The following is a 288,358-nucleotide window of genomic DNA, read 5'->3' as shown; positions in this document are numbered from 1 at the left end:
TTTGGTCGTATGTGGTATGATTGGTGGCCCCAGAGTCTAGTAACCACATGCCCTCTTTCTTGCCCTGATCAGTGAATTGTTCTTGGTCCCCCAGTCCATACAGCGACCCGGTTTGGCTCTCCCTGGAGCTATCCCTGTAGCCTCTTCTATCCCTGGGGCCGGGAGAATCTCTATGTCTGTGTTTGCTGTCGGGGGAATGCCTGTCAGTGAATCTTGCCCTTTGTTCTGGCCTATCCCTTCAATGTGATCGATCCCTGTCCCTTGCGTTTCTAGGACAGTCCCTCTTATAGTGATTTTTTGAACCGCATGTGAAGCATTCTGTTGTATTGTGGCTCCTACTCTGGGACTCTACCCTCCTTGATGGCCTCTGTTCCCTGCGGCTTAGTGAGCGGTCCTTCCTTAGACTATCCTCAGCAATGAGTTTGTTGGTTAGTGTCTCTAGTGTGAGTTTTTCTTAGCTGAGATTGTCTATTTGTGTGATGAAGGTGTCCCAGCTGGGGTCCAGGGAGTTGACAATGATGCTAATCATGCTCCTCTCACTTATGATTTCCTCCCTTTGTGTTAGTTCAGCCCTGGTGGCATTTAATGACAGTACGTGTTCGCTCATAGAGGCTCCCGCCTTGAGCTTGGCTGAGTAAAACTCCCTAGAAAGCCTGGTGGTAGTTGCTACGCTCTGACTATAGAACAAGCTGTGCATTTTGTGTATTACCTCTGAGGCTGTTAAGTGATGGCTAATGCTAGGGTAAATGCTGGGGGTAATACTGGCAATTACTATGTAGTATGCCTTGTGATGCATACAATCTAAATCAAAAGTCCATGGTTTTTCTGGGGGATCAGTAACTAGAAACAACAGGTTTTCCTTTAGGAGCGTGACTTGGAGTTGTTGGTTCCACTCCAAGAAACTATCCCCATCTAGCTTCAGTTTGGGAAAGTCACTTGGCAAAGTCCCTGAATTGTAAGTTAAATTACTTACATTGTGTCGCTGTCCATGGTTTTGGGCAAAGGAAACTCGCAATAAGGCAGTGGGATGACTGTTGCGAGTCTGTATCGACTTGCTTCTATATTCTTGTATTGACTTGTCTCTGTGTTCCATTCTCTTTCTCTCTTAGGTGGATTCTGTGCATACCCGGGCTCCATTCCAGTCCAGCAGCTGTGGAGTGAGGAGCTCGTTCCTGTAGCTCCCGGGTGAAGGCCCCGTTCGTACGGATGGGCCTTCGGTTCTTCTTTGGCTGCCCTCGCGTGCTCAAAGGGCCTTCAGATCGCTGCCTGGATCCCCGGAAAGCTTTGCGGGTCGGCTGGGAAGATCGGAGGCCCTGTTGGAGCCGCGTGTTGTCCCGGATGGCCCGGCCTGGCGCGGAGGCTGTGTCCTGGGGTTGGGCTGAGTCCCCTGCCCGCCGATGGTCCCGTAGGCCTTGGTCCTGGTCGCCGGTCGGGTAAGTAGTCCCATCGCCTTCGGTACTCCACCCCTGGTCCCGGTGCTTCCATGGGTGGGCCCCCTGCGGGTTGCGGCTGCCGTTGGGCCCGCATTGCGGTGGTTGGTCCCTCTGGGTGGGTGTTGATTCTCCTCGGGTCGGTGGTCCCTCTGGGCCTTCGTGGAGTGCCAGAGTATGCGTCCGGTAGCTTTATCTTGTCCCCGAAGGCCGCAGTAAGTAGTTTTATTGCCCCATCGATCTCGAGCTCGGTAGGCGAGCTCGTGGGCTTTGGTTTTGGGTCGCCCCAGTTGTTGTCGTTGTTCTGGGTGGTCGCCTCAGTGTAGGCCCCGATTCCCGCCATGAGATTTAAATCTCAGGAATCCATTGGTGATTGGTCGGCCATCTTTGGTGACGTCACCGTCCAAGATGGACACCGCGAAAAGGGCGTGAATTCTTTTTCGGCCTTTTTGGTGGGTCTCTGGCAGGGGCAATTGTTTCTTACCGCATCTTCGGTGTTGTAGTCTGGCTCGCCCTCATCTTCCTCACTCGCTGCTTCGCAGTCCTCCACTAGGCTCCGAAGTTCCGCGATGAGGTCGGTGTTGTTCGGGGCTGAGTCTATGAGTTTGAGGAGTTTTCTTTTTAGGTCGTTCTCCTCGCGTGCTGGGCTTTCGGTTTTTTTTTCTTCCTTGCCACATCTGGTTGGGGTGCATGGGTTGGAAAGCAGGTTGCTCGTCTCTGGCGCCTCCCCTTGCATAGTTCCTGTCGATGGCAGCCGTTCTGCCATTTTCTTGGTGAATGCCCTGGTATTCACCCTGTTCGTTGTAGTTATCTGCTTGGAGTTCCTTGGCATATCCTGGGATGGTTTTGGGCTATTTAACCATCCTCTGCTATCATTTTGTTAAAGGTGTTCAAGGATCGAGCCCAATAACTCTATTACACAGGTATTCATTCAATCAGCAATCTTTATTTACAAAGTGTCTCATCCTTGTAGGTGCTGTTCTGGAACTGGCTCTGGACCGCATGGTTGGACCTTAAATACCCTTGGGGCGGAGCTAAGGTAAGGAGGGGTCAGTGGGTTAGGGTGGACCCTGGGAGTTGGCCTGGTCAGCCCCCCTGCCTCCAGGCCTGGACATGAGGTCAGGCATTTATTCGTGACATGTCTGCAGTTCCAACTGAAATACGTACCATGCTCTTAGATGGCACAAGAAAAACAGGAAGAAGATTGATATGGGTTCAGATCAAATTGCAGGAACATATGTTTGACAAATACCAGATACATTACAGAGGCCTAATAACAGAATATGTTTGTTACAGGAGATACAAATATAAAGGCATATATATATATATATTACAGGAACCTAATGGTTACAGAATCTAATATACCAGTATATCATATTCTAATATTATTGATTATATCCTTGTTTTCCTTCATGACAAACCAATTTTTTATTGTTGCCATGAAACACTGTTATAAATAAACTTGATTTGCCACACACTATCATGTTATTGTATTTTTTCTCCTAAGTCTCTATTCTTAAAGTATACATGCAAAGTAAACAATAAAAAAATTAGGCACCTGATTAAATCTGCTGTATCATAGTCTACTCCTGCCTGTCATTCTTGCTCTTTCTAGAGATGTGGAAGCTCCAATACTGTATCCCCACAGCTTCAAATTTGAAAAACACTGCTAAATGACTGACAAAACCAGTATGACAAGAGAAGTAATTTCTGCTTGAAAATACCATATATGAAGAAGTGTTTGAAAAAGATCTGAGTGGTGCAGATTTTCCTCTCTTCTTTTTTAAATTGCTTCTCTGAGTCCTGAACCATTAGGCTCTAAGGATTACAATCAGGGCCGGATTTAGATGAAAAGAGGCCCTAGGCTATTCCACTTATGAGGCCCTTTCACCAGTGGTGGGATTCAATTTTTTTAACAACAGGTTCTGTGGGCGTGGCTTAGTTGGGCGGTGTGGCTTGGCAATCATGTGACTGGGTGGGCGTGGCTAGATGGTCGCATGACTGTGTAGGCGTGGGTAGCTTGTCATGTGACCGGGTGGGCGTGGCTATGCGCATAGACATTTTTCAGAGGGCTGAAAAAAGTCATTTCTGACTGGGCCTCGCACTTTTGACCGGTCCTCACACTTATGACCATCCTCATATTTATGCCCGTGCAGCTTTCTTAACAACCATGTCACTCATTTCACAACTGCTTCTCTTCACCATGGTGACAAGATAGGGCAAAAACGTAAAATGTGAGGACAGTCGTAAGTTTGAGGACTGGTCAAAAGTGCGAGGACCAGTCAGAAATAACTTTTTCAGCCCTCTGAGTAGTCCATATGCATAAAAGGATACAGCTATAGAGTGGGATGAAGGAAGGGAAGGGAAATTAGAGTAGGAGGGAGGGTAAGAGAGGGAGGAAGAGAGGAGGAGAAGGAGAAAGGAAGAAGAAGTAGGGAGGAGAAGAAGAGGGGGAGGAAGAGAAAGTAAGAAGGAAAGAAAAGAGAGAGGTGGTAGGTTTGAGGAGAAAGATTGCTGTACAATAAAAAAGATGAAAGGGAAGAAAGCCAACCCCAAACAAATATAAAGATATTAAGATAAAGAATGAATTGTTAAACTTTAAAGAATAAAAGAGAACAAATATGAATAAATAACAATAATTAGAAACACACATACAAACATACAATGTATTTTCTTTGAACAGAGTATTTGCCCGGTTCACAAATTTAAACAGTGTTTAGTCATTTCAATTAAATTTACAATTTCTATATTTCCTTTTTGCCATATTTATTCCTCATCTATTTTTGTAAAAAACCATTATTACCCTTCATCCTCATCTCTAATCTTAATCAAATTCAATTTTTCCCTTCTATTCTATATTATACCCCTTCCCATTGTCATCTATTTTTATATCCAGCCTCACATTGGTTAATTATCTAATATTAGTTGTTTAATATAAATTCAACATTTTAATATAAATCAATTAGTTATATAACTACCTTTTTTGTATATTAATCAATATGAACATGAATATTCCAATTATTTCCATGCAATCCAATTTCTTACAAATCCATTAATTATATTTACCAATAATAATAAACCAAATAATTTCCCCCATATATTCCTCCAAACCACAACTTAACCATTTCTGCTTTCAGAAATATACAATTAATAGTATCTCAATTATTACAATTCCCTAGTTAAATAGAGCTTTTTTTCTTTTGTGTTTTAAAATCCTGAACTCTCCTCTTTTTCCCTAAATTTCCCATTGTTTGCACCTACCTTTTTTGGTGAGGAAAAAGAAAAGAATTCTGCCTGCCTAATTTTCCAACCTTGCAGCAACAGCAAAGCAGTTTCAGTTTCGTTTCTCAGCATAGCTAGGGGAAAAAATTTTTTGCAAGGAAACAGAAGAGCCCTGAGCAAAACAGCCGAGACAAATCAGCTGAGAGCCGGGAGGCCAATTAGCCTATGCTGAAGCTCCGTGGGCCAATAAAATTACAAAAAAAACACCGAACCCTTTGTTAAATTGCTGGCTCCCCTGCCCCTTGCCCACCACTATTTATTGGCAATAAATAGTGGTGCGGAGGGGCGGGGCAAGCCAGCAATTTAACAAAGGGTTCGGCTGCACCACTGGCTCTAGGGCGGCCCTTTGAAGCCCCGCGGCAAGAATTTAAACAGTTTTTTTTCCTCTAGCCATCAGAGGCAGCAATAGACGGGGAGTGGGCGGGGTAAGCGAACGGCCGGTGATCCAACAGAGCAGAGAGTGAGGGTGAGTGAAGGCATGGAAGCTGCTTTCTCCATCCTGCTCTCTTGTGTCCAGAGCCGGTGGGGAACCACGTGGCAGCCCACGTGGTTCTCAGGCAGCGAACTCAGGCTAGGGAAGGGGTAGGCAATTGTGGCTCTTTTACAACCTGTGGCCTTGGCTGTCTCAGGAATTCTGGGAGTTGAAGGCCACAGGTTGTAAAAGAGCCACAATTGCCTATCCCTGGCTACGGTAGGCTGGCGCTGCGCGGGTGGGAGGCGAGGGGCGGGTGAGCCAGCAATTTAACAAAGGGTTCGGCCGAACCCCCTAGAACCTCCAGAATCCCACCACTGTGTAGGCCCCTCTTGATCTTGAGGCCCTAGGCTGAAGCCTAGTTAGCCTATAGGAAAATCCGGCCTTGATTACAATTGTGTAAAAGATGGCTGTGTTCTTTGGTGTGATGGGGGGGGGAGGGAAAGAGGTGAGAGTGAGGAAGTACAACCCTTTGCACTATTATTTGGGATTAAGTTTATAACAGAACTGAGCTATGAGAGGTCTTGGAGAAATCAGGGCTGTTCTGTAGCTCAATTAATATAGCCAGTAGGGTGTACCTGTAACATATTGATTGCAGAAGCTACAGCAAGAACATCTCATTGTAGACACTCTGATCATCTATTTTCTATTGTTGGAAGAAAAAAGAAGCCTTTCCCTTTAAGGATTGTTGGAAGGCAGAGCTTTCCCTTCATGAATTCAAAACTCCTGGCTGGGAGATTATTTCAAAATGATTGGAGGTCAGCTGCTTGAGAGCAGAATTAGTTTATTGTTTATATAGGAAAGCAGGCAAGAAACAAATACAAGCACAACGTTCCGAGGCTAGCCTGTTTGAACTGTAAGAAAAACCCTTTTTTTATATCCTAAAACATCTTTTGATTTTCTATGTGACCCTTTAAAATCTATTGAAATTATTTTGATTTGGAATGTGAATCCTTTAATTTGTGTGTGTAACTGTTTTATGGTGTTTAAATCCTGTTTTTTTTTTTTAATTGGGTTCTTCCGTCCTGGATCTGGCAAAAAAGTAATTGTTTTATAGTCCAATCTCTGTTTTTCCTAGCCCTTTGTAGTTGTTCGTTTCCTATAATTAATCAGTTTGCTATTACTGTGTTTTAGTGAATATCTCCTTTTCTCATGTGTTTAAAGTTCTAATTACTTTGGCTTGATTTCTTTTCCTTTTTGGGTGTTTGTTTTTTTCTGTGTCCCATACCTGTTTGGATGTTGCAGGCTCCTGTAATTTTGTCCTTCCTTTGTTGTGGAAAATAGGGTGGCTTCTGCTTCTTAATGGCCCATTGACAAAGGTGGAGGCCGAAACTCTGCCTGAGTTTCTGCTTATTTTCTTTTAGGGGAATTTTCCTGCTCTTTTAATATTTATTTTGAGTTTCTTTTCCTTTTTCTAGGACAGGGGTCGGCAAACTTAAACACTCAAAGAGCCACTTGGACCCGTTTCCCACAGAAAAAAAACATACCGGAGCCACAAAACCTGGGTGGGCGTGGGCCAACTCGATGTCACTCACCCCCCCTAGCCATGCCTACCCAGCCACAAAACCATTCTGTCTCTCTCCCTCTGTATCTCTCCCTCTCTTCCCCTCTCTCACCCCTCTCTATATATCACGCTGTATGTGTCTCTCTCTCTCTCTCTCCCCCTCCCTTCGGGTGACTGTCCTCCTTCTCCCCTCCTCTTGTGATGTCCTGGACGGCTGTGGCTGAGCCAGGAGCATGAGCATGGGCGGGGAGACCCTCCCCAAACGAGCACCAAAGCACAGCAAAGGCATCCGCGGGTGAGTGGCTGCCCGATTAGGAGGGTCTTAACAGGTTGGGGCTTCTTTCCTGCACTAATGCTCTGGCCATCTCCTTGCTGTTTCATCCCCCACCCCCAGCAGCTCTTCGGCTGAGTGCGGAGAGTGCGAACTCCAGCCTGAAGCAGCAGGAAGCAAAGGCTGCCTTACGCGCAAATGTGGCGCGAAGGTAGGTACAGGGCAGCTTCTCTCCTGCACTCTCCTCCTCCTTCCACTCTCGTGATGCCCTGGCCGGCTGTGGCTGAGCCGGGAGCATGCGCACACGTGGGGAGATCCTCCTTAAGCAAGTCGCTGCCCACTCTGTGCGCACCTTTCCTGAGCTTCGGCGCTCGCTTGAGGAGGGTCTCCCTGCGCGTGCGCACACTCCCGGCTCAGGCACACCCGGCCAGGGCATCATGAGTGTGGAAGAGCCACACTCAAGGGGCCAAAGAGCCGCATGTGGCTCGCGAGCCGTGGTTTGCCAACCACTGTTCTAGGAGAAGAGTGAATCTTATCTTCCAACACTGTTTTCCCCAGTGTGTGAGGAAGCAATTATTTTCTATAAGGTTGAATTTGTCACCTTTAAAGGTGAATTTGTTCCCAGCCTCTGTAACCCACTTAGCCTGCAATCTCTCCCCCCCACCCCATGTGCTAAAATAATGTAGAGGGAGTGACTCTTCCAGTGCATCACTTTTTGTTGGCAGGCAATACAGGCTGATCGGAAACGGTTAGAAAATATGCAATAGACTACTGGATAACTGCAGATTTTATCACACTAGTTGGAGGCACAAGATGCTAAACCATGATTTAGACAGACACAATGTTTATACATGTTGAAGAAAATTTGTTGTGATTTAGCAACACATTGTTTCATTGTGTGAATGAAAGCAGGTGATAGTAGTGCGCCCAGCTATGGTAGCTTATTCAATAAGCCACGTCTACTCGAACTTTGAGTTCTTTGGATAGGTGGGCGAGAAGGCGGTGAAGACTATGTATGAACCCACAACGCCTTAGCCACCTTCCACAAATCGATTTGGCAGAATACTGTACGATGTCAGAACTCCTATTAGTTGCACAGATAAAGCAAAAAACTCCTTTAAGAGCCCGCCTTTGTCGTGGGAAACACTGATTGGCTGCCTTGTCTGTTTACATACCAAGGGTGCTACGGGATATATTGGGAGGATTTAGGAAACAGGTGAGAAGCGTTTGGTGCAGAAGTTTTGCGAAATACGTTGGGTAAGGTTTTTCAGATGAAATTTTGGCTATCCGAAAAACAGCTAAGATTTCCTGGCTGATTTATAGATTTTTCTACTGTTTCTCCTATGATCAAAGATTATATGGGATAAATGTTGTGTTTAGGGGCACAAATTTTTTATAGAGTGTATTTGCAAAGTGCCTCATTACAGCGCATATTTTGTTAGGGATTTTTTGCCCAAGGTCCTGCTAAGACCGTCCTGCTGATTTGCGTTTGAGTCCCAGATTCAGGGCGCTTTCCTGCATTTAGAATGGTGGTTTCAGTTTGAGTTTCTCAGGACGGAGAAAGCAGAGGCAAGAATCTTCTACTACGGATTACAGCATTTGTTTGCTTTGCTAGTCGAGGAAAAATGTTAAACTTGCAGGAGAAGCCAGGACAAGAAGATTGCCAAATCGGGTGTGCCAAATTAGTAACCTTTTTTCTTCTTAAAAGAAAAAGTCATGAAAAAGGCTTTTCTTTCCTTATCTCAAATTGGAACTGAAGGATAACTCTGGAAAAAAAATAATTATCAGCTGATAAAGGATAAGTAACAAATATACTTATTTAGTAATATCTATTGGGTTTCTAACAGCCACTGAATAATATTGCTGTGAATTGCCTGTGAAAGTCTGTTAACAAGCAGGTTGCTCTCAATGCTAAAAAAAAAAAGAAGTTACCAAGGCTCTCATAAAATATCCACTTTGGGTGAATGGATGGCACTGAATATTGGGAGGTATTGCTTTGAAGTTGTTTGGAAGGTGGAAAGTAGGTAATTCTCCCTCTGAGCTGAACTGTGGCATTTGTAGGATTCTACACTTCAGAAAGACTCTGCTTGGAGTCCCTTTTTTGCTTCCTGAAGGATCATGCTCCTTCTAGGGATCTTTGCTCCTTTGAAATCAACTCATCTATTGGAGTGATTTCTGTGAAAGGAGCAGCTGTACTGTGTAATGCAAATGGATTTAAAACCAGTGGCAGGCAAGTTTCTATTGTATAAAGACACTTTTAAAAGTTTAAGAAAGCGCTATGACTTTTGGGACACTATATATATATATATATAGATATACATATTGATATGTATATTACATATGTATATACACATGCATGCATACATACATGTATGTGTATTTGTGTGTATGTTCAGATTTTCGGATAAGTTCTGTTTCTATTTTGTTGGCTGTCAAGCCGAAAGAATCTCACAATATGTTGTATTTTAACTATTTCTCTGTATTTAATGCAGGTGGATCATTTTCTTCCAGAAGAAGCCCTTGCCTTTTTCACTGGCTCAGATCCCATTTTCTCAACCACTATGGTTCTGGAAACAAAACCCGTTGTCCATCACCCATACTGGCCTCGGAATTTGGAACTCCATAGTTACGTCCCAAATGACCGACCCTTATGGCAGATCTTGACATTCTTATTTGGTACTTCAGGAATTCTCTTGGTATTGACTTGGTTTGTAGCAGGCTGGCGGAGCAAGACCTGGGGCCCTTTTGGAACTTGGCGCACCTTGATCATTTGCTGGTTTGCCATCTGTGTTTTTATTCACGGTGTCTTCGAAGGCTGGTTTAGTCTCCACTACATGGAAATTCCAGGGGATCAATCCTTTCTCTCACAGCTCTGTAAGATGTGTGTCTATCTGGTTTCTGTCTCTTGATTTTGGAAAAAAAAATTGATGCAACAAGGATAACATGGGGGAAAACAGGAGGATCTGCAGGAGGCACAAATGGGCCAAATGACACAAGGCGGTCAATCCTTCTATTGTGTACTTGAGTCAGACTTCAGACCACAAATGTGTGATAGTGACACTTGTATAGATGGTCTTTGCTTGCCAATAGTAACTTGGACCAGCAAATTTTTTCAGTGGTGTGGCTGTAAGTCACTGTCACATGACCACACCAATTTACAACAGCAGTTCTAGTTGCCATCTTCAAATAAATCTTGAATGGTTGTAGCATCCCTCAGTCACATGATCACCATTTGCACCTCCTGGCGGCTTCCCTATTAACTCTTATTTGTTGGAAGCCAGCAATGGCATTGCAAATGGCGGTTACATGACAGTGGGACGCTGTGATATAATTGCAAGCTAGTTGTAACCACCTGACTCACATTTATCTGATCACAGGGTGGCTGTGATGGCCACAACTACAAGGACAGTTGTAAGTTCCTCTCATTCAGCACTGTTGTAACTTCAAACAGCCAGGGAACAAGTGGACATTAAATGAGGACTGCCTGCATGCCTGTAGTTATTTTTGAGATAGCACTATCCTGAGATCACTCCAGAAATAGATTTCCAAACTCTCCAGTTTTTGTAGCTACAGGCAGCTTGGTTTTTTTAATGTATCTTTGAAAGGCACCTATTACAATTGTGCAATAGGAAATAAAGGAAAATGTAGGATGTGCAGATAAAACTGTATTCAGTTGTTATAACACTGGAATAATGCTTCTGCTATGTTCTCCGTATAGAGCTTTTTCATTCTTTCTGTGCATGTAGACGTACTGATTCTTAATAGTTCATAAGGAAAAGGCCCACATATAGGAAATTAATATGATGTTAAAATGGAAATCATGGCCACAAAAAGGTTTCCACATATAGTTATCCTTAGGGAACCTGTGTTAAAGGCTACATGCTAGGGCTGTGGGGTACAATGGAATGGGAAAAGGGTCTACTTTAGAGCAATGCATTTTCCCCTGTGGTTGCCTGGCTGCCCTCTGCAGCTTCAGCATGATGCTGAGAAGATACATTTGACTTATGTCAAATTGACATATTGACAGGTGCCATATATGTGCCCTTGCATGCTCTCAAAGTACCTTTGTTTTACTGAAATGTTTTGTAGTCTGCCCTCCAGGTAGGCATTAAAGAGCATTAAAGTGGGCCTGGGAAAAAAATACTCATCTATAATTGGAATATGTAAGAGAATACCAATATTTTTCTGATGTAGCCCTCTATTTCCCTCAATGATTGGAAGATCTGTGCCATATGGTGGTTCCACTTATTTTGTATCTCTATTTCCAATTATTATCATTAGTATTTTTTAAAAAATCCATCTATATGTGTCAACAAGGCAATGAACATACCAAATATTGCATTCTTCTCTTTTCCACAAAAGAACCATCTGTGAAGTGGTCCAACCTGAAAGATTAACAGGCCTAAAGTCACTGTCTTCTGGTTTTTAGGCCAGCATCTTAACCAATCTGTTCCCTAATTATTGCCCTCACCTACAGCAGCTGCTGAGAATTTGAGCCAGCAGTACAGTACTTGCAGGATCAAAACATTTAACCCCATAAAAGTCTAGGTAAAAAGAATATAGTTATAATACTATGCTTTGACATTGTAACAATAAGGCAAGCAGAAATCAGACTCGAAAATTTATGTTTTATATTAGTCACAATAATGTGTGTTGCCATGATTTGCAAATAAGCCATAATGAAAGGGGTACATGTACAACACCACGCTAAAACCACCTTCAAATCCAACAACTATATTTGAATTTAACAGAATGTTTGATTCTTGCCAGTATCATCAAAACTGCAAGAGGTAAAAATATATGTTCCCTAAAATCAAATATTTGCATCACCTAATATTTGTATTTCCTAAGATCAAGCATTTGCATCACCTAATATTTGTATTTCCTAAGATCAAGCATTTGCATTATCAAAAAGCATGGTTTTAGGCTAGTAAAGTCCTCATGTATTTAGAAAGTTCTTTCTTCTGGAATAGGAAGTACTTGGAAACTTGGTTTAAGGAGTTGGAGACAGGGGTCATTTTTGCGCCTCTGGGTGTTCCAAGCATCTGTTTGCCTTTGTATCTATAGTGCTGCACAATCCTGTTATAATTAATATTTAAGAAAAATATAGGGAAATTCATAAACCTACCCCATTCCTATTGATTTCTTTTTCTTTTCATACTCCTTATTTTATATCTTCCAGTGAAGGAATATGCCAAAGGTGACAGCAGATATATCACGTAAGTATTAACTTTGAAATGATAGACAAAGGTCTGTATATTTCTGCAAAGATCCAACACTAAGTAATTTGAACAAAGAACCTGGTTTGAGTGCAGGGCTAGGGAAAGGATGCACACATAAATACAGCCGAGATGTTCAAAATGTTTGCATGAGTTCTCTGATGTATTTCCTGTTGCCAAGGCAATTCTTTAATAGGCCGAGTACAACTAAAGTAAAAGAATTCCTGGATTTCTCTTTAAGGATCCTAACCTTTTAGATTTCTAAATTATTTTAGAAAAAAACATTGAATTTGATCCATGCCTTAAAAGAGCATATCGGGGAATGAAATTTATTTTCCAGTCTCGCGTTTATGAACATTTGAGATGAGTATTATCAGTGGGGTTCCCCCATCTCAGTGGAAGATCTGGTTGTTGGTGAGCCATTTTATCATTCTCGCCATTTTATTTTTCATTCATTTTTTTTCTCTTTTCCCCTCAGCCATAGTAACTTGGCCTGGGAAAATAAAATGGGCAAGGCTTGAATAGAAAGAACTTGCAGCAGTTTCCTTCCTCACTTGTATCAAATTCTGCAATTTTGCCTAAGTGGGTTTATTATCTTTGTGTATTTTCATGCATCAGAGAAACCAGGATGTCATTTAATTGGTTTAGCTCAGCAAGAGTACAGTTTGTGGGCTTTTATTCATGGTTTAAAATAATAAAATTAAGTAGTTTCCTCAATTGTCTGTCTGTCTGTCTGTCTGTCTGTCTGTCTGTCTGTCTATCTATCTATCTATCTATCTATCTATCTATCTATCTATCTATCTATCTATCTATCTATCTATCTATCCCTGAAAATATTTAAACGTATGAACAGCCGGTCCCCGCTATTTCCTCTGGTTAGGGTTAGGGAGACAGACCTGGAAATCAGGTAAGATGGCAAGAGGAGCCCCATCTTGCTCCATGGGCCCCAAAATAATAAGACCTCCCCAAAAATAAGGCCAAGCACTTATTTCGGAGTTCAAAAAATATAAGACAGGGTCTTATTTTCGGGGAAACCCGGTTATCTATCTATCTATCTATCTATCTATCTATCTATCTATCTATCTATCTATCTATCTATCTATCTATCTACCTACCTACCTACCTACCTAACTAACTAACTAACTAACTAACTAACTAACTATCTATCTATCATCCTCCTTTCTCCCCCTCCAGTTTGAAAGTATTGAACTGTAAGGGAGTTGGGATGTTTTGGGACCTCAAGGTAACATTCATTTCATTTTTGTACCTGCAGATCAGATAATTTCATAGTTTGCATGGAAACCATCACTGCCTGTTTTTTGGGTCCCCTCAGTCTTTGGACTGTAATCGCATTTCTTTCACGCCAGTCCCATCGATATGTACTGCAGTTAGTAGTGTCACTAGGTAGGTATGCAAGGCAGGGAGGGAAGTATATCAGAGTATGTAAATGTTAGTACAATCTTTCAAAAGCAATTGATTTAATATTTTAATTCTTGATTAATGTTCCATGCACCTGGCTGCATTTCTTATTTGGCTTGTCCGTTTCTGATCTTTTCTTCCTAATCAGCCATGTTGTCTGTCTCTAACCATAGGTCAACTATATGGAGACATTCTGTACTTCTACACTGCATACCGTGATGGCTTTCGCCATGGTGAGATGTGGCACCCTGTCTATTTCTGGTTTTACTTTGTCTTCATGAATACTCTGTGGATTATTATTCCCTCTATTCTCATCTGGGATGCCTGGAAGCACCTCAGTGCTTGCCAGAGATTAATGGATGCTACAAAGGTCAAGAAACATTGATGTCTTGCACAGGGGGTCATACTGGGCGGTACTTCCAGCCATTCAGAGGTTGATTTTGTACTCCTCCTGTTTTCAGTTGTTATATTGAATTGATGGACAAACACTACCATTGATGGTGGTCATTCTCTTCCCTTTCTTTAAAGATTCATAGCTCTTAAACTATGAGCTTAAAATTAAGACTGCAGTATTATCCGATATTAAAATTAAAATGAAGATGCAGTAATTATGGGATATTGTTCGCATTGTTTTATTCTCTGTTGTAAGCCGCCCAGAGTCCCTTGGGATTTGGGCGGCATAAAAATGCGACTAATAAATAAATAAATAAATATCTTCATGACCGGTATTTTTTAGATCAGGAGGTTTTATTTCTAAATAAATGTCATTAGGATCAAGTGACACAGCTAATACTAGTCAGTATTGAACTGAGCCCTGCTATAGACCATATAGCTTTGTTTTCCCTTGATTACCTGCAGCTGTGATCACTTAAGCCTGCAAGGAGAGCCACACATCTAGCATTCATAAAACTGAAGTACTGTATAGAGGCTATGCAGGAAACAATCTTCTTACTCTCAGATCAAATATAAGGTAGCATTAGAGGGGTTCACAGCTTGCTTCTGACCTTATAAAGTGATTCAGCTAATTGCCTTGAAGCTTTTTTGTTGTTGTCCCCATGTAGAATAGTCAGTGACTAGCTTAAACTGGGAAATAGTACCCGACAGCTGTCACCCAAGAATCATAAATACTTCAAGACAGAGCAAAGAGGAAGCTGTCAGACCTCCATACCTGAGCTTTGTTCCTAAGGAACTGATGGAGTAGGTCCTTTAGAGTGTGGAAGCAGAATAAAATATACTTTGATATCATCACTCATTTTACTAATAGTTTTCTTTTCCTTTTTTTTTTCTTAACTCCAGTTATTTTTTTCAACTGCTTTGGGATTCATTGTCTCTAGCAAAAAAAACTAGCTTAAAGGTTTGTGTATAAGTAGACGGATCTGTTGCTTTAAGGCAGCTATTTTCTAAACAAAGTTTATCACTGTATCCCAAGCTTCATTCCCTTGAGTGCCCTCTGTACAGCTCTAAATTCTCTTATTTGTAAACTAAAATGCGACATTTTAATAAACAATATCCATGTTGTATGGGTTGCGTGAGACTTTAAAGAAAATAAGAACACCGTGATGAAAATTTTCTCTCTAAATTTTTCTATACTATAGAACAGTGGTCCCCAACCCCCGGTCCGCGGACCGGTGCCGGGCCGTGGAGTACCTGGCACCGGGCCGCGCAGCGGCCGGGGGACAGGAACGCTGCAGCGCAAAGGCTCCTGGGCCGTGCGCAATGGGCCTGCGCAAAGGCTCCTGGGCCGTGCGCAATGGGCCTGCGCAAAGGCTCCTGGGCCGTGCGCAATGGGCCTGCGCAAAGGCTCCTGGGCCGTGCGCAATGGGCCTGCGCAAAGGCTCCTGGGCCGTGCGCAATGGGCCTGCGCAAAGGCTCCTGGGCCGTGGCCCCACCCCTGCGCGCGCTCAGCGGGCCGCGGCGATAAAAAGGTTGGGGACCACTGCTATAGAATATTTTGTTTCCTCTGAGTTGTTTAAAATGTAATCAGACTGTAATACTAGGGGGTGATTTTAACTGTAAAATTTCATCTTCAAGAACTTTCATTGTTTTTTCTTGTGGAAGAAAAGCATTGAGCTGTGGTGGTGCAGTGGTTGGAATGCAATATTGCAGGGCTAACTCACTGCTCACTCCAGGAGTTTGAATTTCACAGGCTCATGGTTGACTCAGCCTTCCAAGATCAGTTAAATGAAGACCCAGATTGTTGGGGGCAAGATGCTGACTCTGTCAACCACTTAGAGAGGGCTGTAAAGCACTGTGAAGCGGTACAGAAGTCGAAGCACTATTGCTATTACTATTGCTATGTTGGGCACAATAGACTAATTAGGAAATGTCTTTTTCTAAATTACTAAATTTTGGGTTTGCATTGTGCTGTAGTGACTATAATATTTCAGGGTCATCTTGTGTTAACGCTTGTTGGCACTGGCTTGTTAGAACAGAAGGCAACTGAAAGTATTAGAAGACCAATTTATAGACTCCGAGACTGTAACATAGGCTGAGTCGAAGTTATTGTAGTAATCAAGAGCTGGTGAAGGGTATTTCCTTTCTGAAAATGTAATATATACAGGGGTGAAATTTAAAATTTTTTGCTACCGGTTTTGTGGGCGTGGGTTAATTAGTGGGTGGGGCTTGGTGGTAAGGTGACTGGGTGGGCGTGGCTTGTTGGTCAGGTGGGTGTGGCCAAGTCAATGTCACTTCTTTCCCCTTTTTTAACCTACAAAACACAACACAACACAATTGGCTCACCCACAATGTAAAAGCAGCTGTGCTAGACCCAAAATGGCGGCTTACAATGTGTTAAGCAATATAAAAGCAGCTAAATTTAAAACTTCCTAAACTTTAAATGGCTAGGCAAGCGTTGCGACCAGCAGCTAAGGTAAGCAAGCTGGGGGGGGGGAGGGATTTTTGCTACCAGTTAGCAGGCAACTCATCTGGGATCGTCAGAGCTTGGATCGTCAGAGCCATTTAAAAGAAAAAAAAGGCTCTGATAATCGCGCGGCTCAGCTGGGCATGGGGGGCAGGGGCAGGGATTTTTGCTACCAGTTCTCCGAACTGCCTGCTGCCATCACTACCTACTCGCCCGAGCCGGTCCAAACCGGGAGCATTTACCCTTGAATATATACATACATACATGCATACATACATACATACATACATACATACATACATACATACATGTACAAAGCAACAAACTTTAAGTAAAAGTCTTGGGTCTTTATAATTTTCTCCTGCTTCTGAAAAAGAATGCTGAAAATATGCTAAGGTTAATAATAATTAAAAAATGTATTTTATGGAAAAGTTTCATGCTTTCTAAATTAATTGCTCCTTTTGAAAAAGGAAAGAATGAGCCCAAACTTATTTTTATGTATGGCTGAATACCTAGGTACAACAAGCATACTTCCCAGGAGACACCTGGCCAGCAATCATGTCAGCCCTCCCAATCATGTGCTAATTTACAAGTTTTATAACTGTTGTGTGATGCCTCAGATTTCTTCCTCTTCTCTTTAACATCTATATAAAAATGCTTGGTAAGGTCATTCTACAGCACATGATGCAGTATCATCAATACTGGTTAAGTAGGGGATGCTGTTTTGGAGCTGACCCAGTGCCTAGAGACTGGAAGGGTCTGGAAAGGGAGGAACCAGGCTCCAATTCTGCAATGGGACTTCTAGTGTAGGGTCCTTTTGCTTATCTCTGAGGATTATACCTTCAAAAAGATAACGGGAGCTTGCATTTCCAGGGGGAAATAGGACACATAAGCCTGTGCTGGACCTAAGGGAGAGCCAGATTGGGAATCGGGGTGTCTGAAATGGCCTCGGGCACTTTTCCCGAGACATATTCCATCCTCCCTCAAGGGCAAGGGGGGTCACTCGGGCCTTCTCACAACATTGGGAACTACTGTTCAGGATGTTATCACTCAGTAGGCCCTTTGCCAATAACAGCCAAAGCCACAAAAAGCTCATAATTGTTCCCCACACAGAACCTATCCAATCACAATTCCTTTAATCTACAAAATCACCACGTCAGGAAGAAGGTTAGGATTATATGTGACTTGGGAAAAGGCAATATCACTCTTAACTATCCCACAGAACCAACCCTTATTTGTTAAATACAATGTCCACAGTCCTAGAACTAATACAGTACCACAGAGAGCCCACTCCCAGATTTCCTCAAGCATAAGTATCTCCAGGAGTTTCGTACTGCTCTCTGTCACAGTCAATGATTTTAGGCTCAGCACCTGTCTTTCTAGGCTGGGGGCGATTCCAGAAGAATAAGTGTCCTACACAGCAAATCACAATCAGGACGATCAAACTCACTAAGGCCAGACCCACTGCATTTATGGCTACATATGATCGACTTTCCATTCCCTGACAGGTAGTCAGGTTTTCTAATACATTTTACATCTATCAAAGGGAACGTTGTCTTCCTCCTCCAAATTTTCGGCCGTACGTGGAGGGTCAGCTTCCATTGTGACGCCAGTAAGGCCTCTTCTGCCCCGTATGTAGCCTGCCCATTGCCGGTAGAACAGTTATAGGGGGCGCTTCCTCCATCAAAAGAGCAGTTGCAGCCAGGATTTTAAAGCAATGTGGCCAGCCCTTCGCTACTCCGTCAAGTTGCTTTGACAGGTAAGCCACAGGCTGTTGCCAGCTTCCCTTTTCTTGAGTCAGTACCCCAAGTGCTGTATTATTCTTTGAATCAACATATAAATTAAAAGACTTCTCTAGGTCGGGAAGTCCCATGACAGGAGCCTGAGATAATTTTGACTGTAAGGTTTCGAACGGCCGTTTTTGTTCCAGGCCCCAAACAAAGAGTTCTTTTTCTCTCCCCTATCTAGACTCATAGAGTGGTTTGGCTTAGAGGGCAAAATTCAGGATCCATATTCTACAATAGCCTGCTGCTCCCAAAAATCCCCGCAATTCTTTCCTGTTAGTTGGTTCTACAATCCGACAGACAGTTTCCTTCCTCTCATGTCCTATCGCTCTTTGTCCTTGACTTATAGTGTAACCTAGGTATTTAACCTGGGGCTTCACCAACTGGGCTTTCTGCCATGAGGCACGATATCCCTTGTCCATTAACAGATGAAGCAGTTGGTTGGTATTGTCCCAACACATTTCCTTTGTTTGCCCAGTTACTAATACATCATCTACATGTTAGAGTAGTACATCTCCATCTTCGCAAGGCTGGAAGTCGTCTAGGTCTGAGGCTAAGGCTTCGCCAAAAAGGGTAGGTGAATTTTTAAATCCCTGGGGAAGCCTGGTCCAAGCATACTGCCTCTTTCGACCTGTTACTGGGTCTTCCCATTCAAAAGCAAATAATTTCTAACTGTCCTTTCTTTCATGTCTGCTCGGGGGTAAGGCTGGTCAGTCAGGCTTGGGAAGGTCTGCTCCATTTTGGTTGCTGTGATGACCCTTTTTTTTGTGTGACTGGATCCAAACCCAATTCTGTGGCTCAAATGGATGGGAGGTCTCCGCTGAAGAAAGCATCTGGAACCATGTGCTCTGCTTCCACAGATTTGAGTCACCTGTGCAGGGCTAAAAGACATGAGAACAAGGTCCCCTCCCCCCTTTCTGTGTGAGGAAAGGCATTGCAGGATTAGAAGGGGGGGATAGATAACTTGCAGGCAGAGTTTGAAAAAACAACAACACATCAGTATTGCAATTAAGTGAACTTAAAACATTTCCTCATAAACTTGGGCTTTTCTTAAAAGCACAGAGAAGAAAGAAAAGTTGAACTCTGTTCTTCATCCTGTCTAGGTGGCCAGACCAAACTGGGCAAAGTCATTTTCCTTCCTCTCAGCTCTTTCAACTCTTTTCTAACAATTTAAAATTCATTTCTCTAGAGATCAGGCATTTAACAGTTGCAATTACCTTGAAGGCACACAAAGACTTAGACATACACACACTAGTCATTCCCGCCTTAAATCTCAGTTGAATTAGGGAAGGCACAGATCTTAACAAACGTGGTTGCATAGAAGACAAAGAGACAAACAAACAAACAAACAAAACCTCCAACATTTTCCCTTTTCTTTTAAGTACCTTTATTTAGCCAAATTGGTTTTCCTGTGTCATCCCTCAGCAAAGCCCATTTCCTACATATGTTTTTCTCTCTCTTCTTCATACTGGCCAGGACAGGCATCTGCCTCTCATCCCATGCCTCAAACAAGTTTCCTTTAAAAAAAAAACAAAAAAACTTTATTGTTTAAAAGAAAAAACATTTAAAAACATACAAGTTTCTCACAATTGAGAAACAAATTTACATATACAGTACATAAAGGTCACCTATTAACTAATTTCCATTATTCTATATAAATATATGTATAATATTATTGGTCATGATGATGGTCATGATGATGGTCATGATGTACATATATACAAACATACAATAAAATATTCCATATTCTATACCTCTGACAGTGCTGTTTTTTGTTATATTAATTTCTTCTAAATTTCATCTCTACCCATTTCCTTTCCTCTGGTTTATCCATTGGTACCATCTATTCCATGTTTCATAATATTTAGAGTCCTCCTTATCCTGTAACTCTAAAGTTAGTCTATCCATCTCTGTGCATGTATATATTTTTTGTATTAATTCCTGGTCCGTTGGCAGTCGATCGCTTTTCCAGAATTGTGCTAGTGCTAATCTTGCCGCCGTGATTATATGAAGTATTAGGTATTTTATGTCATTTCGGATGTTCTTTTTGATCATGCCCAATAGGAAAATCTCATTATAGGGGTCCCACTGTGGGTCCTGTCTTGGAAACCGTTGGTCTAATACAGCCTGGAGGTTTCCCCCGTCCGTGGCTTTTAGAATTTTACCAATGGCACTACTTAATCTCTCCCTCTCTTTAACATTAAGGAGAGTGGTCATCAACTGTTCCAAGTCCTGCCAGGTAGGATTGTGGTTCTTGATAATGACTTTAAGCAGGTCCACAACCTCTTGTGGTTTAGCTGACAGTGGTCCATAATGTTGTTTCCAGTTGAATAGGTCTGTTGTAGTAAACGGGATGTACTGGAACAGAGGATGAATCTCTGTCTGGCCCTGACCATCTATGATTCTTTGATCTACTTGACGGAGTGGGGCCAAGAATTGGCTTCTGGTTCGGGCAGCAATGGGAGAAGTCCACTAGGGCAACAGAGGAGGGAATCTACAAGAAGCCCCTTCCAACTTAGGTGTCTCCCTCTGTCCCTCATGCCCTACTGCCTCTTGGACTTAGCTATTGTCATCGTCGGCATTTGGCTGTTGTCCTGGTTGATAAAGGTGGGCATATGGAGGGGGGCTCTCCTCTTCATAGGGTGCAGTCTTTAAGATAGGTTTCTTTTCAGGGTGACTCTTTCTGACCTGACATTTGGAATTTCCTCTCATTCGAGCCACGCAGAGTCACATGACTTCTACTCGGCATTTACAAAGCCAGTCAGGGTCCTGTTTCACTACTAATTGCCACTCATTTTCACAGAATTTCTTTAGGTCACCTGGATTGGCCTTGTGGTCTCCATAATCCCCACTGAAACCTTTCTTAAAATTCTTCAACATACATTGAAGAGGTGTCGGGGAATACTTCCTCCGCCACCCATTTTCTAAGACACTGCCACTGACCTGCTGTACCGGACATTCCAACGGTCACCAACAGGAACTGCAATGGCTTAAACACCCACACAGTTCTAGAGTCTCATTAGGACACGCCGGTTCCATTAGGAAGGGACATTCCTGGACCCAGGGAGGTGATCAGGCCCCCTCATCCACTCTCAAGGAGTGGGCCTACAATTCCCACAATATTTTCCTGAAGGCGTCTTCTTTTCTCAGCAGGCATTATTTATTGGCTTGTCTTGATCTCGTGGAGTTCTTGGATCGGTTGGAGGCCATCAAGTACCCTAGAGGGGTCGTCTGCCTCCTCCCAGAGAAAACTCTCAGTGGCGCCTGAAGGTTGGGCTAGACGGCCTCGATTGGGCACCGGTCGGTCAGTGCCGTCCTCAGCGAAATATCACTCCAAGTCCTGCCGCGGTCGCCATAAATGTTGCAGAAAATCAAAGGACCCAGACTTCGAGCAAAAATGAAATATGTTAGATCATTCCTATTGGCTAGCCCCCTTATTGCTGAACAGAAAAGCTGGTTATATCTTGCGTCTGAGACACAGGTATCATGCAGGAAATACTAGTTTCATATTGACTGATGTAGTTTTAGCTTCTGCACTTTGACACAGAAGTGAGAAAGCTAGCTAACTCTGTGGTTTGACAGTTTAAACTCAGAAAATGTCTCTTACAATATCTAGATGAAGGGACCTTTAGAAGTCATCCAATCCAATCGCGTATCATGTCATGCTTATGTCCAAATCTCACTTTACGTCCTACTTTAGAAGGATTGATGAATATGTGGCATTCTGTTTCTTCAAACACACTTAGTTACTGTTTAAACAATTCTGCAAGTTTGTACTACTGTGGTTTGGTGGTCCATGTTCTTGGGCATAGGGTGATAAAATGTACTGTACTTGAAGGACAGGCATGTTGTTTATTATCTGTAAGCAACCTGTATACCATTCTTCCCCATCTAGATTTGTTGACCCTTCAATTCCAAGAGTTCACAGCCATTCATGATTTCAAGGGCTTGGAGGGCACCAGGCTGGGGAAGGCCCCTCAAAAGCAAACTCTTTCTGATCCAATCTGACCAGACAGTTAGGGCATGGGTGGGGAACTACGGCCCCTTTATGACAGCATGGCTGGCTCAGGAATTCTGGGAGTTGAAGTCCTCCAGGCTTAAAGTGGCCAAGGTTGGAGATCCCTGCTCTATATTTTCGCCATATGTCATAACCCAAACTTAACAATACACCTTCCAACATTGTTGCCTTTTCTTATCCATGGCTGCCAATTCGTGTCCCCGCCCAATCCAGTTGACAGCTGCTGCTGCAGAATTTTGCGATGACCCATATGATAACGGCATAAAACGACAGCAGTGCATGATTAGCGTCCATGTAGATCGCTAACGCCTCCTAAGCAAGTGGCCAAATTAGATGCCTCCGAGAAGTCTGAATGGCATTCATCTCCTCTCTTCCCCCCCTCCCGATACAGCTGGTATCGGACCTGGTTTGCAAAACCCGGATTTCCTCTAAATAATCTGTTTTCCGCACTTTTTTGGCTGACCATTTGATTGTTTGCCACCTAGATTGGATGACCCAAATTTCCGTGTCGTCCCCCCCCCCAACTGGGGGTTACATTATGGCAACATACCCAAGGAAGACCATGACGTCAAAGGGAAGACTCTCTCTTGGGATACTGGGGTATTCTGTGACAGCAATGCTTGATTACCCTTTCACTGACTTTGGCTTTATTTTATTTTATTTATTTGGATTTGTCAAAACAAAAATGAGAACAAGAATAAAAGAATAAAAATGCATTATAAGTATAATGTATGGGTATATTGTGTATACACGTACCATGACAATAAAGTTGTTATTATTATGTAAGCTCCACGGAAGTCAATTTGTGACGGAAATTGAAAATTTGTAGCTGAAACAACTGAATCAGGCAGAGCATTCCAGACTTGGGACAACTCTGTTACAGAAATCATATTTTTACAGTTCAGGTTTAGAACGATTTACAATGAGTTTAAAACGATTGTTAGCATGCATATTATTCATTGTTTTAGCCGCTTTCCTTGTTCTAGCCGCTTATTTCCGTCTGAGTCCAAAGTTTGCAGGTGTCCTTAAAAGAATCCCGATCGTCATTGTCCCCACCCCTTGTTCTATCTTCCAAAGCCCTGCCGCTTAACCCACGAGCAGCAGCCAAAGGCTTTAATTTATATGAGAGGTCTTCAAACTTGACAGCTTTAAGACTTATGGACTTGAACTCCCAGAATTCTCTCTCTTTTTTTTTTTTTTTTTAAGTGTTTTATTGTAAGAAGTTATAATAATACAATTTTTTCTCCATCCGGTTACATAGTATGGAAAAAGAAATAAATGCAAATTACATATTGAGCATAAGTGAGTAATTTTTTCAGACCAGATACAAGTAGTGCATAGCAGTAAATAAAGAAAAAGTGGAGAATTGTGTTCTCATATCATTTAGGTCGTATGTATATATATCTATGATAATCTTCTACTATACATTAATGAATACATAGATTTTTGTCTCCTACTTATCCGAGTATCCTCTCCTTGCCATCTTATCTTTCCTACCATCCTCTCTACATCTTCTCTTACTATTCCGTTTTACTATTTCTTGTTCTGGTCTCTTCCCTTTTTATTTCAATTTCCTCTTCTCTAGCCACCCGTACCACTTGTCCCATACGCTGTAATAATCCGAATCATCTCTGTCATTAATTTCTAATGTTAATTTGTTCATCTCGGCACACTCCATTATTTTGCCGATTACTTGTTCCTCATTCGGGATTTTTTTCTCTTTCCATTGTTGGGCGAAGGCAATTCTTGCTGCTGTTATTATGTGCAATGCCAAATATTTCTTCTTTTTTGTCATTTCCTTCTGAAGAATTCCCAGGAGAAGTATTTTAGGATCTAATTCGAAAGTTTCACCTATTATTTCTGAGAGCCAATTACAGATCATCTTCCAGTACTTTTTTGCTTGGGAGCACGTCCACCAGCAATGGTAAAAGGAACCTTGCTGGTGTGCACACTTCCAACACCTTGGGTTAGAGTTAGGGAAGATCTTAGCAATTCTAGCCGGTGCTAGATGCCACCTATAAATCATCTTGTACTGGTTTTCCTTATAAGTAGTTGCACTTTTCCGCACTTTTTTGGCTGACCATTTGATTGTTTGCCACCTAGATTGGATGACCCAAATTTCCGTGTCGTCCCCCCCCCCAACTGGGGGTTACATTATGGCAACATACCCAAGGAAGACCATGACGTCAAAGGGAAGACTCTCTCTTGGGATACTGGGGTATTCTGTGACAGCAATGCTTGATTACCCTTTCACTGACTTTGGCTTTATTTTATTTTATTTATTTGGATTTGTCAAAACAAAAATGAGAACAAGAATAAAAGAATAAAAATGCATTATAAGTATAATGTATGGGTATATTGTGTATACACGTACCATGACAATAAAGTTATTATTATGTAAGCTCCACGGAAGTCAATTTGTGACGGAAATTGAAAATTTGTAGCTGAAACAACTGAATCAGGCAGAGCATTCCAGACTTGGGACAACTCTGTTACAGAAATCATATTTTTACAGTTCAGGTTTAGAACGATTTACAATGAGTTTAAAACGATTGTTAGCATGCATATTATTCATTGTTTTAGCCGCTTTCCTTGTTCTAGCCGCTTATTTCCGTCTGAGTCCAAAGTTTGCAGGTGTCCTTAAAAGAATCCCGATCGTCATTGTCCCCGCCCCTTGTTCTATCTTCCAAAGCCCTGCCGCTTAACCCACGAGCAGCAGCCAAAGGCTTTAATTTATATGAGAGGTCTTCAAACTTGACAGCTTTAAGACTTATGGACTTGAACTCCCAGAATTCTCTATTCTCTAGCTATGCTGGCTGAAAAATTCTGGGAGTTGAAGTCCACAAATTTTAAAGCTGCCACGTTTGAAGACCTTTTATTTATACTAATAGATCCACCATCTGGCGCTTCCGCTCTGCGCCTTTAAGATCGGGGTCTTTAAGTCAGCGCAGAAGCCGGGAGCGGGCACAAAGGGATGGCAGCAATGTCTAAAACATCTCATTTTCTATTCTGACTTCATAATGATAGTGTTGGATACTAATCATTGGATACTAGTCGTAGGATACTAATAAGCAAATCATACTAGGAAACAATAAAAACAATATCAATTGTAAAGATACAAGCAACATGGTTATAGCCAGTGATGGGCCGCTGCAGGTTCAGACTGGTTCAGGCGAACCAGTAGTTCCGACCAGGGCTGGCCCCGCCCCCCTACCCTGACACTGTCACGTCCTATATAATCGCCGGTTTTTCGATGCCACGCACACACACGGAAGGCTCACGTGCTCACATTTTTGGTTCTGGGCAAACCGGTTGTTACAACTGGCAGCAGCCCACCCCTGGTTATAGCCCTAAGTGGGAAGAGATAGGTACTAGGAAGGATGAGGAGAATAATAGTAATACAGTCTTAGTAAATGATTTGACAGTGTTGAGGGAATTAGTTGTTTAGCAGAGTGATGGCATTCAGAAAAAAACTGTCCTTGTGTCTAGTTGTTCTGGTGTGCAGTGCTCTATAGCGTCATTTTGAGGGTAGGAGTTGAAACAATTTATGTCCAGGATGGGAGGGGTCTGTAGATACTTTCACAGCCCTCTTTTTGGCTCATGCAGTATACAGGTCCTCAATGGAAGGCAGGTTGGTAGCAATTGTTTTTTCTGCAGTTCTAATTATCCTCTGAAGTCTGTGTCTGTCTTGTTAGGTTGCAGAGCCAAACCAGACAGTTAGAGGTGCAGATGACAGACTCAATAATTCCTCTGTAGAACTGAATCAGCAGCTCTTTGGGCAGTTTGAGCTTTTGGAGTTGGCGCAGAAAGAACATTCTTTGTTGTGCTTTTTTGATGATGTTTTTGATGTCAGGTGTCCATTTTAAGTCTTGAGATATGAACCTAGAAACATGAAGGATTCTGTTGATACTGTGTTGTCTAGTATTGTAAGGGGTGGTAGTATAGGAGGGTTTCTCCTAAAATCTACCACCATTTCTACAGTTTTGAGTGTATTTAATTCAAGATTGTTCTGGTTGCACCACAAAGCTAAATTGTTCAACCTCCAGTCTGTATGCAGATTCATTGTTGTCTCAAATGGGACCAATCATTGTTGTATCATCTGCAAACTTCAGTACTTTTTTGAGATGCAGTAATTGGTGTATAGAGAGAAGTGGAGAGAGCACACAGCCCTGGGGGGCTCCTGTGCTAATTGTAGAGGTATCTGACGTGATTTTGCCTATCTTTATCTGCTGCTTCCTGTCTGTTAGGAAGCTTATGATCCCTTTACAAGTGTGGTCAGGTACAGGTAGCTGATTTAGTTTAGTTAGAAGAATATCTGGAATGATGGTACTGAATGCTGAGCTGAAGTCTACAAAGAGGACCCTTGCATAGGTCTTTGGAGATTCAAGATGTTGTAGGATGTAGTGCAGAGTCATATTGATGATGATGGAGTTTATTGGTTTCAGCTTCTGCAAAGGGTGAATCCAGCCAATGCAAATTGTGGTTTAGAAAATATTCTCAATTACTGGGACATGTCTTTCAGGTGGAATTCAGAAGTAGGTTATATTGCCCTAAGGTAAAACCAGAAATCTGAAGCATTTAAAACCTGCTGTAAATGAAAACATTTCATTTACAGCAGAAATAGCCAGAATTATAAATGACTTTCATTGTTTCTTTCATAGTGAGGCTTGAGTTATTTGATAGACTGTTAAGGTATGAAAAGCTAAAAACCACATCCTTACTAGAAAGTATGAACCACCAGGCCACTATGTGAATGATAGCAAGTTATTGTGATTATGGGTTCTTCAAATCTTCATTGTTTTAATGTTCATGCAAATTTGATCGCACTTTGTCAAACTTAGCTGATAACAGACAAAGGTAAGGAATGTTGAGCTAGTTTACTACTAAAATTAGGGTTCTCAGAGAGTGCTAAGGCAACTGGGAAGTTGAGCAAACAACTCAGAACAAAGTGACTGTAAGGTCCCAAAATATACTTGAGTCACCAGAATGCCAAAGAGAGAGACTCAAGACGAGGCTTGCAAAAAAAAAAGCAGATTTTATTTATGGCCTGAAACAAAATACTGCGTGGGACTATATCCAGAACATACAGATACAATGCATGCGAGGAGATAGCCACACCTTGGGGAAGGTATGGCATCCTTTTATACCCTCAAAGACATCAGCTTAGTATCCAATTCTGGCCTCCTAGTTTAGGTTTGAGTATTCCTTGTTGCCCTGCAAAGGAATAGAAGCCTCCCAATTAGCGTTGTCTTTTCCTTGAGCATTCCTTTGTTCTCCCAATTGCTCATTGGCCCCCTGGTTTTGCAAGGAAGGATCTTATACAGATCAAAGGTGTAAATTAGAGCTGAAGTGTAAATTATCCCTCCGATGATGTCTTGTTAAAGGTGTTCAAGGATCGAGCCCAATAACTCCATTACACAGGTATTCATTCAATCAGCAATCTTTATTTACAAAGTGTCTCATCCTTGCAGGTGCTGTTCTGGAACTGGCTCTGGACCGCATGGTTGGACCTTAAATATCCTTGTGGCAGAGCTAAGGTAAGGAGGGGTCAATGGGTTAGGGTGGACCCTGGGAGTTGGCCTGGTCAGCCCCCCTGCCTCCAGGCCTGGACATGAGGTCAGGCATTTATTTGTGACAAAATCCCCTCTAAATGCCTGAACTGTGTGGCTATGGATTGTGTGGCACACATGGGATTGTTTTTGAGAGGACGCCCAGTTTGCATGTTAGATATGTATGCTGTTTATTTTGTAAAGGTTCTGTAAGTATGTCAGCTGTCTGTTCTTCGGTATCGCAGTGTATGACTTCTATGAACCCAATGTTGGAAAATTGCCTGACATGTTTGTGTTTTATGTCGATGTGTCTCGACCTCTGACCCACTGCATCAGCTTTAGATATTTCAATGGCAGCTTTATTGTCCTCGTGAATAGTGATTGGATAGGTGGGTTCGGCCCAAACATTGGTGAGTAGGTCGTCGAACCAGACCAGGTTGTTGGCGGCTTTGGATAGGCATATGTATTTGGCTTCTGTCGTAGAGGTGGCTACCAGGTTCTGTTTACCTGTGTACCAGTGTACTGGGCTGTTGTTGAGGAAGAACACATAGTCTGATGTGCTCTTCCTACTTTTCATGTCCCCAGCTCAATCAGCGTCAGCGTAGCAGGTTAGTGTGGGTCTTGTGGACACTTCAGGCTCCAGAGATAGGTAGGCATCGGCACTGTGCTTCAGGTACCTCAGTACCCTCTTGATAGCCTCCCAATGGTACACGTGAGGTTACCTACGTGTCAGGATAATAGGTTAACTAGCAAGGCGATGTCGGGCCTTATCCAGTTCGCAATGTACAGTAGTGACCCTATGGTGGATCTATAAAGTGTATTGTCCTTGAATGCTTCCGCTTCATTATACATATCCTTTAGAAAGTCTGGTTGCATTGGTGTCTCACAAGTTTTGGCATTAACCATGTTGCATTTCTGTAGGAGTTCCAATATTTTGTCCTTTTGTAAAAGCTGGAAGCCTTTGTTAGTTTTCGTGATCTGTACCCCCAAGTATTTGTCGACCTTACCTAATATTTTTAGTGAGAAGTGTTTCCCCAGCTCATTAGCGAAATTATTGCATTTGCTAGCCTGGCCGCTGATGTACAATATATCGTCCACATATATCAGAATGTATTCAATGGAATTATTTACCTTCTTAATGAAAAAGCAATTGTCCGCTGAGGTGGCTGAGAATCCCATAGATCTTAATGTTTTGGACAAGCACTCATACCAACGTTTCCCTGACTGTTTCAGTCCGTACAAGCTTCTGTTTAAAATCCAGGTTTCTCCTTTTGCTGTACTTTTGCTGGGGGGGGGGGGCTCTTACGTAAATCTCCTTATCAAGTTCAGCGTGAAGGTAGGCAGTCTGTACATCGAACAGATGGACTTCTAGGCCTAGTAAAGATGCTATCACTAGGGCGCATTTCACACTCTCAGCCCTGACGGTGGGGGAGTATGTCTCTGTGTAGTCCTCTGGGTATTTTTGAGCAAACCCTTGCGCTACTAGCCTGGCCTTGTATAAAACTTTGTTATCCTCCAATGTCTTAATTTTGTAGACTCACCTGGTGCCTATGGGTGTCTTATCCTTTGGGACTTCGGAAGGGGTGTATACTTTTAGCTCCCTTAGACTATTCATCTCCCGTTCCATGGCCTGTTCCCATTTAGCCCTTTCCCCCTCTGGTAATCTTAACACGTCATCGTATGAGTTGGGGGTTAGTTGATTAGTGTGCATAGATAGGACATAGTCCTCTAGTTTTTTTGGTGCTTTACCCGTTTGCCCTAATTGGTCTGGCTGGTGGAGTCTCAGTGTTGTGCAGGTATCTGGCCTCCTTCTCTGTGAGTGAGTCCAGCTTAATGTTGGGGTGGTTCTCCTTCCACTCTCTGACCTGTATCTCCTGTCTTTTTGGTTTGGCCTTTCTCTCCTCTATGTTCCCTTCTGTGGTGTGTTCTGTCTCCTCTAGGCTGTCTTTGGGCCTATCCTTATTTGGGAACACCTCATTGAGGTGTATTTTGGACCAGTTGGCGTTCTCATGGAAAACAGCCGTTCGGGATATTATGAATTTGTTGTTACTATCTATGAACCTGAATCCCTTTGTCCCCGGTTCATATCCCATAAACTTCAATCTCCTGGATACTTTATCGCCTTTGCGTCGTAATTGCCTGGGGATGTGTACATCGGCTGTAACCCCAAATACATGTAGGTGTGCTACCTGTGGCTTTCTCTGGTACATTAACTCATATGGAGTTTTGTTTAGCACGCTGGACCACTGTCTGTTTAGTGTATAATTTGAGTATATGAGTGCTTCTGACCAGAAGTGTTGCCCTAACCCCGCATCCTCTAGTGCGCACCTCATCATGGTTTGCAGCGTTCCATTTTTTCGTTCTACGACGCCATTCTGGAAGGCGGAGAACGGAGAAGAGGTGTAGTGTAATACCCCGCGTGTTTTCAACCAGTGTGAGAAGTCTCTTGACAGAAATTCAGATCCGCGGTCTGTCATTATCTGTCTGATCTTAGTGTTATGTTGTGTTTCTACCCTTGCATAGAATTCTTTAAATTTTTGGAACACTTCATTTTTATGTTTTAGAGTGTATACAAAGCCATAGCGACTGAAGTCGTCAACTATGGTCAGGAAAAACCTTTTTTTGTACTTAATGGATGGTCTTAGTGGCCCCACTAGGTCCATGAGTATGAGTTGAAAGATGGAATCGGTGGTGCGTACCAATTCCTTTGGCCTGGGTTTCGTTTTTAGTTTAGAACATTTGCAAACAGAACATTCGAGATAGTTCTCACAGTTTTTTATTTTTATGCCTTCGGAGCATTCCATCATTTTTCGTATAACTGGGAAGCTGCTATGTCCTAATCTCCTATGCAGTAGGTGTGCACAGTTGTCGTGTACTAACTTTCCTACTGATGGTTTCTTCTTGTCAGGTGACTCGTGATCATTTGGGTCGTTGGGTGTGTGTTCGTGGCTAACCCCCTCTGCTTCTTTACTGTGGCTTTCCCTGTCTCCACTATCTGTGGTGTCTGACTTGGTGCTTAGGTTGGCGTTCATCCTTGGGGGTGTTTTTCTATCTGGGTGGAAGTATGGTAGGCCTCCTCTGACTACTGCTCTCCCTACACTTTTGCCTCCTCTGGTTATGTGCACTTCCCCTTTACTGAATGTTACCTCAACGTTGTTGTCCCTGCTCAGTTTCAGGGTGGCAAGAATGTTGTAAGGTATATTTGGTATGAGTAGTACCCCCTCTATCACTCCTATCCCAGGCACGTACGTGTTCCCCTTCCCTGTCACTTGAACATTATTTTGGTTGGCCACCTTTATTATGAAACTTTCCTTGGTAAATGAGGTCAGTGATTTTTGGTCGTATGTGGTATGATTGGTGGCCCCAGAGTCTAGTAACCACATGCCCTCTTTCTTGCCCTGATCAGTGAATTGTTCTTGGTCCCCCAGTCCATACAGCGACCCGGTTTGGCTCTCCCTGGAGCTATCCCTGTAGCCTCTTCTATCCCTGGGGCCGGGAGAATCTCTATGTCTGTGTTTGCTGTTGGGGGAATGCCTGTCAGTGAATCTTGCCCTTTGTTCTGGCCTATCCCTTCAATGTGATCTATCCCTGTCCCTTGCATTTCTAGGACAGTCCCTCTTATAGTGATTTTTTGAACCGCATGTGAAGCATTCTGTCGTATTGTGGCTCCTACTCTGGGACTCTACCCTCCTTGATGGCCTCTGTTCCCTGCGGCTTAGTGAGCGGTCCTTCCTTAGACTATCCTCAGCAATGAGTTTGTTGGTTAGTGTCTCTAGTGTGAGTTTTTCTTAGCTGAGATTGTCTATTTGTGTGATGAAGGTGTCCCAGCTGGGGTCCAGGGAGTTGACAATGATGCTAATCATGCTCCTCTCACTTATGATTTCCTCCCTTTGTGTTAGTTCAGCCCTGGTGGCATTTAATGACAGTACGTGTTCGCTCATAGAGGCTCCCGCCTTGAGCTTGGCTGAGTAAAACTCCCTAGAAAGCCTGGTGGTAGTTGCTACGCTCTGACTATAGAACAAGCTGTGCATTTTGTGTATTACCTCTGAGGCTGTTAAGTGATGGCTAATGCTAGGGTAAATGCTGGGGGTAATACTGGCAATTACTATGTAGTATGCCTTGTGATGCATACAATCTAAATCAAAAGTCCATGGTTTTTCTGGGGGATCAGTAACTAGAAACAACAGGTTTTCCTTTAGGAGCGTGACTTGGAGTTGTTGGTTCCACTCCAAGAAACTATCCCCATCTAGCTTCAGTTTGGGAAAGTCACTTGGCAAAGTCCCTGAATTGTAAGTTAAATTACTTACATTGTGTCGCTGTCCATGGTTTTGGGCAAAGGAAACTCGCAATAAGGCAGTGGGATGACTGTTGCGAGTCTGTACCGACTTGCTTCTATATTCTTGTATTGACTTGTCTCTGTGTTCCATTCTCTTTCTCTCTTAGGTGGATTCTGTGCATACCCGGGCTCCATTCCAGTCCAGCAGCTGTGGAGTGAGGAGCTCGTTCCTGTAGCTCCCGGGTGAAGGCCCCGTTCGTACGGATGGGCCTTCGGTTCTTCTTTGGCTGCCCTCGCGTGCTCGAAGGGCCTTCAGATCGCCGCCTGGATCCCCGGAAAGCTTTGCGGGTCGGCTGGGAAGATCGGAGGTCCTGTTGGAGCCGCGTGTTGTCCCGGATGGCCCGGCCTGGCGCGGAGGCTGTGTCCTGGGGTTGGGCTGAGTCCCCTGCCCGCCGATGGTCCCGTAGGCCTTGGTCCTGGTCGCCGGTCGGGTAAGTAGTCCCATCGCCTTCGGTACTCCACCCCTGGTCCCGGTGCTTCCATGGGTGGGCCCCCTGCGGGTTGCGGCTGCCGTTGGGCCCGCATTGCGGTGGTTGGTCCCTCTGGGTGGGTGTTGATTCTCCTCGGGTCGGTGGTCCCTCTGGGCCTTCGTGGAGTGCCAAAGTATGCGTCCGGTAGCTTTATCTTGTCCCCGAAGGCCGCAGTAAGTAGTTTTATTGCCCCATCGATCTCGAGCTCGGTAGGCGAGCTCGTGGGCTTTGGTTTTGGGTCGCCCCAGTTGTTGTCGTTGTTCTGGGTGGTCGCCTCAGTGTAGGCCCCGATTCCCGCCATGAGATTTAAATCTCAGGAATCCATTGGTGATTGGTCGGCCATCTTTGGTGACGTCACCGTCCAAGATGGACACCGCGAAAAGGGCGTGAATTCTTTTTCGGCCTTTTCGGTGGGTCTCTGGCAGGGGCAATTGTTTCTTACCGCATCTTCGGTGTTGTAGTCTGGCTCGCCCTCATCTTCCTCACTCGCTGCTTCGCAGTCCTCCACTAGGCTCCGAAGTTCCGCGATGAGGTCGGTGTTGTTCGGGGCTGAGTCTATGAGTTTGAGGAGTTTTCTTTTTAGGTCGTTCTCCTCGCGTGCTGGGCTTTCGGTTTTTTTTTCTTCCTTGCCACATCTGGTTGGGGTGCATGGGTTGGAAAGCAGGTTGCTCGTCTCTGGCGCCTCCCCTTGCATAGTTCCTGTCGATGGCAGCCGTTCTGCCATTTTCTTGGTGAATGCCCTGGTATTCACCCTGTTCGTTGTAGTTATCTGCTTGGAGTTCCTTGGCATATCCTGGGATGGTTTTGGGCTATTTAACCATCCTCTGCTATCATTTTGTTAAAGGTGTTCAAGGATCGAGCCCAATAACTCTATTACACAGGTATTCATTCAATCAGCAATCTTTATTTACAAAGTGTCTCATCCTTGTAGGTGCTGTTCTGGAACTGGCTCTGGACCGCATGGTTGGACCTTAAATACCCTTGGGGCGGAGCTAAGGTAAGGAGGGGTCAGTGGGTTAGGGTGGACCCTGGGAGTTGGCCTGGTCAGCCCCCCTGCCTCCAGGCCTGGACATGAGGTCAGGCATTTATTCGTGACATGTCTGCAGTTCCAACTGAAATACGTACCATGCTCTTAGATGGCACAAGAAAAACAGGAAGAAGATTGATATGGGTTCAGATCAAATGGCAGGAACATATGTTTGACAAATACCAGATACATTACAGAGGCCTAATAACAGAATATGTTTGTTACAGGAGATACAAATATAAAGGCATAATATATGTGATACAAATACAAAGGCATATATATATATATTACAGGAACCTAATGGTTACAGAATCTAATATACCAGTATATCATATTCTAATATTATTGATTATATCCTTGTTTTCCTTCATGACAAACCAATTTTTTATTGTTGCCATGAAACACTGTTATAAATAAACTTGATTTGCCACACACTATCATGTTATTGTATTTTTTCTCCTAAGTCTCTATTCTTAAAGTATACATGCAAAGTAAACAATAAAAAAATTAGGCACCTGATTAAATCTGCTGTATCATAGTCTACTCCTGCCTGTCATTCTTGCTCTTTCTAGAGATGTGGAAGCTCCAATACTGTATCCCCACAGCTTCAAATTTGAAAAACACTGCTAAATGACTGACAAAACCAGTATGACAAGAGAAGTAATTTCTGCTTGAAAATACCATATATGAAGAAGTGCTTGAAAAAGATCTGAGTGGTGCAGATTTTCCTCTCTTCTTTTTTAAATTGCTTCTCTGAGTCCTGAACCCTTAGGCTCTAAGGATTACAATCAGGGCCGGATTTAGATGAAAAGAGGCCCTAGGCTATTCCACTTATGAGGCCCTTTCACCAGTGGTGGGATTCAATTTTTTTAACAACAGGTTCTGTGGGCGTGGCTTAGTTGGGCGGTGTGGCTTGGCAATCATGTGACTGGGTGGGCGTGGCTAGATGGTCGCATGACTGTGTAGGCGTGGGTAGCTTGTCATGTGACCGGGTGGGCGTGGCTATGCGCATAGACATTTTTCAGAGGGCTGAAAAAAGTCATTTCTGACTGGGCCTCGCACTTTTGACCGGTCCTCACACTTATGACCATCCTCATATTTATGCCCGTGCAGCTTTCTTAACAACCATGTCACTCATTTCACAACTGCTTCTCTTCACCATGGTGACAAGATAGGGCAAAAACGTAAAATGTGAGGACAGTCGTAAGTTTGAGGACTGGTCAAAAGTGCGAGGACCAGTCAGAAATAACTTTTTCAGCCCTCTGAGTAGTCCATATGCATAAAAGGATACAGCTATAGAGTGGGATGAAGGAAGGGAAGGGAAATTAGAGTAGGAGGGAGGGTAAGAGAGGGAGGAAGAGAGGAGGAGAAGGAGAAAGGAAGAAGAAGTAGGGAGGAGAAGAAGAGGGGGAGGAAGAGAAAGTAAGAAGGAAAGAAAAGAGAGAGGTGGTAGGTTTGAGGAGAAAGATTGCTGTACAATAAAAAAGATGAAAGGGAAGAAAGCCAACCCCAAACAAATATAAAGATATTAAGATAAAGAATGAATTGTTAAACTTTAAAGAATAAAAGAGAACAAATATGAATAAATAACAATAATTAGAAACACACATACAAACATACAATGTATTTTCTTTGAACAGAGTATTTGGCCGGTTCACAAAATTAAACAGTGTTTAGTCATTTCAATTAAATTTACAATTTCTATATTTCCTTTTTGCCATATTTATTCCTCATCTATTTTTGTAAAAAACCATTATTACCCTTCATCCTCATCTCTAATCTTAATCAAATTCAATTTTTCCCTTCTATTCTATATTATACCCCTTCCCATTGTCATCTATTTTTATATCCAGCCTCACATTGGTTAATTATGTAATATTAGTTGTTTAATATAAATTCAACATTTTAATATAAATCAATTCGTTATATAACTACCTTTTTTGTATATTAATCAATATGAACATGAATATTCCAATTATTTCCATGCAATCCAATTTCTTACAAATCCATTAATTATATTTACCAATAATAATAAACCAAATAATTTCCCCCATATATTCCTCCAAACCACAACTTAACCATTTCTGCTTTCAGAAATATACAATTAATAGTATCTCAATTATTACAATTCCCTAGTTAAATAGAGCTTTTTTTCTTTTGTGTTTTAAAATCCTGAACTCTCCTCTTTTTCCCTAAATTTCCCATTGTTTGCACCTACCTTTTTTGGTGAGGAAAAAGAAAAGAATTCTGCCTGCCTAATTTTCCAACCTTGCAGCAACAGCAAAGCAGTTTCAGTTTCGTTTCTCAGCATAGCTAGGGGAAAAATTTTTTTGCAAGGAAACAGAAGAGCCCTGAGCAAAACAGCCGAGACAAATCAGCTGAGAGCCGGGAGGCCAATTAGCCTATGCTGAAGCTCCGTGGGCCAATAAAATTACAAAAAAAACACCGAACCCTTTGTTAAATTGCTGGCTCCCCTGCCCCTTGCCCACCACTATTTATTGGCAATAAATAGTGGTGCGGAGGGGCGGGGCAAGCCAGCAATTTAACAAAGGGTTCGGCTGCACCACTGGCTCTAGGGCGGCCCTTTGAAGCCCCGCGGCAAGAATTTAAACAGTTTTTTTTCCTCTAGCCATCGGAGGCAGCAATAGACGGGGAGTGGGCGGGGTAAGCGAACGGCCGGCGATCCAACAGAGCAGAGAGTGAGGGTGAGTGAAGGCATGGAAGCTGCTTTCTCCATCCTGCTCTCTTGTGTCCAGAGCCGGTGGGGAACCACGTGGCAGCCCACGTGGTTCTCAGGCAGCGAACTCAGGCTAGGGAAGGGGTAGGCAATTGTGGCTCTTTTACAACCTGTGGCCTTGGCTGTCTCAGGAATTCTGGGAGTTGAAGGCCACAGGTTGTAAAAGAGCCACAATTGCCTATCCCTGGCTACGGTAGGCTGGCGCCGCGCGGGTGGGAGGCGAGGGGCGGGTGAGCCAGCAATTTAACAAAGGGTTCGGCCGAACCCCCTAGAACACCCAGAATCCCACCACTGTGTAGGCCCCTCTTGATCTTGAGGCCCTAGGCTGAAGCCTAGTTAGCCTATAGGAAAATCCGGCCCTGATTACAATTGTGTAAAAGATGGCTGTGTTCTTTGGTGTGATGGGGGGGGAGGGAAAGAGGTGAGAGTGAGGAAGTACAACCCTTTGCACTATTATTTGGGATTAAGTTTATAACAGAACTGAGCTATGAGAGGTCTTGGAGAAATCAGGGCTGTTCTGTAGCTCAATTAATATAGCCAGTAGGGTGTACCTGTAACATATTGATTGCAGAAGCTACAGCAAGAACATCTCATTGTAGACACTCTGATCATCTATTTTCTATTGTTGGAAGAAAAAAGAAGCCTTTCCCTTTAAGGATTGTTGGAAGGCAGAGCTTTCCCTTCATGAATTCAAAACTCCCGGCTGGGAGATTATTTCAAAATGATTGGAGGTCAGCTGCTTGAGAGCAGAATTAGTTTATTGTTTATATAGGAAAGCAGGCAAGAAACAAATACAAGCACAACGTTCCGAGGCTAGCCTGTTTGAACTGTAAGAAAAACCCTTTTTTTATATCCTAAAACATCTTTTGATTTTCTATGTGACCCTTTAAAATCTATTGAAATTATTTTGATTTGGAATGTGAATCCTTTAATTTGTGTGTGTAACTGTTTTATGGTGTTTAAATCCTGTTTTTTTTTTAATTGGGTTCTTCCGTCCTGGATCTGGCAAATAAGTAATTGTTTTATAGTCCAATCTCTGTTTTTCCTAGCCCTTTGTAGTTGTTCGTTTCCTATAATTAATCAGTTTGCTATTACTGTGTTTTAGTGAATATCTCCTTTTCTCATGTGTTTAAAGTTCTAATTACTTTGGCTTGATTTCTTTTCCTTTTTGGGTGTTTGTTTTTTTCTGTGTCCCATACCTGTTTGGATGTTGCAGGCTCCTGTAATTTTGTCCTTCCTTTGTTGTGGAAAATAGGGTGGCTTCTGCTTCTTAATGGCCCATTGACAAAGGTGGAGGCCGAAACTCTGCCTGAGTTTCTGCTTATTTTCTTTTAGGGGAATTTTCCTGCTCTTTTAATATTTATTTTGAGTTTCTTTTCCTTTTTCTAGGACAGGGGTCGGCAAATTTAAACACTCAAAGAGCCACTTGGACCCGTTTCCCACAGAAAAAAAACATACCGGAGCCACAAAACCTGGGTGGGCGTGGGCCAACTCGATGTCACTCACCCCCCCTAGCCATGCCTACCCAGCCACAAAACCATTCTGTCTCTCTCCCTCTGTATCTCTCCCTCTCTTCCCCTCTCTCACCCCTCTCTATATATCACGCTGTATGTGTCTCTCTCTCTCTCTCTCTCCACCATCTCTCTCTCTCTCTCCCCCTCCCTTCGGGTGACTGTCCTCCTTCTCCCCTCCTCTTGTGATGTCCTGGACGGCTGTGGCTGAGCCAGGAGCATGACCATGGGCGGGGAGACCCTCCCCAAACGAGCACCAAAGCACAGCAAAGGCACCCGCGGGTTGAGTGGCTGCCCGATTAGGAGAGTCTTAACAGGTTGGGGCTTCTTTCCTGCACTAATGCTCTGGCCATCTCCTTGCTGTTTCATCCCCCACCCCCAGCAGCTCTTCGGCTGAGTGCGGAGAGTGCGAATTTCCAGCCTGAAGCAGCAGGAAGCAAAGGCTGCCTTACGCGCAAATGTGGCGCGAAGGTAGGTACAGGGCAGCTTCTCTCCTGCACTCTCCTCCTCCTTCCACTCTCGTGATGCCCTGGCCGGCTGTGGCTGAGCCGGGAGCATGCGCACACATGGGGAGATCCTCCTTAAGCAAGTCGCTGCCCACTCTGTGCGCACATTTCCTGAGCTTCGGCGCTCGCTTGGGGAGGGTCTCCCTGCGCGTGCGCACACTCACGGCTCAGCCACAGCTGGCCAGGGCATCATGAGTGTGGAAGAGCCAAACTCAAGGGGCCAAAGAGCCGCATGTGGCTCACGAGCCGTGGTTTGCCAACCACTGTTCTAGGAGAAGAGTGAATCTTATCTTCCAACACTGTTTTCCCCAGTGTGTGAGGAAGCAATTATTTTCTATAAGGTTGAATTTGTCACCTTTAAAGGTGAATTTGTTCCCAGCCTCTGTAACCCACTTAGCCTGCAATCTCTCCCCCCCACCCCATGTGCTAAAATAATGTAGAGGGAGTGACTCTTCCAGTGCATCACTTTTTGTTGGCAGTCAATACAGGCTGATCGGAAACGGTTGGAAAATATGCAATAGACTACTGGATAACTGCAGATTTTATCACACTAGTTGGAGGCACAAGATGCTAAACCATGATTTAGACAGACACAATGTTTATACATGTTGAAGAAAATTTGTTGTGATTTAGCAACACATTGTTTCATTGTGTGAATGAAAGCAGGTGATAGTAGTGCGCCCAGCTATGGTAGCTTATTCAATAAGCCACGTCTACTCGAACTTTGAGTTCTTTGGATAGGTGGGCGAGAAGGCGGTGAAGACTATGTATGAACCCACAACGCCTTAGCCACCTTCCACAAATCGATTTGGCAGAATACTGTACGATGTCAGAACTCCTATTAGTTGCACAGATAAAGCAAAAAACTCCTATAAGAGCTCGCCTTTGTCGTGGGAAACACTGATTGGCTGCCTTGTCTGTTTACATACCAAGGGTGCTACGGGATATATTGGGAGGATTTAGGAAACAGGTGAGAAGCGTTTGGTGCAGAAGTTTTGCGAAATACGTTGGGTAAGGTTTTTCAGATGAAATTTTGGCTATTCGAAAAACAGCTAAGATTTCCTGGCTGATTTATAGATTTTTCTACTGTTTCTCCTATGATCAAAGATTATATGGGATAAATGTTGTGTTTAGGGGCACAAATTTTTTATAGAGTGTATTTGCAAAGTGCCTCATTACAGCGCATATTTTGTTAGGGATTTTTTGCCCAAGGTCCTGCTAAGACCGTCTTGCTGATTTGCGTTTGAGTCCCAGATTCAGGGCGCTTTCCCGCATTTAGAATGGTGGTTTCAGTTTGAGTTTCTCAGGACGGAGAAAGCAGAGGCAAGAATCTTCTACTACGGATTACAGCATTTGTTTGCTTTGCTAGTCGAGGAAAAATGTTAAACTTGCAGGAGAAGCCAGGACAAGAAGATTGCCAAATCGGGTGTGCCAAATTAGTAACCTTTTTTCTTCCTAAAAGAAAAAGTCATGAAAAAGGCTTTTCTTTCCTTGTCTCAAATTGGAACTGAAAGATAACTGTGGAAAAAAAATGATTATCAGCTGATAAAGGATAAGTAACAAATATACTTATTTAGTAATATCTATTGGGTTTCTAACAGCCGCTGAATAATATTGCTGTGAATTGCCTGTGAAAGTCTGTTAACAAGCAGGTTGCTCTCAATACTAAAAAAAAAAAGAAGTTACCAAGGCTCTCATAAAATATCCACTTTGGGTGAATGGATGGCACTGAATATTGGGAGGTATTACTTTGAAGTTGTTTGGAAGGTGGAAAGTAGGTAATTCTCCCTCTGAGCTGAACTGTGGCATTTGTAGGATTCTACACTTCAGAAAGACTCTGCTTGGAGTCCCTTTTTTGCTTCCTGAAGGATCATGCTCCTTCTAGGGATCTTTGCTCCTTTGAAATCAACTCATCTATTGGAGTGATTTCTGTGAAAGGAGCAGCTGTACTGTGTAATGCAAATGGATTTAAAACCAGTGGCAGGCAAGTTTCTATTGTATAAAGACACTTTTAAAAGTTTAAGAAAGCGCTATGACTTTTGGGACACTATATATATATATATATAGATATACATATTGATATGTATATTACATATGTATATACACATGCATGCATACATACATGTATGTGTATTTGTGTGTATGTTCAGATTTTCGGATAAGTTCTGTTTCTATTTTGTTGGCTGTCAAGCCGAAAGAATCTCACAATATGTTGTATTTTAACTATTTCTCTGTATTTAATGCAGGTGGATCATTTTCTTCCAGAAGAAGCCCTTGCCTTTTTCACTGGCTCAGATCCCATTTTCTCAACCACTATGGTTCTGGAAACAAAACCCGTTGTCCATCACCCATACTGGCCTCGGAATTTGGAACTCCATAGTTACGTCCCAAATGACCGACCCTTATGGCAGATCTTGACATTCTTATTTGGTACTTCAGGAATTCTCTTGGTATTGACTTGGTTTGTAGCAGGCTGGCGGAGCAAGACCTGGGGCCCTTTTGGAACTTGGCGCACCTTGATCATTTGCTGGTTTGCCATCTGTGTTTTTATTCACGGTGTCTTCGAAGGCTGGTTTAGTCTCCACTACATGGAAATTCCAGGGGATCAATCCTTTCTCTCACAGCTCTGTAAGATGTGTGTCTATCTGGTTTCTGTCTCTTGATTTTGGAAAAAAAAATTGATGCAACAAGGATAACATGGGGGAAAACAGGAGGATCTGCAGGAGGCACAAATGGGCCAAATGACACAAGGTGGTCAATCCTTCTATTGTGTACTTGAGTCAGACTTCAGACCACAAATGTGTGATAGTGACACTTGTATAGATGGTCTTTGCTTGCCAACAGTAACTTGGACCAGCAAATTTGTTAAGCGGTGTGGCTGTAATCACTGTCACATGACCACACCAATTTACAACAGCAGTTCTAGTTGCCATCTTCAAATAAATCTTGAATGGTTGTAGCATCCCTCAGTCACATGATCACCATTTGCAACCTCCTGGCGGCTTCCCTATTAACTCTTATTTGTTGGAAGCCAGCAATGGCATTGCAAATGGCGGTTACATGACAGTGGGACGCTGTGATATAATTGCAAGCTAGTTGTAACCACCTGACTCACATTTATCTGATCACAGGGTGGCTGTGATGGCCACAACTACAAGGACAGTTGTAAGTTCCTCTCATTCAGCACTGTTGTAACTTCAAACAGCCAGGGAACAAGTGGACATTAAATGAGGACTGTCTGCATGCCTGTAGTTATTTTTGAGATAGCACTATCCTGAGATCACTCCAGAAATAGATTTCCAAACTCTCCAGATCAATTCGTTTTTGTAGCTACAGGCAGCTTGTTTTTTTTATGTATCTTTGAAAGGCACCTATTACAATTGTGCAATAGGAAATAAAGGAAAATGTAGGATGTGCAGATAAAACTGGATTAGCTGTTATAACACTGGAATAATGCTTCTGCTACGTTCTCCGTATAGAGCTTTTTCATTCTTTCTGTGCATGTAGACGTACTGATTCTTAATAGTTCATAAGGAAATGGCCCACATATAGGAAATTAATATGATATTAAAATGGAAATCATGGCGACAAATAGGTTTCCACATATAGTTATCCTTAGGGAACCTGTGTTAAAGGCTACATGCTAGGGCTGTGGGGTCTCTCTCACGCTAAAGCCGCCTCCTTCAAATCCAACAACTATATTTGAATTTAACAGAATGTTTGATTCTTGCTAGTAGTATCAAAACTGCAAGAGGTAAAAATATATGTTCCCTAAGATCAAATATTTGCATCAACTAATATTTGTATTTCCTAAGATCAAGTATTTGCATCAACTAATATTTGTATTTCCTAAGATCAAGTATTTGCATTATCAAAAAGCATGTTTTTTTTTTTTTTTAATTTGATTTGTATACCGCCCTACTCCCGAAGGACTCAGGGCGGTGAACAGCCAAGCAATAAGATACATAAATACAAAAATTTAAAAAACCAGTTAAAATCGAATTAAATCATTTTTTGGCCCAGACAAATTAAAACACCCCAATAATTTAAGAACAGATTTAAAATTTATGTATTAAAAGAGGGAGGAGATTAGGCCAAGCCTGCTTGATGGAATAAAAGAGTCTTCACAGCGCGGCGGAAGGTACGCAGATCCGGGATCCTCCGTATCTCTGGGGGGAGCTCATTCCAGACGGTAGGTGCCCCCACAGAGAAGGCTCTCCCCCTAGGGGTCGCCAGCCGACATTGTTTGACTGACGGCACCCGGAGGAGTCCCTCTCTATGAGAGCGTACTGGCCGGTGGGAGGCTATTGGTGGTAGTAGGCGGTCCCGTAAATAACCAGGTCCTAAGCCATGGAGCGCTTTAAAGGTGGTAACCAAAAGTTTTAGGCTAGTAATGTCCTCATGTATTTAGAAAGTTCTGTCTTCTGGAATAGAAAGTACTTGGAAACTTGGTTTAAGGAGTTGGAGACAGGTGTCATTTTTGCGCCTCTGGGTGTTCTAAGCATCTATTTGCCTTTGTATCTATCGTGCTGCACAATCCTGTTATAATTAATATTTAAGAAAAATACAGGGAAATTCATAAACCTACCCCATTCCGATTGATTTCTTTTTCTTTTCATTTCTCCTTATTTTATATCTTCCAGGGAAGGAATATGCCAAAGGTGACAGCAGAATTATCACGTAAGTATTAACTTTGAAATGATAGACAAAGGTCTGTATATTTCTGCAAAGATCCAACACTAAGCAATTTGAACAAAGAACCTGGTTTGAGTGCAGGGCTAGGGAAAGGATGCACACATAAATACAGCCGACATGTTCAAAATGTTTGCATGAGTTCTCTGATATATTTCCTGTTGCCAAGGCAATTCTTTAATAGGCCGAGTACAACTAAAGTAAAAGAATTCCTGGATTTCTCTTTAAGGATCCTAATCTTTTAGATTTCTAAATTATTTTAGAAAAAAACATTAAATTTTATTCATGCCTTAGAAGAGCATATCGGGGAATGAAATTTATTTTCCAGTCTCGCGTTTATGAACATTTGAGATGAGTATTATCAGTGGGGTTCCCCCATCTCAGTGGAAGATCTGGTTGTTGGTGAGCCATTTTATCATTCTCGCCATTTTATTTTTCATTCAATTTTTTTCTCTTTTCCCCTCAGCCATAGTAACTTGGCCTGGGAAAATAAAATGGCATGAACAGAAAGAACTTGCAGCAGTTTACCTTCCTCACTTGTATCAAATTCTGCAATTTTGCCTAAGATGGGTTTATTATCTTTGTGTATTTTCATGCATCAGAGAAACCAGGATGTCATTTAATTGGTTTAGCTCAGCAAGAGTACAGTTTGTGGGCTTTTATTCATGGTTTAAAATAATAAAATCAAATTAAAAAATAAAAAAAAATAAAAAAAAATGAAGTATTTTCCTAAATTGGCTATCTATCTATCTATCTATCTATCTATCTATCTATCTATCTATCTATCTATCTCTGTATCCCCGAAAATATTTAAACGCATGCACAGCCGTTCTCTGCCATTTCCTCTGGTTAGGGTTAGGGAGATAGACCTGGAAATCAGGTAAGATGGCAAGAGGAGCCCCATCTTGCTCCATGCACCCCAAAATAATAAGACCTCCCCAAAAATAAGGCCAAACACTTATTTTAGGGTTCAAAAAATATAAGACAGGGTCTTGTTTTCGAGGAAACATGGTATCTATCTATCTTCGGGAGTAGTCCGGGAGTAGGGCAGTATACAAATTCAATAAAACTAAACTAAACTAAACTAAACTTATCTATCTATCTATCTATCTATCTATCTATCTATCTATCTATCTAACTAACTAACTAACTAACTAACTAACTAACTAACTAACTATCAATCTCTCATTGTTCTTCTTTCTCCCCCTCCAGTTTGAAAGTATTGAACTGTAAGAGAGTTGGGATGTTTTGGGACCTCAAGGTAACATTCATTTCATTTTTGTACCTGCAGATCAGATAATTTCATAGTTTGCTTGGAAACCATCACTGCCTGTTCTTTGGGTCCCCTCAGTCTTTGGACTGTAATCGCATTTCTTTCACGCCAGTCCCATCGATATATACTACAGTTAGTAGTGTCACTAGGTAGGTATGCAAGGCAGGGAGGGAGGTATATCAGGGTATGTAAATGTTAGTACAATCTTTCAAAAGCAATTAATTTAATATTTTAATTCTTGATTAATGTTCCATGCACCTGGCTGCATTTCTTATTTGGCTTGTCCGTTTCTGATCTTTTCTTCCTAATCAGCCATGTTGTCTGTCTCTAATCATAGGTCAACTATATGAAGAAATTCTGTACTTCTACACTGCATACCGTGATGGCTTTCGCCATGGTGAGATGTGGCACCCTATCTATTTCTGGTTTTACTTTGTCTTCATGAATAGTCTGTGGATTATTATTCCCTCTATTCTCATCTGGGATGCCTGGAAGCACCTCAGTGCTTGCCAGAGGTTAATGGATGCTAACAAGGTCAAGAATCATTGATGTCTTGCACAGCGGGTCATACTGGGCGGTACTTCCAGCCATTCAGAGGTTGATTTTGTACTCCTCCTGTTTTCAGTTGTTATATTGAATTGATGAACAAACACTACCATTGATGGTGGTCATTCTCTTCCCTTTCTTTAAAGATTCATAGCTCTTAAACTATGAGCTTAAAATTAAGACTGCAGTATTATCCGATATTAAAATTAAAATGAAGATGCAGTAATTATGGGATATTGTTTGCATTGTTTTATTCTCTGTTGTAAGCCGCCCAGAGTCCCTTGGGATTTGGGCGGCATAAAAATGCGACTAATAAATAAATAAATATCTTCATGATGGGTATTTTTTAGATCAGGAGGTTTTATTTCTAAATAAATGTCATTAGGATCAAGTGACGCAGCTAATACTAGTCAGTATTGAACTGAGCCCTGCTATAGACCATATAGCTTTGTTTTCCCTTGATTACCTGCAGCTGTGATCACTTAAGCCTGCAAGGAGAGCCACACATCTAGCATTCATAAAACTGAAGTACTGTATAGAGGCTATGCAGGAAACATTCAGTCTTCTTATTCTCAGATCAAATATAAGGTAGCATTAGAGGGGTTCACAGCTTGCTTCTGACCTTATAAAGTGATTCAGCTAATTGCCTTGAAGCTTTTTTGTTGTTGTCCCCATGTAGAATAGTCAGTGACTAGCTTAAACTGGGAAATAGTACCCGACAGCTGTCACTCAAGAATCATAAATACTTCAAGACAGAGCAAAGAGGAAGCTGTCAGACCTCCATACCTGAGCTTTGTTCCTAAGGAACTGATGGAGTAGGTCCTTAAGAGTGTGGAAGCAGAATAAAATATACTTTGATATCATCACTCATTTTACTAATAGCTTTCTTTTCCTTTCTTTTTTCTTAACTCCAGTTATTTTTTCAACTGCTTTGGGATTCATTGTCTCTAGCAAAAAAAACTAGCTTAAAGGTTTGTATATAAGTAGACGGATCTGTTGCTTTAAGGCAGCTATTTTCTAAACAAAGTTTATCACTGTATCCCAAGCTTCATTCCCTTGAGTGCCCTCTGTACAGCTCTAAATTCTCTTATTTGTAAACTAAAATGCGACATTTTAATAAACAATATCCATGTTGTATGGGTTGCGTGAGACTTCAAAGAAAATAAGAACACCGCGATGAAAATTTTCTCTCTAAATTTTTCTATACTATAGAATATTTTGTTTCCTCTGAGTTGTTTAAAATGTAATCAGACTGGAATACTAGGGGGTGATTTTAACTGTAAAATTTCATCTTCAAGAACTTTCATTGTTTTTTCTTGTGGAAGAAAAGCATTGAGCTGTGGTGGCGCAGTGGTTAGAATGCAGTATTGCAGGGCTAACTCACTGCTCACTCCAGGAGTTCGAATTTCACTGGCTCGCGGTTGACTCAGCCTTCCAAGGTCAGTTAAATGAGGACGCAGATTGTTGGCAAGATGCTGACTCTGTAAACCACTTAGAGATGGCTGTAAAGCACTGTGAAGCGGTACAGAAGTCGAAGCACTATTGCTATTACTATTGCTATATTGGGCACAATAGACTAATTAGGAAATGTCTTTTTCTAAATTACTAAATTTTGGGTTTGCATTGTGCTGTAGTGACTATAATATTTCAGGGTCATCTTGTGTTAACGCTTGTTGGCACTGGCTTGTTAGAACAGAAGGCAACTGAAAGTATTAGAAGACCAATTTATAGAATCCGAGACTGTAACATAGGCTGAGTCGAAGTTATTGTAGTAATCAAGAGCTGGTGAAGGGTATTTCCTTTCTGAAAATGTAATATATACAGGGGTGAAATTTAAAATTTTTTGCTACCGGTTCTGTGGGCGTGGGTTAATTAGTGGGTGGGGCTTGGTGGTAAGGTGACTTGGTGGGCGTGGCTTGGTGGTCAGGTGGGCGTGGCCAAGTCAATGTCATTTCTTTGCCCTTTTTTAACCTACACAACACAACTGGCTCACCCACAATGTAAAAGCAGCTGTGCTAGACCCAAAATGGCCCCTGCAACAACCAGGAACCTCACACAGCCACAAAAAGCCCCCCAAAAATAGCTTTCACACTTTACACACACACAACACAACACAACACAACTGGCTCACTCACAATGTAAAAGCAGCTGTGCTAGACGCAAAATGGCCCTTGCAATAAGCAGGAACCTCACACAGCCACAAAAAGCCCAAAAAACCAACTTTCACACTTTACACACACAAAATTCCACATACAGCTTTGTGAGATTTTGTGTGTTTGTGTAGTTAGAGTGAAACACTACAGAAATCCACTAAATCTCAGAAAGCTGCACAAATTTTATTTTATTTTTATTTTTATATAAAAGCAGCTAAATTTAAAACTTCCTAAACTTTAAATAGCTAGGTCTAAAAAAAGAACAACTAAAAAAAAACCCAATTAACTATTTTTTTTAAAGCTCCCAAAGAGGAAAAAAAACTTACCCAATAGAACAGGGGTCTCCAACCTTGGCAACTTTAAGACTTGTGGACTTCAACTCCCAGAATTCCTCAGCCAGCAAAGCTCAGCCAGGAAAGCAAAGCTGGCTGAGGAATTCTGGGAGTTGAAGTCCACAAGTCTTAAAGTTGCCAAGATTGGAGACCCCTGCAATAGAAGGTACAAGGCAGGCAGGAAAGCAGGCAGGCAGATAGAGCTGCTCACTGATGAGCTTGATTGCAGGCAGGGAGATTCAGTTGCTTGCTGATGCAATGGATTGCAGGGATTAGAGCAAGCGAAGCAAGGCAAGCGTTGCGACCAGCAGCTAAGGTAAGCAAACTGTGTGTGGGGGATTTTGCTACCGGTTAGCAAGCAACTCATCTGGGATCGTCAGAGCTGGGATCCTCAGAGCCATTTAAAAGAAAAAACTTAAATGGCTCTGATGATCCTAGCTGAGTTGCCTGATTAGCAGGCAACTCAGCTGGGATCATCAGAGCTTGGCTCCTCAGAGCCATTTAAAAGAAAAAAACGGCTCTGATGATCGCGCGGCTCAGCTGGGCATGGGGGGTGGGGGCAGGGATTTTTGCTACTGGTTCTCCAAACTGCCTGCCGCTATCACTACCTACTTGCCCGAGCTGCTCTGAACCGGGGAGCATTTACCCCTGAATATATACATACATACATACAGACAGACATACAGACATACATGTACAAAGCAACAACCTTTAAGTAAAAGTCCTGGGTTTTTATAATTTTCTCCTGCTTCTGAAAAAGAATGCTGAAAATGTGCTAAGGTCAATAATAATTAAAAAATGTATTTTATGAAAAAGTTTCATGCTTTCTAAATGAATTGCTCCTTTTCAAAATGAAAGAATGAGCCCAAACTTATTTTTATGTATGGCTGAATACCATACAACAAACATACTTCCCAGGAGACACCTGGCCAGCAATCATGTCAGCCCTCCCAATCATGTGCTAATTTACAAGTTTTATAACTGTTGTGTGATGCCTCAGATTCCTTCCTCTTCTCTTTAACATCTACATAAAAATGCTGGGTAAGGTCATTCTACAGCACATGATGCAATATCATCAATACTGGTTAAGTAGGGGATGCTGTTTTGGAGCTGACCCAGTGCCTAGAGACTGGAAGGGTCTGGAAAGGGAGGAACCAGGCTCCAATTCTGCAATGGGACTTCTAGTGTAGGGTCCTTTTGCTTATCTCTGAGGATTAGGCCTTCAAAAAGATAACGGGAGCTTGCATTTCCAGGGGGAAATAGGACACATAAGCCTGTGCTGGACCTAAGGGAGAGCCAGATTGGGAATCGGGGTGTCTGAAATGGCCTCGGGCACTTTTCCCGAGACATATTCCATCCTCCCTCAAGGGCAAGGGGGGTCACTCGGGCCTTCTCACAACATTGGGAACTACTGTTCAGGATGTTATCACTCAGTAGGCCCTTTGCCAATAACAGCCAAAGCCACAAAAAGCTCATAATTGTCCCCCACACAGAACCTATCCAATCACAATTCCTTTAATCTACAAAATCACCACGTCAGGAAGAAGGTTAGGGTTATATGTGACTTGGGAAAAGGCAATATCACTCTTAGCTATCCCACAGAACCAACCCTTATTTGTTAAATACAATGTCCACAGTCCTAGAACTAATACAGTACCACAGAGAGCCCACTCCCAGGTTTCCTCAAACATAAGTATCTCCATAAGTATCTCGTACTGCTCTCTGTCACAGTCAATGATTTTAGGCTCAGCACCTGTCTTTCTAGGCTGGGGGCGATTCCAGAAGAATAAGTGTCCTACACAGCAAATCACAATCAGGACGATCAAACTCACTAAGGCCAGACCCACTGCACTTACGGCTACATATGATCGACTTTCCATTCCCTGACAGGTAGTCAGGTTTTCTAATACATTTTACATCTATCAAAGGGAACGTTGTCTTCCTCCTCCAAATCTTTGGCCGTATGTGGAGGGTCAGCTTCCAGTGTGACGCCAGTAAGGCCTCTTCTGCCCCGTATGTAGCCTGCCCGTTGCCGGTAGGACAGATATCCCTTGTCCATTAACAGATGAAGCAGTTGGTTGGTATTGTCCCAACACATTTCCTTTGTTTGCCCAGTTACTAATACATCATCTACATGTTGGAGTAGTACATGTCCATCTTCACAAGGCTGGAAGTCTTCTAGGGCTGAGGCTAAGGCTTCGCCAAAAACGGTAGGTGAATTTTTAAATCCCTGGGGAACCCTGGTCCAAGCATACTGCCTCTTTCGACCTGTTACTGGGTCTTCCCATTCAAAAGCAAATAATTTCTAACTGTCCTTTCTTTCATGTCTGCTCGGTGGTAAGGCTGGTCAGTCAGCCTTGGGAAGGTCTGTTCCATTCTGGTTGCTGTGATGACCCTTTTTTTTTTGGTGACTGGATCCAAACCCAATTCTGTAGCTCAAATGGATGGGAGGTCTCCGCTGAAGGAAGCATCTGGAACCATGTGCTCTGCTTCCACAGATTTGAGTCACCTGTGCAGGGCTAAAAGACATGAGAACAAGGTCCCCTCCCCCCTTTCTGTGTGAGGAAAGGCATTGCAGGATTAGAAGGGGGGGATAGATAACTTGCAGGCAGAGTTTGAAAAAACAACAACACATCAGTATTGCAATTAAGTGAACTTAAAACATTTCCTCATAAACTTGGGCTTTTCTTAAAAGCACAGAGAAGAAAGAAAAGTTGAACTCTGTTCTTTTTTTTTTTTTTTTTTATTGCAAAAGTTTTACAATTAGATTTTCACCCCTTTTTTCACCCCCCCCACCTCCCTCCCCAAACCCTCCCTAACCCTCCCTAACCCTCCCCCCCCCAGACTTCCCTATTATATACTCATAACTAGTAACACTAGCAAACAAGCTTAAACCCATCCCTCCCCCTGTATAATTTTTCCTCTTTATCTCTTTACATTAAAATATTTCTAATACATTAAAATATTTCTAATACATTATTTTCAAATAAAGGCTATTTGATACTTTCTAGTTTGGTATTTGTTCTGAACATATTCTATCCACCTTTTCCATTCCCATTCATAAGTCTCTTGTGTACAGTCTTTTAAATATGCTGAAATCTTCGCCATCTCAGCAAAACTAGCCATCTTCAAAGTCCATTCCTCGATAGTGGGTAAAGCTTCATTCTTCCAATATTTACCTATCAACAATCTTGCTGCTGTTATCATATACAATATCAGTTTTATCTCACCCCGTGTAAAACCCTTAACTATACCCAATAAAAACAACTGTGGAGAAAATTGAATTTTTTTCCTCAAAACATTCTGCATGACCCACCAAATTTTTATCCAAAAAGCCTTAACTTTCCTACAGGTCCACCAAACATGATAATACGTGGCATCTAAACATTCACATCTCCAACATTTTGGCTGAACATTAGGGTACATACATGACAACTTTTTGGGATCTAAATGCCATCTATAAAACATTTTATAAAAATTTTCTCTCAGGTTTTGCGACTGTGTAAATTTAACATTCTGAACCCAAATTTTTTCCCATGTTTCCAGCATCACTGGTTCTTCAAAATTCTGTGCCCACTTAATCATACAGTCTTTAACTAATTCAGTTTCTGAATCTCTTTCTAGCAAAACATTATAAAGCCTTTTGATATGCATTGGACCTTTCTCCCTTATATGTCTAACCAATTCTTCCTCATGCAACATAATACCAATTTTTTGGTCCTCTTTCCATCTCAGTTGTAATTGATTATATTGTAACCAAGTTAGATTAAGCCCTTAATCCAACAGTGTCTGTAATGTCTTCAGCTGCCATCTGCCCGCATCTGTAAAAAGAACCTCTTTGTATGAAAACCCCCCAGCCATAGCGGTATTTTGTAATCCCATTTGAGTCGGTGCTTCTTCCAAACTCTCATCAAAGAGTCTCTAAGTATATGACTTTTAAATACTTTATCAACTTTGTCATCGTAGAATAAGTAGGCATGCCATCCAAGTTCAAGGTCAAAACTTTCTGCTTTCAATATTCCAGTCTTTTTACTGCCAAACCAATCACTTATTAAAGTTAAAGCTGCTGCATCATAATATAACTGTAGGTTTGGGAGTTTAAGACCTCCTCTTTCTGGAACATCTTGCATAATTTTCAATTTCACTCTCGGTTTCTTCTCGTTCCAGACAAACTTATTCACACCAGACTGCCAAACTTTCAGTTGTTTATCACTTTTAAGCACCGGAATCATTTGAAACAAAAACAGAAATCTTGGCAAAATGTTCATCTTAACTGCTGCTATTCTTCCAAGTAGAGACAGTTGCAGCTTTTTCCAAGTCTCCATATCCTTCTGAACCTCTCGCCACAACACCTCATAATTATTTTGAAACAATTTCATGTTTGATTCTGCAACCTGAACTCCAAGATATTTTACCTTAGGTACAATTTCAAAACCTGCCCTCCTTTCAAGCTCATGTTTGCGATCTTGTGTCATATTTTTAACTATCATTTTAGTCTTTTTTGAATTCAGTCTAAAACCTGAAACTCTACCATAGTCTTGTATAATGTCGTTCATCAAGATTGTTGATTCCATTGGTTGTGATAGGGTAACAACCAGATCATCTGCAAATGCCTTTATTCTATAATCCTCTTGCCTTATCATTATACCTTTCAAAATTTTTGAATCCCGTATTGTATTTAGCAAGACTTCCAATGTTAAAATAAATAAAAGTGGGGACAACGGACATCCCTGTCTTGTTCCTTTTTCAATTTTAAACTCTGTCGTCAAACTTCCATTAATAATAATCTGTGCTTTTTGCTCTTGATAAATTGCTGAGATCGCCTGTATAAATTGGTCCCCAAAGCCCATCTTTTTTAAAGTCTTTAGTAGAAAATTCCAATCCACTCTATCAAAGGCCTTCTCTGCATCCAAAAAAACCAGCACTGCAGGAATCTGTTTATTCTTATCAAGATATTCCAATAAGTCTATTACTTGCCTTACATTGTCCTTCATATATCTACCCTCAATAAATCCCGCTTGGTCCTCATGAATCACCTTTTGGATTACTGGCATCAACCTGTTGGCTAATACCTTAGCATAAATTTTATAGTCTGTATTCAAAAGAGATATTGGTCTATAATTCTCTGGTTTTTTAGGACCAGCTTGTTCTTTTGGTATCAAAGATATATAAGCAGTTGTCCAAGATGGGGGTATTTTACCCCCTTGTTGAATATTGCAAAATAAATCTCTAAGTTGTCCCACCATTTCAGCTTGTAAAGTTTTATAATACACTGCAGTCAAACCATCCGTGCCAGGAGCTTTTGCTGTTTTTAGCTGTTTAATTGCTGCTGTTATCTCCTCCTCTGTTATAGGATCCAAAATTGGAGAAGAATCCAACAAGGGCTCACTCAGAAAACCTCCTTCTGCACCTTGCACTATTTCTAATTCCTGCTTAGACTGTTCTTTCAATTGCCTCTCTTCACTCTCCTTAATCTCCAAAACTGTAGATGTACGTGGAGATGGTGTTCTTTCCTTAAGAATAGTACTATAAAAGTGTTGTGCCTTCTCCACGGTATTCAGCCGATATCCTTCTCCCTTATATCTAAAAATTATCCCAGCTGGTGCGTCCCACCGGAAGGGTATCTGTAAGTTTTTCAATTCCTTAACAAGAAAACCAAATTCTTTTCTAACTTTCAACATTTTAGGAGGTAATTCTTTAAAAATTTCAAGTCGTGAACCCCCCACTTGCACAGAAGTATGAAAAGATTTTTGCAGGATATCATTTCTAATTTCTCTGTCAGTAAAGTATATGACCACATCTCTGGGCAGTTGTCTTTGTCTGGCCACCCAAGAGTTCACTCTGTAAATTTTATCTATTTTATGAAATACCAAATCAGGATTAACTTGTAAAATCTTAGCCAAGGCTTCAGAGCAGACTTGTCTCAAATCCTGTCTCTCCTCCTCTCGAATTCCCCGAAGCCGTATGGCAAATTCCATCGCCCGGAATTGTATCATAACAATCTCATCTTCAATTCTCTGCATTTTATTATCAACTTCCTCAGTTTTATAATCATTGTCTTTCATCTTAACATTAACTTCTGATTTAAATTCTTCAACTTTAAAATCAACTTTCCCAATAAATTCTGCCAGGCCAGACGCCACTTCTGATATTTTTTTGGTCACCTTATTTTGATTCTGTTTCACCATGTCTTTAACTTCATTAATTTCCTGCATAAATTCCTGATGTGATTTTTGAAGTTTATTATCTATCTCCTGTTGAGATTTTTGAAATTTATCATCCAAAGTTTTAGAAATAAATTCTTTTAAATCTCCCATATCAAAATCTTTTTTCTGAGTCTGTGTCTGTTGTGCAGGGGGAGGTTGCGTTTTATGTGTGGGAGATCCACCTCCTGTTGCCTTCACTTCCTGCTTCTTTGAGGCCATCCTGTCACGTAGGCTAGTTTTACTAAAAAGGGAAGTTCTTCTTCCTCTCCCACCTCCACAAAGACTTCTAAAAAAGTCCCCCAGATTTAATCAAATAAGAACCAAAGTAAAGCAAAGTCCAGTATTGAAAAAGGAGAAATTTCTCTCTTATTTCTCTTGTTGCAAGCAGAGCAACTTCGTATCAATTTAAAAACTTTGTAACAAAGCAAGATGAGTTCAGCAATCCACACTCGCCCGCTCGTTAAGTCTGAGGCTAAGCGCCATGTTTTTACAGTTCACTTTCACTCATCCGCATTTTTTCACTCAGATTAGAAAGCCAAGAAAACTCTAATACTTGCGATTCCGAGTTTCAGGGTTCAAGTAACAGTATGCTGCTTATTAAGGCTGATTCCTTTTCTTTCAATTAAAAGTTTCCTGTAGCCGGCTTGTTCTGCAGAAGCAGACTTGTCCCACGCCGCCCGGAGTTCCAGCAGGTTGAATGGGAGCCGCTCCTGTTCCCTCCCCAGAAACTATTCCCTGGGGGGGCTACAGGGGCTCAACCTGGACCCTGCGATCTCTCTTCAAAAATCCTAAAGATTTTTGAAGTTTTCGAGCCGCTTCTTCGTCGCGAAGCGGCTCTACAAGCGGCGGGGCTGGCGGAGCTTCAAAAGGCACTGCCGCCGCCGAAGACACGGAAACCGGAAGTCAACTCTGTTCTTCATCCTGTCTAGGTGGCCAGACCAAACTGGGCAAAGTCATTTTCCTTCCTCTCAGCTCTTTCAACTCTTTTCTAACAATTTAAAATTCATTTCTCTAGAGATCAGGCATTTAACAGTTGCAATTACCTTGAAGGCACACAAAGACTTAGACATACACACACTAGTCATTCCCGCCTTAAATCTCAGTTGAATTAGGGAAGGCACAGATCTTAACAAACGTGGTTGCATAGAAGACAAAGAGACAAACAAACAAACAAACAAAACCGCCAACATTTTCCCTTTTCTTTTAAGTACCTTTATTTAGCCAAATTGGTTTTCCTGTGTCATCCCTCAGCAAAGCCCATTTCCTACATATGTTTTTCTCTCTCTTCTTCATACTGGCCAGGACAGGCATCTGCCTCTCATCCCATGCCTCAAACAAGTTTCCTTTAAAAAAAAAATAAAAAAACTTTATTGTTTAAAAGAAAAAACATTTAAAAACATACAAGTTTCTCACAATTGAGAAACAAATTTACATATACAGTACATAAACATCACCTATTAACCAATTTCCATTATTCTATATAAATATATGTATAATATTATTGGTCATGATGATGGTCATGATGATGGTCATGATGTACATATATACAAACATACAATAAAATATTCTATATTCTATACCTCTGACAGTGCTGTTTTTTGTTATATTAATTTCTTCTAAATTTCATCTCTACCCATTTCCTTTCCTCTGGTTTATCCATTGGTACCATCTATTCCATGTTTCATAATATTTAGAGTCCTCCTTATCCTGTAACTCTAAAGTTAGTCTATCCATCTCTGCGCATGTATATATTTTTTGTATTAATTCCTGGTCCGTTGGCAGTCGATCGCTTTTCCAGAATTGTGCTAGTGCTAATCTTGCCGCCGTGATTATATGAAGTATTAGGTATTTTATGTCATTTCGGATGTTCTTTTTGATCATGCCCAATAGGAAAATCTCAGGTTCTAATTCAAGTTTCCTAAAGGGGTATCTACCACCCTCGAGCTGCAACGTCTCATGTTTCCCCTTCCGATGTGGGGTTTCACACTTTGGTTCAGGCGGGCTACAAAACATCAGTTTTCAGGAAAAAGGCCTGGAAAGGACGCCGGTTCCCTTACGGCGTATGCGGACTTCTTCTTGTTAGGGAATTCTCCGCCACTGGTTTTCAGACCCCTCTTCTTTTCCTCCACTTTGTCTCTTGTATTACCAGGGAAGGCTTGGACATGTTCACTGGAGGTTTAGCAGCCTGTTCTAAACCTTGAAGGAACAATGCCTGATAATTTTGGAGGAAGACCATGTCATTATAGGGGTCCCACTGTGGGTCCCGTCTTGGAAACCGTCTCTCCCTCTCTTTAACATTAAGGAAAGTGGTTATCAACTGTTCCAAGTCCTGCCAGGTAGGATTGTGGTTCTTGATAATGACTTTAAGCAGGTCCACAACCTCTTGAGGTTTAGCTGACAGTAGTCCATAATGTTGTTTCCAGTTGAATAGGTCTGTTGTACTAAACGGGACATACTGGAACAGAGGATGAATCTCTGTCTGGCCCTGACCATCTATGATTCTTTGATCTACTTGACGGAGTGGGGCCAAGAATTGGCTTCTGGTTCGGGCAGCAATGGGAGAAGTCCACTAGGGCAACAGAGGAGGAAATCTACAAGAAGCCCCTTCCAACTTAGGTGTCTCCCTCTGTCCCTCATGCCCTACTGCCTCTTGGACTTAGCTATTGTCATCGTCGACATTTGGCTGTTGTCCTGGTTGATAAAGGTGGGCATATGGAGGGGGGCTCTCCTCTTCATAGGGTGCAGTCTTTAAGATAGGTTTCTTTTCAGGGTGACTCTTTCTGACCTGACATTTGGAATTTCCTCTCATTCGAGCCACGCAGACTCACATGACTTCTACTCGGCATTTACAAAGCCAGTCAGGGTCCTGTTTCACTACTAATTGCCACTCATTTTCACAGAATTTCTTTAGGTCACCTGGATTGGCCTTGGGGTCTCCATAATCCCCACTGAAACCTTTCTTAAAATTCTTCAACATACATTGAAGAGGTGTTCGGGGAATACTTCCTCCGCCACCCATTTTCTAAGACACTGCCACTGACCTGCTGTGCCGGACGTTCCAACAGTCACCAACAGGAACCGCAGTGGCTTAACCACCCACACAGTTCTAGAGTCTCATTAGGACACGCCGGTTCCATTAGGAAGGGACATTCCCGGACCCAGGGAGGTGATCAGGCCCCCTCATCCACTCTCAAGGAGTGGGCCTACAATTCCCACAATACTTTCCTGCAGGCATCTTCTTTTCTCAGCAGGCATTATTTATTGGCGTGTCTTGATCTCGTGCAGTTCTTGGATCGGTTGGAGGCCATCAAGTACCCTAGAGGGGTCGTCTGCCTCCTCCCAGAGAAAACTTTCAGTGGCGCCTGAAGGTTGGGCTAGACGGCCTCGAGTGGGCACCGGTCGGTCAGTGCCGTCCTCAGCGAAATATCGCTCCAAGTCCTGCCGCGGTCGCCATAAATGTTGCAGAAAATCAAAGGCCCAGACTTTGAGCAAAAACGAAGCAGCAAAAACACGGAAATATGTTAGATCATTCCTATTGGCTAGCCCCCTTATTGCTGAACAGAAAAGCTGGTTATATCTTGCGTCTGAGACACAGGTATCATGCAGGAAATACTAGTTTCATATTGACTGATGTAGTTTTAGCTTCTGCACTTTGACACAGAAGTGAGAAAGCTAGCTAACTCTGTGGTTTGACAGTTTAAACTCAGAAAATGTCTCTTACAATATCTAGGTGAAGGGACCTTTAGAAGTCATCCAATCCAGTCCCGTATCATGTCACGCTTATGTCCAAATCTCACTTTACATCCTACTTTAGAAGGATTGATGAATGTGTGGCATTCCGTTTCTTCAAACACACTTAGTTACTGTTTAAACAATTCTGCAAGTTTGTACTACTGTGGTTTGGTGGTCCATGTTCTTGGGCATAGGGTGATCAAATGTACTGTAGTTGTAGGACAGGCATGTTTATTATCTGTAAGCAACCTGTATACCGTTCTTCCCCATCTAGATTTGTTGACCCTTCAATTCCAAGAGTTCACAGCCATTCATGATTTCAAGGGCTTGGAGGGCACCAGGCTGGAGAAGGCCTCTCAAAAGTGAACTCTTTCTGATCCAATCTGACCAGACAGTTAGGGCATGGGTGGGGAACTACGGCCCCTTTATGACAGCATGGCTGGCTCAGGAATTCTGGGAGTTGAAGTCCTCCAAGCTTAAAGTGGCTAACGTTGGAGATCCCTGCTCTATATTTTCGCCATACATCATAACCCAAACTTAACAATACACCTTCCAGCATTGTCGCCTTTTCTTATCCGTGGCTGCCAATTCGCGTCCCTGCCAAATCCAGTCTACAGCTGCTGCCGCAGAATTTTGCAATGACCCAGATGATAACGGCATAAAATGACAGCAGTGCATGATTAGCGTCCATGTAGATCGCTAACGCCTCTTAAGCAAGTGGGCAAATTAGATGCCTCCAAGAAGTCTGAATGGCATTCATCTCCTCTCTTCCCCCCTTCCTGATACAGCTGGTATCGGACCTGGTTTGCAAAACCCGGATTTCCTCTAAATAATCTGTTTTCCACACTTTTTTGGCTGATCATTTGATTGTTTGCCACCTAGATCAAATGACCCAAATTTCCGTGTCTTCCCCCCCCCCCAACTGGGGGTTACATTATGGCAACATACCCGAGGAAGACCATGACGTCAAAGGAAGACCTCTCTGTTGGGATGCTGGGATATTCTGTGACAGCAGTACTCGATTACCCTTTCACTGGCTTCGGCTTTATTTTATTTTATTTATTTGGATTTGTCAAAACAAAAATGAGAACCAGAATAAAAGAATAAAAATGCAATGAGGCACGCCCGTCTCTATTGACCACTTAAGTATGATGTATGGGTATATTGTGTATACACGTACCATGACAATAAAGTTGTTATTATTATGTAAGCTCCACGGAAGTCAATTTGTGACAGAAATTGAAAATCTGTAGCTGAAACAACTGAATCAGGCAGAGCATTCCAGACTTGGGACAACTCTGTTACAGAAATCATATTTTTACAGTTCAGCTTTAGAACTATTTACATTGAGTTTAAAGCGATTGTTAGCGTGCATATTATTCGTTGTTTTAGCCGCTTTCCTTGTTCTAACCCCTTATTTCCGTCTGAGTCCAAAGTTTGTGGGTGTGTTTGAAAAGAATCCCGATCGTCATTGTCCCCGCCCCTTGTTCTATCTTCCAAACCCACGAGCAGCAGCCAAAGGCTTTGATTTATATCAGAGATCTTCAAACTTGGCAGCTTTAAGACTTATGGACTTCAACTCCCAGAATTCTCTATTCTCTAGCTATGCTGGCTCAAAAATTCTGGGAGTTGAAGTCCACAAGTTTTAAAGCTGCCACGTTTGAAGACCTTTTATTTAGACTAATAGATCCACCATCTGGCGCTTCTGCTCTGCGCCTTTAAGATCGGGGTCTTTAAGTCAGCGCAGAAGCCGGGACTGCCGGCAAAAGCGGAAGTTGTGGGCGGGCACAAAGGGATGGCAGCGATGTCTAAAACATCTCACGTTCTATTCTGACTTCATAATGATAGAATAGAATAGAATAGAATTCTTTATTGGTCAAGTGTGATTGGACACACAAGGAATTTGTTTTTGGTGCATATGCTCTCAGTGTAAAGAAAAAATAAAATATATTCATCAAGAATCATAAGATACAACACTTAGTGATAGTTGTAGGATATTAATAAGCAAATCATACTAGGAAACAATAAAACAATATCAATTGTAAAGATACAAGCAACATGGTTAAAGCCAGTGGTGGGCTGCTGCAGGTTCGGACTGGTTCAGGCGAACCAGTAGTTCCAACCAGGGCTGGCCCCGCCCACCCACCCTGACGCTGTCACGCCCTATATAATCACTGGTTTTTCGATGCCACGCGCACACACGGAAGGCTAATGAAGGGAAACAATAATAAGGATATAATAAATAATGCTAGGATATGATATACTGGTATACTAGATTCCGTAACCATTAGGTTCTTGTAATACACATATGCCTTTGTATTTGTATCACATATATTATGCCTTTATATTTGTATCCCCTGTAACAAACATATTCTGTTATTAGGCCTGTAATGTATCTGGTATTTGTCAAACATATGTCCCTGCCATTTGACCTGAACCCATATTAATCTTCTCCCTGTTTTTTTCTTGTGTCATCTAAGAGCATGGTACTATCTCAGTCTTAATTTATGTTGATCTGGATAGACTCCTACTTTCCAGGGCCAGGGGGCCTAAGTGGCCAATTGAGTAAACAAAGAAATGCTCAAGATGACTAATTGGGAAGTTTCTATTCCCCCTTGCAGGGCAACAAGGAATGCACGGGCCTGGATTGGGAGGCCAGAGTTGGGTACTAAGCTGACGTCTCTGAGGGTATAAAAGGACGCCATACCTTCCCCAAGGTGTGGCTATCTCCTCGCATGCATTGTATCTGTATGTTCTGGATATAGTTCCACCCAGTATTTTGTTTTTGGCCATAAATAAAATCTGTTTTTTTTGCAAGCCTCCTCTTGAGTCTCTCTCTTTGGCATTCTGGTGACTCAAGTGTATTTTGGGACCTTACACTCATGTACTCACATTTTTGGTTCTGGTCAAACCGGTTGTTACAACTGGCAGGAAATAAACTCCAGGGAGGGGCATTGTGCTCCAATTTTTCCAGTATTTTAGAAAATCACAAAACCCATTGTTTTCACAAATTGTTAGTTAAATTGGCTGTAGGTTTTAATACTATTGATTTTAAATTTTTAAATTTTTCATTATTTTGATTGTCTTGTAATTTTTTAATGTGTGGGTTTATATGTTTTAGTTGCTATGCGAGATGGCAGGAAAGAAGAAAATACATTTAATAAATAAATGTCTAAAAAATCTCACGTTCTATTCTGACTTCATAATGATAGAATAGAATAGAATAGAATAGAATTCTTTATTGGCCAAGTGTGATTGGACACACAAGGAATTTGTCTTTGGTGCATATGCTCTCAGTGTAGATAAAGAAAATTGTTGTTTAGGAGAGTGATGGCATTCAGGAAAAAACTGTCCTTGTGTCTTGTTGTTCTGGTGTGCAGTGCTCTATAGCGTCATTTTGAGGGTAGGAGTTGAAACAATTTATGTCCAGGATGGGAGGGGTCTGTAGATACTTTCACAGCCCTCTTTTTGGCTCATGCAATATACTGGTCCTCAATGGAAGGCAGGTTGGTAGCAATTGTTTTCTCTGCAGTTCTAATTATCCTCTGAAGTCTGTGTCTGTCTTGTTAGGTTGCAGAGCCGAACCAGACAGTTAGAGGTGCAGATGACAGACTCAATAATTCCTCTATAGAACTGAATCAGCAGCTCTTTGGGCAGTTTGAGCTTTTGGAGTTGGCGCAGAAAGAACATTCTTTGTTGTGCTTTTTTGATGATGTTTTTGATGTTAGGTGTCCATTTTAAGTCTTGAGATATGATAGAACCTAGAAACATGAAGGATTCTGTTGATACTGTGTTGTCTAGTATTGTAAGAGGTGGTAGTATAGGAGGGTTTCTCCTAAAATCTACCACCATTTCTACAGTTTTGAGTGTATTTAATTCAAGATTGTTCTGGTTGCACCACAAAGCTAAGTTGTTCAATCTCCAGTCTGTATGCAGATTCATTGTTGTCTCGAATGGGACCAATCATTGTTGTATCATCTGCAAACTTCAGTACTTTTTTGAGATACAGTACTTTTGGTGTATAGAGAGAAGTGGAGAGAGCACATAGCCCTGGGGGGCTCCTGTGCTAATTGTACAGGTATCTGATGTGATTTTGCCTATCTTCACCTGCTGCTTCCTGTCTGTTAGGAAACTTTTGATCCCTTTACAAGTGTGGTCAAGTACAGCTAGCTGATTTAGTTTAGTTAGAAGAATATCTGGAATGATGGTACTGAATGCTGAGCTGAAGTCTACAAAGAGGACCCTTGCATAGGTCTTTGGAGATTCAAGATGTTGTAGGATGTAGTGCAGAGTCATATTGATGATGATGGTGTTTATTGGTTTCAGCTTCTGCAAAGGGTGAATCCAGCCAATGCAAATTGTGGTTTAGAAAATATTCTCAATTACTGGGACGTGTCTTTCAGGTGGAATTCAGAAGTAGGTTAGATTGCCCTAGGATAAAACCAGAAATCTGAAGCATTTAAAACCTGCTGTAAATGAAAACATTTAATTTACAGCAGAAATAGCCAGAATTATAAATGACTTTCATTGTTTCTTTCATAGTGAGGCAATTTTTTATTGTTGCCATGAAACACTGTTATAAACTTGATTTGCCACACACTATCATGTTATTGTATTTTTTCTCCTAAGCCTCTACTCTTAAAGTATACATGTGTAGAAAGTTAGCGCCCACCCCTTTCTTAGAAGAATGAAATATTTTAGGAAATATTAAAGAGGCAGAATATTATGTTTCTCTGGATGAGAAATGGAGAAGCATGTTTTAAAGACAAAGCAGCTCCTACCTTCCTGCCCCCACCCTTTTGTTAATGGGCTAGAGGCAGAAACTCAATCTTTGTCAATGGACCATCATCTGCAACCCAATGGGAGCCATTTAGCAACAGAAACTCACCACTTGGCACCTGGGAAGATTATAACAGCCAGCAAGGCTAGCTAAGACCCCGACCCCCTGGTAGTCTGACAACCAATCAGGATACTCTTTCTGGGCCCCAGGAAGTTCAAAGCCAGAGAGAGCATAAAACCCGGGGACTCACTCGTCTCGCCCTTTTTCTGTTCAGGAACTCAAACCACGTGACCCTGTCCACCATTAAACCATCCTTCCAAGCTGTCTCCATGTTTCCAGTGTTTTTTCCCCCACTTGGAACTGAACCCAGAAGGATATTTCTTCCTACACATGCAAAGTAAACAATAAAAAAATTAGGCACCTGATTAAATCTGCTGTATCATACGAGGTACTCCAGTTGATCCAGATGTATACCTGAAAGAGAGAGGTACAAGGTCAGTGACCTCCAGTACCACTAGGCCTAGGATCCACCTAGGTCTACAATAAAGATAAAGAGCAAAAGATTAGAATTTGTCTTTGAGTTATTGGGCTAGATCCAAATTTTCACAATATGGTAGCAGAGGATGGTTGCCCATAACTCCAAATGATGACTGAACCCAGCATCTACCCTGAAGAAGCAGAGTACAGACCAGAGCACTCACCAAGAAGATGGCTGAGATGCTTGCATCCAAGGGCACCACCATGGAGGAGACAGAAGCTGGGAGCGAGCAGGACTCCAGCCTGGACTCACAATCAGATGAAGAGGGGACATCCAAAAGGACCACCGCCCTGGAAGAAGAAAAAACACAGAAAATGAATAAATTTAAACTCTCCATTCTGAAACTGATGGAGGCAAGCAGCGACAAAGAAAACCTCATCGCGGACCTTCAAAGCCTCTTGGAGCAGCAAGAAGCAGCGATCGAGGCCCCAAAGACAACCGAGGAAGAAAAGCAAGCAGAAAAGGGTAGGCCGTCCCAGCCTGATGACCTCGAGCTGGCTGAACCCATTTTCACGCCCTCTTCCTGGCGGCCATCTTGGGACGAGCACCAGCCAATGGGAAGCCAGGATTTGAATCCCTTGGCGCGAAAATGCCCGAACCCCGAAACAGACGAGGGGGACACAGAAAGCAACCACGAAGGATCTAGCTCTGAAAGCAACCACGAAGAAACTACAACCACCAAGAAAAAATCGCCTAGTGATCTCGAAGTGCAGAAGGCAATCGAGACCATCACCGCTGCCCTCAGCTCCGCCTTTGAGCCTCCCGCAGCACTCAAAAAATGAAGAAAAAATCCTGGAAGCCACAAGAAGGCCAGGACAACCAACAGCGACCAAGCGACCGAGTCACAGCCACCCAGAGTGACCGCGCATACCGACAACTGGCACCAAAAACCAACCACCTGCAGGAAGGCTCGACTGCAGGATTCGAACTCGCCACCCGCGACGCCGACTGCCCAAAACCTAAGAGCAAAAGGAAGGACCAGCTACTCACCCGCGCCACGACCTCAGCCAGACCAGCCCACACGTCTGGGGACCGCCGACCACGAGGAAGGACCCGCCACCGCCACCGCGCCGCTGGGCGCAAGGAATCCTCAACCTACGACCTCCGCTGCTCCCGCGCCGCCGACTCGCAGAAGTCCTTGACTCACGACCGCGTCGCCTCCTCACCTTCTTCCCTTCTTCGCCGCGTCGCCTCCTCACCTTCTTCCCTTCTTCGCTGGAACGGATCCAGCCGTTCCACAGTGGTGTCCGCCCTCCAGAGGAACCTACGGACTCACCGGGGGTGAGTCCAGCCTCCCACCAACAGGCCTAGGCCTAGGCCTGGGAGCTCCAGCAGCAGGAACCTCACCCGACGGACTCCGGCGCGAAATGAGCCTCGCGCATGCCCAGTGCCTGCCTGCAACAAGAGAAGCAAGTTACATAGATCCAAGCAAGTACAGACTGGCCACAGACATCCCAAAGCCTTATTGTGAGTTCAATCACACAATGGACCATGGACAGCTCCCCCCAGTAAGTAATCTTACTAACAATTCTGGGGCAAGTTATGCCAATTTGCCAAAATTACAATTAGATGGGGGTAATATTATAGAATGGAGTCAGCAATTAAGAATTGCTCTCATGAGAGAGAATGCACTGTTCCTAGCCAACAGACCTCCCCAAAAGCCCTGGTCACTGGAAATTGACTGCATTCACCACAGGGCATTTTGTATCATGTTAACTTCTATTCCATCTGCCATGTATCCGTCTATTGAAGATAACCTGACTGTATATGATGTTGTATAAAAATTATGTAGCCTGTTTTACAGCCAGAGCAGAGCCACAACCACTAGAATATCTAGGGAGTTTCATTCCACTAAACCCAAGACAGGGGTCCCCATGAGTGAGCACATACTGAAACTGAATGCAACAAGGGCAGAGCTCATGCAGAGGGGGGAAATTATCACTGAAGAGAGCATGATAAGTGTAATCATAAACTCTCTCGATAGCAGTTGGGACAACTTCATAACCCAACTGGATAGCCTCAGCTTGCAATACCTATCGCTAGGCACACTAACCAATAAGCTTATTGCAGAGGACAATCTAAGGAGGGACCGTCAGCTGTCCAGGAGGGATCCCAGGCCAACAAAAAAGGTTGATTTTCAGGATAGGGCCAGAGGCACCCCAGAATGTTACTCTTGTGGATCGAGGAACCACTTAAGGAGAGACTGCCCTAGAAACCACAGGGATAGGAGACACAACGATAGCAGACGGGGGCAGTCACCTGAACGCAGGTACCCAAAGGAAAGGGGGCGAGGGTGGTCCCCCAACCCCAGGAAGCACCACGAACGCAGGGACAACTCTAGGGACAGTAACCTGGGTTCTATGTACGGGATCAGACACGATGACCCAGCCAGTAAACATAAGATAGAAAGGGACACGTGGCCTCTGGACTCAGGAGCCACAAACCACACAACTTGCAACCCAAAACTACTAGACTCACTCACAGAAATAGACTCAGAAATAAAGGTAGCAAACCAAAATAAAGTCAAAGTAATAGGGAAGGGAAACACACACATTACACAGATAGGAAATTTAGAGGGGGTACTGTACGTACCAGAGATACCTCACAACATATTAGCCATCACCAAACTGACACAGGACACAAACATAGAAATAAAGTTTAAGAATGGGAAGGCTTACTTGGTCAAGCAAGGGAAAGAGATAGGAAAGGTAACCATGCATGAGTGGCTACCTTACTTCACACCCAACGCAAGGGAGGAAGGGAGCATTAACACCAACATGAACCACGAGATAGATGAGTGTCCGGAAACAGAGGGGGTACAGCAAGAGGCAGAGAATTGCAAATGAAATGCCAATAAATCTGTATCTATCGGGAAACCATTGCATGATAACTGCGCCCACCTCCTTCACAGGAGGCTGGGGCACATAAGTTTCCCCATTGTAAAAAGGATGACAGAATGTACCGAAGGTCTCAAAGTAAAGAACTGCGAAAACTATCTGGAGTGTTCAATCTGTAAGTGTTCAAAGATCAGGGTTAAAGCCATTCCCAAAGAGAATGTATGTATGAAGAATCTGAACCCTTCACCGACAATAAATTGTACAGGTCAACAATAGGGTCACTGCTGTATATATCCAACTGGACCAGGCCCGACATCGCCTTAGCCGTTAACCTGCTGTCCAGACACGTAAGCAAACCCACCATATCACACAGGAACGCCATCAAAAGACTGCTTAGATACCTAAAATTCAGCGCGGATGCCCAACTCTGCCTTGAGCCAGAAATATCCGAGAAACCAAAACTAACCTGCTACGCTGATGCTGATTGGGCCGGAGACATAAAAAGCAGGAAAAGCACCTCCGGCTATGTGCTGCTACTCAACAATTGCCTCATCCATTGGTACACTGGAAAACAAAAACTGGTAGCCACATCAACCATGGAAGCAGAATTTGTTTGCCTATCCAAGGCCGCAAACAACCTGGTGTGGTTCGATGACCTGCTCTGTAGTATTTGGGCAGAACCCTCATACCCAATAGTCATCCACGAAGACAACAAAGCGGCAATAGAAATCTCAAGAGCCGATGCTGTAGGTCAACGATCTAGGCACATTGACATCAAGTGCAAACATGTCAGGCAGTTCTCAGAGATAGGTTTCATTAAGGCTGTACACTGTGACACAGAGGAGCAAACAGCAGACATACTCACTAAACCCCTACCACATAAACAGCATGCATACCTCATGTCAAAAATGTGTGTTTATATGTAATCTGTACATATGCATGTATATTTTCTCTATGTATGTAACCATTTATACCAGGTGCCCAGTTAGACATTTAGAGGGGGTTTTGTCATGGTAAATGTCTAACAGTACCACCTCCCTGGCCACCTGGTCCTGCAGGGGTTAACTGACCACATATCCCATAACTCCTGTAACCACTCCTTACCTCCTAGCCCCTCCTCCTGGGTATAATAGCTCCAACCACGAGGTACTCCAGTTGATCCAGATGTATACCTGAAAGAGAGAGGTACAAGGTCAGTGACCTCCAGTACCACTAGGCCTAGGATCCACCTAGGTCTACAATAAAGATAAAGAGCAAAAGATTAGAATTTGTCTTTGAGTTATTGGGCTAGATCCAAATTTTCACATAGTCTACTGCCTGTCATTCTTGCTCTTTCTAGAGATGTGGAAGCTCCAATACTGTACCCCACAGCTTCAAATTGCCAAATTTGAAAAACACTGCTAAATGACTGACAAAACCAGTATGACAAGAGAAGTAATTTCTGCTTGAAAATACCATATATGAAGAAGTGCTTGAAAAAGATCTGAGTGGTGCAGATTTTCCTCTCTTCTTTTTTAAATTGCTTCTCTGAGTCCTGAACCCTTAGGCTCTAAGGATTACAATTGTGTAGAGATGGCTGGGTTCTTTGGTGTGATTGGGGGGGAGGGAGGGAAAGAGGTGAGAGTGAGGAAGTACAACACCTTGCACTATTATTTGGGATTAAGTTTATAACAGAATTGAGCTATGAGAGGTCTTGGAGAAATCAGGGCTGTTCTGTAGCTCAATTCATATAGCCAGTAAGGTGTACCTGTAACATATTGATTGCAGAAGCTACAGCAAGAACATCTCATTGTAGACACTCTGATCATCTATTTTCTGTTGTTGGAAGAAAAAGAAGCTTTCCCTTTAAGGATTGTTGGAAGGCAGAGCTTTCCCTTCTTGAATTCAAAACTCCCGGCTGGGAGATTACTTCGAAATGATTGGAGGTCAGCTGCTTGAGAGCAGAATTAGTTTATTGTTTATAGGAAAGCAGGCAAGAAACAAATACAAGCACAGCGTTCCGAGGCTAGCCTGTTTGAACTGTAAGAAAAACCCTTTTTTATATCCTAAAAAGTCTTTTGATTTTCTTTGTGACCCTTTAAAGTCTATTGAAATTATTTTGATTTGGCATGTGAATCCTTTGATCTCTGTGTGTGATTGTTTTATGGTGTTTAAATCCTGTTTTTTTTTAATTGGGTTCTTCCGTCCTGGATCTGGCAAATAAGTAATTGTTTTATAGTCCAATCTGTTTTTCCGTAGTTGTTCGTTTCCTATAATTAATCAGTTTGCTATTACTGTGTTTTAGTGAATATCTCCTTTTCTCATGTGTTTAAAGTTCTAATTACTTTGGCTTGATTTCTTTTCCTTTTTGGGTGTTTGCTTTTTTCTGTTTGGAAGTTGCAGGCCCTGTAATTTTGTCCTTCCTTTGTTGTGGAAAATAGGGTGGCTTCAGCTTCTTAATTGACAAAGGTGGAGGCTGAAACTCTGCCTGAGTTTCTGCTTATTTTCTTTTAAGAGAATTTTCCTGCTCTTTTAATATTTTTTTGAGTTTCTTTTCCTTTTTCTAGGAGAAGAGTGAATCATATATTCCAACACTGTTTTCCCCCGTGTTTGAGGAAGCAATTATTTTTTGTAAGGTTGAATTTGTCACCTTTAAAGATGAATTTGTTCCCAGCCTCTGTAACCCACTTAGCCTGCAATCTCTCCCCCCCCATCCCCATGTGCTAAAATAATGTAGAGGGAGTGACTTTTCCTGTGCCTCACTTATTGTTGGCAAGCAATACAGGCTGATCGGAAACGCTTAGAAAATATGCAATAGACTACTGGATAACTGCAGTAGCTTCTTCAATAAGCCATGTCTACTCGAACTCCGAGTTCCTTGGGTAGGTGGGCTAGAAGGCGGTGAAGACTATGCATGAACCCACATCGCCTCAGCCACCTTCCACCAATCGGTTTGGCAGGCTACTATATGATGTCAGAACTTACGTTCCTATTAGCTACGCGGATAAAGCAAAAAACTCCTATATAAGAGCCCGCCTTTGTCGTAGCAAATGTTGATTGGCTGCCTTGTCTGTTTCCATACCAAGGGTGCTGCGGGATTTATTGGGAGGATTTAGGAAACAGGTGAGAAGCGTTTGGTGCAGAAGTTTTGCGAAATACGTTGGGTAAGGTTTTTCGGATGAAATTTTGGCTATTCGAAAAACAGCTAAGATTTCCTGGCTGATTTATAGATTTTTCTACTGTTTCTCCTATGATCAAAGATTATATGGGATAAATGTTGTGTTTAGAGGCACTAATCTTTTATAGGCTGTATTTGCAAAGTGCCTCATTACAGCGCGTATTTTGTTAGGGATTTTTTGCCCAAGGTCCTGCTAAGACCGTCCTGCTGATTTGCGTTTGAGTCCCAGATTCAGGGCGCTTTCCTGCATTTAGAATGGTGGTTTCAGTTTGAGTTTCTCAGGATGGAGAAAGCAGAGGCAAGAATCTTCTGCTACAGATTGCAGCATTTGTTTGCTTTGCTAGTCGAGGAAAAATGTTAAACTTGCAGGAGAAGCCAGGATAAGAAGATTGCCAAATGGGTGTGCCAAATTAGTAACCTTTTTTCTTCCTAAAAAAAAAGTCATGAAAAAGGCTTTTCTTTCCTTGTCTCAAATTGGAACTGAAAGATAACTCTGGAAAAAAAATGATTATCAACTGATAAAGGATAAGTAACAAATATAGTTAGTAAGAACTATTGGGTTTCTAACAGCGACTGAATAATGTTGCTGTGACTTGCCTGTGAAAGTCTGTTAACAAGCAGGTTGCTCTCAATGCTAAAAAAAAAAAAAACAAGTTACGAAGACTCTCATAAAATATCCACTTTAGGTGAATGGATGGCCCTGAATATTGGGAGGTATTGCTTTGAAGTTGTTTGGAAGGTGGAAAGTAGGTAATTCTCCCTCTGAGCTGAACTGTGGCATTTGTAGGACTCTACACTTCAGAAAAGATTCTGTTTGGAGTCCCTTTTTTGCTTTCTGAAGGATCATGCTCCTTCTAGGGATCTTTGCTCCTTTGAAATCACCTCATCTATTGGAGTGATTTCTGTGAAAGGAGCAGCTGTACTGTGTAATGCCAATGGATTTAAAACCAGTGGCAGGCAAGTTTCTATTGAATAAAGACACTTAAAAGTTTTAAGAAAGCGCTATGACTTTTGGGAGACTATAGATATAGATATATAGATATGTATGCATGCATGTGTATTTGTGTGTATGTTCAGATTTTCGGATAAGTTCTGTTTCTATTTTGTTGGCTGTCAAGCCGAAAGAATCTCACAATATGTTGTATTTTAACTATTTCTCTGTATTTAATACAGGTGGATCATTTTCTTCCAGAAGAAGCCCTTGCCTTTTTCACTGGCTCAGCTCACATTTTCTCAACCACTATGGTTCTGGAAACAAAACCCGTTGTCCATCACCCATACTGGCCTCGGAATTTGGAACTCCAAAGTTACGTCCCAAATGACCGACCCTTATGGCAGATCTTGACATTCTTATTTGCTACTTCAGGAATTCTCTTGGTATTGAATTGGTTTGTAGCAGGCTGGCGGAGCAAGACCTGGGGCCCTTTTGGAACTTGGCGCACCTTGATCATTTGCTGGTTTGCCATCTGTGTTTTTATTCATGGTGTCATCGAAGGCTGGTTTAGTCTCCACTACATGGAAATTCCAGGGGATCAATCCTTTCTCTCACAGCTCTGTAAGATGTGTGTCTATCTGGTTTCTGTCTCTTGATTTTGGAAAAATATATTGATGCAACAAGGTTAACATGGGGAAAGCAGAAGGATCTGCAAGAGGCACAAATGGGCCAAATGACACAAGGCGGTCAATCCTTCTATTGTGTACTTGAGTCAGACTTCGGACCACAAATGTGTGATAGTGACACTTGTATAGATGGTCTTTGCTGTATTTCCAATTATAATCATTAGTTTTTTTTAAAAATTTCATCTAGATGTGTCAACAAGGCAATGAACATACCAAATACTACATCCTTCTCTTTTCCACAAAAGAACCATCTGTGAAGTGGTCCAGCCTGAAACATTAACAGGCCTAAAGTCACTGTCTTCTGGTTTTTAGGCCAGCATCTTAACCAATCTGTTCCCTAATTATTGCCCTCACCTACAGCAGCTGCTGAGAATTTGAGCCAGCAGTACAGTACTTGCAGGATCAAAACACTTAACCCCTATAAAAGTCTAGGTAAAAAGCATACAGCTATAATACTATGATTTGACATTGTAACAATAAGGCTAGCAGAAATCAGACTCGAAAATCTTTGTTTTATATTAGTCACAATGTGTGTTGCCATGATTTGCAAATAAGCCATAATGAAAGGGGTACATGTACAACACCACGCTAAAGCCGCCTCCTTCAAATCCAACAACTATATTTGAATTTAACAGAATGTTTGATTCTTGCCAGTATCATCAAAACTGCAAGAGGTAAAAATATATGTTGCCTAAGATCAAATATTTGCATTACCTAATAGTTGTATTTCCTAAGATCAAGTATTTGCATTACCAAAAAGCATGGTTTTAGGCTAGTAAAGTCCTCATGTATTTAGAAAGTTCTGTCTTCTGGAATAGAAAGTACTTGGAAACTTGGTTTAAGGAGTTGGAGACAGGTGTCATTTTTGCGCCTCTGGATGTTCCAAGCATCTATTTGCCTTTGTATCTATAGTGCTGCACAATCCTGTTATAATTAATATTTAAGAAATATTTAAGAAATACAGGGAAATTCATAAACCTACCACCATTCCTATTTATTTCTTTTTCTATTCATTTCTCCTTATTTTATATCTTCCAGGGAAGGAATATGCCAACGGTGACAGCAGATATATAACGTAAGCATTAACTTTGAAATGACAGGCAAAGGTCTATATTTCTGCAAAGATCCAACACTAAGCAATTTGAACAAAGAACCTGGTTTGGGTGCAGGGATAAGGAAAGGATGACTTGACATAATGCATACATAAATACAGCCGAGATGTTCAACATTTTTGCATGAGTTCTCTAATATATTTCCTGTTGCCAAGGCAATTCTTTAATAGGCCGAGTACAACAAAAGTAAAAGTATTCCTGCATTTCTCTTTAAGGATCCTAACCTTTTAGATTTCTAAATTATTTTAGAAAAAAACATTGAATTTGATTCATGCCTTAAAAGAGCATATTGGGGAATGAAATTTATTTTCCAGTCTCGCGTTTATGAACATTTGAGATGAGTATTATCAGTGGGGTTCCCCCATCTCAATGGAAGATCTGGTTGTTGGTGAGCCATTTTATCATTCTCACCATTTTATTTTTCATTCATTTTTTTTCTCTTTTCCCCTCAGCCATAATAACTCGGCCTGGGAAAATAAAATGGGCAAGGCTTGAATAGAAAGAACTTGCAGCAGTTTACCTTCCTCACTTGTATCAAATTCTGCAATTTTGCCTAAGTGGGTTTATTATCTTTATGTATTTTCATGCATCAGAGAAACCAGGATGTCATTTAATAGGTTTAGCTCAGCAAGAGTACAGTTTGTGGGCTTTTATTCATGGTTTAAAATAATAAAATGAAGTATTTTCCTAAATTGGCTATCTATTTATCTATCTATCCCCGAAAATATTTAAATGCATGCACAGCCGGTCTCCACCATTTCCTCTTGTTAGGGTTAGGGAGACAGACCTGGAAATCAGGTAAGATAGCTAGAGGAGCCCCATCTTGCTCCATGCACCCCAAAATAATAAGACCTCCCCAAAAATAAGGCCAAGCACTTATTTCGGAGTTCAAAAAATATAAGACAGGGTCTTATTTTCAGGGAAACACGGTATCTATCTATCTATCTATCTATCTATCTATCTATCTATCTATCTATCTATCATCCTCCTTTCTCCCCCTCCAGTTTGAAAGTATTGAACTGTAAGAGAGTTGGGATGTTTTGGGACCTCAAGGTAACATTCATTTTATTTTTGTACCTGCAGATCAGATAATTTCATAGTTTGCGTGGAAACCATCACTGCCTGTTTTTGGGGTCCCCTCAGTCTTTGGACTGTAGTCGCATTTCTTTCACGCCAGTCCCATCGATATATACTACAGTTAGTAGTGTCACTAGGTAGGTATGCAAGGCAGGGAGGGAGGTATATCAGGGTATGTAAATGTTAGTACAATCTTTCAAAAGCAGTTAATTTAATATTTTTATTCTTGATTAATGTTCCATGCACCTGGCTGCATTTCTTATTTGGCTTGTCTGTTTCTGATCTTTTCTTCCTAATCAGCCATGTTGTCTGTCTCTAATCATAGGTCAACTATATGGAGACATTCTGTACTTCTACACTGCATACCGTGATGGCTTTCGCCATAGTGAGATGTGGCACCCTATCTATTTCTGGTTTTACTTTGTCTTCCTGAATGGTCTGTGGATTATTATTCCCTCTATTCTCATCTGGGACGCCTGGAAGCACCTCAGTGCTTGCCAGAGATTAATGGATGCTACAAAGGTCAAGAAACATTGATGTCTTGCACAGGGGGTCATACTGGGTGGTACTTCCAGCCATTCAGAGGTTGATTTTGTACTCCTGTTTTCAGTTGTTATATTGAATTGATGAACAAACACTACCATTGATGGTGGTCATTCTATTCCCTTTCTTTAAAGATTCATAGCTCTTAAACTATGACCTTAAAATTAAGACTGCAGTTTTATCTTCATGATGGGTATTTTTTAGATCAGGAGGTTTTATTTCTAAATAAATGTCATTAGGATCAAGTGACACAGCTAATACTAGTCAGTATTGAACTGAGCCCTGCTATAGACCATATAGCTTTGTTTCCCTTGATAACCTGCAGCTGTGATCACTTAAGCCTGCAAGGAGAGCCACACATCTAGCATTCATAAAACTGAAGTACTGTAGAGGCTATGCAGGGAACATTCATTCATTCTTATTCTCTGATCAAATATAAGGTAGCATTAGAGGGGATCACAACTGGCTTCTGTCCATATAAAGTGATTCAGCTACTTGCCTTGAAGCTTTTTGTTGTTGTTGTCCCCATGTAGAATAGTCAGTGAATGGCTTAAACTGGGAAATAGTACCCGACAGCTTTCACTCAAGAATCATAAATACTTCGAGATAGAGCAAAGAGGAAGCTGTCAGACCTCCGTACCTGAGCTTTGTTCCTAAGGAACTGATGGAGTAGGTCCTTAAGAGTTTGGAAGCAGAATAAAATATACTTTGATATCATCACCCAGTTATTTTTTAAACTGCTTTGGGATTCATTGTCTCTAGCAAAAAAAACTAGCTTAAAGGTTTGTGTATAAGTAGACAGATCTGTTGCTTTAAGGCAGCTATTTTCTAAACAAAGTTTATCACTGTATCCCAAGCTTCATTCCCTTGAGTGCCCTCTGTACAGCTCTAAACGATCTTATTTGTAAACTAAAATGCGACATTTTAATAATATCCATGTTGTATGGGTTGCGTGAGACTTCAAAGAAAATAAGAACACCGTGATGAAAATTTTCTCTCTAAATTATTCTATACTATAGAATATTTTGTTTCCTCTGAGTTGTTTAAAATGTAATCAGACTGTAATACTAGGGGGTGATTTTAACTGTAAAATTTCATCTTCAAGAACTTTCATTTTTTTTCTTGTGGAAGAAAAGCATTGAGCTGTGGTGGCGCAGTGGTTAGAATGCAATATTGCAGGGCTAACTCACTGCTCACTCCAGGAGTTTGAATTTTACAGGCTCGCGGTTGACTCAGCCTTCCAAGATCAGTTAAATGAAGACCCAGATTGTTGGGGGCAAGATGCTGACTCTGTAAACCACTTAGAGAGGGCTGTAAAGCACTGTGAAACGGTACATATAAGCACTATTGCTATTACTATTGCTATATTGGGCACAATAGACTAATTAGGAAATGTCTTTTTTCTAAATTACTAAATTTTGGGTTTGCATTGTGCTGTAGTGACTATAATATTTCAGGGTCATCTTGTGTTAACGCTTGTTGGCACTGGCTTATTAGAACAGAAGGCAACTGAAAGTATTAGAAGACCAATTTATAGAATCTGAGACTGTAACATAGGCTGAGTAGAGGTTATTGTAGTAATCAAGAGCTGGTGAAGGGTATTTCCTTTCTGAAAATGTAATATATATATATATATACATACCATACATACATACATACATGTACAAAGCAACAAACTTTAAGTAAAAGTCTTGGGTTTTTATAATTTTCTCCTGCTTCTGAAAAAGAATGCTGAAAATGTGTTAAGGTCAATAATAATTAAAAAATGTATTTTATGGAAAAGTTTCATGCTTTCTAAATTAATTGCTCCTTTTGAAAAAGGAAAGAATGAGCCCAAACTTATTTTTATGTATGGCTGAATACCATACAACAAGCATACTTCCCAGGAGACACCTGGCCAGCAATCATATCAGCCATCGCAATCATGTGCTAATTTACAAGTTTTATAACTGTTGTGTGATGCCTCAGATTTCTTCCTCTTCTCTTTAACATCTACATAAAAATGCTGGGTAAGGTCATTCTACAGCACATGATGCAATATCATGAATACTGGTTAAGTAGGGGATGCTGTTTTGGAGCTGACCCAGTGCCTAGAGACTGGAAGGGTCTGGAAAGGGAGGAACCAGGCTCCAATTCTGATTTAGCAGTGGCTTTTGGCAATTGCCTCCCCTTGATATAACATTAAAAAAAGAGTTCAATGAAGTGAGGGATTTCATTCTCTTGCTGAAGGTTCCTCCCCCCCCCCCAAAAAAAAAAACCCAAGCAACCAAGATTGACAAGTACATACAAGTCAATGTTCTTGGAGTGCATGCCCATGCTTTTTTCACATTTTTGATTTCGCATGCCAATCTTATTTTGACTTACTAAATCCCTCCAATTAAAATGATTAAAATGTGTTGTAGTTTTGCTATTCCACAAATAAAGAGTTTCAAAACTTGGGTGGTAGCAAAAATGCTTAATTGAAAATGGTTGGGAAGGATTGTTGAATATGTGGTGTTCCTTCAAACACACTGAGTTACTGTTTAAACAATTCTACAAGTTTGTACTACTGTGGTTTGGTGGTCCATGTTCTTGGGCATAGGGTGATAAAATGTACTGTACTTGAAGGACAGGCATGTTGTTTATTATCTGTAAGCAACCTGTATACCATTCTTCCCTATCTAGATTTGTTGACCCTTCAATTCAAAGAGTTCACAGCCATTCATGATTTCCAGGGCTTGGAGGGCACCAGGCTGGGGAAGGCCTCTCAAAAGCAAACTCTTTCTGATCCAATCTGACCAGACAGTTAGGGCAGAGGTGGGGAACTATGGCCCCTTTATGACAGGATGGCTGGCTCAGGAATTCTGGGAGTTGAAGTCCACAAGTCATAAAGGGGCCATGATTTCCCACCTCTGAGTTAGGGAGTCTTGTATAGGAAAAACGGATGCAGTACCATGGCTGCTATGCCAAAATTAGGCTGAGGACCGCATCAGGGGTAAAAAAAAGGCTTAGCTTAATAAATATCATCATATGATTGTGATGCCCTGTAAAACATAAACTCTTCCCCCCCCCCCCCCCCCGTTTTGCCTTAAGAATCATCCTTGCTTTAAGTGTCTCTCTTTAGTTTAGTGCAATGCTCTATACCAGGGGTCTCCAACCTTGGCAACTTTGAGCCAGGCTTAAAGGAGCCAAGGTTGGTGTCCCCTGCGCTATACTTCCGCCACACGTCATAACCCAAACTTAACAATACACTTTCCAGCATTGTCGCCTTTTCTTATCCGTGGCTGCCAATTCGCGTCCCCGTCCAATCCAGTCGACAGCCGCTGCCGCGGAATTTTGCGATGATAACGGCATAAAACGACAGCAGTGCATGATTAGCGTCCATGTAGATCGCTAACGCCTCCTAAGCAAGTGGGCAAATTAGATGCCTCCGAGAAGTCTGAATGGCATTTCTCTCCTCTCTTCCCCCCCTCCCGATACAGCTGCTATCGGACCTGGTTTGCAAAACCCGGATATCCTCTAAATAATCTTGTTTTCCGCACTTTTTTGGCTGACCATTTGATTGTTTGCCAACTAGACCCAAATTTCCATGTCATCGTCCCCCCCCAAATGGGGGTTACATTATGGCAACATACCCGAGGAAGACCATGACGTCAAAGGAAGACCTCTCTGTTGGGATGCTGGGATATTCTGTGACAGCAATACTCGATTACCCTTTCACTGGCTTCGGCTTTATTTTATTTTATTTATTTGGATTTGTCAAAACAAAAATGAGAACAAGAATAAAAGAATAAAAATGCAATGAGGCACGCCCGTCTCTATTGACCACTTAAGTATGATGTATGGGTATTGTCAGATGTAAATGCCTTATTCTCTAATGTGTAAATAGTATATGAACGGGGTATCAGGGGTTAATTTATTCTTCACTTCTTAATGTATTCATAATTCACCACTCCCATATCTAGCTCCACCCATTGTATATATAAGGAGCTGTATGCACCCATTTTCCTTGCTTCTATCTGTGAATATTCAGTGAATATAGAATGCCTAATGTAAATAAAAGGAGAAATATTTAAACCTTTAACTCTTACTAAATTTATTGAGTCTGATCCTGAAAATATTGCAACAATCTGGTAGCAGAGGATGGTTGATAGACTCAATAGAAAATTTAAAAATGTCTAAGAGAGATAGGCCCAACACCAGGGCATACAGCAAAGAAATGGAAACGGACCAAGAAATAATCGACGAATCCACAAACGCGATTTCGAGAGAATCCGAAGAATATACCACTGAAGACGAAGAAATAATAGATGGAAATGATGATCGGGAGGAAATCGAAATAGAAAACAACGAACTCAGGTCAGAGATATTAAAACTATTAAAGAGTCAGAAGAATGATGAAAGCCTCATCGCGAACCTCCAAGACATGCTGAAGAACAGCGGAGCAGCGAGAGAGAAGCACATCACTAATGAAAAACCAAAAGACCCAAAAATAGTGAGTGATATGACTGCAGAAAAAAATACTGTGAAGAAGAAAAACGGTGATCCAGCGCGAAATTTTGAATGGCAGCCATCTTGGTTTCAACAGACCTCCAGGGTGAGCGAAGCAGAGCCAATCAGAAAACTCAATTCAAAATTTCTGGCGCGAAAAACATTATCAGACAACGAAAACGAAAAAGAAGATTCAAACACCTCAGAAGAATCAGAATCGGAAAGTGAAGGTGATTCAACAAATAATCAGATAAAATCAGCAATGAAAACGCTTTTTGCTGCATTTGGGCCAAAACTAAAAATTACCAAAAAGTTAACTAAGAAGCGAACGAGCAAGCCAGTGCCTCAAGACCTAACCGCTCCCATCCTGACTACAAGAGCGCCGACGCCCGAACCCAGAGAGCCCTGCCGATACCGCCCCACGCCACAGACCGAAGCAAGCACCAACGCTCTCAAAAGAAGAGGAAGAGCAGCCACCATCGTCAGGACTCCCAAGATCGAGCCAGAGACCGATTCGTCTGAGGAGGAGCAGAACGAGCGAGCCGCAACGACGAGAACCTCTCACGACGACTGCAGGGACGAAATGGACAACGCGCATGCGCAAGACTACGCAGACGGTCCGGGAAGACATGAATTGCTGAGAAGACCATGCAGACTCGTTGCGAGCATCCCCACGCCGTTTTGTAACTTTGAGCATTTACGAGACCACGGACTACCTCAGGTTGTAAGTAATGGACCTAATAATGTCGGAAATTTACCCAGTGACTTCCCAAAGCTGAGGATAGATGGCATTAATTTACAAGAATGGTATCAGCAGCTCCAGGTTGTCTTTATGAAAGAAAACTTACTGTTTTTTATCACTAGTCCCCCAAAAAGACCTTGGACTCTAAAATTAGACTGTTTACATCATAGAGCATTTTTCTTATTAATTTCTAGTGTATCTCCTGCAATGTATCACAGCATTAAGCAAAATCTGACTGTTTCAGAAATTATTCAATGCATGTTCAATTTGTTTCACAGTGACAGTGTAGCTACTACCACAAGGATGTCTAAAGATTTCTTTTCATCTAGGATAAAACCAGGGGTTTCCATAAGTGAGCACTTAATATCTTTAAACAAAATAAGAGCTGAACTGCATTTAAGGGGGGAGGTAATTTCAGACCAAACAATGAAAAGTGTTATCATCAACTCACTTGACCCATCATGGGATAATTATATGTCACACTTAGACACAATCAATCTAGGATACTTATCCATAGAAAGTCTATCCAATAAGTTAATAGCAGAAGACAATTCAAGAAGGGATCGTTCTAACAATCACATAGAACACAAACCATATAGAAAAGTAGCTTTTCAAGAAAAATATAATGAGACTTTTAGATGTCACAACTGCGGATCCAGGGAACACAATAGAAGAGATTGCCCCAAAATTTCAAAAGAAAGACATAGGTCAGAATATAGAAACAAATACAATTATAGACAGTCTTCCATGAATAGACATAGATATAGAAGCCCACCAAATTACAAAGAGCATAGAGGGGGCAGAGATAATTCAAAGGATAGAAAATCTGGTTCACTGAATGGGTTAAATAAACAAGACAACATTATCATACAGCAGAATGAGAACAATAATTGGCTTATTGATTCTGGAGCAACTAATCACACCACTAATAACAAAAATATATTATCTTCATTTGTAGAAGATAAATTTGTAATAAAGGTAGCTAACCAAGAAAAGGTTCAAGTATTAGGTAGAGGGAATGTAACCTTACCTGGCCTAGGAAAAATAGAGGGGGTATTACTAATACCTGAAATACCTCATAACATACTAAGTGCCATAAAACTAAGCAGGGATTCTGATATTAACATTGTTTTTTCTAAAGGAAAAGCGACTTTGGAGAAAAATAAAATAGATATAGGCACTGTGATAATTAAAGGAGGCCTACCTTATCTAATAACAAAGGAAAAATGGTTGCACAACATTGATTCAAATATGGAAGATTGTATTGAAGTAGATGATGAAAACATTAGCAACAGTGACAATGATGAATGTAAAATATCTCATGATCACAAAGATGCACATAATGAAAAAAAACCAAAAATAGGCAAGCCAATTCATGATGAGTGTGCCCACATCTTACATAGGAAGTTAGGACATGCCAGTTTTCCTGTAGTACAAAAAATGACTGAACACGCAGAAGGTGTTAAAATAAAAAATTGTGAAAACTATTTGGAATGCTCAGTATGTAAATCTACAAAACTAAAAACTAGCCCCAGGCCAAGAAAATCTACTAGGTCAACCAACAAAATTTTTGATTTAGTACACATGGACTTAGTTGGTCCACTAACTCCATCAATCACTTATAGAAAACGTTACTTCTTGACCATAGTGGACGATTATAGTCGCTATGGATTTGTTTATACATTAAAACACAAAGATGAAACATTTCAGAAATTTAAAGAATTTTATAAACGCATAGAAACACAACACAATATCAAAATAAAACAAATCATGACAGATAGGGGATGTGAATTCATGTCTAAAGAATTCTCCCAATGATTGAAGGACAAAGGAATGTTACATTACACATCTAGTCCATTTTCTGCGTTTCAGAACGGAATTGCAGAGAGGAAGAACTCAACATTACAAACCATGATTAGATGCACATTGGAAGATGCTGGCTTAAGCAAACAATTCTGGTCAGAAGCCCTACATTATTCCAATTACACACAGAATAGAACCTGGTCCAGCATTATAAATAAGACACCATATGAAGTGATGTATAATAGGAAACCAAAATTGGCACACATGCACATATTTGGAGTCACTGCAGACGTACACATACCTAAGCAATTAAGAAGAAAGGGAGAAAACGTGTCCAGAAGACTCAGATTTATGGGATATGAGACAGGCACTAAAGGGTACAGATTCATTGATAATAATAACAAATTTATAGTTTCCAGAACAGCTGTGTTCCATGAGCAGGCCAACTGGTCTAAAATACATCTTAATGAAATATTTCCAAGTAACAACAAAGATACAAAACCTCAAGAGAAAGGGACTATAGAAAAGCAAAACATCAACAAACATAGAAACAAAACCAAAACATGGACAAATAGCCAACACAAAATAAAGACACATACACTAACAAAAAAGGAAGCAAGATATTTGCATGATAATAGTAAACCTGAAAAAACAATTAGAAACACCAGAAATCAGATGCCAAATAAATACAAAGATTACATAATGCATATGGATGGTGAGTCAACTACACCTAATACATATGAGGAAGTGTTAAAACTTCCTCGTAAAGAAAAAGAAAAATGGGAATTAGCAATGAAAAAAGAGATGGAAAGTTTACAAGGATTAAACGTATTTACACCTGCAATTGCACCAAAAGATAAAACAATTATTGGTACTAGGTGGATATATAAAATCAAAAACTTAGAGGGAGGCAATACCCTATACAAAGCTAGACTAGTTGCACAAGGTTATGCACAGAAATATCCGGAGGACTATACTGACACATATTCACCCACAGTAAGAACTGAGAGTGTCAAAACAGCTCTAGTAGTAGCATCAGCACTCAATCTCGATGTATTCCAATATGACATACAGACTGCGTATCTACACGCAAAACTAGATAAGGAAATATATGTAAGAGCACCTCACAGTCAATACACAAACAAGAATGAGACTTGGTTGTTAAACAAGAGTTTATACGGGTTAAAACAATCTGGTAAACGATGGTATGATTGTTTAGTAAAAGTACTTAAGACTATGGACTTCAATGCTACCACCGCTGATAATTGTTTCTTTGTCAAAAAGGGTGATGATTACATAGAGTTTGTATTGATCTATGTGGATGACATTTTATACATAGGAAAACATAAAGAGAGAAGAGAAACATTTGTAACTAAGCTAAATGAACATTTCTCATTGAAATCTTTAGGTAAAGTAAATAAGTATCTTGGTGTTCAAATTAATAAGACTAAAAGAGGATTCAAACTTACTCAGAGAGATAAGATCATAGAGCTCTTAAACAAATGCAATCTAAGTGATGCCAAACCTTGTGATACTCCTATGCAGACTGACTTTCTAAGAAATGCTGATGAATCATCCCCTGAATTCAAAGATAACACGTTTTATAGATCAGTCATAGGTTCACTTCTTTATATCTCCAATTGGACAAGACCTGATATCGCTTTACCCCTCAATTTATTATCCAGACATGTCAGCAAGCCAACAATGTACCACTGGGAAGCTGTTAAAAGAATATTAAGATATCTGAAAAATACATTAGATTTTTGTTTAATGTTAGAACCTAACAATAATAGAGAACCAAAGCTCACATGTTACGCAGATGCGGATTGGGCTGGAGACACCTCATGTAGAAAAAGTACATCTGGTTATATATTCCTCTTAAATGACTGTCCAGTTTACTGGTACACTGGTAAACAAGAATTAGTGGCCACTTCAACGACAGAAGCAGAATATGTTTGTTTATCTAAAGCTGCGAATAACCTTGTATGGTTTAATGATTTAATTTCAGATGTTTGGAAAAAACCTGCTTTACCTTTTGTTATGCATGAAGACAATAAAGCAGCCATTGAAATATCTAGATCTGACGCCATTGGACAAAGGTCCAGACACATAGATATAAAATTTAAACATGTGAGACAATTATCTCAGGATGGATTTATTAAAGCAGTGCATTGTGAAACTTCAGAACAATTAGCTGACATATTGACAAAGCCTTTACCTTCTAAGCAGCATAAATACTTGACTTCTAAGTTATATGTTTTGTACTGTCCTGAATCTGAATGTAATTGGTGTAGCATAACGAATCGGCATTTAGAGGGGGATTTGTCAGATGTAAATGCCTTATTCTCTAATGTGTAAATAGTATATGAACGGGGTATCAGGGGTTAATTTATTCTTCACTTCTTAATGTATTCATAATTCACCACTCCCATATCTAGCTCCACCCATTGTATAAATAAGGAGCTGTATGCACCCATTTTCCTTGCTTCTATCTGTGAATATTCAGTGAATATAGAATGCCTAATGTAAATAAAAGGAGAAATATTTAAACCTTTAACTCTTACTAAATTTATTGAGTCTGATCCTGAAAATATTGCAACAGGTATATTGTGTATACACGTACCATGACAATAAAGTAATTATTATTATGTAAACTCCACGGAAGTCAATTTGTGACTGAAATTGAATAAGATCGTGAATGAGGGGGGCCTTATTTACCACGGACCTGGCGTTGCACAGCATCAGTCGAAGGCCCAGATCCTGAGTATCTAAGCCACCTAGTGTCCGAGCGGAGCCTTGGGGACCGGGACAAGCAATTGCTCTCAGATAGCAAGTGCGAGCCCCCGACACATAATATGGTCCCCTGCTCCCGCCATATCTGCCCCTCCCATTCACCGTGCTGATGGAAAATTCCTCCTCCGGATAGTCCTCCAGCCCCTCCCCAATCCCTCGACCTGCACCCTCCAAACCGTCCCTCTGTGCCGGGCTCGGCTCTGACCCTAGTGGGTTCGTCCCCCCAAACCCCTTGGTCTTCCTCCCGGTTCCCCTTAAAAAATCATTATTCCCACCCCTTAAAAATTTCATTAAAAATTTATGTAGAAAACCCCTCAACCCCCTCTTCGCTGCATGCCATGCCATCTTTCCATGCCATTATGGCAACATACCCGAGGAAGACCATGACGTCAAAGGGAAGACCTCTCTGTTGGGTTGCTGGGATATTCTGTGACAGCAATACTCGATTACCCTTTCACTGGCTTTGGCTTTATTTTATTTTATTTATTTGGATTTGTCAAAACAAAAATGAGAACAAGAATAAAAGAATAAAAATGCAATGAGGCACGCCCCTCTCTATTGACCACTTAAGTATGAGGTATGGGTATATTGTGTATACACGTACCATGACAATAAAGTTGTTATTATTATGTAAGCTCCACGGAAGTCAATTTGTGACGGAAATTGAAAATTTGTAGCTGAAGCAACCGAATCAGGCAGAGCATTCCAGACTTTGGACAACTCTGTTACCGAAATCATATTTTTACAGTTCAGGTGTAGAACGATTTTCATTGAATTTAAAGCGGTTGTCAGCGCGCGTATTATTCGTTGTTTTAGCCGTTTATTTCCGTCTGAGTCGGAAGTTTGTGGGTGTGTTTGAAAAGAATCCCGATCGTCATTGTCCCCGCCCTTTGTTCTATCCTCCAAAGCCCTGCCGCTTAACCCACGAGCAGCAGCCAAAGGCTTTGATTTATATCAGAGGTCTTCAAACGTGGCCGCTTTAAGACTTGTGGACTTCAACTCCCAGAATTCTCCAGCCAGCTATGCTGTCATAAAGGGGCCATAGTTCCCCTCCCATAGCTGGCTGAAGAATTCTGGGAGTTGAAGTCCACAAGTCTTAAAGCTGCCACGTTTGAAGACCTCTGATTTATACGAATTAACCCACCATCCGGCGCTTCCGCTCTGCGCCTTTAAGATCGGGTCGATGAAGTCAGCACAGAAGCTGGGACGGCCGGCGAAAGCGGAAGTCGTGGGCGGGCACAAAGGGATGGCAGCGGTGCTTTCTCCCACCCACCCCCCGCCCTTCCCCTTGCGCGAGAACCCCCGCCAGTTTACTGGCCAACGGCACGAGAGTCGCCCTCGGGGTGGGTGACGTAACGGGGACGGAGTAGAGGTGGTGGTGGAGGCGGCAGAGCGAAGGTGGAGGGGTCGGGATGGCAGCGGTGGCGGCTCCGGGGGGAGCAGCAGAGGCATCCTTCATGTTAGAAGGAACATACATGTTATAAGGAACTACGTATTTAAAAATATTTACTGGCAACTACAACCTTCCTTAGAAATATGTCCTTTTGAGTTTGTGGGATTTGAGCTCTTGGTTTTTGAATTGGACACTATTGTTCTGATTCATGTCAGAATCAGGTCTTTGATTCAACGCTTCAGTAAATATAATAATTTGAGCCATATTCTAGATTCCATTCAGACACGGCAATTCTTGTTACATCAAGCCAAAAGCCATTTTGTCCTGTTTAGTTCTTCATTTGTTTTTTTGCAACACTTTTAAATACATATGAAGAACAGAAGCTTAAATAATAGTTATGCAGACTTGAACATATATTGATCCTGACCCTCAATATTTATAATAGTCTTTCATTATTTCATTTCTTCTAACTATATTGGAGTCAGTTCCCAGAATCTGTAGGGGAAGGATATTGCAAAATCTCCATTCCCACCCAACTCGGCGGCCAGCCAGAGGTGGTATTTGCTGGTTCTCCAAACTACTCAAAATTTCCACTACTGGTTCTCCAGAACCTGTCAGAACCTGCTGGATTTCACCCCTGAGTCAAACCCCAGGAAATAAACTCCAGGGAGGGGCATTGTGCTCCAATTTTTCCAGTATTTTAGAAAATCACAAAACCCATTATTTTCACAGATTGTTAGTTAAATTGGCTGTAGATTTTAATACTACTGATTTTAAATTTTTCATTATTTTGATTGTCTTGTAATTTTTTAATGTGTGGGTTTATATGTTTTAGTTGCTATCCCAGATGGCAGGAAAGAAGAAAATAAATTTAATAAATAAATATGTCTAAAACATCTCATACCATCTGGAACGGGCTTCCCCCAGAGTTACGAAACATCCAAGACTTACGCATATTCCGCCGAGCCCTGAAAACATTTCTATTCCAACAAGCTGGTCTGGCCTAACTCTCCCTTTTTAATTGGCTTTTAAACTGTCTTTTAAATGGGGTTTTAAACCTCTTTAGATAAATTTGGATGTTTTTTAATCTTTGAGCCTAAATTACTTAATCTGTTTCTTAATAGTTTTTAACTTCTATATGTATTTGTATTTATTATGGCTGTTCACCGCCCTGAGTCCTTCGGGAGTAGGGCGGTATACAAATATGAAAAATAAATAAATAAATAAATAAATAAATAAATAAATAAATAAATAAATAAATAAATAAATAAATGTTCTATTCTGACTTCATAATGATAGAATAGAATAGAATAGAATTCTTTATTGGCCAAGTGTGATTGGACACACAAGGAATTTGTCTTTGGTGCATATGCTCTCAGTGTAGATAAAGAAAAAATAAACTATATTCATCAAGAATCATAAGATACAACATAGTGATAGTCGTAGGATACTAATAAGCAAATCATACTAGGAAACAATAAAACAATATCAATTGTAAAGATACAAGCAACATGGTTAAAGCCAGTGATGGGCCGCTGCAGGTTCGGACTGGTTCAGGCGAACCAGTAGTTCCGACCAGGGCTGGCCCCGCCCACCCACCCTGACGCTGTCACGCCCTATATAATCACCGGTTTTTCGATGCCACGCGCACACACGGAAGGCTCACGTGCTCACATATTTGGTTCTGGGCAAACCGGTTGTTACAACTGGCAGCAGCCCACCCCTGGTTATAGCCCTAAGTGGGAAGAGATAGGTACTAGGAAGGATGAGAAGAATAATAGTAATACAGTCTTAGTAAATGATTTGACAGTGTTGTGGGAATTAGTTGTTTAGCAGAGTGATGACATTCAGGAAAAAACTGTCCTTGTGTCTTGTTGTTCTGGTGTGCAGTGCTCTATAGCGTCATTTTGAGGGTAGGAGTTGAAACAATTTATGCCCAGGATGGGAGGGGTCTGTAGATACTTTCACAGCCCTCTTTTTGGCTCATGCAATATACAGGTCCTCAATGGAAGGCAGGTTGGTAGCAATTGTTTTCTCTGCAGTTCTAATTATCCTCTGAAGTCTGTGTCTGTCTTGTTAGATTGCAGAGCCAAACCAGACAGTTAGAGGTGCAGATGACAGACTCAATAATTCCTCTGTAGAACTGAATCAGCAGCTCTTTGGGCAGTTTGAGCTTTTGGAGTTGGCGCAGAAAAAACATTCTTTGTTGTGCTTTTTTGATGATGTTTTTGATGTTAGGTGTCCATTTTAAGTCTTGAGATATGATAGAACCTAGAAACATGAAGGATTCTGTTGATACTGTGTTGTCTAGTTTTGTAAGAGGTGGTAGTATAGGAGGGTTTCTCCTAAAATCTACCACCATTTCTACAGTTTTGAGTGTATTTAATTCAAGATTGTTCTGGTTGCACCACAAAGCTAAGTTGTTCAACCTCCGGTCTGTTGGCAGATTCATTGTTGTCTCGAATGGGACCTATTATTGTTGTATCATCTGCAAACTTCAGTACTTTTTTGAGATGCAGTCATTGGTGTATAGAGAGAAGAGAAGTGGAGAGAGTACACAGTCCTGAGGGGCTCCTATGCTAATTGTACAGGTATCTGATGTGATTTTGCCTATCTTTACCTGCTGCTTCCTGTCTGTTAGGAAACTTATGATCCCTTTACAAGTGTGGTCAGGTACAGGTAGCTGATTTAGTTTAGTTAGAAGAATATCTGGAATGATGGTACTGAATGCTGAGCTGAAGTCTACAAAGAGGACCCTTGCATAAGTCTTTGGAGATTCAAGATGTTGTAGGATGTAGTGCAGTCATATTAATGATGATGGAGTTTATTGGTTTCAGCTTCTGCAAAGGGTGAATCCAGCCAATGCAAATTGTGGTTTAGAAAATATTCTCAATTACTGGGACATGTCTTTCAGGTGGAATTCAGAAGTAGGTTAGATTGCCCTAGGATAAAACCAGAAATCTGAAGCATTTAAAACCTGCTGTAAATGAAAACATTTCATTTACAGAAGAAATAGCCAGAATTATAAATGACTTTCATTATTTCTTTCATAATGAGGCTTGAGTTATTTGATAGACTGTTAAGGTATGAAAAGCTAAAAACCACATCCTTACTAGAAAGTATGAACCACCAGGCCACTATGTGAATGATAGCAAGTTATTATGATTATGGGTTCTTCAAATCTTCATTGATTTAATGTTCATGCAAATCTGATAGCACTTTGTAAGCTTAGCTGATAACAGACAAAGGTAAGGAATGTTGAGCTAGTTTACTACTAAAATTAGGGTTCTCAGAGAGTGCTAAGGCAACTGGGAAGTTGAACAAACAACTCAGAACAAAGTGACAAACCAATTTTTTATTGTTGCCATGAAACACTGTTATAAATAAACTTGATTTGCCATACACTATCATGTTATTGTATTTTTTTCTCCTAAGTCTCTGCTCTTAAAGTATACATGCAAAGTAAACAACAAAAAAATTAGGCACCTAATTAAATCTGCTGTACCATAGTCTACTCCTGCCTGTCATTCTTGCTCTTTCTAGAGATGTGGGAGCTCCAATACTGTATCCCCACAGCTTCAAATTGCCAAATTTGAAAAACACTGCTAAATGTCTGACAAAACCATTATGACAAAAGAAGTAATTTCTACTTGAAAATACCATATATGAAGAAGTGTTTGAAAAAGATCTGAGTGGTGCATATTTTCCTCTCTTCTTTTTTAAATTGCTTATCTGAGTCCTGAACCCTTAGGCTCTAAGGATTACAATTGTGTAAGAGATGGCTGTGTTCTTTGGTGTGATTGAGGGGAAGGGAGGGAAAAAGGTGAGAGTGAGGAAGTACAACACCTTGCACTATTACTTGGGATTACATTTATAATGGAATTGAGCTATGAGAGGTCTCGGAGAAATCCGGGCTGCTCTGTATCTCAATATAGCCATTAAGGTGTACCTGTAACATATTCATTGCAGGAGCTACAGCAAGAACATCTCATTGTAGGCACTCTGATAATCTACTTTCTGTTGCCTTTGTCGTGGGAAACGTTGATTGGCTGCCTTGTCTGTTTACATACCGAGGGTGCTATGTGATTTATTGGGAGGATTTAGGAAAGAGGTGAGAAGCGTTTGGTGAGAAGTTTTCTGAGATACGTTGGGTAAGGTTTTTGAGATGAAATTTTGGCTATTCGAAAAACAGTTAAGATTTCCTGGCTGATTTATAGATTTTTCTACTGTTTCTCCTATGATCAAAGATTATATGGGATAAATGTTGTGTTTAGAGGCACAAATCTTTTATAGGCTGTAAAGTGCCTCATTACAGCGCGTATTTTGTTAGGGATTTTTTGCCCAAGGTCCTGCTAAGACCGTCCTGCTGATTTGCGTTTGAGTCCCAGATTCAGGGCGCTTTCCCGCATTTAGAATGGTGGTTTCAGTTTGAGTTTCTCAGGACGGAGAAAGCAGAGGCAAGAATCTTCTGCTACAGATTACAGCATTTGTTTGCTTTGCTAGTCGAGGAAAAATGTTAAAATTTCAGGACAAACTAGGATAAGAAGATTGCCAAAATGGGTGTGCCAAATTAGTAACCTTTTTTCTTCAAAAAAAAAAAAAAGTCATGAAAAAGGCTTTTCTTTCCTTGTCTCAAATTGGAACTGAAGGATAACTCTGGAAAAAAATGATTGTCAGCTGATAAAGGATAAATACAAATATAGTTATTCAGTAAGAACTATTGGGTTTCTAACAGCCACTGAATAATGTTGCTGTGAATTGCCTGTGAATGTCTATTAACAAGCAGGTTGCTCTCGATGCTAAAAAAAAAAAAACAAGTTACCAAGACTCTCTCAAAATATCCACTTTGGGTGAATGGATGGCCCTGAATATTGGGAGGTATTGCTTTGAAATTGTTTGGAAGGTGGAAAGTAGGTAATTCTCCCTCTGAGCTGAACTGTGACATTTTGTAGGATTCTACACTTCAGAAAAGACTCTGCTTGGAGATCCTTTCCTGAATGATCATGCTCCTTCTAGGGATCTTTGCTCCTTTGAAATCACCTCATCTATTGGAGTGATTTCTGTGAAAGGAGCAGCTGTACTGTGTAATGCAAATGTATTTAAAACCAGTGGCAGGCAAGTTTCTATTGTATAAAGACACTTAAAAGCTTAAGAAAGCGTTATGAGTTTTGGGACACTATCTATATAGATATAGATATAGATATAGATATAGATATAGATATAGATATAGATATAGATATAGATATAGATATAGATATAGATATAGATATAGATAGATAGATATGTACCGTATTTTTTGGAGTATAAGACGCACCGGAGTATAAGACGCACCTACCTTTTTGGGTTGTTGTTTTTTTTAAAGTTTTTTTTTATTTTTTAGACAAGTACACATACAAACATACAATGAATTTTCTTTGAACAGAGTATTTGGCTGGTTCACAAATTTAAACAGTGTTTAGTCATTTCAATTAAATTTACAATTTCTATATTTCCTTTTTGCCATACATTATTTATTCCTCATCTATTTTTTTAAAAAAACCAATATTACCCTTCATTCTCATCTCTAATCTTAATCAAATTCAGTTTTTCCCTTCTATATTATACCCCTTCCCATTGTCATCTATTTTTATATCCATCCTCACATTGGTTAATTATTTAATATTACAGTTGTTTAATGCAGATTCAACATTTTTATATAAATCAATTAGTTATAACTATTTTTTTGTATATTAATCAATATGAACGTGAATATTCCAATTATTTCCATGCAATCCAATTTCTTACAAATCAATTAATTATATTTACCAATAATAATAAACCAAATAATTTCCCCCATATATTCCTCCAAACCATAACTTAACCATTTCTGCTTTCAACACAATATACAATTAATAGCATCTCAATTATTACAATTCCCTAGTTAAATAGACCTTTTTTTCTTTTGTGATTTAAAATCTTGAATTCTCCTCTTTTGCCCTAAATTTCCCATTGTTTGCACCTACCTTTTTTGGTGAGCAAAAAGAAAAAGAAATCTCTCTCCCTGCCTCATTTTGTCACATTGTAGCAGAGCCTGCTTTACTTTCAGTTTCGTTTTAGCTAGGGGAAAAAAATCTGCTCCAGCATCCTTTGCAGCAAGCAAAGAGCTTGTAAAACAAGAGCTTGCAAAAGAGTCTGCCCAAAACAGCTGAGAGCAAATCAGCTGAGAGTCGGGAGGCCTATCTAATCAACTTGTGCTAATTAGCCTATGCTGAAGCTGAATGGGGCTGTTTTTTCTTGCTGTTTGCTTGCAAGGAGGTAACTGCTAGAAGGCAGAGGCCAAAGGGTGAGGGCCAGTGGGTGGGCAGGTCTACATTCGATGTATAAGATGCACCTAAATTTTCACCCCCTTTTGGGGGGTAAAAAGGTGCCTTTTATACACCGAAAAATACGGTATATTATATATGTATATACACATGCATGTATGTTTTATTTGTGTGTATGTTCAGATTTTGGGATAAGCTCTGTTTCTATTTTGTTGGCTGTCAAGCCGAAAGAATCTCACAATATGTTGTATTTTAACTATTTTTCTGTATTTAATACAGGTGGATCATTTTCTTCCAGAAGAAGCCCTTGCCTTTTTCACTGGCTCAGATCCCATTTTCTCAACCACTATGGTTCTGGAAACAAAACCCGTTGTCCATCACCCATACTGGCCTCAGAATTTGGAACTCCATAGTTACGTCCCAAATGACCGACCCTTATGGCAGATCTTGACATTCTTATTTGGTACTTCAGGAATTCTCTTGGTATTGACTTGGTTTGTAGCAGGCTGGCGGAGCAAAACCTGGGGCCCTTTTGGAACTTGGCGCACCTTGATCATTTGCTGGTTTGCCATCTGTGTTTTTATTCATGGTGTCATCAAAGGCTGGTTTAGTCTCCACTACATGGAAATTCCAGGGGATCAATCCTTTCTCTCACAGCTCTGTAAGATGTGTGTCTTTCTTGATTTTGGAAAAAAATATTGATGCAACAAGGATAACATGGGGGAAAACAGGAGGATTTGCAGGAGGCACAAATGGGCCAAATGACACAAGGCGGTCAATCTTTCTATTGTGTACTTGAGTCAGACTTCAGACCACAAATGTGTGACAGTGACACTTGTATAGATGGTCTTTGCTTGCCAACAGTAACTTGGACCAGCAAATTTGTTAAGCGGTGTGGCTGTAATCACTGTCACATGACCACACCAATTTACAACAGCAGTTCTAGTTGCCATCTTCAAATAAATCTTGAATGGTTGTAGCATCCCTCAGTCACATGATCACCATTTGCAACCTCCTGGCGGCTTCCCTATTAACTCTTATTTGTTGGAAGCCAGCAATGGCATTGCAAATGGCGGTTACATGACAGTGGGACGCTGTGATATAATTGCAAGCTAGTTGTAACCACCTGACTCACATTTATCTGATCACAGGGTGGCTGTGATGGCCACAACTACAAGGACAGTTGTAAGTTCCTCTCATTCAGCACTGTTGTAACTTCAAACAGCCAGTGAACAAGTGGACATTAAATGAGGACTGCCTGCATGCCTGTAGTTATTTTTGAGATAGCACTATCCTGAGATCACTCCAGAAATAGATTTCCAAACACTCCAGGTCAATTAGTTTTTGTACTACAGGCAGGTTGTTTTTTTTAATGTATCTTTGAAAGGCACCTATTACAATTGTGCAATAGGAATGAAAGGATAATGTAAGATGCACAGATAAAACTGGATTCAGCTGTTATAACACTGGAATAATGCTTCTGCTACGTTCTCCGTATAGAGCTTTTTCATTCTTTCTGTGCATGTAGACGTACTGATTCTTAATAGTTCATAAGGAAAAGGCCCACATATAGGAACTTAATATGATGTTAAAACGGAAATCATGGCGACAAATAGGTTTCCACATATAGTTATCCTTAGGGAACCTGTGTTAAAGGCTACATACTAGGGCTGTGGGGTACAATGGAATGGGAATAGGGTCTACTTTAGAGCAATGCATTTTCCCCTGTGGTTGCCTGGCTGCCCTCTGCAGCTTCAGCATGATGCTGAGAAGATACATTTGACTTAAGGACCTGCAACAGGTGCCATATGTGTGCCCTTGCATGCTCTCAAAGTACCTCTGTTTTACTGAAATGTTCACTGTCTTCTGGTTTTTAGGCCAGCATCTTAACCAATCTGTTCCCAGGATCAAAACACTTAACCCCTATAAAAGTTTAGGTAAAAAGCATATAGGTATAATACTATGCTTTGACATTTTAACAATAGGGCTAGCAGAAATCAGACTTGAAAATTTATGTTTTATATTAGTCACAATAATGTGTTGCCATGATTTGCAAATAAGCCATAATGAATGGGGTACATGTACAACAGCATGCTAAAACCTCCTCCTTCAAATCCAACAACTATATTTGAATTTAACAGAATGTTTGAATCTTGCCAGTATCATCAAAACTGCAAGAGGTAAAAATATATGTTCCCTAAGATCAAATATTTGCATCACCTAATATTTGTATTTCCTAAGATCAAGCATTTGCATCACCTAATATTTGTATTTCCTAAGATCAAGCATTTGCATCACCTAATATTTGTATTTCCTAAGATCAAGTATTTGCATTACCAAAAAGCATGGTTTTAGGCTAGTAAAGTCCTCATGTATTTAGAAAGTTCTGTCTTCTGGAATAGAAAGTACTTGGAAACTTGGTTTAAGGAGTTGGAGACAGGTGTCATTTTTGCGCCTCTGGGTGTTCCAAGCATCTATTTGCCTTTGTATCTATAGTGCTGCACAATCCTGTTATAATTAATATTTAAGAAAAATACAGGGAAATTCATAAACCTATCACCATTCCTATTGATTCATTTCTCCTTATTTTATATCTTCCAGGGAAGGAATATGCCAAAGGTGACAGCAGATTTATCGCGTAAGCATTAACTTTGAAATGACAGGCAAAGGTCTGTATATTTCTGCAAAGATCCAACACTAAGCAATTTGAACAAAGAACCTGGTTTGGGTGCAGGGATAGGGAAAGGATGACTTGACATAATGCACACATACAGTAAATACAGCCGAGATGTTCAAATTTTTGCATGAGTTCTCTAATATATTTCCTGTTGCCAAGGATAGGCAGAGTACAACAAAAGTAAAAGAATTTCTGCATTTCTCTTTAAGGATCCTAACCTTTTAGATTTCTAAATTATTTTAGAAAAAAACATTGAATTTTATTCATGTCTTAAAAGAGCATATCGGGGAATGAAATTTATTTTCCAGTCTCGCGTCTATGAACTTTTTTTTTCAGCAATAATTTTTTATTTTTAAACAAGAATAAAACATAAAAACATCATCATTCCATACAGTTACAGACAGTATATTTGTTAGAAGTAAAACTGGAAGAAGAACAAGTTAAAGAAACAATGATAGCGTGGGGGAAAATTTTTGGTTACGGTATTGATTAAGAGAAATGGCAAAAATTGTGGTCACATAATTATAAAATGACAATGTCTATAGCTTATAAGGAGAATTTGTATAAGATGTTTTACAGGTGGCATTTACCCCCAATGAGGATAGCCAGAATGTTCCAGAATAAATCGGAGAAGTGTTGGAAGTGTCATCAGACTCCAGGATCTTATTACCACATGTGCTGGACATGCGGAGATGCAAAGAGATATTGGACATGGTTGGAAAAAATGACTAAGAGACATATTGATTTTAAACCAGAGATATTTTTATTAGGGATCTTACCAGAGACATATAATAAAGAATTGCAATATTTAATTGTGAACCTTTTAACAGCAGCTAGAATTGTATTTGCAAAAAATTGGAAAGGAGAAAGGACACCTACTGATGAAGAAATTATCAAGAAAATGATGGACTGTGCTGAAATGAGTAAATTGACATTTGAAATAAGAGAGCAGGAAGATAATATTATTTGATATGGGATTTATTTTATCAATGGATGGACAATAAAAAATGGAGATAAACATGAAATATGTGGATGCTGAGATAAATTAAGTTAATTTCTTTTTTTTTATATGAAAATAATCTCAAAATAGTGATATTTCGAAGAGAGGAGGGAGCACAAAAGGATACAAACCGATCGATATACTGTCTGTAACTGTGTTTATGAACTTTTGAGATGAGTATTATCAGTGGGTTCCCCCATCTCAGTGGAAGATCTGGTTGTTGGTGAGCCATTTTATCAGCAAGGGATGGCTAAATTCTATTCTCGCCATTTTATTTTTCATTCATTTTTTTTCTCTTTTCTCCTCAGCCATAGTAACTCGGCCTAGGAAAATAAAATGGGCAAGGCTTGAATAGAAAGAACTTGCAGCAGTTTATCTTCCTCACTTGTATCAAATTCTGCAATTTTGCCTAAGATCTGTTTATTATCTTTGTGTATTTTCATGCATCAGAGAAACCAGGATGTCATTTAATTGGTTTAGCTCAGCAAGAGTACAGTTTGTGAGCTTTTATTCATGGTTTAAAATAATAAAATGAAGTATTTTCCTAAATTGGCTATCTATCTATCCCCGAAAATATTTAAACGCATGCACAGCTGGTCCCTGCCATTTCCTCTGGGTAGGGTTAGGGAGACAGAGCTGGAAATCAGGTAAGATGGCAAGAGGAGCCCCATGTTGCTCTATGCGCCCCAAAATAATAAGGCCTCCCCAAAAATAAGGCCAAGCACTTATTTTGGGGTTCAAAAAATATAAGACAGGGTCTTATTTTCAGGGAAACTCAGTATCTATCTATCTATCTATCTATCTATCTATCTATCTATCTATCTATCTATCTATCATCGTTCGTCTTTCTCCCCCTCCAGTTTGAAAGTATTGAACTGTAAGAGAGTTGGGATGTTTTGAGACCTCAAGGTAACATTCATTTCATTTTTGCACCTGCAGATCAGATAATTTCATAGTTTGTGTGGAAACCATCTCTGCCTGTTTTTTGGGTCCCCTCAATCTTTGGACTGTAGTCGCATTTCTTTCACGGCAGTCCCATCGATATATACTACAGTTAGTAGTGTCACTAGGTAGGTATGCAAGGCAGGGAGGGAAGTATATCAGGGTATGTAAATGTTAGTACAATCTTTCAAAAGCAATTAATTTAATATTTTTATTCTTGATTAATGTTCCATGCACCTGGCTGCATTTCTTATTTGGCTTGTCCGTTTCTGATCTTTTCTTCCTAATCAGCCATGTTGTCTGTCTCTAACCATAGGTCAACTATATGAAGAAATTCTGTACTTCTACACTGCATACCGTGATGGCTTTCGCCATGGTGAGATGTGGCACCCTATCTATTTCTGGTTTTACTTTGTCTTCCTGAATGGTCTGTGGATTATTATTCCCTCTATTCTCATCTGGGATGCCTGGAAGCACCTCAGTGCTTGCCAGAGGTTAATGGATGCTAACAAGGTCAAGAAACATTGATGTCTTGCACAGCGGGTCATACTGGGCGGTACTTCCAGCCATTCAGAGGTTGATTTTGTACTCCTCCTGTTTTCAGTTGTTATATTGAATTGATGAACAAACACTACCATTGATGGTGGTCATTCTCTTCCCTTTCTTTAAAGATTCATAGCTCTTAAACTATGAGCTTAAAATTAAGACTGCAGTATTATCTGATATTAAAATTAAAATGAAGATGCAGTAATTATGGGATATTGTTCACATTGTTTTATTCTCTGTTGTAAGCCGCCCAGAGTCCCTTGGGATTTGGGCGGCATAAAAATGCGACTAATAAATAAATAAATAAATATCTTCATGACAGGTATTTTTTAGATCAGGAGGTTTTATTTCTAAATAAATGTCATTAGGATCAAGTGACGCAGCTAATACTAGTCAGTATTGAACTGAGCCCTGCTATAGACCATATAGCTTTGTTTTCTCTTATAACTTGCAGCTGTGATCACTTAAGCCTGCAAGGAGAGCCCCACATCTAGCATTCATAAAACTGAAATACTGTACAGAGCAGTGATGGGTAACCTTTGTTTCCTTGGGTGCCGAAAGCACCCGCACGATAGCGAACGCATGTGTAACCACACCCATCATGCAATACCCCCCATGCACGCCCTGCACATGCATACATAGTAATATGCTAACTCTGTAAACCACTTAGAGAGCGCTGTAAAGCACTGTGAAGTGGTACATAAGTCTAAGCACTATTGCTATTAGTATTGCTATATTGGGCACAATAGACTAATTAGGAAATGTCTTTTTCTAAATTACTAAATTTTGGGTTTGCATTGTGCTGGTGTGACTATAATATTTCAGGGTCATCTTGTGTTAACGCTTTTTGGCAGTTGCTTGTTAGAACAGACGGCAACTGAAAGTATTAGAAGACCAATTTATAGAATCCGAGACTGTAACATAGGCTGAGTAGAGGTTATTGTAGTAATCAAGAACTGGTGAAGGGTATTTCCTTTCTGAAAATGTAATATATACATACATACATACATACATACATACATACATACATACATGTACAAAGCAACAAACTTTAAGTAAAAGTCTTGGGTTTTTATAATTTTCTCAATCCTGCTTCTGAAAAAGTACGCTGAAAATGTGCTAAGGTCAATAATAATTAAAAAATGTATTTTATGAAAAAGTTTCATGCTTTCTAAATTAATTGCTCCTTTTGAAAAAGGAAAGAATGAGCCCAAACTTATTTTTATGTATGGCTGAATACCTAGGTACAACAAGCATACTTCCCAGGAGACACCTGGCCAGCAATCATATCAGCCATCCCAATCATGTGCTAATTTACAAGATTTATTTATTTATTTATTTATTTATTTATTTATTTGATCAAATTTGTATACCGCCCTACTCCCGAAGGACTTAGGGTGGTGAACAGGCACAAAATAAAACACATAGATACAAAAGTTAAGAGCAGAATTAAAACCAAATTAAATATTTGAGCCCAAGACAATTTAAAACATCCCAAAAATTTAGAACAAATTTAAAATTTCAATTTCAATTTAAAAATTAAAAGGGGGGAAAGGTCAGGCCAGGCCAGGTTGCTGAAATAGAAAGGTCTTTAGAGCGCGGCGGAAAGTGCGCAGGTCCGGGATCCTACGTATCTCCAGGGGGATCTCATTCTAGATAGTAGGTGCCCCCACAGAGAAGGCCCTCCCCCTGGGGGCCGCCAGTCGACACTGTTTGGCTGACGGCACCCGGAGGAGCCCCTCTCTATGAGAGCGTACCGGCCGGTGGGAGGTTGATTGTGGTAGTAAGCGATCCCGTAAATAGCCAGGTCCTAAGCCATGGAGCGCTCTAAAGGTGGTAACCAGAACCTTGAAGTGCACCCGGAAGACCACCGGGAGCCAGTGCAGCTCGCGCAGGAGAGGTGTTACGTGGGAGCGCCATGTCGCTCCCATAACTACCCGCACGGCCGCACTCTGCGCCAGTTGGAGCCTCTGGGTGCTCCTCAAGGGGAGCCCCATGTAGAGAGCATTGCAATAGTCCAGGCGGGAAGTGACGAGGGCATGAGTGACTGTGTGTAAAGAGTCCCGATCCAGAAAGGGACACAACTGGCGAATCAGGCGAACCTGATGGAAAACCCTCCCGGTCACGGCCGTCAAATGCTCTTCTAAAGACAGCCGTGAATCCAGGAGGACGCCCAAGTTGCGAGCCCTCTCCATGGGGGCCAGCGATTCGCCCCCAATAGTCAGCGATGGAGTCAACTGACTATATCGGGACATCGGAAACCACAGCCACTCGGTCTTGGATGGGTTGAGCCTGAGCCTATTCCTCCCCATCCAGATCTGCACGGCCTCCAGGCACCGGGACATCACTTCAAGGGCATCGTTGGGGTGGTCTGGGGTGGAGATGTACAGCTGGGTGTCATCAGCGTACTGGTGGTACTTCACCCCAAAACCACGGATGATCTCACCCAGCGGCTTCACATAATTGTTGAACAGGAGGGGCGAGAGGACCGACCCTTGCGGCACCCCACATATGAGGGGCCTCGGGGTCGACCTCTGCCCCCCTGTCAACACAGCCTGCGACCGGTCAGAGAGAAAGGAGGAGAACCACCGCAACACAGTGCCTCCCACCCCTAACTCCTCCAACCGGTGCAGCATGATACCATGGTCGATGGTATCAAAAGCCGCTGAGAGGTCTAACAGGACCAGGACAGAGGAGCACCCCCTGTCCCGAGCCCTCCAGAGATCATCTACCAATGCGACCAATGCCGTTTCCGTGCTGTACCCGGGCCTGAAGCCCGACTGGAACGGATCCAGATACGTCGTTTCATCCAGGAACTGGGGGAACTGTTGCGCAACCACACTCTCAACAACCTTCGCCACAAAACGAAGGTTGGAGACCGGACGATAATTAACCAACATTGCTGGGTCCAGGGAAGGCTTCTTGAGGAGAGGCCTCACCACCGCCTCTTTCAAGGCAGCGGGAAAGTTACCCTCACCCAACGAAGCATTTATAATCCCCTGGAGCCAGCCTCGCGTCACCTCCCGGGAAGCCAGTACTAACCAGGAGGGACACGGGTCCAATAAACAAGTGGTCGCGTTCAGTCTGTCCAGAATCCTGTCCACGTCCTCAGGGGTCACAGGATCAAACTCATCCCAGATAACATTCTCAAGACCTGCCCCAGTCCCTCCCCCTGAGACTACCCAGTCGGAGTCCAAATCTTCCCGAATCTGAGTGATTTTGTCATACAGATACTGAACAAAATCCTCGGCTCTACCCTCCAAGGGGTCCTCCCGCGCTTCCTGGTGGAGCAGGGAGCGGGTCACCCTAAACAGGGCGGCCGGGCGATTATCTGATGATGCAATAAGAGCAGCAAAATAACTACATTTCGCTGCTTTTATCGCCACTAGGTAAGTCCTAATATGGGATCTTACCAGTGTCCGGTCGGATTCCGAAAGACTGGCCCTCCAACTACTCTCTAGGCGTCTTTTCCGGCGCTTCAACTCCCTCAGCTCCTCAGTAAACCGAGGAGCTGAATGAGATCGGCGCCGGGCCAGAGGCCACAAAGGCATGACCCGATCCAGAGCTCCAGCGGCCGCCCTTTCCCAGGCAGCCACTAGGTCTCCAGCCGAGGCGTGTGCCAGAGCCTCAGGAAATGGCCCAAGCTCCATCTGGAACCTATCAGGTTCCATCAGGCGCCTGGGACGGAACCATCTTACCGGCTCCGCCTCCCTGCGGCGGGGTGTAGCGGTTTGAAAGTCGAGACGAAGGAGAGAGTGATCTGACCATGACAAGGGCTCGGTAACTATATCCCCTATTTCAAGGTCACTCAGCCACTGTCCAGAGACAAAAACCAGATCCAGCGTGTTTCCCCCCATGTGGGTAGGGCCATGAATTAACTGGGTCAGGTTCATGGCTGTCATGGAAGCCATGAACTCCCGAGCCACCTCTGACGCCTCGCCCACGGACAGCAGGTTGAAATCCCCCATGACCATAAGCCTAGGGGTATCAACCGCCACTGCGGCGACGACATTGAGTAGCTCGGGCAGGGCTGCTGACACGTGGCAGGGAGCCAGGTACGTAATCAGCAGACCCATCTGAACCCCATGACACGACTTCACAAGGAGGGATTCACAGCCGGTCGTCTGAGGAACAGTGGCCTCCCTCGGTCTCAGACCATCTTTAATAATAACCGCTACCCCCCTGCCCCTACCCTGCAACCTCGGCCGATGGAATGTGCAGAAACCTGGTGGGCACATTTCAACGAGAGGGACCCCCCCCTCTTGGCCGAACCAGGTTTCCGTAATACCTGCCAGGTCTGCTCCCCCCTCCTGAATAAGATCACAAATGAGGGGGGCTTTATTTACTACAGACCTGGCATTGCACAACATCAGCCGGAGGCAAGGGCCCTGAGGATCTGTGCAACCTGGAGAACGAGTGGAGCTTTGGGGGCCGGAGCGCGCCACCGCTTGGAGTTAGCGGGCGCGCGCTCCCCTAACACGATATGGCCCCCTGCTCCTGCCGTATCTACCCCTCCCACCTACAGTACTGATGGTAGAAACTTTATCTGGATGAGCTTTAACCCCCCCCTCGACCCCGGGCCCCCCACCCTCCATGCCGTGCTTCACAGCCATACCCGGCCCTCCCCTTTGTGGGTTATTTCCCATACCCACTGTCCTACTTCTAAACCAACCCTCCCCCTCCCTAGAACCCCTTAAAAAGTTAACTAAAAATTTATATAAAAAGCCCCTCAACCCCCTCTTCGCAGCATGCCACCTCTCTGGGTTCCAAAGCCCGTCATCGAGGTAGGCCTTCGATAACGTAGAAGGCCAGGCTTGCGAGAGGGGGGAGTCTCGCAAGGCAAAGAGCTCAGCCGGTGAGTACATCCCTAAAAATCCACCTGGGGAAGATGGCGTAAGGCCAAGGATTCCGTACTGATGAATTTAAAAAGGTCCAGGAGAGATAGTCCACCATTTCGGCACGGATCGAAACCGGGGGTCCACTGTCCTCTCACGGCATTGGAGAGGAGTCCCAGGCCAATGCCCCGAAAAGCAATGACCAAGCCACCCTCTCACGGCGACTGGTATCGACAGGTCTTATTCGGTGGCAGCAGCAGCAAGGTGACTCCCTCGGTGACCGCACCCAGGCTTAAACCTCTCCTTACAGCAAGACATGATGGATGTAACTGGGATTGATAATACAGCTAGAAACCGGGGGTCAGTTATAGTCAGATCAGGGATCCAATCAGTCCAAATGCAGTCCAAATGCCAGTGCAGGTAGGGTCCAGTTCGAATGGCCACAACTCCAACCACGCCCATAACCAGGCCGTGGCGGGAAAGGGGAAAGTGGAGACAGACCAGAAGGGCAGGCCAGTCACCCAGCTTTGCCAACACTTAGTCTCCATAGAGGTCTTCTAGTCCCCCTCAAGTCCCCGGTCTTCAAGGGGTCACCAACCGGTCAGCACGCATTCTTCCCTTCTTCTCCTCCACAGTGAATAACCGACCCTAATTGAAGGGTCTGAACTCGATCTAAAAACAGCCAGGGTAGCGCCGTTTCCCCCAGCGCTGCCCCAGCAGCCGCCGTTTCATCCACAGCCGCTGCAGCTGCCACTCCAACCATCGCCATCGCTGCTGGCAGCCGGGAGCCATTTCGGGGTGCTTTTCTGGGGGGGGGAGTTCCAGCGACGCTACAATGAGCCGCTGTCACCCCCACACCCCTCCCTGCTCCGGCCGCGGCTGGGGGGACGCCAAGGCAAACCGGCGCCACGCTGACCTTACTCCAGCCTCCTGACACCGACGCCATAACCGCGTGGCGTTTCTCAGCGTTTTTCGGTTCCAGCCAGCCACACAGATCGTTCAAAGGAGCTAAAAAGCTCGCGACAGGCCGCTCACACATTCCTCTTGCTGGGCCGAGGCTGACAGCTGATATTCGGCCCCCCGAGAATCCTCAATAGGCTCTATCTCTTCCCCAAGGCATTGGAGCTTCACCTACGAGCCGCCATCTTCGCACATGCGAACATTATAACTTTTGTGTGATGCCTCAGATTTATTTATTTATTTATTTATTTATTTATTTATTTATTTATTTATTTATTTATTTATTTATTTATTTATTTATTGGTTCGATTTATATGCCGCCCTTTTCCGGAGACTCAGGGTGGCTTACAATGCGTTAAGCAATAGCCTTCATACTTTTGTATATACCTGCTTAGTAGGGCTTTTGGCCCCTCCTAAGCGGTGTTCTTTTTTATACAAAGTCATCTTATTGCCCCCACAATCCGGGTTCTCGTTTTACCTACCTCGGAAGGATGGAAGGCTGAGTCAACCTTGAGCCTGATGAGATTTGAACTTGCAGTAATTGCAGGCAGCTGGCAGCTAAGTGCTACTTTAACAGCACTTTAGTCTGCTGCGCAACCAAGGCTCTTCCTCTTCTCTTTAACATCTACATAAAAGTGCTGGGTAAAGTCATTCTACAGCACATGATGCAATATCATGAATACTGGTTAAGTAGGAGATGCTGTTTTGGAGCTGACCCAGTGCCTAGAGACTGGAAGGGTCTGGAAAGGGAGGAACCAGGCTCCAATTCTGATTTAGCAGTGGCTTTTGGCAATTGCCTCCCCTTGATATAACATTAAAAAAAGAGTTCAATGAAGTGAGGGATTTCATTCTCTTGCTGAAGGTTCCTCCCCCCGCCCCGCCCCCCAAAAAAACCAAGCAACCAAGATTGACAAGTACTACAAGTCAATGTCCTTGGAGTGCATGCCCATGCTTTTTTCACATTTTTGATTTCGCATGCCAATCTTATTTTGACTTACTAAATCCCTCCAACTAAAATGATTAAAATGTGTTGTAGTTTTGCTATTCCACCAAGAGTTTCAAAACTCTTGGGTGGTAGCAAAAATGCTTAATTGAAAATGGTTGGGAAGGATTGTTGAATATGTGGTGTTCCTTCAAACACAGTTTGTTACTGTTTAAACAATTCTGCAAGTTTGTACTACTGTGGTTTGGTGGTCCATGTTCTTGGGCATAGGGTGATAAAATGTACTGTACTTGAAGGACAGGCATGTTGTTTATTATCTGTAAGCAACCTGTATACCATTCTTCCCTATCTAGATTTGTTGACCCTTCAATTCCAAGAGTTCACAGTCATTCATGGTTTCCAGGGCTTGGAGGGCACCAGGCTGGAGAAGGCCTCTCAAAAGCAAACTCTTTCTGATCCAATCTGACCAGACAGTTAGGGCAGGGGTGGGGAACTATGGCCCCTTTATGACAGGATGGCTGGCTCAGGAATTCTGGGAGTTGAAGTCCACAAGTCATAAAGGGGCCATGATTTCCCACCTCTGCCTTAGGGAGTCTTGTATAGGAAAAACGGATGCAGTACCATGGCTGCTATGCCAAAATTAGGCTGAGGACCGCATCAGGGGTAAATATCATCATATGATTGTGATGCCCTGTAAAACATAAACTCTTCTCCCCTCCCCCTTGGTTTGCCTTAAGAATCATCCTTGCTTTAAAGGAAGTGTGTCTCTTTAGTTTAGTGCAGTGTTTCCCAAAGTGTGGTACGCGTACCCCCAGGGGTACGGGAAGAGTTTGGTGGGGGTACGCGTTGCACCGGAGTTTGGTGGGGATCACGTGGGAATATCCACTGCACCATGCTTAGCTGCGCCCACAGAACAAGGAAAGAAATAGGCGTGTATCGCAGTTTTTACACGGGAACTGGGGCCATCGTACATCGTATCGCAACTCATTATGGCGGGAACTTCTGCGCATCCTTCGCGCAGCTCGGGTTCGGCCATTTTTAAACTGCGGGAATATTAACAGTTGTCGTTGAGCTGCGGAGCTGTTTAAACGCCGGAGAATTGCAGTGCTATCTAACGGTTAGAGTTAAAGCATATGTTTTTTATGAGGGGTACTCAGCGTTACGAAAATTATAGAAGGGGTACACGTATGTCAAAAGTTTGGGAAACACTGGTTTAGTGCAATGCCAGGGGTCTCCAACCTTGGCAACTTTGAGCCAGGCTTAAAGGAGCCAAGGTTGGTGTCCCCTGCGCTATACTTCCGCCACACATCATAACCCAAACTTAACAATACACCTTCCAGCATTGTCGCTTTTCTTATCCGTGGCTGCCAATTCGCGTCCCGTCCAATCCAGTCGACAGCCGCTCCCGCGGAATTTTGCGATGATAACGGCATAAAACGACAGCAGTGCATGATTAGCGTCCATGTAGATCGCTAACGCCTCCTAAGCAAGTGGGCAAATTAGATGCCTCCGAGAAGTCTGAATGGCATTTCTCTCCTGGCAACATACCCGAGGAAGACCATGACGTCAAAGGGAAGACCTCTCTGTTGGGATGCTGGGATATTCTGTGACAGCAATACTCGATTACCCTTTCACTGGCTTCGGCTTTATTTTATTTTATTTATTTGGATTTGTCAAAACAAAAATGAGAACAAGAATAAAAGAATAAAAATGCAATGAGGCACGCCCGTCTCTATTGACCACTTAAGTATGATGTATGGGTATATTGTGTATACACGTACCATGACAATAAAGTTGTTATTATTATGTAAGCTCCACGGAAGTCAATTTGTGACTGAAATTGAAAATTTGTAGCTGAAGCAACCGAATCAGGCAGAGCATTCCAGCTTTGGGACAACTCTGTTACCGAAATCATATTTTTACAGTTCAGGTGTAGAACGATTTTCATTTAATTTAAAGCGGTTGTCAGCGCGCGTATTATTCGTTGTTTTAGCCGCTTATTTCCGCCTGAGTCGGAAGTTTGTGGGTGTGTTTGAAAAGAATCCCGATCGTCATTGTCCCCGCCCTTTGTTCTATCCTCCAAAGCCCTGCCGCTTAACCCACGAGCAGCAGCCAAAGGCTTTGATTTATATCAGAGGTCTTCAAACGTGGCCGCTTTAAGACTTGTGGACTTCAACTCCCAGAATTCTCCAGCCAGCTATGCTGTCATAAAGGGGCCATAGTTCCCCTCCCATAGCTGGCTGGAGAATTCTGGGAGTTGAAGGCCACAAGTCTTAAAGCTGCCACGTTTGAAGACCTCTGATTTATACGAATAGACCCACCATCCGGCGCTTCCGTTCTGCGCCTTTAAGATCGGGTTGATGAAGTCAGCGCAGAAGCCGGGATTGCCGGCGAAAGCGGAAGTCGTGGGCGGGCACAAAGGGATGGCAGCCGTGCTTTCTCCCACCCACCCCCCGCCCTTCCCCTTGCGCGAGAACCCCCGCCAGCTGACTGGCTGACGGCACGAGAGGCGCCCTCGGGGTGGGTGACGTAACGGGGACGGAGTAGAGAGAGAGGGGGGGGGGGCCGTTAGCGCCCCGGCGCGCGGTGCCTCCGCGGCAGAGCGAAGGTGGAGGGGTCGGGATGGCAGCGGTGGCGGCCCCGGGGGGAGCAGCAGAGGCATCCCCGCTGCCGACTCCCGGAGGGGGTGGGGCCGGAGCAGGACCGGGACCACGGCTGCAGCAGCCCCAAGAAGATGAAGAACACGAAGTGGTTCGTGTGCGGGTCAAGGTGAGCGACCTGGAGGCGAAGAAAGGGGCCAGGTGTGGCGGCGGCGTTCACTGGCTGGGGAGGAAGGGAGAAGAAGCCACAGGTGGGAGATGCGTCCCAGGTGTTCCCCCGTGGACCGCTGGGTCTAGTGGGCCAAAGGATGTTGCCTCATAATGATGTCACAGGGCAGGGCAGCCTTCCCTAAACGGGGCTCTCTCCAGGTTGCTGAGACTAGGACGGTGTCTGGAAAATGGGATTGGGGTGGTGGTGGTGGTGGTGGGGCTTGGAAGGGTGGCCCACAAGATTGTTGGACCCGAATCCTTCAGCAGGATGAAATGTGGATAATAAATTGGGTAAGAAACGATTGAAGGGTGGAACACCAGAGGAAAGCAGAGCCGGGTTTCCCACATTCTTCTTCAGCAGCACTTGCACTGAGAGATTTAATTGTAGGGAGTAAGTTGGCTGTGAAATTGCCATCCCCCCCCCCTCAGTTGGCATGGGAATCTGTTTATTTCCAAGGTAACCTTGCAAAATGTATATCTTCTTGCCGGTGGCTGAGACATTGCTCTTTTGTTCTGGAAACCATAGGCTCCAATTTTCATTGTTTCATAAAATGTGCTGAAGTCACTGACTGTTCAGACATCATGCTGTGCTAGGCTTTGGCTTGTATTAACTGTAGCTTGGAATCAAGACTACATTTACATTTCCAGTTCGGTAATATGCGCTATTTTTCTAACCAACCCTAAACTTTTCTAAATATAGATTACTCAATGTAATATTAGAGTTTTTATTCCAGCGTTCTGACTTTAAATAATTTAGAAATAAGGATATTTTGTTATTGTAATTTATTAGATTTAATATAGCTGTCCATTCCAGTAGACTCTTTCATGTTAGAAGGAACATACATGTTATAAGGAACTACGTATTTAAAAATATTTACTGGCAACTACAACCTTCCTTAGAAATATGTCCTTTTGAGTTTGTGGGATTTGAGCTCTTGGTTTTTGAATTGGACACTATTGTTCTGATTCATGTCAGAATCAGGTCTTTGATTCAACGCTTCAGTAAATATAATAATTTGAGCCATATTCTAGATTCCATTCAGACACGGCAATTCTTGTTATATCAAGCCAAAAGCCATTTTGTCCTGTTTAGTTCTTCATTTGTTTTTTTGCAACACTTTTAAATACATATGAAGAACAGAAGCTTAAATAATAGTTATGCACACTTGAACATATATTGATCCTGACCCTCAATATTTGTAATAGTCTTTCATTATTTCATTTCTTCTAACTATATTGGAGTCAGATCTATTGATTTGGGAAATGTACACAAATTTTTGTTCACTTATCACTCAAAGTTGATTAGGGAGAGTCAATACTAAGCTGTTTGTAATTTATTTTCCCTTCCCTTTCTCATAGTGATTCTTTTTCTTCAGAAGGAATGCCTATAAGCAAAGAGAAAAATTTAAATATTAACAATATTCTTTAATGGAGATTGCCTGACAAATATGGGATTGAATCAAATGTGGTCATAATCTCCATTGTATAATGAAACAGTAATAATATATGTTTTTACCAGGAAATGCTGAGACTATGTATAGTACAGATTATGCAGACTATCCAGTTAACAGCAGTGTGTTTTAAATCTTACCTATGTGCAATTTCTGCAGAAATGTGAAGGCTTCTTGCAACCTGAGTTCCGGACTTTTGCTGTGGACCCACAGATCACTTCACTGGATGTATTGCAGCACATTCTCATCAGAGCTTTTGACCTCAATGGGTGAGTTACAATAGAATAACAGGGTTGGAAGGGACCTTGGAGGTCTTCTAGTCCAACTCCCTGCACAAAACAGAGACCCTCTATTGCTTCACACAAATGGCTGTCATTTCTATTGAATAGAAATATTCAAATACAATTCTATCATTTATGTCATGTCAGTTCTGGAAAGCAAGTGCACCAAAGGAGGATGGAAATAAATGGCCCTGTCTTTCAGCTCCCATTGTGATTGCTTCAATTAATGAAAGCAAATTTTGCAGCACATCATTGATGGGGCTTTAAGCTAGGGGTTTTCGTTTTGAGATATTGGAAGGAGAGTGAGAACTCAGACCGTGAATTGTGAGCAAAGACACTTTTCATCCTTTCCCTCATTGTGACATCATATGTTACATTAGCAATGAAGCTAAAAAAGAATGCCATATACCAAGAGGGAGACTGCTAATGTTGTATGGAGGGGTCTAAGAAAATGAGAGGATAGATGTTTTGGCATGCTTGAATAAAGAAGGACAGTATGTTTCATTTTAACAAAAAATACCTATTTTAGACAGCAATTTATTGCTAACTTCTCATGTGATTGTAAGTATAGTGAAGGAAAACAGTGCTGTTCCTTTTTTTTTTTTTTTTAAATATCAGTTGGGTAGCCTGCAAAAGCTATGAAACCCCTCCCAACAATCAATTGTAGCTTCCAGGATCCCAAATGACATAGCTGGAATTCAGCAAAACACTGACCAAATATTGCAATGTCTTGGTTTTCAAAATTGGTGGTGGTGGTGTTCATGATCCTGAGAGGCATACTCATTTTCATCCTTATGACTCACTAGCATCTCTTGTCAACTTCCTGAGTGATGAATATTTTTCAGGTTTTGATTATTTTTAATCATGGGATGGTGATTGTTTGCCTCCTAGAGCAGGAGTCCCTAACCCCCAGGCCATGGCTCATTACCAAGCTGCGGCCTACCCAGAACTCGGCCGTACGAATGGCAGGCTGGAATGCATGCGCAGCTCAGCCTGCACGAGCGGCGGGCCAACGCATGTGCACAAATGCATTGCGTACCTCAACTTGCAAAAGTTGAGCAGTGTGCATGTGCGCTGCCCCGCCATTCACATGGCCCTTTCCCCCCTCTAGCCAGGCCAGTAAGCCACAGAGGTTGGGGACCACTGTCCTAGAGGCTACCTCTCCCCAATAATTTATCTTCAGAAAAACTGCATTTAATTGGCTGGGGAAAAAATCAGCCCTGTCTCCTTTTTTTGAACAATCTCCTGCAACCTTTGCAATGTTGTCTACTCTTGTATTATCTTCTAATGAGGATTTGGTCTGGCTGGAACTTGCCCCAAAACCCCACTTAACACCAGACCTTATTTCACAATACACATATGGGAGATTGTTTAGTACATGTGTGATTTCTCATCTTATTTTCTACATAAATATCTATGTGCCATGCTGCAAAAGAGATATTCAGCTTTAGTGAAAAGAACTCTAAACCCTTTTCCTGTATCAGGAAGAAGAATTTTACCATCAGCTATTTAAGCCGAGATAAGCAAAACCAAGAAATGTACTTGTCATTGATGTCAGACTGGGATCTCGGGATGGCCTTTGCTGGAGCTTCTAAGCCTTTTTTACAACTAAAGATAGACATCAAGCCCTTGGAAGACAGTGAGTAATTTTGTCATTAACTGGAGAGCAAATAATAATGATTCTGTTCCCTCACATCTTGTTCTCATTCTATACACTTTACTGCAGGGGGGGATGTTCCATCAACAGAGTTTCTTATCTTTAGCTTCTCTATTTACGGTATATTGTTCTTGTGGGGATGGTCGCTGATAGCTGTTGTAGAAGAGAAGGTATGAATCACAGCATTGTTAACAGATACAGCATTGTTAGGCATAGTTATGGATGGGGAAACAGCAATAGGGTTGAACAGGTAAATCTGTGCGTGTGTGTTTTGGTACATCCCACCCATTGCTTGACTCACTCGAAAGCTATCTGTTACCAGGCCCCTTTTTGTACAGTGTACTTTATCAGCACCTCTTTCCAGCTTGAAGCATGCAAAAATTAATATGGCTTAGAACATTATGTAATCACCAAAGATAAGTTCAGAATTCTGGGTGAAAACTCTGCTGGCTTAGAATGCAACTAGACTGAAATATAAGCTTGAAAAGGCCCTCCTTATATTATTTTTCTCAAAAGAACCAAAGTACGTGAATGCATGATTTAGTAAATCATAGTAGTTGCACTAATCTTGTTTTAAATTCTTTTCTTCTAATAACAAGATATATACACACTAGTTTGCATCCTTTTTGGTAGACATCTTTGTCCCTATGAAAGTGAGAATGCAGAGTGGGGAGAAGGATTGGCAGAACTGGTTTGAGGAATGTGCTCACAATATCATACTCTTTCAGGCCCCCTGCTAGAAGATTGGGATATTATCAGCCCTAAAGATGTTATCAGTACCGACCTGCTGTTAGTGGAGAAGAGGTCTCTGGCGGCTGCAGCCCTGCCCTTCACCCAGTCCATCATTTCCCAGGTGGGCCTTCGGGGAGTGGAGTTGCTAGCTTATATTTTCATTGGACGGTTATTTGCAAGATCTAATAATGCAAATGCAGTGGCCTGCATTCTTATGAGTCAGTTTTAATATTGCTATATTATATTCTTGTGAAAGCACAGTATTTATATGCACAAGATGCTGGTTGTTTTCTTTAAAGATCTTAATGGCTTGAGGTCTGAATATCTAAAAGATTGCCTTTCTCTGGTAAAATCTACCAACCTGTCCTGAACATTCATTTATAATTTAGAATAACAGAGTTGGAAGGGACCTTGGGGGTCTTCTAGTCCAACCCACTGCTTAGGAAGCAAACCCTACACCACTTCAGACAAATGGTTATCCAACATCGTCTTAAAAACTTCCAGTGTTGAAGCACCCACAACTTCTGGAGGCAAGTTGTTTCACTGATTAATTGTTCTAACTGTCAGGAAATTTATCCTTAGTTCTAAGTTGCTTTTCTCCTTGATTAGTTTTCACCCATTGCTTCTTGTCCTGCCTTCAGGTACTTTGGAGAATAGCTTGACTCCCTCTTTTTTGTGGCAGCCCCTGAGATATTGGAACACTGCTATTATGTCTCCCCTAGTCCTTCTTTTTTCAAGACTAGACATACCCAGTTCCTGAAGTCGTTCTTCATATGTTTTAGCCATCTTTGTTGCTCTTCTCTGCACTCTTTCTAGAGTCTCAACATCTTTTTTACACTGTGGCGACCAAAACTGAATGCTGTATTCCAAGTGTGGCCTTACTAAGGCATTATAAAGTGGTATTAACACTTCACGTGATCAGAAAAAGGCTGCCCAGGGTCCCCATTTACTAGGAGATGGAGTGCGAGAAGGCCTGACAACAGCATTCTTTGTGGCATTCTTTGTCCTATGGAATAAGCCTTTCCATTACTCCAAAGTGAGGATGGATCCCACTGTTGTGGCCTTCTGGAGAATTGTAAAGGAGTTATCTTTTCCAGAGGGTCTTTCAGAATTGATTCTGAAGCCATCAGACAGCTTTATTCTAATACATTGCAGTATTTATCTAGTAATTAATGCAGTTTGTGCTTTAGTCTGGCAAGATTCCTGTCTAGAAGTGAGCAATAAATATACTACTTTGATCAGCTCATTGTGTGGCTTCTGGTTTCTTGTACCTGACACGAATTACTCTCCCCCAACCTTCCAATTTTTAAGGAGTAGTTAACCTAAAATCTTGCATGGTAAAATATGGAACTATTTGTGATGTGTGGTTTGGGATTTTTTCCTTCCAGTTTTAAGTCATTAACTGTTGTTGTTGACCTCAGCTTTCTTTTTTGCTTTTTGTCAGGTGGGACGGACATTGTCAAAGGTCCAGCAGGCACTCAGCTGGTCCTATGGGGAAGATGTCAAACCTTTCAAACCTCCTTTGAGTGACTCAGAATTCCATACGTATTTGAATCATGAAGGCCAGTTGACAAGACCAGCAGAACTGCGCCTCCGAATCTTCCATGGTGGAGTTGAGCCTTCATTGCGCAAGGTGAGAACAGGCATTTGGGCTGGTAGTAGTTGTCCGCCCCTTGTTATAGGGGAAAGTTTTATTCCTGTAGCTGATCCATCAGCTAGTACCTATTGATGAAGAAAGTTTCTTTTAAAACTGAATCCACCCTATCTCTGCAGGTTGTTTGGAGATATTTGCTAAATGTCTATCCTGATGGCTTGACTGGACAGGAGCGTATGGATTATATGAAGCAGAAGACACGTGAGTATGAGCAACTGAAGGGGGAATGGGAAGCACGGACCAACCCTGAAGACCTGGATTTCATCCGTAGTAATGTGCTGAAGGATGTTCTGCGAACAGATCGCACTCATCCCTACTATGCTGGTTCAGATGATAATCCCCACCTGACAGCCCTGCATGATCTGCTGACCACCTATGCTGTGACCCACCCACAGATATCCTACTGTCAGGGTATGAGTGACATTGCTTCTCCCATCCTGGCTGTAATGGACAGTGAAGCACATGCCTTCATCTGTTTCTGTGGCATCATGAAACGCCTGGAAGGTAACTTCCAGGTAGATGGTGAAGTCATGTCAGTTAAATTTACCCATCTCAAGCTTCTCCTCCGCCATTCAGATCCAGATTTCTACTCCTACCTCCTGTCTCGGGGTGCTGATGACCTCTTCTTTTGCTATCGTTGGCTGCTGTTGGAGCTGAAACGGGAGTTTGCATTTGAGGATGCCTTGCGCATGCTGGAGATCACATGGAGTTCCTTTCCTCCTGATCCTCCAGAGAAGGAAGTAGAATTAGTGGGCCCTCCAGCTAGGCCCGGAGACAGCAACCAGTCTATCCGAAGGAGACACATGCTACGCCCAGCTTGTAGTTTTGAGGCAGCTGGGGATCGGCCGTGCCAGGGGGCAGTTGCTGAAGAGAAGGTATTAGTAAAGCAATCTAGTTTTGGGGAATTCAAGTATTACATTACTCATAATGAAGACAATTTGGAGGATGACCCATCACTCAGATCTCAGCACTCAGAGGATGAGAAGGAAGATTGCACCAGTGAGCAGGATCCATTGATTCAGACAACTAACATGGCTAAATCCTTCTCTGCTCCATCTCTTCGGGCCTTGACACCACCCTCTCGAGATTCTTTCTCCTCCTCAACTAATGGCAATGAGGAAAGTCAATCAGAGGAAGAGAAGGGAGACTCGGTAGTTAATACTCCTTCTTCTAACTCCCATGGACCTACTACTTCTTCTACTCCTCCTGCCCTAGTCAGCCTCCCTCCTCCACAAGAATTTGGCAAAGGCAACCCCTTTGTACTCTTCTTATGTCTTGCCATTCTTTTGGAGCATCGAGACCATATAATCAAAAACAACATGGACTACAATGAGCTAGCCATGCATTTTGATCGCTTGGTACGCCGGCACAACCTTAACAAGATCCTTCACCGTGCCAAGGCCCTGTTTGCTAACTACTTACAGTCAGAAGTTTGGGATTCTGAAGAGGGAGATGAGGCAGCAGCTGAATCTCCTGCGGTTTCATGATTCCCCCTTCGTCTTGATGTGTAGGGACAGGTTCCCTGCGGTCATTATGGTGCAAGCATCGATGTGGAAGAGTGGTCAGTGAAGTAATCCAATTTAGGCTCAATCATTCAGCAATCCTCTTGGAAGATGGTCTGGAGCAACTAGATTGGATTGCCACACTCAATACACCTTCTGTATCTAATGTATCTGTTTTTAACGAACTCTTTGGGCAAATATCCCATCCATTTTGGTGCCCCATTCTTTTCCAAGTGCTAAATAGTCTTTCAAAGAAGAGTTTACCCTGGAGCAGCCAGGTTCTTCCCATTTCCCCTCCCTAATCAATACTTCCCAAATATTTCTCCCTCTGCCTACTGCCCACTTCATTTCTTAAGATGTTGGTTGCTAAGAGACCCAGATTGATTTCTGATCCTTCTAGAATCAGGATCTTTTCTTCCACATAGCTTTGCCAAAAACATTTTTAATGTTCCATCCTGGTCTATTTTTTATTTTCCAGCAGTTTGAGCTCATCAGAAGTTCTACAAAGATGCTTCAGCTTTTTTAAAAAATGCTTCATATGCTTATTTCAGTGATTTTTGGCCCAAGGTTTTTTTTTCTTTTTAAAGCACTTCATTTTTTTCTGGGGCTTCTGTTCCATTTGTAGCTTTTGATTGTTTAAAAAAAAACCCTAATATCCATAAATATGTAAAAACAAAAACAAAAACAAAACACACTGGATGTGTTCAAAACTGGCAATTATCTGAAGGAGAGTCAACAGTTTAACGAGAGGTTGGGCAGAGAGTGGAGACCTGATGCCAAAGTGCCCTTAACAGAATAAATTTGAGGTGTGCAGTACTTTATGCTGTACTTGCACGTGCCTTTTGATTAGTTGTCTTCCCAGAAACATATCATCCAAGACTGACTCTCTGCACATATAACCATGTCTGAATAGGTGAGGTCCATTTGTAGGTGATTTAGCTGGCCCTATTCAAATCCAGATGCTTGCTCAAAGTGTCAGATTGTCATAATAGCTCTAAAATATGTATCAGGAAATTTTGTATCTTGCAGCTAGACAGAAGTAATTTCTATTATTTGTTAACCTGACACCAAGGGGGAACACATAATACTATGTGCAGTTTGATTTCCTGCCAGAGATTTTTGAATCTTTGACTCTCCCCAATGGCTATTTTAGGGTTATAATAAAAATAGATTCTTGCTCTTGCCTGTTGTCTACAGTTAAACTAAATGAGAGAGGTGATAAGAGATTGAAGTTTGAAGACAGTGTTGAATGAGGTCAAATCTGAGCTATTTTGGGTGCATCTTTTCTTTCTAGGTTCAAAGTCATCTGCCTAGAATAATTTTTCCCATTCTGCTTTAATCAGTTTAAATCAGTTGAGCAGAAAGGCAAAATTCTTGGTATCAGCCAGCTGTGTTCCTTGAGGTCAGTTTTCTACCTGTAACATCATCAGGCAGTTTGAATCCATATTTCTTTTAAGTTCTTTTAAGTTAGGCATCTTCTGCATCTGTTAATATTTTATTTTGAGACACAGGGAGGAGGAAATGTCTTCCCTTAGTAATATTGGATATACAAGCACATGGCTATTGGCTTTTTCCTCTTAGCCTCAGACTTTGTATATAGATTGGGTAAAGCTGGCATGCAGAGTTTTTCTAATCCATTTTAATTGAATGGCCACTAGAAGGAGCTGGAACTTAATTTAAGGTAACCTATGAAGCAACGGTGAAATAGGTCTGTAAAGTAGGGAAAGCCAACCTGTCACATTCACAATCCCTTTTCATTAGCCTTCTTAGCTAGAGTGAATGAGATTTTGTAACATCTGGAAGACTTCAATCCCTGTTGTGGAGTATTCTTTACCTTTTGGATCGATGGTATTTATGAAGTTGGAGTAATTGCAGGGATGATGATATTTAATCAAATGATTTAAACTACAAGCCTTTTGGAGAGGCCAAGAAAAGGGCATTTGAGTTCCCCATACTGATAGTTAAAGCGTGCTACTACCAACTCATGGCTGTAAATGGTGCCTTAAGATCTTTGATATTAATGAGGTGTATCCTCCCGCAATGTAGAAAGCAGCATGTCTTGCTTTTAAGGAAATCATATTCTTAATTTACTCAGCTATTTCCTGAATGAACAGTATGAGTTATGAACACAACATTTGGAAGTCCTAAGTGAATCAGGTATTATGGATTACAATTAGCATTTCTACTTTTTTTTCAACACTTTCCCCTTTTGTGTAATAGTCTGATCTGGGACCATCACATTACACATTAAAACTATATTCTATTTTTCTATAGGTAGGGTTCTATGTCTTTTTCCAACCAAACGTCTCTCTTGTATTGGTTTTAGTTATCTTGAAACCACAGATCCACTCAGGCTGCTAGTTCAAAACTCATGGTGTAAATTGCCCTGGATTCTGATGCATGCTGATGGTATTCCAACTCGTGTAACAATAGCTAGTGATGTTGTAGGGCAACCAGACAGGCTGTGGGAATCCCAAAATATTAAGACCATCCCCAATTCTTTCTGTGCTCCATGTTGCCTAAGCTAGCTTCCTATCTAGTTTATAACAATGCTTCTCCATGAAAATTTTTGTTTCTTCTAAAAAAGACTTCTGCCTAAGAATCAATTGCTATTTCCATCATGATTTGCCCTTTGTGTTACCGCGAGCTTACATGAAAACATGCATGTAATAAACTATAATTAGTTGAGGTTGGAATTTGAAGCCATATGTTAACCTTCTCACATGACATCTGAGAATATAAGAGCAGTCAAGTGATATGATAACATTATGCTAGTCCTTAGATGGTCCAGGCTGACTTGAGACCAGATATGAAGTCTCAAGCCATATTTATCTGCGTATTTCAAAGTACTAGTGAAGGTGGGTACATTTTACTGCTTCCCTAACAGTGAGCATTTCATATGCTGCTGGTGATACTGAATTGGGTAGAATATTGAATAGAATACTTTTAGGTAGACAAAAGTCATGGACATTCTCAAAAGATCAGAAGGCAGCAAGATGTCATGGAGCAACAATAGCTATTGCATAGACTTCCAATGTGTGAGGTTAATTTTCTGTTTTAATTTGGTTTGGGCATATATTTTAATCAACACAAAATCTGAAGCATTTTAGTTAAGTTTATTTGGCCCAAGCCAACCTCCTCCCTTTTGATTCTTGATTTGTAGGTAAAGGGCTAATATGCTGGGTTTAAGCTGTGGCATTTTTTCAGGTGGGAACCCCTTTTCTTTTTAGCTTAACCCTTTCTAATCGGCTTAAATTTCTAACAGGGCTGTCAGTACAAAATAGTTACTATTGGAACCACATCGGCTGCATTAGTTTTAAGAGTCTGATTTTCAACAGTAAGTAAATTGCAGGCAACATATTTTATTCTGACTTGTGGAGGGTGGATCACAGACCCCCCTTGGTGATTTGCTTCCTCCATGGTGCTATTGGAGTCTCTGTGTCTCAGCCAGGTTCTCTTGGTTATTTGTTTAACTTCCGGACAGCTGGTATACAATCTGGATAGCTTTTTTCCCCTCCTTATGAGGACAGGATGGGCCCGGCCTGTGCCTTTTCCTATGCTCAGAAAACTTACTTTAGGATTAAATTTGGACCTGCCACCAAGTTTGAATACAGAGGTAAGACTCAATCATAATAATAGGCTGTATGTGTACACTTATTTTGAACCTTAAATTTGGACTGATTGGGAGGTAGAGGTGTTCATTTTATCTCACATGTCAAATCATAAATTACATACTAAATTGTGATTCATCTCTTTATGAGGCAAACACTGTAAAATAAGTAAACCTAACCTGAATTTAAGTTCCTTCTTCAGATTACTTCAGATGCAACAGACATGTTTCTTATTTCACAGAGATATCCAACTGAAATGTAGCTTCTTGCATCCAAAGGCTTTAAATGAGAGTCTATGAAATGAGAATTCATCATACTGTTTTTGATTAAATAAATCTTTTGATATATTTCAAAAGCATGTAAATCCTTCATGTCCATAAAAGATTAGGAACAGAACAAGTAAACCTCCATGCAACTGGCAGTAATGCCATAATTGTAGAATTTTCAGCTCCTTTTAATTAATTGCTTGACTTCAGTGACCATCCAAAGTTTATGCTTAAAATATATTGCTTCTCCAAATCTCTATAATTCTATTTGCTTATTTTTCACTGCTGCTTTCTTTCATTAGTGTTTTAAATTAGTTCTCTGAAGCAAATAATGGAATTGACTAATGCTATATTGCAAACAAAAAATAAAAATGGTTACATCAGTAGGAGGAGAAGATACCTTAACAGACCCTCTCTGTACTGTTGAGATATCCCTGAAATTTCCTTGCTTTATAATCCCTGCCTGCTGCTCTGGGTTTTCTTCCCTCTCTACTGTTATAACCAACAACAAAGTTATAATTCAGATTCTCCTATTTGTTTCTCAGGCAAAGAATCTGACTATCAGGCAGCTACCACATGGAGATGGACCTGATCTAGTTATTAAAATTCAGTGAAACAGCCTGGTAGTTTGAGTGAAATGAACAGAAATTCTTTTGTGCTCTTTGTTGGTTTTTGTGAGGTTTGCATAAGGATTTTGCCATGATTCTTTAATAGCAGAAATAGTGGTGATAATACGGAAGCTACTGTATGCCTTATTTCTGCTTCTAGATCAGTGTTTCCAAACTTGGGAACTTCAAGATGTATGGACTTCAACTCCCAAAATCCCACAGCCAGCCATGCTGGATGGGGAATTCTGGGAGTTGAAGTCCACACTTCTTAAAGTTCCCAAGTTTGGGAAACACTGTTCTAGATGTACACCAAGAGGGGAGTCTTGCTTGGGGTTTATTACAGGGGTCCAAATTCTCCCCCCCCCCCATAACTTTGAGAACTATGTTACAGCTGATATATCATTTATCAGCCAATCTCTATACAAATGCTATAACATAAACTCTATTTTGCATACTCCATCTTTGGAGCCTCCTATGGTACTTGAAAGCTGGTGGCCAAATTCTGTTAGATTTCCTTCCTCCATTTCTGTTCCCATGCCTGAGGAAAGTCTTCTAATTTATTAAAGTTTGTTATTCTGTCTTATATTTATATTTATATATTTTTATCTTGCCATTGTATTCTTTTTTGTGCTATTTATTTATACAAGGTTTTTTTTTCTTTTTTTTGTTGTGATGCTTTACATTTGTAACAGGGACTTGTGAAGAGCACCAAGGCTTTAAGGAAGGTTGTATGAGCTAAGAACCGGTGGTGCCAGAATCCTGGTGCTTACATATTTCGTCTAGTATCTTTATAGTGTCACACCGAGTCTTAAAAAGATGGTGAGCTTGTTCAAAGCTGAAGAAAACCCTTTTGAAAATTAAAATTTGCAGTAAAAAGATAGAAGGGAGCCGAATAAAGTGTGTAGCCAAAGGTACCGTATATAAACTGGCCAGCTCAGATAGAGGTGTCATGTCTGTGACAATGCCATTGAGACCCATTCTATCTAAAGTTTTGGGAAGTTCCCCTAAGCAGGCACCTGTGAAATGAATGGTAATACAAAAGGAATTCTTCTCTTCACTTCATTTGTTTGAGGTTTGCACAAAACCATTCCCAATATCCTCTATAAATGAATAGAAAGGTGATATGTGGAGTTCCTGCCTCAGGTATCAAGATATTTTGGCTGCATATAGCTCTGGATTTTAGTGATGTTAAGGTTTAAAGTTGCTTTGATGGGCTGAGAAAATGAAAACCTTTAACCTATATTCTTGATAACCTAGTCACTTAGGTTCATTCCACTGGATAGTTTCTAAGATTCAGTGGATCAGGGATTGGTCATCACCAGCACGCCTGAAGAAGGAACCAAAAAGGAAGTGACCAGAGAAAGGCTGTATGATGTTTAGAGTTAATTTTGTGTTTCAGCCCTCACTCCACCTCTCCTCAGGACAAGGCATTTATACTGTTGCATGCTTGACAGTACCCTTCTCATATAAACTTTTTCTCTTTTTTTTGGCTCATGTACTTGTGTAACTATTTTCCAATTTTATCTCCTCTTAATGTATTATCGTTAAATTCAGATGGCCATTTTTCCTTCTGGGCCTCAAGACACTTTTGTCTCTCTTGCTTAAAACAAATATGATAAAGGTTTGAAAGACTTAATAAAAAAAAAAACTGTTGCTTGTTGCTTTGGTTTGTGAATTATAGGAGTGAATCAGCCCAGCTTTATTCTTTGTTAAGGCAATTTACATTTCCTGTGTTATCAGATTCTAATGTCAGTTTAGTGACTTGATTAAGTTGCTGAGAACTGGAGGAGAGACACAGAATCCTTATCGTGGATTAATGTAGTGGCTTCAAGAGAAAAGAAGAGTAGCTAACAAGCAAAATATGGCCAAAACAAATACTTAATATTTTAATGGGGAATACTTCAATCTTAAAAATAGAATCCTATGGCGCACCCAGTTCATTGATTTTGCCAATCGAAGAGATTGGTTGGCAGATGAACATTTGTCATAAGGAGTTTTAAGAAACTTAAGACAAACCCAGTTCTGCAGTATGATCTACTCTGGCTTAAAGCACTATAGAAAATATCTGTACAGGATAGATAAGAAAGAAAATGGTGCCCAAAACCTTTAAAATGTTGCCCACAATATTTTAGGCTAGCACTAAAAAAGTTGCAAGGAGAAAATTATGGCAAACCAATTTGGAAGAAATTTAACAATATCAGCACAAGAAGCGTAGATGGGATGGTAATCAAGCTGACTGATATCAGACATATAACTTGCAGAAAAAAAAATTGTCAGTGGATGATTTAAAAAAAAACATTAAAAATCTGTGAAAGAACAGCAATTGAACATTTTTTTGTTCTCAAAAAGTTAAAAATGAGTTTATGCTTCAACCTGGTTTTTAATTTGGTGTTAATGAATATAACTTGATGGCACTATAGAACTATGGAAATAACATACAGGTAGTCCTTGACTTACAACCATTCATTTAGTGACCATTTGAAGTTGCAATGGCATTGAAAAAAGTGACATGACCAGTTTTCACATAACTGTTGCAGCATCGCCATGATTATGTAATCAAAGTTTGGACTCTTGGCACTGGTTCAATGGGCAACAGGCTCATGTGATCATTTTTTAAAACCTTCTGAGAAGCCAAGTCAATGGAAAAGCCAGATTCACTTAACAATCATGTTACTAACGTAACAATTGCAGTGCTTTACATAACTGTCAAAAAAGGTCATAACATTAGGCAAAACTCACTTAACAATTGGTTAGCAACAGAAATTTTGGCCTCACTTCTGTTCATAAGTCGAGGACTGTATATAGAGTATTGCCACAGCTGGGAAGCGAAACATGCTGGAGCTCACAAGGACAAAGGAAACAGTTGTAGAGGCTGAGAGTTCAGTCATGAAAAATTAAACTCCACATACTGAGGCACTGAAGAAAAAGATTAGATCTGGCTTACCAAGAATCCCAAAGCAATGTCAGTTTTGCAGTTTGGGCATTTTAAAATGATGTCTGGAAGCTCACCAGGACTGAAGAATATTTATGGATATCTTCTCAAAAAAAAAAACAAAAAAAAAAACACCCCACTCAAGGAATGCAAAGGGCACGTGTACATGCACAAAGAACATGTGTACACATATATAGTGTACACAGACATATACATCAAATCTCTACAAATGTTAAATACAAATATGTATTTTCATTACCTGAACATATTAGCTGTTGAGAGTGTGGTGGCGCGGCAGCTTCCCCAGTACCTGGATGAAGCTGTCTATCTGGACCTGCTCCAGTCCGGCTTCTGGCCTGGGCACAGCACGGAAACGGCATTGGTCGCGTTGGTGGATGATCTCTGGAGGGCTCGGGATAGGGGTTGCTCCTCTATCCTGGTCCTGTTAGATCTCTCAGCGGCTTTTGATACCATCGACCATGGTATCATGTTGCACCAGTTGAAGGGGCTGGGGGTGGGGGGCACCGTTTTGCGGTGGTTCTCCTCCTACCTCTCTGACCGGTCGCAATCTGTGTTGACGGGGGCAGCGGTCGACCCCGAGGCGCCTTGTGTGTGGGGTGCCACAAGGGTCGGTCCTCTCGCCCCTTCTGTTCAACATTTATGTAAAGCCGCTGGGTGAGATCATCCGTGACTTTGGGGTGGAGTTCCATCAGTACGCTGACGATACTCAGCTGTATATCTCCACCCCAGGCCACCCCAACGATGCCCTTGAAGTGATGTCCCAGTGCCTGGAGGCCGTGCGGGCCTGGATGGGGAGAAACAGGCTCCGACTCAACCCTTCCAAGACCGAGTGGCTGTGGCTTCCGGCGTCCCGATATAGCCAGCTGGTGCCATCGCTGGCTATTGGGGGCGAATCACTGGCCCCCACGGAGAGGGCTCGCAACTTAGGCGTCCTCCTGGATGCACGGCTGTCTTTAGAAGAGCACATGACGGCCGTGGCCAGGGGGGCTTTTTATCAGGTTTGCCTGATACGCCAGTTGCGCCCCTTTCTGGATCGGGACTCCCTACGCACGGTCACTCAAGCACTCATCACTTCCCGCCTGGACTACTGCAATGCTCTCTACATGGGGCTCCCCTTGGGGTGCACCCGGAGGCTACAGTTAGTCCAGAATGCGGCCGCGCGGGGGATTATGGGAGCGACGGGGCACTCACATATGACACCTCTCCTGCGCGAGCTGCACTGGCTTCCTGTGGTCTTCCGGGTGCGCTTCAAGGTGTTGGTGACCACCTTTAAAGCGCTCCATGGCTTAGGGCCGGGTTATCTGCTAGACCACCTTCTGCCACCAATAGCCTCCGACCGACCGGTTCGCTCGCACAGAGAGGGCCTCCTCAGGGTGCCGTCGGCCAGACAGTGTCGGCTGGCGACCCCCAGGGGGAGAGCCTTCTCTGTGGCAGCACCCACCCTCTGGAATGACCTACCCCCTGAGATATGCACGATATCAGACCTCCGGACTTTTCGTTGGGCCCTGAAAACACACCTATTTCATCTAGCCAGGCTGGCTTGATTCCATCCCCTCAGTTTTTTTAATTTTTTAATTGGGTTGTTTTAATATCTTGGGCCGAAATTATTTAATTGTTTTTTAAACTGTTTTTAAATTTTATATGCAATGTTTTATCTTGGCTGTACACCGTCCTGAGTCCCGCAGGAGAAGGGCGGTATAGAAATAAAATAAAATAAATAAATAAATAAATATATATTAGCAACATTTGTATTTAAAGCATAATACTACACCTACATCTGCATGTCTTTAAGGTAAAGACTCAAAACTCAACTTTTGACTACTAAAATAGTTTCTTAGCAATGATGTCAAGTGATTTAGCTGTTGCTTCCTGTTGATATATTGTTGTAACTTCCCAGTCTAGCTTACTATCCTTGAGTTTCTTGATGGTCTTTCACTTAAGCACTAACTAGATTTGATTATATGTAGGTTTTGGGAGGATTAGCCAGAGTTGGCTATTTGTGTACAAAACCACAACACAATCCATTTACCTTATTTGCATGAACTTTCACAAATCATTTTTTAAAAACAGCATTTACCTGGTAAACTGGCAGAATAGGTTTATCTCTGATTCTTTCTTGGTAGTTGCTAAGTCTAGAAAAAGTTTGGAAGAAAGCAATCTGATTACAAACTAAAACAAACCACCTGATCATTATGTGGCACTAAAGACCAGGTTTTATTTTTCAGTTCAATTCATTCCCCCTCATATTAACCATACTATCTGTCCCTGTCAGCATCTGCTTTCCTATCTCCCTTGCAGCCATTGCAAGTAATGCAATTTGTTTTGTCATATATAGGTGGTGTTTTGATCTCTGAACAAAGTTACTAAAAATAACTTCTTTTAAACGGAACTCAGAACAGTAAAAAAAAAAAAAAAAGACCTGTTTTGAGACTGGAATATTTGAAAGTGACAGTGTTTTATATTCTGCTTGAGATTTTTCAACTTTTTGTCAAAATACATCGAGAAAGAGTGAAATTCAGCCTTATGGACCTCTATCTTCAAAAACTCTATTTTTTCTCTCTATAAATCTAACAGTCTGTTTTCAAAGGTTCCCTAGGCAGAGAGATTCACCTCTTCTACATCATGCATGAAAACTATTTTTGGTAATATAAATGCACCATTGGATTCTGTCTCAACAATTTCATAAAGGCTGCTCTGATCCAACAAGTTTTATTCTTGTGGAACAGCAAATTTTGAGTGACAAAATCCTTAAATGATATAGGAATTATCAGTTTGTATCCCAATAAGAAATAATGCAGAATTAACAGTTTCTCACTGCTTCTTATGCTGTGTGACTTTTTGTCAGAGCATATAAAAGTGTGTGTTAAGCAATTGGAGCTGCAGCAATTATCAGGAAGATTTCTACTAATGCTTCAGAGTCCAGTAATGATCTGGAAAACTTCATTTTAAAGGAGGATATAAATGTGTAGTCACAAGATAATCAAGGGGCTATAGCAATGGTGGGTTGCCCCCAGTTCACACCGGTTCTATAGAACTAGTGCACGGCCTCGCTGCGAACTGGTAGTAAAGGTAAGTACAACCCACCCCTAGGCTATTGGTATATCTGAATGCAAAATGTATTGCAACAGTAAGGAAAGACTTTCTGGATCGGTGTTCTGCAGACTAAAGATGGAATAATCCCCCCTCCATTGTTATTGTTTGGTGGATTGTTAACCCTCCAAGTTAATTTAAAGCTAAGGAAATCCAATACCTGTAATCTTCTAGTACAGAATTTTGAAATGATTTTATGAGTTATTCAAAGGAAAAAATGTAATTATGGTTATTATAATATAGAGTTTATATATACAAACTGTAGTTATTACTACAATTTATTACTGATCTTTTAGAAGCAAATATCCATTCCCATTAAGGGGCCACTTCAAATAGCATCAGAAAGTCCATATATAAAGTCTCCTTCCAGGTGACATATTGCATTATTTGGGAATTCTGGGTGTGGCAATCCATAGCTAGAGTTAGAAGGTAGGCTTAAAGAGTTCTACAAGATCAGTCCAGATACAATTTTGATATTTATTGATTTACATCCCTCCTTTATTTTGCATGATTCAACTGAGCATAGATAATGACATCACTTCTCATTTTCCCCACAAAAACAATCTTGTTTGGGCTAAGAGAGAGTGACTGGCCCAAAGTCTCTCCACTGGCTTTCATATCTAAGGCAGGATTAGAATTCACAGTCCATCAATTTCTAATCCAGCACTTATCCATTACACCAAAGTCGCTCTCTCTTGATGTCACCTTTTGGGTTCATTATTCAAATAGAAAGAGTATATAGCCCTAATCCCAGCACGGTTTACTAATTTACCTCCAGTTTGATTTTTTTGTTTTGTTTACTTTCTGAAAGAAATTAGAAACAAATTCAAAAGTTGTATTGCCATTACAACTCCAAATGGCCATCAGTTGAACAGGAATATTTTAGAGCACTTCATTCTCTGATTATTTGTTGTTTCCTGGCTCAACACAAGATGGAGCAAAACTCTCAGAAGAAAATAATAATCTAAGATTGCAAATATAGGCAGGCTACATACAAGACTTTGGAACTGTACCTTCCTTTCTCTTTTTACATTAAGGCACTATTGTCTTAAGTATTGTACAAAAATTTGAATTTCTGACTTTTAGCATGACTCTGTAATCTTATTTATGTTGACTGTAAGGAGAAAGTAAGTCAGAATCTGAACCAGGGTTCAACTTCATGATGAATATCATGTGTTAATCATATAACATTGAAAACAGAACATGTGGAAAGTCACTTCTAAATACAGTAACTTGAAGCAGAGTGTATACTACAGATTAAGGCTTTTAATTGAAGATGACATTTCTAAACAGAAAGGCTGGTGCCCTCTTTTTCAGAAGTCAACCATTAAAACTGGAGAAAAAAATCCCAATAGCGCTACTGCCAAATATAAGAGGGCATAGAACTCTTCTATTTTTGACCTTAATGTTGTAATACTTAAAGCAAACAAGCAAAGAATTCAAAGGACAGTTAAACACAAGAAGCTACAGAACTGAATTTTCCATCAATAAATCAAATGGTTATTGCGTGGTTCTTTTTTCTTGTTTATTCCTTAAGCTATCGGGATGAATGTTCTCCTTCCTACCTTTTATTTCTAGTTTTCATGCTGTTGGTTATCAAGTTTCAAGCAGACAAAGCTGACCCAGCTGCAACTTGGTAAATGGAACATTTGCCAGACACCAGTATAAGAGGTTCAACAGAGCTAAAAGTATCCCAAGTGTCACTGGACAGAAAAGCTGCAAAGAAGTAGTAGAAGCAGAATTAATCTCCCCTATCCTTGACTTTTTGAGTGCTGTGTATAAAGAGGTTATGGTCAAGAATGCCTAGCAATTAAAAAGAATTCTTGGAAGAGTGAGGACAAACTTTAGTGTTTGAGATAGAATAGGATCCTGCCTGTATCTAATTCAAATATTTTCTGATTTGATGTCATCGCACACTCCCTCCATATCCAAATAGCAAAAAGTACAAAGGCAGGAATTGGTTTTATTCCGTGTAGAGGGCAGCAAGCAAATAAATTGTGTGTCTGCTTGTATCTCCCTGACAAACAGTATATGGGAAGCCAATAGGTATCCCCAAGGATACCTGAAGAGTAGAATCCCCAAATCCCTGAAGAGTAGAATAGGCCAAAGAGCAACCAATTAACTTTTCCTGATACCATGTGTTGACATTTCAGGGAAACTAGTTACAAATGTGAAGATTCATGCATTTATTTCTTACATTTCTATACCACCCAATCTTTCTTTGGGTGATTTACACACAATATTGCATTACAGCGTATCTATTTCTTGTGAACATAGTTGAGTTGTTAGGATTGCCAGATGAGGGTTCACTTGGGCCTGAATGTTAATAAAGGTTTGTCAGTACTGCTCAATATAAAAGCACATGACACAAAGCCAGTTTTGTTTTTGTTTTGTAAACCTGCCCTTTTAGCATTGCCCCAAAGAGCTTGACTGTCTCAGGCAGCACAGAGCACACAAGAAGCTCTGAAGCTGGGGTAGGAGATCTGCATGCCTTGTGTCTTGCAAGATAACCAGCTGCCCAGAGAGGGCCTTGCCCCCAAATCCAAGGATCCTTATGCCTCAGCTAATGATATCTTTCCTTGGCTGAATGGCATTGAGCCACCATTCTAAGTGGAACTACATGACTGTGGATGGGTCAGGAAGTAAGTTTAATTGAATTGGCATGATTGCTCTTTCTGAATAACCTCATGACATACATGAGACAGGGCACCTGAATGCTGCTTACAGCTCCCCCTTTGACCTCAGTTTTGGTAATTTCTAGGGATGAAGATTTGGTACAATCACAAGTTAGTGGAATCCATTTTAGTACAAGAATGGCCTCTCCTTTTGCCTGCCTGCCTGCCTGCCTGCCTCAGTAAAGGCCAATTTAAGAAGAAAAGGAAATCCTATTAAGTTCAATGGGATGTTCTCTCAGGTAAACATAAACATATGTAGTTTTCAAGCTAAATAGCCAGGTTTATTTGCAAATGCTTGCAAAATATGTCTATGCTGTTTCAACCAAGATGATTCTAAGCAGCTTACTGATTCCTGCCCATAAACATGTAGTTGCTCTTCATTTTAATATTCAAGATAACTGGATGAACTGGTTAAAATAAAATTAAAACAAGGTCCAGAGACATCCCATTTATCTTTCACAACTGGAACCTCAGATTTCTCCTTTAATTCTCCAGAGCATGAAGATCCTCAAATTAACTTACAATATCTAACCTTCCGTTTGCTAGTTCCTCAAAGGGAGATACTTTTTCAGACTAGGAGTCTTCAAAGTCTATTATGTTTAAAAACATAATAGACTTTAAAAAGAGAAATTCAGAGTTCCTCTTTAAAAAAAGGAAGTTTTCTTTGGGGGGGAAAAAAACAATGGGTTTTCTCCAACTCTGATTCACCTTAAATAGCACTTGTCCAGCGAAAGGATTGGATAAGCATTCCTAAACTATTAATTTCTCTTTAAAGAATGGGATATTGAAAATCAAGACTGCCTCTTCAGCAGGCTCACTCTCATTGTTCAGTTTTCTTTGAGCTTTAACTGACTCCAGACCGTCACCTAAATTTAGCACCCCCCCCCTTCAGTTTAAAGACAAAGCTTTTAGGCCACATCCTTGTACAGAAGATTGTATGATTGTCATTCCAGGGAAAAGAGGGGGCCTCAAAGCCTGTTCCATATGCAGTTCTTTGCTCACGTCAATGAACAGCCACAGGCCTTGTCCTCAAGCATCTGGCATCTCCCAAAAAAGGAGAAGGGCTGGACTCCAGAGGCAAGTGTCAACTTTAGCATTTCCCACTTTAGAAGGGAGCTGCTTATTTGAGGCCTCCTATCTTTTCTGCCTTGCAGGCAATAGCAGCTGAGTGTCTGCATTGATTCTCCCCCATTGGCTTGCTCTTTCATACTGTAGGAGCTTGGAAGAAAAGCTCAAAGCATATTGGTTTTCCTCAACATGGCAATTTTCAGATGTGTTGGGATGGGTCTGTTGTTCCTGGAATTCCCAGATTTGATATTCTAACAGTTTGCAGGCTGTTTTTGAATATACCCCCTATGCTTTATGAGCTTTCATAAAGCATAGATTTGCACCTATCTACTAAGGGCAGAATGTTGGTTTTGTATGTTCAGTGTACTAAAGCAATGGTGATTTATTCAAGAAATATTGATGAAACAAATCATGGCTTGGTGTGCAGGGGATTTGTGTGGCTCGGGAAGCGAGCTTTGGTTTTCCAAATATTGGCACAATAAGGAACTGTATTCTCCAAACTTGTGGATCCGAACCTGCACTCAACTAACAGTTTGAGAAAGGATCAGTCAAGAAATCATGCTGCTGTGTCTCTTCTGGCTCTAAAAGGCTTTCCTTGGAAATTTTCCAATTCATAGAAAACTGGAAGTTTAATCATTCCAAGAGAGCAAATGAGGCGAGCTGGGCCAGCCAGCTTGGGCTAATTAAAGTCAATGTTAGCCTTTCAAAGGACTGGTGGTCTTTTCAAGTGTTAAGTACGGCAAACTGCCTCACTTTTCCAGTTCACCTGTGGCTGGTAAATTAGGATGATTTTGGAGGGAGGCGGGGAAGACCTCAAGGTCTTGTTTGTGTGCTTGGCCAGTTTCCTTCTTTCAAATTATCATCTTGAATGTAATTTGTGGTTCATTTGCCAAAAAAAAAGTATTGGATCTTCTATTGGCCTGAAAGCTTTGGAGCAGGATGTAAGCGTGGTCTGCATTATCTGAGTGGACTAAATATACTCTACCTATGCTCAGAGGAATTCTGAAATTCTTTTCTCTTTCAATATTTATTTATTTATTTATTTATTTAATTTGTATACCGCCCTTCTCCCAGAGGGGACTCAGGGCGGTGAACAGCCAAAATTAAAAAAAACATACAAATACAAAAGTTAAGATAATATGCCAAAGGGGAACCTCTGGTAAGTAAGTTTAATGCCATTTTGACCATGGCCTTGCATACACCACGCTTGGGCCTAGGGCACTGAATCTGTTCAAGGAAGCTCCTCATAGTGTCTTCCAAGACCAGGATTTCCTGTAAGGGCAGTGTAGAAAGACAAAGCAGCATCAGGCCATTGATGCATGCAGAGCCAAAGGGTCCTGTGTCCCATCAGGCCCTCAGCAGAACAATGAGACCAGATCTCCTGTGGATGGCAGGAGCTCCTGGAATTTGAAGTGAGGAAATGATTGTATGTGTGGCAGCAGCAAGAGAGGAAGTAGGAGTGGAGCTCCTGCGGGATAAGAGCATGCCTGTGGTTGGCTGATTTTCTTATCTCCATACTCTGTTTCATGGGAAAGGCCCTGTAGGCAACAGCTGCAACAAGAACAGAGCCTTAGTTTGCCAAATTTTAACTGCCTGCCAGGTGGGGCAAAAGAGGAGTTTTGAGCCTAGAGAAACAGAATGAGGCTTCAGTATAGAAAAGGCATCATAAATAGTGTCCCAGATCATGTAGAAAATGCCTTGCATCATCACAGCTCACCCTCAACACCCCTAGGATTAGGGAATAATAATTTCCAGGCAATATCAAAGTTCAACATACTTATAATCATTTTTGCATTCAAGAGTATTATAGACCATAGAAACCAACAGGATAAAATTCATCATTAGGTAGCTCAAAGCAAAACATAGTATTGTTTGTGGATATTGATCCTTTGCATTGATGATGGAACTTGAGGCCTTCCCCCAAATTTGCCAAGCTACAGCTCCTAGGGCTGGTGGGAATTGTAGTTCAGTTCAGTAGCTTCTGGAAGGGCATAGGCTTGTGTCTGAAAAGTTTTATTAATGTTGGGAAGTTATTTCTGCGACAAAGAGGTTGCCCTTTGAAGGGAAACTAGTAACAGTTAACAGTTTTACCAGCTGACTGCCAAATTTAACAAGCATCACATAAACAAGAAATCAAGTTAACAATAATTGGAGAAGTGTGGCTTGAATGAAAGACGGAAAAGAGCAGGACAGCATTTACTGTATAACGTAAAAAGCCCTAAGAGTGCCAAAGTAAATATAGTGTATAACATCAAACAAAATACATTATAATCAAAAGAACCAAGGGAGAAATTGAGAGGGAGTGAAATGGGAAGGAGAGAATTACATGCAAAGAAATAAATCTGAAAATGTGCTCAGGTCTCTACTTGTCCAAATGTTCATCTAAACCACTGAAAGATTGTAGATCGGTTGGGCAGCCTTCAGGAGTTCATGTTAACAAAACAGTGGGAAATGTGAGAGTAAACACTCTTAAGCCTGAGCCTTTTTTTCTCCTTGATTATTTGAAGTATCAATAAGTGACCAGTTGGGACTGGGAAATGCCCCTTGCAGGTACTTTGGTGCCTCAGTAGTTCTCTTGCCATTTCTTCAGTTGAAACTGAATCTGGTCACATGAAACTGGGAACAAATTTTGCCAGCCCCTGATAATACTATTCAGATGGTTTGTGGTTCTTCTGAGTGTGTCAGGCTGCTCTCAGAACTAGTAGGAAAATTCTTGACAATCAGGCAATGTACCTTCTGTATGCTAGCTTTCCCAGGTAGCTGTTAGCAGACATGGTAGATATTGGAAGTCCTTGCTTAATGACCGGTCCCTTAGTGATCATTAGAAGTTAAGATGGACCTCCCTAGAGCTATTTACAACCAAATTTTGAAGTTCCAGCAACCCAAAAACACATACTTGCTATGTGTCATGTGTTTGTATTTTGGATGGCAGTTGGCTTGCATTTGTAGCTGTTGACATGACTGCAGTTTTTGGTGATTCTTGCCAATTTCCGACAAAAAAAATCTATTGGAGAAAATTGGTTTGTTTAATGACCACCACATTCACTTAAAGACTGCCATGAAAAAAGCCGTAAAATTGAGTGTGGTCACATGGTGACTCATTTAACAAACGCCATGATTTATGACCATAATTACAGGCTCAATTACAGTTGCAAGTTGACGATTATCTGTAATAAAAGGCAATGTAGGAGAGATATGGGAGGAAAGCAGGGGTGGGTTCTACTTACCTTTACTATCAGTTCGCAATGGGAGCACGCGCATGTGCATGCTTCTGCGCATGCGCAGATCGTCAATTATGACGTCTGGGTGGGTGGGCGGAGCCTCCCGCTGCTTTTACTACCGGTTCTAAAGAACCAGACAGAACCGAGAGCAACCCACCACTGGAGGAAAGTAAAATTGAAATAGTGCTACCCCAGAGGAGCGCTATTGAAGAAAGTTTTTCAATCTTTTGAATAAACCAACATACAAATCCCATGTTAATTAAAATCTTTTAACAAGATCTTTAATTAAAATCTTTGAACAAAGTTCTCCTACAAGGGATGCAAAGAGTTTCCTGAAAGCAAGTCATCCAGGCCAGTTTATTCAGAGGTCAGTTTAAAAAAAAAAAAAGGAGGTGGGGTAGTGATGTAGTCAATGCAGCTACTGAGGGGCAAGGCTTTATTACCTTGCATTACACAATGTTCTTTCCATGAGGTCAAAAGCAGGATAAATTATACAAAGTAGTTAATCAATAGAAGCAATGATTGCATAATGCACTCCTCTGCAAAATTCAGGTGTTTTTGGTGACAGATTTTGAAATATAGCATTCATATAGTTCTAGCTATCACTGCGTGAAGCACCCAGCTTTATCATGCGCATCCTTCCCTGAGCATTGTTGCAAAGACATGATAGGGTTGACTGTACCACATAATCAGAGACTGCAATTGACAACTTTTCCATGGCATCAGATCTGTTGGGTGTAAGACCGTATAGCCTGGAGGGGAAGTGGCATTGGAGGAAAAGAGCTGACCAAAACTTTCTGAGGTCACCTCAAGTACCTTTGGCATTAATCCTTCATCCTTTGGAATCCCAAGTTGTTTTAACCAATTGTTGATACCTCATTAGTAAGGCAGCCTAATTATTACCAATGTCAGCACAAGCTGGTTTAAAGGCCTGTACCTGGGTGAAAATGGAAATTCAAGAGCAAGCTTCTTCCGAAACTTGGCTAAAACTGAGCCGATAAACAGGTCCTTATACAGCCACAATGGTAGTGAATTTGTTTACATGCTTTGCATACAATATAAACAGCAGAGAAAGAAACCAATTGTACCAAATTGTCTGTTTTGAGCAGAACATCTGACAATTCTAGTCCTAACAGGATCAGCCCAAGATCTTCTGCTATCTGAAATAAAGGACAAGATCCTTCTACTTCCAAGGCCATCTGCAGAAATGGATGGAATTGGACCAGCATGAGCCATGGATGGAGCCATGTCCTAAGGAATGCATAACCAGAGGCTAGGAGGAAGTCTAGGAAAGGTGGGGAAGAATGTTGTCCATCAATAGAAGGACATAGTTGGAGAGTCCAGGAAGAACAGCAAAGAGAGTGCCCATGCTGCTTCTCCTCCCTTCCAGTACTCCTTATCTGTAATGCTAATTTCCTGCTGCTGCCGGATGGTAGAGCTGGCTCAGGAAGCAATATAAATTGTAGGATTTCCTACGAGGTAATTTGTAGGATTTTGAAAGTGGGAATTACAGTGGTATATTGGTACTTAATTGCTTTGAAACTCATCAAATTTGGTACTCAACGCATTTTGACATGAAAATTTTGTCCCGGTACTCATTGTTTGTTTGGTACTCAACGCACAAGCTAGAGCTTGTCAGCTTCGGCTGCCTTATGACTCACTACATTATTCCTTATGGGAAAAATTCATCCTTTATGGTACTCATCATGCCTCCCAGAACCAATAAATAATGAGTACCAAGGTACCACTGTACTGTAAATAATGAGTAGCCTACCTGGGAAGAGAATAATCAATCTGATTTGCCATGAAAACACTATTAACTTCATAAACAATATGAGATTCTTCTTCCACATCATTATTAATGCACATTTTTTAGACCAGTGTTTCTCACTCTCAAGAACTTTAAGATGTGTGGGCCTGCTGGCTAGGGAATTGTGGAAACTGAAATGCACCCATCTTAAAATTACTGAGGTTGAGTAACAGTGTTTTAGAAATTGTGCTGATCATTAACCTCGGCTGTGACTCTCCCAATGCCCTCTTGCTCCAGCCCCTTTTTAAAAAGTTTCCTGATATATGGAATGTTCTGAGAAATTAACTGGTTTCCAATAAACATTTTGCAGGCAGTTGGAAGTGGGCCCAGTGAGCCTCAGCCACAAGCTTGGTCTTCATTAAATTAAAGGAAGGCATTCCAGTCCTATTTGTAATTTGGCAGGAATCAAAGCAATCAGGTTTTTCAGAGGGCCATCTTGTGATGTTGTGCTACAATCATTTCTTTTATTTCTGCCAACTATATAGGAGGAGGCATTAGCAAACTTGGGGGTTATGCTGGTTGGATTGGAAGGGTATGAATGGAAATGCTTGGGTGGGGTGGAATAGGGAAATACAGTGAAGTTTATAAAATATCTTATTGTTACTAACTGTCCTGTAGCTTACACTCTGATATATACTATATAAAATGTATTGACTTTCTATGTAATTTATTTAAACACACACACGTATCTTGTGTTTGTGATCTCCTGGGAGTTTTAATTCTGTGGGCCAATAGCATCTTCTCTGTTTTTTAAAGATCACTGCCCTACAATCATTCATTCATTCATGTGTTTTATTATATGCAAAAAAAACCCCAACAGCCAGTGATAAATTTGAAAAATGTTGCATATAGTACATGGCAAAATTGTGCCTGATTTTCACACGTGTCTTATGAATATTTATTTTTATCCATAGACCAATACCCACATGTATATTTACCACTTGATGTCATGTATGTATGTATGTATTTATTTATTTATTTATTTATTTATTTATTTATTTATTTATTTATTTTATTATATTTCTATACCGCCCTTCTCCTGCGGGACTCACGGTGGTGTACAGCCAGGATAAAACAGTATATAAAATTTAAAAACATTTTAAAAACAATTAAATAATTTTGGCCCGAATTTAAAACAACCCAATTAAAACCTAATTTCGATTTAAAAACTAAGAGGATGGGATCAAGCCAGCCCAGCTAGATGGAACAAGTGTGTCTTCAGGGCCCGACGAAAAGTCCGGAAGTCTGATATCGTGCGTATCTCAGGGGGCAGGTCATTCCAGAGGGTGGGTGCTGCCACAGAGAAGGCTCTCCCCCTGGGGGTCACCAGCTGGCACTGCCTGGCCGATGGCACCCTGAGGAGGCCCTCTCTGTGTCAGCGAACCGGTCGGTGGGAGGCTATCGGCGGCAGAAGGCGGTCTCGCAAATACCCCGGCCCTAAGCCATGGAGCGCTTTAAAGGTGGTCACCAATACTTTGAAGCGCACCTGGAAGACCACAGGAAGCCAGTGCAGCTCGCGCAGGAGAGGTGTTATATGTGAGCGCCCCGTCGCTCCCATAATCCCCCGCGCGGCTGCGTTCTGGACCAACTGCAGCCTCCGGGTGCACCCCAAGGGGAGCCCCATGTAGAGAGCATTGCAGTAGTCCAGGCGGGAAGTGACGAGTGCTTGAGAGACCGTGCGTAGGGAGTCCCGATCCAGAAAGGGACGCAACTGGCGTATCAGGCGAACCTGATAAAAAGCCCCCCTGGCCACGGCCGTCATGTGCTCTTCTAAAGACAGCCGTGCGTCCAGGAGGATGCCTAAGTTACGAGCCCTCTCCGTGGGGGCCAGTGATTCGCCCCTAATAGCCAGCGATGGCACCAGCTGGCTATATCGGGACACCGGAAGCCACAGTCACTCGGTCTTGGAAGGGTTGAGTCGGAGCCTGTTTCTCCCCATCCAGGCCCGCACGGCCTCCAGGCACTGGGACATCACTTCAAGGGCATCGTTGGGGTGGCCTGGGGTGGAGATGTACAGCTGAGTGTCATCAGCGTACTGATGGAACTCCACCCCAAAGTCACGGATGATCTCGCCCAGCGGCTTTACATAAATGTTGAACAGAAGGGGCGAGAGGACTGCACAAAGTCCTCAGCTCGACCCTGCATGTATAAATGAACCATCTCATATGCTGCAAATCCTGCATACAAATTTTTCATTTAACCTTTTAAAACTATTTGCCAAAGAGCTGGCTTACATATTTTTTTTTTATTTAGACTTCTATACCGCTTCATAGTGCTTTACAGCCCTCTCTAAGCGGTTTACAAAGTTAGCATATAGCATATTGCAGATTAGCATTAGCATATTGCCCCCAACAATCTGGGTCCTCATTTTACCCACCTCGGAAGGATGGAAGGCTGAGTCAACCTTGAGCCGGTGAGATTTGATCTGCTGATCTGCTGAACTAACAGTCAGCTGAAGTAGCTGTAGTACTGCACTCTAACCACTGCGCCACCTCGGCTCATAACATATCGTGTTTCCCCGAAAATAAGGCCCCGTATTTTATTTTTTTGAACCCTGAAATAAGCGCTTGGCCTTATTGCCATGCGCTCAAAAGCCCGATTGGGCTTATTATCAGGGGATGTCTTATTTTGGGGGAAACAGGATAGTTAAGTGCAGTATCATCTGGTTCATATTATGCAAATCGCTTTTGACTGCAAGTTATTTGCTGCATTTTGGACTGCTGCATCTGCAGAAATGCATGGCAGTGGCATAAGCCAGTGTTTACAGACTACTAGTAGATCTGTAGTGTCTCATTGACACAGCAGGTGTTAACATCAAATGACAAGACATGCATTTATGAACCACTGATGAGTAGAACAAAATACAGAGAGATACAGGTAGTCCTCGAGTTACAACCACAATTGAGCCCAACATTTATGTTGCTAACGGAAACATTACTTAAGTGAGTTTGCCCCATTGTATGACTTTTCTTGTGCCACAGTTGTTAAGCGAATCCCTGTTGTCAAGTTAGTTACAGGGTTGTTAAGTGAATCTGGATTCCCCACTGACTGGGCTTGTCAGAATGTCGCAAAAGCTGATTGGCTGACATCAGGGACACCGCAGCCGTCATAAATATGAACCAGTTGCCAAGCATCTGACTTTTAATCATGTGACCATAGGGATTCTGCCACGGTCATAAGTGTGAAAAACGGCCATAAATCGCTTTTTTAGGTTGCAACTTTGAACGGTCACTAAACGAACTGTTGTGAGTCGAGGGCTATCTGTAAAGCACTGCCCCTTAGTGTGTTAACGGGACACGTCTACTACTAGCCCCAAAAATGCATGCACGATGAAATCCGACCACGGAATCTCTCGCAGGGCTTCTTCAGATTGTTGGAATTTCCCCGGGCGCCGGAACGCTCAGCAAGACCACCGAAGCCTCCGACTGACTGCGAGGAACAAAAAGAGAGCCCGCGCTTCACCTGCTCTTGTTCCACGCGCCCCCCCACCTCCCCCCGTCCCGGGCCGCATTCTTCTGAAGTCTAATTCCTCGGGGTGTGATTGGCTGCGAGGGTGGCACGCGCTCGCCCGTCGGTCCGTCCCTGTCCGCGTCTAGAGTGCCTCTCTGTGTATATGTTTGCGCGCGCTGGGAGAGCTGCCCCCTCTAGCCCCAAAACCTCCGCTCCGCACCACTTCCCTTCTTCTCTCTGTCTTGTCTGTCTGTCTCTCTCTCTCTCTCTCTTCGGAGGGGAAACCTCTCTTAAGGCTCCGATTCTTCCTTCAAGAAAAGCAGAAGGTGAGTGTGCTGTCCAGAAGAGGACGGCGCGGACGGAACGAGGCGCGCGCTGCTCCTCCTTTGCAATCCGTTCGAGCTGTTGCATCAGATGTCCCGTCGGAGCGGCCGCCCGTCTTGGAAAGCGGGGAGGGGGGGGGAACGAGGAGGTCGTGCGGGCTCAAGAGGAAAAGAAGGAGGGCCCCTTTGCTTGCCCTCTCCAAATCTCTCTCCCCCCTCCCCTTCGTACCTCCGCCGAGGGTCCCTTTGGGAGAGCGCCCACTTTTCCCCGCCGGCCGCAGAGACTGCAAAGGGACCTCGAAGAAACTTGGGCCAAAAGCGCGGGGGTCACCAAGGGACAAGCAGTTGTGTGTGTGAGTTTGTGTGTGTAGGGGTGCTTCTCGGCGGCACTGGGTCCCGCGGTTGTATGTTGGTGGGTTTGGCCGGGAAAGCCAACGCGTACAAGCAAGAGACAAACCCCTTTTAGGGGGCCTCTGCGGGGAAGAGAGGGCGCGGAGGGGCGGCTTCTTGCTAGCGCTCAGGACGGTGGGGAGGGGGAAAAACCAGGGGTTTCGGCCAAGAAACTAGGGTTGTCGTAGCTCAGCCTCTCGGCAAGCAGTTGGCTGGAAGGGCTGGGTGTTTTATTTTGGGTGATTAGTTGTTGCCACGTGGGCTCTCTCGAAATATATAGACTTATATTGTATGCAAGCGCGCGCGCGCGCACACACACACACAGACACAGACACAGACAGTCCAAGCACACATGCGAAATCGATCCTCCCTGGAGCCGAGAACAACCTGCCAACCACCCGATCGTTTAAATAAAGGTGGGTTAAATAAAGGTAACCAGCGCAAATATTTGTTGGATTTTAGAGCGGACAAATTTATTGGACAGGAGTTTTAGCTAAAATTGAACATCGGATACCGGCTTAGACTTGTGGTGCATTTTGGGGGGTGGGGGTGGGGAGTGGTGGATCCTGCTTGAAATGGTCCCGAGTTCAAAGAGAATTAAGTCTGTCAAACTTGAACATGGATTATAAATTGCGGGGCATCTCTGGGAATCGGAGAAGTCTTGTTGGAGAAGTAAGATAGCAGTGTTTAGCATGGCAGGGATTGGGAATACAGTACTGTGTTGTATATACTTTTTCATGTTAAGTGTGTATCCGGTACATAAGATGACCTAAACTCAGTTTATTAATACTTAGCCTTTTGAATCATCAAGATGGTCCATACAATTAGAAATTAGTGTTACGATAAACAGTGTATTTGAATCCCTTTGGTGCTGCCATACAGGTAGCCCTTGACTTATGACCATAATTGGGACCCAAATTGCGGTTGCTAAGAAAGTTGATTGTTAAATGAATCAGGCCTGACTTATTACCTTTTTTGCCATGATTGCTAAATGAATTGCTGCAGTTGTTAAGTGAATCATGCAGTTGTTAAGCCAATATAGCTTCCACCATTGACTTTGCTTGTCGGAAGCTAGCTGGGAAGATCACAAATGGTGATCACATGTCCCCAATACAGTGCAACCATGGCAGATACATATCAGTTGCCAAGTGCAACCTGAATTTCAATCAAATGACCTTGGGGATGCTGCTACAGTCATAAACACCAGGACTGATCAGAGATCCTGTATAGAAGATTGTAGTGAGCCTATTCTTTCTCTCCTCTTCCTGTTTGGGTCTGTGTTCAAAGAATATATTTATTTTTAAATCAGGATGAGCTTTAGCTCCTTTGCCGGATCCAAATGGAGAATTGCCAAGGCTCAAATTTTCCTTGGAATTAATACTGATTCACAACGTGAGAATGTGTTTCTCTGCCCTTAGTAGTCAGCAGCAGAGATTGAAAAGATTACACTGGAAACAATCCTAGCTGCAATCGTACATTGTTGCACTAAATCATACGCTGGTTAACTTGGCTTTGATTTAGTAGAGGGATGGGCAACTGTGGCCCGATTTAGTGCAATGTGTGAACCTAGTCCTTTGCATTTGTAAACCTTTATTCATAGGTTTGAGTTTATATTAAAGTGAATGTATACTTCATAAAATGTGTGAACTCATCTTGGTTGTAGCTTTTTGCCTGTGATGATGCATTTGGACGTGTAAAGTAATCACTGGGAATTCTGTTTGTCTGAACTAGTTTTGGAGGACTGATGCTAGTAAGCATTGTAGGGTAGGCAATGTGAACGTTGTAGCTGAGGAGGTTAGGTCTTTGTAACCCATATGCTTAAAATAATGGAAAATTTGAGTCATCAAATGATGTGTAAACAGCCCTGAGATGTTATATAGACTTGGAAGCATTTTTCCTAGTTTTATTTTGGGCTTGGTTTCAGCACTGAAGATACCCTGGGAGGGCTATGCAGTTGAGTTGCATCAAGATTGCTGCCAGAGTCTTTCAGGGTCAAGCGGCATTCCTGCTCCTTTCAACAAACTGAGATCAACCTGGGACCAAACAGAAATTGCGTAGGGCTCAGTTACTCTCCCAAACCCTGGCCAGTAGGTTTATTTCATTCATATATCAAGCCCTGTCATCTTCTGGCCTCTGCAGTTTTTTTCCATTGGCCTGGAGTACACAGCGACCATTTCATTTTGTGTCTAGACAGTAATGCTCATTTCTTCTCTTGCAAATGGAGAGGTGGTCTTTCCAGCTAATCCAGGAAGCAAGATACAGGTCAGAAGAAAAAAATTATCCTGCAACCTCAGAAAGGGAGTGGCTGCAGAGCGTATGCCTTCTCCTACTTTCCATGCTCGGCACTTGCAGTTTTAAGTTGGGGAAGGCGCATATTTGTCTGGTTGTCCTCATGTGCCTACAGTTGCGTGGGGGAAAACGAAAGAATGAAGCAGGCTGCATATGGATACAGCTGGAAGCAATTTCAGCACTTTTTCCACCCGAAGCAAGACCGACAAGAATAGCTGCAGTTGTCTTTGGGCATGGCTTGGCTGATGCTAATGTTTGTCAGCATCTGGATTCTGGGGAAAAGAACATGGGGGTGGGGGCAGGTCACGAAATAAGACTCTGCCTTTGGGAGTTTCTTTAAACAGCAAATCTAGGGAAAAAATGCTTGTTTTAAATCTTGGTCTTTTTCCTGCCGATTGATGGCTGTCCCCAGGATGGTGTGTGTTTTTTGTTTAAAGCGGATGTGCACTGAACATATTTATGCTGCCGCGTATTGCTCCTCCCAGTGTTGTCACCTAATATGAAGGTAGCACGTGCAGCTTATTTCAAAGTATCTATGCATTGGAGTGGGGAAATTGGCAATCTTTTCAGGGAAGACACTTGCTTTGGTGATGATGGCTGTGGACCTTTTAAATCGTCTTCTGGCTCCCAGTTTAATTTTGCCTTTAGTGCTATCCACAGTACAGAAAGAACACTCTCAACTATAGATACCAGGTGAGTCTTCTACAGAAGTCTTTCTGATCTAGGCGGATGTATTGAAAAGACTTTCTCACACAAGAGAGCAGCTCACTGTAGGTTGGGTTTCAAGGTTGTACAGGTGGTCGTTGACTTATGACCACAGTTGATCTCAAAATTTCTGTTGCGAGGTGAAACATTTGTTAAGTGAATTTTGCCCCATTTTATGACCATTCTTGCCACAGTTGTTAAGTGAATCACTATAGTTGTTAAGTTAGTAACGTGGTTGCTAAGTGAACCTGGCCTCCCCATTGACTTTGCTTATCAGAAGGTTGTAAAAGGTGATTTACATGACCCCTGTACATGTATCTACACGACACTGCAACCGTCATAAATATGAGTCACTTGCCAAGTGTCTGAATTTTGATCAGGTGACCATGGGGATGCTTGCAATGGCTGTAAGTATGAAAAATGATCATAAGTCACTTTTTTCAGTGACATTTGTAACTTTGAATGGTCACTAAACGAACTGCTGTGTGTCAAGGACTACCTGTTTGCTAGTTGGTGAAAGCCACCAGGTGACAGGTTCTAATCCAACCCAGGGGCCAGCTTATCTAGCTTCTTTGGTCACCATTTTCTTCGCACTTATAGGAATCATCCCCATAGAGAAGCTATGGGACTTCTTGAATACCTCTGTTGGAACCAGGCAATCTGATAAGAATTGCCTGATTCCTGTATGCACTGTACCTTGATTTGGAAAGAGGGAGGGATAAAAGAAATCTATTAAAATCTTTTTGAGAAGTGACCGAAAAAAGAGACATAGCTTACTTCTGGATATACAAAAGAGATATTTTAAAGTTCTGAAAGTTTCTTGGGAGAAAGAAAAAGATGAACAGAAATAAAGTTCTGGGATTTTATTTGAAGGGGTTAAAAATCAAAATTGTTCAAAAGCACAGGAAAGGAATATATGGTTGGCCTATTCATTCGAGACTCAAAATTTTGGGCTTAGACAACTTAGAACTACGCCGACTTCAGTCTGACCTAAGCATAGTACATAAAATTATCTGCCACAATGCCCTACCTGTCAATGCCTACTTCAGCTTCAACCACAACAATACACGAGGAAATAATAGATACAAACTCAAGGTAAACCGCTCCAAACTCGATTGCAGAAAATATGACTTCAGTAACAGAGTGGTCAATGCCTCGAATGCACTACCTGACTCTGTAGTTTCTTCCCAAAACCTCTAAAACTTTAACCTTAAACTGTCTACTGTTGACCTCACCCCATTCCTAAGAGGTCAGTAAGGGGCGTGCATAAGTGCACCAGTGTGCCTACCGTCCCTGTCCTAATATTCCTTTTTACTTACTCTTTTCATGTATTCAAATTATGTTTATACTTTTACCTGTTATATATGCTTGACAAAATTAATTAATTAATTAATTAATTATATCTGGTTTTCCTTATTCAACTTCTGTTGATAAGGAACAACGACAACGTTTTTGGATTTTGTTTTTAGTTTAGAGATAAGCTATGGGGAAAAGAGAGTATATGTTGTATTAAGAAATGATGATACGCTAGTAAAATTGTTTACATTTGCTGGGATGCAGGGGGAAGGACTACTTTCCTTTTTTCTTTTTAATTCTGTTTTTTTTTCTATATTTTTTGTAGTCTCTCTTAGTTTTTATTCCATTTGTAATCTTTAATAAAATTATTTGGAAAAAAGATTTGGAAAGAGGAACAGGTGGCAGGCCTCAGTTGCATCACTAATATTTGTAATAGGAGGGTCAGAAAGACTTTAGCATCCCTCTTACTCTGAGTTCCTAAATGCATGAGACAGCAGCAATCAGCTCTTGCTGGTTTAAGTCCATAGTCCTCTTAACTTTGGCATTTCATTATCAATTTCAATATTTAGGTTAGATGTTTTCTTTGGTAGATTAACCAAACTCAAATTTAGAAAACAAATTTGGACATATTTTCCTGAGAATAAGCCTTTCCTGGGAATAAGCCTATGAGATTTAGTTCCAAGCAAACATTGGTATGGTTCATTTTTAAATTATTAACATCTTTTAGGTAACGGAGCTGAATATGATGACTATATCTTCCCTGGGTAAATTAAGACTTCACTTGTTGATAAGCTTATACTTCTTTATCATCTACAGAAATACACCCATATTTCTATGAAGTTTTTCATTAAGCAGATATTCATGAAATCAGTCAGTAAATGCAGCAATTATTTAAGCAGCTGGTTTGAAAGTGGACCATTTTATGCCCTAGAAAGGAAAGTAGAGCTGAGAAAACTAATCAGAGGGCTTCTCTTATTTGTTTGTATAACTTAAGAGGTTTTGGTGGAACTGGTTGAGACAAAATGCAAACATACACTTTGATTTATTTTTGACAATGAAAGTATATTTTTGTTTTCTTTTGTTTTGGGTTAGTAAGCATTTGCAATACAATCATTTCCTGGCTTCTTTTGAAGTAAGCATTGGGCTTACACAATGCAATTTTAGTGCTGCGCACAATTTTCTAGAACCAATGGGTGCAAAGGGATTTACCTCAGAATAAGAATGCAACGGTTGTGCTGCTAGTCAGTCCACACAGTTTGAACTACAGTTTGCATCCATGCAGACAATTCTTTATATTTTAGCATTTGTTACTGGAAAGCATCCAGTTCCTTTCCAGATTTCAGGGATTTTGTTAATCACTTGACTTAACAGCTAGGTTTGAGCTACCCTTGTGCAATCCCCAGACATATAGAAAGTCACATCAGATCTGATATTTGGAGGAGGTACTACCGTAGGAATTGAAATCTACATTTGAAATATACCTTGATTTTCTACAATATTGGGTTTTATCTTGCTCAGGACTCAAATGTCTTATTACCCTAAAGTACATAGATTCAAAATTCTCACACTTTCCTGGCCCTGTTTAGCTTGGGTCCATATACAGAGTGAAATAGATTTTTATAATAATAGTGTGTAAATTTATAGAAGTATAATGATGTCATTGCTAATATTGTATTGCAATTAGCATTTGGACTTGAACAGTGAAGCCCTACTTCACTTTAAAATCCACCAGGTGAATTGGTCTCAACCATTTTTCTCAGCACAGTCTATTTGTGTAAATAAAAGAAAGGTGATACCCCACCCCACAAACGCACTTGGAGCTCCTTAGAGCAATGATGGGATATAAACTAAATCTCTTATATTCTATGACTTTACACGATAATACCCCCTTAACATGTTAAAACATAAAACCTGGAGAACCTGTGGCTTTCAAATGTTGATGAGCTCACAGCAACTCATAGCAACCTATGTGTAAACCCATGTCAGCTGTACAAGCTAGGAACTGTAATTCAACAATATTTGAAGTCTTTGGTTTCCTGCACCTGATTCTCCTTTTACACATGTTTATTGCTAACTATAATTATAAAATAGAAAGGCCGAATAATTCAGAAAAACAGTTTCTCTTCAATAAGAGATACTCACTTCAGTTGATTTCATAAAATTGGCTCTTGGGCAAAAGAGAAAAGACTGAACTCCATGCAATGGCCATCCACTTTCTGTAAACAAAGTCCAGGAGTGAATATGGGATATCTCCTTAGTTATAACTAACACAAACCCAGTGCCCTTCTGATGTGTTTAAGATATAACTCTTATCAAGACAGACAAGACAGTAGACTAAATGTAGGAAAATAGCCTATAACCAGATGTGAAGTTTCTTCTGTCTTACTTTGCTGCAATTCTGTATGTATTTCTTGAAACATCCACCTAATGTTCACATATTAATTTCTTTGGGTTTATTCCACAGTAAATTGCTGGGTCCCACTCAAATTATTGAGCAAAGAATGGATTTTATTAAAACTGCTATATATTCTTCCTGCCTCCTTCAGCCTCCCACCTTTTCCATAGTGTTTCTCCTGATTGCATTAGTTATTGTGAGCATGTTTTCAAGTATTTCCCCAGTCTTTGTGTACATCCGGGTCCAATTAAAGGTGCTGGTTGTCACCTTCAAAGCCCTACATGGCTTGGGCCAGGTTATTTGACGGACTATTTTTCCTGGTCACATCTACATGACCCACCAGAACAAGGAGGCAAGGCATGCTATGGGTCTTCTCTCCTAAGGAGGTCCATCTAATACATGGGTGTCAAACTCACCATGTCACGTTGCTGTCACGTGATGTATCGCGATGTTTTTTCCCTTCGCGGAGTTGGGATGAGTGGCCTGCGTGTGACTCATCTGGCCTGCGGGCCGCTAGTTTGACACCCCTGATCTAATAGGATCAAGAAGGGCCTGCTCTCTGGTAATTCCCTCCCTGTGGAACATCATCCCCATGGAGATTGGCCCCCACCCTGACTCTTTCGCAAGACCCTGAAAGATCTGGTTTTGCCAATGGGCCTGGGGACCCCAGAGTAGAACGGAGCCCATAAAATGGCCTATTTCATTGATTGATGGATGTTGCCATGGGAGTGGGAGTTTACATAAAACATAAATAAATAAATCTCCTTTTGTCAGTAGAACTTCAGAACCAGAAATGCTTTTCACTTGCTCCAACCTCTGCTGATTCCTCCTGTTGTGATTGTTTTGTATTTTGTATCATAGGAAGAAGCCCACTTACGATAGTACAAACTTGGTGATCCAATCTGCTGCAACAGTGAAAGAAACAATATACTTGTTGTAACAGGATCCTTCGGGTAGCAAAGTCAGATTGTTGTGAGAAAGAACTCATTCTAAAGATTAGTGGTCTGGACATTATCTACTAAAAGGTTTGTGGTTACTTTACACACCCATCTCCCTTCTGCAGACTTAGTGTCATCAAAGAGACATTTAGCAATAGTTGTTTCTTAATGTTCTTTTTTTTAAATTCTGAACATACACAGGAATATTCTATTGAGAAAATGAAAAGTAGAGCTTGCTGCAAAATGTGCATTGATAGTTTGAATTGTAGCGTCTGAAGAAACTAAGTGATGATTAAAATGCTGGATGTGGACAGGAAGTCTCTGGGTCATATTCCCACTTGATTCTGAAAGAATATAACTGTTGTAGCCATTAACAGCCTGATAGAAGGATGAAGAAACTAAACCTGTTATTTGTTCAGGTCAGGAACTATAACCCATCTGACTTCTACCTGCTCTCTGCCTACATTTTCCTTAATTTTGCAACCCCTAAATTGATTAGACAATAAACTCCCCTTCATTTTACTTGTCTGAATAGGCCAGTTTGTCTTCAGACTACCTAGTTGCAAGATCTTTAAAAATTGCTAGTTGTTTACTTCTGTATTGTACTATTCAGAGATAACATAATTATCTTTATATTTTCCATGTATCTCATTCCAATTTTGCTGTATTTGTGTATAATATGCAACACATAAATAAATACAAGTGATTTTGAGGCAAACTACCTGAAATGCACTCGGTGATTAGAAATGTCATCTTTGGGAGGACATTTCAGAAATTTGATACCAGTTGTTTAATTGTTCAAAAGTCATGATTGTGCCCAAGGCTCCTTTGAGGGAGGTGGTTCCTATCTATGCCCAATCATTGCTCTCCTATTATTAGTTAAAGGTAGAATTGTAACTAAATTTCCACATTGGCAGGAATCTTGTTTGTTCAGAACATTGTTCAGAACATTTCTAAACTTGTTTTTTTCATTATTAAAAACTATTTCAGTTTGGTGTGGACAGGTCATTGAAATATGCCATACATTTATTTTACCTGTTCTGTTTGGTTTCAGTTCATGGACCAATGTAGTTATTTGAAACAATTTTTTTTTGGTCATAATTTTGTATGTGTGCTTACATACGTCTTAAGGATTTTAGCTGAGATCAGTGAGAAAGACCCATGATTTTCTTAATCTTTTTATTTGTACTCTGTTAATTCTTCCTATATATGTTTTGCAATTTGATCTTCATTTACTTTCTTTACTGCATATAACATTTTGGTTTCCCTTCAGATCATATAAATCATTCAGCTATATGATTATGCTACTCTACATTATTATTGTTCATATTGGATACTTTTTTATTTAATTTACAGTATTTCATAATCCATTTATTTTTTTATTTTGCCTTGTTATCACACAAATTCCCCATTGCCACTGCATTCAAGTAACTTCTGTATTTCTCCTGAAACACCCAACTCTCACTTTCATATGGCAAAGTAGCAGAAACATGGTTTTTTATGCAGTAAATAAAACAAATTTTGCTTCTTAAACATTAATTTTTCATATAGATCAGGCTACCTTTCTACTGGTACTGTACATCTTAACATTTCTCTATTTATTTCTCATGTTTTGTGAACATTCTATCAGTATACATCTATTTCTTGTAATTTATCATTGTGTATAATGGTCATTTGTCCACTTCTCTCACCTCTGTCAAACATAACTACCATGGTTTTTTATAATACATTTTTTTAGATCCATACTCTGTATTGGATCATACAATCTGCTAGATACTCCTTGTAAATAATTCAGATTCTCAACCAACCACAGGGCAAAAAATTGGGAAGAGAAGAAAATGGAAGTGTTTTGTGTGTTTGTGTGTGTGCATGCATGTGCGTATGAAACAAAAAGAAATAAACTTTCTGGCCCTTCTGCTAGCAGCTATTGGGTAAAACCATTTTTGGTTGATTTCCGATCATAGCTGACAATAACCTTTTGTGGGTTTTCTTGAGGGATTGGGACCAGAAGCTAAAAGATTTTCCCATAGCCTAAAGATAAGCCTTTATCGCTTTACAATGTTCGCAAATCAAGATTATATTTCAGACCTCGAAATGGGATGAAGACTGTGGGGGTGGCAGTGCTGTGCTGTGGTGAAATGACACCCTAGTCATGTTTGGCTTTTGATTAAGAGTGCCCAATTGTGTGCACCACGAATCTGTCCTAAGTGGATGGGCTAGAGATGTATTTAATTTCAATCCAATTCATTAGTACTTAGAAAAGGACTGACATATTTCCCTTGCGGTAAAATCTGAACTCACAGTTTGCTTAATTATGGGTTATTAAACAAGACACGATTGACTGCATTTACTCATACTAAGCCTCAGGTTTGCCGACTATACTATTGTTGCAAACAGGGTTTAGACAACCCTTGATCAAGAGCAAAACCATGTTAAAGCTCTGTGCATTATATAAATCTGCTATTGTCATCATTATTAACTACAATTAATATAAATCACAGTATTAAAAACTCTGGGTAAAACGCTTAAAAACTTTAGGTCAAGGCAAGCCTCATACAAAATGCTATTAAACTTAATGATGTAATTTTTAATCTTACGCATAATTCTCTGAGAAGAAGCCACTCTGAATACAATTGAATGTAAGTAAACATTAAAATAGCACTATAGTTATGCTGTGGCTTGTTCACCAATAGGAAGGATTAAAGAAGTCCACAGACCAGTAGCCCACTGGTGTTCCATTTCTGTGGCTGAAGGATGGACGATTAGTTGGTATATTTCATATTGCAGAAAGGAAATACCATAAAGCCCAGCTGTAGCTAACATTAAATTCTAGATTTTTCTTTCCCGGCCTGTTTTTTCCCCCCCTTTTCTTCACACCCCTTTTACTTTAGGAGTGTCCTGGGAACAGGTTTTTGTGGGTTGCATACATTTTCGTAGTCAACCACATCAGGCCAGCTTTTCCTTTCACCCAGTCTCCAACTCCTGTGTTTGCATCCTAGGTGTGTTTTTGGCATAGGATTTCCCAAACTGTGAGGTATACCTCCCTTGGGGAGGTGCAGGCAGAATCCAGGGGAGAGGTAAAGGACCTTTACATTGTTAGAATAAATCCAACTTTCCTATACTGTCATTGTATTGTTTTCATTGCTCCTTTGTGTTCTTTTTCCGTATGTGGATGGTTAGGTGTGTACATGAAGATTACACTAAAAGGAGGGGTGATGGCAGAAAGTTTAGGAACCCCTGACCTGAAATCACAAGTGACATGACCAAATGGAAACACCAGGCCAAAGCTGGGACACCAGTCAGCTGTGTTAGGACAATTACCCTTGGTTACTTAACCATGGTTAACCCATCGCCTGGGTTAATGAATGATTAACCCAACACACTGAACAACAAACTAATCAAAGGGGCTAATTTCACATAGTTCATTGAGCCTCAAATCAGCCACCCGTTGTTTTGGAAAGAACATACCGCTGGACTGTAAACTTTATGTAGCTTTCGCATTCGCACCCTTTCATGCCATAGTAAGGACAGCAACCCTCCCAGTGTTGCAGCATTGGACAAGTTGGCTGGAATGGCGGTAGTTTCACAATATTTAGAGGGCACGGGTTCTCAACAGTTGCTGTTTTGTACCTCCCACAACCTGAAAGAAGAACTAAGGAATCCAGTCACAGTTATTACTCCCAGCGTGGTGGGGCCCATTGACTCATCCCACCAGAATAGAAGCTCTTGTTCTATGTTTTCTGTGGGAATATATCTCCAAGGGAAGGATGCGGTTAAAGATCAAGGCACCAATCAGACATCCCTATTTGCATTTTTGCCCCACCCAGCCTCAGAGCTTTTCCCAGCTGGCACAGTTAACCCTTCGGTTCCTGGGTCCCAGAGGCAGGTGTGCCTCTCTGTATTTTCTGAACCTGGGACTATTCCCATTAGCAGTGGTGGGAGCTCTCTTCCAGGCAGCTAGAAGTTGGAAGGGATTAATTGGGTTATTGTGGAGTGGGATGAAAGTTAAACACCTGACACCTGTGGTTTGGATAGCAATATGAAAATGTAAACATGCATTTAACATTACATGCTTGATCGAGGATTGAGTAATTTTGCCTTCCCCATTCCCAATTCCTCAGGATTTTTCTTTTGTTAAATTTATAGTGTGGTTCAGGTTAGAAACCTAACTGGCTTTCCCCAAAATATTTCACTGCAGAGAGGCCTGTTGCTATCCTCAGTTTAAGGGGGTTAGCAGTCAGGCTTCTGTACAACTTTCCTGGCAGACATGCACTACAGGTTTTTTTTAAATTTTCAGAATTGGGTAAAATCTTTCTCTTTTTTTATTAAAAAGTTTTTTATTAAATAAACATTAAAAACATTGGACATGGTATGACCGTCCGGTTTTGTCATTTCCATACATATTTTTAACATAACAACAAATATAATTACTACTAATCATACATTGCTATTTTGGTCTTATAACCATATCCCTTGTCCTCATATATATCTTTATCTAAGTATTATCCACTTTCTATTCTACGAACCCTAAATCTTTTCTTCTCCAACTCCTTCTCCTTTTCCTCCTTTCCAACCATTGATACAATTTGTTCTATATTTCAAAGTACTCTGTCTCACCCTTGTTTTTAAATTCTAGTGTCAGTCTGTCCATTTCTGTGCAGACCAATATTTTCTTTATTATTTCTTCTTCCGGGGTGAAATCTTTAATTCTTGACTTCAGCTTGTAATGTAACTAAGAGATCTAAGAACCATACTGCTGGTGGTGGTGGGAACAATGCCGCCTTTTATGCTAATTAGGTTTATGGTGGAGAATGACTTATTGTATGGTGCCTGCTTATTTAGATCTGCCAGTCTCACATTTCTGCATCCTAACTAGAGGTTAAAATCTCACCATCTTCTTCAAGCATCCCTTTTGCGTCAGCTTTTGGTCAGACTGCCTGAATTAAATTCCAACATCAGATTACTGCCCTCCAATCAAATTTTGGACTGCAACTTTCATCATGTGTTTGATTCCCACCACTTCTGCCTAAATTATCCTATAGAAACCATTCATTCACTGACTATAGGAGTTAGTGCCCATTATATGCCGGAAACTGTTCATTGAGGTCAAGGCCTTAAAAGAGCAACAGACTATAATTGTCAGAATGAACAACTCTTTTTGCCTCCAGGACAGCACTGTTAATTGATATTGTAGATATTGTGTGGGACAACAATGTACAATGATGCTGAAGTGGTTAGTGGCAAAACCAGACGGACGGACGGACAGACAGACACACACACACACACACACACACACAGACAAAACAAATCCCCCTTCCAAAAACTTTAACAAATATAAAGTCTAAATCAAAACTCTTAAATGGAATCAATTGGCTTTTTCAGAAGCCTAATTGCAGTGACTCTAAAAGTCAGAAAGTGTGGGTGGAGGTCCAGCACATGTGTGCGTTGTATCCTCAACATATCCAGAGAGCACCAGGTTGAGAAAGGTAGAAGAGTCTGGATGAAATACCCTTTTTTTTTAAAATTAATTTTATTAAATATACAATTTAAAAACATTAGACTTGGTGCGACTTGTCCGGTACATACTTTTCTAGCACTTTTTTCTTTCGTGTATATTACAATATAATATGCATATTTCATATATACTTTTTGTACATTCAATCACACTTCAGTTACATACATATTCAGGTTAACAATGGAGCTCAAAGATAAAGATGAATCGGAATTCTATGTAACCTGGAATACATTTTATAAATGGCTAGAGAAAAGGAGGAATGTAGGGATAGAGAATTAGAAACAGAGTGAAGGAAAGGGGAGGAAAATAAATAAAATAAAATTAAGAAATATTAGATAGGAATAAATTGGATTTGAATAGGTACGAAGGGAATATGGATGAAATACTCTTAACGTCTAACCATTTCTGAATAAGAAGGTAGCTCTGCAAATTTGGGGATTGTTTTATCTGAGTTTAGGAGTGAACTTTCTTTCCTGGATATGGCTGGGTCAATGATACTTCAGTAAATCTGTGGTATGAATGCAACTGCTGTATTCATTATACATGTTACTATGTCTCCCCCCCCGAAAGATTTCCCTTCCTTCTCTCCCCCCTCCCCCAGTCCTCAGACAAAACTACAACAAAATACATCTTCTCTCAAGCCAGAATCTTTGAGAAAGTGGAGAAATGGCTTATGTGCTTTCCCTCTATGGGTTTTAGTGTTTTTTTTTCTTACCTTAGTCTATAATGGTTATTGTTAGTGGAGGAGAGCTGATAGAGCAGTTGGTACACCACCCAGTACATGAGTACGTGACATGTTTCTTGGCAGTAGCATGCAGATGTGTGAAAATTCTTAGGAAAGCAGCCTGCCAACTCATGCTTAAAGGTGTGGATGGGAGAGGGAACAGGCTAACATCCTTCCTCACCTACCCTCTGTCAGGACAGACTCTCCCCCAGGCATGGGGTTGGAATCACTGTATGTTTCTTGGCATGCCTTTTCATTAGAGTGGCAAAACTATTCTGGCAGTGCCTCCCTCCCCCCCCCCACTCATCCACACCCTTCCTGCAGCTGGGAGTAGAATATTTGGATTCTCAGTACTACCTAATTCCAGCCCCTCTTTCCCGCTCCCCACCCTCCAGTATTATTGAGTGCTGCTTGTTGAAGTTTTCTCCATGTCCTCAGGTGTCCTGCTGAACCAAGTGTATTGCTGTTGCTGCTGCTGGCAGTTTGCTGAAGACGTTACCCATATCCGTGAGCAAACGCCCCACTGACTGCGAAGATGGAACTGCAAAAAATGGGAAGCGAGAATGGCACTGAAAGATTCAACGGTACCATACCTGACAGTGACAAAGCAGCTGTCCTGGAGGATGGGTGAGTCTTTGGTAGGAATGACAGAATAATTGGTTGGGAATACACCTTCTACAGCGTAATGGTTAAGATGTTAGACTGGGACCAGGAGACCTAGTTCCCGCTTGACCGTGAAACTGACCCTCTGACTTCAGACCAATCATATTCTCTCAGCCCTGTGTCAGAGTATGAATATTCATAAACTGGATTAGATCAGCCAATGGGGACTATTTGGATAGACATGATAAGAGGTCAGCCAATGGGGACTGTTTAGAAACTGAAACATAGTATTTATTTCTATGGGGCCATAAGAGACAGTTTGGAGTCTGGGTGTGGCTTAGACTTGCTGAAGTGTATATAAGAGTTGGTTTGGCCTCTGTAATGGAGCCTCTGTACAATGTATTAGCCTCTGTATCTCTCTACTCTGTAATGAGTTGTTTCTATGAATATTGCTTCTGAGTTCCTGATATTGTATGCTGAATTCTCCTGTATGGTATTGTATATAAAGAAGTTTCTTATGTAATTTGAATCCTGCTGAAGTTCATTTAATTGTGTCTGATTGTGTGGGCTGCAACAAACTCTGACACCCTGCCTACCTCACACTCAGGGGGATAAAATAAGGGGGAGACTCTGTATGTATACTGCATTGAGCTCCCACTGAAAAGGTGAGATATTAATGCAATAAATATATGTACAGGGAGTCCTCGCTTCACTATGGTGATTGGGCCTGGCAGTTCCATTGCTAAGTGATGGGGTCATAAAATGCAGCATCACGTCACTGTGCCAATTTACAGTGGCAGTTGTGGCAGTCCCAGTTGTTGGGTGCGGTCTTCCACAGACAGATGATCACTGTCTGTGACCTCTGGTTGGCTTCCCCCTTGACTTTGCTTTTCAGAAGCCAGATGTGAAGCTGACAATTAACCATGGGATGCTGTGACATAATTGTGAGCTGGCTGCCAAGTGTCCAAACTGTGATCACATGACTTTGGGGACACTGCAACAGCTGCAGCAATGAGAACCTCAATCAGTGCCTTCATAACTAGTTGCCGAACGAGTGGTTGTTTAAAGAAAATGAAACTTTGAAATGAAAACTTTGCAAGTTTTGCCAACTGAAGCATGCATTTATATTCCTGCAGTATCTGCACAGTGCAGAAGAGAGTCATGGCTTAGAAATACAGCACAAAAGGCAAAGATTATTGCAAGGAAAGATGAGCAATTTGCATGTGAAAGGGGAACAACAAGAAACAACATAAAATATTAATTATAATTAATAATACTTGTGGAATTTATATCTATTGTATATATTAGAAACATTTATTTAAATTGTGAATTTTAGGAGAAATTTCCATAATAATTGTATATATACTTTCATGCAGCCTTCAAAACAAATACAAGTAGGTATAGAAATGGAACAGAAAAAAGAGGGGGAAATTGAGAATTTATTCTTAGGTTGGAAGTTATGAAGAAGGTTGGGCATGCAGAATTGGGCAGCATGTGAGAAAGATGAAAATTAACTGAGCAGGCAGAATCAAAGCCAGAAAAGCAGGAATTCAGGTTAGGCAAAGAGACATCAGAGTAGTTCCCCCACATGGGGAAAAATATTTCTGTAACATAAAAAGCCCTGGAGGTAGTATAGAAAGATGCAGATTGAGAAGTAACTACTTCTAATGGCAAAATTAATATGCAGATCACCAGTCTGTCCTCTAAAGCTTTAGAAACTACTCTGCCAGCAGCAAACAAGCAAGCAAGCAAACAAACAAACACATTTCTTAGTTGCATGTTCTGTCAAGCTTCCAATTCAGGACTTTTTTTCTATTTTTTATTTTCAATGAAACTACCCAGAACTACCCAGATGATAATAGAAATACTATTAGAGGTCGTTAGCTTGATCAGGCACTCTCATGTGTTCTTTCTTTGCACTGGCTTCAGGGAGCACCATTTAGCATAATCAAGAGGTGCCTTCATTAGCAAGGGTACCAAATTTCCAGTTGTTTATTAGGTCCAGAAATTAATGGCAGGTATACATTTGAAAAACTATTTTTCATGCTCCAGATTTGGCACTGGACCACTAAATGGCAAGTGTAAGTAACCATACAGAGCCTGATCTCAGGTTTGATATATGGAAATGTCATTAAAAAAACAAAGCCCAACAAAATCAGAACACAGAACCAGAAACAACAACAACAACAAAAACAAAAACAGAACACATCCTCTCCAGCATCCAACATCCAGATATGCAGTATTAATACCAGGTACAATCAAGCAGAAAATGATACCCTAATCAAGGGACTATCAAGAAGAAGACCACACTTCAACCAACACTGACAAGGCAAGCTACTTTACATAAACAGGGAGTTAACTAACTAGCACTGATGACGTTACTTAGCTGGGTAATGAAATACTGTATGTGCAAGCAAATGGCCAAGCTCAGAGAGCACCAAGGATGCCCACTCCTGAGCTGCATACTGTATATTCTCTTACGTTGGAAATGTATGCTGCTGTGAGACTTGGTGATGATGAATAGCTGACATCTGTTTAGAAGTAGGTTCATAAACTACAGTAGCTGTGATGGCTAAGCAGAGTCTCCATTTGAGAAGAAGCAAGTCCACTCTGTGGAAGTTAATTGTAGAATTGCATAGACCTTTTATCTCATCTATTGGGACTTCCTCAAGAGGCAGAGCAGAGAATGGAAATTTACTACTGGGATGACACAGCCTTGGCTGATACAGAACATACTGGAGGCTTCATTGAATAGCTCATATTCTACGGTATATCCCCTCTGTACATTAAACCATTTTGGAAAAAATGGATTTGCTGCAAGTCCATTCTCACAGCAGCCTTCTGTGGTTTCTTAAAATCTGCTTCTGATGACGCTGGGTGATATCAGAGGCTATAGAGGACTTGGGTAGACATTTCCTTGTATGAATGGCAGTTCAGTTTAGGCTCCAAACTTTGACTGCCCAATCTGGCATAATGTAAGTCAGAATGAGCGAGAATGTTGGTTTCTTTTCCCTTCACACTCAGACACACCTATCTAGCCATTAAACAATAATAAGAAAGCCTTTTGTCACCAAGAGGTTTGGGATTATTTTTTTTATTTTATTTTATTAGTCATATTTCTATGCCGCCCACTCTCTGAGGACTCTGGGTGGCTTACACCAAAGACAGTATACTAAATAGCATATTGCCCCCAACAATCTGGGTCCTCATTTTACCCACCTCGGAAGGATGGAAGGCTGAGTCAACCTTGAGCCCGTGAGATTTGATCCACTGATCTGCTGAGTCAGCTGAAGTAGCTGCAGTACTGCACCCTAACCACTGCGCCACCTCGGCTCCTTTACTATGCTTTCTGTCTCACGCCATTGGTTGTTAGGGATTTTGGGAATTAGTCCAACAGATCTGTAGGGCACGGATTGGGGAAGGCTGGTCTAGCTGTTCCCAATTCAGGATAATTGTTACAACCGACATAGTAATTATCTCCAAATATTTGAAGCAAAGGCAAAACTTAGTAATTTAATTCATTAATATTAATGCACTGGCTTCATTGTATAGTTACATCAGAATTTGGCAAGACAGTCAAGATTGCCAAATCTATATATTTTTAAATCAACACATTTTATTAGAACAACCAGACAATATGTAAATCACATTAATAGTTCAATACTTATGCTAAGTACAATAACACATGATGGTTTCATCTATTTTGTTTCCTCTCTTTTCATTCCTTTCCATCTTGTTTAAAGATTCAGACCCTTTAATTAGCACACAGCACGACCTGTATAATATTTAGCTTGAGCCATTGATTTGTGATGCTAAACAGATGCAGTTCTGGTATAGGTCTCCGCTGACCTTTTCTACTTCTCCTTTCATTTCAGGTATGAGGAAGAGGAACGTATTTCAGCAGAACAAGATGGCTTCTTGCCTAATGCTGCCAGCAAGAAATTCAGCCAATTCACTGATGTAGGTGATAATGTCAGTCAGATATCTCCCAATTCAGCTGTGCAGAATTGTGACAGAAGGCTTAACTCTTTTATATGTACTAATAAAGGAGAATAATTGTAGCTCAGTCCTTGGTGCTCTCTGAGCTTGGTTGTTTTCTTGTAGACGTTTCATTACTCAAACTAGGTAATATCATCAGTGCTAGTCAAGCATTGTGCTAGTACTAGCACTGATGAGCTCAGCAAACACCAAGGACCCATCTTTTATATGCGCAACATGATGTTGCATGCACATACTGTACAAAAGGGCAGAACTTGCAGTAGGACGGCATGACATTACTTCCATCATGAAAGCAATCAGCTTCTGTTTATTCCCATTCCTCTACTTATCCTTGAAAGTAAAATTCAAATGTCTCAGCTATTTCTTTTCTTTTTTTTTTTAGAATTAACCATTTTTAATTTTAATAATAATAGTCTCAGCTATTTCTTAATGCAGTTTGCAAATGTCTACCAATCCAGCATGACCTAATGAAACAGGATTGAAGAATTTTCCTTGTACAAATGTCATTTATTTATTTTTACACCGGGGAGGGGGAATATCATTGCACAACTGTTGCATTGAGACATAGGATATGGTTCCCAGAATATCTCAGACTTCTACTGGATGTTGCCCATGATATGTGATGTTTCTTCTTGTTAGCATGTATATTATATCATGTAGGTATTTTAGAAGTATTACCTCATTATGTTTTATTATCTATTTATATCATGGCCACGTATATTTATAATTTCCAACAAGGCTTAACCAGCCCCACCTTTATAGACTTCTGTTATCTCCTGGTTCTTTTTAATTTGACTGTCATTGCTTCCGTCTGTTCATACTGAATCATCTCTTCTTTTGAGAACCATCTTTTGTTGTGTCTTAGAAGTCTTCATTCTGCTATATTCCCACATACTTGAGTCAAATGCAGACCTCCAAAAATATATGGCATAAAGTATAAATTTGTACGACTCAGACTGGTATAATGCAATATGTTGCGTCACTGTACATATAATAATTGGTAACTTTATAGGACACTCATGCAGGCCAAATGTTCTGCCACTTCAACTTTCTTTTCTGGGTGACCCTTGGATATTTAATGGTTGGTATCATTCCCCCCCTTCATCCTCATGTATTATACTTCTATTAGGATTAGTGCTTTGTTTTCCATATGGCCCAAAGGCTTTTTTCCACCCGATTTCTGAAATTTGGTTTTTGTTTTTTTTCTTAAATCTTGGCTGCAGTTTGAGGGAAAGACTTCGTTTGGGATGTCAGTCTTTAATCTGAGCAACGCCATCATGGGGAGTGGCATCCTGGGCCTGGCCTATGCCATGAGGAATACGGGAATCACCCTCTTTGTGTGAGTGTAACTCCCACAGCATGGTACCCAGGAAAAAATCCACAATCCAAGGGGGAGGAAGCAAGTAGAAATTCAGCCACCGTTTCCACCTGTGGGTCTGCTGCTGGATGGATTGTAAGAACTAATTCCCAAGCAGGGATTGGATGGAATTCGTGAATTCAAGCAGGGTTGGACTAGAACTCACAGTCCAGATTAGGATTGGAAAGAGTTCTCTTTGTCTCCATAGAAGAGGCATTCCAGAGTTGGTCCATTTCTGTGAAAGAAGCATTGATTGGGCTGACATTCATTGTTGTCCTTCTTCCAGGATCCTTTTGATCTGCATTGCTTTGCTCTCCTCCTATTCCATTCATCTGCTGCTGAAGTGTGCTGGAGTTGTTGGTAAGTCACAGTCCAGGAGACTCCATAGTATTTGTTATGGGCCACAGAGTAAGACACTGACCTTAGCCATACTGCTCATTAGGGGTAGAAATAGAACTAATAGAATGCAGGGGTGCATTCTATTAAGGGATTTCAGAGTGGTGTTCAGAAGTTTTTGCTGTTCTTAGAATCCACACCTTCTATCAGTTTGGATCATTAAAGTCTTGTTCTCCAAGGACTGTGGCCTAACAAGAATTAGTGCAGGCTGTAGATGCCTTGAAACTTGGTTCAAGATAGAGCCTTGAAACAGGCTCAGACTTAACCCAGACAAGACCGAGTGGCTGTGGGTATTGCCTCCTAAAGACTATGTTGATTGTCCATCCTTGATTCTGGGGGGGGGGAGAAATTGTCCCTCTCAGAACGGGCTCGCAATTTGGGTGTCCTCCTAGACTCACAGCTAAGATTAGAGCAACATCTGTCAGCTGTGGCTAGGGGGACCTTTGCACATGTTCGCCTGGTGCACCAATTGCGGCCCTACTTGGATCAGGAGGCTCTCCTCACAGTCACTCATGCCCTTGTCACCTCACGGTTAGATTATTGCAACGCGCTCTACATGGGGCTACCTTTGAAAAGTGTTCGGAGACTACAGTTGGTCCAGAACGCAGCCACACGAGCTGTCGTGGGTGCACCTAGATACACCCACATTACACCAATTCTCCACGAGCTGCACTGGCTTCCTATTGGTCTCCGGTCACAATTCAAGGTGTTGGTTATTACCTTTAAAACCCTACATGGCTCAGGGCCAGGTTATCTTCGAGACCGCCTTCTACCACATAGCTCCCAGCGACCGGTAAGATCCCACAGAGTTGGTCTCCTCCGGGTCCCGTCAGCTAAACAGTGCTGGCTGGCGGGCCCGCGGGGGAGGGCCTTCTCTGTGGCTGCTCCGGCTCTCTGGAACCAGTTACCTCCTGAGATCCAGACCATCCCCACCCTACTGGCCTTCCGAAAAGTGGTGAAGACCTGGCTTTTCCGGCAGGCCTGAGGCCGTTGATCTCGCTGTTGCGATCTGGCGAGATCCGGCCATGAATGGTGTGAATGGGTTTTAATTGTTTTTAATGTTTTAATTTTTAATGTTTTTATATATGGTTTTTAAATGCATTGTAAGCTGCCTTGAGTCTTCGGAGAAAGGCGGCATACAAGTTGAACAAATAAATAAATAAATAAATTTTGAAATTGATCAGTGGGACATTCAGGAAGCTGGGCTGGCATTCAAAGATGGCTCTTTTTGTTGTGCAGGCAAATTGTGGCTGAAGAGCACAATTTGTCCTTAGGCCATCATTATTGCCAAGGAGCTGCATGCTTTTTTAAAACTCAATATGTTGAGGAATGTGTCAATTCCTATTGGAACTGGATTGGCGAGTGTGTTGACTGCTAGCATAAAAGGAACATAATTTTGAACAGAGGTTTAGATGAATGGACCGGTAATGTTAATCACCCTAGAATTACAAACCAACTTATCTGAACCCTTTCTTTCTATTTAGGAATTAGAGCATATGAACAGCTGGGATTGAAGGCCTTTGGCCATGGGGGCAAAGTGGTGGCTGGTGTCATAATCTCAATACACAACATAGGAGGTAAGGTTTCCCACTTCCCTGTTGGGTCTGAAGGGCAAACAAAGTGATGTATATTTGCATAATTTGCTGCTGCTAGTTGGGGTGTGTGTATGAAGTTCAAGGAAGAAGGCTGAGTAAGGGACTCTGGGGCATTGTGATCTTGACATCTACAAACTGATGGCGATGATGATTTTTGACCAATATCCAGTGTTCAGCCTGAGGATAAGGGTGGGAAAATCAAATGCCATCTTACTGTTTTCACTCTTCCCCAAAAAGGAAATTCAGGAGATCCTGACAGCTTTCTCTTTTCACAGCTATGTCCAGTTACTTGTTCATTGTTAAATCTGAACTGCCACTCGTGATCCAAACCTTCTTAGGGCTGACAGCAAACAATGGGTAAGCAAAACTCCCTGCTCTTCTTCCTCCTAATCACATTCTGTTTGAAATTGCACGGAACAGATGAACATGCAGCAGTTCCTCAACTGGGGGGGGGGGGAGAAAGAAAGGAAGGAAGGAAGGAAGAAAAAGAAAGGAAGGAAGGAAGAGAAAGGAAGGAAGAAAAAGAAAGAAAGAAAGAAAGAAAGAAAGAAAGAAAGAAAGAAAGAAAGAAAGAAAGAAAGAAAGAAAGAAAGAAGGCTGAATTATACCAGTTTCCCCATATTTGACACTATTTGTTGGAGTGTAATCCACCTCATCTCAAGTCAACGCATAGATAGTGCTAGTGGAAGTTGTAATCCATATTAGGGGAGGTTAAATTATATGCTTGCCTGCAAAAAGAATGACAAAGAAGCCTACAGGTAGTTTCTATTGTTTTGGTATTTTCCAGGGTCAAATGTTTAATTAGGCATTGCTGCTACCCTTGGGCATTCTTCAGCCGTAGCATGCTAAATCTAGGGTGATTTCAAGTTGAAAACTTCCTGGATTTTGACAATGTCCAGCACGGTTTTAATTATTCACCGAACATGCTTAACCTGTTCACTGAGTTGATCCATTTATTGTGTTTGCACAGTAAATAAACGAACCTAAACTCTCTAAATAGGTTGGATTCACATAATATGTTAAGGCACCAGAAAACCTAAACAGGATAAATTCTAATCAAGCTTAGCATATTGGATGAATGGATCTACTATCTGATCTAGTTAAGTTAGTTTTATGACCTCCAGATAAAACCCAACCAGATCCACAATTATTTCAGGACTTGAACTCTTAATGATCTTCCCTTATGGCATTAGTTTATGGTCATTGTGACCTAAAATGAAATTAGAGATAGTATGTATGTGAGGACCACGCCTCTTTCCCCCCTCCTCTTTCACTCTGAGGCAGCCCTTTTTTTTCAGAGCTGTTCTAAGGGATTTCTGAATAGTATTATGGAAGGAAGCAGCTGGTCTTTTTGGCTAATTTTTCCTTCTATAAATGGATCTTCTGGGGCTTGGTGCCTTATTCACATTCCTCCCCTGATCAAGAGAATTTGGGACCAAGCCACAATGCTCTGTTGCTTGCAGGACTTAAACACCCCCCCCCCCAGAAACAAGATGGGGGAAGGAGTTACAGAGATTATTCCCTTGTGGATCATAAATTGTCCCCTGAGTTTCCATTTAGGGGTGGAAAAGAATTTCACCACAAATTCTGGTGGAACGCTATTAGATGTCATCTTGAGGCATATGTTAGTATTAAAATCCACTAGGGGCAACTATATTTAAAGGAGATTTATTGTTGGAATATCCATTTAAAAAGTTTGTATCTAAGGTCATTTATGTGTCGAAGAACAAAAGTGAGAATTTTTTGTGGGTTATTTTAAAAATGTTACTAAGCAATATGCGTTCATGTGTTGTGTAAAATTGGGAAGATATTTAAAAGCATTCCTATGTTACAAGATGCTATAAGATTAAAAAGTTATGACATTTTTGTGTGTACTATTTTAAACTAAAAAAAGTTGTTGAACTGGAATATTGCCATATTATCACAGACAGTAAAGTGGACAGAATTTCTAGAGTAGATTTATAAATGTCAAAATACAACTGTGTGATGCTATCTCATTTTTTTCAGCTTTAAATCAGATAAATGGAAGTGAAGCCACATTTCAACTTTACCTGTATATCTTTAAAAAAAATCCCTGTTTTTCATATGGACTGAGGTAAAGATGGAACAGAAAAAGATCTGTAAAGTAGCCTTCAAACTTAAATTAGGTTATGTCAATACCATTGCACCCCAGTTCTTAGCATGTTAATCTACTTTAACTGATCTCATAAATGTTTGTCATTAAAAGTTCCATTATGAATGACAGATTATTTCTTTATTACAAGCAGAATATCACAATTTTCATATTAGGATATTATAATGGATTCAGGACAGTGAGTGGTTGTAACATTTGAACATTCTCAAATGACTTATTTTTAATAATGAATCAAACATTTATGAGCATGCTTATAGAGTAAAGCAGCGGTCTCCAATCTTTCCGGCTTTGCGGACTGGCAGGCGGGAGAGAGGATGGTTCTACGATATCAGCATTCCAAGTTATACACCCATAGAAAAGAGAACTCAGAGGCAGGCATATTCCTCAAAGAGCAATTTATTGGATACATCATATTGGCACAACTGGTGAAAGCTGACTCTAAAAGTTCCCTTGGCTTTCACCTAATTAAAAGTAAAAGTCCCCCCCCCCCAGATTACTGGTCACACTGTCCAATCCAGTTGCTGGCTGATTGCTTGGTTTGCTCACGCCTCCTCTGGCCAGCCACCTGTGAGAATGTCCTTGGTTCCCACAGGAAAACTGTATTGTTTTGGCTACAAAACCCCATCTAACTATTTCCCCCCACCCTCTTTTATGTGGCAACCCTGAAAGCCTCCAAGATGACTTCAGCCAGATTCACTTCAGGGTTGACACGTGAATGGCAGGGGAGCGTGTGGGTGTACAGAGCTCCATGCAAGTGGAGTTGTGTGCACGCTCACCTGCCACTTCCACGGGCCAGTTCTGAACGGGCCACAGCTCGGTAGTGGGACATGGCACTGGGGTTGGGGACCTCTGGAGTAAAGAGAGGGTGGTTAGGATGGAAGAAAGTTTAAGGAAGAAATCTGCCTACCTACAGGAACAGAGAAGAGTTTGTTTCCTTGTAATAAAATACTTAACAGATTGGTTGGGCACCGCTGCAACTCTGCAAGTAACCAGAAAAGAAATGACATAGTGCAAGAGAAGTCTCAAGCCACTTTGGTCATTCACTGCTCACTTATTTACATATTGTCATGCTTCTGAATGGCTTCTGAATTTCTGGCCAATCCCATGAGGACTAACTGTAAACAGATACAAATTGTGGTCATTGGTAGATAAGTGTTATTTCTACCCCAGCAGTTCCTCTCAAGCGTTTCCTAACCTTGGCACCCTGCAAATGCATGGATGTCAGCTGTAAAAATTCTTAGCAACAGCTGCATTGGCTGGAGAATTTTGGGATTTGAAGTTCATGTACTTGGAGATAATTCAAGATGGGAAAAATGACCTTTTGGTGTCTTTTATACTCTTGTAGAGTCAATTTGGTGTAGTGGTTAAGGCAACAGGCTAGAAATCTGGAGACTCTGATTTTAGTCCTGCCTTAGACACAAAGCTAACTGGGCTAGTCACTTTCTCTCAGCCTTAGGAAGGAGACAATAGCAAACACTTCTGAATAACCTTGCCAAGAAAACTACGGTGACTTGCCCAAGCTGTTTGAGAATTGGACACAGCTGGATGAGAGAAAAGAAAAATACTCTCTTATTAGTGAATCCTCTATCCTTGATTCCTCTGGACGACTGTCAATTGTTGTTATTGGTAATAATGACCTAGTGGGGCTGACACCTACGTCTTGCCTTAATAGGGACACAGTTCTTTTCCATGTACAAAGTACAGCATCTGTAGAGTTCATTTTTGAGGTTTTTTTTTTAAAAAAATAGGGCAGGTAGCATTTGGCTAGTTATATTTGCTAACTAAAATAAATACAGATTTAAATTTGGGAAGAAAAATGTCAAATATCCAGATGCAAAAGTGTACTCCATGCTTTTCAGTCCATATTAAAAAGGATTTTTTTAAAAGATAAAAGGATGAAAAAAGATGGCACCTGCCAAGAGTCAGTCAATCAGTCTGTCTGTCTGTCAACACACAAGCTCTTCTTCTTCTTCTTCTTCTTCTTCTTCTTCTTCTTCTTCTTCTTCTTCTTCTTCTTCTTCTTCTTCTTCTTCTTCTTCTTCTTCTTCTTCTTCTTCTTTTTGCTACTGTTCACTATCTCTGTATGTGTGAGAGAGAAAGAAGAGTGAGGTAACTATAACGTTCATGGATTCATCCAACTGTGGTGCTTTATTTTCAGCGAATGGTACATGAACGGGCAAATTTTAATAGTTGTCGTCAGCATTAGTGTCATCCTGCCCTTGGCTCTGATGAAACATTTAGGTAAGTGACAGAAAGTGTTTGTCCTGTGTTCTGCTTGTGCATGCTTGGATAAATATTGCCTGATCATGTGTATGTACTTTTTTGCGTCACTGCTGGATTTCTACCTTAGAGTTCAAGGTAAGATTGTGTCATTTCAGTCTATGAGTTGAGGCATATACAACAGTGCTACCCCCAACTGGAGGAAATCAGCATTGCTTCCTATGAAGATCTTCTGTTGACATTGATCTTGCAATCTATTGTTGCAGAGAATTATTTAGACCACAGAAGAATATTAGCAGAAAAGCAATATTCCATAGTGGTTTTTTTCCCCAGTATGTGCATTGCTAAATTCAATTGCATTGAGTTTCCATTTTGGATTTTTGATGGAATTTAAACTGTGAGCTCAAATCTGATACATCTAAATTAATTCAATTCATCAGAGCTGACAGAAGATTTTCACCTGCCTGGGTGTACTTGCATTTTTATCATCTGATTAAATAAATTAATACAATCATGGAATATAAGGGTTAAAAACTTTCTGGGAAGAGCCTCTAATCTAATCTCTCACTAAATGTAGTAATCCAATACAATAGCATTGAATTGGTCCAGTTTGAATTTAGTTGATCACCCATGTTGTAAACTTAATATTCAAAATTAAATCAATCCTTCCATACCCTATCAACAATTATGCAGTTTATGTAATAAATAAATGTAAATTGAACAAAGCCCAATATGTCAATTTGATAAACATAAAAAAGTGCATTTTTTTCTGGTTGCTTTGTTATTTCTGTTTTCTAAATTGGAATTTGCTGCTTGCAATTGTTAAACATCCTTCAAGGCTGAACTCTACACTTTCTCTCAAATTTTCCCTATAATATAGATGTTAAATTTGAGAAGGGCATTGCATCAATTTAGAACTAAGGACGCTGTCCAAGTCGTATTATTTTAAGAGCAGATATATCTAATTAATGATGGCTTTCTTTTCCATATTTAGCTCTCTTTGCTGTAAAATCTTTTGAGAGGCTTTTTATCAAGATCCTGTATATAAAATTGATGCAATTCCTTTGTTCCCTTCCTTTTCCCCCACAGGTTATCTTGGTTACACCAGTGGACTCTCACTCACCTGTATGTGTTTCTTTCTCATCTCGGTGAGTTACATAATTCCCAGAAACTCTGGCTTCTCCCAGAAAGAAAAGGTGCCAGATTTAAATAGGAAATATGTGCCACAATTCTTTAAGAGGTTTTCAATCAGAATAGAGCTGGAAAGGACCTTGGAGGTCTTCTAGTCCAACCCCGTACCCAAAGCAGGAGACTCTATACCATTTCAGAGAAGTGGCTGCCCAGGCTTTTCTTAAAAACCTCCAGTGATGAAGCTACAACTTCTGAAGGCAAGCTGTTCCACTGTTTAATTGTCCTCAATGTTAGGAAGTTTCTCCTTAATTCCAGATTGCTTCTCTCCTTGATTAGTTTCCATCCATTGTTTCTTGTCTTGCCTTCTGGTGCTTTGGAAAAGCCACAGCTTGGAAAAGGTGTACAGTTGCTGCTTTTTTTTTTTTTTTTTTTTGCTTTGCTGTTTTATCTCTCATTCATTCTTTCCTGATGCTCACCATCCATTTTCCATTCCTACCACAAAGGTAATTTACAAGAAATTCCAGATCCCTTGTCCTTTCAATGATACTATGGTGGTCAATTGCACCATGGAGTCCAGTCATGATACCTGTAGTGCTGAAGTCTTTCCTCTCAATTCTCAGGTTAGTATGAAAGTATATGAATCTAGTGAAATTGAACACGTTAAGAGTCATGGTAGAACAGGGAAATGCAATTTGGCTATATGAGGCCTACAGAATCTGCTGGTGCAAGTGAATTAATGGACTTTTGTCTGCTACCATGTTCTAATCACATAGTAAGTTTTGTGCCGGAAGGTACTTGAAGCTCAATCTCTATGGGCTTAGTCCAGCATCTTAATCTCTATAGCACATTGCTTTCCCCCCCTTTCTTTTATTGAAGTACATCTAGTACTAAAGTCACTGGGATTGGAGGGGGGGGGGGCAGGCAATAGGATTCCCACATTATTCCTAGTAATTGTACCCATATTACAGATTTTCTTTGAGAAGGGGAACAATATTCTGCAAGTATAAAATTCTTTGGTAACTTTTGAAGAAGCTCTTTAGGTTATACCCAGATTTTTCAGGGGTACATGTAGCAGGTTGTGTACTTATATAACAAATCAGGAAGAAACTGAAGTTGATAGAGGTAGAAAAAACAATTGATAGGATTTTCTTGTTCCCATTTTTCCTGTAAAAATATATACTGTAATTTATTAATAATTCAAAATTACAATATACATTTATAAAAACAAACCCTGCTTTCTAATTTTACTAATAAGATTTTCAGTAAAATAGTTCTACTGCTCTGTATTTACTCATAATCAATATATGTGTGTCTTATGTGTCTTGCTCCCTCGGAAAGGGTTCATAATCTTGGCGTCCTCCTCGATTCACGGCTGTCTTTAGTGGACCATCTAACAGCCGTGACAAGGGGGACATTTGCACAGGTTCGCCTGGTGCACCAGTTACGCCCTTTTCTAGACAGGGACGCCCTCCGTACGGTCACTCATGCTCTCATTATCTCTCGGTTGGATTACTGCAATGCCCTCTACTTGGGGCTGCCCTTGGGGTGCACCTGGAGGCTCCAACTGGTCCAGAATGTGGCTGCGCGAGTACTTACGAGTGCGTCCTGCTACTCCCATATAACACCACTATTACGCGAGCTGTACTGGTTGCCGGTGGTCCTCCGGATCCGCTTCAAGGTGCTGGTATTCACCTATAAAGCCCTTCATGGCATGGGCCCGGGGTATTTGCAGGATCACCTTCTACCGGCCTCCCTAAGTTTTTGCTTAGAACAAAAACTGAACTGTTTTTCTTTTTCTTTTTCTAGACTGCGTACGCAATCCCCATCTTGGCATTTGCCTTTGTTTGCCATCCAGAAGTGCTTCCTATTTACACCGAGTTGCGCAGGTGAGAAAACTTGACAGCATCAATGGAAAGGTTCTGAATTTTCTGAAAGAATATGTGGAATAGCAGAAGGACAATATGCAAAATAATTTGAACTTTGTGGAGAAAAAAATGCTAAAAAATAGCAATAGCACTTAGACTTAGACTTATATACCGCTTTACAGTGCTTTACAGCCCTCTCTAAGCAGTTTACAGAGTCCGCATATTTCCCCCAACAATCTGGATGCTCAGTTTACCCGCCTCAGAAGGAGAGAAGGCTATGTCAATCTTGAGCCTGGTTAGATTTGAACTGCCAAATTATAGGCAACCAGCAGTCAGCAGAAATAGCCTACAGTACTGCACTCTTAACTACTGCACCACTACGACTCATAGATTCACTTAGTCATGTTCCCAATGAAAAGTGGGAAGGGCAGTGCTGGATGGGGAAGAAACAGACATGGTTAGCTGCACTATTCCTAGTTTTCCAGTGTTATATCTTTCAGATTTGTGATCTACAATGTCTGTTGTCCCTAATCTGTTAGGGATTATGGGAATTATTGTTACAGCAGATTTGAGGATAATACATTGGAAAAGGCTCAAAGGCTCAATTATGGTGGGACAACAGGAAGATAGAATGGAAGAAACACAGGAGAGCAAAATCCATCTTCTTAAACTTGGGAGGTTATTGGGGGCTAGTGCTTTCACACCCAGATGTCACATCATCACAGCAAGCCCCACACATCTGCTTCAGTCATTGTATGGGTGGTCATGACTTTGGGGGAAGTGTCATTATTCCCTGAGAAAGATAGCCCCGATCCCCCAGTGATTTGACGAAACGAAACGAAATTGTTCAGGATGTGGTGTTTTTGTATAACATCTACCAAAATGTCTCTTGCACTAAAAAAATAAAAATAAAACTACAGTGGTCTTTGTCAGGTAAGCAGCAGCTTCATGCCTCACATGTAGTTTGTTGCTGAGAGATGCAGCAGGATCTCAAAAATCCAGAGTTGTGGCCAGATGGACCAAGCTCAAGATTGTGAAATGCAGATCAGAAATAGGCCAGCAAAGTATGCACTGGTGATAGAAAGGGTAATAAAATGGAGGGTATTCCCCCCTGTTCTTTCAAGGTAAATGTACATAACCTGCAATAACTGTTGGGGGATTTCCAAACAGTGAAGTCTTAAGTGCTATCAGTCCAAAGACAACTAGTTCATTTTTCCTGCTTTGTGGGTGTTTTATTTTATAAATGGAAAAAGAAAAGAAAGCATGGCAAAGCCTAGATGGGCAACAGCTATTGAACACTGTCATTTGGACCCCACTTTCCACCCTGGCTGAATTCCAAGAACAAGCAGAGGGATTGTTAATGGGACTGTGGATTGTGTGTTTTGTTCACTGAAACACTGATGTGGAGGGCAAATCTAGCAGGCACTGAGGAGAAGATGAAGGACTTGCTTACAAGAAGCTGAAGATGCATTGTTCCCTGCAGAAAATAAAGCCTCTGGCTAGCAGTTTGGTAAACTACCCTTGATTCTGGAATAGTAATTTGAATTTCTGGATTTCGATATAGTACCAGGTAGAATGCAGATCTGGGGTTATGGAATGGAGTAGAAACATGTAGCATGGCCCTTTAGGTTCCCGCAAGGCCTCTCTTTGGAAGGAGGCCCTCGTGGGAGCACACTTGAGGACTTGGTAGGTTTCAGCAGCAAAGATTAGAAGCTCAAACTTCTGATTTGGTCTACCAACTCACTCATCCATTCTGTGAAGGAACTGGAGACCTAATTAAGTTTTAATGAGGTCTGAAATTTGTGTCTTGCTTAGGGCTTCAAAGCGTCGAATGCAGAATGTAGCCAATGTCTCCATCCTGGCCATGTTTTCCATGTATCTGCTGACAGCTATCTTTGGTTACCTCACCTTTTATGGTAAGGGACAGTTCCTCTCAGGAGGTACTATTGGGGGTGCCACTTAATTCTCTTTCATACACAGGAAAGGAAGAATTTCCCTCTTTGGTTGACCTCCATGGCTACAAGAGGTATGATGCTTAATTGTTACATGTTGTCTTTGATTGTAGTCCTTCCATTTATATATGCAGAAGACAGACTGGAAATAAAAGAGACAAGGTATAAGCATAAAGCAATTAAAAATAACTAATATTTTCTCTGATTAAAACATGTAATAGAACTGAGAGGATTTTTTAAATTTTCCATGAAAATCATGGAAGGAAAAAATATCTACTACCTATACCCATGATGGCAAACCTATGGCATGCGTGCCACAGGTAGCACATGGAGCCATATCTGTGGGCACGCGAGCGTTGCCTAGCTCAGCTCCAGTGCACATGCATGGCTGGCCAGCAGATTTTTGGGCCTTCTGGGCCCACTGGAAGTCGGGAAATGGGCCATTTCCGGCCTCCAGAGGGCCTCCGGGATGGGTGGGGAAGGCCGTTTTCACCCTCCCCAGGCTCCAAGAAAGACTCTGGAGCTTGGGGAGGGCGAAAAATGGGCCTGCCGAGCCCACCGATAACTTTTTTGCCGTCATGTGCTAAAAGCGAGGGGAGCGCGGGGGGCATTGAATTATGGGTGTGGGCATGCACACACGCGACACCCTTCCCTGCTCCCCCTGCTTTTGCCATGCGACGGCAAAAAGGTTAGCCATCACTGACCTATACCCTTCAACTTTCTTTAAGAAGCAAAAATGTCGTAAATGGATCTTCTTCCCTCTCCAAGGATGGAAGAGATTTCTCAGCTGGCTTCACAGAGCTCTTTCTCATGACATTTGAGAGAAGAAATGAATTCCCATTTGCATTGGTTGAGTCGGGTATTTCAGAACAGCTATCTCTAATGGACTACCCTTCCCCAATAGGAACATATTTGGAAAGGAGAGGAACATTTCAGAAGCCCATTTCAGAAGTCACACTTCTGTAGAGATGTGAAATACTTCTTTTTATATTGGATAAGCTATATATAATTTATATTTTTATTTATATTTTTATTTATTTATTTATTTATTAGTTCAATTTATATGCCGCCCTCCTCCGAAGACTCAGGGTGGCTTACAATGCACTTATAGCAATAGCCTTCGTTCTTTTGTATATACCTGCTTATTAGGGCTTTTGGCCCCCCATAAGCGGTGTTTCTACAAAGTCATCTTATTGCCCCCACAATCCGGGTCCTCAATTTACCTATCTCGGAAGGATGGAAGGCTGAGTCAACCTTGAGCCTGGTGAGATTTGAACTCGCATTAATTGCAGGCAGCTGGCAGCTAAGTGCTACATAACAGCACTTAGTCTGCTGCACCACCAAGGCTCTTAGTATTTTTGTATGTTATGCTTCCTCCCTTGGTATCTTCTTTTTCTGTGCAAAAGCTGAAATAAAAGGAGTACATATGTCATGGGGATTTTTTTAACATGCAAGCAATAGGATAAAAATACCCTCTTAAGAATGTGTATATATCATAACTGTCAGATCCAATGGCAACATGACCTGCTTCCAGCTGGTTTCTAAGACATTTCTTGTTCTGATCATTCTCCATGTAGTTCCATCTTTGGACTAAAAAGGCAGCACACAGACTGAATTTGTTTCTTGAGGATGTTTCTATTTGAACCGTTCCTCACATTACCAATTAAAAATACATAGTCCTTTTAAAAGAGGATAGGAAAGATACTGCAGATCACTCACATCCATATCTCACGGACTTTGCAGTGAGACGTTCATGAGTATTCAGTGAAGTGTCTGGTGCCTTTCATTCTCCAACTAAAAATACACCTTTCTGAACCTTGTGTAACAAGAGCAGTAGTTGTGTTTTTAAAACTTGTACCAAGAACATTGACATTTAAACACTTTGTCTCTGGGGAATTAATATAACAAAGAACATCAAATTAAAACAGGACATTTGGATTTTAAACACATTTTTAAGCATAGGTGAAGAACAAGTAGGGGAAACCCATATACAGTTACCATATATTAAGGCAATTGAAATTCTAAACCATTTATACATTTTATCAATATCTTTTTAATACAGTGGAACCCCTGAAACAGGCCAAGCTTGTATTGATTTGCAGAGGGTAGCAACTACATGAAGAAGTTGCTTTACTTAATGAAGAAGTAAAAGATCAGAGAAGGGCAGAATATGCAAAAGCTACAGTGGAAGTTGTGTTTGTTTACAATGCTTGTAAAGATCCCATGATTCCAGAGCCTCATCTGGAAGTGCTAGTGTCTGAAAATATTCTCTTAAATCCCAGGGTTACACAGTAGTGGCCAAAATTGTGGAAACATTTTGGGAAAAGTATTTTTGAGATTTGATGGCTAATAACACTACTTTTTTTGGGAGTTTCAAGATAATTATATTCCACTGTTGGAATGGCCTGGGAATAGCCCAGACCTTAACCCAATTGAAAATCTATGGAGCCGACTAAAGAAACTTGTTAGTCAGAAGCGACCTAGCAATAAAACCCAGTTAATAGAAGCAATCATTCAATCTTGGCTTCACATTATAACACCTGCAGAACTAAAAGACTTGGTTCACTCCATGGGAAGACATTGTAAAACTGTAATTCATGCTAAAGGTTACCCAACTAAGTATTAACTGACATGGTGATAATTTTTGTATATCTTGTTTTTTTCTACGTGTTTCACTTTTCTTCTTTATACTGTAACTTCTATTCTAATAGCAAATCCTTCATAAAAGTTATTGTATTACATTCTTGATTAAATTATCTTTCCATTGATACATAATTTTATGGTACTACTCCAAAAAAAGCTAGTTTTAGAAAATACACTTTTCTCAAAAGGTTTCCACAATTTTGGCCACTACTGTATATAAAAATTACAGGAGAGTTAAAGACCTGGGAGTTTTGTTCCTTTTTTTCCCCAAAATCTTAAAGAGGAGCGGCCTTTTAATGGTCAAGGGTCATAAGTAATATTGAGGCTGGGGCAGAGGGCCACAGAGGGATTGGGGTTGCATCTCATATGTCAGCAAGACTGAGTTTGGAGAGTTTCTTTCTCTGTTTATTTGTTGAGCTGTGACTACATACTTCAGGGTTTGCATGAAAATTTTGTTCTGTTCCTCGTCTCAAAAGAATGGGAGAATGAACTTTCAGTAACCTGATCCAAAGGGGATTCCATAGACACCCCTCCAAAGGAAATTAAGGGAACACCTGTAGTTCTGAGCCACAAGTATTCCACACCTATTCTACAGCCTCCTTCTTTCTTATATCTAAATGCCTTCCTTCTGTTTTTGCCAGGGAATGTTGAAGCAGAGATGTTGCATACCTACATCAAAGTTGACCCTCTAGACAAGCTTATACTTTCTGTGCGATTGGCTGTACTCCTAGCTGTGACCCTCACTGTGCCAGTGGTTCTGTTCCCGGTAAGATCTTTCTCTCCCATTGTATCTTATAGTAGTTTACCACCACGCCTCCTTAATCCCAGGTCAGCGAGCTCTGTGTGATTGCTCTCTTTTCTGCTCTTCAACTCGAGTGTCAAATTTGGAATTGGCAAATTTAAGCCACTCATAATGGGAATGGGTCTATATAATTTTTATTGTGTCTAAATTTGTGGAGCACAATACTTACAAATATTCTTGCCATGTTTTCTCCTGCTTTCTTTTCCCATCCTATTTCTGCATTGTAAGGTCATTGTAATCAAGGGCCTTAATTCTTACCCTGAGACATAAACAGCCAAAAGGCAGAAAGGCTAATAATAAAATGCAAACAACCATTGTAGTTTATTAGAATGATACAAGCAGCTTCGTGTAGAGTATTTTCATAATGATAGCTCTGCAAGATAGGCTAAATTGTTATCTGCAATAAGAAACGTGAATGGAGAAGAAGTAATGAAACTTTATATCGTTTTCAAGTTAACTATGCTTCCTCTGAAGTGCCATAAGTTTAGGAAAGCGGTTAACCAGGAATGTTTTGAGATAACAAACTGCACCACCAAATAGTAAATCACCAAATAGTAGCCTAGCCTATGAACTGAAGGTATCTGATTTGTGGTCCAGCCCAGAAAATTAATAGTCCTTGCTTAGTGACTGCCATGTACAACAACTGTTTGTAATTACAACAGAATGAAAAAGTAACTTTGCAACCAAGCCTCACATTTATGACCTCAGGTCTGTAAAACAAAGGAAAGCTGAAGTAAGATCATAAGTATAGTCGCAGTTTCATTTAGTGACCACTTCACTTAATGGCTGATTTGCCAATCCCAACTGTGGTCTAAACTAAACTAACTAAACTACCTGTAATTGACTAAACTAAGATTCAGTTAATCATGGGAAAAGGATGTTGTGTGAACCAAATAGTATACTTCAATTTCCAAATCGACAATTATTTATATATGTAAAGCAGGTATCTCTCTACATAAATCTCTTTGCTAAAGCCACCCTGTATTCCTAGATCCGCAGAGCCATCCAGCACTTGCTATTCCCCAAGAAAGATTTCAGTTGGATCCGTCACGTCATCATTGCCTTCTGCCTACTTTTCATTGTCAACCTCCTTGTCATTTTTGTGCCAAACATCAAGGATATTTTTGGAGTAATTGGTAAGCATAGGACACTTTTCTACCTATGTGAGATTGAACTGTAGCAGTGGATTTACTGCCAATACTGTATTGGATATTTTCATGAGCTGAATGAACAGAATTCTCAGCAACCCAGTTCTAGGAACAGGTAGCCTCTTCATTCTTCACTAACATGAAACATGTAATAGTCAAGTTCACACATTGCATTCATTTGAACTATGGTTTGTTTAAAAGAATATATTGAAAATCTTGCATACATTGACTATGGAAGTCTTTGCCTAGCATTAAGTAGGGATCCAGTAACTGCAATCAGTTGAATAGGGAACAATGTCTTAACAGAATATATTGAAGTAAAATAAGAATTCATTCAGACCACAAGATGGCGCTGATCTGCTACCAACAAAAGTATCTCGCTTTTAAGCGATCAGTAGGGCGGAATCTCTGTTTGGTTCAAACCAACAGAAAAGACATGCCTTTAAACTGTGCACACATAAAACAATGATTGAGCTTTTTGTAGTTCTAACTACGCCTTTATTTTATTTCCAGCCAAGAAATAAGATCTGTGCATCAGATTTTTCCGTTTCTGATTCAATTTATTTGATTTACAATTCAATTTCATTTCAATTCATGATTTCTTTTTTTATTTTCTGCAAGTTCCAAGGATTAATTGGGAAGTGAAGAAGAATGATCTTTGCTTTCTCTTCTCCATTGTCAATCAATGTCAAGGTAGTCTTCCTTGCCCCCAAAATCCCAAGTTCTCCTGGAGAAAGAGGGAAAGGGGAGATTTTGCTTTTGCATAGCGCCAAAGCCCATAACTAGGGAACGATATGTATTAGGTGTATCTGAGCCAATCTGGTATTAGGGCTGAGAGGGGAGCTGTCGCATTGTGAATGCTGGGTGGTTATTCACAACATTGTGTATTTTTTTCTCAGGCGCCACATCAGCCCCCAGTCTCATCTTCATCCTTCCTAGCATTTTCTACATCCGAATTATCCCCAATGAAAAAGAACCACTACGATCAAGACCCAAAATCCAGGTATTGGCTATTGGCTACTAGAGAATTGGACAAAGGCTTTCTTAAAGGCTTAGTGCAAGAGGCCATCAGATTGGAGCTTATTCGGGAATGTGGGTTTCTGTCCAGGCTCCTTTGATTTTCTCAATCTTTAATCACTGCAACAAGATGAGGTGGTAGTTTTGCGCCCAGAATTAGCATGGAGGCATGGAGAGGCATTTTTGGAAGCTAAGGCTGTTGAACCCAAGGTGGTTGGGAAGTTGCTGGACAGATGGGATAAGGAATGTTTTCTTAGAGATTTTGTTTGGGTTCCTGGGGGCTTAGGGGTCCTCTTGTTCCCTCCTGAAAACTGAAAAAAGAGAAGATTATTACGAGGAATACTGATTCATGAATGCCTTTCTTCCTCCACAGGCTGCGTGTTTTGCTGCCCTTGGTTTCATTTTCATGGTGATGAGCCTCACTTTTATCATCGTCGACTGGGTAACCACAGGGAAGAGTTCTGGAGTGAGTCACTAGCGAAGCCCACTCCTCACCCCAAGAGACCAGGTGGTTCTAACCAGGGAGACCATTCAGTGCCAGCGAAACAGTGGTGCCTTTTGCTGTTTATCCTCACTCATCCTGGAGACACCATAATTACCTGTCCATCACTTTGGAGAAGTGTTGGAAGCCACCCCTTTGGTGCTATGGCAATGCAGAGTAATTTGGAACATCTCCGGGGCTTCACTACAGCCCTTCTAAGATCTAGGCCTCTAAATCAGAGCCTCTGAATTTAAGCTCCCTTCATTTTGCTGGCTCCTATGGTAGCAGCATTATTTTCCTGGCCTTCATTTTTTTTTTCTCCCTGGCAATATTGTGCCATCACCAACAATTGCATGTCTCGGCAAAACCACATGGGGGGTTTGGTTTGGGTTTTCTTTGCCCAGGATTATTGTGCTGCCTCTCAACAAGGCTTATTTTGGCTTTTTTCCCCCCATTCTCCTCTTCCTCCTTCACCTCCATTGCCATGGAAGGAATTTCAGGCTGGTTTGTCCTCATTTGTCACTGAACCAAAGGATGTCTTGATTGTGACTCCTTATCCTTTGTTATCCAACATGGAAGAGGGTGGGGGCTGGTTGCTATGGAGGCATAGTGTCTGATATCACTCAGTCTCCTGCCTGATATCACTTAAGACCGCAGCAATGATACCAACTGACAGCGAAGGAAATGCCATGCCTGGATGGGTGTGATCAAAGCAACAGACAATCTAATTTATTTGCTCTTATTTAATTTCGACCTGGCTACCAGACCAAAGAATATAAATAACATAGTCATCCTAATGCCTGTTTAACCCATGCCACGATTCCAGGTTTTTCTGACACAGATGAGGTCTGGGAATCGAGGGAGGAAGGAGAACTAGGGACCCCGGAATCCTGGAAATTTTCTCCCACCTAAAGAGGCAGAGCAGAATGGATCATGTCGGTACAGCAGGAGACTCAACAACTCCCTGCTAGTGGGAGGGGAAAGCAAGTCCCTCAAATTATGGGAGAATGTTGTTTGCTGTCTCCTGTCTCTGAACGATGCTAGGTTTTTTTCTGAGGCTATCCAGAAAAGTTAATTCTACATACACTACAACACCATCTGGTGATTTCCCATTGGTGCATCTCCCTGGGCCGCAGGGATTAAATTTCTAAGTGCTGCATCTGAGTTTAGGATTCCATTTCTGAAGTATCTGAATGTGAATCTGCTCTTATGGCTGAATCTGTTCTTATTGGCTTGGTTAACTTCAAATGGTGCTGATAATGCAAAGCGATAAGAGCCTGGATTGAAAATTGTTGAAAAGACACTAGGAAAAAAAATACTAACAGAGTCTGTACAGGTAGTCCTCAACTTACAACCACAATTGAGGCCAAAATTTATGTTGCTTAGTGAGAAATTTGCTAAGTGAGTTTTGCCCCATTTTATGACCTTTCTTGCCATATTTGTTTTTAAATTAGTAACACAAATGGTTAAGTGAATCTGGTTTTCCCATTGACTTTGCTTGTCAGAAGATTTGTAAAAGGTGATCACATGACCCCAGCACACTGCAACAATCATAAATGTGATTGTCATTTATGTGAGTCAGTTGTCAAGTGTCCGAATATAAATCATGAGACCATGGGATAGCTGCAATGGTCATAAGTGTGAAAAATAAGTCACTTTGTTCAGTGCTGTTGTAACTTCGAATGTTCACTAAGTGAAGTGTTGTAAGTTGAGCACTACCTGTATTTGCACGATATACTTAACCAGGCCAATTACAAATCTAATGGCTGAATTTGCATAAAATGCTACACATGATTAGTTTTTTGTGGTTTTACTATGTTGCGTAAACCCACCTAGTTAGTTTAGTGCTCAGTGTGTATGTGAAAATGAGTTAATTGAGAAAATAAATTAATTAAGTGACCAGTTTAAGTGTGATACAAGTCAGCAAGGCATCCCTAGATATTTTTCTCCTTTGAAACTGACTCACCAGTTTTGTTTTTCCCCAACATCTGTACAATGATGTCTTAAATCTTTGTCCACCAGTATTTTCCCTATGTAATTACTGCTTTTTTCAATTCAGAGATACTGAAGTGGAAGTTAGAGAACAATGGTAGGTTGGTTTTGCTAATCATGGATCACCTTTCGTCTGCCTGAACAGGTGTAGTTTTGTTATGTGCAATGAAACTATTAAGGAATTTAACAAGTAAGACTGCATCTGTATTTCCACACATATCTTTCCTGTCATCTTCATGGTCACTGACATGAATCTTTTGAATTGCACTTTTCAGAATTTTTAAAAATATTCTCTCTCCCCATCCTTCCCACCACAATAGCACTTACATGTAAAGATAGTTTAACAAAACTAAATACTGCTATTCCAGCAGAACATGCCACTTTATTTTTGTATTTTGAGACGCTTATGTGTAATTCACCTTTTTGAGTCATGAAATTAGTCACGTTAAAAGGTGTCATAGTAAAAACATGGAAAAGTGTTAAAAAAAGCTTTTAAGTTGAAAGTTGATACTTTCCTGTGAATCGTTAGTCCTATAATTCTGAAGATTAAACACCCCCTGAATTATGGATCTTTCATTGCAGTTTTGCATGTCCCTTGACAGTGAATGGGTGGAAACTAAATCTTTTGGTAGGAAGGTAGTAAGCCTAGCCTGACAAAGACAATTTCTGTTCCATTATTCATCTTTTTAAAAAATCTCTAGTTATTTGGTATCTTTCTGCATTTTATTCCCCTTTTTATTTATCTTTTCCTTATACAGAAATGACAAAAATTATTCTTTATTTTAGGTGTACATTTCATCAAGTGTTAATACTTCTTGTAGCAATGCCTGATTGCTAATTGCTTGCTTACACTTAAAGGTTATCTTTTTAAATGCACTTATATGACATCTCTGATAAAAACTATCTAATGAAAGAAAGCCTGTTAGATCTAAACTTGGTCCACTGTCAGAACTCTCAGGAATGTTCCTCTTTCTATAGAAATTCTCTTGTAAGCTGAACCTTTGTCTTGGGTCATAGCCTTTGAAACAGAAAACAAATTTGATCTGACATCTGCACAAGACCCTTAATCTTGACTCTTATTATACCACAAATACCTCAGTGTGATTTTGAAAATGAAAGAGAATGGAAGAGTTCCTTTGACCACCTTATCTCTAGTTTATGTAATAGGTTCTGCATTATCTACATTTATTCTTCAGATTTTTTTTTTAGCTTTTATTTGCTGCTGCTTGTTTATCTATCTCTACTTAAAGAACTGTTAAGGATTCAATATTTTCTTTCCATTGAGAAGATGAGATTCTGGAGGACCTAATTGAATGATAATGAGTTCCTTTAGATAATAGTTATGCATTTTCTTCTGAGCAACATAAATCGCACATCGTAGCTTTGCTCTGCTGATTGCGATATGCTAAATAAATAAATAAATCTGATGATCTAATTTGAAAAGGAAATGCTCTTAGAAATACATCAATGTGGTACACATATTGTTCAGAACAATATTCATTATTTGTGCTGCTACATACTTAGACAGTACATGGAGCAGCTCTCTGCCTTTAAAAGTTGACAGATGGAAAACTTAGATTAAATTAGAAGTGGCTTGTATCTTTACAAAAGGGTGTATATGCTCAGCAAAAATGAGAGCATTGTTCCAAGGTAGTAATACTACTAAGGCTGTGCCTCTTTAAATGCTTTCCCTCCACCCACCCATCCATCTGTAAAGTATACATGAGTTAACTTCAAATGGTTTAAAATGTGCTGAGATAGAGTCTGTAAATAGAGATCTAATCATTGGAAATCCTGCTAGTACATTATAATAATTATCCAAACAATTTCAGCAATATTACCTTAATTTTTTGGTCATTCCAGAGGGAACACCCCTAGCTTCCCCCCCCCCATAATCTATTTCATCATTCATTTTGTCTTTTCCTGTTAGAATGAGAAATTGTCATAAGACTTTGTTTAGATCATACTTTCTAATGTACTCAAAACTTACAATCATGGCCAGAATATTCTGTTTATTTAATTTGTATAGTGTATTACAAAGTAAGCCCCATGTTTGGTACCTTTATCTTCTGCTACATATCTGGTAATATACATTGAACTTTGAAATTCTAAACAGATTCATTACTTGGAGTGATATTCAATTAATCCTTCCCAATTGTGGAACAAACTTCATCTGTAGAACAAGCACAATATCAAAATCTGTTTCTGAACACAGGGCAAAGGAGGTAGAAGAATTCTGAAGTGGAGGGTGGCTTGTACAACATAGGAAGCAGAAACACTCAAATTGAAGTTTTGCATAAAGGGGGGGGGGGCGTCCTTTGCTGAACCTGGTTGTCCTATTGCTGCTCATCGTTTATCAGATTCTGAGGAGGAGCAACTTCACACAATGTAATTGACCTGTGCTTCTTCAGAACCAATGCCACTGAGTGTCATGCTGCTCCCGTTTAATGGGTAAATAAATGCCTGAGCTTTTTGCTTTTCTTGGCTTACTAGCTTTGAATTCACAAGCTCACTATAAGGTGGTCAGATGCAAAACAGGTCCTAATAGCATGTAAAAGAGAAATTCATTAGAAAAGAATTGCTGCTGACACTCCAGTGCAGCTATTTCAAACTTTCTTGCAGCCAGCTGCCTGCACTACATGCATGCTTGTAAGCATCTGAGGAGAAACTGAGGTCATGTCCTCACTAATGACTTGAAGCATGCTTACAGCATCACCAAACTACAGTGATAGAAGGCCTATTAGGGAACAATAATGGTTGGATGATTCTAGTAGGCAGTTGCTAGTGTGGGGAGAGGTGGCTTAGCAACTGCAGCCTTTTCCTCCTAGCCCAGCTGTAATTCAAAGTAGTGAGAATGCAAGGTAGAACATCTAGTAGAGCAGAATTCACAATTGAGCCCCTGGCTTGGAAACCTGATACCTTCTGGGAGACTTTGACTCTCCGCTGACCTGTGGAAATCCACACCTTAATTTCTTATCCAAATGAAATAAGTACCTCACTGCAACACTTCTACCCCACTAGGATCTGGATGGCCTCAGCTTTTTTACTTCTTCGTTTTTCATTAAATGGGGCTGGCTTTCTGCTTGGAATAGTAATGGGATTCAGATTTAAGGGAGGAGGGAACACATTCAAAATGTGAACTTGATATAAGGACACAGTATTTGTATAATTTTGGTATTCAATAAAGAACTGTTGGCCTTGTACTGTGTATTCGATTTGTTTTTATTATTTAGAAATTCTTTATCCGACTTGGACATGGGGGTTTTATACAGTCAGGTCCAGAAATATTGGGACATCAACACAATTCTAACATCTTTGGCTCTATACACCACCACAATGGAGTTGGAATGAAACAAACACAATGTGCGTTAACTGCAGACTGTCAGCTTTAATTTGAGGGTATGTACATCCTACTCAGGTGAACAGTGTAGGACTTACAGCAGTTTGTATATGTGCCTCCCACTTGTTAAGGGACCAAAAGTAATGGGACAATTGGCTTCTCAGCTGTTCCATGGCCAGGTGTGTGATATTCCCTCATTACCCCAATTACAATGTGCAGATAAAAGGCCCAGAGTTCATTTCAAGTGTGTTATTTGCATTTGGAATCTGTTGCTGTCAACTCTCAAGATGAGATCCAAAGAGCTGTCACTATCAGTGAAGCAAGCCATCATTAGGCTGAAGAAACAAAACAAACCCATCAGAGAGATAGCAAGAACATTAGGCGTGGCCAAAACAACTGTTTGAAACATTCTCAAAAAGAAGGAATGCACCAGTGAGCTCAGCAACACCAAAAGACCTGGGAGACCACGGAAAACAAGTGTGGTGGATGACCGAAGAATACTTTCCCTGGTGAAGAAAACACCCTTCACAACAGTTGGCCAGATCAAGAACACTCTCCAGGAGGTAGGTGTATGTGTGTCGAAGTCAACAATCAAGAGAAGACTTCACCAGAGTGAATACAGAGGGTTCATCACAAGATGTAAACCATTGGTGAGACTCAAAAACAGGAAGGCCAGATTAGAGTTTGCCAAACAACATCTAACAAAGCCTTCACAGTTCTGGAACAAGATCCTATGGACAGATGAGACCAAGATCAACGTGTACCAGAGTGATCGGAAGAGAAGAGTATGGAGAAGGAAAGGAATTGCTCATGATCCTAAGCATACCACCTCATCAATGAAGCATGGTGGTGGTAGTGTCATGGCGTGGGCATGTATGGCTGCCAATGGAACTGGTTCTCTTGTATTTATTGATGATGTGACTGCTGACAAAAGCAGCAGGATGAATTCTGAAGTGTTTTGGGCAATATTATCTGCTCACATTCAGCCAAATGCTGCAGAACTCATTGGACAGCACTTCATAGTGCAGATGGACAATGACCCAAAGCATACTGCAAAAGCAACCAAAGAGTTTTTGAAAGGACAGAAGTGGAATGTTATGCAATGGCCAAGTCAATCACCTGACCTGAATCCCATTGAGCATGCATTTCACTTGCTGAAGACAAAACTGAAGGGAAAATGCCCCAAGAACAAGCAGGAACTGAAGACAGTTGTAGTAGAGGCCTGGCAGAACATCACCAGGGATGAAACCCAGTGTCTGGTGATGTCTGTGCGTTCCAGACTTCAGGCTGTGATTGACTGCAAAGGATTTGCAACCAAGTATTAAGAAGGGAAAGTTTGATTTATGATTATTATTCTGTCCCATTATTTTTGGTCCCTTAACAAGTGGGAGGCACATATGCAAACTGCTGTAAGTCCTACACCGGTCACCTGAGTTGGATGTACATACCCTCAAATTAAAGCTGACAGTCTGCAGTTAACGCACATTGTGTTTGTTTCATTCCAACTCCGTTGTGGTGGTGTATAGAGCCAAAGATGTTAGAAATGGAGAGATTGGTAGAATTTCAGATATTTATTTTTTCCATTATTCAAGGTCTCCACTTGAATGTGCCCATCCCGAAGTCTGACTCTGTAGGACACCTGAACAATTACCACCAGCTCTCCTCCTTCCTCAGCTTCTCTCTGAACCCAATACAGGCCAGTTTTCCCCAAATTTGATCATACTGTAGAAGGCCGTTCACCCTGAAGACCTTGATAAGATTTTTAGGGCTCTTAAATATGGTTCTCGTGTTCTGTCTGGAAGTCTTCCTGTTATTCTGTTCCTCATCCAGTCACTCTTTAGTTATTTATTTAAAAAGTTTACCCCTCTCTTCTGTGATAACTATTAGTTGTCTCAGGTTGCACATCACTGGAAACAGAATTAAAACCCTATTTCTATATTTAAAAAAACTTAAAAGAAATAGCTTTGGCAGCAGATATAAAACTCCATTGAATAAAGTATCAAAGATATGAGAGCATCCAATAAAAAGAAGTTGGGAATTTGTGACTTCTTTAGATATGATGTGATGAGAAGGATTGGGAAAACTGATGCTGGTGACTAACTATTTGAGCATCCAGTAAAGAGTGGTCAGGAAAGCCTGGATCATTGAAAAGTTCCTGAGCATTTTGAGGTTAACCCTGAGCATTTTGAGGTAAGAATGATGTCACTGCAGCAGGCAAGGAGCGCATCAACAATTGCTATTGAGAGCTAAGCCTGGGAGGAAAGAGAGCATCCAGTCCACTCACCTTTCCTGTGATGATGACTCCCCCAGTCACTTTTCCAGATGCCTGTCTGAATGTCAGTTTGGAGGAAGATGAACCAGTCTCAGGCACATCAGGAGGGGTTGCCCAATGTCTCCAAGGCTGGGGTTTCAAGTCCAAGTGAGGAGTAGTGATCGATGGGAGAGAAACTGGATGAGCAGCCAGCTGAGAGTGATTTGGCTGAAGCATAGCTACCATAGGGCAGCCCTGAGGCTTCAGGTGGGGAAAGCACACAGCTGCAATCAGTCAGTGATGAGGAACAGGAACTGCCTTCTGCACCTGATTGGAGAACATGTAGGATAGAGAAAGGCAGAAGCAGTGAAGGTCAGCTTGACTACTTCCGAGGAGGCAGCCGCATCCCTCTTGATGGGCTGCACCAGGAGCTGGCTATTTAGCACAGCAGACAGGTGGAGATGATGCTGGGAATAATGTATTCATTTCTGAACTGTATGTTTCCTGGTCGTGGTGATTCCTGCCTTGCTTTGGTTTTGACACCGTGCCTTGACTTTGGACTGTGCCTTGTGAACTCTGAACTTTTCTTGCCTCATGAACTCTCCTGGGTTGTGGTTTTGACTTTGCCTGGTGGATTTATCCTGTTTGGGAAACTTTCAAGTGCCTTGTGGACTCATTGGCCATTGCTCTGTGGACTAGCATTGATCTGCTTTTGGCTGGACTTAATTGGGACAGTTCTTGATTTTTGGTGAAGGGATCTGCTGGGCAATATTAATAAATCCACTAAACCACCATTACGTGTGCATATGAGTGAGTGGGACAGCACAGTAGCCAATCGTCACTTTCATAGAAGCAGGAAAAAGCTTTAATTTGGGCACTAGATGACTTCTTTACTCTTGAGTAAAATTCCGTTAAATGGTCAAAAGTTATCAATCCTCACTCTGTAGGCAGTAGAAGTGATAAGACAATGTAAATACCAGTTATTTATAATTTATCTTTAAAAAAAAATCTATTGTAAGAAAATAATTAAAAAGAAGGAATATATTGAAAATGTACAAAATGTAAACATCATATAAGAATTGTATGAAAAAAGAAATAATACAATTATTTTCTTAAAAGTAACATTCAGTTGTAACAAATATAAACAAAATCATTTATCAGTTTAACATCATAAGAGCTAATTTTATCTTGAAATCAGAAATTGACTAAAAACAGTTAAGAAGATAATTGTGGCATGACTACCTTGAGTTACTTCATGTAAACACCAAGCTACTCAGATAGAGAACTGAATCAGTGGGGAAAAGAGCCAATTTGCCTCTTCTTCAAATTTGATCATCGTGTAGAAGACCATGAGGATCTGGGTAAGATTTTGACAGCTGCAACAAATGGTTCTCATCTTGTATCTATTCAATTGAACAGCCCCCTCTCAACAGAGGGGCAGGTACACGACACCAACTATCTCCTGTTTACAACACAGTCCTTTCTGCAGTTCCAAGAAGATCCCACAACCATTTGCACTCTGATTCAGGTGACCCTGAGGACACAGGTAAACCCCCAAGTGGCCTCAACTACTTTCAGAGAGAGTGCTAATGATGAGATGACTAAAAATGAATATAATCCTTCTATTCCTCCTTCCGCCACCATCCAGTCAGAACTGAAGAAGCTTCTTGGATGAGAAGTGAAACCTCTTCCTCAACGAAAAACCATAATCCACTTACTTTTTTTTTTTTTGAAAAAGTACCTTTGAGACACTGATGTTTATTGTTCATTGATGATGATGATGAGATTGCATGATACACAGCACCAACTTCTAGCATCATCTTTATGTGCAGATGGGTTACAAAAAGCATTGTTTAAAAAAAATTGTTTGGAAGCATATCCACTTGGCTAGAAACAATGAGAAAGAAGCTTAAAGATGATACCACAAGTCTTGGTTCTGAAACCCGTACAGAAAATGGGGAAGCATTCTTATTTCTCAACTGCCAGTATTCCGTTATATGAGGGTGTGCCAGTTAATAAATCAAAACGATTAATAAATAAATGAAGTTTCTTCTTTCATACACCTTTCAATCAGTGTCTATTTAGTCAACCATGCATGCACTCTTCCTTTCCATACCATTTATCTCCCTCAACTACATCTCTATTATTATTAGACAGTGAGAAGTGGACTTCAAGCAATGTCTGCCCCTGAGAGCAATCTTCCCTTAAATTTAAATATTGAGAAATCATAGGGATGTATTTCACAAAATATATGTACTGTATATACTTTTCTGGACAGTTTTATGATCTCATCCACTCCCCATCCCCCAAAGTATGAGGAACTGAATATGATTTCATAATTCTTTTGCTTAGGTTACTATTCGGTCACATTGGTTTAGAAGTGAAGGCACCACCTAAAAACTAGGAGACTGAGTTCTAGTCCTGCCTTAAGCATGAAAGCTAGCTGGGTGACTTTGGGCCAGTCAGTCTCATGCAGTCCAGCCTACCTCACAGGATTGTTGTTGTTATGGGGAAAATAGGAAGAAGTATTAGATATGTTTGCCACCTTCAGAGATTTAATAAATAATTTAAAGAAATTTTAAAAAATAATAAGGGTGCGATATAAACAAAAAAAATACATTTTAAAAATATTTTTTGTAAGAAAACAATCTTTAAACTTAATTTTTTTAAAAATGAAAGTATAATACAATAAAAATACAAATTAAGAAGAAAAAGAAAATTTATCTTACATTTTATACTTATCATTAGTCACTGGTTTACCAATGAATTCCCTACTATAATATGAGCAATACAAGATATTATTATAAGATACCATAGAACTGTGATGGTGAACCTATGGCACGTATGCCACAGGTGGCACGCAGAGCCATATTGGTGGGCACGCGAGCGTTCCCCTAGCTCAGCTCCAGCATGCATGCACGCACTGGCCAGCTGATTTTCGGGCCTTCTGGGCCCACCAGAAGTCAAGAAATGGGCTGTTTCCAGCCTCCAGAGGGCCTCCGGGGGTGGTAGGGAAGACTGTTTTTGCCCTCCCTAGGCTCCTAGAAAGTCTCTGGAGCCTGGGGAGGGCGAAAAACAGGCCTACCAGGTCCACCGTGCCATCACATGCCAAAAGCGGGGGGAGCATGGGGTCACACGCATGCATGGGAGGGGCAGGGTGCATAGAATTATGGGTGTGGGCACGCACGCACGCGACCACCCCGCAGATGGCAAAAAGGTTAGCCATCACTGTCACAGAATATCTGCGTGCACGCTCATATTTGCGAACCGGTAGCGAAGGTAAGTGAATACCACCCCTGGTTTTAACCTATTCCATGCTTGCCAATATGGATTAGCAGCAGTTGTCCCATAGGTGCTGGACTTTTTGGGTTTTCTCTGAAGATGTTTGGCTTCTCATCTAAGAAGCTTATTCAGCTCTGACTGGATGGTGAGGAATGGAAGGATTTATACTCCTTGCAGACAGCTGGTCATTTGCATTTTTGTAGTGAGCTGTCAAGGCCACCTGGAGCAGTGGTGGGTTTCAAATTTTTTTACCAGCAGTTCTGTGGGTGTGGCTTGGTGGGCATGGTAGGGGAAGGATACTGTAAAATCTCCATTCCCACCCCACTCTGGGGGAAGGTTACTGCAAAATCCCCATTTCCTACTGATCAGCTGGAACTTGGGTGGCAGAGAATAGATGGGGGTGGGGCCAGTCAGAATTTTTACTACCAGTTCTCCGAACTACTCAAAATTTCTGCTACCGGTTCTCCAGAACTGGTCAGAACCTGCTGAAACCCACCTCTGACCTGGAGGTTTATCAGAGTCATCAGGGTCACCTGAGTGGTGCAAATGGGCGTGAAGCCTTCTTGGAACTGTTGAAAGGACTGTGTTGTAGACTGGAGATAGATGATGCTATATCCCTCCGCCCCCAGCCTGTTGAGAGAGAGCTGTTCAATTTTGACACAAATGGCCTCTTTGAGACCCTCAGGCTCCACACCCCTATTAAATTCTAATCAGAAAAATAAAGCACAACATTTATATTCTATTTATGGGACATAAATACTTTATACATCGAAAAACTATAGAATTCGTGTCTGAGCAATCTGTACCTTTTAAGGAGAGTATGGGCATTTTTGTGGACCAAATACTTTAGTTTCTTAGAGAGATGGGCATTTTCCGAATCCTTCACCCACCTAATCTGCTCTGGCTTCTCTTTGTACGTCAGTTTCTCTCAGCCTCCAGGGTTGCCGGGCCTTTGAAACAAGATAGAGAAGCCATCTATCTCTGGGTGATTCTGGTGGTTTGTTAGCTTCCTGTTCAAAGAAGCCTTTACAACACGGAAGTTCACTTTGTGAGAGCCTCTACAACCTGACAAGGCTGAGATGAGCCGAAGAACCAAGCCTGAAGGCCGACCGGCACAGGAAAATGTACCTTCCTGCCTCCTTGAGGATCTTGAAAACCAACAAGTATTTGAACTTTTGGGCAGGAAATGCACGGTAATTCTTGTTATTATTCAAGGGAGGAAAGATCATGGAAGAATGTAGACTATTCCGTGAATGGGACAGAGGGAGGAGCTTGCATCTGGGAAAATGAGTGATTATATGCTGGAATTTCATTGATGAATTAGAATGAAAATAACTTGGACGTTAGAGACCCTATAGGTGAACCAGTGTCTGGTTTTCAGCATTATCTTCCTCCTAGAAAGTTGCTCAATGGATAAATGAGAACGTGCTAGAAAATTAGCAGCATTAGCAGGATCATTAATAATTTGAAGTTGATGTAGATCGGATTGGGTTGGCTTAATGTATACAGGGATTTTCCTTACAGCCCCCGTGGCCTTTATAGAATTCCGGTAAGCACGTCTCCTAAAAGTCAATTCCTGCTCATTGCATATTTCAGTGTGTTAATCAATCTGAATATTTACATTATGGTCTTTCAATCAGTAGAAATAACAATGGCCTCAATCAAATTAGCTGACAACACTTTTGATACAGATTGTGGAACCTTTGGGAAATTTTCTCTTTGTTTTTTTAAATCTCCCCCAACTTCCATGCAGAAACAAGTGGAGTTTTTTTTTTTTTTTTTAAATGCTGAAAACAACAGCTTGGTGTGTGAAGAGGCACATGCCGCCTCAAGGCAGGAAGTGGGGAGAGAAAACCACTTCCTCAAAAGGCCTAGCAAAAAGCTTTGGCCAGCTAATGACACACTGCCAGTCCTCAGGTGGGGGTGGGTGGGTGGAAGTCATATCACCCCTGCCCGTCCCTGTGTCTTGCTAAAAAAAAAAAAAAAAAAAAAAAGACTAGTTCAAAACAATGGGCCAGACAACAGAAGAGGAAATAGCCTTGGTCCTTGACAAACTTGTCAAATAATATTTTCTTTATGGTGAATTATTTACACATCAGGCCCCATGACTGCATGACAAAATCAGTTTAATTGTTGAAATGTCCTCGCAGTGTATTTTGGGAATGGTAGTTCTTGGGTATATTGAGAATTCTCAATTGGCCATTCTGTCAGCTTTATAATTTGAAGTATCCGAACTGGGTGTCAAAATATTAAATAATATTAAGGAATAAATAAATAGCATTACATACACAAACACACACCTCTCTCTCTCCCTCCCTTTCTCTCTCTCTCTCTCACATCCACACCCACAGATAACCAGGATTAAGAACCATAGCCAGGAATAAGAACAGTTCAGCTCACATTTTAAATCAAAATGAAAGCATTCCATTAGCCTACTTTCTGATTCAAAGCATTGTTTCTTTTAGCTTCCAAAATATTCTGAAATATTGTTTGATTCCAAACTATCAAAAACATAAATATAACTTGGATCCTAAGAGAACGTGTAGAGTTACTTTTTGCCTAAAGTGCTCCAAAAGATACCTCATTTAGTTCAGCCTGGCTTATTTCCAGGTAGATAAGCTTGCTTCTTAATGCTCATACATGCTCTTTTGGAGAATGAGGGTCTCTCCAAACATTGCAAAATGGAATGAATGGGGATTGGGCAGTGGAAGAAAGAAGCATTTCTCTAAAACAATATTTTGGATCAGGGGTGGGTTCTACTTATCTTTACTACTGGTTTGCATCAGCAGATCGCTGATGATGACATCCGGGGTGGTGGGCGGGGCCTCCCGCCAGTTTTATTACCGATTCTTGCCAGAACTGGGGGCAACCCACCACTGTTTTGGATGATTCCACTCACTTCCAGAAACTATTCTTAACATCCCCATTCATTCATTCATTCAATCAATCAATCAATCAATCAATCAATCAATCAATCAATTTGTATCCTGCTGTAAGCAAAAAAGACTTAATGTGTGATGTATTGGATTGTATATCGAAATCAACCAGTGTTTCTTATCTTGCCATCAACGTAGAACAATTTTTCTCATCCTTGATAAGTTTAAGATGCGTCAATTTCAATGCCCAGCATTCCTCCATCAGCATGCTGGCTATGGAATTCTGGAAGTTGAAATCAACATATCTTAAAGTTGTTAAGAAATACTGGTAAAGAGCAAGTATTTTCTGAACTTTACTTAAACTTCCTCGTGCGTTATTCCCTTATAATATATGTTGCTGTACATTGTAGAGCTTCTGTTATGTGAAATTCATCATATTTGTGACTGAATAATCTTCTCCCATTAACATTTCCTTGACAATTATATCTGTTTGAAAAGACCAAATCCCCAGGTACGTGTCGTTTTTTATCCAATCGGATGGTTAATTTGTAACTTTCCCTCTTCTGATAGACCATGGTCACAACGGTGGTCCAACTCTTTCTGGCTTTGCCTCAGAGCAGCAGAAACTGGTCCAAGCAGAGTTCTGGAGTGTTGTGTTTCGTAAAGGATGTCCCTAAACGTTCTTACTTCATCCGCTTGTTTGATCTTAAGGTATCAACTTTTATACTCCATTGTGATATTTTCATTTTCATTTATTTATTTTGTCTAACGTGTACATGATAACAGGTATAAGTATAAAGATAAATATGAACATAGTAAATATGTACGAATAAATTCAGACAGTAGGACATGGAGGGTAGGCATGCTGGTGCGCTTATGCGCGCCCCTTACAGACCTCTTAGGAAAGGGGTGAGGTCAACAGTAGACAGTCTAAGGTTAAAGTTATGGGGGTTTGGGTATGTAACAACAGAGTCAGGTAGTGCATTCCAGGCATTGACCACTCTGTTGCTGAAGTCGTATTTTCTGCAATCGAGTTTGGAGTGGTTTACCTTGAGTTTGTATCTATTATGTGCTCATGTATTATTGCAGTTGAAGTTGAAGGAGTACAGGTAGTACATTGTAGCGGATAATTTTGTGTACTGCGTTTAGGTCGGACCATAGGTGGCATAGTTCTAGGTTGTCCAAGCCCAAAATTTCAAGCCTGGTAGTGTAAGGTATTTTATTGCGGGCAGAGGAGTGGAGTACTCTTCTCATGAAATACCTCTGGACTCGCTCTATATTTCCCTGCACCACACTCTGACCAAAGATACATACCTATTGTTCATTCATTGGAATGATGTTCCCCGATATCTATTCTCCAGATGTTTTATTACTAGAATTCTCAACCAGCATATTCTTGTTCAGACAGGAAAAAACCAAAAGTCATGCTTTAATTTGCATTGTTTTCTTGCTATTTTCTGCTAGTTCTCAGATTTACACTGAATTAAGTAATATCCAGTAGGGATTATTAGAAAGCAAGTGAAACAATCTGATGTTTCTAAGTCAGGCAACAGAATGCATTTTCCTCTGCCAATCTGAGCAGGAAGCAAAAACAACTTCTTGACAAGCCATCATACTTGGCTGGTGCATTTCATTCATCTTGCCAGTTGACAAATTATTCTGGGACTACCCAATTAAAGGAGAACACTTCGCTGAATAACTAATTTTATGTGTTAATGAATGTATATAGGTGTGCAGTTAGAAATAATTAATGCAATGCAACGCAACGCAACGCAACGCAACGCAACACAACGCGACACAACACAACACAATACATCTCTCCATAGTGGGGAAGGACTAGATAATCTAATTTATGTGCCTGCTGTCTACCATTCTTTCTGGACCATTATTGTCTATTGGGAAAAGACAAAACAACTGCTCCCAGTTCCTTTGACTCATTCTTTTAAGAGATTTGAATGGAACATCCTTTCACATACACCTTGATCTAGATCTGTGTCTGGTGTAAACACATACAGTACCCACTCCCCATATTATCAAATCTCCTGAAATTCAGTAAGATCAGATCACTGAAATCTTGCAGAGCTCAAGATCTTGCCTGAGAATGCTGAAACCTCATGAATTACAAAGAAAATTTAAATGTTATTTATGAACATCTCTTTGGGATAGCATCCTTTGGAGTAATACCCACCAGAGCCATGCATCTGACTTACTCACCATATCTCAGATATGTGTATTAATTTGTACATCAAAATATGTATTTGTGTAAGGATATACACATATTTTGATGTACAAATTAATAGTGTTGAAACTGAAAGCATCTAGCACCATTCCCAATAGCATCAATAGCATCAGAGGTGGATTGCAAGAAACATTCTTCCAGATACAGGCCACAAAATTGGGAGACAAGGAAACTGAGTTCTCCTTATCTAATCATTTTTTGTCCTCTAAACATCTGAAGACCAAATGGAATTACCCTCCTTGTGTCTTATTTTACATTCAATAGTAGGGCAACAGAGAACCATCATTGTTGGTTGCAAATTATGCCTGCATTCACTAACGTCTCACACAAATACATCCAGATTTAAAATATTTGTACTCAGTACTAATTATACTTAAATGGGAAATCACCAGGGAATTCCAGAACTGTAGTCTAAGTGGGATGGGGGGGGGAATCCAAGTGAAAAGACATGACAAATCATTTCCATATTATTGCTAAAAAAATTAGGGTTGAGTTCATGTTGGTTGTGAACTGGAGTTTAGATCGACTTGAAGGATACTTCATCTTTCTGACATGGTCTTAAGTAGGAAAAAGCAGTTTGTGAATTAATAAGCATCTTTGCCTATTTTTTGTTTTGATGCAGCAGCAGAAGATGATCTGGGAGCAAGAGTTGTACAACCAGATGGTCTATGTTGCTCCCACCACCTTTTTCCACACCTTTTTAGGAGATGTGAGTACTTGAATATGGGTGGGTGAATTACTATGGACATATGTGGTCAGACTGACATATGACTCTGTGGAAGAGAAAAATCTAGAATAGAAGAATTCATGCTTTTAGAAAACAAAGTCTTCTTTTGCAGTCCCAAAGGCAATACTTTAAAAAGATAATATCTGAGTAGAGTATTTTGTTAAAACTTTATAGATCGGTTAAAACAGAACAAAGACAAAAAGACAAAAAGAAAACAATGAACAACAGCAACAATAATTAAACATAAAGGTTTTATCTTCTTCCAGGAAGAATGTTTGTGTGGGTGTGTAGTTTCATATCTAAATGATATATTAGCTAAGAGTTTCAATAAAAGATGACCACATTTCATTGTAATCATCCATACATAATTTTAATTTATAAGCAACCCACTCATAACATCAGGTCTTCAATCGACTGAATAATCGGGGCCATGCATTTGTCTTTCCCAATATTGAAAGGCTAGTTTCTTAACAAAAAGAAGATAGATCTATACAGCTGTTTTAAAATTAAATCTTTTTAATGCTTGCTTTAAACAGAATTGTTTCCCCATATTTGTTTTAAAAACGTATATCTAAATCCCTATCTAGAAATGTCTCAATGAGGATTTGCAGAATTGTGATTCAGTGTAATGCCTTATCACATAGATGTTGTGCTGCATATTCTTGCAGGAGTGCAGTGTGGGACTAAACTTTGCTGATCAGCAAGAGGCACAATCTTTTCAACAAATGGTGGAAGAGAAGATCAAGAAGAGGAGCCAGAGGGGTAGGTAGGAGGTCCCTACCAGGAGATGTAGCTCCAGGGGATGCTTTTTGTCTGAATCCCATTTCTTCAGGAAATATTTGTCCCCTTCAAAAGATTACTTTGGTGAGAGACCCAGTTATACCTTAGAAATTAATGCAAGTAAGGAGTTGTGTTTCCGGAAAAATATTACTTTGGTTATGGGTCTTTTCACAGCCTAGAATTCAGAGAAAGGAAATTGATCATTAGATACTATTCCATTAAAAAAATGAAAGCCTAGCTGCTTTTGGTCTTGGAGCATTCCAAATGCATTGTTAAAAAGAGAAAGTGGAAAGAAATTACAATAAGCTGACTTTGTATAAAATATACAAAAGAATGAAGGCTATTGCTTAACGCATTGTAAGCCGCCCTGAGTCTCCGGAGAAGGGCGGCATATAAATCAAATTAAAAAAAATAAAAAAATAAAAAAAAATAAAGAAAATGCTTCCCTTTATTGGGAATGCAAATGCAATGCGGCAGTAGTGAAATCCAATTTTTTTTACTACTGGTTCTGTGGGTGTGGCTTAATGGGCGTAGTGTGGCTTGGTGGACGTGGCAAGGGAAGGATACTGCAAAATCTCCATTCCCACCCCACTCCAGGGGAAGGATACTGCAAAAACTCCATTCCCACCCCACTCTGGGACCAGCCAGAGGTGGTATTTGCTGGTTCTCTGAACTACTCAAAGTTTCCTCTACCAGTTCTCCAGAACCTGTCAGAACCTGCTGGATTTCACCCCTGAAATGCGGGATATTCATAGCCACAAACTGATTTCTGCAGAATTAGTCTGAAATTTAGGCTAATATTTGTACAGAAATATACTTATTTTGCTTCCAGAAAAATATACATTTGGACTCTTTACCCCACATGGTTGTTTCCTAATGTTAGGATTTATAACATATATAGAATCGAATCAAATAGAATAGAATAGAATAGAATAGAATAGAATAGAATAGAATAGAATAGAATAGAATAGAATAGAATAGAATAGAATAGAATAGAATTCTTTATTGGCCAAGTGTGATTGGACACACAAGGAATTTGTCTTTGGTTCATATGCTCTCAGTGTACATAAAAAGAAAAGATACATTCGTCAAGAATCATAAGGTATCACTTAATGATAGTCATAGGGTACAAATCAGAGGTGGGATTAATTTACCTTCCCTACCGGTTCACAAATGTGAGTCAATGTGCCACCTATGCACATGCACACAGCCTTCTGTGCATGCGCAGTAGTCATGCATTACATTCGGGTGGGTGGGCGGAGCCTCCCGCAGTCGCCGCTACTGGTTTGCGTGATCCGGACAGAACCGGCTGGATACCACCACTGGTACAAATAAGCAGTCAAATCGTACTAGGAAACAATCAATATAAATCGTAAGAATACAAGCAACAAGTTACAGTCATACAGTCATAAGTGGGAGGAGATGGGTGATAGGAACGATGAGAAGATTAATAGTAGTGCAGACTTAGTGAATAGTTTGACATTGTTGAGGGAATTATTTGTTTAGCAGTGATGGCGTTTGGGAAAAAACTGTTCTTGTGTCTAGTGGTTCTGGTGTGCAATGCTCTATAGCGGCGTTTTGAGGATAGCAGTTGAAACAGTTTATGTCCAGGATGTGAGGGTTCTATAAATATTTTCACAGCCCTCTTTTTGGCTCGTGCAGTATACAGGTTCTCAATGGAAGGCAGGTTGGTAGCAATTGTTTTTTCTGCAGTTCTAATTATCCTCTGAAGTCTGTGTCTGTCTTGTTTATTTATAAACAATATTTAATCCTAAAATGATTTCTTCTTAACCTTCAGATCAGGGGTGAAATCCAGCAGGTTCTGACAGGTTCTGGAGAACCGGTAGTGGAAATTTTGAGTAGTTCGGAGAACCAGTAGCGGAAATTTTGAGTAGTTTGGAGAACTGGCAAATACCACCTCTGGCTGGCCCCAGAGTGGGGTGGGAATGGAGATTTTGCAGTATCCTTCCCCTGCCATGCCCACTAAGCCATGCCCACAAAGCCACACCCACAGAACCGGTAGTAAAAAAATTTGTATTTCACCACTGCTTCAGATCATCCAAATCATTCAGATTAAGAAGAAAAAACTTCTCACCTGCCTCCATTGTTGATACTTTTGGCAAATTTAAGATCATTGTCCTCTTTCACTGATACCTTATTTAGGAGGTGGGATGAGGGGGGTAGAGCCTGGCTTCCAACCTGGACAAACAAATGAATTGAGCCCCTTATTAATAAGATGATGCTGTTGGGAACTTTTGACTGTGCTAGATGGTGTGAAGGTCTCCCTCAGTCTAAAGATGTTTCCGACTTTCCAGGACTAGGCAGATATAATTGAAAATAGCACTAGCAATAGCACTTAGACTTATATAGCCCTTCATAGTGCTTTACAGCCCTCTCTAAGCGGTTTACAGAGTCAGCCTATTGCCCCCAACAATCTGGGTCCTCATTTTACCCAGCTCAGAAGGATGGAAGGCTGAGTCAACCTTGAGCTGGTGAGACTTGAATTGCCAAATTGCAGTCAGCTGGCAGTCAGCAGAAGTAGCCTTTTAACCACTGCGCCATCGCAGCTCAATATAAAATATATTTATATTGTCTCAGAATTACTATGTAATGTTCAGACTCTTAGGCAGGTTTGCAGCAAGGACCTTGATAATGACTTGTGACAAAATTCTCCTCTCTTTTTTTCAAGGAAACTCAACTGTGCTCAAACTAAATAGAACAAACCCCATACTGTATCTTGCCAAATCATCTACACACTTGAGAGAAAGAGCATGAAACATTTTACTATTAATGTTCTATATTTTTTTTCTGTTTTACAGATAACAGACAATTGCCACCGCCACCTCCTCCAGTGAATGGTGGTATGTATCCCTTGTATTTTCTCACAATCTGTTCATTATTTGCTTTTTACAACAAGCTCCTTCCTGATGTGTATCAGCTACTGTGTTTCCCCCAAAATAAGACCCTGTCTTATATTTTTTTGAACCCTGAAATAAGCGCTTGGCCTTATTTTCAGGGAGGTCTTATTACTTTGGGGTGCGTGGAGCAAGACGGGGCTCCATTTGCCGTCTTATCTGATTTCCAGCTCCATCGCGTTTCTCGCCATTGTGTGCAGGGAAACAAGTTGTACTGTAAAAAAACACTTCTAGCGAGTTCAATCAATTAATTTCAAACTTCTTGAACGCCCACCCCTTCACTAGGTCAGGGGAAGGCTTATTTTCAGAGGGGGGGCTTATTTAGCGCATGCACTCAAAAGCCTGGTTGGGCTTATTATCCAGGGAGGTCTTATTTTCGGGAAAACACGGTAGAAATGCTGGGAGTAGAGTAGTCCTTAACATCAGTAGGAAGGGTGGACAGAATTTCTGATAATAACAATTTAGCTGTAAATTATACTTACTGTGGTTTGTTCTCATTGGCAGAGAGAATGGAAAATCATTGCTGTAATTACAGTGGGATCCTAGAAAGATTGAATTAGAGCATATAGACAGCAGTGCTGGTTATGAGAAGCTCTTAGCCAGTCCAGTTTTAGAAAAGACTATGTCAATGCAAATAATTGGCCAGAAAGAGTTGACACTGAACTATTTACTGACCATCAGTCTTTTTTGCTTTTATTAGATAGAAAAGCAACTTTCTCACGGTCCCCACTTTCTGGAGTTGATATGAATGGTAAGCATTCTGGTAAAAGTTTGGTTGCAGACTTCTAAGGACACATATACTTTTTGTCATAGAGTTTGTATCAATAGAGCATAAAAACGTGAAACAATTTTCTTTATCGTCTTAAAATGTATTTGGGACTATGGGAGTTGAATTTAGGATACCTGGAAGATAACAGGCCAGGAGAAATCAATATAGAATGTGAAAATAAACTCAAATATATACAATAAGACAAACAGTCAATTAAAATATTTCTAGTAAAAGAGCTTTTTAGCTCTTTGAAAATATCCGAAGAGATACAATAGGCATAGGCAATACAAGAATCTCCAGATATTATTGGAGTTTCAGCGCCCTTAGAAAGAATGGCGATGAGCGAAGGGGCTGAGGGTTCAGCATGCTCTGAATGCTATTGGTTACAAACATGTGTGCGATTCCATTTTTCCTTAAAACTGTTTCTCCATAAGAGCTCCTAGATTTGCTAAAATTCCACAACCAATAACATAGTCAGGTTGAGGAAGGAAGGGAGGAAGGAAGGGAGGGAGGAAGGGAGGGAGGAAGATTGTAGTGAGTTGTCAGGTGTTGTGATGGTAGTTGCAAGGAAACTGATCATTATCTCATCCTTATCTTGTGTTTCCCAAAGGACCTTGCTCACAGCCAAATTCCCCTTCCACTCCACTGTCTCTGGCAACCGTTGATATACAGAATCCTGACATCACTTTTTCCCGCTATCGTGGTCTCCCAATCCCAACTGCAGTAGATAAGAAGAAGGGGAAAAAGAAGATTTCTAAGGCTGACATTGGTGCTCCTTGTGGATTTAAGTGAGTCCTTCTGGAGCTGTTCTAGATTTCTTAGTTCTCAGTCCCTTTGGTGGGTCTCCAGACTGACAAAAAGGCAGCTGCCCGTATTCACTGAGTATGGAGCACCTAAAAATTCTGCACTTCTTTCTGTCTCCAAATTTAAATGGCCAACTAAGTGTATCTTTTCTGCCAATCATTTCACTGGCCATGACATCGGTCAAATCCAACTCTGTGAGGAGCAAGAGTGATGGCCTTCACCTAACTGGATGTCTTCTGTGATTCCTTTTCAGGCACATCCAGCACATCGGATGGGATCCCAGCAGCGGGTTTGATGTACGTAGCCTTGGCAGTTCAATTAGAAAAGATATAGTTCTGTGAGATCTCTTGGGTGTGAAATTAAACTTTTGAGTTATTGCAGCCCAATTGTTTTATGCGTGAGTTGCCCATTTACCCCATGCAGTGGCAGTCATGAAGCACTCTCTCTTAGTTTTTGCGTGTACATTCAGTTTGAAGGTTTCATTGCATCCAATTGCTGTGCAACCATGATAGATTGATGTGAAAAAGAAGACAAAGTAAAACTGGTTTACAACTTAATAGGAGGAACTGCTCTCCTAAATACTCAGTTCAATAGGGCAAGTGTGAACCAGAGGTTTCTTTAATACTAAGGAATTTCCCTCGCTCTGTTTAGGTCTATGAAGTAATCTTTAGTACAGCTGGTGCTCTTTATTTCTTTGGCCTCATTTGGATGCTGGAACAAAAGCTGGAACAAGGGAAGAAATAAAGGAAATAATTCATTCCTCTTCCCTCAACTACCTTCCATGCTGCCTTTTCCCTTCTATGAGTCATTTATTATTTTCCTTGCAGGAGTTATCTTTCACCTGCACCCACCCCTCCAACAAAAAAACCAACTGCCAGGAACTCTGCATGGCAGTTTGTGTGTGTATATTGGGAGTGGTGATGCAGGGGGAGGCACTGTTGCAAAATATGTATGTATGTATGTATGTATGTATGTATGTATGTATGTATGTATGTATGGCTCAGGCTTTAGAACCATTTGGTTACAACGGTTTGAGGTAATAATTGGGGCTCCAATTTGGATTGGGATTGCCTTATCCCTTCTTGCAATGTAATTCCATACACAATACCGTCATGATATATATGCCTGTCCTGGATCATTTTTACTAGCTTAAAAAGGTTGTTATTAAATTATCAGCCCCACGAATACATGTTGACATATTTTTATTTCAGTTGAACAACTTGGACCCTGATTTGAAGACATTCTTCTCTAAGGCGGGAATCAGTGATGCTCAGTTGACTGATGCTAAAACTTCAAAGATTATCTATGAATTCATTGAAGGTCAAGGAGGGTTGGAAGCTGTCAAGGAAGAACTGAGACGACAAGGTGAGTTGCTGGAGGAGAAAAAAAATCTATCTGACTCCCAGGTGACTTTGATCCCTTTAATTTGATTTGAACCAATCAGTGGTTCCATACCCTGGTATATATTACTGTTACGCCATCTGCTGAAAGATGTGCATATCTGAGTAACTGGTCTGGGTTTGGATGCATTGATTGATTTAAGGAGGAGTAATTATATAGAATAGAATAGAATAGAATAGAATAGAATAGAATAGAATAGAATAGAATAGAATAGAATAGAATAGAATTTTTTTATTGGCCAAGTGTGATTGGACACACAAGGAATTTGCCTTGGTGCATATCCTCTCAGTGTATAGCCACCCTGAGTCTCCGGAGAAAGGTGGCATATAAATTGAACTAATAAATAAATACATAAAAGAAAAGATACGCTATCAAGAATCATAAGGTACAACACTTAAAGATAGTCATAGCGTACAAATAAGCAATCAGGAAACAATATCAATATCAATATTAATCTCTATAGTAAAAATAAAAAGGAATCTTGCGATACTTTAGAGAGAAATATATTTATTTATTTTCGATTTATGTAGCCACCCATCTCTTAATCTGGGCAGCTCCCACAGTTAAAAACAGTAACGACATATGGAATAGTACCAAATTCTTTATACATGATATATTTTATGCATGTTATTTTAAATTTATATTTATATTTGAATTCATTTTATAGAAGTCAGACCAATGATCCACCTAGCATAGTCAGCTGTGAGTGGTAGTTTAAAGGTAAAGATGCTTTTGAGATTGATATTGGCATCCAGATGAATGCAACCATGCAGATTTCATAGAACAGTATGGAAATACTTATGTATATAGAATGGTCACAATCTGTACTTTTTTATATTTCCTTAGCTTTTGGAATTTATCATTTTTTTTATTTATCTAGAATTACCTTAAGAAAGCCTGTTACACATCTGATGAAGTTTGTACCCAATGTAGGCATGGTGCAACTAATCATTTTGTCTTTACACAGAACATTTGTTGTTCTTACTGATTTAGCACACCAATATCATGAGTCTGAATGTTCATTTTTTTTCCCAGGTCCAAGTCATCCCCCACCCCCGCCCCCACATCGTGCAAGCCCTCATCCCCCAACTAGTGGGCAAGGCCGCAGTGGTCCCTTACCACCTCTCCCAGGTGCTCCTATGATGTCAAATAGGGGAGATGTCCCCTCCCCACCACAATCTTCTAGGCGACCTCCCTGCCCCCAGTGGGGACCACCTCCACCCACTTCACGTTCTGGATCACATCCTCCTCCCCCACCCCCATTTGCGTCAGGCCCACCCCCACCCCCACCCCCTCCACCACCCCCACCCCCTCCTTCATTCCAGGATTCTGCACCATGTCCCCCTCCTCCTCCTCCTTCTGGAGGGCTCGGATCATTGGGGACCCAGCCGCCTGCTATCTCTTCAGGGCGTGGTGCACTGCTGGACCAGATACGCCAAGGAATACAGCTCAACAAGGTGAGATGGTCTTGTTTTAAATGTTATTTATTTATTACTTTTATTATTATATTAATTTATGGCACAGTTTTCTACTTATTTTGACCCTCGAGGCAGCTTAAAAATAAGGTAAAATTACAGAATAGAAAATAATAATATAAATACAATAAAACTAAACCAAAACTAAAATCAGCATTAAAAGTATATCTAAAGGTTGATTGTTGTATATCTTAGGGAAACTAGCAAATCAAAGGAAAACCTGGTCTAATCTTCTTCACCTAATACCTAGTGTTCTAGATAGAAGGAATATTTATATATGGAATTGTATTTAATTATGGTAGTTTCTCTGTTGTTTTCAATCTCAGTTGACACAAGTTTAGCATGTATCTTTAAAAATACTGAGATTACCACTTATATCCACTTATGTAATATCAATTAATACTAGTTCAGTTTTCAAGAAGCACAAAAGGAACTGCAAATTCTTAATAAGAGTTCTAGAGAGCTTCAGCATAGGAAGCTCTACTTAATATCACTAAAGCACTGGGAGACCTTGGGTCAATTACTCTCTCTCAGTTCAACCCATCTCACAGAATGGTTCTTGTGGGAAAAATAGGAGGAAGGAATATTAGTTATGTTCACTGCCTTGAGTTATTTGCAAACAATAATAAATGCAGGTTAAAAGTAATAAATAAACACATAAATACATAAATATACATATGTATGTTTCATGCATCTTAGACACCCGACGTTGTGGACTCTTCACCTTCTAATCAGAGTTCTGAAGGCCTGGTAGGGGCTCTTATGCATGTGATGCAAAAGAGGAGCAAAGTCATCCATTCTTCAGGTGAGTCTTGTGTATATCCATATGCTATTTCTTACTTTCAGGCTCATACACTTACATATAATTTCTAAAGCTTCCAAAAGTTCAGAGCTTTGTGATTATTTGGAACTATAAAAACAAAGCAAAGCTTTGAGGAAGATCCAATGCCATTTTGTGAGAAGTTCAACTTCAAGTCAGGCTGTGTTGCCCTGGTGTTGGATCAAAAGACATGGGGATCAAGACAACTGAAATGAGTGTTGGAGATCTGTATATGCACATCCATATATAGCTGAGCAGCTGTTATGCTGACATTCTTGAAATGCTAATCAGCTTTGGGTCCCTGTTTTACTGTATTTTCCTGTTCTGCTGTATTCATAGATGAAGATGAAGACAATGGCGATGAAGATGATGACGATGAATGGGATGACTGAGCCTAGAATTGCACCTGACACCAAGTTTGATCCTTCTTTCAGCCTGTTTCCAGAGGCATTTAATTGGATGATGACTCTGCCAGAATTCTTCCCTCCCCATTTCTGCAGATACTTCTGGAATCCCAGTGAGGCAGAGGCAGTCTGCTTCAATGAGGGCAGCAAAGGGGTTATTTTCCCATCCCCCTTTTCAAAATCACTTAGGCCTAAGCATGTTCTTCTCCCTCACCTGTGCACCTGGATGCCTTTGACGGTTTTAGAAAGTAAGGTTGTAATTCTATCTCTTTGAGCCCTCCAATTTTGACCATTCATAATCTCCTGCATTTATTTTTCTAAGAGTTGTATCATCTTTCAGCCAACCCTTTCCTGAACCTTTCTTTTGCTTACCTAATTGTGTTCCCCCCCAAAGTTTTGAAGCCCAAATGCAAGCATGAGAATGACAAAAATGTAAGCAAGTTTTTATTTTTTGAAATAAAATCCCTTGTATGCAGTTAACTCATACTGAAACTTTATTTAAATTATTTGCACATATTTCAAAAGAATGCATTGGCACTATCGGGAACTGATTTCTATTCTTTACAACAAACATATGCTTATTTATATTTTACCAGCATGAACTGAAATATAAAAAGGTAAAGGTTCCTCTCGCACATATGTGCTAGTCGTTCCCTACTCTAGGGGCAGTGCTCATCTCCGTTTCAAAGCCAAAGAGCCAGCGCTGTTCGAAGACGTCTCCGTGGTCATGTGGCCAGCATGACTAAATGCCACAGGCGCACGGAACACTGTTACCTTCCCACCAAAGGTGGTCCCTATTTTTCTACTTGCATTTTTTACGTGCTTTCGAACTGCTAGGTTGACAGAAGCTGGGGCAAGTAATGGGAGCTCACCCCGTTACACCGCACTAGGGATTTGAACCGCTGAACTGCCGACCTTTCAATCGACAAGCTCAGTGTCTTCGTCACTGAGCCACCGCGTCCCCAAACTGAAATATACATATATGCATAAATACACACACACACATATATATACGCACACATACATGCCACATATGTACTGGAAATTAGAGTATTTTCAATAGATTTGTTTGAGAAATTCTTTTATTCCCAAAAGATGGAGTGATTTGTCATTTCTCTCCTTAAACCAGCATTCCGAAGTCATATTAGTCTGTGGTTTTCCAGCCCCTGGATTCAAGTTAGGACACACAGAATTTTGCTGTACTACCTGAGGTTATAGAAACTGTTTTCTGAATGGCAGCAGGCTTGGAATGGGGACTGTTGACTGAGAAGATGGGAAAACCTTATTTCATGCACTGTTCAGGAAAAGGAAATGTACATTTATATGAATGTGTTTATTAGATTAAAAATAAAAATTCATTCTAAACTTAATTTGAGTCAACTACTTTTTAAAATATTGGCTGAAATTAAATTATCAAATTTCATGTTATTCTCTTCTGATATAAAATTTTAGCCATTTAAAAATAGTTTTAATTGTAGAAAAGTTTGGATATTATTTAAGGCATTGGGATGCTCTTTTGCACTTTGTCTAGCTCCTCACAGTAAATTCAGGTTCAATTTTTGAAATTTTGGCATCATGGAGACTATTTAGACAATGTAAACAACCATCACAAGATCCATTTTTTTCAATTCAAATACACAATTTAAATCTTTGGAGAGATACCTCAGTTGTAAAGAAATGCCTCTTTTCAACCTAATATAACAAAAGTCTTTGAAGACTGATTTACAACAGGATTCCATTTTTTTCTATCTGTCAGATGGCATTAGTCTCAGAGTGCTGAATTCTTCCAGACAGCTGCTGAAAATATAGCAATTTATTCATAATTTTTACAATTGAGAAGATCATGCAGTTCTAACACTGAATGGTAAAGATAACTATCCAATTTTGCAGAGTCAGATCAGGGAGATAAAGAAACACAAGGAGTTAAAAAAACAACCCAAAGATCAAATGGTAATAGAGGACTGGAGCAAGATTGTCCTGACCAGTTGAAAATGAGTTACCAGCAAATATTTCACTACCAGCTCAGTGCCAGTTAAGACATTTTAAAAATGGATCTCAGCACTCATGAGACCAAGCTGGGTGGGGCAAATTAAGATTTCATAATTATTTGAAGAGATGGGGAAATCAGATTGTACTATTTCACAAACTTTTAGTAACAAACACGGACTGTGATGCAAAAAGATAATTGTGATGGTAATTTGGTTATCTGAATCCTTATATATAGGCATAGGTTTCTATCACTACCATCTGCCCCCAAAGCTGGTAAATAAACCAATTGGCTATATTTCTTCTATAAAATTTTAAAAAACACAAAATGGGAAGCAGCATTTCTCCAGGGGAGACTTCCCCGGTATAATGCCATCTGTATTTATTGGATTATATTTTTACCAGTCCATTAGAATATTTAACTGTAATTTGAGGAAACAATACAAGTTTCATGCTAATACTGTTTGATGGCTTCAAATGGAATAAAACTACTTTAGACTTTATTTTTGATTTGAGGGCAAAAGAGGCAAGAGTAGTGCTACAAATAGGAAATGCCAGATTTAATAGGTAATGGCTTGATCAGTGCTTTAAGTTTAAGTCGGACTATCTGCAACCAGCAACAGCTTCCCATCTCCCGGTGCGTTCTCACAGGGAAGGCCTACTCAGGGTGCCGTCGGCTAAACAATGTCGGCTGGCGACCCCCAGAGGTAGAGCTTTCTCTGTGGGCGCACCCACCCTTTGGAATCAATTCCCCCTGGGGCTGCGGTTGGCCCGTGACCTTCGCACTTTCCGCCGCGAACTAAAAACATGGCTGTTCAAATTGCCCAGCCTGGACTGATGGGGTTTTGATTATTTTAAATGTATTTTATGGGTTTAATATTTTATTTATTTATTTATTTATTTATTTATTTAATTTTTTATACTTTATATAAAAATATGTATTTTTAACATGTTTTTTATTGGATTGGGATTGTATTTCTTAATTGTTGTGAGCCGCCCTGAGTCCCATGGAAACAGGGCAGCATACAAATCAAATTAAATAAATAAATAAAATAATAACCAATATACCAAGAGTTAGGATACACATTTTCCTGATCAAAAATTGCCCAAGAAGTTAGATATACTCTGCCTGTTGTCTTTGAAATTGTAACAATATTCCATGAAAAAAAAGAACTGCTCAAAATCGAACAGATTTGGGTTATAAAATAGAAGTTTTAGTGAAGCTCTGTGTGCATGTGAAGTGTGCATTTACAAGTAGTCCTCGACTTACAGCACTTCATTTAGTGACCATTCAGTTACAAAGGCACTGAAAAAGTGACCTATGACTTTTTCACTTATGACTGTTGCGGCTTCCCCATGGTCACATGATCAAAATTCAGAAGCTGGGCAACTGGTTCATATTTATGACGGTTGCACTGTTCCAGGGTCATGTGATCACCTTTTGCAACCTTCTAAAAATCAGTCAATGGGGAAGTCAGATTCACTAAACTGTTACACTAATTTAACAACTAGTCATTCACTTAAAAACTATGCCAAGAAAGTTTATAATATGGGGCAAAATTCACTTAACTTTCTCACTTAGCAACAGAAATTTTGGGACTCAATTGTGGTTGTAGGTTGAAGACTACCTGCATAGCGTAAAGTTTCTCTATTCTACACGGAATATTTTATTTGCTGCTTTCTGCCTACAATATTATTTTGCTAGCTGAGAAAACTTTCTGGAATCAAGTTGCTACCAAACAACTTTTGGTAATTACCAAGTATTATTTTTAGTAACAAAATGTAATTTGATTAGATCTGTCTATATTAGGGAAAATGGTATTGATCAGCAATGTATACCTTTCACTAGTTGGGCTGAAACTGAGAAAAGTACTATAGAAAAATAGTAAGTTTTAAAGAATAAATGGATGTTAGAAAATATTTAATGATTGTAAAGAAGTGGGGGGAGGGGAAGTAGGCAACCACAACCAATATAACATTTGTTCCCTAATTTATTCCCCAATGAATGTACAATGTACAAACAATGCTTAATTAATTTAAGTGGGCTCTCTAGCTGCAAGATGTTCCTTTCTTCCAGCCCCAATTGTTGAGTTACGTCTTCTAAATTCATGGTTTTTCCATGGCTGTATGGCAAAAAGGAAACGTAGTCAGGAAACAAGGGTTGGCATTTTAAACATATCCAGAAACTGCCTCATAAACGATTAGGATCAATAACGTGAACATAATCCGTTCCCACCCCGCCAATTTCCTTATTATAGCATAAATGCATGTTTTGTTCTACAAAACAAATGTTTTGTTTTTAGATACCCTCGTACTCAAGTGTAACTTTCTTAGGGACAAAAGAAGCTGTCAATTTGAATAATTCGTTTTTGTACCCCATTCCCATTTCATATCTCCTCCTGTACGAGCAAGAAAAGGAAAACGAGTCAGAGACCAACGTTTCGAAAAGGCCAAGCTACCACACGCTTCAGCTTTGAACAGCGCCGGGAGGCGGTGCCAAAGTTTTATTTTTCGTTCGCGCCGAGCGGCAACCAAAACCTCATGCCCGGCGGGAGGAAACGAAGCGAGTCAGAAAAGAAACCCGTAAAAGGCCTTAGTAGGGTGGGGCCTAAGAGAGCCACCGCGCCCCCCATTGGCCCGAGAGCCCGTTCCTCAAAGGGCGAAGCTTCGGAGGTTGCCTGGATCCGCCTCCAGCTCCCTTTCTTGGGAGATGAAAACTTTCTGGCAGCCTCGGTGGGTGGAGGGAAATAAAAAAAAATGTTCAAGATGGCGGAAAATTTAAAAGGTGAGCGAAACAAGCAAGAGCGCGCCGGGCGTTGTGGAGCGAGGCGGCGAGAGTTGAATCGAGCGGGAAGCGCGAGTTGCCGCGAAGGGAGCAGCCCGTGGCCGCCTCCGCCGCGTTCTGGCGAGCGCGTGGCTGAGGCGGCATTCGGCAACGACCGTTATGGGGGGTGGGGGAGAAGGGGGGAGGTGGAGGAGGAAGAAGAGGAAGAGCGGCGACTCGGCGTACGTGGCGCGGCCATTCGGTTGCCTCGCGCCGCGAGCGAGTTAAGGTAAATGATCGCGCGGTGAGCTGAGGAAAAAAAAAAAAAAAAGGAAAGGATCACGAGGGAGAAGCGTGGATCCCACGGACTCGCGCCGCGAAAGTCACTCCAGCACGTTGACTTTCTACAGTGATTTCTCTGCTTGTTTCCCCGGCACTATTTCCTTACTTCGTTTAAAAAAAAAAAAAAGAACCCCTTTTTCCCTGGTTTGGTCCTTCGTTTTCCCTCACCTTTTGTATACTTTCATTCTTGGGCTTCCCGTTCCTTAAGAACAACCTTGTTGCGCGTAGTCGAAGAGCAGCAGCACCTCGCTTTGCGGGAGGAAATAAATTCGTTCTGGAATAAATTTTTCCTCACAGAACGAAGTGACTGAAGGCAATACTCATTTCAAGCTTCTGCCCTGTCAGACTTAGTGCTTTTTTCCCCCCTAAAGCATATTTTGCCTGTTTTTCTGCTGGAAAGGCTTCCAGAATGACTCTCAGATCCGTAATGAACAAGACAGACCTGTCATCGAAAAATCTGATTTTTGTATGAAACTCAGGCTTTAGAAATTAATACACTAGTTTAGGCAGTGCTGCATAAACAACTCTACTTTAGATTAGACTTGTAGATGTGTTGGTTGAAGAGCCACAAATCTCAACATCTGTTGAGTAGGCTTAGAACTGAAACCACATGGAGATGTTAAGTAATTTATGATATTTTATTTTTCTTACATCTTTTTATTCAATTTATATTCATATATTTTAGTAGAAACAGCAAATGATAACATGCTCTTCTTGATAAACGTATGTTTGGTGTATCATTTTAGTATGGCAATTCTGAGAATGCCATCTTACAGTAACTAGGAGATTTATGTTTTTTAAAATCACCCTCATGTTTTGGAATTCCCTCTCTATGGAGATTTAATCTTATCTTTTCCTTCCTGGGTTTCAAAACAGCACTTAAAAGACTTGGCTTTTCTATCCTGCCCAGGATGAAGACATGCTTTCACTGCTGGGATGAATTGGCGGATACATAATTTAGTATTTTTTTTAATCCTTTATGATGCTGTTGAGCTTTTTAAAATTATTTTGTTTAGTGAGTTTATTTTTATTGAAGTATTTTTCCTTAGGATGTTTCTGATAACTGCTCAAGTCTTGGGGAATGAGTAGCAGAAACATTTAAAATAAATGTAAATATAACATACAGTGTGCGTGTGTATTTACTATGTTAAATGTGAATTGAATTCTATTGAGACATCTCTCAGTACATATGGTTGAGTGAAATGACCCTCATCTTGCTTACATTTCAACATATGTATATTCATGCTACTGACACAAGGTTGTTTAAAATGCAGTTGTCACTACCAAAGTTAGATATGTTGCATTTTATAGCTTGCCCAAGAGTTTGGAGTAGATAACAATGTGTTACAGGTAATTATAATCAGATCTCACCTTTATCTATCTGAAGTTGTGCTAGCCTTTCATCTAGTGATATTACCTTTGTAAAAAGAATTAGGATTCTTTAAGTGAAAAACAAAGCATTTGAATGAAGCAGCTTGATGGTTTTGTAAATTTCTTAAATCTTGATAAATGTAGGATTTGGTTATTCTAATTCTAGAATGGTGAATTTGAACTAGAGTGCTGGAAAAAAAATCACAAAAATTATATATGTTTGTCTTATTTTATTTGACAGACTTTTTAGGATATTAGCCCATTTTGGAAATTCCAGTGGGTTGTGAAAATGTTACGTACAATATAAAGAATAATTCTCTGAAAGAGTTCCCTAAAAATATATGCTTTTATTTTAGGTTCTTTCTTTATAAAATGAGAAGTAATTCTTTTTCTAGTTTTTAAATATGTTAGGCTCTGTATAAAAAATGACTTGGACATCTAAAGTTCAGTTATTCATCAGGACTTTCTTGTTTTTCTTTGAAGATGTTTCACTTCTCATCCGAGAAGCTTCTTCAGTTCTGACTGGATGGAGAGGAATGGAAGGATTTATCCTCCTTGCAGACAGCTGGTCATTTGCATTCTTTTAGATAGGCATTGAAGCCACCTGGAGGTTTATCTGCTGTTAGGGTCCCCTGAGTATTGCAAATGGGTGTTGAGCCTTCTTGGAACTGTTGAAAGGACTGTGTTTTAGGCTGGAGATACCAGTAGATGATGTAGTATGATATCATTGTCAAAAGAGGGGAAGGGATACCACATCATCTATCAGCAGTCTACAACATGGTTCTTTCAACAGTTCCAAGAAAGCTCAATACCCATTTGCAATATTCAGGTGACTGATGACACAGATAAACCTCCAGGTGACCTCAACACCTCTCTAAAAGAATGCAAACGACTAGTTGTCTGCAAGGAGTATAAATCTTTCCATTCCCCACCATCTAGTCACAGCTGAAAAAGCTGCTTGGATTAGAAACAAAATGTCTTCAAAGAAAAACAAGAAAGTCCAGTTGCCTCTTGAAAAAGCACCTTTGAGACAAGTAAATACAACTTTTGCTGTGAATTCAAAGGTGAATAATTGAATACAGCAATCTGCAAACATAAGCCTAGCAAGATTTACTTTAATAAAACTCTCTTTAAGATTTGGAAGCTGAACAATACAAAATCTAGATGAATTTAAATTCTTAGATTCAAATTATTTAATTCTTACATTAGAATTGAACACAGCTCATAATGCTTTAATTTCAGCCTATGTCATTTGGGGAATCATTTTTTTGTTGCCCTAAACAGCCAATTTACTGTATATCATCATTACATGAATGAATTTACCAATTAGCCCAGACGTTTCTTAACCCATTTTTATTTTAATAACTAGGGTACTGAAAATTATTGTCACATGGCTGTTTTGAAATATTCTTTCTGCTGTTCTCTATATCTCTGTAATATGTGTCAGGCTAAATATAAAGAAATCTTTCCTGTAATTATTTTGGTTAGTATGTTTTGCAGGGCTATTCAGATAACACTTAATATTTTTTGAAAGTAAACTATATTTTAACAGTGAATGTCTACTCTTATCCTCCATAGAGTGTACTGTTTGCTGCAAGTCAACTTTGTCCAATCTCCAGGATCTTTGTCGATTGGAGAAGGTGTGTTGCCCTTCCTTGGGCATTACTAAAAGAAACCTCAGTGATTTTGAAGTAGAATATCTATGTGATTATAAGAAAATCCGGGTGAGTTTCTTGGATTTGCCCATAGTTTTAATCTTTCGTTTTATATGACCTTCACCAAGTGTCTGTTGACAGAGTAGCTGTATTGACATTTTCATAATTTATACTTTCCTTCTTTCTGTTATCCTCCTTTTAACCAGTGTTCTTTTGCTTAAGAAATTGGGAATGATAGGATGATGGAAATGCTACCTGGATTATATCCTTGGATTTTTGTTTTAGTGAAGAAATTCTATGGAATGTCATTTTCTGGGCTTTTTTCTAGGAAGAAAATTGTAAAATGGTAGACTTACAGTTTGCTCTGTTATTTTACTCAGGATGAGGAGTTCTACCTGGTGAAGTGGCGGGGCTATTCTGATTCAGAGAATACCTGGGAGCCCCGAAAGAATTTGCGATGTATCAGTATACTCAAGCAATTCCACAGGGACCTAGAACAGGCATTGATCCGGCGTGGTAGCAAGTTCAAAAAGAATATGCGCTTACTTGATCAAGGAATTTCCAATTATTTGGTTCAGAAGGCCAAACAGAGGCGAGCTTTGCAGCATTGGGAATATGAGCTTAATGCCAAGCGCAACCACAAGGGACGAATTGTGGTAGAAAATGAGGTGGACTTGGATGGGCCTCCCCGGGACTTTGTCTACATCAGTGAATATAAAGTTGGAGATGGTATCACTCTCAACCAGATGGCTGTAGGCTGTGAATGTTCAGACTGTCTGTCAGAAGCAGCAGGAGGATGCTGTCCTGGCGCTTCACACCATAAATTTGCCTATAATGAGTTGGGCCAAGTAAAGATCAAGGCTGGCATGCCAATCTATGAGTGCAATTCTCGCTGCAACTGTGGTATTGATTGCCCAAACCGTGTAGTACAGAGGGGCATTTGTTATGACCTTTGCATTTTCCGGACAGATAATGGACGTGGCTGGGGTGTACGTACATTGGAGAAGATTCGCAAGCATAGCTTTGTCATGGAATATGTTGGAGAGGTAAGGCTGAGCCAGTACGATACATAAATTTTATTGATTCAGAATCCAGATGGAATCTGCTCCAAATCATACCAGATAAAAGTAGGTACGGTATTAGCTGTATATTTACAATTCTTTATTCAGAGCAGACTGAATCCATACTGTGCTAAACCATGGTTTAACAAGTTATAGTGACGTGAGGCATATATAAGAGTAATCTTTTAATTTCAATTTCCCATGCGTCTGGGAAAAGATGTTTGATCTCGTAATTTATATGGTTTAACTAATTGGAAAAAAGAAGAAAGTTAATACACAGATCTTGTTAGCTAATTATCTCAGTTAGGTTAGCAGTTGAAAGCACTTCTGATCATAGTGAGCACTACAGCAGTAGCTGGGAAATATTTTGGAGCCTCCTGCTGGATTTGTGGCATATAGGAGCTTGAATGGATGAAAGTAGCACAATAGACCTGTCCAACATGTTCATTTCATTTAAACTAAGAGTTTGATTATCAAAATAAATAATTTATATTCTATGGGAATTTGGGAGTATTTTCACGTCTTTCCATTAATCAAAATGATAACAACACAAACACATTTAGAGTGTGTTAGGATATATTCAGCACAGCAAAGCAACTGAAAATATCCCCCCTAGAAATCCAAAAATGCAGAGGGATACCGGTAGTATATGATAAGAATCATAAGCAAAAGTAGACTTTTTATTTTATAGACTTTAGATTTTTATTTCTTCCACATAATTTCCAGATTATCACATCAGAGGAAGCTGAGAGACGGGGTCAGATCTATGACCGACAGGGTGCCACTTATCTGTTTGACTTGGACTACGTAGAAGATGTATACACAGTAGATGCTGCCTATTACGGCAACATTTCACATTTTGTTAATCACAGTGTAAGTGCAATAATTAATGAGGGAGCCTTGTACTCAATAATATTCAGGGCAAAATTTGTTTCATTTTTCACTCAACCTGGCATTCTCTGCTTCCAGTGCAACCCCAATCTACAGGTGTATAATGTTTTCATTGAAAATTTGGATGAACGACTGCCACGCATTGCTTTCTTTGCTACTCGACCTATCAGAGTTGGGGAAGAGCTCACCTTTGACTATAATATGCAAGGTAAGAAAGGAGAAATTTGGGGAGAATTTGAGATAATTTGCGATTTGCCATAGTGAACTTGGGAGATAGGATTTAGGAAAGAAGTTCCTATTTTCAACTATTCTAAATTCTGGTTGGACTTAATGTTTGCTCAAACAGTGGTTCCTAACCTGTGGTCCACAGATCCTTGGGGGGCTGCGATAATATCACAGGGGGTCTGTGAAGGCACGAAGAAATTTATGATTTAAATCTTTAGTTTGGGACTAAACTAAAGTGGCCATGTTTTGTGGCCACTAAAGGTATTTAAAGGGGCTTTGTGGTGAAGAAAAGATTGAGAAGCACTGTTCTAAAAGATTGTTTCTATGTTATGTGCAAGTTGCTTCCGGTTTTGTTTCTTAAAGTAATATGTTAAGAGTTAAAGGACCATAATTTCAAGTTTAGTCTTTGAGCGAATAAGCTTTGTTATCAAATGAAGAGACATTGGTTATGAAATTTGATGCTAGATAAATGTCTTCCACAGTGGATCCAGTAAATGCAGAAAGCACAAGGATGGACTCTAATTTTGGCCTTGTGGGAAGTCTTGCTGGCTCACCGAAGAAGCGGATGCGAATTGAGTGTAAATGTGGCACAGAATCTTGTCGAAAATATCTTTTCTAGTTCTTTGCTAGTTTTTCTTGGAAGATGCCTTGTAAAGCCTGGATTGGAAGTCCAAACTGGTTGTTGAAAGATTGCAGACAGAGGCTAAGAGTCAGGAACTTACCTGCTTGAAGAACAAATGATAAAAGCTTAGAACTGCAAGAGGGCAATAATCCACATGTCTTGTGCTATGTAGCACTAACTTGGCTGTTTCTGATTGCCTGATCAGAGTATTCTTATGGAAACATGGGTGTGGGGCAGTCTCCTCAGTAGGTGGACAGGTTGCTTGACTTCATCTTGCTGCTGAGATGCTTGCTGGAAAAAAATACAGCATAGAACAGAACTCCATTCATAAATCTGTGCTTATCTTATCTGAACCTCAACTACAACTTACTGTTTAAAGCCTTAAATACAAAGACAAGAAACAAGCTACTTTTTTATTTTTTTCTGAAGGACAAAAATCTTAATTTTCTGTAAGAAGCACTTCCTAGCCACCTTACTGGTAGGTGGGAAATCAAAGCCGTTTTCTTCTCCCTGTGCACAGATTTTGTATTACCTCAGTGTGCCATATGACTGCTGTCAATCTTTACATAATTGCTACTTGAAGTCGCACTTAAAACCCATCATGGAGTGAAGCTCTATGCAATCTGAAAAAGCAACAATGTCGCCTTTTTTAATTAATGCATTTGTTTTTAAAGAAAATGTTTTAAATTTTTTTTAATGGGTTGGGGCAAAAACTAGCTTCTGGAGATAGCTGTATTTTGGAAGATGTTATGAAGTTATTGAATTATGACTGCTGAACTGAATTAGTTGTCTGGATTCTTTATTTTGTGTTTTATAACTTACTGTTCATTTTTTTTAAAAAATCCACTGCAGTAATAATGTAAAGAGAATAGGCTTTAGAAGCAGCTTTAGTCTAACAGAAATGGGAGAAACATGTAATCTGAGTTGCAAAATCAAATCACTTGTTTTTGGGCTTTGGTTTTTATAAACACAAAAGATGATATTGTGGAGCAGGAACATTTATGTTTGGCACAAGAAAGTGAGGGTTTAATTTATTTTGTTTTAATAATAAATTAGAATAATATAATTGGAAATGAATATTTAAGCCATTGAGTCCAAGACCCTGCTCAGTCCCAAATCAAAATGAAAGCATCCCTGACAAATATCTATCCAATCTTAGTTTGCATATATCCAATCAAAGGGAATCCATCATCTCTTAGGATAAAAGTTTTCATTTTTGAATGCCCTTACCTTTAGGAAGTTTTTCTGACACTTCAACTGGAAAATGTCTTCTGGTAATTTTAGACCAATTATTTCAGGTTATTTTTCTCTGGGACAACCAAGAACAGATTATGACCACTTATTAGCATACTCCAAATATCATAAAGAGTAACAATTATAACCTTCTGTCACTTTTGAAAACTAAACATTTACTCATTCTTTATTATCACCACGTAGACCCCTTTCTACTGCCCTGATCTTCTTTATATCTTTTTGCACTTGTTCCAGTGTATCTAAATCCTTTAAATATTGTGCACAGAAAAGGATACAGATCTGCACTATTATTTGTGAGATCTGAAAATTATATTCTACTGAAGCAATTTGAAATGTTTCCCTTTTGCAATTACATTACTGATAGATATCAATTCCACTTCCAAGATCATTTTTGCACGTACTAATGCTATACTAAGAGCTCCTCATCCTGCTCTGGCGAATTTGAGTTTCCTTAAATAAAGAGGTGTTTCTGTATTACCGAATATTAGCTCTCCCACCCAATTTCATATCATTTGTAAATTTGGTGATTGTTCAGTCTATCTCTTTGTTCAAAATAATTGTCAAAACGGTTGATGTGTACCTGGCTCAGGATTTAACCCTGCAGCCCTCACTTTGTACTTCACTTCTGGATTAATTTTAAGGACCCACTGTTAGCCGCCTTAAATATTACACCTAGTTCATATTTATTTAGCTTAATAATAAGAATGTTACGTGATAGTTTAAATGCTTTACTGAAATCAAGATATATGAAATATTCTCCATTCCCCTATATTAAAACTGGATAAAAAAAAAACACCAACCCAAAATAAATTTAGTCTGACAAGATTTCTTGAAAAATCTATTCAGACTTCTGCTGATTAACATTTAAAATGCTGTTTTTGTTTTGAAGCCCAGTGAGTGATAAAACTTTTGCTGCTTGAATCTGCTAGGAAGAAAATAATGAACAAATAAAATGAGATGCTTAAAACTGTTCTTTTCACCTATAGAAGTTAGGGAAAATAAGGATACTAGGTCACAGTGTTCTTTTGAACATTTGTATTTAATGTAAAAGGTATACAAAGAAAAACATTTCAGGGATGATCTTTTTTCAAATGAGAGCCTGGATTTAGCATCTCATCAACTGCATTCAAAAAGAACAGCAAAATGTGAGTACATGTTAAGTTTTTTTTACAAATACTAAATATTGGTGTATTTTATTATCTGTATCGGAATACAATCATTTTAGTAGGTAATCACATTTTCCTTATTTTTATTTATTTATTTATTTGTTCCTATTTCTGTACCGCCCTTCTCCAAATAGGACTCAGGGCGGTGAACAGCCAGAGTAAAAAACAGAACATACAAAATTTAAAAGCAATTTAAAATAATTAAATATTTTGGCCGTAAATTAAAACAACCCAATTTAAAATCAATTTAAAATTTAACTCAAGCCAGCCCAGCTAGTTGAAATAAATGGGTTTTCAGGGCCCGACGAAAAATCCGGAGGTCTGTTATTGTACGTATCTCTGGGGGGAGGTTGTTCCAGAGGGTGGGCGCCGCCACAGAGAAGGCTCTCCCCCTGGGAGTCGCCAGCCGACATTGTCTGGCGGACGGCACCCTGAGGAGGCCCACTCTGTGCGAGCGTACTGGCCGGTGGGAGGCTATTGGTGGCAGAAGGCGGTCTCGTAAGTACCCCGGCCCTAAGCCATGGAGCGCTTTAAAGGTGGTCACCAACACCTTGAAGCGCACCTGGAAGACCACCGGGAGCCAGCGCAGCTCGCGCAGGAGAGGTGTCACATGGGAACGCCTCGTCGCCCCCATAATCCCCCGCGCGGCCGCGTTCTGGACCAGCTGGAGCCTCCGGGTGCACCCCAGGGGGAGCCCCATGTAGAGAGCGTTGCAGTAGTCCAGGCGGGAAGTGACGAGTGCCTGAGTGACTGTGCGTAGGGAGTCCCGATCTAGAAAGGGGCGTAACTGGCGTATCAGGCGGACCTGATAAAAAGCCCCCCTGGCCACGGCCGTCAAATGATCTTCTAAAGACAGCCGTGCGTCCAGGAGGACGCCCAAGTTACGAGCCCTCTCCGTGGGGGCAAGTGATTCGCCCCCAATAGCCAGCGATGGCGTCAGCTGGCTATATTGGGACGCCGGAAGCCACAGCCACTCGGTCTTGGAGGGGTTGAGTCGGAGCCTGTTTCTCCCCATCCAGGCCTGCACGGCCTCCAGGCACTGGGACATCACTTCAAAGGCATCGTTGGGGTGGCCTGGGGTGGAGATGTACAGCTGGGTGTCATCATCGTACTGATGGAACTCCACCCCGAAGCCACGGATGATCTCACCCAGCGGCTTTACATAAATGTTGAACAGAAGGGGCGAGAGGACCGACCCTTGTGGCACCCCGCAAGCAAGGTGCCTCAGGGTTGACCGCTGCCCCCGTCAACACAGATTGCGACCGGTCAGAGAGGTAGGAGGAGAACCACCGCAGAACGGTGCCCCCCACCCCCAACCCCGCCAACCGGTGCAACATTATACCATGGTCGATGGTATCAAAAGCCGCTGAGAGGTCTAACAGGACCAGGATAGAGGAGCAACCCCTATCCCGAGCCCTCTAGAGATCATCCACCAACGCGACCAATGCCGTTTCCGTGCTGTGCCCAGGCCGGAAGCCGGACTGGAGCGGGTCTAGATAGACAGCTTCATCCAGGTACCGGGGAAGCTGTTGCGCTACCACACTCTCAACAACCTTCGCAACAAAGCGAAGGTTGGAGACTGGACGATAGTTAGCCAAAACAGCGAGATCCAGAGAGGGCTTCTTGAGGAGGGGCCTCACAACCGCTTCTTTCAAAGCGGCCGGCAGGACCCCCTCACTCAAAGAAGCGTTAACAATCTTCTGGAGCCAGGCTCGTGTCACCTCCCGGGAAGCCCTCTCTGGATCCAATCCAAGGAGGGGCACGGGTCCAATAAACATGTGGTCGCGTTCAGCCGTCCCAGGACCCTGTCCATGTCCTCGGGAGCCACAGGATCGAACTCCCCCCAGATAACACTCTCAAGACCTGCCTCAGTCATCCCGTCCGGACATACCCAGTCAGAGGCCAGCCCTTCCCGAATCTGAGCTATTTTGTCATACAGATACTGCACAAAGTCCTCAGCTCGGCCCTGCAAGGGGTCATCCCGCACTTCCAGATGAAGGAGGGAGCGGGTCACCCTAAACAGGGCGGCCGGGCGATTATCTGATGATGCGATAAGAGCGGCAAAATAGCTAGATTTCGCCGCTTTTATCGTCCCCTTATTGGGGACCATACTTCTTACTTTAAAAAAGTATACCTTTCGGGATGATAGTAATGCAGAATTTTCAGCAGAGAAATTAAGACTGAAATTCCGCATTTTTGGGGGGGAAAGGGAACTGTTTCAAATAGATGCATTATGCCTACAAGAAGTTCAATATATTTTACAGCTTTAATTCATTAAAAGGAGAAATGCTCAGAAAAAAACTGATTTTCGTACTGCTGAAATTCAACAATAGTTTTAGAACTTGGAGACTGTAAGAATTAAGTTGGGGCATGCATACATCTGCTTGCCTTGATTAAAGCAGCATCGTACATATGCATAATCATTAACATACTTCTGTAGTATATCCAAGTTCACAGAAAATAATTCTTTTCAAAAATGATTTGGCCATATTTAAAACAAATACTGATTTCTATTATCTTGAAGCAGTATATTAACAGTTGATGCACAAAAAGATAATTAGGGAGTTGGGCATGTCTATTAAAGAAATGTTAAAGGAAGAATGAAATATACAGAGGACTTTAAATCTGCAAAAAATGCAAAACTAATGCTCTGCAAACATTTTGAATTTGAAATGTTTTCATACTTGAAATAGCTATTTGATGCTATTCTGATCATTCTGCAATAGTTCCAATTTTGAAACTTCCAGGTTGCTGGAATATCACCAAAGTCTTCTGATACTGTAAGGTTAAGATTGTTTGTTTAAAATCTCAAACATTTTACATACCTGTAATCAGAATTAATAACATTATGGAATAAAGTAACTTGAATAGAGTTAGCCACATCTCAGAACCCTGAGAGGCAGGATATTTAGGGCTGGTGACTAGGTTTATATATTTGTCTTTATTCTAGAGTTGTACAATATACCGAAATATAAATTAATCAAATAGCCTGGTTTGATTAAGTCATGGTAACATTAACCAAGGCTAAGCATTACCAACCTTAGCATGTGTGAATGCAGTCATTAGATTTTTAACACATTGCGTTGTAGAATTTGCTTCCACAAGATGTGTAAGAGCTATCATATTACCTTGAAAAGAAATTGTGCTGTTGTCGAAGATAAATCACCTTTGGTTATACCAATTTACGCTATCAGACCTTGTGACATAGTTCTTAGTACATCCTCTCCAGCAACTAAGGGCACCACTGATTTCTTCTTGTGCTTTTGTTTTCCTGGTATATATTATGTACGTAGAATGTTGTAAGAGTCTGATCCATTAAGACAGATTAAATGAAGACTATACAGTGACTGTCATGGGGTGAACATTCACCTACTAATAAATACTTCTGAAGCAGTACACCATTGATGATTTCCACCCCCTCACAATCCTTTGAAAAAGAACCAATTTTAATTTAAGTAAGAGCAGTTTAAATGGTAGACTGCAGTTAACAGTTTATTAGAAATACAGCTGCATTATGTTAGAAAAACATACCTTTACCTAAACATACTTAGTTTGTTTGAAAGTTTCATGCTACGTTACATTCTGTTAACTTTATATTTTTCCACCTAACGTAACTTTCCTTTAGAGCTAAACTGATTTATGCATTTCAGACACCATTATCATGTAATAATCTCTTAATCCTCTCAACTGTACTCAAAAATCTGTCAACTCTGCCTAACGCCATACAATTTCCTTGCTACAAAGATGTGACTGGCTTGCATGTCCATGGATACAATCCCCTTAGCTCAATCCTGATAAGATTACCTAATTGTACTACTCTATCTCTCAATCTATTCCTTTCTGCCAGGTACCTGCCTGAAAAGCCTATGATTAAATACCACTGCTATTTTTTCCAGTGACAGTTAATTTACAGAGTTTCTTCTTATGCACAGGAGAGAACAAAGCCAAAGAAAATAGTAACAGCCACAATACAGAAAGTTTAATATAAACAACCCTCCCTCTTATGCCCCCGTTTCATGCATGCTGTGAAAGATGTAACAAAAATGCATTTTGCAATTTAAGTAGACCCGTTTCAGAACTTCATTTCTAAGAAAGCTCATTTCTGTGGTATCAGGAATATGCTAATTATTTTGGTAGATTTCAGATGGCTTACTAGACATTAAATATTCTGTTCATATCTGTGGCTTTCATACACAAAGGTTACATTAGGAAAGTATTAAGTCAACTTGCTCTTGAGAAACATGCTAAAGCAAATATCCTACTACGTAAATTCTACTATATTGAAGAGCTATGCACAAGTTTAATGCTGCAGAAGTCCATAAATTCAATTAATACAGGTTGATTTTCTTCATCTTTGATATCTTTTGTGTTACATTGTAGTGAGCGTGGTACTTTAACCCATGCTGTGCAAAATATATTTCCAGGAGGAAATGGAGCACTCTTCATGTAGAAAAGTAGTTTCATGCTATCTAGGAAAAAACGGGACTGAAACTAAATTAGGGTTCACATTCTTGAATTGGAAAAGAATCCTTGAAGTCCTAAACTTTATTATGCCCATTCATAAGCAGTTCCTGTAGCACAACTGATCACATTCTCTTTCAGCAAAAGAACAGTAATCTGGATGGTGAAATCCATTAAGCCACATTTCACAGCGTAAGTGGAATCCTTTGTACGCTGTACAAAATCTCACCAACTTAAAAGGACAAAAGCAGTAGTCTCACTGTATTATGGAAGTATGCTCATCAGTATGTTTCAGGATGAAGAAGACATAAACCAGCAATAGGAGGAAAGATTGGCTCTTTTAATCCTCTTTGTCCGTTGTCCTCATAGCTGCATCTCCTATGTATTTTTCCTTTCATGTATCAGAAAAATATGCTACTTCTGTTCTCTTTTCCAGACAATCACCATGCCTTTGGCATCACTGGATGCCAAGAGACTCTCATCACAGTTAAAGCTGACATCCAAGACTGCAGCGCTATGTCCTTGAAGTTTGTTAACGATAGCCTTGGTGGCCCGTTCCACATCAAAGAAATACACACACATATCTTCACTTCCAGTCACTAAAATGTACAAAAATAAATGATTAGAATAAAACCTTCATTAAATATAGGCCCTTAATAAAAGAGGGGTCTTCAATTTCTTTTAACTCTGTATTAGTTAGAGGAAATCATGTGCAATGGAAAATATCAAAAGCACGGAACTATAAGAAGCTGCAGAGAACTGGCTCTGCTACATTATTTTTCCAATTACGGAATGACCATACAAGCATCATACCAATGCAAGCGCCTTGACGAAAAGACATGAGGGGACAAAAAATGCTGTGGACAGGATGTGAGCTCTGTTGTATTTGGAAACTTCTTTTAAGCTGCAATGTTCCTTCATTATCCACTACCCTGTCAGGAAAAGTAAAAGGAATGGTGTAAGCACATATATATATGCATATATCATCCTTAAATGGGATTTATTAATATTCTGCATATACAAAAATAAAGCACGTCTTTTGGCGCAATAGTATCATACCTATATAACAATAGCTTGTTAATACATGCATTAATGAGGAGAGAGGGATCACGTGCTTCTCTGCTGATCCAGGAACGGGCTGAAATACTGGTGATAGAACTTCCTTCATTAACTATGAGGCGCTTGGCTTTGGTCAGTTTTCCTGCAAAAATGAAATGAAGCAGAAACTGTCCGATCCAAACTGGGCTGCAGCCTATCTCTGCAAGATCATCTTGGAAACTCACCTGTTGCCATGTCAAAGAGGAATGAGAATATGCTGCCTTTGTCATCTCCCGCCCAGAGGATACGCCCAGGAGAATCAAAGGAGAGAGAGAGGACTCGGCCTGTTAGTTTGCTTGAGCCACCCTTCACTTTTTTCCCTGTTGAGATGTTCATCACATGAAGGTTGTGTTTTCCATTTCCCACCTGATGGATAGATAAAGAAATTATTTTTTGTAGCTTGCGCTAAGCAAAATAGGACACATTAGCAACATACAGGTAGTCCTAACAACTGGTTGCTTAGCGATTGTTTGAAGTTCCAAAGGACCTACCTGGGAGATACTTATGACCTGGATTTGAAGTTCCAATGATCAGGTCCCCCCCCCCCATGTTTACGTGACTGAACTTTGGGTGCTCTGCAGAACCAACAGTCATGTGATCACATTTTACGAAGTTTTTGCCCCAAACCAGCATTTACTTCATTTTTGGCAAAACCACAATCATAGTGAACCACTAGCTCACTTAATGACTGCTTCATTCGCTTAACAACTGTGATTCTCTTAATGATCATCACAAAAAAGGTTGTAAAATCATGTTGGTCATGTGATTATGATTGTCATAAGTTATGATTGTAACGGGCTGGGCTCCCTGTAAATAGAATTAGAATGGTAACTCTTCTAAATGGAATTAGAATTGAAACCCTAACCCTTACAACACCCCACCCCTATCTTCATAAGAGAGGTAGATTAAGTTGGGAGAAGGGGTAATTTAATGTTTAACTTTTTATAACTAGACCCCTTTTCTTTTCTGTCCCCTCCCTCACATTAGAGAAGAATAGGAATATCAATGCTTTTAAATCGTTTAGTGCATTCCTTACTTGCATCATGGGAATCAAGTTGAGTAATAAACTCCAGCTGAATGTAAGCTAGTGTTTCTAGAATGACAAAGGCCCAATTTTTCACAATACATACTCAGGAGAGAAAAGGAAAGCATATCACTGTTACTTCACTCACCACTGTGAGATTATTATTCATAGGTTGAAAAGTACAGCAAAGTAGCTCAGAAGCATCTGGATCTGGGATTTCCCGGATACACTTGCCATCCTCTGTAGCCCAAATGCGCATTGTGGCATCAAGTGAAGTGGAAACAATAATGTCATTGGAGAGAGACCAAGCAAAGTCCGATACACCACGGCTGTGTCCTTTCAGCACTCGAAGCACCACAGGGGGAGTGGGTACTAACTGACACACTGAAATTGTGCCATCTAGAGAGCAGCAGGCTAGTAGGTGTTTGTCGTCATTGGCAAACTGAACTTTAGGCACTGAGGAGGAGGAGAAGGGGAAGAGAAAACTCATTAGATTGATATTGATATTGGACTATCCAGAGTCTTGTATATTATTCTAGATTTTTCTTATGCTATTCCTTCTTGCAACACAATTATCAAACTGAGGAATATTTTGAGTAGTGAGGTGGGACAAAAAGGGTACTTTGTTAAGTTGCCAGACTTCAATATCTTAAGCATGTACTTAGCAGCATTGATTGCAACCTTGATGTTAACCTTCCTCAACCAACATGGCCACTGCTGAAGATTCTGGACAGCAATGAACATGTGGTGCAACACCCGGAAATGTATACTTCACTTAATCCTCCAGGGAAAGATTGAAGGCAAACTAGCCCCAGGCAGAAAAAGAACATTATGGCTTCAAAATCTAAGGGACTGGTTTGCACAAAACTCAGCAGGATTTTTTCGTGCGACTGTTGATAAAAATAGGATCGCCAACATCTGATGACGGATATGGCACAAGAAGAAGAATGGAAATTTGGGGACACTGTTACAAAGTCTTTCTCAATGTTCCATTTCCCATAGTTCTTACTCTTATCCTCCATAAAGGCAAGAATCATAACCTCTTTTTTGGATAAGGGGCTTGATCAATACTTAATATCCATCTTTCTTTTGCAAATAATAATATACATGCCCTTTATTGTGTTGACAAAAGAAGGAAGAGGCTTAGCAGTGCCTTTATGTGGTTGATTGCTATATTCTTCCTTTACTCACCAGCTTCATCCACGTGCTGGTCAAAGATATGATACATGCCAGCAAAGGCATAGTTCTCACTTAGTGTAGTATCCCCAGCCATAGCACGACTAGCTTCTGCCACTGAAGTGGGGACAACACTCCCTGGTGATCTAAGGAAGAGAATAATATAAATTGACAGATCATGGATTTAATTTTCAACAGAAATGGGGCAGAAACAAGACAAAACTAAAGAACCTTTATTCTTTGATTAAATGTACCGGAGTCACAATATTTTCTGATTAAAACTTGCAAAAAAAAAAAAAAAAGAAAAAAGTAACACGCAGCAAGCGAGCAGACTGACAGGAACACGGGACCTTTTTCTCTAGTTGGCGTTATACCTTTCATCGTAGACAGCTCGGTTCATTTGAGCTTGCAGCTGATAGGAACCTCGGCTGACAGAGCGGCGGTGGCCTCGGGCACCCAGTGCTCTTGGGTCGTCATCAAAATCCTATTGTTACAATATGTAATTTTTACATTTTAAAACAGAAAGTTCTTCATGGACACAATGCAGAGGAACATTATGTGAAGGGAAGAAATGGCAAAGCTTGTCCCTAGGGATTCTGGATTGGAAACAATAGCAATGAAACTTCAGTGCTATATTAGGTAACATGGTATTGACAAATTCTGTTTCCCAATTCTTGTTTGGACATTTTCAAGTTCTTGTGACTAGAAAAGTATAAATAATTTTTAAGAAAGAAGGTGCTACTTTCTTAATTCTTTCAAATGGTCTAGGGCCATGATGGCGAACCTATGGTACGTGTGCCAGAGGTGGCATGCAGCGCCCTCTCTGATGGCATGCAAGCCATTGTCCCAGTTCAGCTGTGCTGTGCAAGTGTGTGCGCCTCCTGCTGGCCAGCTGGTCTTTGGGTCTCTGTCATGCATGTGCAGGGACAGGGTGTGTGCGGGGGGGGCACATATGCATGCACAGGAGGCCAGGGTGCATATGCAGGGGCCGCATGCACATTGCATTTTGGGGGTTCGGGCGCACTTTGGGCACTTGGTCCAGAAAAGGTTAGCCATCACTGGTCTAGGGTTACTTTTTTTCTTGTTATACCAAACCTCTTTGAAACACAAAATCAGAATTATGCAAGACTGATTAAATGCAATTAAGTTTTCCAAGCTTTTATTTAAAAAAAAAAACCTTAATTATCCCTATAAGATATACTGAATGGATTACCATCAGACTACTTATAACACAGATGTCAAACTTGCTGTGTCACGTTGCCATCATGGGATGTTTCGTGACATTTTTCCCATTCGCAGAGCTGGGGTGGGTGTGGACTGCGCATGACACATCTGGCCCGTGGGCCGCCAGTTTGACACCCCTGATTTATAACATGCAAAAACCCAAGTACCTCCATGCGGTCAAGTGTAGTGCGACTGCTTCGGACGATGCTGTTGCTGTAGGCTCGAAAGCTGCTCTGTTCTGAGAGTGGGCCGTAGCGCTGGGCCAGAAGCTGACTGCGTAGTCGCAGGTATTGCTTACGAAGCAAGGGATCGAAGCCTGCTTTAGCGTTGTCCCGCAGCAACTGGCTTCGTCTGCGGATGTATTGTGTACGGAACTGAGGGAAGTTTGGGGTGCGGTATGCGTTGTATCTGCAAGGCAAGATGATGCATTAGCTGCCTGAAACCTCAGCCAATAGTAGCCTTGTTGAATTTAACCTTCTCTTTTGCTTAGCATCATTCTGAGTTTCCACTAACTGAGAGTATAAAATTCTCTGCAGCACAAAGTCCTATGGTCATTTCAGTACTGTGCTGTAATCACATGTCAGTATGCGTTTAAGTCCACTAAATGAAAAACACTGATTTAGAATAAAGTTCCTTCATTATTCCTTCCCCATCAGATAAATCTTCCCTCTCTCAAACGATAACACTTTGTTCTCAAAAATCAAGATGGCAGAGAGTTTTTTTTCCCATTTCTCAGGTCATATCCTCAATGTTAATTCTTAAACTCATAATGTACTACTAAACTATAATCTCTTCATAGGGATAAAATCTCAAGATTTATGAAGCTTTGTTCTCAATAACGTACTTCCCTGAACAGCAACTAAGAACAACCTGTCCTGTATACTTCACTTATTTGTAAGCATGTATGCTAGAATTATATCTTGCATTTTTTGTTCAGAAGCTCAAGATAATATATATAGTTCTCCCAATTCACTCCATAACAACAATCCTGTGAGGTAGGGTAGGCTGAGAGACAACAACTAAGTCTGATAGGAGGTTTCATGGCTCAATGTACATGAGCCTGGGTCCCAATCTAGCATCTTAACCACTACACCATATTGGCATACTTTCTTTTCCTTGTTGTTTAAGCCACCTATGCATCCAACCTAGGAGCCTCACCGTGCATCTACAGCCAACACTTGTTGCCACACTGCTGCCATGCCCCACACCGCCACTGACCGCTCAGGGGAGCTGGTAACTGGGTGCCTGCAAAGAGTAAAAAGAACTTAAAGGTCAGAGAAGGGTTTACAATGGGAAACAGTGTAATACAATTCCATTTTTCAATATGCAGAGTTTCAGCTCTAGGATCAATCGCTAGGATCAAATCCATGTATTCAGGATGACCATCTTTAAATTGTGTTATAAATTTATCAAATGTATATAATAACCCATCTCACCAAATCAATTCTGGGCAGCATACAAACAATTTGATAAAAACAACAAATGTAAAACCATCAAATATAAAATATAAACAGCAGAGAAAGTACATCTCCTGAGACCCACCAAATATAGGTTCATAGCCAATGGTCCCTATGCAGCATGCCTATTCTGTCAGATCTGATAGGCTGATATAACAAGGCTGATAAATTTAAGACAACAGTTCGAGACAACAGAAAATGTACATCCCAATGCAATATGAGAGTTCTGCAGCAGGCTCTGACGAACGAATTTCAACAAATGACAAGTCACTACTATTAATGGCAATTTTTAGTGTGTGTGTGTATCTCCTCTCTCTCTCTCTCTCCAGATTTTCTGCTGATTGCCAATTGTAAATCACAGACTTATTACTGCACATTTCCACCCTCACCTCCACCCAGAGGAAAGAAATGTTAGATTTTAAATTGAGGAGCAGGGATGTCTTTTTCCACATACTGGCAACTACAACATAGGAGTAAATAAAGGCCTGATATTTTTTTTTTTCATGATTCCAGAACAGCAGTAACAAAACTGATTCAGGCCTGCCCTATCTCTTCTGCAATGATCTACGGTAACACATCTGGAGGACTCAGGTTTGGAAGACTGCCTTAAAGAATCCGCACTCCAGTGATCTTCACACCGCAGTTGGGCAAAAGGGAGGTTTGTTTTTTAAGTAGGAACTTAGCTATGCTAAGTTAACCAAATCCAGGCCTCCACAGGGCCTTGTGTGAGCTCTACCATTTCTTCACCTCTCTCCAAACAGCATCCTATTTTTGTCAGAAAGATTGCCTAAAGCAGCCCAAACGACAGAGGTTGGCAAAAGGTTGGCCGATTCTCTATCATATGTTATTATTCTGCCAATGACAAATAATGGTCTATGGTGTGGGGGGAAGCAGAAGAAAAATGGAATCATGCTCAAGGAATGTTGGGGGGGGGAGACAATCATGGCAATCCCATTGATTAGATGGAAGAAGGAAGGAAGGAAGGAGCGATGCTTTTCATGGCAGAATGGAGTCAGGGTCTCCCCCCCCCCCGGGAGAGAAGGGAAGAGGATCGGGAGGGAACACACCTTCCAAGGGAGGCAAAAACCACCAGGTCTCCATGGTGACCACAACATTAGAAAGGAGAGGCCAAAAAGACGATGGAGAAGCATCAAGACTGTCTCGTTTCCATGGCGACAGGCCCCGGGGCTGCCTATTATGGGGTGCCTGCGGAAAAAATCAGCAGCCAGAGAAGAGCTGCAATCCGAAAGGTTTCGGGAAAGTTGTATCAGGATCGTACCTGAAGCGGCTCCCGGTTTCCCAAACCTGGCGGGGGTGCCGGCGGCGGCGGCAGCAGCAGCGAGAACATCGGAAGGAAAAAAAGAGGGAGGGAGGCGGAGTCCGTATGGCTTCAGCCCAGCGGCGGCGGCGGCGGCCCCGGCGCATGCGGGCGTCTCCATTCCCTCCCTCTGGGCGCGCCAAGGAAGAGCGGAGGCTTCAGTAGGAGGGAGCGCGCTAGCAAGATGGAAATTAGGAGTAATAACTACGATCGTGGCTGCGCGCCTCCTCGATAGAGTGACAGCAGATAAGGCAAGGAACAGATCCCGAGAGAAACTGGAATGATTCACAAGGCTACAAGTTGTGCATATTCCTCTTAAAATTATTTTCACCTTTGGGTGAATGGCAAACAACAAGGAAGCAACGATCTACGATCTACTACTACACGATTTATACACTACTCTTTGCCTACCGACGAAGTAAGCAGTCACAGTGAGCTAAACCTCCTGACCTGAGAAATGCCAGGCTTTACATGCAAACACAAAGATATGTATATCAGGGAGTCAACCGTGTCAAGCTACTTCTGCAAAGCTTGGCAAATTATCCACTTGAGACCACATGATCTCATAAGGAACTTACTGGAATTTCCTCCAGCCTCGAATGTCACAGCGACTGCCACTCAGGTTACTCTTCTGCTTCTCCAATGTCCCAGCCATGGCTGGTTCAGATTCCAGGGAAAACCACTCTCCCAGCTAAATTGCAACCTGGGCCTTTGTAGAGGGTGGAGTTGTTTTCAAAATTCGACAGTAAAAGAGGCCCAACTTCATTCCTGATGTATCTTCTGTATCAACTAGAGTATCTGACTAACACTATTAAACTACAGCTCCACCCATCCTGCTTCTCTAGTGAACCACTCCTATTCCCACTTTTTCAGAAACACAGTCTCATTGATTTTCAGCATTTACCGTATCTGCCAGCATCTTAGATCCTCAGAAAGGCAAAGGTATAACTAAAGTTTACACATGAATTATGACTTCGAGACAAAATCGGAGTTCAATGTTTATTTTCCAGCAAGGAGAGAAATGGAGAACCAGTAATTCCATGCCCTTTTGACTGGGAGTAAACCAGATTCTTCCAAATGTGTGTCCTCTAGACTAGAGAGATTCAAGGAGTGCTAATCACTCCCACCCAGCCTCAATGGGAGTTGTAATCCACACTATAGAGAGAACAGCTGATTGAGAAAGTCTGAAAATTAAAGCATCCTTTGATTATACAATCTGGGACTTTAAAAATATCCGTACAGCTGAGTTGTATGTAAAATATTTAGATATCCATAAGTGAAATTTCCCTTGATCTATGCTGTTCTCATGGCCACTCTTAAGAAAGTGCTTTCCCATTGCAGGCAGTCCTCGACTTACAACCACAATTGAGCCCAAAATTTCTGTTGTTGAGGGAGACATTTGTTAAGTGGGTTTTGTCTCATTTTACAAACTTTCTTACCTCAGCTGTTAAGTCAATCACTGCAATTGAGAAGTTAGTAAGACGGTTAAGTGAATCCCGCTTCCCCATTGACTTTGCTTATCAGAAAGTCGCAAAAGGGGATCACGTGACCTTGGTACACTGCAGCCGTCATAAATAAGAGCGGCTGAAATTTGATCATATTGGTCGTAGAAAATTGTGAAAAAATTGTGAAAAATAGTCATGTCACTTTTTTCAGTGACGTAACTTTGAATGGTCACTAAATGAACTGTTCTAAGTTTGAGGACTACCTGTACCACCTGTAGATTTTTCTACAGAGGCTCAGAATAAAAGTGGTTTTGTCTTGCCTATAGTAGGTTCCAAGCTATGTGAAAAATCTTGTCTGGGCATCCCCCGCCCCTTGCAAACGCTGCTCTTTTCACTGGGCTTTCACATTCGTTGCAACTTTTATTCTGAATTTTGTTCCCAAGCTGCCTTCTCTCCCTTGCGGAGGTACAAATAGTATCATGCTTCTTCGCTATATTATTTTGTTCCTATTTCCGGCTGAACATATAATGCAGGCTATCCCATATCGTGGCGCCTAAAGCCCTAATGACGCAATCTCTTTCCGCGGGTTCCGCAAGCGCTTTGGAGAAATGCAATCCACCCGCCCCTTGCCGACCTCCTCAAAATGGAGGAGCCGTCAGTCTGCCTCGCACACTCGGAGTTTATTTCGACCGAGTCACTCCTTCCATCCAATCATGCCGCAGTTCAGACCTTCTGGGGGTGGGCCTATTAAACCTTCCGAGCTCGGATTGGTGAGTTCGGCGGGACGCCTTGTCAAGAAAGAGTCATTGAAAGAAAGGCGGGAAGTTCTAAAAAAAAAAGAAATGATTCGGTCGTCCGTGGATGCCGCGGTTGGAGAAACGATGGAGGCGGAAGCGACAGCGGTGGAGTAAGTACGCGTAATATCTCTTTCGCGGGGAGATCGAATGACGATTCCCTGTTTTCCTGTCCCGCAGGAATGCATTTTACCCGAAGTAGAAAAAAATAATAATCAGAAGGCGCCTAGAGCAGTGCTTTTGCAACCATGGCAACTTCAAGGTGTGTGAACTTCGACTCCCAGAATTCCCAGCCGGGAATTCCAGGTTGGCAGTTCTGAGAGTTTGAAAATCCGTATATCTTGAAGTTTCCAAAGTTGAGAAACATTGGTAAACTGCAAAAGAGAGGCGGAAAGGGTTAGGGAACTTTAGGTTTGTGTGCTTAGAGGGCTTCCATTCTCCAATGGCTGGTTTTCCATAAACTGCATTTGGGAGCCTGGCTTAATAAGATTATGGAGTTTGGCACCGAAATATAGTTGGGATCACCTCCCTTAGATAAGGAGATATTGAAACTCCTAGCATTGGAATACAGATATGGATTTTTAGAACTTTGTTACTTGATGAAACTTTAAAAAAAACCCACTGCGAGTAGAAAAATAAAATTCCTTGGGGTCTTGTGAATAACACTTCCTCCTATTTTTAGAACAGGAAGTATTCTTTAATAGTTGATGCTTTAAAATAATCCCGTTGCAGAAGCAAAATAGCCACACAACCAACACCTCCATTAAAATAATTACAAAATCTCTTGCAGAAACTACTGTTTTTTGATCAAGCATCAGTCATGTTAGGTTAATTTTGCTTCATTACATTCATTTAATTAAGTTAATATAATGGTCCTTTCCTTCCCCATCCTCTTAAAATCACAGCTTTAATATTTTGGTATTCTCTTCTTGCAATAGCTATGAGATTGTTAAGTGGCCTCAAAACTGTCTTTTCCACGTATTTTCACAATGAGATACATGTAGCATTTTGTAAAAATGAGAAACTCCACCATTATAAAGGAAAAGATCTTTTTGATTCTTCCAATCAACAGTCTTCCAATATTTGAAGGGCTGTCACCTAGAAGAGGGGGGTCAAGCACAAGCACATGAAGGGCAGGACAAGAATCAAAAGATGGAAATTTATCAAGGAAAGAACTAAACAGAAATTTCCTGGCAATGAGATAAATTAATCAGTGGAACAGCTTGCCTCCAGAAATTGTGGTGCTCTGGTCCTAGGAGTTTTTAAGAAGAGATTGGACTACCATTTGTCCAGCATCTCCTGCTTGTGCAGGGGGTTGGACTAGAAGACCTCCAAGGTCCCTTTCAATTCTAATATTCTGTATTCTCATATTTTTCCAGTTGTGTGTAAAAGACAATTGTATTTTTTAGAAAATATGTTAATCCATTTTTTTTAATAGAGTGAGTCTGCCTCAGAAGTTGGCTGGGAGTTTCACAGTGACATTGAGGATAAGGACAGACAACTTCCCTTGTTGCATATGTAAATTGTGCAGTCACTGGAGAGTATTAGTTATATTCTGGATTTTGCTTTCAGTTAGAATATGGCAAGAGTGACATCTAATGCATGAGAACAGTAGCAGACGATCTGCATGGTTTTTCCCAGCTCTCTTTTTGACTTCCTCAGAGGTTCCTCTGGCCATAATTACTGAAAACTAACAGCACATTTTCCTACCATATTAAGGTGGAAATACATAAGAACGCACTACAATTTTAAGTCCTCAAGTAGATAAATCACAGAAATCCTGCCTCTCCCACATATGTGATGAGGCTCCATACACTATATGGTCTTTGTTTCCATATGTTATGGATGGTAATTGGCCACTAAACTATAATCAATATAGCAGATAAGTCATGTAAAAGTGTTTTTAAGAGATTTAAAGATTTGGAAGTGACTATTTTCTTTATATCCTGGTTGTTTATGTCCTCTTCAGGCTTCTATCTCAGATCAATGATATTTTAACGTATGAGGATCAAACCACAAGTGAAATGAAATTGGAATTACCAGCCCAGGTCTTGGCTGAGCATGCAGTGGTGAGTGATAGCCTCATTTTCTTTTAAGTTGTTGTCTTCAGTTCTGGATTTCTTAAGAACTAGTTCCATTCCCACTTTTGGAACGTGTTTTCCAGAACACTAGAAAGACTCAGAAGCTGATGTACACCCAACTACAAGTGCTTAAATTCCTTCTGGATTTTCTTGACTCTGCCCCTCGCATCCAGAATGCCTCTGACTCTGCTGTTCGTGAGTATCAGGGCTCCGCAGATTGCATGCAGTGGTGTGATGCAAATGTGGTCTGGGTAAGAGTGTTTCTGTTTTAACAATAACATTTTAAAAATGAAGCCGTTCTACAGAATGGATTATTCAATCCTTGTTCCATCTTCTGGAATTCCTGCCTAGGATCAAAGGCAAGGTCTGTTTTCCCTGGGGCTTTCTCTTGCGGTAATCTCTGACTGTCTTCAGTGCCATGTAACATCTGAGAACTGTTTTCAGAGACAATTTAGGAGGACTAGGCAAGTCCTCCTAGCAAGTTGTGTGTACTTTTATTCAACTGGTGTGGGTTCTCAAATTGTACATGCTGATTTAACCCTGACTAAATGAACATCCATCCTTCCTGGAAGATTGGAAGCATGTCTGTGAGACGATCCATTCTGGATCAGACCACAAGGCCTCTCTTGTTCAACATTTTGTTTCTTTGCTGGCCTGTCAAATCCTTTTGTGAAGTCCCAAAGCAGTCAAGAGAGCAGTAGCATCCCACACAGCAAACTGAGAAATGTACTGCTTCTGTTACTAGAAATAATAATATGGAACTACCATGACAGGCCTCAATAGCCCCACCTTATTAAGAATGTTATTTTCCACCAATGTATCTTCTTGGTTATGGGTAGTTTGAAAACCCCAGCTGACATCAGGATTCTCCTGAGCTATTTCAGGCTCCAAAACAGATTGTGGTCTCTTGCAGGGAAAGAGATGGAAGAAGCCAAAAAGCAATGGAAGGTGCTCAAAGCAGATTACCAGCAACAGGTGGAGGCTATCAAGGGGACGGTGCCTCAGATACTGGCCAAACAGGAGGAGGTACAGGGCCGGGCTCGGCTTTTGGAGGAGGCTCTGCAGCGCTACCGAGCAAAGGTTCTTTTCTGACTTGGGAGTGATATTGGGGGGCGGGGGGGAGATAGTTGAGGTTGAGAGTGGTGGTCAAATATTTGCCAGCACCCAAGATATCAAGAATATTTAAATATTGCATATCAAAATATATATAACCTGCTGTTCTGTTTAGATCCGTGTTTCTCAATTTCAGCCACTTTAAGATGTGTGAACTGCAATTCCCAGAAGTTCCCAGCCAGGATGCTGAGGATTGAGAAACACTGGTTTCAGTGAATACTTACATTTAAGTTTCAAAGAACTATGTTAATTTAAAGCAGCAATCGTTACAACGGAGAGCAGAGCTGAACATGACAAGCCTGCCTGTCAATTTATTTCCATTGGAGCCTGTGAGGTCCATTAACTTGAACCTACACCCAACTGAATTCCATGGAGCATCCTTCTGGAGAAGCCTATCTAGGATTGGGTTGCAGAGTCCCAACCTGCAATGGAAATGATTTGCTTATTATCAATAGGCTAGCCTTCACAAAAATGCTGGCTTTTATTTTATGCAGTTAGATGAGGTTTGAATAGTCAGAGAAAGAAGGTGAATAATTCATCTGTCTTTCTTGCCAGAAGCAGAAATAAAATTGTGTGAGCACATTAGATTACAGGCAAGTTCAGTCGGATGGGATGAATGATGGATCTTTCTATATCTGCAGTACAATCAGCGTAATGCAGAGTTCCCCATCCTTTCCGGCTTTGTGGACCGGTGGGGGGAGGGAGAGAGGATGGTTCCAAGTCAGCGGTGGGCAAGTGTCTGCGCATGGCGCAGCTCCATTGCACAAGCAGCAGGTAAGCACACACATGCCTACATGAAAATGTGTGCATGCATGCGCTTGCCTGCTGCTCGCACAAGTGGGGATGCTCATGCGCCCTCTCCCGCCACTTCTGCGGCTCGATTCCGAATGGCTCAAGGCCTAGTAGTGGTCTGGGGTATAATGATATCTGAAGCAGAACATCCAGATTCAGTCACAGTTTTGTTCCATACAGTATCAACCTTGTGAACTCTCAAGCTTCCTCTTTCCGCTATGTATTCAGGATGGACAGTGATTAATATTTATATGTAAGGGTGTAGGTATATGTATGTATCAGGGATGAAATCTATTTACCTTCCATACCGGTTCGGAAGTGCACATGTGTCACATGCGCTTGGGGATCCTCTGCCCATGCGTAAATTCTTCTGCGCATGCGCAGAGAGTTAAAAACAGGTTACTTCCTGCTTAAAACCAGGAAGTAACAACGACCGGGCAGGTGGGCAGAGCCTTGCACTGCCGTCGCTACCAGTTCTCCGAACCACCCACCACCATCGCTACCGGTTCAGCCGAACTGGTCCAAACCGGTAGCATGTCACCCCTCGTATGTTTGTAGCATGTCTATATGTTTGTTATGTATGTGTACGCTTTTGAGAGCAGACAACAGAATTTCATTTTTAATGTGTGCCACAGTAAAAAAATGACAATAAAGGTTATCTTGTCCCAGCCGATCTACTATAATTCTATTCATTCCATGGGGTCCTTGGTGGTCTCTAAGATTGGTTGTTTGCTTACAGACATTTCATTACCCAACTAAATAACATCAGTGCTGACATCTTGTTATTCAACTAGGAAACATTATCAGTTGTAGCAGGTAATGAAATCTTTGCAAGCAAACAACCATGTTTGGAGAGCATCAAGGACTCTGTAGTCCAACCCTGAGCAGTAGACATTCTCTTCTATGGGATCTACTTAATTCTAAGTTTCATTTCCTTGATAGAAAGAAGAGGTAGAGGAAAAAGCAAGGGATGCCCAGAAGAGGCACCTGAAAGAACAGGTAGGACTGTTCAGATCAATTAATTGTGTCTCAGTTCTTTCAGAGCAGCCACTGGAACTCATTGGCTTGTTTTTTTGCTTGCTGTTGCCGACCCCTCCTTCCCAGGAGCTCTTGAGAGAGAGACACCAGCAACTAGAGCAACAGGTTGCTGAATTGCAGGACAGGTTGCAGAAGCAGCAGAAGGAATTGGAATGCTTGCAGAGAGAGGTTGGGGAACAAGAGACCCAAGCCAGGATCTGGCAAGAGAAAATGCAGAGGTGAGGAGAGAAATGAGAGCGTTTAATGTTTATTCGTCAAACAAAAATCACAAATTCGAACAAGCAAAATAATTTTTTAAAAAATGTGCCGGGGATGATAGGCACGTTACTGCACTTACGCATGCTATTGAACAAAATACAAAATAGGGCATCGGTAAATGTAGGTGTAAGAGGGATTTTTGGGGATTGTGAGGCAATGGGGCAAAAAATGGAAATCCTGGTAGAAAGGGAAATATATGCATTATTTCATTGTTCATAGCCTTTACAGCTATTTTGGAATACCTAACTGCTTGCAATCTGAATTGCAGATAAAAGCTCTAAGTGCTTGAAATTGTGGGAATGTTATCTACTTTCATTCCAGAAGCCGGAGAAGTTACTAAATAGGGCTATGAGTTTTATTTCTATAGTTATTTGTAACTGCTCAGTTGAACAAAATGGTGTAACAGATTGCAAAACTTGGATTAAAATTTCTGTTTGTTTAAAAGTGCGTGTGGGGGGGAGGGGAGTGGGAATCCACCTAAGCCAGAGGTATCAAACTGGATTTCTTTAAGGGCTGAATCAACACTGTAGTTCTCTTTGGGCCGGGAGTGGGGGGAGGGAACGGGACGGACGGACGTGACAGATGCCTCCGCTAGCACTTTGCCAGCCAAAATGGGTGGGCATCCCCCCCACGCCCTGTTTTCGGCCAGCAAAGTGCTGCAGGAGGCCATCCAGGCCAAAAACAGGCCACGGGGGGGATGCCCCCTGCCCCCCGTCCACGGGCCGGTCCTTTGCCCTGTGGGCCAGATTTAAGCATCCCTTGGGGCGGATCCGGCCCGTGAGCCTTGAGTTTGTTACCCCTGACCTAAGCCCTCCACTGGGAATGATCTTGAGAATTAGCTGTAAGTGTTTTTCTTTTTCTCCCTTGCTTATTGGGGACTTTATGTTTTCATTATTTTATTATTTATTATACCCAGAGTCTCTGATTTCCAATGCCTTTTGGAGAGTTTGCAAGGGGTGAAGGTGATCTGTGTCTCAGAGAATGACATGGAGGTGGAGCTGACTTCTCAACCCCAGCCTGAGATTTCTGCTCCTCGTGGTCTGAAGCTGTGTATACACTGGGGAGAGGATGGCAATGTCACTTTGCAGGTAAGAAAAGCAGGAAGTGAATTCTACTGGATTTAGGGTGCTGAGAACACCAGCCTGATCTTTCTCTCTTCTCCGTATAGAGTGGCAGCCCTTCTTTCCTTCTCCCTGGTGAACTTCCCCTGGGAACTTGCAGCACCATCAAAGGGGTCCTTTTGGAGTTGCAGCACAGCTATTCTCAACAAGCACAGCTTTTGGCTGAGATCGAGTTGCTGCAGAACTGGTGAGCACCTTCATTTGTGTTGCTGTGTGGCTCCATAAGGTGATCTAGGGAAGAGTTTGAGCATTGCATGTTGGGAAAGGGGTAAGAGATACCTCAGCCCTTGGAAATTTACCTGGCTTGTAATGAATTCTACATGGGGCTCCCGCTGAAGAGCATCCGGAAGCTTCAGTTGGTGCAAAATTCAGCGTCCCACGTGGTTTTGTGCAGACTTCAAGGACACATGTTTCACCTCTCCTGCGGGAACTGCACTGATTGCTAATTTGCTTCCGGGTGCAATTCAAGGTGCTGGTTGTCACTTTAAAGCCCTTCAGGGCTTGGGACCAGGTTATCTGAGGGACCGTCACTTGCTAGTCACATCTACCCGATCCACTAGAGCGGGAAGGGAAGGAATCTTGCGGGTCCCATCCCCTATAGGGCAGTGGTGGAGAACCTTTTACTCACAGAGTGCCGAACAGGTACGCACATTACGCGCTTGCTATCAACGCTAATGTGCGGCTCCTCCCCCGTGTGCTGCGCACCATCTGCGCATGCGCATGGCTTTTGCGCACAAACGTGCACAACCACACCACCTGTGCATGCGCGTGGCTTTCGCACGGCTCTCCCGTGCACTGCATGCAATTACATCATCTGCGCATGCACACGGTTTTCGCACACACAATGCATGTGTGTGATCGCTGTCTATGCATGCACGCACTGCGTGCAAGTACACACTCATGCGCAAATGCACATGCGTGCACAGGAGAACTCTGAAGACCAGGTGGGTCCCCTAAATTGCGCGCATGCGCAGCAGAGGCCCAAACACCAGCTGGGACGCACGCGCATGTGCAGCTGAGTTGGGTGACAGCTCGCGTGCCTGGAAAGATGGCTCTGCATGCCACCTCGGCATACGTGCCATAGGTTTGCCATCACGGCCCTAAGGAGATACATCTGGTGGGTGCTAGAAGAAGATCCTTCTCTGTGGTGACTCCCTCTTTCTGGAACATCATTCGCCCAGAGATTAGATTGGCCCCCACTCTAATACTCTTCCAGAAGGCGCTGAAGATCTGGTTCTGCCAGTGGGCCTGGGGAACCCAGAGTAGGATGGAGCCCATTAAATGACTTGTATAAATATGTGTTGTCGCCGGGATGGGGATGGGGCTATTATTTTTTATTATTTTATTATTTTATTTTTATATGATGTTTTTATATGTAAGCTGCCTTGAGTCGCCATGGGCGAGTAAGCGGCAATATACATTTTCTAAAATAAAAAATAAATAAAATAAATTCCAGCTTCATTCCCAGCTTGGCTTGTAGCAGGTTTTAGCTTCATCCCCAGGGATTCTCTACTTAAAAAGTGCTGGGTACAAGGTTGAGAGAGAAGATCTGCCTCCTTCCAGAAATGTGGTTTATTAATTATTTACCCTGTTTTCCCCCAAAGTAAGACATCTTCTGATAATAAGCCCAATCGGGCTTTTGAGCGCATGGCAATAAGGCCATGTGCTTATTTCAGGGTTCAAAAAAATATAAGGGTCTTATTTTCGGGGAAACATGGTATTTATTAGACTTTTACCACGCCTTTATTATTATTTTTTAATAAATAAGGCATTGAACATATATAATACTCCCACCTCCCATTTTCCCCACAACAACAACAACCCTGTGAGGTGAGTTGGACTGAAGAGTATGTGACTGGATCATATCACCCAGCTGGGTTTCATGCCTATGGCAGGATTAGAACTCACAGTCTCCTGATTTCTAGGCCAATACCCTTAATCAAATTGGCTTATGACAAATGCTCCTTGATACATAAAAATGGATATCCTGCTCTTTTTTTTTTTTCTACAAAATGGCCCAAGAGAAACTCACTGACTCTCTCTCTCATAAAACACATGCACAGTTCAAGTGACTGAGGTTAATATATCTTCGCTGTGCCTAAAAACAAAGTGCAGAAGAACATGATTGGTTTCAAATCAAGGATACAGAACTTTTCATCCATTCTCAGGTTTGCCTAAAAAGGGCTTACCGTACTTTTCGGAGTATAAGACACACTCCCCCACCCCCCACCCAAAAGAGGGTGGAAATGTTGGTGCGTTTTATACACCAAATGCAGCCATTTTTGGTCTCCCAAAACCCCAACCCGCACGTCCCGTTTTTGCCAAAAACAGGCCTGTTTTTCACAAAAACAGGATGCACAGAAGGTTGGGAGGCCTGCAGAATGCTCCTGGGGCCGGGGAGGGCAAAAAACAGATGCACGGAGGCCAAAAACTTTTTTTCTTGTTCCTCTTCGAAATCTTGGTGCATCTTATACTCCGGTGCATCTTATAGTCTGAAAAGTATGGTCAATTCTGGGGAAATAAAGACTGAATTTCTCCAGAATCCTGATTCTTGCAATAGGAAGAGGGAGGGAGGAAAAGAGAACGTGGCTGAAGCTAATACTTTATTTTCCAGTATACCTTCCTGTAAAAGGGAACTGGTGCCAGAGTTCTCACAGATCCCCTCTTGATTTTCACTAGGCTTGAAAAATGCCTTCTGTTTTTTGTTTTCTTTTTTTTAAATAGGAGGTTGGCACATTACCAAGTGCTGGACTCCAAAATCATCTTTATTTAAAACAATATTTATGAGCCGAGAAATTTTCTTTGAAAATACAAGGATGGGTGACTGCAGCCTAATGCTTTGCTTGGAAGTAGCCTACCGGTTCAGAAAAGGGACAAAAAGAATCAAGAATATCCTGCTGCAGAGGGGAAAAGATGATGGCAGGCAGCATTCTGAGAAATCGGTAACTGCTTACATTTCCCTAGCAGCCATCTAGACAGAGTGGCTATAGCAGGTTCCCAAAATTTCATAAGTGCCCCCAAATCCATAACGATTGGGGACTCTTTATCTTAAAATAGGGGAAAATGGGATTTTGCCATGGCTTCTTAAACTCAGGAAGCCACCAAAAGAGAGGAGGAGAAATTATCTGGGGGTGATGATAAGCATGTTCTGCAGATTTTCTGTCAACATCATTTCTGTCATGAAAATGGCATTTAGTTGTAGCTGTTGTGGCCTGCCAGCGGCCAGCAGAGCTGGCAGCAGATTCAGACAGTGAGGAGGTTGGGGAGGAACATGGGCCAGTCCTGGAGTCTGGCGAAGGCTCGGACGATGGCTCTGAGTCGGAGGCAGAGAGAGGGCCAATGCCATCTGGTAGTTGTTTGCTGCCTCCGGAGTCTCTGGAGTCTGACATCAGTGAGGCAGAAGAACAGCGTGAGCCTGTTCCCAGTGTGCACATACGCAGAGCTGCCAGGAGACAGGAACAATTAAGAAAACAGGGTCGACTTGGGAGTAAGGCTTGGAGATGATTGGCCCCTCCCATAAGACATAAAAGAGAAGCAAACGGGACGTGAGTTTTTGCAGGAAGCAGTCAGTTCATCTGGCCGATGCAAGATTTGAAAATTCTGTTTGTGACTCTGTGCCAAGTTTGGCCTTGCCCTGCGCCTGGAAATTAACTCTCTGGCAGCGTTCCACGTGAGATAGGTGGGTGTTGATAACCTTCCTCTGAAAGACTGTTTATCAAGACTTGCTGACTGTAAATGAAAGTAATTTACAGTCAAATAAATAAAACAGGTTTTGCAGGACTAAGATTGTGCTTTATACTTTCTAAGGAAGCCTAGGTCAGAACAGTAGCATGAGTTCAGGCTCACATCTGCCTTGTCCTCTTTTTCAAGGTTCTCTTTTTCTTATTCTTTGTGACTCTCCAGGCCCCTGTGGCAGCTATTGTGCAGCTTCACGTTTTCAGATGAGTTGGGAGAGCCAGTCTGGTCCAGCTGTTAAGGTTCTGGGCTAGAAACCAGGAGAGCATGATTTTAGTCCTGCCTTGGGTGGGCACAGAGCCAGCTAGGTGGTCTTGGGTCAGTCCCTCTCCCTCAGCCTAGGAAGAAGAAGAAGAAGGCGAGGGCAAACCACTTCCGAAATATTGTCTAGAAAACTGCAGGGATTAATCCAGGTAGTTGCCAGGAGTCAACACTGACTTGAAGGTGCATAACATTAGGAAGAGCAAAGCATAACTCTATAGTATAATATAAACTTGAGGATTCCTGGCATAGGCCCAACCCCATACAGGTAATCCTCGACTTATTGCAGTACTTCATTTAGTGACCATACAACGGCACTGAAAAAAGGGACTTACGACCATTTTAACATGACTGTTGCAGTATCACCATGATCCAAATGCAAACACTTGGCAATTGACTCCTATTTATGATGGTTGCAGTGTCCTGGGATCATGTGATCTGCTTTTTTGACCTTCCGACAAGCAAAGTCAATAGGGGGAGTCAGATTCACTTTGCAACGGTGTTACTTACTTAACAACTGTGGTGATTCGCTTAACCACTATGGCAAGAAAGGTCATCAAATAGGGCAAAACTCACTTAACTGTCTTGCTTAGCAACAAAAATTTTGGATACAGTTATGGTCATAAGCCGAGGACTACCCATACTTGGAGAATTGCAGTCATGTATGTCTGCTGTCATGCCATTCTCATGAGGTATGCTCTGCTAAGCAGAGAGCCCGTTCTTCATTCTCTCTTGATATTTTAACCTTTTCTCCCCCCTCTCTCCCCCCAGTTTTGCAATTGATTGGCAGCCGGAGAAGAGACTGCTCAGTTACTTAAAGCCTTCATCAACTTGCAGCCTCTACGTAGAATCGGGATATCCAGCCAGTGGGCAGGTTCGGCTTTTCTCAATAAAGACTCAACAAGGCACAGTTGATGTGACTTCCTACAAGGTTAGTACACAGCTATCACTGCTTTACCTTCTGACAAAGGATCAAGGCCTTAACTTGGCCTGGAAATAGATTTCAACTTCTCAAAAGTTAGGGATATTTTAGAAATGTAATGGTGAAGTTGAATCCCATACAGCCACTAACCCATTCAAGGTTCTTTTGCTTCTGTCTCTTTTGAGGATGCTTCTCTTTGCCTCTTAGTTGCCAGCCATTCAAAAAAAACCAAATCAAGCCCAGAAACCAAGGAGGGGATTGAAATAATAGCTATTATTGTCCTTAAGATGCTGAGATTTTTTTAAAGACAGTGATAATTCATTGTGCCAGGGATGGAGAACCCATAACATTCTTGGTCTCGCTGAACTTAAAAAAAAAAACATAGCAACCTTTGGCCGCACTGTGTGTCTGCTCCTCACTGTATTTCCCCAACATCTGAAGGAGCACCAATTTCCCACTCCTGCTTCAGGCAATTCCATTTCTATTTTCTGGTTTTATTTCTAAATTCTGCCTTAGCACTTTTAGAAGGAGGCCCCAGATCACAGAGCTGTGAGATACTGGTATATCAGACCTCAAGGAGAAGGCTACATATTTTCTATTTAGCCAGTAACAACATGCTGTTAATAGTCCACCCTGCAGAAAATAGAACATATTTATTCATGGGCCCAGATATAAAACTTCAGTTTTAGGATTTCCTATGTTCTTTTAGCCTTCACCTTAACGTCTGAATCTCTTCTTTCTTGCAGCCCCCACAGGAAAAACCTTCACTACAAAATTGGCTGATCTACCTGAGCACTATGGACTTCAATACTCCTTTCCCAAACTGAAAAGCTCCTACTGCCTGTGTCCGTGTAATGTGATGAGGATCAAGGCCAACATCTATGGTTTAGGCCGCCTCCTAATATTTTTGGAAGAAGAAGGAAATTAAATTTAACTGGGACAGGGTTTTTTGTGTGCAAATGTATGTTTATGTTTATATTTGTTTGTATGTTGTATTTTGGGCCACTTCAGCCTCTACTTCCCTCCCCTTTTACTCTTGCTTGCTTTGATTTGAGCTTCCAGTTCTCCTCTTTGAGTCCTCCTGCTTTCCTGTTACGCTTATATAGTTTTATGGCTGGTTGAGTGTTACTCATCCATATTCTATGTCTAGTACTTTGCATCTCCACATTGTTGAACTTTTAAAATGTTTTGATCAATAAAATTGGTGGTTTTATTGGAGGTTTCTAGCTCTCATTTATCTGATGGACTTAATTGTAAGACAAGGTTTGTTTCATTATCTTGTAATTCCTCTCTCTTTTTTTTTTCAGACAGTTACTGATAATAAATATTTTTTACCCATGTTTATGTGGAGCACATTACAAGCTGGGGGAATGTAAACTAACCCAAATGAGATTTTTATGCATATCTGATCCCTTATGATATACAAATTACTGCTGGACTCTCCCCAGGGATGATCCTATTGCAGTTCACAAGAGAAAAGCCAAAAAGTACAATTTAGATACCGAATAAAGATGGAAACTCGTTGTTTAATCTGATGTTAAGAGCTTGTCAGTTTTTCATGCAAAAAGCATGAAAATGTTACATGAGAAACCAATAAATGAATGGAAAGTTATATCATTAGTATCAATAAAAAGATAAATTTATAATGATTGATGTTGCACCATTCTCATTGCTATATCACATTTTGCAGAAAAGCTATGGAGCATAATTGCACATCCTCCTCGTAATTTTGAATTGAGAGATTCAACCTAGAAATGAGGAACTTTCTGACAGTGAGAACAATCAACCAATGGAACAGCTTGCGTTTGGAAGTTGTGGGAGCTTCATCACTTGAGACTTTCAAGAAAAGATTGGACTGCCATTTGTCAGAAATGGTGTAGGGTCTCCTGCTTGAGCGGGGGGTTGGACTAGATGACCTATAAGGTCCCTTCCAACTCTGTTAATCTGTTAAATTATTTTGATGCAATTTTGACCTGAAGCTGTATCTTGGAAACTGGAGCCAATTAATGACTTAATTTTCCTTTATTAGTGACTCAGTTCTGGTAAAATTTAGCTACTTTCATTTTCGAGGCTTTCTCCTTGTAGACCAATGTAAGCTATAACTTCAATTCTCATTGGTAGATTTCTAATAAATACTCAGACTTCTGCACATTAAAAACAGTTGTCTGGAATTGCCAATATTCCCCAAAATTCTCAAGTTGATGACATTTGATAAATATAAATGCTCAAACAATATAAAATATGAAAGTGTTATAGTTGCGTAAATATGAATACCTAATTTGACAAATGTTAATATTCATACTATCTTTTTTAAAAATAATATCACTAGGTTATTGCTTCATTCAGATGCTGTAGGTTAACACTTGGTCTTTCTAGCAGAGCAACCTGTGGGAAGCCAAGTTCAGCCTCTTGCCATGTGGTGGCAGTATTGTACCACACTTCATGAAATTCATCTTGAGGGGCTCTTGAAGTGAGTGCTGCTGATGCTGCAGAGCTGGATTTTACTTTGTTTCTTTTCCTGCTCTGTCATTGGAAGGCTGAGCGAATAGGAAAGGGTGATTAGGGGAAGGAATCCAGGGAATGACATGGTTGGAACAGTGCACCCCTTAAGATTAGGTCCCCCCCCACCATTTGCTTGGCATTTGGAAAATGAGAAGACAGCTCTCTTAAGAGATTTGAGTCAGAGGAAAGTCTTCAGTTAGACGGCAACTGTTTTTATGGAAATTCTACGGTTAATTTTGGATTGTGTACTATAAGTTAAGGGACGCGGTGGCTATGATGCTGAGCTTGTCGATCGAAAGATCGGCAGTTCAGCGGTTCAAATCTCTAGTGGCGCATAACGGGGTGAGCTCCCGTTACTTGTCCCAGCTTCTGCCAACCTAGCAGTTTGAAAGCATGTAAAAAATGCAAGTAGAAAAATAGGGACCACCTTTGGTGGGAAGGTAACATCGTTCCGTGCGCCTTTGGCGTTTAGTCATGCCAGCCACATGACCACGGAGACGTCTTCGGAAAGTGCTGGCTCTTCGCCTTTGAAACGGAGATGAGCACTGTCCCCTAGAGTCAGGAACGATTAGCACATATGTGCGAGGGGAACCTTTACCTTTATCTTACTGTAAGTTACCTCAAGAATCACTCAATAGGCAGTAGAGTTGCATAAGTAACCACCTTTCTTCTGATTAGAAGGCCGACTGACTTTTGTCATCCAATGAAGTCTTCTCATCTTTTCAAACTTAGCTGAGGGTTACATTTCTCGGTGATAAAAGGGCTGACAGTTATCGAAACAGGAAGTGGATGCAGACTGCCCAGCTTCACAAAAGAGGCAAGTTACCTGTTCCTTGTGTCAGAAAAAGTAAGTGGAAATGAATAAAGTTTGGTGGTCCTAAATTACCTACATGTAGGTGCTTCAGTTAAAAGGATTTAAGGTAGTCGTAACGGTTCTTTTCCTAAGATGTAATATTAAGCAGAGCTTTTAGATTCTTGTTCCTAAAGTTAACTGCAGTGTTGAGTACAAGGAGGGAAGACAGATGCTTGCTTTTCCTTTGGTACTCTAGAAAAGGGTTTGTTGTGGGTGACTTCTAGATCAAGGATTTTATGACCTGAGGACTTCAACTCCCAGAATTCCTGAGCCAGCCATGCATGTCTGGCTCAGGAATTCTGGGAGTTGAAGTTCACAAGTCATAAAGGGGCCATAGTTCCCCACCTAGATTTATTTGAGTCACATTGGAGGTTTCACATCTGTTGTTTTTTAAGTAGATTCCCATCACAAATGTTGCATTTGAAGTCTGACACAGGGCACGAGTCTAATGGCGACCAATATTTCCCTCATTGTTAATCAGTCAGGTGACAGATTTTCTTCTCTTCCAAATTATGCCTGTTTCCCAGTTATACTTCCAACATGATTGGCGTTTGAACTGAAAGACAGGATGCAGATCAAGTAAATAATAATGATTAAGCAGACTTGAATGTTCATCCAGTTACACCTGAGAGGAGCTAGTCTTCTACCTGACTGCAATTAAGCTTATATTTTCACCTTTCTTTTTTTTAAATTAAAAAAATGATGTTTGGGGGGTTGCTAGCCTCACAACAATTATTAGCTGGACTAGGAGTTTCAGAAAGTCTAAGCAAGCAGTTTCTGCTTGGATCACACAATGAAATATTCAAGTATGCCATAAAAACCTTCAGGATCCTCACTTGGGTGACTAGGGAAAGGACCATGGGAATGATTGATAAGAGTAGTAAAAGAGAACTGGGTGTCATTGGAGGTGTGTGCAAAAATATCTGGCATACGTGCACTAGTGTCCCTGTCACATTTTAATTTATTTTCGTTTTGTAAGCTCTAGTGAGCCATACAGTATTTCCAGGGCGGGGAGAATTAAATTCACTACTTTTAGCGCTCATTTAGCAATACTGTTACAATGAACTTTAGAACATGAATCTTTAGAGATGAGTACACCCAGGTCCTTAACAAAATGAGGGTCATCTCCTAGAACCTAGATCAATGCCAACTAATTTATACTTTATATTCTAGTTTTGTTTTCCAATACGTAAAACAATTTTTCTTAACAGAAATCTGAAGTTGCCAAATGGATGATCATTGAAAAACATGGTTGGTGTCATTTTACAAAGCAAGTGAATTTTCAGTAGCATTAAAGAATTTTACATTAATCAAGCAAACTTTTAAGAGGTACTTTTAAGTTGATCACATAAATCATTTATGTAAATCAGGAAAAGTGTAGGCCCTAGGACACTGCCCTGCGGAATGCCACTGTTAACTGATACCGGATCAGACATCGAGTTGCCTATTTTAACTAACTTTCTGCAGCTTTTCTCTCCCACCCCTCCCATCTTCTGTCTCTTTTTGATCCATGGTCCTTGCTGTTCCATTGTTTCCTGGAGGCCAGCACCTCTGTTTTGTGGTTCTTTCAGCTCCTGTTAACAGCCTTCTAGAACATGCCCAGACTACTAACCTTTGAGTCTTTTCTGTCATAACAAAAGGACATTCTCCAGAGCTGCTTTCATGTCCTCAGGGTTGCTACAGTTTGTTCTTCCACTCATCATTTTATGCCTCCTCATAATGGCCAAAGCTTTTTATTTTAGAACATGCTTGCGTATTTTAGAACTAATTTTAGCGTTAAAAGGACATTGGAAGGTGCTTGAGGAATCCTTATGCCTTTTATATGTTCCCCAGTCCCTGAGATTGAGCAGAAATGTAATTAATTTTACAATGTGTGAGGAGTGGGAGTATTTTAAAATCAAGTTTGCATTCATCGGAAAGAACACCTGTGTGGCTGTTTCTCACCATGAAATGCTATTTTTTTTTAATGCCCAAGAAGGATATCAACCAAGAGGGCCAGAGGAAACTTCCATTAATTATGGCACTATAGCTTCATGTCTGCCTAAAAAGCCACAGAGAGTTGGCTATCCCATTCACATGGGATGGATGGGATCTAGAGTCCATCATCCAAAAAATGCAAAATCTTGCATTTGCAGATTGTTTACATACACAGAAGCATCTGCTTGCTCACCAGAATCATGTTTCGGTGAATCTTTTAAGCCAGTGCATCAGTTTAAGGCAATTGATCTGTTCAAGAACTAAACGGGCAAGTGACTACCATCTACATTGTGGAGACTGCCAGGAATTTCTGGGTGTTGTACTGTATGGTTTGGCCCAGGGCATGGAGATCAGATGAGGGTGATGAGGAACCCTGGACAAAGATCATGGTGAGGTTGTAACATGGGAATAAACCCTGTGTTAACATTTTGCACCCTGTCCATTTATAGTTGAGATGGATGGTTCCTATTGACTTTCAGGGGAGAAGACCTGGATCTTCTTCTGGCAGAGGCAAATTCCATGCTCCTCCCCAAGACATTTTTGGTTTACATCATCTTAAGTTGTTAGAGGAAAAATGTGCCTTAGCCATTTGCCTCTCACAGACAATGTTAGGCTAGAGGCTCAATCTTACTGGTGACATAAATAGAGTTTTATGCTTTTTCTTGTCAACTTACCTCACATTGTTATTGTGGAAGGGGGAATTGGGGGAAGGAGAACTGTGTATATCACCTTAAACTCCTAGAGGAGATGGGATATAAATCCAATCCAGTAAGTAATCATTTTATTTGGGGAGATTCGAGTTGACAAGAGTGCCATTTGTTTTCTTTTCTTTTTTTTCTCCATCCCTCTGACTACAAAGAAAATATTCCTCATGACCTTCCTTTCAAATGATAAAATAGTAATGGATACTAAATTATAAATACTTCACATCAGAGGCACTCTAATGAGATTTTGTGCAACCTTTAGAACTAGAACTGAATCATTAATTATAAAATGGGGTGATTAGAACATTAAATAAAACAAACGATTGAACTGGTTTTCAGTCCTAAATTTTTATTTTTTTCCCCTCACAATTAATTGCAAGACTTGGAATGGTGGTGGGTTTATAAGTCTCTTGGATATTTACAGGGTGACAGAGGTCGTATTGATCCAGGAACTACTGGAAGTTCCACACCTTAGAAGAGGCATTCTTCCAATCCACAGGAGGTTTCTCCAGGATTCCTTCCATATTTGGTCTGATGACCTTTGAGACTCTGCAGATCTCATCAAAGGAGAAGCTATGCCTTGATCTGCAAAAATAGGGGCTACACCTTTGGCTGTGCTAATGAGATTCTGCCCCTGCAAACCTTAGCAGAGCGATGTGGGACTTAGCTGTGGAGAGAGCATCAGCAATCAAGTTAGAGGTGGTCTTTGGGCAGCACCTCAGAGGAGGCTAATAAGTAAAGGAAAAGTAACTAAGGAATGATGTGGCAAGTCCAAATCTTTTCTTTGTGATGCTGTTGGCATCTACAAAAATGCCATCCGCACTGAAGAGTATTTCAAGTCTGCATTATAGTTTTTAAAAACATGTTTACCTAGAAGGTCATTGTTTAATCCACTGCTGGGTCTCAGTTATTCTGTCCTACATTCTAGATTTAGAATGTTTGGAACGCAACTCCTGGGGTTTCCTGGAGACCCCATGTCAAATTATTTGCAACAGGTTGGAAAGGAGCTTGCCATGACCACCTTGCAAGTACTTTTAACCACCACTGTGGTAATTCTTTATGGGCTCCCATCTTTATTTAGAGTAACAGTATTGGAAGTGACCTTGGAGGTCTTCTAGTCCAAGCCCCTGTCAAGCAGGAGACCTATACAGTTCTGGACAAATACCAGTCCAATCTCTTCTTAAAAATCTCTGGTGATGGAACACTCACAACTTCTAGAGGCAAGCCATTCCATTGATTAATTGTTCTCGCTGACAGGAAATTTCTCCTTAATTCTAGGTTGGATCTCTCTTGTTAAGCTTCCATCCATATCTTCTTGTTCTGTCTTCAGGTGTTTTGGAGAATAGGTTGACCCCCCTCTTCCCTATGACAGTCCCTCAATTATTAGAAGACTTCTATCATATCATCCCTAGTCCTTCTCTTTGTTAGACTAGACATTCTCCGTTCCAATGCATGGTTTAGCCTCCAATCCCCTAATCATTTTTGTTGCTCTTCTCTGCACTATTTCTAGAATCTCAACATCTGTTTTGTATTGTGGTGTCCAAAACTAGACACAGTATTCCAAGTGTGGTATATACCGGTACATACTGTATACTCTGTGTGTACCAGTATGTGTTTGAGTCAGTGGTGGGTTGCCCCCGCTTCGCACCGGTTCTATAGAACCGGTAGTAAAACCGGCAGGAGGCCCCGCCCACTGACCCCGGCATCATCAAAACGCTTCTGTGCATGCGCAGAAAAGCATGCGCACGAGCGCAGTGAGCACACACGTGCGGCCCCGCTGCAAACCGGTAGTAAAGGTAAGTAGAACCTACCCCTGGTGTGAGTGTACGAAAAAAAGAGAGCATGTATATATAGATGGTATGTATGTATAGCATACTAGCTATTTCAACTTTTCTGAACTTTTCAAAATCATCCAAGATGGGGCCAGTGTTTATTCTAGACTAGAACAAGACTCAAATGACCATGTTTTGTGAAATGGCTGGAGAAATTTTATTCAACCATCATTTCAGTCATATTATGCTAACTTACGTTACCATAAAAGAATGTTATGAACCTAAACACCCACAGAGAGGAAAGACCATATGTTTTATGCCAAGGTTCTTATCAGAAACTTGAAATTTAAAATATAATAAAATAACCAAGGAGCAAAAAAATACTGCTTTTATAGTATTTCTTTTGGTTTGTTGTTTTGTGATTGCAAATTCATTCATTCATTCATTCATTCATTCATTCATTCACAGAATGTCACAGCACAGAATCAAATCCATGTCTTCTTGGACACAGGTATCAAATGGTAGGATTCAATTATTTGATCCAACTATATTTTGTTTTCCTCTTATAAATAAATCTTAAAATAACTATTAGCAAGTGTAATAGGGCATTATCTGTAGCCCTATTTCCATCTTTGCAATAAGAAAGCAGGAAAAGAGGGCAAGTTCTTTTTTGCAATATTTGGGCCTTTAGGATAAACTGCTCTGAAGCCATTGCTGAAGTAAAAAGGTAAAGGTAAAGGTTCCCCTTGCACATATGTGCTAGTCGATAGTTTATCCCAGTAACAAATCGTGTACTTAAGTGACTAATGTTCTGCAAGGTTATTATCATAGATCCTGGTTTTGGTATCCTGAATGCATCTGAGCCTTCTGTTTCTGCAAATTGAAACTGGATTTTTAATATATATATACACATTCAAATACTTTGGCCACCTAATGAGAAGAAAGGACTTGCTGGAGAAGAGCCTAATGCTGGGAAAGATTGAGGGCAAAAGAAGAAGGGGATGGCAGAGAATGAGGTGGCTCGATGGAGTCACTTGAAGCTGTAGGCGTGAGCTTAAATGGACTCCGGGGGATGGTAGAGGACAGGAAGGCCTGGAGAAACCTTGTCCATGGGGTCGTGATGGGTCAGACATGACTTCGCAACTAACAACATAAAAGACAAGTAGTGTAAAAATACAGGTTTATTTCCTAACATGTGCCCGCTCATGAACCCCTCACATGAACTCTATTCCCCAAAAGCTTTCCCCATCCAGCTCACCTGCTCCTTCCCACCCTCCTCACTTTCCCACCCACCACCAAGTTAAGCCCTTTTTCCTTTTCGGTCATGTGGGCACCATGGTCAGTTCTGTGTAGCTGATGTACATCACCTTAGGGAAACCTGTGGGGGGGATACAAAAAGAAGAGTCAGAGGGGGCCACCTCATCCTTTGAGAGGAAGGAATTTGGGGGAGGGGCGGTTCTTATCTGGAGTAAAGATTCAGCCAAACTACCAAGGCTTGTACACAATGGCCCTGGCAACGGTGTGACTCCTGCTACAACCAAGATTGCACAGCTTTGTGTGAACTAGGGACAGCCCTGTGCTGCTCCACTCACTTTCTCTCCCATCCATCTGTTATCTGCATTTTGGGTCACGCGTGATCATCAAAATTAGAGCACCTAGTAGATGTATAACCCCAGAAACAGCTTCTCATTTGGATGATTCCTCTTTTTTTTTTTTTTTTTTTTTTACTATTTCTGAACTGATTGTGTATATGTGTATAAGAAGGAGGGAGGCGTTGGAAGCACTGAAACCAACATAATTGTATAGAATTATGAATTCTGTTCACTTTTTTGCCTATTATCAACATATGTCTGTTTACTTGGGGCTTTGGAATAATTTACAATCTCTTTCTTCAAGCTTATGTCTTTCCAAGGTACGGGACTTCAGTTCCCATTCTTTACAAGCAACTTGAAGGATGCCAGATTGGGAAATCTGATTTTTATACCTGGGACTTTTGACTGTGTGGTCAAAATTCAAACACCATGGACATGATGGTTCGTGGTCTTAGCTATTTATGATGCCTTTGACTTCTTGCTCATTTTGTATGTATGTATTAATGTTTATTTCATAATATCATAGATTGGACACAACTTGGAGAATTTTTTTTCTTTATTTCACTGATTCCTTTTTTCTTTTTCTTTCTTTGCATTTTTACACTCTCTCTTTAATTTTCTTCTGAGTTTTGTTTGTATTAGTTTTTATAACTGTAACTAAAATTATATCTTTCTATATCTATCTATCTATCTACCTACCTACCTACCTACCTACCTACCTACCTATCAGCGATGGGTTGCTACCGGTTCACCCTGGATCGGGCGAACCAATAGTGGAGGCGGTGGGAGGCTCCAAAGAGCATGCGAAGAAGCGGGACATGTGTGCATGAGTGCACACCAACAAGCGAACCAGTAGTAACAGGTTTCTTTCTATCTATCTATCTATCTATCTATCTATCTATCTATCTATCTATCTATCTATCAGCGGTGGGTTGCTACCGGTTCGCCCTGGACTGGGCGAACTGGTAGCGGCGGAGGTGGGAGGCTCCAAAGACCATGCACAGAAGCGGCACATGTGCACGTGAGTGTGTGCCAACAAGCGAACCAGTAGCAACAGGTTTCTATCTATCATCTATCTATCTATCTATCTATCTATCTATCTATCTATCTATCTATCTATCTATCTATCTGTTTACCTACCTACCTACCTACCTACCTACCTACCTACCTATCTATCTATCTATCTATCTATCTATCTATCTATCTATCTATCTATCTATCTATCTAATCTCTCATCTATCACTAGCAAACACAACTGGTGGGTGGCTCCAAGCAAATATCTTACCTTTCTATCAAACCTGAGCTGGGTAGAGTTTTGCCTGATGAAGCCAAAATGGGCTGAGCAGATCTATCTTTTCTTTGGTATTTGCTAGATACTTGTCACCTTCCCTGAGCATAAATTCTTCTATTTTTCTTCCACCTTTTATTTTGAACATCCAATGACGCTTAGGGCACCCATTTGAAACATCATTAAGATGTAGAAAATGAGTCAGCATTCTTGGCCACATTTGCTGAGGGGGTTTAGAAGAGATATCGAGGGACCGAAAGTGGTCTCCACATACCTTTTACATTGCTAAACTAAGGAATGGAAAAAACATTAAAAAAATATCTTCCACTGATGAGCAGCAGCTTTTGTATACTTTGCTAAAGGACCCTGTAGGAGTATCTCTCACTAATACTGAGATTTCGTTTCACCAAGGTAATTGGTTAGAATGCAAATTTTTAAGATTTCATTTCTCCAAGGCACTGTGGTGGTGGGAGAAAGGGGGTCATGATACTTGATGGGTGAAGCAGAAGGAAAGGAAGGAATGGTACTTACAGGGCAAGTAGAGGTCAACTGGAGGCACATCAGGTGGGGTCACCAAAGAGCAAATAAGAGTGATACCTACTTTTGGGTTACTTACTGTCCTGTTTCTCATCTTTGCTTTCACCATTCTGAGCGCCTTTCTGTGAGAGCCTCGTGGAGGCATTGACAGCTGTGGCTGCTGCCTTGAAGCTGCGCTTGCGTTTCTGCACGTTCTGTTCTGGGTGGAAGACGATGACGTAGACTTTGGGTACATAGAGCATCCCAAGAGAAACAAAGGCGCTCAGGCTCATGGAGATGGTGAGAGTTGTTGTCTGAATGTACATCTGGGAGGGAGAAACACACAGGACTGCATTTTAGTCCAGAAGATCCGGACTGTGGCATGCAATCACCAGGATCATGTAAGTTCAAGTCAAGACACTCCTGAGTCAAATCTGACTTCTAGTGCCTTACAGAGTTTTCTTAGCATGAAACAAAGAGTTTCCCATTGCCTTTCTCTGACATAATTTTCCTTGATCCATTACCCAATAACTAACCAGAGCTAACTGTGATTATATTTCTAAATCAGCCTCCTAGATGGGCACGGCATCAAACTATAAACTATTCCGGCCGTCATCATTTTAGGTTTATTGGGTGATGAAGAGTCAGAAGTGACATGAAATTGTTCAACTTTAAATGTCAAAATTAGAGGTCTAAAATGATGCAGTCCAAAAAGAGCTACCCAATTTGATCTTACAGTTGTCCAAAGGGGCCTTCGTTGGCTCAGAAAGGAGTAAAATGATTGTAATCCTTGTCGTCTGCTCACTTACCTGACATACAAATGCTCATTTATTTCTATAGCAATTCTAAAACTCCTATGCCCACTCAACACATCAAAGTCTTTTGGTTTCCATGGATTTGCTTATCAGAAGTAAGCATCCAAAGGCCTCTTCCATTGTTTTTCTGAACTGAATTTCCATCTCCTCCAAGAGCAATGGTGAAGAATGCTGGGAGTTCTATTTCAATAACGTCTGGGAGGATCTGTTCCTGCACTACTGGTTTATAGGACCAACTTCTGAGTCTGCCTGGTGTTACCTTCTAGGGAGCTTCTACTTAGTTCAATATTCCTCAAGTTTAGGTTGCTAATTGATGCTGCCTTCTGCTACCTCCTGAATGGAAATAGAAGACATGTATTACTTTTACACCCTCACAAGCACACAAAAGTTTCTTTTAAAAGTATGAATGAGCAAGAACTGTCATCCCTCAAATTGCGTCTCCTGCATTTATTGGAAAGGAGGAAGCAGACCGGAGGAGCTAATCATGCAAAGATGCCCCTCACAGGGGCTCTAAGTACAATAGTACTCTTTCCTTTATTAATGGATGTAAACGTAGCAAAGACACAGACAGCTTTTGAGCGTTCCATGATGAATTAATCAAGAAGAATGTTGACATTGACATGAGAGCAAAGAATCCTTGGTTGGAGTTTAAACTCCTATGTTCAGTCTTTTTTTGGGAAGAGCTCAGGATAGCTATAAAAACGATCTACCGTAGTGTTTAGTCTCGTGGTTTGCAATTTGGTCTAGAATTTCAGGTGCTGGCTTGGAAACTAGGAGATTGTGAGTTCTAGGCTTCCCCTTAAGCATGAAAGCCAGCTGGGTGACTGGGTCAGCTGCTCTCTCTCAGCCCAACCAACCTCAGCCCTATGATTCCTCATTCATAGGATTGTTGTTGTGGGGAAAATGAGAGGAGGAAGAAGTGTTATAAGTTTCCTACCTTGTGTTATTTATAAAAATAATAAAGGTGAGATAATAAATAAATGGATAGAATTACCCCTGGGAAGACTTCAGGGGAAAGGAATCTTTACTCTGCATAGGGATGTAACAAAACTTTGGCATTTTTTAAAAAATAAATGAATAGGAGTTGAATAGCAATAGCACTTAGATTTATATACCACCCCACAGTGCTTTACAGCACTCTCTGAGTGGTTTACAACATCAACATATTGCCACACATAATTTTCAGCCCCAAAAGGTAGGGAGGTTTAATTCTTTCCTGGAAGGCCATTCTCCCTTTAAAAATTGCCCACTTAGAACCTGTAGCACCAACACACCCATCGGGCTGTAAGAAGAAAAGCAGTTGGGTGAGCAGACAAAGCCACAGATCAACAGGGAAACAGAAATCTTTTCCTTCCTTCAGCCCTAAACCACAATCCAGTTCAAAATTCCTCCCTCCCACGGATCCATTTATGCAGAAACAAACACATAGAGAAATTGTATTTTACAAGCAATTGTAGCATTCATGATATTTGGGAAGGGTGCCATTGAGCAAATGGCATGAATTACATAACTTAAATCAGTTGCATGCAGAATGAGATGAATTATGGAATGAATGTTAGCTGAGGGTTTTTTGACTGATGGCAATGACATAATTAATGGCATTTGCATGATGTTGTCATGGCATGCGTGGGATGTCTTCGTGATTTGCAATGTAATGTGATGGATGTTTATGATAACATCTAGTTGTTCTTCAGCCTGTTGGTTGAATGGATTTGGAGTCTAAGTCTCCTTATTAAGCACTCCATCGAGTATGAGCCATAATTTGTTTCATCAATGAATCAAGTAGTACTATGTAAGTCAGGGGTCCTCAAACTTGGCAGCTTGAAGACTTGTGGACTTCAACTCCCAGAATTCTCCAGCCAGCTATGTTATGCTGGCTGGAGAATTCTGGGAGTTGAAGTCCACAAGTCTTCAAGCTGCCAAGTTTGAAGACCTCTGATGCAAGTAGTACTATGATTTAAAACAGCATGCTAAACCATGATTTATAAAGACAGTGGCAGGATTTTCACCACACACTAAGCCACATTGGCAAAACCACATTATAGTTTAATGTGATGCATAAACAAATATATTTAAAAGAGAATATACAATATTTTCTTTTATAACAGAAAGAGATGTTACAAGAGAAAATTGAGCTGTTCTATCTCTTTTTTGTTCTGAATAATATCTTATAATGTCTTATAAGACACAATGACTGAAATCACACATTCTATTAAGCAATAATGTTTCATTTAGATTTGCAGGGATCCAATATCTGGGTGGAAAGAATAACAGAAGACTATTAAATGGCAGCATGAAGCATTATTAATAAGCTCTAACCATTCATTTGCCATCTAGAAGTCATCTACATTTTTCAGTCCTGATACCGTGGCTTTAATTTAGTCATGTGGTGAAGCAGTCACAGTGGTTTGCGAAGTATGATTTAGGCAGTGATGGGATTCAAGTAATGTAACAACCGGTTCTCTGCCCTAATGATTTCTTCCAACAACCAGTTTGCCAAACTGCTCAGAAAGTTAACAACCGGTTCTCCCGAAGTGGTGCGAATTGGCTGAATCCCACCACTGGATTTAGGCTGTTATAGGTTGGATTTGTAGAAAATACTTCACCTGGTTATTGTGCTAACCCAATTTTAAAGTTTGTGGAACACACTGAGCAAATAAACTATCCAAATCATTAGGATTTGCACAAGCCATAAAAAAAGGGGGTAAAACTAAATTTAATGCAAATATAACTGTTAGCAGACCCTGTAATAGACCCAGAGCAGAGGTGAAATTTAGCTGGTTCTATCGGCAAGGACGAACTGGTGGGAGGCTCCGCCCACACACCCAGACATCATCACGTCCCATTTTTGACCCTCTGAGCATGCACAGAAGGCTCTGCGCATGCATGAAGGAGGTGCGTGTGCTCACATTTGTGAACCGCTAACGAAGGTAAGTGAATTTCACCCCTGAGCCAGAGCATGACTTTCTCATGCTATCATGCTTTTAATCTTTTCCTTGATGTTCAGTTAGGAGGTCATGTAATCTAAATCTCATAAATGAAAAGGTATGTCACATTACTCAAAAAAACACAAACAGACAAACAAAAAAACAGAACACCAAGAAAGGCATATACAGCTCATGGCTCTTTCAAAATTGAGCTCTACTTTTAATGCTCGGCTTCCTTCATCTGAAATTTTCTAGATATGTCGGACTTTTACAGCAAGTGATAGGATGGTTTTATTCCATTTTATTTTATGCCTTCATAATTTGATTCATGTTGTTTTAGTCTTATCGTGGATGCATAAACATTGAATACTTTTGATTTTGCTCTTGTTCAATGTAAGCTATTGAAAAATCAGGAGGAATCTAGTAGCATCTATTATTAATTATTCTGATTTTTTGCTGTCAAAAAGTAACATGGCTCTCCTCTCACATTGTAAACTACTCAAAATCTATGTAATTGCAGCAGGTATAAATCAGACCATTATATAAAGAATCCCCAGCCTGCTCAGCTACGCATGAAACGTGCCTTTGGGCCAGTCACTCTCTTTCAGCCCAACTCACCATATAGGGTTATTATTGTTGGGAACATGGGAGGAGGAAGGTGTTCATTGTTCATACGTTCACCACATTGAGTTATTTGTAAAAATAAGAAAGGTGAGATATAAACAAACAAAAAAAATAGAAGCCATAATCCCAAGGTCAGTGAGGGTTGAGATCTTAGTGGTAGAGGGAAGCAAACTCTGTCTGGGTGTTTGATTGAAATCAGGGGTGGGATTGAAAAATTTCAGCAACCGGTTCACTGCCCGGTTGCTGGGTGGGCATGGCCATGGGGGTGTGGCCTACTCGGCCTTCTGCACTATGGTGGGGGGGCGCTTTCGCCCTCCCCAGGCTCCAGAGACTTTCCTGGAGCCTTCAGGAGGGCGAAAACGGCCTCACCCAGGCACCGGAGGCACTCCGGAGGCCAGAAACAGGCTCATTTCTGGACTTCTGGTAGGCCCGATTTTCGCCCTCCCAGAGCCTCCGTGCGCACCCTGCCCTTACCTGGCATACAAAACAGGCCACGTGGAGACTCCTAGGAGAGAAGGGGAGGGGCGGGGAGGGGTCAGCCAGTCCTTGGAACAACCAGTTCAGAAAACCAGATTAAAATTAACATCCAGTTTGCCTGAACTGGTCTGAACCGGCTGAATCCCACCCCTGATTGAAATAATCTTTTACCTTCCGGTCTACTTATCTCTATTGGAAGGAAATGGGACAAGATTATTGAGCATGCCTGGGGCCTTCATTCTGAACTGGGATAACTTTTCTGATGTAGAACTTTTAGAGCAATGTTTCCCAATCTTTGTCATTTGAAGATGTATGGGCTTCAATTCCCAGAATTCCCCAGCTAGCCAGTTGGGAAATATTGCTTTAGAATGCCTACAACTTCACAGTAACTCTTAATGCAAAGACACCAGAGACCACCTGCTAGACTAGGCAGCCCTGACTGGTTTAAGCAGATACTTGTTTGCTTATTCATACAATTGTTTCTAGAAAAACCATGCAGGTGAACATTCCTCCAAAGACAACAACTCTTCACCCTGCCAGCCTTCTATGAGGAAATAAAGATAAACTGATAAGATGGAAGCATCTTCTCTTCCCAAATAGCTTTGGAAGGTGCACGGAACCAAAAGCAAGGGAACTCTATGTCAGTAGTAAGAGATATGGCAATGTACTTTTATTGGACCATCAGAATATGCCCAATGGCACATCCATCCCTATTTCAGGCCTTCCTCAAAGATTATGGAAACAGCCTTTGAGGGCTCAAAGCTGATGAATGCAAGTTCCAGCTGAGGGCTGAGAAGCAGCACACTGCTATTTTAGACATCAGCTAGGGAATGCTTGAAAGTTTTGATGCCCCTTCCCTAAAAGGACTTCTTTACCAATACAAAATTAGCCTAGGGAGGAAAAGGAGAGGGTTTCCAACTTTCTGCAATTCTGCATATTTGACATGAAAAAAAGAGTCTATCAATAAAATAGCTGTTATGGGAAGGCCACAAAATGGGAAGGTTAAAATTGCATCCTGGAAATAAATCCTTGCTTGACCATGGAGTTCACTGGGAGATTTGGGGGCCAGTTCTTTCTTTCTTTCTTTCTTTCTTTCTTTCTTTCTTTCTTTCTTTCTTTCTTTCTTTCTTTCTTTCTTTCTTTCTCTTTCTTTCTTTCTTTCTTTCTTTCTTTCTTTCTTTCTTTCTTTCTTTCTTTCTTGTCTTTCTTCCTTCCTTCTTTCTTCCTTTCTCTTTCTTTCTTTCTTTTCTTCCTTCCTTCCTTTCTTCTTTCTTTCTTTTTTCAATCAATCAAGCTTATCTAGTTATTCTTGAGAGGATAAAAATTAGGGAATCTCTATTTTATTGTCTTGAGTTTCCAGAAGAAAGCGAAACATCAAACAGATGAGGAATCCCTTAGGCTTGTTTTATAATGTGTAAAATTTCTTTTAGTTAGAACATGGCTGGTTTAATATAGCTTTTTTGCAACCCCATGACCCTGTTCTTGCAATCTGAGAAAAAGCTAAGAGTCAAAACAGATTTCTTAAGCCTGGCAGAAGTTCAAGGCAAATCCAGCATTCCTGTGAACCACAACCCCCCCCCCTCAAAACTGGGATGATATTTCCCATTTGGGGAATGGTTTAATGATTTGAAAAGGGTGCCATAAGCTCCTGCAAGCACCTAATTCATCCTCTTAACATTCCCTAAACAGACAGAATGAAAAAACAGAACAGGTTTGACTTTGTCCACTTTGCCTGTTACAGTGACTTCATAGCTTAATGAGTAGCCCTCGACTTACAATTATTTGTTTACCAACCATTCCAAGTTCCTGTGGAAAAAAGTAACTTACAACCAGTCCCCAAACAGACAACTGTTGCAGCATCCCCACAGTCATATGATCAAAATTCAGGTGCTTGGCAAGTGGCATGTATTTGTAGTGGTTGCAATGTCCCGGGGTTATATGATTGCCATTTGTGAGCCTTCCCAGCCAGCTTCCAGCAAGCAAAGTTGACGGGGGAAACTGGATTCACTTAATGCCTACACACAATTCACCTAACAACTCTGGGATAAAATTGAGCACAACTCATGTACGGTAATGACTGCCTTGCTTAGGTCTCATTCTGGTCTCAAACCGAGTTTACTGTGGCGATGCATGACCCAACAGTTGTAGGGGTGAGGACAAGTTATAAGTCACTTTTTCAGTGCTGTTGTAACTTGTTTAGATGGCTAAACAAATGGCTGTAAACTGAGGACTACTTGTACTTAAATCCCGTTGTCTCTTGTACCACCCCACTCCTTGTCCTGATTGCTCCCACCTTCTCCGCTGACTGAGCTGTGCCAAAGAAGATGGGCACAAAGGCCAGCCAGACGATGCAGGTTGTGTACATGGTGAAGCCAATGGGTTTAGCCTCGTTGAAGGTCTCGGGCACGCCGCGGGCCTTGATGGCATAGACAGTGCAGGTAACCATCAAAACAATACTGTAGCTGAGGCAGGAGATGATAGAGAGGTCTGACATGTCACATTTGAGGACACCCCGGGCAAATTCTGGGTTGGGTGTATGTTGCTCTTCATAGTCAATGATACTATGGGGTGGCTGCACCCCCAGCCAGATGACCACAGCCACAACTTGCACGGATGTGAGGCTGAAGGTGATTACCAGTTGGGAGGTGGGGCTGATGAATTTGGGTGGAGTCACTGACTTCTTGCCTTGCTCAAAGATGCGATAGATGCGGTTGGTTTTGGTCAGCAATGCTGAATAGCTGATGGCCATGCCCAAGCCAAGGAAGAGGCGCCGGAAGGCACAGATGGTAACACCTGGTTCAGCAATCATCAGAAAAGTGATGATATAGATGAGGAAAATCCCAGTGAGCAGGACATAGCTCAACTCGCGACCTGAGGCTCGGACAATGGGGGTGTCGTTGAAACGGATGAAGGTGATAACGATGAAGACAGTGCCAAGGATGCCCAGAATGGCCAAGAAGATGGGCAGAATGGCCCAAGGGGAGCTCCACTCCAGCTTGACAATGGGTGTTTGGCGGCAAGCTGTACGATTGAGATTGGGCCGCATGTCAAAGGGACACATTTCACAGTTGAACTCATCCAGTTGGTACTGGTAGCCATCACATAGCTCACAGTGCCAGCAACAAGGAACACCTTTCACCATCTTCTTCCTCTCTCCTGGGTTGCAGGGGAGGCTGCATACTGATGTGGGGATCTCCTTCTGTCCACCTGACCACTGCATGTCCTCGATCTGTGGGAGAAGCAGAGAAAGCCAGAGAACAGTGATGGCCATTTATCTCAGGAAATCACATCTGTGTTTCAATACCCTGCAGGTTTTTCTTAGTTGATGGGATATGACAGCAATGTACTTGTAAGGCAGTCTCTCGATTAATTTATCATGAACATGATTGGGGTAAACTGGGGTTTGACTGTCTAGTGACAAAACTGGCCCAAGCCAAACTCACTAGTACCATCCTCATCATTACCAGGGACACAGCATGTTGTGGAACCACGAGGGTAAACAACCTATCTAGAACTTCTCTAGCTTACTGAATAGTGTTATGTGAAAGCTTTGAATGACCAAAGCCATGATCGACAGCGAAGAGAATATTTACAGAGCCATTTGGTGACATAGATGTCACATGGAAAATTGCCAGCTGGAATACAAGAAGATTAAGAAGAGAAAAGCATGGATTAATAAATGAAATGAAAGAAGAATAAATATGTTGTGCATTTGGGAACCAAAGACAAGGGAAAGGACATAAAAGAGTACAATGAAAATGGTCTAATTTTATGGTCTGGAACTGAATATATTCAGAGAAGTGGAGGTATAGGTTGAATTGAACACTGGGATTAAAGGCTGAGAGGACTTCTTTTGAATTTGGGTGACATTTGGGTGGTATTTTGATCTATCCTTGGAGAAGCTTCTAATAGGGAAAACATATTGAAATGGGCTCTTTTAATAGAAATAAAATATGTTTTTTTCCTTTGGCATTTCCCCCCCAGTTTGCTATCACCCCATTGCTATGGTCCAGGATTGTTGGAATACAAGAGCTTTCACACAAAGTACAGACTGTGCAGTGGGACTACAATATTGAAAGATTTTAACAGCAGTTCTTTGGATGATTAATTATCCTGGGATCAGACCCATAAGCAGCCAATCAGGTATGTTCTATCATAGAAATGCATTAGGAGGATTATATATTGAAGAGTGGATAGCAGTTTCTCATTTGTTCTTGATAGTTCTCAATTTTGTATCTTAAAATAATGTACAACAATGTCCCGTTCAACATAATATGTCCCATTCACCATTCAGATCCATCACAAAGGTCATGTTACAGGTCCCATCTGCTACAGAGCTTCATCTGACGGGACCCAAACCATATGCCTTTTCTGCTGTGGCTCCTACCTCTGGAACATCATCCATCCCTGAGATGAGGTTAACTCCATCCCTGTTAGCCTTTTGTAAGGCTTTTCCAGGTAAATATCTATGGAGATTCTCAGTCATCCAGGTCATGGTTGTCCCAAAAGTGCTTTTTTCAAGAGTCAACTGGACTTTCTAGTTTTTCTTTGAAGGTATTTTGCTTCTCATCCAAGAGCTCTTCGCTCTTCGCTGAAGAAGCTTCTTGAATGAGAAGCAAAACATCTTCAAAGAAAAACCAGAAAGTCCAGTTGACTCTTGAAAAAAGTATCTTTGGGATAGTTCTGCCAGCAAACCTGGGGATTCATAGGGAGCCTGTGCAATGATTTAGACGGTGCTCTCCTGCAATCTTGTTTTTAGTTATCTTAGTTGTTTTTATTTATTTTTAAAGTGTTTTAATAATTGCAATATTATTTTAACTATTGGTTGTTCACTGCCTAGAATCATGCTTAATGATATGGACAGGTACATAGGGTAAATGTGTTACCCTAAGGGCTCCCCTTGAGGAGCACCCAGAGGCTCCAACTGGCAGAGAGTGCGGCCGCACGGGCGGTTATGGGAGCGACGTGGCGCTCCCATGTAACACCTCTCCTGCGCGAGCTGCACTGGCTCCCGGTGATCTTCCGGGTGCACTTCAAGGTTTTGGTTACCACCTTTAGAGCGCTCCATGGCTTAGGGCCTGGTTATTTACGGGACCGCCTGCTGCCGCAAACGGCCTCCCACTGGCTGGTACGCTCTTACAGAGAGGGACTCCTCCGGGTGCCATCGGCCAAACAATGTCGGCTGGTGGCCCCCAGGGGGAGAGCCTTCTCTGTGGGGGCACCTACTATCTGGAACGAGCTCCCCCTGGAGATACGGAGGATCCCGGATCTATGCACCTTCTGCTGCGCTCTCAAGACCTTTTTATTTCACCAGGCTGGTCTGGCCTAACCTCTCCCATTCTCTTTTTAATGTAAATTTTAATGTAAATTTTAATTTGTTCTTAACCTGGGGTTTTAAATTTGTCTTGGGCTAAATTGATTTAATTCGATTTTACTTCTGCTCTTAAATTTTTGTATTTTATGTGTTTTATCTTGTGCCTGTTCACCGCCCTGAGTCCTTTGGGAGTAGGGCGGTATATAAATCAAATAAAATGAAAATGAATGAAATGAAATGTTAAATTAACAAACAAACAATAAACAAGTTGGTAAGTAAGATAATGTAAGGTAAAATTGTATATACTGTACTATACGAATGCTGGGAGGCATTTAACTGAAAGAGATGCTATGGCCAGGCACAGACTTTGGTAACTCTCAACAGGGCCAGCTCCCAGTTGAATTTTTCTTCAAAACCCCAGAGTACCCAATGGTGATTATTGCAAAGCAGAAGAGAAAATTTGAAAAGTAGAGGGCTAAAAATTCAACCACAAGGCGGGCCCAGCTGCTCTACAATATCAGCTCGAGAGATCTACTGCTGAGGGGAGTCATATTTTCAGAATTATTTTTATAATGGGGAGAAAGTGTATAAACGTGATTTAAAGATGATGATTGATTGATTCTATGCTATGTCACTCACATTCAGTCGAAGGTATTCTGCCCACTGGCCAATGGCCTTGTATCCTGGGACTGTAGTATTTGTCAGCTGATACTGGAAAATATCATAGCGCCCAGGAGCATCTCCATTTTCGTTGAACATTACAGGTGTCCCAGCACTGCCTGCAGGAACGAAAAGGTTGTAGTGTTAAAGGTTAAAAGTTACAGACGTCCTTCAAGATGGAGATACTCTAAAAGAGAAGGAGACAACTTTGTGCTGAGGGACACTGGCCAACAGAGGCTAGTGGGAAGAAGGCAGCCTCCAAGGTCAGATGTGATAGGCCATCTACTTGGAGGGTCTCAGAGATGTTTGGTTTGCTGTTGTGAAAACTTGGGTTTGCTATTGTGATGTGAGACACAAGAGGCTTAGGGTCTAAGCCTGTGAAACTTTTTTAAAGATTCTTTCCTGTTGCAAGCATTGATGGATAGAGAAAACCACAGATGAGTTTTCTCTCTCTCTCTATTTCTCTAGAAGATGGACATGTCCTATATTGGCAAGGATAGGACATGTTGAGTATGACATGCCTGCAAAATGTGCATGACAAATATGTTGATCTGGAGCCAGTGCTTTGCATCTTAACATGCAGCTTCCCCTTGTTTGTGACCTAAAGTTGCAGAATCTGGGGAAAGCTTTCTCGCTCTGTTCTGTCCCCGTCCCACACACGCACCCCCATGGACGGCCCGGAGTTAATAAGCCACATGACAAAATCTTTGAAGATAAAGCTGGCAGCAACCCAGTGGCTAGCTGCCAATTCAGACTTTACTCACACAAAACAAAGATTAGACTGCAAGCATTCCGATAAAGCAGGCAAAGTTTCAGCAATACAAGGATTAGTCCAAATGCAGTCCGACAAGGCAGGCAGAAGTCCAGTAACGCAGAGATCATGGATTATTTCTAGTTTTTGCTCGTCACAAACTGAACCGGCCACCACACCCGCATTTATACCCTGTGGGGTGTGGTCCAGTGACTCAGCTAATCTCTGGCACGCCTTCCCCTCTGCTGCGCACGCTTCTCCCTGCGCCTCTGCCGAGGGTCCAGCCAGCACTTATCTACTTCTTCGCTGTCCACCTGTGGCTGCGGGGACATGCTTGGCTCTGGGCCTATCTTTTGGCCTTCGGTGTCCTCCGGAGGCATTGCCAGAGAGGAGGGTCCTGGAGAGGGAGGCCTTGCCAACTCCTCTCCCTCACTCTCAGAGTCTGCATTTGTCGATAGCCCAGGCTCAGGCAATGGAGCCACAACACGCTCCTTCCTGCCCTGATTGCTGCAAACTTGTACTTGCCTGCCAATTCATGATCACAGCCCTTCCTTGCTCTCAAACTTTGCTCAGTTCTCCATGTGCGCAAATGTAGAATGCCACACATGACACATAGCGATACAACCCAGCATCTTGGCTGAAAAGGGGGTTCTCTGTCAATCTCACCATTGAAGTTGACCCCCAGAATGTAGTGCAGTAGGGTTCGCCCGTCAATGGGATCCATCTTGTCACACACCCCGATTTGGCCTGAACAGAGCTCCATATGCATGTTGTGCAATGCATGGGCCATGGCATAGACAGCGTCAATCACAAACTGCACCTTCCCCTCCTGCTCGTAAGTAGATTCTCGCCCAATTCGTTCGTCTCCTGAAGAATGGGGGAAAAATAAGTCAAACCACTGGCAATTCTAAATACCCACTCATATTAAAATACTCTCTGTGAAAGCTTTTCCTTTGATTCTAGTCTAGCGCTTTCCTTCCAGAATTCAGCTGTGGTGGCACAGTGGTTAGAATGCAGTGTTGCAGGCTAACTCTGCTCGCAGTCTGGAGTTTGATTCTGACAGGCTCGAGATTGACTCAGCCTTCCATCCTTCCGAGGTTGATAAAATGAGGACCCAGATTGTTGGGGGCAATATGCTGACATTGTAAGCCACTTAGAGAGGGATATAAAGCACAATGAAGCATCATATAAGTCTAAATGCTATTGTTATTTCTTCCCCAGAGCAAGAGAGTCAGCTATCTCTTGCTCTGCTTTTTTTTTCTTAAGAAGCAAGATTCTTCTTTTAATTTCCCTGGCCTTTTAGATGTTCTTTTCTTTTTGCTGACTGTGATAATTTGGTTACCTGCCTCATCAGAGCCATTCTATACCTTATCTCGAACATGCCGACTTTTGTTTTTCCAGAAAAATAGCTACCCAAATAATGATTCATATTTGGGCAGCATAGTAATTTCCTTTCATAAATTATATTGCATCTCCTGTTCTCAAATGTATTAACAAAGCTACTTAGAAGGGGGGAAAGGTTTAATGCTATTCAATTTACTATAAGCAAAACATTCTGTGCATTTTTCCATTCTGAAGTAGAACATACCGTATTTTTCAGATTATAAAACGCTCCGGACTATAAGACGCACCTATCTTTTTTGGTGAGGAAAATAAGAAAAAGAAATCTGCCTCTGCCTCTGCCTCTGCCTCCCAGAAATTTTGCCTCATTGGAGCAAACAGCAAATGTCCTGCTTTACTTTCATTTTCATTTTCAGCATAGCTTGATTAGCACAAGAAAAAAAAATCTGCTCCCAGCAATTTACCTCCTTGCAGCAAGCAGCAGAGGCCGGCGCAGCAATAGGCAGCCTGAAACAGCTAAGAGTCAGGAGGCTGATTCAACGGACAATCAATTTGTGCTAATTAGGCTGTGCTGAAGCTGAAATGGTCTGTTTCTTCTTGCTGCTTGCTGCAAGGAGGTAAATTGCTGGGAGGCAGAGGCCAAAGGGTGGGGGCCAGTGGGTGGGCGGGGCTACATTCAGTGTATAAGACGCACCCAAATTTTCACCCCCTTTTAGGGGAAAAAAGGTGTGTCTTATACTCTGAAAAATACGGTAATGTATCACGATAGTCAAGTTTTTTATTCTTTATATTATGCAAATAAATGTATACCCAGCCCAGAATAAGAAATTAGGCTAGATGGCTGATTATAGAGTGTCAGTATCCTCCTATATTAACGAGATAAAACAAATTGAAAAGTACAAGGCTAAAACACTGAGGCACAACCCAGTATGGAAGATTATGGAGATGGGTTTAAAAAGGGATTCAACTATTCTTATATCAACATCAGTTTGAGTCAGATAGATACGAGTGGGGTGAGGAAAAACCTCAAGATTGCATTATCCTAATTCTCTTTGGTATAAAAAGGAAGAGAGAAAAATCTGTTATGCTTTCAATGTTCTGTTATATACCTTATATACCTTATATTGTAATAACAGAGTTCCAGTAGTTCTTGTGATGTTTATTTTCCTGACCTGTTCTATTTCAAAGGGTTGACCTGAATCTTGAAAGCGTGACAGAGATTCTCTCTCTTTCTCTTCCCCCTCTTTTATACAGGTAGTCCTCGACTAACAACAATTCATTTAGTAACTGTTCGAAGTTACAACTGCACTGGAAAAAAATGACATGACTGATTTTCACACATATGACCATTGCAGCATCCTCATGGTCATGTGATCAAAATTTGGATGCTTGGCAACTGACTCCTATTTATGACGATTGCAGTGTCCCAAGGTCATGTGATCCCTTTTTGCGACCTTCTGACAAGAAAACTCAATGGGGAAGCCAGATTCACGTAATACCCATGTTACTAACTGAAACAACTGCAGTGTTTCTCTTAACAACTGTGGCAAGCTAGGTCAAAAAGTGGGGCAAAACTCACAGAACAAGTGTCTCGCTTAAAACAGAAATTTTGGGCTCAATTGTGGTCATAAGTCGAAGACTACCAGTATTAAGAAAAATCCAGGCAGGGCAATCCTGAATTTTAACTCACTGTCCCATTCCTGTTGACCGAAGCTAAGCTGGATGCATGCATAATGATTGCTGAACACCTTCTTTGGCCCATCTCCATGTTCCTTCAAATCTACTTGCTGTTTGGTTAGATTTGTAACTTGCAGAGATTTTAGCTTTTTTCCAAAGTAAACAAATGCATCTGTAATTTGAAGTAGTGCATTTACCATCCCTGAACTTTAAGTCCCCTCTTCTTCTTCCCACTTAAAATAGAGCAATTCTGCTCTCCCTTTGTAGAAACCTGGAAGGCAAGAGTGGGAGAGAAGGAGGCTGGCTAGTGATGGCAGGAGGGGGACATTTCAATACTCTCAACACTTCCAAAACACAATCTCAGATTTTACCTACACTTGCATCCGAGTAATGGTGACAAATGTTATATGCCTTGAGGTTCAGGGGTGGGTTCTAATTTTTTTACTACCGGTTCTGTGGGCGTGGCTTATTTTGTGGGTGTGGCTTGGAGGTCATGTGACTAGGTGGGCGTGGCTAGCTGGTCAGAGTCATTTCTGGAAGGTCCTCGCACTTATGACCAGTCCTTGCACTTACGACCTGACTCATTTGTTTGCTTTTAACACTGATCAGCTGTAGGACGGCCCTTTGAAGCCGGCAAGAGTTTAAACAGTTTTTTTTCCCTCTAGTCATCAGCTGGGACTCAGGAGGCAGCAATAGATTGGGGGTGGGACCAAATAAAAGGTGAGAATAACATGGGGGGGTGGGGGGGGTGGGAGGGTGGGGGGGAGAACCGGTTCGGTGACGTCATATCGTCACCGCTACCGGCTCGGCCGAACCGGACTAAACCGGGAGGAACCCACCACTGTTGAGGTTGCATTTGGAGAATATTAGAGTGAAGGGAAATCTGCGTTCATACAGGTGCAACTAATCAGGACTTAAAGCTCCCTTATGCACTGATTGGGGCTGAGACAAGGGCAACGTCAAGGAGAAGATGTCATTTGTCAGTACAAACTGTGTACATGGGAACGGAGGTCAGGTTACATGTCATGATCAAGGCAATGTGTGGTGTGGAAGTGTGATCTGGACGTTTAAACTACATATCCTTATTTCATGTAAAGAATAATAGCCATTCACACTTTGAATTTTCCATGCTAGTCCTTCTTTATCTATTATCTCTCTATTGAGAATGCGAATGCCACGGGCAAATAGGCGGCAATATAAATTCAATAAATAAAATAAATAAATAAACAAACCAGGAAGATGGCTGGCGCATAAATTGAAAAAAGAAAAAGAAAAGAAATTGATACATATACTAGTGGAAGGAAATATTCACCATCAAAATGAGGATAAAAAGAAAGTGATCCAAGAATAATAACTATTCACGAGGCTGTCTATGAAAACCTGAAAACCTCCTTTCTCCATATCCCATTCTTTAGGACACTGATGCTAAACCAGATCGGCAGGTCTTTCTTTTTTTCTTGCCAGCTCCTGACTTTTGATGGATTTTTTTCCCAAAGCAGTTGCAGGTATTTTAGTTTTGCCTGTTTGCTTCCTTGAACAATTTGCGTAGAGACTGATCATTTCTGAGTTGCTGAGAGAGGGAGGCTGCTGAACATAATTTTTTTGGTCAACTTTTTTTTTTATTTTGGCAACACGGGCCATGCCCCTTCCCCATGCCCCTTCAATTGCCAGCAATTGCCACTAATTCTCGAATACAGCTCATCTGTCTGGAACCCGCACTGCATATCGGACATTAATACAATTGAGTGTGTCCAGAAATATTTTACAGGAATAGTCCTCCACTCCTCTGCTCATAACAAAATACCCTATGCCACCAGTCTTGAAATTCTGGGTTTAGAAAATTTAGAACTACTCCGCCTTCGGTCTGACCTAAGGGTAGCTCATAAAATCATCTGCTACAATGTCCTACCTGTCAATGACTACTTCAGCTTCAATCACAACAATACATGAACACACAATAGATACAAACTTAAAGTGAACCGCTCCAAACTCAATTGCAGAAAATATGACTTCAGTAACAGAGTTGTTAATGCCTGGAATGCACCACCAGACTCTATAGTCTCATCCCCAAACCCCCAAAACTTTAACCTAAAACTGACTACTGTTGACCTAAGAGGTTTGTAAGGGGTGTGCATAAGAGCACCAGCATGCCTACCGTCCCTGTCCTAATGTTTCTTTTAATTGTACCCATTTTATGTATTCAATTCACGCTTATATATATATTATCTAATATGTACTCGACAAAATAAAATAAATAAAATAAAAATAAAATAAATAAATATATTTGGTGGACGAGAAGAGGGTGTGGGAAATTTTGGGGACCTTTTGAGATGGGCTTGAGAGATCAAGGGGAACAGATGGATTCTGACTGGAGAAGTCAGAGGGCCAACTAAAAACAGCATAGAAAAGGAGGCTGAATTGGACATTTTCCAGGAAAAAACAGTGCCCGAAGAAGAGGCAGGGACTCCTTGCTTTCTTTCTGTCATGGGATGGCGGGGGGGGGGGGGGAGAGGGACACTTGAAGTCTAATCTCTGTTCCCTGTGGAGGTGAACAATAGCCTACGGCTCGAAGCTCTGTGATGTTTTCTACCACAATCACCTCAAAAACAGGGACTGGGATGCAATTGCGGAATCATTCATTGGAGCAGCTATTCTCCGTATTAACTCTCCTTGCTTTATTCCTCCCTCCCTTCCTAGCTCCACACATCAGGAGTAGCCCTACCAGTACATTTGCGGTTCCCTTCATCATATTGGAACCCTGGGCGGGTTAGTTTACATCTGAAGTCTTCCTCCCAGAATTCAGCAAACCAGATGTTGCGCCGATTGTTCTCCAAGGAACGGGTAGTGAAGTATTGGTCAAAACCTGGAAAGAGAACAAGGTCACGAATTTGCAGGCTCTTTTTTGTTTCCCAAAGAACCATCAACTTTTTTTGAAACAGTTGAATCATGATCAGCCATTTAATCCCACGTTATAGAACGTTAGTTTTACCCAAACCAAGCATGGCACTTTTAAATTAAACTCCCATGGATAGCCATGCCATGCAAACATAGGGAAGAAAATAACCATTGGTTTAAACTAGGACTGCCACATCTGGGCTGCAAGCTTATTGAGAAGGCTAGTTTACATATGCTACTAAGTTAAGGCCACCATATTGGGTAGCAAAGCTCTAATCATGGAATCCTCTGTGTTCTCTGAGCTTGATTGTTTGATTGTGGATGTTTCATTATTTGATGAACATCTTCAGTGCTAGTGAGTATGGGGTTTGTTCCCTGTTTAATTACAGTAGCTTGCCCTCCTAATATTGTTGGTGTGGTTTTCTCCTTTGTAGTTTCTTAATTAGGGTATTGTTTTCTGCTTGACTCTTCTTCATCTCTATTTATCTGGGTGTAGGCTGCTGGAGAGGCTGTGTTCTGGTCTTTTTGTTTCCTTCTTAACCTTTTTATTGTTTCCAATGGTGTATAAATGTGACTTATTTCATGTGTCTGTTGATGGCTGATTTGCCTGAATGCCAAGCTTCCAGAAATTCCTAGTGGTTTTAGATTTAGTTTAGTCTAAGATGCTTACAGTTTTCCAGTTAAAACTGTGCTTGGCTCTGTCCATGAACTCTGAGATTAAGGATCTCTAGTTCTAACTTGTCATCAGCAGCAAGAGTTACTTTTCTGCCATCTACTGGTGTCCGTGATTTTTATGATCCCCAGCCTTTGTTAAACTTTCCTCTAGTGGTCAATATAGATGCCCTGCAAAATGAGTGTTAATAGGAGCTCCCTCTCCCTCATTATTTTACTCTTTATCCATTCAGTAGTGTGGAGGTAATGAAACAGACAGAAAAAGGATGGAGGTAGGTAGAAAAAACAACCCTGTCTTTTCAGGAAGAATAACAAATGCAGAAGTGACATTCATTCTGGGGGATATCTGCCACCAGTTTTCCCAGGTCAATGCTGGTCATTTTCTACTAGGTCTCAGGAAGGAAAGTGAATCTTGGAGTCATGGCAGAGTGGACCAGTTGTATCGTGTGATCTCAGCCAGTTTGTGTTTCTCCCCGCTCTCCCAAACCGAATGCTGCTGCTCTCCTCTGCTCCGTTTAAGCTTTTGTTACCTTCAATCGAGGCTCTTTTGGGTAAGATGGTCACTGCTCCTTCAGCCACTTCCTCTTGCATCAGAATGGGGGAGATCTTGGAACCCCAGCTGTCGGAGCCTACCCAGAGGAACTGCCCTGTCAGATTGGCAAAGCGGGCAGCTTCCAGCACTCGTCTGCAAGGGTGCAATGGAAAAATGAGAGGCGTTCACGACTAACCCCTTAAGCACAATAAAACATGCCTTGTCAAATCACCTTTTTTTGCTGAGTCCCAATGATGTTGTGTTGCATGGACATCTTATCCCCTTATATCCTGTGTGAGCTAAACTTGAGTCTACTTTGGCCATACCAGTGTTTTGCTCCTTATTCCAACTGATGTCAGGAAGGCCTCAAGATCTGTATGATCTGTTAGGCTCTGTCTAACATTACATAGAAAAGTCAAGGGACTAGCAGTGGCTGGGAACCAAGAGCCTTGGTAGTACAGTGGTCTAAGGCACCCTGTTATTAAGCTGGTTATTAAGACCAGCTGCCTGCAATTACTGCAGGTTCGAATCTCGCCAAGGCTCAAGGTTGACTCAGCCTTCCATCCTTTCTAAGGTAGGTAAATTGAGGACCCAGTTTGTAGGGGCAATAAGCTGACTTTGTATAAATATACAAAAGAATGAAGGCTATTGCTTAGCACATTGTAAGCCGCCCTGAGTCTCCGGAGAAGGGCAGCATATAAATCAAATTAAATTAAAAAAAAAACACTAAAGGCAGCGTTGGGGTCTTCAGTGGGGATCACAAATTTGACACTGAAATAGTCTTCTGCAAACTCAAGACTGAGTGGAGACTGCTGCACCTCAACCACAGGGAAAATGTAACTAGTGAATTCAGAACTGCAGCTATAAGCCACCATGTAGTTAATTCTAGGCTAGGATAAAATACTATTACATACTGTGCTGAGCCAGGAATAGATACCTTTCTTTTCTAACTTGGGAGGTGAACAGCAATTTACTTATACATTTACGGGGGAAACAAGAGACATATCTAATGATGGAAAGACATTGGGAGATGGTGGTGTGTAGAGGGTTGTGGGAATATATTAAATATAGTAGAGGTTAAGGACAGATCTAATATTTTATGAAACGTTGCTGAAAATTATGCAGCTGCAAATGAGTGATTTTGTTGACAGATTTCAGCAGGATGATCTGCTGTGGTCTGGGAGCTAGAAAATAGGAGCTGTCAGGGCAACTCTGGATTTGAAATTGCCTACTCCCTGCATGATGTGTTTTGATCATAATTTTTTGATCTAGTGTAAAACTCATGAATGAATTAATCACAGTTTAGTTAATTCTTGGTTCGAATTTATTCCTTTTTACTGCTCCTATTGTGTACCTCTCTGGATTGATGAGAGATTGGACCACAAAATCCAACCAGACCAAACTAGGAACCATAAACAAACCACATACTTGCACATCAGTTGAACTAGGCAAGCTAAAAACACACCATACTTTCAATGTAATTTAATTTAATCATTCCCTGAATAGTTTTCGTTTGCATATCATATTAAACTGAAAATAACCTTAGATTTAGCCATCCTATTCCCTTGATAATTTTGGACTAGATTAACCCACTGTACTGGGTGCTGTACTGGGTGTACTGGGAACCTTGGAAGGAAGGCAGAACACAAATATACAAAAGAAAAAAAAAGCAGATGGCGCATTTACTTGATGTCGTCTTCATTGGCAAAAATGATGATGCCGCGGGCATTGGGGGTCTCCATCAGTCTCTTGATCATTTTGTTAAACTCTCCTGGCTTGGGTTCTCGTGGGATCTTTATGGACTGGGCAATGCACACTCCACCTGCCAGGTAGGAAAAAGCCTTAGGAAATGATTGGGAAAACTTGGTTGAGCATCTGCCTTATACACAGAAGGTGCAACATCTTCTATTTAAAGAGAAGTTGGTTGCAGATCATGGTGAAGTTTCATGGTGCCTGACATCCCGAAGGCTGACTGTTGCTTTGAGTAACAAAAAACCTTGGTCTACATTGGCAAGTCATCTGATCTGGAATAAGACCCTTTCTTGTGTTTCCACCCATGGGTGGAATCATTAATTGGTTCTGGGAAGCATGGTGAGTATCGAAAATGATGAGTACCAAACAAATTTTTCCCATAAAGAATAATGTAGCAAGTCACAAACCAGCCAACACCGACAGATTCTCGCTTGTGAGTTGAGTACCAAACAAACAATGAGTACTGGGGCAAAATGTTCATGTCAAAATGTGTTGAGTACCAAATTTTATGAGTTCCAAAGCAGTTGTGTACCAAGGCCCTACTGTATTAGCTTTTATATTTGAAATTTTCTATATGCTCACTGTGGGGGGGGGGGGAGGGAAAGGATCCTGGAAACCAAATAAGCCTACAAAGTACTTGCTGCCAACAGAAAGTGTGAAAACCACTAGTTTATTCCTAAAAATAATTTGGGAAAAGGAGGAATTCTCCGAAATTAGTGGCTTGCGTACGTAAGAAGTAAAGATAGAATCTTTGTTGAATTAACCTTGACTCCTTATGACTAATATTGTATGTCCTTGTAGATATTTTGGTAACAATACAGAAGTGGTTTGCTACTGATATCAGTCAGTAGAGATCAGTCACGGGCTGAAAAAAGCAAAACTTACAGACTTATCCGTTTCACACAAAGACAAAATCTCAGCCCATATTAACCAAACTCAACTGCTCATATTTCCATAACTCGTCTGATGACCATATTTTTCAGTTCACTTAATGACCTAGAGGCTAAGATAGCAGAAGACATGCTGCACCCCAAATCCCCAACTCCATTTTACTTTAGGTTAAAATGTGATGAGAGTGACCCAGTTATCGAACAATAGATATAGAAGAAATGTTGCATGTGACTTGCTCTGTTGAGCTGCCATAATCTCACATTCCATCATGTCTGGCCCATCAGCCATGTCCCTCTCTACCCTCGCCTCCTCCATTGGCAGCAATCCAGAGCACAGCGACTACAGAATCAAAGGCTCATTTGTTCCAGTGAGGACCTGGCCTAGGATTCAGGTGTGGGACTTGTGGGACTTTTTTTTTTTCATTGCCTTTGCAGGCTGCAAAAATAAGAACCAATCTCTGACCCCATGCAGAGTGCTTTTCCCTGCATATGGAACAACTGCAAGCAGCTTTCATGTGTCTGAGAAGATCATGGGCTGTTTTTTCAGGGAATTAGCAGCTTTACTGATCCCCATCCATCAGCTTCAGACATTGCTCAGCACCTCTTACCGGCTTCCCGGGAGATCTGCACAAAGGCATCGACCCCACTCTCGCCATAGTTGCCCTCAGAGGCCAAGGTGGAGACATAATTCCAGCCTAGTGCTTTAACAATGTCTACCATAGCTTGAGCTTGATAAGAGTCAGGAGGCACCACGCGGGAGAAATAATCGTAGCGGTTATTGTCACTGAGCTCCGGTGCTGTGGACGCGTAGCTTATCTGGGGAATCTGTAGAAGTGGAAGAAAATCATGGGTTAGAAGCGGTGTGTTACCCTTAGCCTCCATCCTTGAGTTATGCCAGAGATCTTCCTCTCCAGCCCTTCCTTATCCATTTAGTCCTATTTTTTTTGTAAAAAATATTTCTGTACTGCACCATCAAAGGCTCACCAAGCTCACATCTTGTCCTCCTCCCTATTTTTATTTTAATCCATTGTGTTTTATCGAATCCTCCCAGTACTGACACAATATTAAGGCTAAATGGTAGCTTTTTTGTTACAAAGCAAAAATGCTCTTAAGAGATAGGGAGTAATGACCTGAGTGAGGCTTAAGCTTCTTTGTCAACTGATTTATGGCATATAGTATATCTCCCATTAATAGTCACGAACACAAAGTAATAATTACCATAACTGTGACAAAATTTGCCCTGTACAAAAATCTTAGATCCATTTTCACAATATCTAATTTTCTTTTTTCTTTCTCCCCCCACCCTCTGTTGCTTAGATTTTATTTTATTCAAAAAGTTAAAATACGAACTTCAAAAAAAATCACACAGACAAAACAAAACCGGACAAAACATTTTTCTGCATTAACAGGAAAAAAAGAAAGAAAGAAAAACACATATACATATATTTTCACAATAGGAAAAGGAAGCAGTGGATTCAACAGTGAAATCACAAAATGTTAAAGGCCGAGAAATATTATAAAATACTATCGTTTTTAAAATATTAGAATAATTGTTTTTTTTAAAAAGCTTTGCTAGCCTATAGGCATAGCATGCAACATTCAGTATCTCCAGAAAGAAATAATTCCAGGATGCACTGTAAAATGTCCCCTTTTCTGGTAAACATTCCCTTACTTCATTTGGTGGGGACATCAGAGTTAGCCTCAGTGTCAGCAGGATGCATTTAAAAAAATTTCATGAGCCCAAGAAAAGATGACATTCCTCCTGCCCAACTGGTTTGAGCACAATCTTTAACAGTAGCTCTATTCAGGCAACAGGCTGGCTTGTAGAGTAAAACACCCAAAACACCCAAACCACAATGAGCAGCTCCTACCCTTCCATAACTTCAGTAGAGATCCAGTCTCCATAGATACAATGTGATGCTCACCAGTGGGGAAAATTCTTGCACATGAAGGTTCCTCAAAGTTTTATCTCCTTTGGAAGCTTTTGTGTATATGCAGAGCTTCCTTGCTGCAAACAATGCGGCTCAAATGAAACCACACTATGATTTAGGATGCTATGAATTATTGGGCCATTGCTGGGTTCCTAAGACTTTCTTATGCTCAGAACACTTTTTAAATGCATCCTGTCAAATTAGAATGTAAATGAAAAGTAGACACTACCCAATCATTTAAAAAAGTTGGTGTCAAATATTGCTAATAGTTATTGCTAATTATTGCTAGCAATTGCTAACTATTAAAATCATTTTAATAAACTTCTTGTTAGTTATAAAATTGTAGCCATTCTGAGTTGGAAGGGTTCTTTGAAATGACTGGGTTTAACTCTTTGCTCCCTGCAGGAATCCAAATTAAAACATCCCAGATAGATGGCTATTTAGCTTCTGTTTGAACTCATCAAACAGAACTCATAGCTTCTGTTTGAACTCAAGGGGAAACCAGCAGGTCTTTGGGTAGCTGTCTCTACTTCTGAACTATTTTTAGGGAGGGTTTTTTTTTTGCCTCTATAATTCCAATGGAATCTGCCTTGTGTAGACCCAGAATTTTCAGCAGTGGTTATGTTGACTGGGAAATTTTGGAAGTCACAACATCCAACCCATCTGGAAGTTTCCACGATGGAGAAATACTATTCTATGTCGTCCTTTCTAGTACTTGATGATGCTATCATATCCGACATGTGTTTTCTCTTCTCCAGGCTCAGCTTACCCAGCTCTTTCCATCTTTATTGATGAAAATATTTATTTTTCCTACAGATATTTTTTTTCTGTGCTTTGAATTTTACACTTCATTTTTTTTCCCCCTGTAGAACCACAATTGAGTGTCCTGCAGCATCCTCCCAAACAGGCACTGACTTTGCAAATGCACCCTTTAAGGAGGGGCGCCATCTTAAATACCATCTCCTGGGACAGGAATCCAGATATTCCCTGGGAAGGAAGTTGCTATCACCTCTTTGCTGTTCAACCTCCTTCCCCCAAGTGATGTCATGTGAAAGGCCTGTCTTCTACTTACAGCAAAGAGGCGAAGGACGTTGGCCACCATAATAGAGACAGAGCTGGCAGAGGCCCCAATGACAGCCACCACCCGCTCTGGTTTGGCAATGATAGGTGGCTCCCCATTGGAGCAGCGCACATCGTAAATGTCCTTCTGAATCAGTGCCTGGACAAAAGTCAATGATTGTTCCAAGGCATAGGTGTCACGAGAGCAGGTATCCAGGATACGGGCCCCCAAAGTTATGTTGGGAAGCAGATCAGGGTCACTGTTGATCTGATCCAGAGCGTAAAGCATGGCCTCCATCCGATGGATCCCCTTTTCCTTCTTCACCTCCCCACAAGGTACTCCAGCTGGGCCACGGGAATGCACAGGAAACAGACCTCCGAGAGTGATGTCTCCTTCTATCTTGATTGAATGTGGCTGGGTAGCTGCTTGGCTATGTACCCAGCCTGGACTGGATCCTAAGGCCCACAATGACCAGAACCAAAACAGAGGGACGTTAGTAGACTCCATGATGGCTTGCTGTCTTTTTGTGATCTTGGGATGGCTACAGCCTACAAACAGAAGAAGGAAAACATAGAATGGAGCTGGGTTCAAGTCTCATTCCAGCACCCACTAAGATTTGCTATTCTGAGACAGATTAAAAGTTAAACAGTGCTAAAAGACGAAGAGGCGATAAGGAAAGTTTTGGACTGTGCAGAGATGGACAAATTGACGAAAGAAATAAAAGAAAAAGACAAAACGGAATATTACTTAATATGGGGAAAATGGTACAAATGGTTAGAGGACAGGAATAACAAACAAGAAAATATATAATAGAGATGATTTAGAAATCAGGAAGCATTAATAAAATGATATTAAACATAAAATATATGTAAAGTAACATATGGATATAATAGTATGTATAATAAGTAAGGAGTAGTATATATAATATATAAGAAATAAGGGAACCACAAAAATAATTATATGAATATATAGGGGGGAGGAAACATAAACTGTGGATATATACCGATACGGAACTGATGTAAAATGGAAATTTTTCTTTTGTTTTTGTTTTTAAAGAATTTTTTTTTTTTAAAGTTAAACAGTGCTCTTTCCCTCCTGGATATTTCATTTAAAATCATTGACAGATCCATGCCCAGGAAAGGTTTTCTGTTTAAAATGAGGATATACAAAAGTTCTTCCTTTAGAAGCACTTATGGTCTACTCCACTATTTTTTGGGAAATGTAGTTGTGTACAAGCCAAAGTAATATAGAGTATAAATAAATCAAAATCCATGTGTGAATAAGGCTTTGTTCAAAAACTGACACTCAAACAATCGAGCAAAACATCAAATTCACCTATAGTTTTGTCTCAGAGCACCTGAACATTTTTGCCCTGATCTCCCTAGGCTATAGCAAGCAAGCCAGAAGTTCAGGTAGAATTTGATCATGATAGAATCGTTCTATCCTTGCTCAGCTGTAACCCCTGGACGCCTAATTTTTCTTCACCAAAAATCAGTTTTCTGTCATTTGTTCCTCTTTAGACAGTGCAAACTGTTGCAATATTTTCAGGATCAGACTCAATAAAGATAATAGAAGTTAGAGATTTAAATATATTTCTCTTTAATCATAATAGGCATTCTATATTCGCTGAATATTCAAGATAGAAGCAAGGAAAATGGGGAGGATGGCTCCTTATATATACAAGGGGTGGAGCCAGGAATGGGAGTGGTAAATTATGAATACATTAAAGTCCAAAGAATAAGTTAACCCCTGATGTTCCATATATACATTATTTACACATTAGAGAATAAGGCATTTACATCTGACAAATCCCCCTCTAAATGCCGGTTCGTTATACAACACCAGTTACATTCAGATTCAGGACAATATAATACATATAATTTAGAAGTTAAATATTTGTGTTGTTTAGAAGGTAAGGGTTTTGTTAATATGTCAGCTAATTGTTCAGAAGTATCACAATGTATTGCTTTGATGAATCCGTCTTGAGATAGTTGTCTCACGTGCTTAAATTTTATATCAATATGCCTGGATCTTTGTCCAATTGCATCGGATCTAGATATTTCAATGGCCGCTTTATTGTCTTCATGCATAATAAATGGTAAAGTAGGTTTCTTCCAAATATCTGTGATCAAATCATTGAACCATACAAGGTTATTTGCAGCTTTAGACAAGCAAACATATTCCGCTTCTGTGGTAGAAGTGGCTACCAGTTCTTGTTTACCAGTATACCAGTAAACTGGACAATCGTTCAATAGAAAAACATAACCAGAGGTACTCTTTCTGCATGATGTATCACCAGCCCAATCTGCATCAGCATAACAAGTAATTTTTGGTTCTTTGTCATTATTGGGTTCCAATATTAAACAAAAATCTAATGTACTTTTCAGATATTTTAAAATTCTTTTGACAGCTTCCCAATGATACAAGGTTGGTCTGCTAACATATCTTGACAATAAATTGAGAGGTAATGCAATATCTGGCCTAGTCCAATTAGATATATAAAGGAGTGAACCTATAACTGATCTGTAAAATGTGTTGTCTTTAAACTCAGGGGAAGATTCATCAATGTTTCTGAGAAAATCAGTTTGCATAGGTGTGTCACATGTTTTGGCATTATTTAAGTTACATTTGTTTAGGAGTTCAATGATTTTATCTTTCTGAGTAAGTTTGAATCCCCTTTTTGTTTTGTTAATTTGTACACCAAGGTATTTGTTCACTCTACCTAGTGATTTCAATGAGAAGTGTTCGTTTAACTTATTTACAAAGATTTCCCTGCTCTCTTTATGCTTTCCAATATATAAAATATCATCCACATAAATTAATACAAATTCAATATGATCATTACTCTTTTTTACAAAGAAACAGTTATCAGCAGTGGTGGCGTTGAAATCCATGGTTTTAAGTACTTTTACCAAACAATCGTACCATCTTTTGCCAGATTGCTTCAATCCGTACAGACTCTTATTTAATAACCAAATTTCGTTCTTATTAGTGTATTGACTGTGTGGTGCTCTTACATATATTTCCTTATCTAATTTTGCGTGTAAGTATGCAGTCTGTATGTCATATTGAAACACGTCCAGATTGAGTGCAGATGCTACTACAAGAGCTGTTTTGACACTCTCTGTTCTCACTGTTGGTGAATATGTGTCAGTATAGTCTTCTGGATATTTTTGTGCATAACCTTGTGCAACTAGTCTGGCCTTGTATAAGGTATTACCTCCTTCTAAATTCTTAATTTTATAAATCCACCTGGTACCTATAATTGTTTTATCCTTAGGTGCGATCGCAGGTGTGAATACATTTAATCCTTGTAAACTTTCCATCTCTTTTTCCATAGCTAGTTCCCATTTTTCTCTTTCTTCACGGGGAAGTTTCAATACTTCCTCATATGTATTAGGTGTTATTTGTTCTCTATCCATATGCATTATGTAATCTTTGTATTTATTTGGTATTTGGTTTCTATTGTTTCTAATATTTCTTTCAGGTTTGCTATGGTTGTCATGCAAATATCTAGCTTCCTTTTTTGTTAATGTGTCTGTCTTTATTTTATGCTGACTATTTGTCCAAGTTTTGGTTTTGTTCTTACTTTTGTTAATACTTTGATTTTCTGTTGTTCCTTCCTCGCAAGATATATTATCTTTGCTTTTATTAGGAAATATTTCATTAAGGTGCAATTTAGACCAATTGGCCTGCTCATGGAACACAGCTGTTCTGGATACTATAAATTTGTTATTATTATCAATGAATCTGTACCCTTTGGTTCCAGTTTCGTATCCCATGAATCTTAATCTCCTGGATACGTTTTCTCCCTTTCTCCTCAATTGTTTAGGTATGTGTACGTCTGCAGTAACCCCAAATATGTGCATGTGTGCTAATTTGGGTTTTCTATTGTACATCACCTCATATGGTGTCTTATTCACAATACTGGACCATGTCCTATTTTGAGTGTAATTTGAATAATGTAAGGCTTCTGACCAAAATTGTTTGCCTAAACCAGCATCCTCTAATGTGCATCTAATCATGGTTTGTAGTGTGGAATTCTTTCTCTCTGCAATCCCATTTTGAAATGCAGAAAATGGATTGGACGTGAAATGTAGCATCCCTCTATCCTTTAACCATTGGGAGAAATCTTTAGACATGAATTCACATCCCCTATCTGTCATAATTTGTTTTATTCTGATATTATGTTGTGTTTCTATGCGTTTGTAGAATTCCTTAAATTTCTGAAAGGTTTCATCCTTGTGCTTTAATGTGTAAACAAAACCATAGCGACTGTAATCATCCACTATTGTTAGGAAGTAACGTTTTCTATAGGTAATTGATGGAGTTAATGGACCAACTAAGTCCATATGTACCAAATCAAAAATATTGTTGGTTGATCTGTTAGATTTTTTTGGTCTGGGACTGGTTTTTAGTTTGGTGGATTTACATACTGAGCATTCCAAATAATTTTCACAATTTTTTATTTTAACACCTTCTGCGTGTTCAGTCATTTTTTGTACTACAGGAAAGCTTGCATGTCCTAACTTCCTATGTAAGATGTGAGCACACTCATCATGAATTGGTTTACCTATTTTTGGTTTCTTCTCATTGTGTGTATTTTTGTTATCATGAGTTATTTTACATTCATCATTGTCACTGTTACTGACATTTTCATCATCTGCTTCAATACAATCTTCCTTATTTGAATCAATGTTATGTAACCATCTTTCTTTGGTTATCAGATAGGGTAGACCCCCTTTTATCATCACAGTGCCTACATTTGTTTTGTTCTTTTCTATAGTTGCTTTCCCCTTTGAGAAAACTATATTGATGTCAGATTCTCTGCTTAGTTTTATAGCACTCAGTATGTTGTGAGGTATTTCTGGGATTAATAATACCCCCTCTATTTTCCCTAAACCAGGCAAGGTCACATTTCCTCTGCCTAATACTTGAACCTTTTCTTGATTAGCTACCTTTATCACAAACTTATCTTCTGTAAATGAAGATAATATACTTTTGTTGTTAGTGGTGTGATTTGTTGCACCAGAATCAATAAGCCAATTATTGTTCTCATCTTGTTGTGTTCTGGTGCTGTCTTGTTTATTTAGCCCATTTAGTGACCCAGATTTTCTCTCTTTTGAATTTTCTCCACCCCCTCTACTTTCTCTGTAATTTGGTGGACTTCTATATTTGTGTCTATCTGTGGAAGATTGTCTGTAATTGTATTTGCTCCTATATTCTGGCCTATGTCTCTCCCTTGGGACTTTGGGACAGTCTCTTCTACTGTGTTCCCTGGATCCACAATTGTGGCATCTAAAGGCCTCATTATATTTATCTTGAAAGACTACTTTCCTAAAAGATTTGTGTTCTGTTTGGTTACTGGAACGATTTTTTCTTGAATTGTCTTCTGCTATCAATTTGTTAGATAGACTTTCTATTGATAAATATCCCAAATTAATGGTATCTAAGTGTGACATAAAGCTATCCCATGATGGATCAAGTGAATTGATAATAACACTTTTCATTGTTTGATCTGAAATCACTTCCCCCCTCAATTGCAGCTCAGCTCTTATTTTGTTTAGATTTATCAAATGCTCACTTATAGAAACCCCTGGTTTCACTCTAGAAGAAAAGAAATCCTTAGACATTCTTGTGGTTGTGGCTACGCTATCGCTGTGAAATAGATTAAACATGCATTGAATTATTTCTGATACAGTTAGGTTTGGTTTGATGCTATGATACATTGCAGGAGACACGCTAGAAATTATTATGAAAAATGCTCTATGATGTAAACAATCTATTTTTAAAGTCCAAGGTCTTCTTGGAGGACTAGTTATAAAGAATAGTAAATTTTCTTTCATAAAAATAACCTGAAGCTGTTGGTACCACTCTTGTAAATTAATGCCATCAACTCTAAGTTTTGGGAAGTCACTGGGTAAATTCCCCACATTATTTTGTCCATTACTTACAACCTGAGGCAGTCCGTGGTCTCTCAAGTGCAGGAAATTACAGAACGGCATTGGGATGCTTGTAACGAGTCTGCGCGGTTCTCTGGCCAGTTCAAGTCTTTCGGGGCTGTCTACGTAGTTTTGCACATGCGCGTTGCTCATTTCTTCTTTGGCGCCGTTGTGGAAGGTTCTCTCCATTTCAGCTCTCTCGATCCGCTCCTCTTCAGATGAGTCGGTCTCTGGCTCGGTTTTTGGGGCTTTGGTGATGGCGACGGTTCTTCTCTTTCTCTTGTGTGCGCTGGCACTCGATTCTGTCTGCGGTGTAGGACGGAATCGGCATGGCTCTCTGGGCTCGGGTGTCGTCGTTTTCGAAGTCAGGATGGGAGCGTGTAGGTCTTGAGTTGTCGGTTTGATTTCTTGCTTCTTTGTTGATGTCTTGGAAATTTTCAATCTTGGCCCAAAAGCAGCAAAAAGCGTTTTCATTGCTGACTTTACTTGAGACTTTGTTAAATCGTCTTCACTTTCTGATTTTGGTTCATCTGAAGAGTTTGAGACTTCTTTTTCACTTTCTTCGTCTGATAGCGTTTTTCGCGCCAGAAATTTTGAACTGAGCGTTTTGATTGGCTCTGCTTCACTCTCTTTTGAAGTTCGTTGAAACCAAGATGGCTGCCATTCAAAATTTCGCGCGATGTCACATCTTTTCTTTTTTACAACTATTTTCTCAGTAGTCATTTCACTCACAGTTTTTTGATCTTTGGGTTTTTCTTTAATGACGTTTTTCTCTCTCGCTGCTCCGCTGTTTCTCAGCATCTCCTGGAGGTCCGCGATGAGGCTTTCATCATTCTTTTGGTTTTTTAGTATCTTTAATATCTCTGACCTGAGTTCGTTATTTTCTATCTCGATTTCTTCCTGGTCGTTATTTTCACTCATCAGTTCTTCTTCTTCAGTGGTGTATTCTTCGGATTCTCTCGAAATCGCATTAGTGGATTCGTTGATCGTCTCTTGATCAGTTTCTATTTCTTTGCTGTAGGCCCTGGTGTTGGGCCTATCTTTCTTGGACATTTTTAATTACTTATTGAGTCAATTAACCATCCTCTGCTACCAGCTTGTTGCAATATTTTCAGGATCAGACTCAATAAAGATAATAGAAGTTAGAGATTTAAATATATTTCTCTTTAATCATAATAGGCATTCTATATTCGCTGAATATTCAAGATAGAAGCAAGGAAAATGGGGAGGATGGCTCCTTATATATACAAGGGGTGGAGCCAGGAATGGGAGTGGTAAATTATGAATACATTAAAGTCCAAAGAATAAGTTAACCCCTGATGTTCCATATATACATTATTTACACATTAGAGAATAAGGCATTTACATCTGACACAAACAATGTGAAAACAATACAGTTGGCCAATTTTGCTAGGTTTAATTGCATTTCCTGAGCTGGGGAAAAAAAATAATTCCCTTGTGCTGGAGTTCTCACTGTATGATAAGCTTCCCTAAGGGCACCCTAGAAACTGTGAGAGGAGCTGTATGATCCGGTTCAGGGCTTCTGGCTATTGAAAATGGAGCTGCTGATCAGGTTCTCCTGACATTGGAGGCAGCGATAAATCCCAAAACATTTTCCCCCAAGAGTAAAACTGCCGCAATAAATCTAAAACTTACTTTCCTTTTAGACCCCAAAATTCTTCTGCAGCTTCTGCACTCAGCTCATAATACCTCTAACCTTGCTTTAATCACCTGCTAGGGATGGTTTCTTTACCTTTTGAGGAGGGGTAACCAGGTGAGTTTTTTCTATTTATCCTGGGTTTACTGGACAGTTCTCTTTTTAGGGGAAAATATAATATAAATGTTTATAGATTTTTTTAAAAAAAAATATGGTTATTTAACATAAATTAAAACATTATTAAAATGAATAAATACATTCAGTTGTTTGCCAGGGTGGTTTTCAGCATTTGCAATGACATGGGAGGTTTTTTAACATTTGCCGAGTCTAACCTGCTCAACATTTATTCAATTGCAAGCATCAGTTGAAATGTTGTACTACCCATTTTCTCCCTTATTTATTCTTTCCCATTGGCCACATTATCATCACACCCATCCCATTGGGCATGATGATAATGTGATGACAATTACGACAGGAAACCAATTTTTTCCACCCTGCGGCTTCATATTGTCCAGTGATAGGACCGGCTTTGTATTGGCAGTTCTGGTGGAGGCTTGATGAATCCAGATACATGGATGGCGCCTTGAAGGAAGTTCTCTGCAGTGGTGGGTTTCAAAACTTTTTACTACGGGTTCTGTGGGTGTGGCTTGGTGGGCGTGGCATGGCTTGGTGGGCGTGGCTTGTGGGCGTGGCAGGGGAAGGATACTGTAAAATCTCCATTCCCACCCCACTCCAGTGGAAGTTTACTGTAAAAGCTCCATTCCCACCCCACTCCAGTGGAAGGTTACTGCAAAATCTCCACTCCCATCCCATTCCAGGGGAAGGTTACTGCAAAATCCCCATTTCCTCTTGATCAGCTGGGACTTGGGAGGCAGAGAATAGATGTGGGCGGAGCCAGTCAGCATTTTTACTACCGGTTCTCCGAACTACTCAAAATTTCCACTACTGGTTCTCCAGAACTGGTCAGAGCCTGCTGAAACCCACCTCTGGTTCTCTGTCATAGCCATATCTCCTAACTGTCAAGGATTCGCTAATTGTAGGATGTGATGGGGTGGTGTGTGTGTGTGTGTGTGTGTGTGTGTGTGTGTGTGAGAGAGAGAGAGAGAGAGAGATAATTTAAACATGAACAGGCTTGCCTAGACAAAGCTTAAAGATAGCCAACATGAGCTGAAGAAGCTTCTTGGATGAGAAGAGAAGAAATCTTCAAAGAAAAACCAGAAAGTCCGGTTGCCTCTTGAAAAAGCACCTTTGGGATAGCCAGCACTCATTTTTTTGCTTTTGGTCCCCATGTGCTATACAGGCTAAAACTTCATTATTAAATTTATTTATTTATTTCCCATGTTGCTCATAGGATTACTGAGTATATTTATTTCTTTCCCAACCAAATCTTTGGTTTTATTCATGGGTATGTCTATGTACAATTTCCTTTATCATGGGGGGGGGCATAGCTCCCTGCCTAAAACGCCTCCTCTCCTCTCCACAGCTTACTTCCCTACCCCCCTACACATGTGTGTGCACCCTCTGCATGCACCCCCGCCCCCCCCCCCCCGCATGCACAGCAGAGACCCGAAGACCAGCTGGCTAGTGGGAGGTGTGCGCACATGCGCAGTGGAGCTGAACTGGGGCGATGGCTCATGTGCAATCTGAGAGAGAGCTGTGTGCCACCTCTGGCACCCGTGCCATAAGTTCGCCATTACAGTGCTAGGGTCTGATTTGAGGCACAGAAGAGCATTCTCTCAGCATAGTCCAAGTGGATACATCCAGCACTAGAGAAGGGGTGCAGCCATCTTCATTGGGAAGAAGTGAGGCTGCTGAAAGGTTTCTGCACTGCAGATTCTAACTGGGCCAGAAGAGTTTTCCCTTATCTGCCTGTCTGCCCAGCCACCCTTTTATCCAACTAATGTCTTTTTTTCCTCCCTTTCTACTGATCTGATCTTTCCTTGGATCAGTTTGCCCAAGATGGCTAAAAACCTCAATTAAAACAACAGCCTAACCATTTTAATAACAGCTGCAAAGCAACCATCACATAGGGGAGGGAGAAAATGAAAATATAGTAACCATAAAAATAATGTAACCACCAGTGGTCTTAAACCTTCTTAAAAAAGAAGCTTTGGTACTTTGCACAAGGCTATTTATTATTATTATTATTATTATTATTATTATTATTATTATTATTATTTATTATATTTCTATACCGCCTTTCTCCCGTAGGACTCAAGGCGGTGTACAGTCAAGAAAAATATAGACACACAAACATCATAAAATTGCTAATTAAAATTATTACTTAGTTTGGTCAATTAAATAAAACCCAGAATTAGATAACATTTAAAAAATTCATTCACATGTTCATATGTTTAGCCCCGCCTGTTGGAACATCAGGGTCTTGAGGGCACGGCGGAAAGCACAAAGATCAGGGATATTCCGTATCTCCGGGGGCAGTTCATTCCAAAGGGTTGGAGCCATCACAGAGAAGGCCCTCCCCCTGGGAGTCACCAGTCGGCATAATTTGACTGACGGTACCCTGAGTAGTCCCTCTCTGTGAGAATGAACTGGTCGGTGGGAGGCTATTGGTGGCAAAAGACGGTCTCGTAGGTCCTTCCCTTCCCTTCCCTTCCCTTCCCTTCCCTTCCCTTCCCTTCCCTTCCCTTCCCTTCCCTTCCCTTCCCTTCCCTTCCCTTCCCTCCCTTCCCTTCCCGTCCCGTCCCTTCCCTTCCCTTCCCTTCCCTTCCCGTCCCTTCCCTTCCTTCCCTTCCTTCCCTCCCTTCCCTTCCCTTCCCTTCCCTTCCTTTCCTTTCCTTTCCTTTCCTTTCCTTTCCTTCCCCCCCCTTCCTTTCAGTTCTTTGTGTTCTTGATGGTCCACCTGCATACATTTCATTTCATTTCATTCATTTTATGAATACATTTACATCATGCATATTTGAACATTTGTAATCTTCATCATAAACTGCCATGAAGGAAGGCTTTCATTATAACCTCAAGAATCACCCAGTTCAAAAAATAAAGCTGTTTTTTGCACTCATACAATTAACCCCATTAATAGTGTCTCCTTAGACTAAGGATTCACCTGTTGCGATGTTTGTATTATGATAAGGATTATTTTCCTCTCTTTGTCTAAAATCTCTACAATCTGTATAATATTAGGTTAATATATCAATCGTCATGGAAGGGATTGTGTTGAGAAGCAACCTGTCAAGTGAACTATGGATTTTTGCCTTCTCCTTTTACATTCGTCTAAGCAGCCGCATGGACACCAGGGAATAAGAATGGTTGCTTGCCCATGTCAGGCATGTGTCAAATTGGGGCCAGGAGTTTTGAACACAAACATCAGCTGGGAGCAACTGAGAGAGAGAGAGAGAGAGAGAAAGCAAGAAAGATTTTGGAGATATGGTCTAGTAGTAGCCTCCAGATAGTTGCTAGGCTAGACATCTCAATGCATCCAAGGGACTTTGAGTTGGAGAAGGCTGTGATATCTGAATGGTGACTCATTTTCTGAAAGTGAGGATGTTGAAACAGTGAGGGAGGGTAAGGAGGAGATACTTGGGCTGATCGTGCAGTAATATGTGTGAGTGAATGTCAAGCAAAGAAAATGAAGCTTTCCCCCTCCCCACTTCTGATTGTGTGACTTGGTGCTGGTGTAGATCGCTTGAGGGAGATGGGCAGTTTAGAAATATGAAGTATAGGTAAATAAATAAATTTTACTAAGCCATATTCAGGGAGCAACAAGATATCAGCTTCCAAGAAAGCATGACAAGGCAGGGGTGAGAGAAATTACACGTCGTCCTCGACTTACAACAGTTCATTTAATGACCGTTCAAAGTTACAACAGCACTGAAAAAAGTGACTTATGACCATTTTTCAGACTTACGACCGTTGCAGCATCACCTTGATCACATGATCAAAAGTCAGACACTTGGCAACTGGCTCCTATTTATGACCGTTGTTGTGTCCTGGGGTCATGTGATCCCCTTTTACGACCTTCTGACAAGCAAAGTCAATGGGGAAGTCATTCACTTAAGAACCACGTTACCAACTTAACAACTGCAGTGATTCACTTAACAGTTGTGGCAAGAAAAGTCGTAAAATGGGACAAAACTCACTTAACTGTCTTGCTTAGCAACAGAAACGTTGGGCTCAATTGTGGTTGTAAGTCAAGGACTACCTGTAATGTGGTTTGTTTTAAAAATATCTTCAGACACAGACTTCAGAGGATAATTAGAACTGCAGAAAAAACAATTGCTACCAATCTGCCTTCCATTGAGGACCTGTATACTGCACGAGTCAAAAAGAGGGCTGTGAAAATATTTACAGACCCCTTGCATCCTGGACATAAACTGTTTCAACTCCTACCCCCAAAATGACGCTATAGAGCACTGCACACAGAACAACAAGACACAAGGACAGTTTTTTCCCGAACGCCATCACTCTGCTAAACAAATAATTCCCTCAACACTGTCAAACTAGTTACTAAGTCTGCATTACTATTAATCTTCTCATCGTTCCTATCACCCATCTCCTCCCACTTATGACTGTATGACTGTAACTTTGTTACTGGTATCCTTATGATTTATATTGACTGTTTCCCTATGATTATCATTAAGTGTTGTACCTTATGATTCTTGACGAATGTATCTTTTATGTACACCGAGAGCGTAAGCACCAAGATAAATTCCTTGTGTGTCCAGTCACACTTGGCCAATAAAGAATTCTATTCTATTCTTAAAATAATATACCAATATATGCATTTGGAGATGCATGAGTTTCTGAGGATGGATGGATGGATGTTCTACACAAAATGCACATTGTAATAAAAATATTGTACACAAACACATTCTAACTAAGGGAAATTGCTAGCAAAACTGTTCAAATTGTTCTAGACTGCAGGCAAGAAGAAATAGGCATACGTAGCTCAGTGGAAACTTCAAAGAAAATTTCTGAGAGAAAACAAAAACGAATGGATGCATCTTTCTCTGTGTGAAGTCCCTCTGAACAAAGTCAGGCTCTTTTGGAGCAAAGCTAAATAGTGAAACAAAAGATGCCTGAAGTGTAGAGGCACAAGGAGGGGAGAAAATGTCTTGCCTCATCAGGGCTTTTGTGCTATAAAATCACATTCCGTTTATGGCACCAGGTTCACAAGATCTCTCTGGGAAAGTGTTATTTTTCCGCAGATACTCTTTATTTCTGGAGCATTCAAAGGACATGATTTTGGAAAATGCGGTGTTTCTCTCAGTTGCAGCCTATTCCCTGTCCAAAAGGAATATTACGAGGATTTCAGTTTTACAACTGCACGTATTACATATGTTTCTTCCGAAACTCCTTCCACATCCTATTACCGAGTAATTATTTTTATTTTATTTCTATGGGGTTTGCACTGGGAGAATTAATGGAACTCTCTCTCTCTGTGAGAGCAATGGTATGCATGCATGGTTTTAGTGATGAACTGCAAAATAATTTCCTATAGTACATTTCTCTCTGAAAAGAAACCCCCCTCATGGTCTTAATCGGAAGGCCATTCTTCCATCTGCTGCTGCAGATGGAATAACTTTACACTTTTGGTATTGCAAAGTTATTTAAGGACATTGTGCAAAGAGTTTGGATGCAAGACACTGGGGGCACTTCCATACTGGTGTTTTGACTCCCAAATCCTTCAAAAGCAATTTGAAAGAGGTTGTAATAATTTCCCCTGCCACCAACCTCTGAGGCAGGGGTCCCCAAACCCCGATCTGTGGACTGGCACCAGACCGTGGCATGCCAGAAACCAGGTCACACAAAGAAGGGAAGCCCCATCCACGGGATGCAGTCAGCATGCATTCTCTGGTCCATGGAAAAACCTCTTTCCGTGGACCCAGTCCCTGATGCCCAAAAGATCGGGAGCAGCTGCTCTAAGATATGAGAATGGGCTGGAATGATCACTTTTCCTCAGATAAAAACTGGGGCACATTAATTGTATCAATCTATATTTTTATTAATGTTGATCTGTGTAACCTCAAAAATATCCACAGGTGCAATCAGGGCCACCACTCCATTATGGTTATACATTGAGGGTTACCTATATACATACTCTGTGCGCCGATCCTGCAACTCTTTAAAACAGTATTGAAACATTACATTTTATAAAATAGCAAAACATAACCACAAGGTGTGTTACTAGTTATCAGTTTGGCTGGCTTCAAAAAAAAAAGTTGGGCCAGTTAATGAAGCCATGGGGATAAATGGTTGTTAAGTTTTATGGCATGGGAGTGCCTCTGACGATGGACTTCCTTGTTCCATTGGTTGCTACTCTGGTGACAGCCTGCTGAACTAGATGGCCCAAGGGTTCAATCCAGCAAGGGGACTGCTTATGTGCTTGCAGTATGTTCTTATAAAGTTCCAAGACACATATAGATGAGAGGTTAAGCAACTGGCCCTGTGGTGCAACCAGAACAATCTGGAGCTGAACATGCTTAAAACTGTATAGAGATGAGAGTGGATTTTAGGAGGAGCCCTCCTATTCTATCATGTCTTATTATATTTGACAGCACAGTATCAGTAGTAGAATCTTTCAAGTTTTTGGGTTCTATAATCTCCCAGGATTTGAAATGGACACCTAACATTAGAGCCATCATTAAAAAGGCACAACAAAGATTGTTCTTTCTACATCAGCTTAAGTTCAGAGTTCAAGTTAAGTTCTGGCCCAGAAGCTATTGATATTGTTCTACCAAGGAATTATGAATCTGTCATTAGTACTTCTATAACTGTCTGGTTTGGTATAGCAACTAAACTGGAGAGGTACAGACGCCAATGGATAGTTAGGACTGCAGAAAGAACAATTGCTACCAACCTACCTTCCATAGAAAACCTATATATTGCGCGGGTCAGAAGGAGAGCTGAGAAAATAACTACAGACTCCTCACATCCTGGACATAAACTATTTCAACTCCTCCCCTCAGGACGCAGCTATAGGGAATTATATGCCAAAACAACTAGACACAGGGACAGATTTTTCCCATGTGCCATCATTCTGCTGAACACCTAATTCTCATGTCTTATGTCTTATGTCTAAATATATTCACCCATGTTGTATAGCTGTAGTATTATTATACAGTTATTATACTACAGTATTATATTGCTGCACAAACTCCTTGTGTATTTAAACATGCTTGGCCAATAAAGCTGTTCTGTTCTGTTCTGTTCTGTTCTGTTCGGTTCATCTTCTCTATTACCCCTTCTTATTGGTATAATTATTATGATTATTATTACCCTGTTGCTTTGCATGTACATTGAGAACTTCTGCACCAGAGACAAATTCCTTATGTATCTAATAACATTTGGCCAATAAAGCTGTTCTGTTCTGCTCTGCTCTGCTCTGCTCTGC

At 41.1% G+C, this 288,358-nt stretch overlaps 10 protein-coding genes, 1 long non-coding RNA gene and 1 pseudogene across 23 annotated transcripts; 9 read left to right on the top strand and 3 right to left on the bottom strand.

The window, feature by feature from the left end:
* The first annotated feature begins 6,021 nt into the window (after positions 1-6,021).
* LOC139310873 (3-beta-hydroxysteroid-Delta(8),Delta(7)-isomerase-like) lies at positions 6,022-15,200 on the top strand. 4 transcript variants are annotated; one of them, XM_070935111.1, is made up of 5 exons: positions 6,022-6,040; positions 9,452-9,833; positions 12,142-12,178; positions 13,452-13,582; positions 13,771-15,200. In XM_070935111.1, the coding sequence occupies exons 2-5, from the start codon at positions 9,521-9,523 to the stop codon at positions 13,980-13,982; spliced, it is 693 nt and encodes a 230-aa protein (XP_070791212.1). In that variant the 5' UTR covers positions 6,022-6,040; positions 9,452-9,520; the 3' UTR covers positions 13,983-15,200. The 4 variants fall into 4 exon arrangements, with proteins under 4 accessions (XP_070791212.1, XP_070791210.1, XP_070791213.1 ...); XM_070935109.1 differs by lacking the exon at positions 6,022-6,040 and adding an exon at positions 6,964-6,983; XM_070935112.1 differs by lacking the exon at positions 6,022-6,040 and adding an exon at positions 8,164-8,175.
* Positions 15,201-37,177: 21,977 nt separating this feature from the next.
* LOC139312890 (3-beta-hydroxysteroid-Delta(8),Delta(7)-isomerase-like) lies at positions 37,178-45,248 on the top strand. 3 transcript variants are annotated; one of them, XM_070938072.1, is made up of 5 exons: positions 37,178-37,207; positions 40,642-41,023; positions 43,039-43,075; positions 44,379-44,509; positions 44,698-45,248. In XM_070938072.1, the coding sequence occupies exons 2-5, from the start codon at positions 40,711-40,713 to the stop codon at positions 44,907-44,909; spliced, it is 693 nt and encodes a 230-aa protein (XP_070794173.1). In that variant the 5' UTR covers positions 37,178-37,207; positions 40,642-40,710; the 3' UTR covers positions 44,910-45,248. The 3 variants fall into 3 exon arrangements, with proteins under 3 accessions (XP_070794173.1, XP_070794174.1, XP_070794175.1); XM_070938073.1 differs by lacking the exon at positions 37,178-37,207 and adding an exon at positions 39,354-39,365; XM_070938074.1 differs by lacking the exon at positions 37,178-37,207 and adding an exon at positions 39,367-39,406.
* A 23,265-nt stretch (positions 45,249-68,513) lies between these two features.
* On the top strand, positions 68,514-73,076 carry LOC139310872 (3-beta-hydroxysteroid-Delta(8),Delta(7)-isomerase-like; annotated as a pseudogene).
* An 11,036-nt stretch (positions 73,077-84,112) lies between these two features.
* LOC139310871 (3-beta-hydroxysteroid-Delta(8),Delta(7)-isomerase-like) lies at positions 84,113-96,759 on the top strand. Of its 2 annotated transcripts, none has more exons than XM_070935108.1 (5): positions 84,113-84,144; positions 90,776-91,157; positions 93,098-93,134; positions 95,113-95,243; positions 95,432-96,759. In XM_070935108.1, the coding sequence occupies exons 2-5, from the start codon at positions 90,845-90,847 to the stop codon at positions 95,641-95,643; spliced, it is 693 nt and encodes a 230-aa protein (XP_070791209.1). In that variant the 5' UTR covers positions 84,113-84,144; positions 90,776-90,844; the 3' UTR covers positions 95,644-96,759. The 2 variants fall into 2 exon arrangements, with proteins under 2 accessions (XP_070791209.1, XP_070791208.1); XM_070935107.1 differs by lacking the exon at positions 84,113-84,144 and adding an exon at positions 88,291-88,345.
* Positions 96,760-105,021: 8,262 nt separating this feature from the next.
* Positions 105,022-112,857, top strand: TBC1D25 (TBC1 domain family member 25). The gene is made up of 6 exons (XM_070938071.1): positions 105,022-105,168; positions 106,820-106,929; positions 108,426-108,580; positions 109,327-109,451; positions 110,775-110,963; positions 111,104-112,857. Exons 1-6 carry the CDS (start codon positions 105,022-105,024, stop codon positions 112,469-112,471), a joined length of 2,094 nt encoding a protein of 697 aa, XP_070794172.1. The 3' UTR covers positions 112,472-112,857.
* Positions 106,466-124,642, bottom strand: LOC139312888 (uncharacterized). Its single transcript, XR_011600042.1, has 5 exons — positions 124,580-124,642; positions 122,002-122,056; positions 116,277-116,390; positions 106,801-106,989; positions 106,466-106,594 (listed from the first exon to the last, which is right to left on the bottom strand). It is a non-coding gene; the product is annotated as an uncharacterized lncRNA (long non-coding RNA).
* A 10,802-nt stretch (positions 124,643-135,444) lies between these two features.
* On the top strand, positions 135,445-178,351 carry SLC38A5 (solute carrier family 38 member 5). 4 transcript variants are annotated; one of them, XM_070938066.1, is made up of 17 exons: positions 135,445-135,564; positions 143,498-143,661; positions 150,252-150,440; positions 154,292-154,376; positions 155,639-155,754; positions 156,059-156,132; positions 157,653-157,745; positions 158,039-158,120; positions 162,056-162,138; positions 163,207-163,265; positions 163,752-163,868; positions 165,055-165,134; positions 166,929-167,029; positions 170,350-170,474; positions 171,502-171,646; positions 172,558-172,661; positions 173,049-178,351. In XM_070938066.1, the coding sequence occupies exons 3-17, from the start codon at positions 150,349-150,351 to the stop codon at positions 173,151-173,153; spliced, it is 1,461 nt and encodes a 486-aa protein (XP_070794167.1). In that variant the 5' UTR covers positions 135,445-135,564; positions 143,498-143,661; positions 150,252-150,348; the 3' UTR covers positions 173,154-178,351. The 4 variants fall into 4 exon arrangements, with proteins under 4 accessions (XP_070794167.1, XP_070794171.1, XP_070794169.1 ...); XM_070938068.1 differs by lacking the exon at positions 135,445-135,564 and adding an exon at positions 136,096-136,367; XM_070938069.1 differs by lacking the exon at positions 135,445-135,564 and adding an exon at positions 136,096-136,382.
* A 6,612-nt stretch (positions 178,352-184,963) lies between these two features.
* Positions 184,964-199,639, top strand: WAS (WASP actin nucleation promoting factor). The gene is made up of 12 exons (XM_070935106.1): positions 184,964-185,214; positions 187,468-187,608; positions 189,759-189,845; positions 190,532-190,625; positions 193,463-193,504; positions 194,259-194,309; positions 194,938-195,115; positions 195,385-195,427; positions 196,343-196,496; positions 197,568-197,989; positions 198,707-198,812; positions 199,167-199,639. Exons 1-12 carry the CDS (start codon positions 185,101-185,103, stop codon positions 199,217-199,219), a joined length of 1,485 nt encoding a protein of 494 aa, XP_070791207.1. The 5' UTR covers positions 184,964-185,100; the 3' UTR covers positions 199,220-199,639.
* Positions 199,640-203,916: 4,277 nt separating this feature from the next.
* SUV39H1 (SUV39H1 histone lysine methyltransferase) lies at positions 203,917-210,875 on the top strand. 3 transcript variants are annotated; one of them, XM_070935104.1, is made up of 6 exons: positions 203,917-204,002; positions 207,273-207,418; positions 207,730-208,395; positions 209,137-209,283; positions 209,380-209,509; positions 210,009-210,875. In XM_070935104.1, exons 1-6 carry the CDS (start codon positions 203,975-203,977, stop codon positions 210,143-210,145), a joined length of 1,254 nt encoding a protein of 417 aa, XP_070791205.1. In that variant the 5' UTR covers positions 203,917-203,974; the 3' UTR covers positions 210,146-210,875. The 3 variants fall into 3 exon arrangements, with proteins under 3 accessions (XP_070791205.1, XP_070791206.1, XP_070791204.1); XM_070935105.1 differs by lacking the exon at positions 209,137-209,283; XM_070935103.1 differs by having other exon boundaries at positions 209,137-209,509.
* A 5,249-nt stretch (positions 210,876-216,124) lies between these two features.
* On the bottom strand, positions 216,125-224,964 carry WDR13 (WD repeat domain 13). 2 transcript variants are annotated; one of them, XM_070935102.1, is made up of 10 exons: positions 224,905-224,964; positions 222,710-222,796; positions 221,719-221,959; positions 220,702-220,811; positions 220,343-220,473; positions 219,300-219,607; positions 218,313-218,493; positions 218,089-218,230; positions 217,843-217,961; positions 216,125-217,628 (listed from the first exon to the last, which is right to left on the bottom strand). In XM_070935102.1, the coding sequence occupies exons 2-10, from the start codon at positions 222,748-222,750 to the stop codon at positions 217,444-217,446; spliced, it is 1,458 nt and encodes a 485-aa protein (XP_070791203.1). In that variant the 5' UTR covers positions 222,751-222,796; positions 224,905-224,964; the 3' UTR covers positions 216,125-217,443. The 2 variants fall into 2 exon arrangements, with proteins under 2 accessions (XP_070791203.1, XP_070791202.1); XM_070935101.1 differs by lacking the exon at positions 224,905-224,964 and adding an exon at positions 224,288-224,377.
* A 1,654-nt stretch (positions 224,965-226,618) lies between these two features.
* On the top strand, positions 226,619-239,011 carry ZWINT (ZW10 interacting kinetochore protein). Its single transcript, XM_070934449.1, has 10 exons — positions 226,619-226,678; positions 228,535-228,634; positions 228,730-228,841; positions 229,560-229,726; positions 231,494-231,550; positions 231,656-231,807; positions 232,764-232,935; positions 233,016-233,155; positions 237,736-237,895; positions 238,633-239,011. The coding sequence occupies exons 1-10, from the start codon at positions 226,653-226,655 to the stop codon at positions 238,711-238,713; spliced, it is 1,167 nt and encodes a 388-aa protein (XP_070790550.1). The 5' UTR covers positions 226,619-226,652; the 3' UTR covers positions 238,714-239,011.
* An 8,005-nt stretch (positions 239,012-247,016) lies between these two features.
* Positions 247,017-273,915, bottom strand: LOC139310866 (metabotropic glutamate receptor 6-like). Its single transcript, XM_070935100.1, has 10 exons — positions 273,421-273,915; positions 271,026-271,242; positions 269,462-269,597; positions 267,774-267,928; positions 266,399-266,539; positions 261,325-261,525; positions 259,887-260,026; positions 256,227-257,162; positions 249,191-249,416; positions 247,017-247,072 (listed from the first exon to the last, which is right to left on the bottom strand). Exons 1-10 carry the CDS (start codon positions 273,913-273,915, stop codon positions 247,017-247,019), a joined length of 2,703 nt encoding a protein of 900 aa, XP_070791201.1.
* Positions 273,916-288,358: the final 14,443 nt, after the last annotated feature.

This window comes from Pituophis catenifer, unplaced genomic scaffold (assembly GCF_029215685.1).
Source record: "Pituophis catenifer annectens isolate HBS135680 unplaced genomic scaffold, rPitCat1.0.hap2 SCAF_2, whole genome shotgun sequence".
In the NCBI taxonomy this organism is placed as follows: domain Eukaryota; kingdom Metazoa; phylum Chordata; class Lepidosauria; order Squamata; family Colubridae; genus Pituophis; species Pituophis catenifer.
The sequence above is the reverse complement of the archived record's forward strand: the minus strand, read 5'-3'. Positions and strand labels throughout refer to the sequence as shown.

Excerpts from the sequence above, each read along its gene's own strand:
- SUV39H1 (XM_070935103.1), top strand. The coding sequence starts at position 203,975 with ATGTTCAAGATGGCGGAAAATTTAAAAG. Across the intron at positions 204,003-207,272 it reads GATGGCGGAAAATTTAAAAG|AGTGTACTGTTTGCTGCAAG; the intron begins GTGAGCGAAACA and ends TATCCTCCATAG. Across the intron at positions 208,396-209,136 it reads TCATGGAATATGTTGGAGAG|ATTATCACATCAGAGGAAGC; the intron begins GTAAGGCTGAGC and ends CATAATTTCCAG.
- LOC139310866 (XM_070935100.1), bottom strand. The coding sequence starts at position 273,915 with ATGGAGTCTACTAACGTCCCTCTGTTTTGGTTCTGGTCATTGTGGGCC. Across the intron at positions 271,243-273,420 it reads ACGTCCTTCGCCTCTTTGCT|ATTCCCCAGATAAGCTACGC; the intron begins GTAAGTAGAAGA and ends CCACTTCTACAG. Across the intron at positions 257,163-259,886 it reads CAGAATACCTTCGACTGAAT|ATCGAGGACATGCAGTGGTC; the intron begins GTGAGTGACATA and ends CTTCTCCCACAG.
- SLC38A5 (XM_070938070.1), top strand. The coding sequence starts at position 150,349 with ATGGAACTGCAAAAAATGGGAAGCGAGAATGGCACTGAAAGATTCAAC. Across the intron at positions 156,133-157,652 it reads GAAGTGTGCTGGAGTTGTTG|GAATTAGAGCATATGAACAG; the intron begins GTAAGTCACAGT and ends CTTTCTATTTAG. Across the intron at positions 163,869-165,054 it reads TCTTTCCTCTCAATTCTCAG|ACTGCGTACGCAATCCCCAT; the intron begins GTTAGTATGAAA and ends TTCTTTTTCTAG.
- WDR13 (XM_070935102.1), bottom strand. The coding sequence starts at position 222,750 with ATGGCAGCAGTGTGGCAACAAGTGTTGGCTGTAGATGCACG. Across the intron at positions 221,960-222,709 it reads GTGTTGGCTGTAGATGCACG|ATACAACGCATACCGCACCC; the intron begins GTGAGGCTCCTA and ends CTTGCCTTGCAG. Across the intron at positions 217,962-218,088 it reads AACAAGCTATTGTTATATAG|GGTAGTGGATAATGAAGGAA; the intron begins GTATGATACTAT and ends TTTTCCTGACAG.
- TBC1D25 (XM_070938071.1), top strand. The coding sequence starts at position 105,022 with ATGGCAGCGGTGGCGGCCCCGGGGGGAGCAGCAGAGGCATCCCCGCTG. Across the intron at positions 105,169-106,819 it reads TGGTTCGTGTGCGGGTCAAG|AAATGTGAAGGCTTCTTGCA; the intron begins GTGAGCGACCTG and ends CAATTTCTGCAG. Across the intron at positions 109,452-110,774 it reads CCCAGTCCATCATTTCCCAG|GTGGGACGGACATTGTCAAA; the intron begins GTGGGCCTTCGG and ends GCTTTTTGTCAG.
- LOC139310873 (XM_070935111.1), top strand. The coding sequence starts at position 9,521 with ATGGTTCTGGAAACAAAACCCGTTGTCCATCACCCATACTGGCCTCGG. Across the intron at positions 12,179-13,451 it reads GGTGACAGCAGATATATCAC|ATCAGATAATTTCATAGTTT; the intron begins GTAAGTATTAAC and ends TTGTACCTGCAG. Across the intron at positions 13,583-13,770 it reads GCAGTTAGTAGTGTCACTAG|GTCAACTATATGGAGACATT; the intron begins GTAGGTATGCAA and ends CTCTAACCATAG.
- LOC139312890 (XM_070938072.1), top strand. The coding sequence starts at position 40,711 with ATGGTTCTGGAAACAAAACCCGTTGTCCATCACCCATACTGGCCTCGG. Across the intron at positions 43,076-44,378 it reads GGTGACAGCAGAATTATCAC|ATCAGATAATTTCATAGTTT; the intron begins GTAAGTATTAAC and ends TTGTACCTGCAG. Across the intron at positions 44,510-44,697 it reads ACAGTTAGTAGTGTCACTAG|GTCAACTATATGAAGAAATT; the intron begins GTAGGTATGCAA and ends CTCTAATCATAG.
- LOC139310871 (XM_070935108.1), top strand. The coding sequence starts at position 90,845 with ATGGTTCTGGAAACAAAACCCGTTGTCCATCACCCATACTGGCCTCAG. Across the intron at positions 93,135-95,112 it reads GGTGACAGCAGATTTATCGC|ATCAGATAATTTCATAGTTT; the intron begins GTAAGCATTAAC and ends TTGCACCTGCAG. Across the intron at positions 95,244-95,431 it reads ACAGTTAGTAGTGTCACTAG|GTCAACTATATGAAGAAATT; the intron begins GTAGGTATGCAA and ends CTCTAACCATAG.
- ZWINT (XM_070934449.1), top strand. The coding sequence starts at position 226,653 with ATGGAGGCGGAAGCGACAGCGGTGGA. Across the intron at positions 226,679-228,534 it reads GCGGAAGCGACAGCGGTGGA|GCTTCTATCTCAGATCAATG; the intron begins GTAAGTACGCGT and ends TGTCCTCTTCAG. Across the intron at positions 233,156-237,735 it reads ATCGAGTTGCTGCAGAACTG|TTTTGCAATTGATTGGCAGC; the intron begins GTGAGCACCTTC and ends CTCTCCCCCCAG.
- WAS (XM_070935106.1), top strand. The coding sequence starts at position 185,101 with ATGAGCCGAAGAACCAAGCCTGAAGGCCGACCGGCACAGGAAAATGTA. Across the intron at positions 187,609-189,758 it reads TCCGCTTGTTTGATCTTAAG|CAGCAGAAGATGATCTGGGA; the intron begins GTATCAACTTTT and ends GTTTTGATGCAG. Across the intron at positions 196,497-197,567 it reads GGAAGAACTGAGACGACAAG|GTCCAAGTCATCCCCCACCC; the intron begins GTGAGTTGCTGG and ends TTTTTTTCCCAG.